The sequence below is a fragment of the Canis lupus genome, chromosome 27 (assembly GCF_048164855.1).
Source record: "Canis lupus baileyi chromosome 27, mCanLup2.hap1, whole genome shotgun sequence".
Classification (NCBI taxonomy): domain Eukaryota; kingdom Metazoa; phylum Chordata; class Mammalia; order Carnivora; family Canidae; genus Canis; species Canis lupus.
Window position 1 is genome coordinate 23,314,878 of NC_132864.1, and position 287,168 is coordinate 23,602,045.

At 44.6% G+C, this 287,168-nt stretch overlaps 8 protein-coding genes, 3 long non-coding RNA genes and 1 pseudogene across 28 annotated transcripts; 3 read left to right on the forward strand and 9 right to left on the reverse strand.

The window, feature by feature from the left end:
- Nucleotides 1-2,099: 2,099 nt before the first annotated feature.
- On the reverse strand, nt 2,100-14,386 carry LOC140619453 (uncharacterized). The gene is made up of 3 exons (XR_012019352.1): nt 10,649-14,386; nt 6,416-6,603; nt 2,100-5,915 (listed from the first exon to the last, which is right to left on the reverse strand). It is a non-coding gene; the product is annotated as an uncharacterized lncRNA (long non-coding RNA).
- On the forward strand, nt 9,585-30,187 carry HNF1A (HNF1 homeobox A). 2 transcript variants are annotated; one of them, XM_072802832.1, is made up of 10 exons: nt 9,585-10,119; nt 16,864-17,063; nt 22,103-22,289; nt 22,750-22,991; nt 24,012-24,163; nt 24,305-24,506; nt 25,140-25,331; nt 26,507-26,628; nt 26,715-26,859; nt 28,777-30,187. In XM_072802832.1, the coding sequence occupies exons 1-10, from the start codon at nt 9,794-9,796 to the stop codon at nt 28,902-28,904; spliced, it is 1,896 nt and encodes a 631-aa protein (XP_072658933.1). In that variant the 5' UTR covers nt 9,585-9,793; the 3' UTR covers nt 28,905-30,187. The 2 variants fall into 2 exon arrangements, with proteins under 2 accessions (XP_072658933.1, XP_072658934.1); XM_072802833.1 differs by lacking the exon at nt 9,585-10,119 and adding an exon at nt 14,884-15,115.
- A 406-nt stretch (nt 30,188-30,593) lies between these two features.
- C27H12orf43 (chromosome 27 C12orf43 homolog) lies at nt 30,594-39,953 on the reverse strand. Of its 3 annotated transcripts, XM_072802837.1 has the most exons (7): nt 39,765-39,900; nt 39,242-39,546; nt 34,223-34,265; nt 33,927-34,025; nt 32,752-32,825; nt 32,015-32,105; nt 30,594-31,527 (listed from the first exon to the last, which is right to left on the reverse strand). In XM_072802837.1, the coding sequence occupies exons 2-7, from the start codon at nt 39,483-39,485 to the stop codon at nt 31,173-31,175; spliced, it is 906 nt and encodes a 301-aa protein (XP_072658938.1). In that variant the 5' UTR covers nt 39,486-39,546; nt 39,765-39,900; the 3' UTR covers nt 30,594-31,172. The 3 variants fall into 3 exon arrangements, with proteins under 3 accessions (XP_072658938.1, XP_072658940.1, XP_072658939.1); XM_072802839.1 differs by lacking the exon at nt 39,242-39,546 and having other exon boundaries at nt 30,594-31,524; nt 39,765-39,953; XM_072802838.1 differs by lacking the exon at nt 39,242-39,546 and having other exon boundaries at nt 39,765-39,953.
- Nucleotides 39,954-41,078: 1,125 nt separating this feature from the next.
- On the reverse strand, nt 41,079-54,811 carry OASL (2'-5'-oligoadenylate synthetase like). The gene is made up of 6 exons (XM_072802836.1): nt 54,339-54,811; nt 50,867-51,149; nt 49,401-49,576; nt 46,120-46,361; nt 43,441-43,588; nt 41,079-42,096 (listed from the first exon to the last, which is right to left on the reverse strand). The coding sequence occupies exons 1-6, from the start codon at nt 54,534-54,536 to the stop codon at nt 41,596-41,598; spliced, it is 1,548 nt and encodes a 515-aa protein (XP_072658937.1). The 5' UTR covers nt 54,537-54,811; the 3' UTR covers nt 41,079-41,595.
- Nucleotides 54,812-58,935: 4,124 nt separating this feature from the next.
- On the reverse strand, nt 58,936-165,172 carry LOC140619448 (2'-5'-oligoadenylate synthase-like protein 2). Its single transcript, XM_072802834.1, has 12 exons — nt 165,078-165,172; nt 164,930-164,973; nt 143,997-144,072; nt 141,017-141,172; nt 139,330-139,482; nt 114,681-114,748; nt 95,795-95,844; nt 65,065-65,353; nt 64,097-64,272; nt 63,137-63,378; nt 62,341-62,482; nt 58,936-60,198 (listed from the first exon to the last, which is right to left on the reverse strand). Exons 4-12 carry the CDS (start codon nt 141,094-141,096, stop codon nt 59,686-59,688), a joined length of 1,713 nt encoding a protein of 570 aa, XP_072658935.1. The 5' UTR covers nt 141,097-141,172; nt 143,997-144,072; nt 164,930-164,973; nt 165,078-165,172; the 3' UTR covers nt 58,936-59,685.
- LOC140619451 (2'-5'-oligoadenylate synthase-like protein 2) lies at nt 72,230-73,350 on the reverse strand. 2 transcript variants are annotated; one of them, XR_012019350.1, is made up of 2 exons: nt 72,930-73,065; nt 72,230-72,559 (listed from the first exon to the last, which is right to left on the reverse strand). XR_012019350.1 is itself a non-coding variant. In XM_072802840.1 (2 exons), the coding sequence occupies exons 1-2, from the start codon at nt 73,125-73,127 to the stop codon at nt 72,425-72,427; spliced, it is 249 nt and encodes an 82-aa protein (XP_072658941.1). In that variant the 5' UTR covers nt 73,128-73,350; the 3' UTR covers nt 72,230-72,424. The 2 variants fall into 2 exon arrangements, 1 of the variants encoding a protein (XP_072658941.1); XM_072802840.1 differs by having other exon boundaries at nt 72,230-72,475; nt 72,930-73,350.
- On the reverse strand, nt 125,560-139,323 carry LOC140619452 (uncharacterized). Its single transcript, XR_012019351.1, has 2 exons — nt 138,977-139,323; nt 125,560-127,133 (listed from the first exon to the last, which is right to left on the reverse strand). It is a non-coding gene; the product is annotated as an uncharacterized lncRNA (long non-coding RNA).
- LOC140619829 (phosphoglycerate kinase 1 pseudogene) lies at nt 128,928-131,557 on the forward strand (annotated as a pseudogene).
- A 14,634-nt stretch (nt 165,173-179,806) lies between the features above and the next one.
- LOC140619454 (uncharacterized) lies at nt 179,807-209,538 on the reverse strand. 14 transcript variants are annotated; one of them, XM_072802846.1, is made up of 9 exons: nt 209,390-209,538; nt 204,206-204,334; nt 201,750-201,878; nt 199,297-199,425; nt 196,845-196,973; nt 194,388-194,516; nt 191,940-192,119; nt 186,836-187,270; nt 179,807-183,439 (listed from the first exon to the last, which is right to left on the reverse strand). In XM_072802846.1, exons 1-7 carry the CDS (start codon nt 209,418-209,420, stop codon nt 191,953-191,955), a joined length of 843 nt encoding a protein of 280 aa, XP_072658947.1. In that variant the 5' UTR covers nt 209,421-209,538; the 3' UTR covers nt 179,807-183,439; nt 186,836-187,270; nt 191,940-191,952. The 14 variants fall into 14 exon arrangements, with proteins under 14 accessions (XP_072658947.1, XP_072658950.1, XP_072658949.1 ...); XM_072802849.1 differs by lacking the exon at nt 209,390-209,538 and adding an exon at nt 207,551-207,647; XM_072802848.1 differs by lacking the exon at nt 209,390-209,538 and adding an exon at nt 207,507-207,646.
- On the forward strand, nt 207,712-213,579 carry LOC140619457 (uncharacterized). Its single transcript, XR_012019353.1, has 3 exons — nt 207,712-207,962; nt 211,451-211,602; nt 213,348-213,579. It is a non-coding gene; the product is annotated as an uncharacterized lncRNA (long non-coding RNA).
- Nucleotides 211,504-225,869, reverse strand: LOC140619455 (piwi-like protein 3). The gene is made up of 7 exons (XM_072802857.1): nt 224,970-225,869; nt 218,756-218,870; nt 218,065-218,252; nt 217,462-217,534; nt 214,875-214,978; nt 212,723-212,793; nt 211,504-212,322 (listed from the first exon to the last, which is right to left on the reverse strand). The coding sequence occupies exons 3-7, from the start codon at nt 218,091-218,093 to the stop codon at nt 212,135-212,137; spliced, it is 465 nt and encodes a 154-aa protein (XP_072658958.1). The 5' UTR covers nt 218,094-218,252; nt 218,756-218,870; nt 224,970-225,869; the 3' UTR covers nt 211,504-212,134.
- Nucleotides 225,870-240,566: 14,697 nt separating this feature from the next.
- LOC140618935 (piwi-like protein 1) lies at nt 240,567-273,436 on the reverse strand. The gene is made up of 21 exons (XM_072801882.1): nt 273,225-273,436; nt 272,074-272,209; nt 271,672-271,693; nt 264,901-265,029; nt 264,094-264,308; nt 256,765-256,883; nt 256,054-256,134; nt 255,545-255,742; nt 253,619-253,730; nt 250,959-251,085; nt 250,629-250,746; nt 250,141-250,255; nt 249,479-249,666; nt 248,881-248,953; nt 246,539-246,739; nt 246,296-246,399; nt 243,605-243,675; nt 243,051-243,207; nt 242,270-242,395; nt 240,992-241,139; nt 240,567-240,843 (listed from the first exon to the last, which is right to left on the reverse strand). Exons 1-21 carry the CDS (start codon nt 273,434-273,436, stop codon nt 240,727-240,729), a joined length of 2,769 nt encoding a protein of 922 aa, XP_072657983.1. The 3' UTR covers nt 240,567-240,726.
- Nucleotides 273,437-287,168: the final 13,732 nt, after the last annotated feature.

The window sequence follows — 287,168 nt, forward strand, 5'->3', positions numbered from 1 at the left end:
ACAGAATCCTGATTTTGTCTAGAATAACGATATTTCCCTGCTTGTCTTGCAACTAGGTGTGGCCATGTGACTGCATTTTGTTCATTGCACCGTAGGTGGAGATACTGTATGATTCTAGGAGTCTTGGGGCGCCTGGGTGGCTCAGTCAGTCAGGCATCTCACTTTTGATTTCAGCTCAGATCCTGATCTCAGGGTCCTGGGATTGAGCCCTTCCTCAGGGAGTCTGCTGGGCTCCTCCTGCCTTGAAGGGGCTCTCTCTCTTTCTCTCAAAAAAAAAAAAAAAAAAAAAATAGGGATCCCTGGGTGGCACAGCGGTTTGGCGCCTGCCTTTGGCCCAGGGCGCGATCCTGGAGACCCGGGATCGAATCCCACGTCGGGCTCCCGGTGCATGGAGCCTGCTTCTCCCTCTGCCTGTGTCTCTGCCTCTCTCTTTCTCTCTCACTGTGTGCCTATCATAAAAAAATAATAATAATAGTAATAATAAAAGACTTTAGGAGCCTCAGCTTTTCATTCAATTCTGACACTTAACTACCCAGGCTTAATGCAGACCCTATAGGTTAGGGACTGAGCCCACCTCAGACGCCAGTCATTGGTATTGGGCTCCCAGGGCACCCACACTTTATCTGACTTGGCTTCACATCATAAGCTCCCAGGACCCTGTCCTCAGTTTCAATAAATCTGTTATAGCAGCTCAGAGGATTCAGGGACACACTTGACTCACTATTATCGGTTGATTAGAGAGGATATTACACAGGATGCAAACGGCCAGCCAGGGGAAGAGGTACTTAGGGTGGGATTCGAAAGGGTCCCTAGCACAGGAGCTTCTGTCCCTGTGGAGTTGGGGGGGGGCGCCACCCTCCCCGCACAAAGGATGTGTTCACCAACCTGCAAGCTCTCCCCACTCTCTCATTTAGGATTTTAACGGAGGTTTCATTCGGTAGGTATGGTAGACGATTGAAGATTAACTCGGTGGGCAGCCCCTCCCCGCTTCTTAGAGACGGGGTGGGGGTGGGGGTGGGGGTGGGAGGGAGGGGCCGAAATTCCTAATTCTCTAATCCCCACCGGGTCCTTCCGCCGGTGAGCCCACCCCACAGAGCCCCCGCCCATCAGCCATCAGTCACCTCATTAACATGCAAAAACATAATTTTAATAGTCTGGAGGTTCCAAAGATCCTGGAAGTTTTTTTTTTGTTTTTTTTTGTTTTTTTAAGATTTTATTCATTTATTCCTGAGAGGCACAGAGAGAGGCAGAGACACAGGCAGAGGGAGAAGCAGGCTCCATGCAGGGAGCCCGAGGCGGGACTCGATCCCAGGACCCCGGGATCACACCCTGAGCCCGGAGACGCTCAACCACTGAGCCACCCAGGCGCCGCTCTTGGAAAGTCTTAGTCTAGAGCTGGGGACTAAGATCAAACAGTGTCCCAAGAGAAGCTCCTATCACCCCTGTCACTCCATTTTACAGGGATTTCGGGGGCTGCGTGCCAAGATCCAGGGCCAAAGTCGAAATAAATAAATCTTTCTGGGCTCCTGGGTATCACGGTAACCCCGGCGTGGGGTAGTCCGGTCCGCCCCGCAGTGGGGCTCTCCGGGCTCCACCCTCCTCCAGCAGCAGGTCGGGGGGCAGGTGCGAGCGCCGTGGACGTGGAGGGGTTTCCCGCGCTGTGGTGCGGCCCCTCAGCACCGCCGGCTCCGCAGCCCTGGAGCCCCCCACCTGCGCGGGCCCGCTGACCAGCCCCCCCCCGCCCCCCGCACTCCATCCCTTGGGTTTTCCGACATCTCCTCCCACTTAGGCAGAGAGCCCCTTTATGGAAGGCCTCCCCGCATCATCGAATTTGAGGGTGCCAGCTGTATCCGGCCAGGACCCTGCACAAACGAAGTAGCACAAAAGAGCAGCCTCCAGGCTTGGGGTTTCCCTCCCCAGAAACAGCCAGTGTCCCCAGGCTCTTTGGTACCTGCCCATCCAGAAACACCATCACCTGGTTTTTGTTTGTTGATTGGTTTTGGATTATCAAGAATTTGTGAATCTCGAGGTTCACTGAGGCATGTGAATGGATGGGACTCCAACCTCCCGCCCCCCCCCCACCCCCCCTCCCAGCCAGGACAGCCAGTTCATCTTTATTGCCGCTTTTCCCTTCGGACCAACCGCCAGAAGGGCCGGTCCCTTCCGACCTGCTTTCAGTGGGTGGAGTCCAGGAGCAGTGGCTTTCTGGAATTGGTGATGTCCTACATGGAGGCTGTGACTAATTGACATTTGTCAATCAGTGTGACACCTGCAAGCGATACCAGCTTCAGCAAGACCAGAGCAGCAGCACCTTTGCTCCCACCGGTTCAGAGGTGCAGAAGTCATTCTGGGAAAACTCGCAGGGCTAGGACTCCCCACTGGCTGGCAGCCTGGAGTTGCATTTGAACCCTCAGCTGCTTCTTGGACTTGTTCAGCTGATTGGTCTACTTCTCTCCAAAGAAGCCGAGGGCCAATTTTCATGATTCTTGCAGGACTTTCTAGTTTCATTCCTCTGAGGCTAGTTCATCCTGGGGCTTGGAGCCAGGCTCCCTGGGCTCCAATTCCCAGTTCTGCGGCTCCCTCGCTGAGACATCTTGGGCAAGTTGCTTGACCTCTCTGTGCCTGTTTCCTCACCTGGGAAATGGGGAGAATAACCCTGCTACCCCATAGGGTTATTGTGAGGGTTGAAGGAGCAAATGACGTAAAGCACTTACTGCGAGGCTTGGCACATAGTACATGCTTACAACATCAGCTATTTTTATCAGGTTGAAAACGGACGTTTCATTGATGGCTGCTTGCTGTAGAGACAACAGTAATTCATCTCATTGGATTATCACAGCCACTCTGTGAGGCCTACAATATCCCTACTTTGCAGATAGGGGAACTGAGGCTCAAAATCCTTCTGGGACTTGTTCAGGGCCCCCACTTGTACGTAGCAGAGCAGGGAAGTTTGCTCTGTGGGCAGCAGCACCACTGCCCAGCTCTGGGGCTGAAGTGTGAAGTCCTGCCTAGTGCACGCATTTGTTTGCTCCGATTGCTGGTCCTTGTATTACAATAAGTACCGTAGTATAGTAATATAGTGAGTATAATAGTACATGTCTCTGGGCTTTGGCTTTTGCCTATGAACACACTGTGTGTTTATAAGCCACATCTGAGACACCCAACGTGCTGCAACTCGCTTGATCCTGAGAAAATTGCCAAAGGTCTTGTTCAAAGAAGAGATTCTCTGTCCTTTCTGCCGGAGTCCAATTCAGGAACGAGGGCGGGGCAGTGGAATCGGAAAGTTCTTCACCCTGTGTCTGGGGTTCTTAGGCTAAGGCGGGGAGTTGGAAATTTTTGCTGCGTGGAAGTCGAGCGTCCTCTGCTGTCAAGGAGGATGAATCAAGGCGGAGGAAGGCGCTCTGGGCGCTGGTCCCTCTCCTTGCTGGTGTTTTTCTGCCCTCTGTCTTGTTTACCCTTGAGAGTCACTAGGTGCCCATATTAGAACTGGGCAGGGTGGAGCACCTTGGGTGGCTCAGTTGTTAAGCGGCTGCCTTCGGCTCAGGCCATGATCTCAGGGTCCTGGGAGTGAGCCCCGCATAGGGCTCCCTGCTCAGTGGGGAGCCTGCTTCTCCTTCTCCCTCTGCTGTTCCCCCTACCTTGTGCTCTCTGGTTCTCTCTTTCTGTCACATCAATAATAATCAAAATCTTTAAGAACTGGGCAGGGGTAAGGGGAGTAAAAAGAAGGCAGATTTCTTCTGCTCCCACGGAGTTTACGATCTAATTGTACTGACACAATATCCTAAGAAAATCATAACAGGTTCAGAAAGTGTGGATTGCGCTCCATGCTAAAGTATTTCCTGAGCATGTGCTGTGGACGGACCCCAGGAGTGTAGGATCAGCATTTATGAACTCTGTGCCCAGGACATACCGTACGTTTTGCCAATAGGTGGGGATCCAGAGATGAACACCGGAGTTGAGGAGTAGGACTGTGGGTGCCAGCATAGCCTGGGGAGCCTGGCTTTTTGGGTGGGGGGCATAGAGGAGCTACCACTCAAATAAAAATAGCTTTACCTTAGGGTGCCTATCTGGCTCAGTAGGGGGAGCATGCGACTCTTGATCTGTGGTGTCCTGAGTTTGAGGTCAACATTGGGCATAGAGATTACTTTAAAAAAAATTAGTTTTTTGACATAAAAATTAAATATTCATATTAAACTATTCAAATCATACAGAAAAGAACAAGCATGAAAGTAAAAATTACCTGAAATCCCACTATCTAGAAATAACTGCCGTTAGATCTTTGGAGACCATCTGTCCATATTGCTCACTGTGGTTTATTCTGACACGTGCACACACACCAAATCGCTTATTATACATTTCACTGCATTATACATGCAGGGTCTGAGACTCCCTTCCTTCCTTCCTTCCTTCCTTCCTTCCTTCCTTCCTTTCTTTCTTTTCTTTCTTTCTTTCTTTCTTTCTTTCTTTCTTTCTTTCTTTCTTTCTTCATTCTTTCTCTCTCTCTCTCTCTCTCTTTCTGTCTCTCTTTCTTATAAAGAGCTTTACTGGGCAGCCCGGTAGCTCAGCAGTTAGGCGCCGCCTTCAGCCCAGGGCCAGATTCTGGAGACCCGGGATCGAATCCCACGTGGCGCTCCCTGCATGGAGCCTGCTTCTCCCTCTGCCTGTGTCTCTGCCTCTCTCTCTCTTGTCTCTCATAAATAAATAAATAAAATCTTTTTTAAAAAGAGCTTTACTGAGATATATTGCATATACCATAAAGCTCATTCATTTAAGGCATCAGTTCAATGGTTTTAGGACATTGTACACAGTTGTGCAATTATCACCTACAATCTAATCCCTTCTCAGTTTTGTAGAGCTATAATTGACATACAGCATTGTATTAGGTTAAGGCGTACAACGTGATTTGGTATATGTATATATTGCTAAACGATCACCATTAATAGTCTTAGCTAACATCCATTACCTCACGTAGTTACATTTTCCCCCTTTTTTTGATGTTTCTTTTCTTTCTTTCCCCAACACTGCTGTTTTTTTTTTTTAAGATTTTATTTATTTATTCATGAGAGACACAGAGAGAGAGGGAGGCAGAGACACAGGCAGAGGGAGAAACAGGCTCCATGCAGGGAGCCCAATGTGGGACTCAGTCCCAGGGCTCCAGGATCACACCCTGGGCCAAAGGCAGGCGTAAACCCCCGAGCCACCCAGGCGTCCCTGTTTTTGTTTGTACATACTGTCCCATCCAAGGTAACTGATGTTGACCAGCTTCCTGGTACTGCTGGTCCTGTTCTAGGGAGGTAGGGAAGGCTGGCTTGTGAAGGCTCCTGTGGCTGTTGGCAATAGAAGGGATCAGAAGGAGACCCAGGAAGATCTTCAGGACAGGTTAACAGGTAGAGGTGTCCAGGTAGAGAAAACAACTCATGCAAAAGCATAGATGTGAGAGTGTTCTGGGTGTGCCCTGGAAGATGCTCGATAGTGTGGCTGATTAGAGAGTGGAGCTGGGGTATTGATGGCCTTGAATGCCAGAATCAGGGCTTATAAGTCAAATGGGATTTTGCAAAAGTTCTTCTTATGGGAAGAACTTTTGCAAAAGAAGAGAACTCAGCCTGGCCAAGGGGAGTGGAGCACTCATGTTAATAGCCATGTAAAGACAATCATTCAGTAGGGCGATGTGCTTACGTTACGCCAGGCATGGTGCTTCCTGTGTCTTACCTCCTTTATCCTCCTAACAACTCACAGGGCAGATAGTGTTTTCATGTCCATTTCAGCAAAGAGGAAACGGAGGTGCAGAGATGTTACTCAAGTTGCCCAAGGCCACACCGCTGGTAAATGGCAGAGGTAGACTCAAACTCAGGCAGCGGTGGCCAGAGTCTGTGCTCTTGGCCATTGTTTCATCCTTGGCACCATAACCTCTTAATCTGCAAAACCCGTTTGAAAGTGACAAGGCCGATAGGCAGAATTACCCAGAACCACCATCACCTTCACCAAAGTAATAGTAACAAATATTTAGTGAGAACAAACTGCTTCAACAAAAGCAGTAGTGTGGAATAGTGGTCAGGGCTTGGATTTTGCCCTCAGAAGGATTTGTGTTCAAATCTTAGCTCTGCCCTGCACCCGCTGGGCAGGTTACACAGTCTCTTAGAGCCTCAGTTTTCTCAGCTGTAAAATGGGATAATAGTACCTACTTACCGACTCCTACTTAGGGAGTTAAATGAGAAAACAAACCAACAGTGCATAGACCAGCCCATGTTCGATAAGGGTGAAGGGTCAGGAGGAAGAATGTACGAGTTTGAATACAGTGGGGCCTGAGTTGGGATTTAGGGTGGTAACTGAATTCCAAGAGAGCCCTGAAACTGGTTGAAAGGGCACCCCTCTTGCGCTGCCTCCTATGGCCAAGGGACACAGCCTTATGCCTTACCTGAACTCTGGCTTTGCAAATCGTTGCTTGCCCAGTAGGAGAGAACGGCGATAAAGCTCAGGGCTACCACTTGCTGAGTATCTGCCGTGTCCGTGTCCCCGTTGCTCCTTGACTAGGCGGGCCGCTCGCGGGTGTGCACAGGTGCCCCAGACGACTTTAGGGGATTTTTAGGTGGTCCACAGCGACACCTGCCGGACATCGTGCAAACTGCTAGCTCAAGGTAGTTTCTCGTTTGAACGTCGGAACTTCGTTCCTTTGGAGGATGGGGAAACTCGCTAAAGCTGGGTTAGGGGCGGTTCCGATTAAAAGCAAGTATCCTACAGAAATTACTGTGGCACAGAAAATGAGGGCGGAAATGCCCAACATAATTCCAAGGATCGAATTGCGCAGAGTCCAGCAAGTTCTCATTCCATTAGTATGTATTTAGGTTTATTCCAGAAGGAACTAAAATAATATTTTTTCTTTCAACTTATGTGTATTTTTCAAGTGGCCTCTAAGTTTTTGGGACATAAATATTTAAGAGTTGTTTTGACCCAAATACTTGCAAAACCAGTTAGGTTTTATTGGGGGGGGGGGTGTTTATTTGTTTAGCACACGAGTGGGAGTAGGAGGTGCCCTGAAATAATTTCGGAGACACTGAGGGTGCCTTGAATCAAGAAAGTTTGGGATCCCTGCATCATGCTCTTTACCAAACGTTGTCTTAGCAGCCCTAGGAGATATACCTCTGTTTTATACAGATGAGTCTAGAAAGGCTAACTCACGTGCCTGAGGCCCCCCGGGGGTGGGGCTGGAGGTCGAATGTGGGAACAGTGAACATTCAAACGAGGTCTTGTGTCCTCTAGGATGCAAACAGTTTCTCCATTTAGATTTGTCTGCGGATTGTGGGGAAGGGCACCCCTTTCTGTTTGGGGAGAAGCAGGGTCATGTTCCTGATGCGTCCCTTCTTGTTCATCCCAAAGGGCCCTCTCCCGGGGACCAGGACCGCAGCGTCGCGGCCGCTGGGGGCAGAAGCTCCGTGAGGCTCTGCACTTCCCCCTCCTCCCACCACCACCAAATCCATCAGGAGTCCCAGGCTCAGCCACCAGGCTGCGGGAGGACTCAGCAGCCAGCGCTCAGCGGCGCCGGCAAGGATCCAGGCACCGCCGGTGCCCTCCCTCCGGGTCCCTATTCTAGGTGAAAGTCACCAGGGGGCAGTGGGGGGCAGCAGCAGCCGCGTGGCCGCAGGGAGGAAAAGCACTGCGGGCAGGGGCGGTCCCACCTCCCCAAGGGGCCGCGGCCAGCGTCAGCGTCAGGCGCACAGGCAGGCTGTGGGCTCCGCGGGATGCTGAGCCAGTCATTTAATGCCTCTGAGCCTCTGTCCTCCCACCCGTCGCCCTGCGGAGGGGAATGCAGGGCCTACTAGGTGGACTTCTGAGAATTTAATCCGTTACTGAAGCCTATACTTAGTGGAGCGCGCCGCATACATGGTCCTCGTGCAGTGAAATTTAGCCGCCTGTGCATCTTCAACAAATAATTATTGAGCACCTCCTGTACCATCGAGGCAATGCTCTAAGCTCTGGGACTCTAGCAACGAGAAGACCGACGAAAAAGCCCTGGCTTCAGGGAGCTTGCACCGTAGCAGAGGGACACAGAGCATAAATAATACACGGAACACCCAAGGCAACGCCAGAGCAGCACTGTCCCGAGGAAAGAGAACACGAGCCCCATATGTAACTTACATTTTTCCAGTAATACTGTTACAAAAGTAAAAAGAAATGGGTGAACTTCATTTTTCTAATTTTTAATTTAGAAGATTTTATTTTTAAAAAATTAAAAAAAAAGATTTTATTTATTCATGAGAATACACAAGAGGAGAGAGAGAGAGAGAGAGGCAGAGACACAGGCAGAGGGAGAAGCAGGCTCCATGCAGGGAGCCCGACGTGGGACTCAATCCCAGGTCTCCAGGATCAGGCCCTGGGCCCAAGGCGGCACTAAACCACTCAGCCACCCGGGCTGCCCAATTTTAGAACATTTTCATCATCCTGCAAGAAATCCCTATACCCATTAAGCAGTCCCTCCCTCTTCCCCTCCCCTCAACACCCTACCCCACCCTCAACCACTAATCTACTTTCTGTCTGGTATGGATTTGCCTCTTCTGGATATTTCCTATAAATGGAATCACGTGTGGCCTTTGGTGACTGGCTTCTTTCACTTTACATAGTACCTTCAGGGGGTCACTCACGCTGTACCAAGTGTCTGCGTCTTGTTCCTTTTTATGGCCGAATAATACACAGTTGCATGGATACACCACATTTTACTTATCTGTCCATTGCTGGATATTTATGCTTCTCCCCCTTTTTGGTTATCATGAATGATGCTGCTGTGAACATTCACATGCAAGCTTTTGCAAGAACATGTTTTTAATTCTTTGGGGGTTGGCATTAATTTTGATTTTTAATATATTGTAGAAAAAGGTTTTCTCGATGACTGAGTTTTTGGATGCCCCTTAAACAATTTATACTTGAGGCAAGTGCCTGCCTGGCCTCCTCTGGTTCCCACCTTATAAGCCTTGTCCTTTGCTAGCAGTGTGGTTTTGGGCAAGCTGTTCAGCCTCTCAGAGTCTTGGTTTTCTGGTCTGTAAAACAGAGATGATCCCTATACCCACTCACAGCTATTAGGGGGCTACAATGAGGCAATGTCACATTTCCCAGACCAGCACACAGTCGACTTAAGTCAATGTGTCTTTCCTACAGAGAGGCCTGGTGTTGGGCCTGGAGAGGTGGGTCCCAACATGGCTGTGACCTAGCACTGACCTTGAAGAAAGCTGGCCCACCTGCCTCGAACCGCTTCTTGCTCCAGTTCCCAAGGGAAAGCTGCTCTTTTTTTTTTTTTTTTTCCTTCCCTCTCCTGCCTCAGCCTGAGCCCCCCGTCAAAGTCCTCGGGGGCGGGACCCCAAGCTGTTACCAAAAGGCCTCCGTGGCCCCCCAACCCTTCCATCCCGGCTGCCCTGCACCCCCTCCCCCCTGCTCCCCCCCCACTCCCGTTGAAGGCCTCGGCTCCCCCATCCCTCTGCACTGCCATGAGGCCTGCACTTTGCAGGGCTGAAGTCCAAAGTTCAGTCCTTTTGCTAAGCACACGGATAAATATGAACCTTGGAGAATTTCCCCAGCTCCAATGTAAACAGAGCGGGCAGGGGCCCTGATTCACTGGCCGGCTGGGGCCAGGGTTGGGGGTTGGGGGTGCCCACGGGGCTTGGTTAGTGGGGTTTGGGGGGGCAGTAGGTGCAAGGAGCCTGGTTTGTGGCTGCCTGCCGGTCGGCCAGCAGGTCGACAGCCCGCTGGGTGGGGGAGGCGGCCGGTTTGGTGGCCCCGGGCCGCGTGGCCCAGTGGCGGCAGAGCCATGGTTTCTAAACTGAGCCAGCTGCAGACGGAGCTCCTGGCGGCCCTGCTCCACTCGGGCCTGAGCAAAGAGGCACTGATCCAGGCGTTGGGTGAGCCGGGGCCCTACCTGCTGGCTGGAGATGGCCCCCTGGACAAGGGGGAGTCCTGCGGCGGCGGTCGGGGGGAGCTGGCCGAGCTGCCCAACGGGCTGGGGGAGGCGAGGGGCTCCGAGGACGAGACGGACGACGATGGGGAAGACTTCACACCGCCCATCCTCAAGGAGCTGGAGAACCTCAGCCCCGAGGAGGCGGCCCACCAGAAAGCCGTGGTGGAGACCTTGCTGCAGTAAGGACCCCTTCCCCATCCCCGGCATCCAAGGAGCCTAGGGACCCCCCCCCCCAGCTCCTGACTGGACCTTCCTCCGAGTCCAGCTTTCCACGAGCTCTAGTTTTTAGCCTGGCTGCCGGGAAGGGCCACAGGGCCCGTCAGAGCTCCGGGCGTCCTTGCTCCCCGGTGGCGGTGGCGGGAGCCTACGAGCCCCTAACCAGGCCCTCTGCAAGGTCGGGAGTCCCCAGGAGCCAAGGCTTTCAGCCCAGAGCCAGGAAGCAAGCCCGTGGCCCGGGGGAGCTCTGAGATGGGGACAGAGCAGGCACGTCTGTAATTCATGTGCCTGGAGAACCGGAGGGTGGTGGCAATGGTCAGTCACCATGGCCCTTTCTACTCCCCCAACCCTCCCCTCCCTGCTAGGCATTCCAGTTGCAGGCTCTGGGGCCCGGAAGCACTGTTAGTGAGAGGGGGGCCGAGGCTGGGGTTTTAGGGGCTCCCTCGGCCACCTAGGGACTCAAGCATTAAGCTAGGAAAGCCCAGGTCTTACCTGAGGGAGATGGAGCCTAGGGGCAGGACCTGCTCCCCTTTCCTGCACAGCTTCAGCCCCTCCGCCTCACCGGCAGGCACCCTGAGAGGTCTCCCTGTTGTGCACCCCCATCCGCTGGCTGGTTCCCCAAGTCCCAGAGAACTGGGTGGGTCTGAGCCCGATGCCTCCCCTCTCCTCAGCAGAGCTGACCTGGTTACTAATTACCCATGAGCTTTATTATTTCTCTTTTGTTTTATAAATTTATAAACGGTAAAAGGCTCTGATAAGGCCTGTGATCATTAACTTGTAAAGATGGTGGCCTGGGGAGGCCTGGGCCAACCAACCCTCCTACCCAAAGGGGCGGGGGGAAAGGGGTCTAGGGGCTGTGGGGACTGCCCTCCCCAAGGCTCCTAAGCTCCAATCCTAACAGCCAGGCCCCAAGCTGAGGTTTCAGGTGCATATGGTCGGATAATGTTGGGATGAACGGCGGCTGACTAGTTAGCTAGGGATAACTGCTTCACAGCTGGGGAAACTGAGGCCCAGCGAGGGGAAGTAGCTCGACTAAGGCCACCCACTGGCGCTCCACAGCCGCTCTGCTTGGTGCTCTCAATTGCGGCGGCTGGGCAGTGGGAGAAAGAGTCCCAAACAGACTCTCTACGGGACCTTTTCTGTCCAAGGTCCTGATCCCAGCTTGGGGTGGGGGGAGCCCTCAGGGTCTGCCGGGCCTTGTGAGGGCCTGGGCAGGGGGCAAGGGAGCAGCCAGGGCCCCCTGACTTGGCAGGAAGAAGAGGGCAAAGGGCCCTGCTGCGCTGCAGGGGAGGGGCAAAGAGTCAGGCATTGCCAGACCCAGGGCGAGGGCGACAGGGGACAGGGTGGGGCCGGGCCAGACCTGCTCCGGGGCCCAGATAGCACTGGGGGCTTTCGGGTGGGAGTGGGGGCAGGGGGTGCCAAGGGCCTTTCTTACCTGGCTGGGTGGGGCCTCTTGATCAGCAGCCCCTTTGGTGGCATGGTGAGTAGGGGGGAGGCTTCATCCATAGCACCCGAGGGGGGAGCAGGGGTCAAAGTGCTCCCTGGGAGCCAGCAGAGACCTGGAAGCTGAGGGAGATCGGGGAGCTGTGGAGGAAGAGGGAGGGCGTGGGGTTGGGGGGGAGATGGAGAGGCCTGGAGAAGGAGAGGAGAGCAGAAGAGCCGGGAGGGCCGAGGGGCTCCCACCCAGCTGGGAGAAGGGGCTGGGGAGAGAGTGAGACACCCCAAGCTGCAGAGAAGGCTGGAGTGCTTCCCGCCTGACCCGATTGGGTTTTCTTTAATGCTAACAGCATGCTATTTACTTTCCATTTAAATTTGAGATGTTGCTATAAATTATCAACCAGCTCCTTGTTCCTGCGGAGTTTATAACTAACTACCTGGGTTACTTATTGTTCAGGTAACAAAAGGGATCTGAAAACGCCCCGAGGGAAAAAAGTGGGGCCTCTACCCTCAGGACCCAGGAGGGAGTGGGGTGGGCACCCCTGATGAAAGCCTGGACAGCAGGGCTGGAGGAGCTTAAGGCTGGAAAGGATGGTGCAGAGGCAGGGTTGCCAGTGGACGCCATTTCTCTGGAGAGGACGGTGTGTGGGAAGGGGCAGGGTGGGTCCTGCCCCCCGCCCCGGGTACCTCGTGCCTGAGGCCACAGCAGGAGCCTGAGCTCTTCTCAGACCCCCACCCCCCTTAGTTCACTGTGTGACCTTGGGCAAGTATCATCTCCTGCCTCATTTTCCCTAATTGGCCAGTGAATAAAATTCAAATTCCCTGTCCTGGTTCCCTGACCTCTTCTCAAGGGACCTCTGTGCCTCCCTCACATCCCTCCCAGGACCCCCAGGAGGGTCGACTGACTTTGCTGATTCCCACCTCAGGGTCTTTGCATGTGCTGCTCCTTCTGCCTGGACACTTCTTTCTAGATCTTCCCATGACCAATGCCCTCTCCTCCTTTTGCTCAAGGGTCATCTCCTCAGGGAGGCCCTCCCTCACTGCCCCCATCTAAAAGCAGGTCCCACCAGAGTCACTCTCTCTTTCACTACCTTCTGTTACTTTCTCTTGTCCCTTAACTTTACGTACGATTGTTTTTGTCTGGTTTCTAACTCCTGCCATGAAAATAGAAGCTGTTCAAAGACAAGATCTGTGGGGTCTTGTTCACCACTCGTACCCCCGATATGCAGCCCAGTGGCTAAAATACAGCATGAATGAATGAATGAGTGGCGAGGATTCCCTGAAGCCCTGGGGACATCTGCTGTTATGGCCAAGGGAGGAACCTGTACCCAGGGCTCCTTCCTGGGTGTCCTCTTGGCTCCTCCCTGTCCCTGAGCCGCCTGAACTTCAACCTGAGGGATGATGTCCTGGGTCCCCTCCATCAGGCAGCACCAGGTCTTTGAGACCCAGGAAGACAGTGGCCACGGTGGGACAATCTGATATCCCTGACTGAGGCCGACCTGCCCGGGTTCAAATCCCAACTCAGCCCGACCCTGACTTGGGCAGGTGATTTCACGTCCCTGAGCCCTGTGCCCTCTGCAAGGCATGGATGACGATAGCACTTACCCACAGGGTCAAGCAGCATGCAGGCGCAGTGAACGGTTGCTAGGAGTAATAGTCCCATTTTACAGATAAGCAAACTAAGCCTCAGAGAGGCAGTGACATGCCCAAGATAATTTATGAAGCAGTAAGGCCAGGACTTGGACCCAGGCCGCCCTAATCCCACGCTCTGCACAGCATCCTTGAGGTTGCATGCTGACCGCGCTGTCCTTATAGGTCTATTTCTCTTTTTATCCTCTCGTCATTCTGCTGTTAACCTCACATCCACTCACTTCCACGTGGTGCTCGAGAGCTCCCGACCACTTACAAATGCGTTAAACTTGTTTTCTCCTCCTGGCAACTTATGAAATTCTTTTGGCCGTGTATCACGGTTGGGGAAACTGAGGCACACAGAGGTTGAGCAGTTTCCCAAGGCCACCTGGATAGTGCGTGGCAGAGCTGGGATTTGACCCGAGCTGGGAAGCTTCTCTGAGCTCCCCCAACCTCCATGCACTGAGAACTCCACTCCCCCTCCAGACTCGTGGCCCTTCCCACTGGTTTCTGAGCTCCATAGCCCTTGGACCCTCTGAAGTCCCAGGGGCCAGCGAGCCAAAGGCCCAAAGTCTTGAACTTCTGATTGATCCCTCCCAGAACCCATAAGAGGTGGGAGGAGGAGATGTGGGCAGATCTTCACGTCTCCTGGGTCCGCTTCCCTCTGCATCAGGGCTGGGAGGCCCATGACCACATCATCCCTGATGACGACGATGTTGATGGTGACAAATTGTTGTACTTACTGAGCACTTACCATGTATCAAGCCTCGCTCCTCCCAGGGGCACTGTGAGGCAGGCGTGGGCTTATGGCACCATCCTGAGGAGGCATGCGGCATACACGCGGGAGGTGCTAGGGCACCACGGTGGGAGGTGAACCCAGGTTGGCTTGACCCTTAAACCCACTGGAGAGAAAGCAGGAGATACCTGGAGACATGGTGCATTAGTTCTGGGTTGGGGAAACTGTCCTGGGAAGAGTCAGGTCCCTGGAGACTGGGGGTGAGTGAATGTGTGTGGTGGGGGAAAGAGACAGAACGAACAACAGAGACACATGCAGAGACAGACAGAGAGAGAGAGAAGAGAGGCAGGTAGAGAGAAACTAAGAGATAGGGACACACACACATGGAGTCAAATGGGCAGTGACGGGACAGTACATCTTCAGTTGGAGCCAGGGAGGCCCGGCTGAGAGGAAGCGGAGCTCATTCTCCCCGGGGAAGGGAGAAGGCGGGGGTGGGGGGGTGGGGGGTGGGGGGGTGTTGCTCAGCCTGCAGCAGGGGGAGGAAGGAGGCCATCAGGCAGCCTGGCTCCAGAATCAGATAAACATGTTTGCCACGAAGCACAATGCTGGACTTTGTACTGCCCTTCCCTCCTGCCTCTGACTGGCACCCAGGGAGCCGGGGAGGGGTGGAGAAGGAGGATCCTAGGAGCCCTTGAATGCAGGGAGGAAGAAGAGCTTGGGGGGAGTTCTGAGAGGTCCGGGCAAAGCGAAATATTCTGGAGTCCAGGCTGGGTCACTGGACCAGTGCTCACCTTTCTGAGGTTCAGTTTTTCCCATCTGCGAAATGGGCATACAAGTAGCACCTACTTCCTAGGGTTATGGTAAGACTAACATGACCAGCCCTTAGCACGGTGCCTGGTTCAGGGTAAATACTCAAGGAGCGCGATCCTCCCATCTGTCATATGGACGCCGCTGGGGCTTGGCCGACCGGTGGCTGCCCAATGCAAGTGGGACCATCCCCGCCTCCCTCTCCTCCCCGTGCGTGGGAACTGCTGCTGATAAAAAGGAGGGAGTCATGGGGCCCAGCGCTGTGCCCTCACCCCTGAGAAGGGCATCGTCAAGGGGACAAGGCCAGGCTGGCTCTTTGGGAAGGAGAGAAGGGGAGAAGGCAGTACGGGGTGAGCTTCAAAGTACTGGGGATTTGTTTGCTGTTTGTTTCCTTACAGTTAAGTTTTAAATGCTCTATATTCATGTATAGCATATTATATAATATTATAGTATGTTGCATATTTTAAAGATTTTATGTATGTATTCATGAGAAAGAGAGAGAGAGAGAGGCAGGCAAAGACACAAGCAGAGGGAGAAGCAGGCTCCATGCAGGGAGCCCAATGTGGGACTCGATCCCTGGTCTCCAGGATCACGCCCCAGGCCGAAGGTGGCGCTAAACCCCTGGGCCACCGGGCTGCCTGCATATTTTAATATTACAGGAAAGCAACAGCAGACAGTGTCCCTCTCTCCCTGTCCCCAGTACCCCTTTCCCATCTTGAGACAATCAGTGTCGCTAGCCTCTTCTGGGTTCTGGTATTTCACGCAAATGGAAGCAAATATGTAGAAATCTTGGGCACCACTTCAGATTTTACCCAAACAGCACAGCAGACCTACCAGACTGTTCTGCCTGGGTGCAGGCTGAGCTTCCTCAGTGCATTTTAATGGTTGCATTGCCTGGAGGCACCGCACACAGTAGCCTTCTGCTGGACACTTAGGTTGCTTCTGATATTTTGCTGTGGCAAGCAACACGGTGATGAACTGCCTCTGACACATGCTCTTTGTCACACGTGCAAATGCTTGGGAGGTCCTGATCCTAGAAGCAGATTGCTCAAAGGGGTGAGAACCTCAGGCTTGGAGCCACACAGAGCTGGCATCAAGCCCCAGCTCTGCCTGTTTCAGCACTGTTGTACGGAGCTGCTTTCATCATATTTGTAATCGGGCTCAGGAGAGGACCAGGGCAGGAGAGGAGGGTCGAGCCAGAACAGGAGACGGAGAGAGAGACGTGCAGTGTAGGCAGTCAAGCCTGTCCCCCTGCCATTCCCCACAGTGAGCAGAGGACAGGAGTGTGATCGTAGATGGCTGCAGATCCCTTGAGTTTCTCCAGTGAGAGGCTCTCAGCCCACAGAATGAGATTCGGGTGCTCAAACACACATGTTTTTTTGTATGAAGCCTCTGAAGACCAGCCCCGTAACTCCATCACCTGGACCTGGCTGCCCCTGTGCTGTAGGGAAACTGGCCAGGCCACAGCCTGGGGTTTAGTGCAGATTTTCAGGAGGTGTCTTGACTCTAGGTGATTTTTACCCCATAGATTGACTTAAAATGGAATCCCTTCAGGTGGAATGGGACTGTTGGGCTGGCTTTGTGACCTTGGGCAAAAGATACAAGCACTCAGCATTAGTTAGAGAATCATGTTTCTCTCCTTGTTTTCAGACCCATTTTTTCCCCAATAGATCTCCCTCACCCATCCATTCATACAGCCATACCCCATCCCCATATCCATCTACCCCTTCCATCCATCCATCTACTGTCTATTAATCCATCTATCCATTCATCTATCCACCCATCCACCCATCCACCATCCCATCTACCTACCCATCCACCCATCCACTCATTCATTCATGCATTCACCATGGACATACATTATGTCAAATCCATTTTGGGTGCTGAGAACCGTTCCTGCCCCCACAATGTTTACAGGCTCTCCCAGTGGATAAGACATAGTCACAAATAACACTTCCAGGTAGGGTGAGGGGAGGATCCTTAAAGGAGGTACAAAGGTGAGGACAACCCCCACTCCCAGGGCTCACGGGCCCCCCAGCCGTGCCGGCACCACTCCCGCACCCCCCTTGCTGAGTAGGCTCTGTCTTTGTCCTCTTAGGGAGGACCCGTGGCGCGTGGCCAAGATGGTCAAATCCTACCTGCAGCAGCATAACATCCCACAGCGGGAGGTAGTCGACACCACTGGCCTCAACCAGTCACACTTGTCCCAGCATCTCAACAAGGGCACCCCCATGAAGACACAGAAGCGAGCTGCCCTGTACACCTGGTACGTCCGCAAGCAGCGAGAGGTGGCCCAGCGTAAGTAATGACCACAGCCCCGTCCTCCCTGGCAGGGCCCTGGACTCTCTGCAGCTCAGGGGTGGGGACTGAGAGCTTCTCCACCACATTACCAGGACTGGGTGCTTGGGGGGGAAGTCAGGGATTCAACGGGCACTTCTTACCTATTCTGTGCAAGGCACTCTGGGGAGGGGAGTAGGTTGGTCCTAGGTATTTGGAGGTGCATGAATTAGATCTCTGCCTTCTGGGAACTCTGCGTAGAGGGGAAGCCGAATAGATCATTATGATACAGCGAGACAAGTATTATAATATGACAGAAACAACAGTAACAGCTGGTGTTTGTGAAACATTCACCACGTGCCAGGCCCAGTGCACAGTAGTACTACATAAAGTATTTCAAAATACCGAGCCAGCAGAGGACCAGAGAGTAATCTGTTCTTCCACAGGGAGGCAGGGGCATCAGGAGGGACCACACAGAAGGAGAGCTTTCAGACTAAGTCTTAAAGTCTGAGTGGAGTTTTGGCCTATGGAGATGCAGGGAAGGGCGTTTTGGGCAGAAGGAGTGGCCCAAGTAGAGGCTCAGCGGCAAGGGAGGGTTTTCTTACTGAGACTTCACACCCCACAAAATCCCAAGTGCACTTTCACATTTTTGAGCCTATGTGTAAAAAAAAAATGTTTTTAAATTTATTTTTAATTATCCAAGTTATTTTTTAAAAAGGTAACACAGGGGCACTTGGGTAGCTCAGTGGTTGAGCATCTGCTTTTGGCTCAGGTCATGATCCTGGGGTCCTGGGATCGAGTCCCACATCAGGCTCCCCACAGGAAGGCTGCTTCTCCCTCTGCCTGTCTCTTTGCTCTACTTCTCTGTGTCTCTCATGAATAAATAAATAAAATCTTAAAAAAAAAGGTAACAAACTTAGTTTCAAAAAATAGGAGAAAATAGAGTTTACAATAAAAATCAGGTGTCCTCCTAAAGGACATTCCCAGTCTTATGTATCCTTCCAGAGATATTTTATGCATATACTAGCAATAAATAATATATATTTTTTTCTCTGCTCTTTGAAGGGCTGCTAGCTATTCCGCTATTTGGAGGTACCATATTTGTTTAACTGGCTCCCTACCAAAGTACTTTTAGGGTTTTTCCAATGTGCTGTTATAACCAACTGCTTCAGGGAACATCCTTCTTTGTATATATTTGTGTTCTCACGAGACAGTGTCTGTAGAGTAGTTCCTAGATGTGGAATTCTGGGTCAGAGAGTAGGTACTTTAAAATCTTTGCTAGATATTCCTGTAGTCCTTTATGAAGACATGGTCACAATTTGCATGTTCAGTAATTAAAAAAATAAGCTTTTCTCCCCATGCTTCCTAAACATTTATTAAAATATTAAAGTTCTCAAATTCACATATTGGTTTGCACACTCATTAATATTCATTTATTTACTTATTATTTATTTTATAAGCTGGAAAGTTTTCTGGGTCTTTTTTTTTTCAATTTGGAAAGTTTATTAAAGTGAAAAGTGGGTAGTCCCGGTGGCTCAGCGATTTAGTGCTGCCTTTAGCTCAGGGTGTGATCCTGGAGAACTGGGATCGAGTCCCACGTTGGGCTCCCTGCATGGAGCCTGCTTCTCCCTCTGCCTATGTCTCTGCTTTTCTCTGTGTGTGTGTCTCTCATGAATAAATAAATAAAATCTTTTTTTAAAAATAAAGTGAAAAGTATACTATTGAGATATGAGAGTAGGTGAGCTTGAGAGAAAGAGCAAGCTACACCTCATTTAATATTTATTATTAAAAAAAAACAAAAAAATATTTATTATTAATTAATTAATTTTAATTTTAATTTTTAATTTTTTAAAATATATTTTTAAAGACTTTATTTATTTATTCATAGAGACAGAGAGAGGCAGAGACACAGAGGGAGAAGCAGGCTCCATGCAGGGAGCCCGGGTATCCAGGATCACGCCCTGGGGTGAAGGCAGTGCTAAACCGCTGAGCCACCCAGACTGCCCTAATTAATTAATTTTAAAATAATTTATTTATTTGACAGAGAGAGAGCACGAGCAGAGGGAGTGCAGGCAGAGGGAGAGGGAGAAGCAGGATACCCATTGAGTAAGGAGCCTGACTTGGGGCTCAATCCTAGGACCCTGGGATCATGACCTGAGCCAAAGGCAGACACTTAACTGACTGAACCACCCAGGCGCTCCTAAATATATTTTTTAAAGATTTATTTATTTATTTGAGAGACAGAGTACAAGTGAGAGGGGTAGAGGGAGAGGGAGAGAGTCTGAAGCAGATTCCACACTGAGCGCAGAGCTGATGAGGAGCTGGATCTTAGGATCCTGAGATCATGACCTGAGCTGAAACCAAAGTTAGTCACTTAACTGACTATGCCACCTAGGGGCCCCTATTTATTATTTTTAAAAGATTTTTAAAAAAGATTTTATTTATTTATTCATCACACACACACACACACACACACACACGCACACAGAGGCAGAGACACAGGCAGAGGGAGAAGCAGGCTCCCTGTGGGGAGCCCGATGCAGGACTCGATCCCAGGACCCCTGGATCACCATCTGAGCCAAAGGCAGATGCTCAACCACTGAGCCACCCAGGTGCCCCCCACCCTTTTTAGTATATGTGCAGCTGAAGTGAGCATGTGTCCCTAATTTTTTGTATGTGTCCCTAATTTTTAAAGATTTAATTTTTAAGTCCTCTCCATACCCAATGAGGGGCTCCAACTCACAATCCTGAGATCAAGAATCACAAGCTCCACTGACTGAGGCAGCCAGGTGCTCCCCCTCATTTTATATCTGTTGAGCATCTGCTACTTACCATTTTCTACTGAATGCAAAAAGCAACTTTTAAAAGCTGTGATGATCGTTTATATAATTTATTTTTTAAAACTATGATATTGGTAGGGGCACCTGGTTGGCTCAGTTGGTTAAGCAGCCAACTCTTGATTTTGGTTCAGGTAATGATCTCCAGGTCATGAGATTGAGCCCTGAGTTAGGCTCTGCGCTGGGCGTGGAACCTGCTTAATAACATTCTCTCTCTGTCTCTCCATCTGCCCTTCCCCAAACTATGATATTAGTATTATCAAGGGGCTGATTAAAACATTAAGTTAATTGGGGAGCCTGAGCGACTCAGTTGTTTAAGTGTCCAACTCCTGCTTGCAGCTCAGGTCCTGATCTCAGGGTCCTGATATGGAGCCCTGTGTCAGGCATCATGCTTGGTGCAAAGTCTGCTTGAGATTCCCTCTGCCTCTCCCCCTGCTTGTGCGCCCTCTCTCCTTCTCTAAGATAAATAAATGAATAAAATCTTAAAAAAAAAACAAACCCAAACTTCATTTAGGTTAGTTAATATTTACTGAGAAGCCACCATGGTGAAGTGTTAATATTTTCTTACAAAGATGATTATGGGGCGGCCCGGGTGGCTCAGTGGTTTAGTGCCGCCTTCAGCCCAGGGTGTGATCCTGGAGACTGGGGATCGAGTCCCACATCGGGCTCCCCGCATGGAGCCTGCTTCTCCCTCTGCCTGTGTCTCTGCCTCTCTCCCTGTATCTCTCATGAATTAATAAAAAAATAAAATCTTTAACAACAACAATAAAAGATCACCATGGATTGCTTATTCGTGCAGAAATAGCGACACATACTGAGGCCTGAGGAGACGGTGTCTCCACCACCTGTACCTGCCAAAGGAATCCTTTGGGTCTCAGGTGGCTGGGACTGTGTATGACATACTTTGAAGGCACTCTCACTAAAGTGTTTTTAGAAAACTGGCATGGCTTTAGTTTATGCTTCTTAGCAGGTAAAACTTAAATAACACGTAACAAACTCTTCATTTTAGAGTAAGTGTAGACTTTCAGAGCTTCCAGGCAGATAGTACAGAGAAATCCAGTTTATCCCAGACCCAGTTCTCCCTATTATTAACACGAGTATGGGACATTTGTCACGATCAACAAACCAACACTGTCACACAATCAGTCAGTCCATACTTTATTATTCAGATTTCCTCTGTTTTCCCCTAATGTCCTTTTTTCTGGTCCAGGATCCCATCCAGTTGTGGACATACTACATTTCATAGTCATGTTGCCTTTGGTTTCTCTGGCTTGTGACAGTTCCTCAGATTCCTTCCTTGGTTTTGATAGCCTTGACAGTATAATTTTTTTTTTAAGCTGAAATGTTTTAGTTTTCTGGGCCAAGTCACAGTGTCTGGTACTCCAGATCTTGGTCCGGCCTGCTGCCAGGCGAGATGGCCAACCGAGTCAGTGTGAGTGGGCACCCAAACCTCTGCTGCTGAGGATGTTGGAACCTGATGTCCAGCAGGCTTCTAGGGGCTTCTAGGGTTGGCTTTTGGTGAGTCTAATCCCACCTCTCCCCAGAGCACTGACGCTGGCTTCTGCCTGTTGGCACTCAGATGATGAAGGCACTGCTTCTGCATTATCCCTGACTCATCCTTCCTGCCTCCCCTTCCATAAAAAATGTCTTTCCATTTATCTGTTCTAGTCTCTTGATTGCTTGCTCAGAGATCATCGAATGGTTTCCATTAAAGTGGAACCACCTGACAAGGGCTGAGTGGGTCTCTCCTCTCCTGGTTAACCCTTGTATTTTAACTATGATTTATAGGTCCAAAAAGTTTAAAATAGTTCTGCATGTACTCAGGAGATGTGGCTTGGTTCTATTGTGCAGCCCTGGAAAGATATTTGGCCTCTCAAAGCCTTAGCTCTTCATCTGTAAAATAAGATAGCAAACGTGTTAAGTCTAAACAAATGCTAATACTTTCCTGGAGCCTTGTGTTGAGAAGGATTATGAGCTTGTATCTTGGGGCAGTAGAAAACTGTGCAGGAGTTAATTAGCAATGTCTGCCTGGGACACAGGTTAAGACAGTGGTGGTATTTGTGCTGTGTGTCATCACTGGATTAGAGGATTTCTAAGTTCTAGCCATAAGCTTCTTTGGCTCAACACCCTAAAAATGAGAAAGAATCAGGCGCATGGTCAGATGAACTGAAGTGGGGAGGTGGGAGTGACCAGCATCCTCCTCATGGCTCTCTGTGCCTACAGAGTTCACCCACGCAGGGCAAGGTGGGCTGATTGAAGAGCCCACAGGTGATGAGCTGCCAACCAAGAAGGGGCGGAGGAATCGTTTCAAGTGGGGCCCAGCCTCCCAGCAGATCCTGTTCCAGGCCTATGAGAGGCAGAAGAACCCCAGCAAGGAGGAGCGAGAGGCATTGGTGGAGGAGTGCAATAGGTAGAACGGTTGGTGGGTTAGCAGGGCTGGTTTGGTCTGGGCTGGGGCAAGGCTGGGGGAAGGTGGCTCAGAGTTCTGAGGGAGGCTTTGCAGTCCTTGAGAGCTCCTGCTGTTGGCCCAGGGGCACTCAAATCCTGCTCAGTGTCTGGAACCTAGTCCCATTCCTAGTATCCACTCCTCACCTGCCCAAGCAATCCTTGAGTGGCTGCTCATCTCTGTTCCCCCTCATTACTACCCTTTGGCTATTTTGCTCACTCTATGAATGGAGAGACTCAGATGAATGGAGAGGCTCAGACACTTGTTCAAGGTCACCCAGCATAACTGGGATTGGAACCCAGATCTTCTGGCTTTAAACCCTAAGGTAGAAGCCTACTTCTCAGAATTCTCTCCCCTACCTCCAGCCCCAGGAGAGGGTTCCTCTGAGCCTGGCCTGGAGGCTCATGAGTGGCCATTTCTGCAGGGCGGAATGCATCCAGAGGGGGGTGTCACCATCGCAGGCACAGGGGCTGGGCTCCAACCTTGTCACAGAGGTGCGTGTCTACAACTGGTTTGCCAATCGCCGCAAGGAAGAAGCCTTTCGTCATAAGCTGGCCATGGACACATACAGCGGGCCACCACCTGGGCCAGGCCCGGGCCCCACACTGCCTGCCCACAGCTCTCCGGGCTTGCCCCCACCTGCCCTCTCCCCTAGTAAGGTCCACGGTGAGTGCTGTGGTGGGGGGAGGGTTGAAATAGTGGGTAGAAGAGACATGAGGGTAGGCTGGGGAGCTGGGGAGCATCACGCCAGCGGCAGTAACCACCCAAACCTCTTAGCATTACAGCTTGGTTCCTTATCACTCCCCTCCACTCGTTACACTCCTCTGTCCAGTCCTTTCATCTCCACCCCAGCAACCACTCCGTGACCTTCCATCCAATCCAGCCTAACTTGACTCAGGTCACATCCACTCAAGTCACTCATTTAAGAGCAACTCAATTCAATTCCTTTCAGTTCAATTCAATTCAATTAGATTCAATTCCATTCTGTTTACCTCATTACAATCCAATAGAGTTGCTTTATTTTTTTTATTTATTTTTATTTTTTTTAGAGTTGCTTTAAATTCCACTCAGTTCAACTAAACATAACCCAAGGAAATTACTTTCATTTTGTATGACTCAGTTCAATCCAATCCAATCCAATCCAATCCAATCCAATCCAATTCCAATCCAATCCAATCCATTTCGATTCGATCTGATCTGATCCGATTCGATTCAATTCAATTCAATCCAATTCAATTCAATCCGATTCAATCCGATTCGATTTGGTTCCATTCAGTTCAACTCCATCATGCTCAATCTAGTTCAATTAATTTCGGTTTCAATTCGACTAGATTTCATTTTGTTTGACTAATTCCCATTGTTTCTATTCAACTCTGTTCTCTGCAGTTTCATTTCAACAACTTCAGTTCACTTTGACCCAGATGTCTTTCATTGCACACCTATCGTCTACCACATATAGCACTGGCCAGTGGGGGCCATGGAGCTAACAAAATGCAGGTCTTGCCTTCAAGGCGTCAGAAGCAGCCAGCGCAGGACCAGGCAGGAGGATGCTCAAGTGGTTTGCTGGCTGCATGTGGAAAGCTGGGGCAAGTGGTCTAAGCAAACTGATGCGGTCTGGAGTGATGGGAGCCACAGAGGGCAGAGAAGTGGGGGGGTTGCTGAGGTCGGACGCTGCTCTCATTCCAGGTGTGCGCTATGGACAGCAAGCAACTAGCGAGGGGGCGGAAGTGCCTTCGAGCAGCGGTGGTCCCTTGGTGACGGTGTCTGCGCCCCTGCACCAAGTGTCCCCCACAGGCCTGGAGCCCAGTCACAGTCTGCTGAGCACCGAAGCCAAGCTGGTGAGTGTCCCCACACCCCGCAGGTGGGGAAGACCCTTCCAACCTGACCTTCCACCTTCCCTTGGCTGGGAGATCCTGGAGTGGTCCCCAGGGAGACAGTGTGGGACCCTCACCCACACTCAGCTTGGTTTCCCCTCCAAGGTCTCAGCAACTGGGGGCCCCTTGCCCCCTGTCAGCACCCTGACAGCACTGCACAGCTTGGAGCAGACCTCCCCAGGCCTCAACCAACAGCCCCAGAATCTCATCATGGCCTCACTTCCCGGGGTCATGGCCATTGGGCCTGGTGAGCCTGCCTCCCTGGGCCCCACGTTCACCAACACGGGTGCCTCCACCCTGGTCATTGGTAAGTTGGTGGGCATGGGGGGACACCTGGGTGGGAGGGCTCATGAGGCTTCCACAGAATCCAGAAGCTGGAGGAGCCACTGGGACTCATTTATTCACTCATTTATTCATATACTTATTGAGTGCTTGCACTGTGCCAGGCACTATGCTACATCAGCGATACACAAGTGAACCAAACACACCAAAATCTCAATGACTCAAGTGGGGAGGTAGACAGAAAACATAATACAGACATTAGATAATATCTTGGAAAGCAAAATGTCTATGGGAAAACTAAGTGGGGAAAGAGGGAGTCAAAATTTTGTAGATTATACAGTTTTTTTTTACTTTTTTAAGCCCAAGAAGACTTTATTTGGGGGTACCATTATGCAGAGGCTGAATATATAAGACAGGGAGCTGCTGGGAGAGGAGCCCAGAGTTAAGCCGCAGGGCCTTTGCACTGCTGTGGAACCCCAGGGCCATGGGATCCTAGTTTGACAGCCCCTGCCCATATGATGTGTTAGAGGCTCAGAGTGGTGGAGTGACTTGCCAAGACCATGTAAGTTAGTGACAGGTCCTAGTGTGAAGGGGTCTCCTGGTTCCCTGTTCCCTTCCCAACAGGAGGCCTGGCTGACTCCTGTTCCTCCTTCTCCAGGCCTGGCCTCCACTCAGGCCCAGAGCGTGCCAGTCATCAACAGCATGGGCAGCAGCCTGACCACCCTGCAGCCAGTCCAGTTCTCCCAGCCACTGCACCCTTCCTACCAGCAGCCACTCATGTCTCCCATGCAGAGCCATGTGGCCCAGAGCCCCTTCATGGCCACCATGGCCCAGATTCAGAGCCCCCATGGTGAGTACTCCTAGCCTCATGCTGGGGGAGTGGGTGGGAGGGGCTGGGGGGAGGGGAGGTTGGGGGGAGATAGGGAAGCTTAGCAGCTCTCGTGGTGTGTGTGTGTGTGAGTGTGTGCATGCGTGCAGGGCACACACGTGAGCGCCTCTGTGCTGAGGGGGTCTGCAGGGGCTCAGATTCGTACCTGTGGGCGAGAACATGTTCCAGCATGTGAATGTGTGTGGTCGTGCACGCACACGAGTTTCCGTGAGTGGAGGTGCAAGTGGATGTTGATCGGTGTTTGCAGGTGCACAAGCCACGTGTGGGAGGACAGGTCATAGTCCTTTCTCTGAAACGCATGGGGCCACGTGTCTCAGAAGTCCCACTTCTCAGAATTTAGAAAGGTGGTAGGGTGCATCCACCATATATTCTATCACACTCCGCACAGGGTTGGGGCAGCATCTTGTCATCAAAGCCCTGGGATTTCTGTGGCCGAAGGTAGAATGCCATGAGGTGGGTTAATAAAGACTTTGCGTAACTTCACATCAGGGTCGGGTCAGAGTTTGCCACCAAATGAGCTCTAGTGCTACTGAGTTTATGAAAATCTGTTGGTTTTCAGACCTTTCTGGAACTTGGCATTTAGAGTAAGGGACTGTGGACCTGTCTGTGTGGGTTTGGTTGAGTGCCTGTACTTCCGTGTGTATGGTTTTATCAGAGTCACTGTGAGAATATGTGGTTTATGTGCTTTTCTCCTGGCGCCTGAGTGCATTTTGGAGGGTCTGGGCTGTAGGTGAAACTTTGGGTTACATTTTGGAGAGGTGTCCTGGGGGTGGAGCTACGCTGTCCTCTGCTCTGTGCACCCACTAATGGGGGTTGCCAGCCTTTCCCTCCATGGCCTGTACTTAGTACAATAGCACTGTGCCTCCCAGCGCCGGTCATACCTGTGGTCCCCAGGTGTTGGGTGTGGGTTCCTGGGCCTCCACCAAGCCAGCCTGAGCAGGGTCTTGTAGTTGGGGAGAGGATCTAACCCCTCTATCTGGAGCTCCCAGTTTTGGAAATCTGTCCTGAGTCCCTAACCACTGCTCCACTGCCCCACTTCCCCCAGAGCACCCAGCTTTGAGGCCTTCTTGGGAGGGGTCCAGCCTGGCCCAGGATGCCATGTCTTTATATCCCTCTCTCTCCTCCCTCGTGGCCAGCCCTCTACAGCCACAAGCCCGAGGTGGCCCAGTACACCCACACGGGCCTGCTTCCGCAGACCATGCTCATCACCGACACTACCAACCTGAGCGCCCTGGCCAGCCTCACGCCCACCAAGCAGGTAAGGCCCAGGCCGCCCCCCCCTTGATCAGGCCCCTCTGCAAAGTGCTCCCATGGGGAACTCAGGAGGCTGCTCTGTCCCCCCAGGTCTTCACCTCAGATGCTGAGGCCTCCAGTGAGTCCGGGCTTCATACGCCGGCGTCTCAGACCACCACCATCCACATCCCCAGCCAGGATCCTGTTGGCATCCAGCACCTGCAGCCTGCCCACCGGCTCAGCGCCAGCCCCACCGGTGAGCAGCCTTTCCCTGCTCCCTCAGCTGGGGAGGAAGGTGTGTGCCACAAGCGGGAGGGCACCCTGTGCTCCCCTGAAGTCAGCCAAGAGGGGTACGAAACCACAGGAAAATGGGCCTATCTTACAGGAATGTCTCGTTGACTCTGTTGAGGAAAAAGATTAATTGAAAGAGGCAGAGGGTACTGATGAGGAGTACGCGGGGCTGCCCATGGGGCCAGAAGCGGCGCACAGGCGTGTTGGTGTGGCTCAGGGCTTAGCCCTGTTTGAGTATGTTGCCCACATTTAAAAGTTAGCTTTCACAAAGAAATCATGGTTTCTGGCTTTTCTTGGAAAATTGGAGACTCATGTTCCCATGTAGTGACAACAGAGTGTGGGCTCTCCAGGTCACCACATCCCACTTGACCCATTCGGTTCAAGTCCCTGGTGCCCTGCATCTGCAGTGATGAAGAGCAGGCCCCTGGAAGTCAGGCTGCTGGGCTCTGAGGCCGCAGGCGATCACTTGCTAAGTGCGTGACTTTAGGCCACTACCCTGCTCTCCATTCCCCTCCCGGAGCCTCAGCTTCCTTTCTCTAGTGCTAGTGGCTGCAGTGACAAGTTACTGAGGGATCCATGGGCCAGCCTCCATGCTTCATCCATGGGGCATGTGTCATCGTCCCCATTTTACAAATGAGAATTTGCACACTCAGGAGGTGAGGGACTTGACCTTGCCTCTGACAGTGACCAGGTGGCAGGGCCAGGACTTGAACCCAGGTCCAAACTCAGAGCCCATTCTTTTAGCCACTGGAGTCAGCCAGGGTTCTGTTTGAGACACAAGCCAACAGGAATACAGTGTTGACCCCTGAATAACACGGGTTTTGAACAGCCTGGGTCCACTTGTATGCTGATTTTTTTTGGTAGAGCACAGGACTGTTAAAAGTACTTTCTTTTCCTTAGGATGTTCTTTTTTTTTCTTAAAGATTTTATTTATTTATTCATGAGAGACACACAGAGAGGCAGAGACAAAGGCAGAGGTAAAAGCAGGCTCCCTTTGGGGAGCCTGATGTGGGACTCGATCCCAGGACCCTGGGATCACGACCTGAGCCAAAGGCAGATGCTCAACCACTGAGCCACCCAGGCGCCTCTCCTTAGGATGTTCTTAGTAACATTTCTCTAGCTTACTTTGTTGTAAGAATACCACGTATAATACCTAGAACACGCAAAATATGTGCTGACTGTATATGTTACTGGTACGGCTTCTGGCTAATAGTAGGCTATTAGTAGTTAAGTTTTTGGGGAGTCAAAAGTAATATGCAGATTTTTGACTGTGCAGGGGGTCAGTGCCCCCAACCCCCACACTGTTAAAGGGCCAACACAAGTATATGTAAGAAACTGGCTCAGGTGCCTGTGGGATGGCAAGTCTGAAAGCTGTAGGGCAGACCAGCAGGCTGGCAACAGAGGTAGGATTCCTTTTTCTCTAGGGAACCACAGCTTTTGTTCCTAAAGCCTTCAAATGATTAGATGAGACTCCCTCACGTCTTCAAGAGAAATCTCTCACTGTTTCCAGCCAACTGATTATAGGTGTTAACCACATCTACAAAATACCTCCACTGTGACACTTAAATGTTTGGTTCAATGCCTGTACTATAGCCTAGCAACGCTGACGCATAAAACTAACCACACCATCTCACCAGGGCTTCTCAAATGTTTCCACTAAAATGTTCTGAGGAGGCCACTCACTGTGCGGCCCCCGAGCCTGGCTGGGGGCGTTGATGAGACCCAAGCATAGAGGTTTGGTTTTGGAGTTCTGGTTATCTGCTGCAGTTCAGGGGATGGCAAGGCCTCGTGTCCTCGGTGCCAAGAACCCCTTGGGATGGGTGGGCGAGGTGGGGTCAGGAAGGGCTTGGCCGGCAGCCAGCTGTCTCACTCGCCCCTGCAGTGTCCTCCAGCAGCCTGGTGTTGTACCAGAGCTCCGACTCCAACAACGGCCACAGCCACCTGTTGCCATCCAACCACAGCGTCATCGAGACCTTCATTTCCACGCAGATGGCTTCATCCTCCCAGTAACCATGGCAACGCCTCCCAGGGGCTGGGCCCTGCCTGGAGCCTGCCTGGCCTACTTGGGGGGTGACTGGGACATCTGAGCCTGTGACACTTTCACTGCCACCGGAGTGCAGCCTGAAAACTGTGCCTTGGTTCCCAGCCTGCTCTGTCAGCGTCAGAAAGAGTTCCAAGGCTCCCCGACCTCAGGAGGGCTGCTTCAGTGCCCAAGAGGGGACTGTGGAGAGCTGGGAAGCAGAGCAAGACACAGGAGGGATTGTTCCTGGTGCTCAGGGTCAATCTTGTCATTTGGAACACAAGGGCCGGCCTTTGGATTTGGGGACCCTGGTGCCCCTGGTGCCCCCAGCCCATGCCTGTGGAGAGCCCCAGAACCCCCAAGGGCACTCTGGCAGTTGCACTTCTCAAGACATGAGGCTGTGGAGCTGTGACTCACTGAGCTCCAAGAGGCCCAGGATCAACACAGCCCCATCCTGTCACCTGTGTCCTGATCAGGTCCCTCCACCCTGCTCCCCTTCTAGCTATAGTCCCACATGCCTGTTTGTACCTACCCTGCCCCTAATCGCATGAGCATTCCCCAAGTGGTTCCTCTGTGCTGGGGCCTGGGGCTTGGATGCAACCCCCTGGGAGAGCTCCAGCTAGCAGCAAAAAGCATGCAGGGCTCTCCAGCTTTTCTCGTGCTGAGCCATCCCTCTCTGCAGCCTCTTGGCCGTCCATTCTCCTGGGTATCACACCTTCTAATGCCAGTCTGGCATCTTGCCTCTGCGGGAAAGACTCCCTCTGGGCTAGGAAATCATCTCTGCCCCATGGGAGCCTTGCGACTGCGCCTGGTGCTGTCAGGATTCTGAGCAACAGCTCCTCTGGCCTGTGGGGCCCTGCAGCCCCTCCCTGGTTTGGGGAAGAAGCTGCTGAGCTTGGAAGGCACCAAGGCCTGAGCAGGTGGCAGATCCGAGGGGCCCAGAGAAGGGAAAGGAACCAGTGGAGAGAAGCCACTTGCATGGACAGGATTGTCACCGGGCTGGCTGAGGGATGGGGAGAGGTCCAGCCACACCCAGGCCCCTGAGGTCCCGAGTGCCACCAAGAGAGACAAGCCAGCGTGTAAACCTGGGGCTCCGTGGCCTCCACTTCCTGGGGCTCCTGCAGATAACCTGGCTTGCAGACTGCTCCCATCCTGGGACTGAGGAAGGGGCCAGGGAAGAACCAGCGCCCCCTGCAGCTTGCAGCCAGCTAAGGGCAAACCTGTACATTTATTTAACTTTTAGTAAAGGAAAGGAGGAACGGAAGAGTGGAAATGAATAGTGGAAACTTCTTGCTTGTCCACACAGCGCCCAGGTGGGGCTGGGCAGGCAGAGGGAGGCGGGGGGTGGGGGGGTGGGGGAGGGTGAGGACTGGGGCCTGAGGAGAGATGGCTCAGCGCACAGACTCTCAGGTCCCACCTCTGTCTTTGTTACTCGGCTGAACTCCGGAGGCAAGGCCACGAAGCCAGAATTTCCCCTTAACTCTGAGCTGCTCTTCTTTCCTGCAGAACACTCCTGGTGTGTAAAACCCCATCCACAAGTGCTGCGATACTTTCCAGTCTTGAGGCTGGGGTGCGGGAACACCCACTGGGCTGCAGGCAGCAGGACACCACCTATGTAATGTTTACTTAAAATGTCTCATCAAGGTTCAGCATTGATATGGAGGCAGCACCCCAATCACTTTAAGTTTGGGGTCTCTCGACAATTTATTTTCAATAATCTGGCTGGCTCAGAGACATGATTGTACATGATACATTCACAAATGGAAAAGACTTCTGGAAATCTGGAGTGGGGGACGAATCTCTCCTTTTTCAGACAATGTTACATCAAATCTGTGTGGCCTGGAGGGAGAAGTACAAAACTCTTTCTGGGCCGACCCCTTTCCTCCATCTCTTAAGGTGGTCTCCCCCACCAGGCTGAGGAGGTGGGAGGGAAGGCAAAGCTCTCTCTTCACATGCTCTCCTCAGACAGGACCGGGAAGATGGAAGCTTCACCACTTGATCATCAACAGTCTTGAAAAACTGGAAGGCCATGGAGTGTTCTGGAACCACAGGTCTGCCCCAGCCCCAGTGGGAGCCAGATGGGCAGGCCTTGATTAGACTTCTCACCCTACAGCCCTCTTTGTCCCAACTCTTGGGCAAGCCCCAGTCACAGGCAGAGTATGGTCTTGCCATCCAAGTTCTCGGACTTGGAGAGGGAGGTGGGGCTTGGAAGTGCCTTTGTCCTCGGGCTAGTAGAGCCCTGTGCCCATGGGCAGGGGTCAGTGTGCAGGAGCAGCCATTGCACTCTTTGTTGATGAGAATGGGGAAGCCTCATTGGCCTTCTTGGCTTTTTTCTTCCTTCTTTTCTTTTTGGTCCCAAATGATGCCTGGTCTCCACTGAGCTTGGGGGACTGCTGTTCCTGCTTCCCACCTGTAGTCCCATACGTGGTGGTGGTGGCAGCGACCAGGTCGGCACTGGCCTCCTTCTTGGCCTTCTTTTTCAACTTCTTTTTCTTCTTCTTTGCCTCTCCTCCCACTTTGATGGGACTGTGGATGGCAGATTCCTGGAGGATGTCGGAGGCCGACACAGCTGCCTCCCGGCATCGCTGCCACTCCTCCTCACTGTCCTCGCTGCTGCAAGGGAGGGCATGGAGTGGGCACAGGGTCCCAGAGCTGCCTCTCACTGCCCTCAGTATCAGCCACCCGGAAGAGGACCCAGGGGGAGGGGGCTAGAGAGCTCTGGCTTGGGAGTAAGGCCAGTCTGGGCGCCAACCTTGGCTTCTCTGCTTCCCAGCTGTGTGACCTCATTAAGTGATGTCTCCTCTCTGACCCTCAGTGTCATCTACAAAATGAGGATCTTAGCAGAGCCCTGGTCTCATGGGGATGCCCCAGGAGTGAGGTGTCTGGCATAAGATGGTGCTCAAAAAGCAGTAAAAATCTAAAGCCAACACGCAGCAGAACCTCTTCCCCCTCCAACCAAGGGCACTACTTCTCGAGCTACCTGACAGGGCTCCTTCTTGGTCTGGATCTTGTCAGATTCTGCTCGGCTATTCCAGGGGACTGACAAATACAGACAACGGGCAAAAAGGAGTGGACAGGAGACAAGAGAGTGAGACCTCACCTGGAGCTGGAAGGTAATCGCTTTCGACCAGGCTGGGGAGCCTCTTTCTTCTCAGAGCCTCCAGGGATGGATGTGAAAAAGAGACGGAAACCTAAAATCCAAAGGGGCCAAGTAAGCCCTGCCAGGGACTGGCCCCTTCTCCCAGATGCCAGGGCTGCCCTGCCCCTGCCCTCAAGGAACTCCACACCCGGAGGCAAAGACCCAGGAATCATTGTTGGCTGACTACAAAAAGGTGCCCTGTACATTGAGAGGCACACATGGTGCCTGCTGGAGCCAGGGACGGGGTACTGAGGGGAGGCCAGCTGCCCCATCAGGTCAGCAAGCCCTAAGAGGAAGCGGAAGCCAGCAGGTGAACCTTCTGCCTCAGGCCGCTTCCACAGTGGCAAGGGAACTGGGCAGGGGACAGAGACTCAGCCGGAGTGGCTGAGGGTGGGAGCGGCTATGGGTGGTGGTGGTATGACACTCCCACTCCGGCTTCGACACACAAAGGTACTCCAGGGAAGTGGAGTAAGGCCAGTCTGGTGCCAACCTCGGCTTCTCTGGGGAAGGGAAGTGACTTCATTTCTCAGAGCCTCAGCTTCCCCCACGGCTCCCCTTGTAAACGAGGGCATCATCATCACACCTGCCTCAGAGAGGGCTGTGTGGATCAAAGAGCATACCCAAACCATTTGCCTGCCCCAGACACACAGCAGGTGGGTAAAGAAACAACAGCTGGCATTAGTAGTATGACTGCTCACCATCATCCTCTGTGGAGACTTTCTGTACCTCAGCCTTTCTCAGCTCCTTCACTACTTTTGAGATGGTAATTGAGCTATGGAAGAAAGAAATGTTTTTCTTTTTTAAAATTTTTATTTATTTATTCATGAGAGACACACAGAGAGAGGCAGAGACACAGGCAGAGGGAGAAGCAGGCTCCATGCAGGGAGTCTGATGCGGGACTCAAACCCGGGAATCCGGGATCATGCCCTGAGCCAAAGGCAGGCAGGCGCCCAACTGCTGAGCCATCCAGGCGTCCCAAGAAATGGTTTTTAGGATGAGATTTGGGGTAACAAGAAAAAAAAAATTAAAACAATATTTTTTAAAAGTGGCAGGAACAGGGGCATGTGATGTGAAATACTACAGCAGGAAGCACACTGGCCTGATTAAGGATGGTAACGCTAATAGCCATAACATACTGAACAGCCCTTGGCAGCTCAAATTGCAGTGCTTCAGTTCTTGGAACCTCACTTTATTCCAGACAGTGTTGAAGAAGTTTTAAAGATACCCACAGTACAATAAAATGAATGTAATCTAAAACAGAGCAAACAGTAGATGGGCCAGGAGGGAAGGAAATTGCTGGAGAGAGGGCTGCATGTTTTGCTTTGAGCTTCCTGGCAGCAAGTATGAAAAGGGAAATAAGACCAATCTGGAGAACTGGTTTGGAGGTCAGCTTCTAGAGCAGGGCAGACCTGTTTTTCTGTTTGCTTCTTCTCTTAATTTTTAAGTATTTTTTAAAAATGTGAGGTAATTAGGGATTGACACTCAAGAAATAGTAATTTTGGCACCTCTAGCCCTCCTGTGGTAGGAATGAGCTCCTGCTTCTTGGGTTCCTCTCACTTTCAAGGCAGCAGGATCATATAGTGGCTAAGAGTGTGGCCTCTAAGGCCAAGCACACCTGGGTTTGAGTCCCAGCCCTGCTCCTCACACCCTGTGGCTTCAAGCAAATGCTCCATCTCCCAGGCAGCGTTTCCTCATCTACAGAACGAGGACAACTACAGGACCTATATCACGGGCTGATTATGAATGCCATCAGGTGACATCCAGCACATGCTTATCACAGTGCCTGCCTTACAGCCTAAGCTCCCAGCCAGTGTGAGCCATCCCTGTTCATCTTAAATAGAGGCAGGAGGAGAGAAGGTACATTGTTGGTTACCTGTCCAGCAGAGCTCCTAGCTTCTTGGCTACGTGGGCTCGGAATTCGGGGGTGGTCTGAAGCTCATTGCCGTCCTGTTCGTGTTCATCCACTTTACGCCTACAACGCACATGAAAGGACCTCACTTCCTGCCAGCTCAGCAGCTGCTCCCCATGCCCACCCCCATAAGGGCAGGGACTACATGGGTCTCCTTGACCCTGATATCCCAAGGCTCTAACCTTGCGTGTCTGGCTAATGGCAGGGGATGGCTATTTGTTGAAAGGACAGATTAAACTTGAACCCAAAGTGCACAGTACCTGAGGCTTGGCTGGCTGGCTGGCCGCTGATTATTTGCAGCATCTGTAGAAATAAGAAAAATTGAGGCATTTATAGGGGAAATGACAGCAACGGTTGGATGTGATTTACATGTAGAACACACTGAATGATCCCAACAACCCTGTTAAAGGAGTCATTATCCATTCTGCAGAAGAGGAAGTCGAGGAAGGAGATGTAAACTAACTTGGCCAGAGTCATGCAGCTACTCAGTGTGACAGAGCTGGGGCAAGATCCAGGTCATCTGGCTCCAGAGCCCCCTCTGAACCTCCATGCTGGATAAGAAAGTCTAAGTGTACTTGATTTCGGCACTTATTGTGTACATAGTTTGCCTGGCTGTGTGCTAAGTGCTGTGGAGAGAGAAGGCGGCTCATTTACGCAGGTTACGGTTTTCAAGCCGACACTGGGGATGCCTGGCCTGGTGGTCGTTCGCTCAACCAAATACTGAAGCTCTATTATTATTCTGGCGGTGTGCCAGTTGCTGATCAATTTAGACATAGATCCCAGCTGTCATGGTGCTTACATTCTAGTTGGTGGATATGGAAGACAAAACCCACACAATTAGAATATAAAATTAGATCATGATAAATATAGGGGGAGCAAACAAAGCAGGGGCTTTGAGGAAGTGGGGGAGGATCTAAGTGGAGGAAAATTTTATAAAGGTGGGCAGAGAGGACTTCACTGATAGGTGACATGTGAACAGAGATTTCAGAGAGGCAAGGGAGTGAGCCAAGTGGCTCCCTGGGGAAGAGTCTTCCAGGTAGAGGGAAGAGCACCTGCAAAGGCCTTGAGGCAGTTTACAACTAGCAAGGAGATTGCTGTGGTTGTGGCCCAGTGAGTTGGGGAGAAGCAGAAATGGGGGCCTTATGGGGGCCAGATCATGAAAGGCCTGATGAGCCAACATGAGGACTTGGGCCTTGAGGGAGGGAGAAGCCACTGGAGGACTCTGCAGAGGAGGGACATAAATGGACTTGGGATTTGACACCCAACTGTAAAACCCTGGCTGCAGTGTAGACACAAGACCACACTGGGGTGAGGGCAGGAGGGGGCCACAGTAATTGTGGAGATGAGAAGTGGCGGACCCTGGATCCATGTATTTTGAAGGAGTCAACAGGATTCTGCTGATGGACGAGACAGATGGTGTGAGAGATGAAGGAGAGATGGTTCTCAGGTTTTTGACTCGAGTAATGGGACAAAATACGCTCGTGTGTTTAAGGAGCCAATTGGACAAAATGATCACTTGGGAACTCTGGGCCCCAAGCAGGGCCACATGGCCTTGAACAACTCCAGGGCACGCAGTTCACATTGTAGTCTGTGTCAAGCGTGCTTTGGAGGACAACACAGAATGCAGGGTGCCCGATGCTCCTGGGTTTGGGGAATATGGGAACCTGGGATGGACCCAGTCCTTCTTTCTGAGCACATAATCCCAAGGAGGAGGAGTATTTCCTCTTTCATGACTACAGAGCAAGGGCGGTGACATAATGTCACGGAATAGCAACAGTATTAGACCCTAAACCCCGGAAGACAGGGTTAAGTTCCAGTTCTTCCACTGTGACTCTGGGCAAGTCACCAGATCTCCCCGGGCCTTTGTTTTTTGTCATCTACAAAATGGGGATAAGACCACTAACTTCCCAGAGTTAGTGTGAGGACATAGTGAAGTTTTGCAATATTTTAGACACTTTGTTGGCATGCCTGTTTCCTCTCTGGATTGTAAGGGGCTGGAACACATGGTCTGCCTCTTGTTATCTTTACACCTCCAGCTCCTGACATAGTGCCTTGGTGTGGAAGAAATGTTGCATGAAGTAATCAAAGTGTATGTTGCTCTACAATGTAAGTGATTGGAGGTACAGATGATTACAGAGCTGTATGAAGGGTTACAGTAATAATAGAGTCACCAAGGGGCACCTGGGTGGCGCAGTCTGTTAAACTCTTGATTTCAGCTCAGGTCACAATCTCAGGGTTGTGAGATGGAGCCCTGTATCAGGCTCTGCGCTGGGTGTAGAGCTGACTTAAGATTCTCTCTCCCTCTCCCTCTGCCCACCCGCCCCACGTGAGCATGCTCTTTCTCAAAAAAAAAAAAAAAAAAAAAAAAGATCTTAATAATATAGTGATCTACATTTCCACATGTTCGTGGACCAAAGGGTAGGAGTTTTGCCCACAATAGGCCTTTGTCTGTGGCAGGGAGTGGCAATATAGTAGTTAATAGCACGGGCTCTGAGTCGACCTGGATTTATGCCTGGCTCCACTACCTACAAGCTGGACCTTTCTGAGCATCCACTTTCTCATCTGTAAAATGGGGCTAATAATTGCTGGAAAAGTTAAACAACAAATACAAAGTGTTTAGAACAGGACACACAGTGGCACCTGGGTGGCTCAGTCGGTTAAGTGTTTGACTCCTGATTTCAGCTCAGGTCATGATCTCAGGGTCATGAGATTGAGCCCTGCGTCAGGCTCTGTGCTCAGTGTGGAATCTGCCTGAGTTTCTTTCTCTCTCTCTGCCTCCACCCCTAAGTAAACAAAATCTAAGGAAAAAAAAAAAAAAAAGAAAGAACAGGCACACAGTGAACACTCAACTCATAGTGGCTATTATCATTAGAATGGCCCAGGAATGTTTGTCAAGTGTTCAGTATTTTTTCCTGGCACACAGTAAGTGCTCAATTAATAGTAGGGTTTATCAGCAGCAGCTACATCTACTTTGATCAGCAGAAGGTTTACAATTTCACAAAAACAATGAGTTGTAAAGCTGATATCTTGGATGCCACTTCTCACATGTGCATCTCATTTTTTTTTTCTTGTTAAAGATTTTATTTATTTATTCATGAGAGACACACACACACAAAGGGAGAGACACAGGCAGAGCGAGAAGCAGGCTCCACGCTCGGAGCCCAATGTGGGACTCGATCCCGGGACTCCAGGATCACACCCTGGGCTGAAGGCAGGTGCTAAACCACTGAGCCACCCAGGTGTCCCTCATCTCTTCATTTGTTGGTCAAAGTTGTTCATGTTTGAAACTCCCAACAATCCCAGGACTTAGGCATTTTACACATGAGGAAATTGTGGCTCTAAGAAATTATTTTACTTGCCTGGGACTATCCTTCAGCGCTGGCACTTGATATCAAGTCCTCCCTCTACTGCTACAGAGAAGTCCATTCTGTCAAGACAGAAGCAACTGGACTGGAAGTCTGGTTGTGGAGTCTCATTCCCTCATTCATCAGAGAAGTGCCTTTCTGGCAAGTTCATTCAAGAACTATTTTCCTGAGCACCGTGCTAGGCCCCGGGGATACCACGGTGAAGGGACAGGCCAGAACCCAGCCTTCATTAAAGTCACATCACATATCCTCTCACTAAAATATCTGTGGAGTAAGTCAGGCCAGGGTTGACTCCTACCGGCTAGGGATGCAGGGATGAAAAGAAAAAAGACAAGAGGCAACCATAGGGGAAGAGGAAACACTATCTATGAAGGGAATCACAAGAGGTATGATGGTAGCACTATGAAGACATGTAACCAGCTTTTCTGAAACGGTGGTATCTCAGCTGTGTCAAAGGGTAAGCATGAATTAAGCAGGAGAGAGCAAGTAGTCCACATAGAGAGACCAATCACATAACTATTGCCATTTATTGGGCCTTTAATACGTGCCAAACATTGTAGATGTACCATCTCAGTTATTTCTCAATCTTGGGGAGGGGAGGGAGGCTGCCATCACCCTACTGTACGAGTACCTTGCCCAAATTCTCATTGCTAGCGAGTGATGGAGCTGGAAAGGCAGACCTGTATATAGAAGTTCAAGAGAGAAGTGCTGAGTTATGGTGTCCAGAGATGAGAGGATGTAATTTGGTTTGGAGTCTACCTATGGGAAATGCAACATAGCAAGACAGCAGAGCAGGAAGGGAGAGGCAGGCAGGCAGGGAATGGATTCCCAAAGGGCTTGTAAATCTTTTCAAACAAAAGCAGGGATTCTTTGCCTTGCTATGCCTGCTCTGGCAATCTGGTAAAGCCTAGCTCCTTCCTCAGAATAATGTTTTATTTTTATTTTTATTTTTTTTAGAATAATGTTTTAAATGCATAAAACACAACACATACGATTACAAAGAAAACCAATGATACAGAAATCCAGTTATCAGCAATAGTGAAAAATAAATAAATAAATTTGGCACATTACTTAGTAAAGGACAGGGAAGGCTAGGTAGAAAGAGACAGGTAGGGAGGGGGCTATGTAAGCAGGCTCATAGAAATTCCAGATGTGGAGAAATGTTATAGACAAGATATTAACCAGAGAGCAGAGAACAAAACAAATCCACCTTGTTTGTTTTAAATATAGACGAGATATTTTCATGTTTACAAATCCACCTTGTTTAAATGTTATAGACAAGATATTTACCCAGTTCCTTGGTCAGTTTTCTATAAAAGACTGAGCATACAAGCCCTTAGAGGGAACACATTCACAACCCCTCTCACTCTAGAGAGATTTTCTCTGTTCTCATTTTCCCTTAATAAACTTTCTCTTCAGGGATCCCCGGATGGCTCAGCGGTTTGGCTCCTGCCTTCGACCCAGGGCGTGATCCCGGGGTCCTGGGATCGAGTCCCCGGCAGGCTCCCTGCATGGACCCTGCTTCTCCCTCTGCCTGTGTCTCTGCCTCTCTCTGTCTTTCATGAATAAATAAATAAAATCTTAAGCAAACAAAAAAACAACCCTTCACTTCATTTCACCGTTTTGTCTGCAAGATTTCATTCTTGGACTCTGTGAGACAAGAACCCTGCAACGTGACTCTATGGGCTTCTATATTAATACATTTTTAATACGTTAAGCAAGATCTACTGATAAGCCTAAAAATGACTGCAATTTTATAACAGGGATGAGTGTAAATTATATTCCCCCAACATTTTACTGTGAATAAATGATAGTTTAATACATATGCAAAGACGGTAATGGGATATGAAAATCTGTGACTTTGTTAGGATAAAGTAACAGGTATTGCTCGAAGTACTGTAGTTTTTTGCTCACATGTAGGACAGGAAGCGCTGCTAAATTTCAAATGCAGGTTAGTGAAGGTCAAGGTGAAATACTTTTCCGATTCCAAATTCACAGATCCTGTGGACTCTACCCCGTGCTGAAGGGTTTTGGACTGACTCCTAGGGTACGAGAGCGTCCCGGTGGGACGCAGGAGGGCTCCGCTCGCTCGTTCGCAGCCCCAAGGTGTGAAAACGTGCTGGAGGCCGGGATCCAGGAAGGGGGGTGTCGCAGTCATCTCAGGGAGGCGGCAGGCTGCCGGAGTGTGGCGGTGACGGTGGGCCGAAGGAAACAGAGTCCTGCGACATGCGGGGCCTCAGTTTCCCTGACTGGGACAATGAGACAACCCTCCCTGTTCCCCCTGCCCGCTCTTTGATCCTGAGTCCCACCCCGTCCCTGGAGCTTTCTCAGCGAGAGAAGTCGAGCCCGCGTCACGCCCTCCTCACCATCCATCCTCTCAGACCCCAGGGGAAGACCCTACGCCTTTCGGCCAGACGCCCTGAACACAGCCTCCTACCGGCTCTTGGCTTCTCTGGCCCTCTCGGGCACTGCTCCAAGCCCCAGGCCGGCATCGCTGCCTCGCGGCACCGTGCCAACTCCTCCGCATCGCTGCCGCTGCTGCTGCTGCTGCTGCTTTCCAAATCGCTCAGGGCGCCATTGGGCGCCGCCATCTTGAGCCACCGCAGAGGATTGTGGGGAGCGCTTCTGCTAGCGAACTTTCTTCACAGCCGCACTGAGGGCGGAGAAGCGCAGGGTATTGTGGGGATTGTAGTTCTCAGACTGCGGCCTTCCTCGGCCACGAACTACCTACCCCCTGAGGGTTTCCTCCAACTAGAAGGGCCCAGAAGTGAACTTTTCCATGCTTTTCTTGATGAGGAAAATGAAACCTACAGAGGAGAAGGAATTGCCTACGGTCATTCAGGGAGTTAATGACAAAACGAACATTGGTTCCCAGGCTTTGATCCAATGTAGTTTCAGGTCAGTGTTATGTTTGTTCCACTAATCCCCAGATTCATCTAGGCAAGAGAAACACCGTAGGGAACTTGTTAGAAGTTATTGTGTCTAACAAAAATTAACCAAATGAGAGTCAGCATGCAACTCTTGATCTTGGGGTTGTAAGTTCAAGCCCCAAGCTGGGTGTAGAGATTACTTAAAAAAAAAAAAAAAAAAAATCTTAAAAAACCCTCTTTGGCCTTGGGCTTTTCCATTATGAAAGAGAAGAAGGTGACTTATACTTAAAATTAAAAAAATATTTTTTGAGAAGATTTATTTGAGAGAGAGAGCACCAGCAGGCAGAGGGAGAGGGAGAAGCAGGCTTTCCACTGAGCAGGGAGCAAGACTCAGGACTCAGGGTGGATCCTAGGACCCTGAGATCATAACCTGAGCTGAAGACAGACACTTAACCACTGAGCCATCCAGGCACCCCTCCCTTTTTTAATTTTAATTTTAATTTTTTAAGATTTTACTTATTTATTCATGAGCAACACAGAGAGACAGACAGAGAGAGAGGCAGAGACACAGGCAGAGGGAGAAGCAGGCTCCATGCAGGGAGCCCGATGTGGGACTCAATCCAGGGTCTTCAGGATCATGCCCGGGCTGCAGGCAGCGCCAAACCGCTGCGCCACCGGGGCTGCCCGCCCCTCCCTTTTTTAAAAGAAGAATTTTCCCACTACCTATAAATGTGGGCACTGGGACATTATAAAGGATAAAAGATAGGGGGTGGACCAGCCTGTCCACCCTATGGAAAGGAGGCACTTTTCTGCCCCTGAAGCAAAGAGAGGTGGAAAATAGATTTGATAGGGAATAGTATTGATAAATTGCCCAGAGGCTGTTGAAAACCAGTTATAAAGTGCATTTTATTTTATTTTTTAAGATTTTATTCATTTCAGAGAGAGCATGAGCAGTGCAGAGGGGCAGAGGGAGAAGCAAACCCCCCCTACCCCCCGGAGCACGGAGCCTGACTGGGGACTCCATCCCAGGATCCTGGCTAACTAAAAGCAGGGCCTCCCTGTGTGATTGGCTAGGGAGCTTATTTGGCTTTTTCTGGTTGGCTCTAAGCTGGAAATGAGGTGGAATTAGGGAAGCTGGATATTATTGACCAAGTCCTGACGATTTGGGATTGATTGCGGCAGAGATGGTGGTTTGGCTTCGGGCTGGGGACTGCGGAGGTTGTGTGGGTCAGAATCCTATTCTCATATGTGGTCTGGCCATTGTCTATTATATACCAAGTGTCTCCCATCCCTCCTTGTTCCCCTACTGGCAGGGCTAGGCTGTTTCCAAAGCTGGTGAAGACGCCACACCTCCCCAGGCAAGGGCTGGAAGAAGTGGTTGATAGGCTGAGTCCTGTATTATCTGGGCAGAAATGGAAACCTTTCAGCTTTCTTCTTGGAGAGGATAAGGGTGTCGCGGTGCTGGATCCCATAGTTCTGCAAAGGCAACCAATCCTTCAGGACTTGACCTTGGAACTCCAACTGCTGCTGCTTTCTGGGTAGCCCTTGCTTGTATTCAATCTGCTGTTTCAGGCCCAGGATGAAGCCTTTGGCGTCAGTGGTGTAGGCATCGCTCCCACCATCAGGATTCTTTACAAAGACCTGGATCTCGTGGGAGTTGGTCTCCACCAGACAGATGCGAGTGTTGGAGAAGACACCGTAATCGGCCAAGGAGTACTGGCTGCTGAGGAGCTGCTGCTTGGCACCCAGCTCCTGGAGGTACAGATGCTGCAAGCCTGAGCAGCACCGGCTTTGCCACATCTTCTCTTGAATCTTCTTTATGGGCTCATAAGGGTTCACCCTAAGGATCAAATCTGAATAACCCCATTGTTCCACTGTCACTTGGATGTCTCGTGCCTTCTGGAAAGGAAGAGAAAAGGGAGAGGCGGTTAATTTCACACTCCTCTGCCTGACATGCAAAAGCTCTCCTTACCTGTCCTCGTATCTCTAACAGCAGCAGCAGCAGCAGCAGCAGCAAACATTTCAGTTGTGCCAACTACCTTCCAGGCCCCGTGCTGGGCACCTGTCACACTCCTCTGAATGTATTTTATTTTCACAGTAGCCCTATGAGGTTGGTTCCTGTTAGCCTATTGTACAGATGAGGACATTGTGGTCGAACAGAGTTAAGTGATGTACTGACCATCACAAAGATAGTGAGGAGCACAGCAGGTATTTGACCAAGGTCAGTCAAGACTCTAAAGTCTGTTCTTCGCCACCACCAGAGGTCATGCTCCAGAGCCTGGGAGTCTCTGATGGCTGAAAACAGTACCTGTAAGGTGCTGGGCAGGGCTGGATCCCTAGCTGATCTTTTCAAGAAGGAATATAGGCCCAGAATTCCCAAGTCTTCTGATTTTTTCAAGATAAAACTCTTTGCACAATGATTTTTACATTCAGGAAAAATCCAGAGGCATATACTTTTCAGTCTGTTTGTGGGCCTCATTTGGCTGGTGGGCCCCACGAAGACCTGGGTGTACAAATCCTGACCTTGCTCTTAGCAGTGTGATCTTGGTTAATTCACTTAACCTCTCTGAACTTCGGTTTATTCATCTGTAAAATGTAGATGATAATGTTCAAGATAGTGATGATGATGATGATGATGATAATACTTAACCCCTCTATTTTACAGACTTGTCCCCAGACAAGCGCTTGGCAAATTATTAAGTACAGTAGGAATAGAATAAAATTGATTATTATGATCTTTGCCTGTACGATAGGTTTGCCATTACATGATAATATTATTTAGCATTTTTTATTCCCTGAGTAGCTTTTCTGGCAATTCTTTTCTTTCTAGCAGTTTTGTGCAAACTTGTTTCATGGGCTTGCTTCCTACCAAAATCCAGTGAGCCCTCTGGGGGTAGGGGCCATGTTTTATTTCTGCACTGCTGTTGCCCCCCACCATCCCTAAGTACTGGCACAAAACAGCTGATGAATCCACTTTCCTGGCCTCAGCTTATGTACCAATGATTGAGAGTATGACTGATTCTCCAGGAGGTTATGGGAAAGAGAAAGAGAAGGAGAACATGAATTTGAAAGGTAGCCACCTGAGGCTCAGAGGGTTGAAAACTGTCCCCAAGTTCAGAGAGCCGCCTGTCCTGGCTCTAAAGCCCTGTAAGCTCCATTGACACAGAAGGTAAATAAGTAAATTCTATGCAGCTACCTCCTTCTGAGCTTTGAGCCCCTGAAAGCCCCAAGATGAGTCATTACCTTCACATTCCAGCTGGGGACTGGTTTCTCCTTGTTGTCATAGCAACAGTCCTGTTTCAGGCATTGGCGGGCCCTCTGAGCAACTATGTCCCATCTGTACCCTTCTGCCACATTGTGGGTGGGGTCAGCTGGATCCAGGATGATGGGCCTGCAACACAAGGAGAGGGTGCCCAGGCTTTTTCTGGGGGCCAGCAAGCCAAAAAGAAGCCTGCTCAAGCAATCATCGAATCAAATCACTGAACACATGCTGTGTCCAGAGCCCCAGGCCCATCAGTTCAGGAGGGCCTGAGAACATTGCTGGAGAGGAATAGGATGGGGATGATGATGTTTCCAAGAATTCCTTTTGGGGGTGTGGAATGGTTATGATTCCCAAAGGCATTTGGTAGCTATAACAGATGCCAGCTCAGGCAGGTGAGCATCATAAGGTCAGGGCTTTTGGTCTGCTGAGCAGGCTACATACGTAAGTTTGAGGCTAGGGCTGCTGCATTGCTTTGGATAATAGAAACACCACCACTACCAACTCCTGATATTTATTGAGGCACTGGGTCAAGCCCTATGTGAATTTACTTATTTTAATCCTTGTAACAATTCTAAGAGGGAGAGACTATTAGTTTCTTTCTTTTTTTAAAGATTAATTTATTTGAGAGAGAGAGAGGGAGTGCAAGCAGGGGAAGGGGCAGAGAGAGAGGGAGACAAGCAGACTCCTGCTTAGTGGGAGCCTAAGGTGGGGCTGGATCCCAGCTCTCAGATCATGACCTGAGCTGAAATCAAGAGTTGAATGCTTAACCAACTGAGCCACTTAAGTGCCCCAGGAGAAACTATTATTATTGCTGCTGTCGACCGCATTTCACAGATAAGGAAACTGAGGCATAGACTTCTCTAAGTTCGTACAGCCAGCAAATGGGTGTTCTTACCCATCTGCTCTGCTTTCATGGAGAAGAGGTTCAGCTGCCGCCAAGTATCTCTCTTCTCTATAAATGATGAAAGAGTACTTAAAGCATATTGGCTTGAAGTGGGTCTAACAGCCTCCCTAGGTTGCTTGGGGTGATCACATGTGTTGGATGCCAAGCCTATGAATAAGACCTGGTTCTTGGGATCCCTGGGTGGCGCAGCGGTTTGGCGCCTGCCTTTGGCCCAGGGCACGATCCTGGAGACCCGGGATCGAATCCCACATCGGGCTCCCGGTGCATGGAGCCTGCTTCTCCCTCTGCCTGTGTCTCTGCGCCTCTCTCTCTCTCTGTGACTATCATAAATAAATAAAAATTAAAAAAAAAAAAAGACCTGGTTCTTGCCCTCTAGAAGCTTTTGGCTTAGGAAGGAGCTATGACTTTATCTATGACAGAATGTGACAGTACGCTATGGGAGTTTGCTGGACACGTAGGCTCTGTGCTTGCTACTCCCAACATCCCTGCATCCTTGAAACAGTCTGCTTAAAATAGGGAGCAGTGCCAGTGCCTATATTGTGAGATCCCCTGACCCAAAGTGACCCACCAGGTGACCCAACATGTAGGGCCTGGGCCCAGTGAGTAGACTAGTTCCCTTTGGGTTTCAGACCAGGGATGGTGGAGGTCCCTCATCACATGGAAGTAGGAGGGGAGCAGGGCAGGTGTGGGGAGTGAAGCAGAGGCCGTGAGAGGAAAGAAGGAATGTGGACCCATGAAAGAGTGGCAGAGAAAGGGGGTGTCTACAGGTTTGCTTCAGGTCCTGATGGCTTTCTAACCTTGAATTTTTGGATGTCTCATAATAAACCTTCTTTGCATCAGGAGATTAATTTTTTTCTTCTCTCTCTATATAAAAGAGGTCCAAGACTCATATAAGGGAACCATAAACATTATTGGGATATTGCTTGCGCTGACCTAGAGGGGATCCCGAGGGATGGATTTGAGTGCAGTGGTGCATTGGGAAGGACATGCCAGGAAGCACCAGTAAGGGAGTGGGAGAGTGAGACAGGAAGGGTTTGTATTGAGGTGATTACCACTGTGGGCAACTGAAGGTTAGTCCCACTGCAGGAACTCTGGGCAACAACGTAGCACATGTGATCCAGAGAGTCTTTCCATCTGAGATGGGAGGGAGCTGGGGTATTTATCCACCAGCTTCCACCGGTCACTGGGGAAGGCTGAAAGCCCTCGGGCAAAGGACACAAGTGCTGAGTGCTGGAGGTTGAGCCAGCCTTCACTGAAATGGCGATCCGGAGATTGGGGATGGGTGCTAGTTCTACATAGAGCTACATGCGCTACAATAGTGAACATGTCTCTGGCATCTACCATAAACTAGACCCTGTAGACTATATATATTTTCTCTGACCCTTACAGCAGCCTGCATTGTAGGTGCCACTTACTCCTATTTCACAGATGAGGAGCTGAGACTCACAGAGGTGCGAAAAAGGCAGAGCTGGGATGAAACAGGGCTCTATGTGATTCTTTCCATTTTTCCATGTTGTTGCTAGAATGCACTGAAATGGCCTTTTGGAAGCAAGGGAACTAAGTAGGGTGGGGTTCCTTGAGGAACAAGGAGATGGCTTACAGCTCCCCAACCCCTGGTGATTTTCAAAGATGGTCTTGGGATCCCAGTGCAGTCTTCCTGCTTGATAAAGCCCACCCATTCTGAGATGCGATACCGCCTTTGCCTCAGTTCATTCTGTTCCCTGAGAGATGTGGCAGACAAGCGGGAGCCCAGTACCTGTCTCTTTTGAGCTGTTTCCTGACAAAATCCTCAATGACTGGGTTCTGGAATGTGTAATACTTGGTCCAGTAGATGCAGAGGAACTCATACTCTTGGAACAGTTCCATCACAGTGGTAAAGCCTTCATCCAGCCTGAAACTCTCATCCTCTTGAGTGCCCATCTCCCAGGCGTAGATAGTCAGCAGCTCCAGGGCATAGTCAGGGGGCAGCGCAGCCCTGGGGCACTTGGCTTTCACATACTGTTGAAAGAGACAGGAGGGGCCCCAAGATACTGTGTCAGGTTGGCTCTGGATGGACCAGAAACTGTAAAATCCAACTTTTTGTCTCAGCTCTGCCACCTACCAGCTGTGTAATATCAGCCAGTCACTTCCTCCTCTGGCTCTAAAAGGTTTCCCCATTTTAGAATTAAGGGGCACAGTTGGTCCAGTGGGTTTTAGACTACGTTTTTGTTTGTTTGTTTGTTTAAGATTTTATTTATTTATTTGAGAGAGAGAGATAGAGCAGATGTGGAGGGCGGGGAGAGGGAGAAGCAGGCTCCCCACTGAGCAGGGAGCCAGATGCGGGGCCTGGTCCTGGGACTCTGGGATCATGACCTGAGCCTAAGGCAGATGCTTAACCTACTGAGCCATCCAGGCACTCTTTCTTTCTTTTTCTTTCTTTCTTTCTTTCTTTCTTTCTTTCTTTCTTTCTTTCTTTCTTTCTTTCTTTCTTTCTTTCTCTCTCTCTTTCTTTCTCTTTCTTTCTTTCTTTCTTTCTTTCTTTCTTTCTTTCTTTCTTTCTTTCCCCTTCTTTTTTTTTTTTTTTTTAAGATTTTATATTTAAGCAATGTCTATGTCCAACATGGGGCTTGAACCCACAACCATGAGATAGTTTCATGCTACATTGACTGAGCCAGCCAGGTGCCCCACAAAATATGCTTGACATAACTCCTGGAATGAACTTAGGAGGTGTCCCAAAGAGTGAGTGGGTTGGGTCTCTGCCACTAGCTCCCAGCTTAAGCAGCTCCATTTCTATTTTACTATACTGGGCTTCTGAAAGTTTTCCTTTAAAGAAAAGTCTTCTTTGCTGATAGAAAAAAAGGGAGGTTGGAGGTTTCCATAGAAGTTGGCAATGCTGAGATTCTGTGGGGAGCAAAAAATGCTCTAGAAAGCATTTCTTTCTTCTCCATTGTATGGTAGCTGCACTGTTTAGTTGCAATTACCACCACACTCAAATCCAGGGTGGATCCTGACCCAACGTTGTCCTCAGCATAAACCTATTCTCCTTGCTAAGTGATTGGTTCAGGAGAAGCTTGTGATGTAAGCTGGCCTCAATTTGATTGAAGCCCAGTTCTTTTGTTTGAAGAAAAATCTACTGTGTGTGGACATGAGGGCAGGAATAGCTGTGGCCATTTTGCCATCATGAGGTTAAACCAGCCTGAAGTCCAAGGTGACACAGAAAGACAGCCTGAGAGGTAGTATAGAGAGACAAGTCTGAAGACCCCAACAAACAGTGCCTGAAGCCCCCTTCCCACTGGTATGAGTTTTCACAAAGGAGCTGAAAATTGTCCTTATTATTTAAATCAGTTTGAATTGGTTTTTCTCTTACTCACAAAAGAAAGCATCTTAATTGATACCAGTCACTTCTTGTCTAAAGAGTCTTTATAGAGGAGCCTGTGTAGCTTAGTTGGTTAAGTGGTCGACTCTCGATTTTAGCTCAGGTAGTGATCTTAGGGTCATGAGATTGAGCCCCACAGCAGTCTCCGTGCTCAGTGGAGAGTCTGTTTCTCCCTCTCCTCTGCCCCTCCACCCCTTGCTCGCATGCACACCCTCTTTCAGATAAATCTTAAAAAAAAAAGAGAGAGAAACCATATGTGATCAAAGTCTTTTTTTTAAGGAGGAGGCTTGAACAAAAACAGAAGGGAAGATTCTAAAAGCAAAGCTGATGTATGATGTCCCGTGGACATTACAAAAAAAAAAAAAAAAAAAAAAACCACAACTATGTATATCATACGTAGGAAGAGAAAACACTTTGCCCTCTCAAACAGACAAAGCAAGCAAATGAATCATTCTATGGAGTTCTAGTTCTCCGAAGCCAAAAAACCTTGCATCATTTCCTGTAAGTAATTCATTTAGCAACAAAACCCGTTTTACTCTTGGCTTTGGCAATACTGATGTCTGAGGATATTTCACAATGTTGGTTGATGTGATAGTCATATAAGAAAATGGCTGTTTTCTCACCATAAACAGAGTGACTGTAAACCTACTAACCTTGAAAATTTTCTGATTTTGTTTTTTAAAGATTTATTTATTTGAGAGAGAGAGAGAGAATGAGACAGTAAGGGTGGGTGGAGGAGCAGAGGGAGAGTGTGTGAGAAAATCCTTAAGCAGACTCCCTGCTGACTGACTGCTGGGCTCCATCCCACGGCTCAACCCCAGGACCCCAAGATCATGACCTGAGCTGATATCAAGAGTTGGACACTTCACTGACTGAGCCACTCAGGTCTCCCTGATTTTTATTTTTTAATAAGAAAGTATCTTTTCTCCCCCACTTTCTAATTTTTTGGTTTGTTTCTGTGTCTGCTTTTCATAAGCTTAGATGACTTTGTTCATTTGGATTTTTTTTAAGATTTTATTTATTTACTTGACAGAGAGAGAGAGAGTGCAAACCAGAGAGCACAAGTTAGGGGCACAGCAGAGGCAGAGGGAGAAGCAGGCTCCCCGCTGAGCAGGGAGCTTGACGCAGGACCCCAGGATCATGACCTGAGCTGAAAGCGGAGGCTTAACCGACTGAGCCACCCAGGCACATTTAGCTATTTTGAAATATACTTGGAACCATGTGAGCCATCACACATGAAATCTAAAAAGTAGCTGTTAGGGATATGTTCACTTGGTAATGATCATGATAGGAACACGGTGATCTGTAGGGGAAACTGGTAGAGGTGCAATAACTGAAACTTCCCTCTTGTTAGTCCTTAACCAGCTGAGATTAACTAACGTCTGGAGAACTCAGTGAAGTCGACACTAGCCAGTGTAGACTGCAACTGGGGTGTTAGAAACACTTGTGTCCTGGGAAATATTGTATGTTCCTTACTTTTCTCCTTTTGTCTCTGTTCCCCTTCCTCTTCCTCCTCTACCTTCTCCACTATTTCACTCTACAGTATAAAAGGTTAGCATTTCCCCCCCCACCCCCCACTACCATCCCCCCCACTCCCCCCCCTTTAATGCAGTTCCCTGGAATGGCAAATCAGGCCTTTTTTCCAGCACCCCTGAGGGGCTCCATCCTGGCAGCCCCCTCACCTGCAGATACCAGTGTTTTACTAGCCGTAGGAGGCTCTTCAGCTTGGTTGGCCGATGTTTCACGAAGTTTCTCTGCAGCTCGCTGAAGGATGGGGAGAAATTTCCAGGGAAACCTTGGGCCTCAATCAGACTCTCATAGACCTCAGGATATGGCTGAGAGTTGGAAGCAGAAGGCCCTGGGGTGGGAGGCAGAGCAGGGATTTAGGAAGCCCCAGATTGATAAGTGGTCTGTGGCGGGGAGTCTACTAATTCATTGGGGGTGTCTCTCCGGGGAAACCTGATACCTCACAGCCTAAGAGAATTAAACTGGGGGAGCAGCAGAGGGAGAGGAAGAAGTAGGCTCCCCCCATCCCAAGCAGGGAGCCTGGTATGGGGCTTTATCCCAGGACCCCGGGATCACAACCTGAGCTGAAGGCAGATGCTTAACTGACTGAGCCACCTAGGTGTCCCTTGATTGTCCTTCTGGAGAACCAGAAGTCGATTTTCAATTCCTCAGGGCACTCAAGGACTGTTGTATTCCCTCGAGGTCCCCAAAACCTCAATTTCCCTTAATGGCTGTTTGGGATTTCTTTCTCAGTGATTTATTCTAACCTCCTGATACCAGAAGCAGAGAACCATCCCAGATAAGAAAGCTGGACTGCTCAAGCACGTTGGCTGGAGGGTGTGCTTTGGTGGTACGCATCACTAATGCATCCTGGCACTCTCTGTCTTGCCTAGGTGGGATCCCATTGCTGACATCTTCTCTACAAAGCAAATAGTGGCAGCCACTCTAGTTAAGAGGAGCTGGTGCAAGATGAAACCTGGTGTTCTGGAGTCTTAGTTGATACTGTTTACTTCAAACATTGAGGACTCTTTGCCTGAGGACAAACCAGAAGTGCTGGGGAGCTAATGGTCCCAGGAAGCAGCCCTCAGCCAAGGGTGATGGGAATAAACAACCCAATCTAAGATCCCACTTGGGATTCAGTTGAGGGGTCCTCTGTGCTGCTACCTAGAGTTCTCCAGGGGCACAAAACTCAGGGGCTCATGGTGGTAACCTTGTGATGCCTCCTCCCTTCCTTGTCCCTCTCCCCTACTTCCCTATCAGCATTTCCTGGGACTGCTTATCCTCACACCCTTGTCTTGGGGTTTGCTTCTGGAAAAGCCCAAACAATGACAGGCCCTGGCATCTGTGATAAATGCCACAGAAGCACCCCAGGTTCTGCTTCTAAAATATTCCCCTCTGCTGGTCTCATCATCTCCTCTTGCAATCATATATTTATCCATGTGATTCTTTGATAAGTATTTCCCGAGTGACACAATGGCCCAAGTTGGGCCAGTCTCATGTCCTGTAGTTGCTAAGCCCCCAGCTCAGGATGTGGGTTGAGCAGATGAATGCAAGGTCTGCATGTGGGCATGAACAAGCAAGGGAGTTCAGGTCTCTGTGGGATGGTGAGCACGTGAGTCCGATGGGCTTCCCCTCCTCTTACCCAGGGCCCTGTAGGCAGGCACGATGGTGACAGTGATGATCTCTGCGGTCCTCCTGGTCTGGATGGTGAAGACAAGAGTGTCGGGGACTCCCTGGTTGATCTCCACGTCCTCAAGCCCAAGCGCCAGCAGATCACGGCAACACCATAGCTTTTTTTGTATCAGACTCAGGATGGCTTGGTGGTGCTCGGCCTCTTGCTGGAAGCTGTGGAAACAGCTCAGGAACACCACCAGTTCCACCTCCAAAGTGTTCCTGAGAACTGTGCCATTCCCAAAGGAGCCTACCTGCAGAACACAGAGCCCTGTCACCTGCCACTGCCTCTGCCAGGCCATCCCTGAGGCTCTTCACCTGAAATATCCATTTATGTTCCCCACAACCCAGAAGGATGGGTGGGTGGTACTAACATCCTCTCTTTACAGGTGAGAAAACTGAGTTTTCAAGGGAATAAATCTCTCACCCAGGGTCACATAGTACACAGCAGAGCCTGGGTTTGAACCCAGGCAGCCTGACTCCAGAGGCCCAGCTTCTTATTTATGACATTGTAGTGCTTCTGAGATGGGGTGGTCTCACCTGCAGAGTGATGCCTTCTCCGGGACCGCTAAAGCTGATGCCCACTCCACAGAGTATTCTGAGCATTCTGGGCATCTGAGTAATTTCATGACATTGAAAAGTGGGGAGTAGGATTGCCTGGTAGATAAGAGCCATGGAGCAGCCTGGCTTTGGCCCTGCCTGACTCCTGCCCTTGTTTCTCAGTTGTGTGATCTACACAGCCTAATTCCTTGTCCACGAAATGAGAGTAACCATGGAATACAAGTCATTTGGTTCTTGGGAGGATTCGGTAAGATAAGGTGTGTCGGGGACTTGACACGTGCCTGGCATACACGAAGTCAGCCATATATACATATCTCTGGTCCTCTTTTTTGTCTTGGCTTAGATCATGCCTTCTCTGCCTGGGATTCCATTTCCCCATCTGGATGGAAGGAGCCTGAGCTGGATGATTTGGAGCAGTCTATTTGATATTTGTTTTTTTTATTTTTATTTATTTATTTATGATAGGCACACAGTGAGAGAGAGAGAGAGGCAGAGACACAGGCAGAGGGAGAAGCAGGCTCCATGCACCGGGAGCCTGACGTGGGATTCGATCCCGGGTCTCCAGGATCGCGCCCTGGGCCAAAGGCAGGCGCTAAACCGCTGCGCCACCCAGGGATCCCTGATATTTGGATAGTCTAGACCTGCTCTCCAGTCCCTCCTGTCTCTGGTGTACAAAGCCGTACAACTCTTTGGCCTCCTGTCTTTCTTACCCCAGGTTGGGAGATGGGATTGCTAGTGATGCCTCAGACCTCAGGGTAGCTACTTCTCCTCCTGGTGGAATCACTACAGATTGCTTTATAATCCCCCCATTTGGCAGGGCTGGGGATGGAACCCGGTGTGGGGACAAAGCTGAAAATTGAGCCTAGACTTCTTGCCTTTTTCAAATAAGATCCAGGCAGAGAAGAAAGAACATTCTAGAATAAGCTTCATGACTTGCTCCCGTCCAAATCTATTTAAACCCAACTCATTCAAGGATAAGCATTCATTCATGCGAACCAGCCCAGCTCACTGGGTTTTTGCAGGAGTGGGAAGAGTTTAGAGCCTGGATAAAGCATTATTTCTCCTCAGCCATTGTTTTGGAGGTATCTCTTCTATTTTATAGCTTCGGGGAGGGGGGGGAAGGAACTCTGGTCTGCAGACAGAATTTGAGGGCTGGGTAAATACCACTTCCTGTCTTTAAAACTCATTCTGTTGGTAGCATCTTCTGGTCTCCAGACATCTCCTTTTTCATCCACTTCACCCTCAGGATTGTCAGGGGTGCGATGGGCTGGGAGAGTCTGCTGGACTCAGAGTAAGAATTTATCATGATGCTTTTGCACATTTACCATGTGCAAATCTTTTAGCCTACATTGATGAGGCTTTTGCTGGACAAGGAGGAGATGATGATGATGAGGAGGAGACAGAGGGATTGAGAGACAAGAGGAGTCTAAGATCATATAGCTGGAAAGGAAAGAAGCCAAGAGTCAAACCCTGCTCTGTCTAAATCATATGGCCTCAGGTTCTAGGTGCTGGGGTGGGTGGAAGGAAGGGCTGGAGGCCTGAGATTTCTAAAGCTCTTCCTGAGGTGGCTGAGAACTGGGCACTGGGCTGGGAGTCAGACACCCTAATTCTAGTCTTGCCTTTGCTACTAGTTCACTGTGTGAACTTGAGACATCTCTCACCTTCTCTGTGCTAGAGTTTCTTTAATGTTTAAACAAAGGCTTGGCTGAGACTGTCTGATTCTCCAGGGACTTTCTAACTTTGACTACAGAAAATTGACTGCAGGTAGGACAAGAAGCAGCTGAAGGAAGGGCATGGGGGGAAAAAATCACTGTTGGCAACCTAGAGCCCTGGCTGTGGAATCAGATCCTGGTTCAAATTGCAGCTAGCTGTGTGAACTTGGGCAAGTCACCTTACCTCTCTGAACTTCTTTTAAAGAAAACTTATTAAAAAAATAAAAAATAAAGAAAACTTCTTCCTTCCTTCCTTCCTTTCTTTTTTTTCTCTTTAAGATTTTATTTTTTGTTCTCAAGAGACACAGAGAGAGAGGCAGAGACACAGGCAGAGACACAGGCAGAGGGAGAAACAGGCTCCCTGCAGGGAGCCCGATGCAGCACTCAATCCCCTGACTGAAATCACGCCCTGAGCCAAAGACAGACACTCAACCGCTGAGACACTCATGCATCCTAAGAAAACTTTTTCTAATCAAAAACTTCAAACATAGGAAAAAATAGGAAGGGAATCCAATGAGCGCTCATACCCAGCCAGCTAAATTCAACAAGTTTAAACTCTTTGCCACATTTGCTTCATCAAAACCACTTTAGAGTAATTACAGATACCGAGGAACTTTGTCTCTGAATACTTCAGCATTTGTATCCAATCAAAGAGAGCATTCCCCACCCCTATAACCACAAAAGGATTACACCTAACAAAATCAACAATGACTGCCTTATATTATCTAATATCCAGGCCATATTAAAATTTCCCTACTTATCCCCAAAGTGTATTTTATGGATGGTCTTTTCACCCAGTCAGAGACCTTATATTGCTATTGGTCATTATGAATCTTAAGGCTCTGAACTTCCATTTTGCTCATCTGGAAAATGGGAAAAGAATAGTGCATACCCTGTAGGGTATGCATTAATTAGAGCTAGCATATGGTAAGGGGTTAGGCTAGTGCATCCCAGAGAACTGAACTATTCCCATTAGTTTCCTTACCCGACTTGTTCTGCTCAAGGCAGTACAGTAGGGTAGGGGGCAGGCCGCTCCATGGGTTGCCCTGACATGGGAGAAGCTTGAGCTAAGGATAATCAGACAGGAGGTCCCTGGCACCCTCTGGGATGAGGACATTCATGCTGCATTTTGCTCCACCCTGGTTTGTCGGTGGAGGGGACCAGTCTCACCTTGACCACTTTTAGCACCCGCACCTCCTGGTCCGGCCCATAATCCCCCTCAAAGTGCTCTTCCCTCAGGAATTGTTGCACAGTCTTCACGGCCTCCAGGATCTCTTCTTTCCAGCTCCGGTGGGGCTGCAGCCACTGAGCCACGAAGGAGTCCAGCTTGGAGGCAGGGGTGTCATACAGCTCCATGGCCTGTGCCATCTCTGAGCCAGAGTACCCCGTCTGCACAGATATATAGCCACACACCTACCCAGTTCCCTGTATACACCCACTTCTTCAAGGGGGATCCCTCTCAGCCTACTGCCAGCACCCCATGGGGAAAAGGGACCAGAGTGGAGAGGCAACCAGGGGTGACTGGCCTGACCTGGGGTCTTCTCCTTGGAATCCCTCTGCTGCAGCAGGGGCACTGAGGGACTGTCCAGCTGGGAGTTCTGGGGCCACCTTAACAAGCTTGGCTTCCGGCCTCATCTCTTTTGCTATTAGTTTCTATTCTCAGCTTTCAGTTTCCATTTATGATGTTTAGAAACTGAAATTGGCTTGGGTTTGGCCCTCGAGGAGGCAACTCTCCCAGGAGGCCAGGGTGGGTTGGTATCCAATAATCCAGTCATCTCCACTGTGTTATAGGAACCTGAGCAGGCTCAGAAAGGAAAGGGACTTGCTCACGGTTTGGGGGTGAGCAGCAGGAACCCCCGAGAGTCCAGCAGAACAGACTTTCAATTCCAGTCTGCCCCTCCTTTTTAAAAGATTTTATTTATTTATTCATGAGAGAGAGAGAGAGAGAGACAGACAGAGAGAAAGAGAAAGAGAAAGAGAAAGAGAAAGAGAAAGAGAGAGAGAGGCAGAGGGAGAAGCAGGCTCCATGCAGGGAGCCCGACGTGGGACTCAGTCCCGGGACCCCAGGATCACACCCTGGGCCAAAGGCAGGTGCAAAACCGCTGAGCCACCCAGGGATCCCCTCCAGTCTGCCCTTTGCCACACTCTTAACTTCTCTGACCCTCCCATAATTTATCCATGAAAATGGGTTTAGTAATGACACCCTACCCAATAGGTTGTTGTCCAGATCATGAATGAGAGCGCTGAGCATGGAAAGCATTCAGTAAATGCAAATATTATTATTTGTTCACTAGATACCTATTGAGCACCTGCTAGGTCCCAATGTGTTAAATAGACAATACGTTGTTCCTGGGACATCTGGGTGGCTCAGCAGTCGAGCGTCTGCCTTCGGCTCAGGGCGTGATCCTGGGATCCGGGATCAGGTCCCACATTGGGCTCCCCACAAGGAGCCTGCTCCTCCCTCTGCCTATGTCTCAGCCTCTCTGTGCGTCCCTCATGAATAAATAAATAAATCTTAAGAAAAAGATGTCATTCCTGTCCCAAGGGGCTCCAAGAGTGGTAGGAGAGAGGGTCCAGTGTGAGCCTTAAAAGACTGGGGATCTGGCCAGGAAGGAAGAGGAGGGCATCCTGCAGGCAAAGTAGCAGTCTAAATGACCCTGATGAGTGCCAGGGATTCAGTTGTCAAATATTCATTGGCACGGAAGGAGAGGAGGCAGGAGGTGAGAGATGTGCCTGGACAGGTGGGCAGGGGTTGCATATCGGAGTGCCATCATTCATCCATTCATTCAATGAGTATTTATTGGGTAGCTACTATGTGCTGGGGGTAGAGCAGTGAATAGACAAAAATCCCTGCCTGCAGAGGACTTACATTCTGATGGTGGAGACAAACCATAAACAGGATAAATAAGTCAAACTATAGTAAATAAGGTGCTAAGCAGAAGAAATAAAGCAAGGCAAGAGGTTAAGATGTATATATGTGTGCCTGTGCGTGTGTGTATGTGTGTGTGTATGGTTGAGTAGATGTTCAGTCTCAAATAAGGTGATTGGAAAAAGAGATATTTGAGCAAAGACATGAAGGAGGCGAAGTGAGTCATGTGTATGCCCAAGGGAAGACGATAATTCACTGCAGAAGGAGCAGTAAGTGCAAAGGTCCTGTGGTGTCAGTGTGCCTCATAGGTTTGAGGAAAAACAGCATGACTGGAATGGAATGATCAAAGGGAGAGACTGCAAGGAGATAAGGTTTAAGTGATAAAGGGCTGGGGAGCAAATAGTGTAGGATCTTGAAGATGATTAAGACTGACTTTCGCTCTGAATGAAATGGGGAGCCTTGGAGAGTTTCAAGCAGAGGAGTGACATGGTCTGACTTTCATTTTAATGAGATCATACTGGCTGTGGGCCCGTTGGGGGGGGGGTGGCGGTGGGGAGAGGTTAGATTAAAAGCAGAGAGTGGTGGTGGAGGTGAGAGGGGAAGCAGGAGCTCAGTTAGGAAGCTACTGCAATAGTCCCAACAGGAGGGCATCTGGGTGCTCAGTCCGTTAGGCATCTGCCTTCGGCTCAGGTCATGTTCTCGGAGTCTTGGGAAGGAGCCCCACATTGGGCTCCCGGCTCAGCGGGGAGTCTGCATCTCCCTCTCCCCCCACCCCTTCCTGCTCATGCTCTCTCTCAAATAATTAAATAAAATCTTTTTAAAAAAATAGTCCTACCAGGAGATCTGGCAGCTTGGATCAGGATGGTGGTGGTGAGGGTAGAGAGAAGTAGTATGATTTAACTTTTTTATTACGGAAAATTTCAAACATAAACAAAAGTGGAGTAACAAAAGGAACCTCTGTGTACCATCACACAGCTTCAACAACTATCCAACTGAGTAAGGAGAGTAAGGAAAGGGTTAAGGTATAGGCAGGGAGAGATAGGGGGCCCCTGAATAGGCTCTGAAACTATTCCTGGCAGGCAAAATCTCTAAGACAGAGTGAACAAGAGATAAGGGAATAGATCAGACCACCTGGCCCCGGATGTTAGGGACTGTTTTTCTTTGGAGGCTACATTGTAATCACAGAAAATGACCAGACCTTAAAGAAGGAAGTCATTAAGGGTTTTGTCATGGTCCTTGCTCAGACCAAGAGGGTACAAGAATCTCAAGAGGGCATAAGCTTCCTAGCCAAGTTTGCAATAAAAGACTGGCCTTAAAAACCTTCAGTGGCAACCCATTCGAAACCCCTCTCAATCTAGAGAGCTTTTTCTTTCCTTTCTGTCCTCACCCTAATAAACTTTTACTGCACCTCCCCCTTCTGTGCCCGCGAGGTCCATTCTTCGACTCTGTGAGACAAGATCCCTGCAATCCTGCAACAGAACTGCAGACAATCTTTCAATTCGCATCCACATCTCCTCTCCTGTGTAATTTAAACCTGAATCCTAGATTTCACACCATTTCCCTGTGTCTACTTTGAATATAAACAGGTCCTGCTAATGGATAGAAGGTGATGTGAGACAAAGACTGGATTCAGGGACAACACAGAGGCTTTGACCTTGACATCTGGAAATATGGAATTGTCCTTACCTGAGACAGGAAAGACTGGGAAGGGCGCAGTGTAGAAACCTCTAAGCCTCGTATTCTCATCCGTAAAAGGGGAGGCAGCATTAATCCTACTCCTCCACCTAACTTCTGGGGCAGCTGTGAGGATAGGAATCAAATGACATCATGTCAATAGACACGCTTGGTGTCAACGCCTTGTTGATGCACGGAATCATTAATTTACTGAGGCATAGAAAAAAAGAATTTTATTGAGCTGCGAAAACAGATCTTAGTCAAGGCTTTTGGATACCCAACCTACTCACATTCACTCAGTGAGTAGCTCTTCATTCCATTTAGGTTGATGAAAGGTTATGGAAGAATTTGATTAAAAAGAAAACAACAACAACCAGGGCAGCCCGGGTGGCTCAGCGGTTTAGCGCCTGCCTTCGGCCCAGGGTGTGATCCTGGAGATCCGGGACCGAGTCCTGAGTCGGGCTCCCTGCATGGAGCCTGCTTCTCCCTCTGCCTGTGTGTGTGTATCTCTCTCTCTCATGAATAAATAAAATCTTAAAAAAAAAAAAAACAAAAACAGGCAGGTTGGGGTGCCTGGGTGGCTCAGTCCGTTAGGTGTCTGCCTTCAGCTCAGGTTGTGATCCCAGGGTCCCGGGATCAAGCCCCATGTCCAAGGCAGGGAAGCTGCTTCTCCCTCTCCTTTTACTTCTCTCCCTATTCCTCCTCCTCTCTCTCTCTCTCTTTTCTCTTGCTCACGCTATCTCTCAAATAAATCTTTTTTAAAAAGGGGGTTAGGTCTAACAGCACCCAGGCAGTATTTTGCCCTGGGGCTGTGTGAGCACTTTTGATTCTCTCTTGCTATGCATAGCTTCATTCTCTGTGTGGGGGGGCTTTTCACTCATATGCAGACTTAAGCTTTGGCTGCTCTGCTCTGACTGCATTTCTGCTCAGACATTCACTCTCATTTAACTATACCAGGAACTGCTGTACTTGATCCCACCGCCCAGGGCTCACAATCTGAGAGGCTAAGTAAAACCAGGAGATGGATTCTATGCTAGGTCAGCTGATCACTCTTGGTCCATTTAGGTTTGGACACATGAATGAAGCTATTGGGTAGGAGGACCCCGGCGAACGTGGGCAATTTCAAAGAATGAGACATAGCAGGGAGTATCCCAAACCGTGTGGTCTCCAAAATGGCATTGGACTGAGACCCTCACAAAGACAATAGGGAAGAATTCAAAGTCATTCTTTGGTTGGTTCATTTATTCAGCTAGCATGTGCAGAACACATGCACCAGGCAAGCAGCATTCTAGACTATGGGGACACAGGAATAAGGTACTTGTCAAGTCTCATTAGACCAGGTAGACTGATGACCCAACAAAGGAACACAATGAGGGTCCCAAGTGCTTTCACAGAAGTCCGAATCGGGTGTAGGAGCAGGAAGTGATGCAGTTGGCTATATGGGGCTTCTAGCAATGGTTCTCAAACTTGAGCATGCACTAGAATTACTTGGAAGGCTTGTTAAGATTGCTGATCAGTGAATCAGATTGCTGATTCACTCAGGTGAATCTGGGATAGTTGCTGAGAATTTTCATTTCTAAGATGTCCCCAGGTGATATGCTGATTCTGCTGGTCTGGGGTTTATGCTTGGAGAATGATGACTTAGAGCTTTGAGTTTTGAAAGATAGAAGCACAAGAGAAAGGGATGGTTGAGTCGGTCACTGTGTCACGATCAGGCATTTAGTACTCTGGAGCTGCATGAGTATGGGCACCTCTGGTGTGTTTTGTGAAGAGGAGAGATTGAGAAGCAAGCAAGGGCAAAATTGTCAAGGACCTTGAATGCCCAGCAAAAGAACTGGAACTTTATTCTATAGGTAATAGGAGCCATTGGAGGACATCATGCAGGGAAGGATAGATTCATATTTATGCTTCCAAAAATCACAGTCGTCTGGGTAGAAAGGGGTAGGTGAGAGAACAGCGCCATAGAAGTCTACATCATGTAAAAAGTCTGATCATGGGTAGTCCTGGGGACCTGTGGCTTCTCCTAATGAGTGTGATTGTGTCACAGTCTTTGATCTGTAGGTCTGAGAGGCTGCGGTGATTCCGCAGTCTCCGATTCTGGAACTTTAGTATCTGATCCTCCACGTAAGGTCCTCCGGCTTCCTCAATCTTCTCTTTCAAGTCACGGATGGAGTCCTCAGGGTAGATGGCATAAGGTTTGCTCTGGCCACTAGAGTCCTTCACGAAGACCTGGATCTCAGAAGGGAAGGTCTCTAATACCCGGATGTTCACTTTAGAGAAGATCCCATAATGTGCAAGTGTCTGCTGGCTGCTGAGCAGTTGCCGTTCCCCTCCTGGCTCCTGGAAAGAGAGACGCTGCTGCCCGTAGAAGCCAAACGTCCTCTTGATCTCTGCTTTCATCTTCCAGATGGGACTGTGAGGGTCCACTGAGAATGTCTGGGGCTCCTCTCCTGCCTTTTTCACCAGCACCTGGACATTTCTTGCTGGCTAGTAGGGAAGGAGAAGCAGATAAGGATGTCAGGCACTGGGATGTATGGTCAAGGATATTCATTGTAAGATCCAAAGTCTGGAGCAGTCTAAAATTCTTTCAGTGGGGCAATGGTCATAAAAGAGAAGGTATTTTCCTACTTTCCTCCATTGGATCAAAATATAGCTATTAATCCAGGGTGGCCTGATGTTCCCACTGGTCTAGGGCAGTCCAGGTGTGTGTCCCTTGTTCTGGCATAAGCAGCATCACAACATTTCATACTCAAAAATATCCTGGTTTGGACTTTCTGTTATATGGTCGTACCCTTTTAGGTCTATAGGTGTGGATACAGAATTGTCTTTCTGATAATTGAGGAACCAAATCACCTAATAGTTTAAGTAAATAAAAGTAAAAAGGCAAAAAAAAAAAAAAAGTAAGATTACAGTTAGAATGTGCTAGTGTGCAGGTGGCGTATCTATCCATGGGAAGAGACGCAAGACATTGATCAGTGGATGTTGGGGAGAGGCTTGAGATGGGAGGGAAACTTATTTACTCACTTGCTTACTTCATTGATTTATTGTAAAAGATTTTATTTATTTATTTGAGAGAGAGTGTGAGATATCACAGAGGTAGAGGAAGAGGGAGAAGCAGCCTTGCTGCTGAGCAGGGAGCCTGATGTGGGGCTCCATTCCAGGACCCTGGGATCATGACCAGAGCCGAAGGCAGACATTTAACTGATTGAGCCACCCAGGCATCCCAGAAACTGACTTTGTGTGTTCTTTTTGAAGGTTTGATATTTTCTTTGCTAAAAATGTGTGCTACTTTTTTCACAAAACAATAATATTTAAAAGATTATGGTGAGGGTTCTTAGCAAGAGTTGGAAGACTGTTCATGAATCTTGCCTCACAGTGGGGCGGAGTGGGGAAAGAGGTGGGATTGGGGGGAGTGGAGCTCCCAGTCTGTTGGACATGACAGCCAATGGGCCTGGGCTGGGTGGTGGGTCCTTCTCATCCACCATGTGGGAGCTGCTACAGATTTGCCTTTGATTTGCCTTGAAGCCAGCTTCAGAATTTCCCTGCAGGCTATGAAATGTGGGACTGGCAACGATTTGAGCTGATAGCAATGTCCTGGTCTCTGAACCCTGGATTCCTATGTGGTGTTCAGACCCAGGACTGCTGTGACAGTGTGGGAAAAGCCATGCACAAGGTAGCTGCGGGACTGGCATTGCTGTCTGCAGTGGAATCCTATGCTCCTTCCCGATTGCTTCTGGATACATCATTAAATCTCTCTCTCTCTCTCTTTTAAGGTTTTATTGTTTATTCATGAGAGACACACAAAGAGAGGCAGAGACACAGGCAGAGGGAGAAGCAAGCTCCCTGCAGGGAGCGGTTGCTTAACTCAATCCCAGGACCTTGGGATGATGATGCTCTAGGCCGAAGGCAGATGAGCGCTCAACCACTGAGCCACCCAGGCATTCCTCTCTCTTTTTTTTAAATAAAGATTTTATTTATTCATTTGAGAGAGAGAAAGAGAGAGAGAGAGGGGGAGAAAGAGAGAGATAGAGAATGCACACAACCAGGGGAGAAGGGCAGAGGGAGAAGCAGATCCCCACTGAGCAGGATCCTGAGATCATGACCAGAGCCAAAGGCAGAAGATGCCCAAACCAGGTGCCCCAAATCTCTCTCTCTTTTTAAATAAGTTTATTTATTTCATAGTAATCTTTACACCCAACATTGAGCTTGAACACAACACTGAGAGAAAGAGTCACATGCTCTTTGATTGAGCCAGCTTGGCACCCCTTAAATCTCTTTTTTTTGACAGCAAGAAGTTGAGCTTTCAACAACCCATAATAGGGAATATGTTACCCCACAGGGGTATGTATGTATGTGATAAATTCTTTTGGTTATCTCTCAAATGGCTACAGAGTAGGGCAGAAACCAGCTGCCCATTTCACAGATGAAAGAACTGAGGCCCAGGGACTTGGAGCAGAAGGGGAAAACTTGCACAGCTGGTTGGCTGGGACATCTCCATGGGCGGAGGGGGGGGGGTGACCTGTCCTGAGGTCTTAGAGGCACTATGGTAGAAGTTGAGGGGATTCATGGGGGGAGGGGCTGAAGGGAGGTCATCACTGAGTCATGACTGAGGGGTGGGGGTGATGGTACCTGTACGTGCCAGCCCTGGCTGGGGTCTTCGGTCCTGCAGCAGGCCTGTCTTAGGCAGCGAGCAGCCTCTTTGGCCACCAGATCCCATCTCTTTTCACTTCCCAGGTTGTTGGTAGGATCGGCTGGGTCCAAGATAACTGGTCTGGGAGGAAGAAAAGGAGTGGATCTCCATCACACTTAGGACTCTGGCCTCTGTAACTCAAGTCTGTGGGACTTCCTGCAGCTAAAGCTCTTGGTTCATGATTAGAAGTGTAAGCTAAGTTGGCCCAATCAGAGTGAATCTCATGGATTCTGCTTAGAATGCTAGGGCAGGGGTGCCTGAGTGACTCAGTGGTGGAGCGTCTTTGGCTCAGGTCCTGATCCCAGGTCCTAGGATCGAGTCCCATATTGTGGGCTCCCTATAGGGAGCCTGCTTCTCCCTCTGCCTGTATCTCTGCCTCTCTCACAGTCTCTCATGAATAAATAAAATCTTAAAAAGAAGAAAAAAGAATTCTAGGGCAAAGGTGCTTTCCCTCCTTTGGAGTGCAAAGGAGGAGTCCAGATGACAAGACTGGAACTGATGTCGTTATGTTAGCCTGAATTCAAAGGCAAAACCCAGGGGAGGGACAGGCTGATTGATTTCACAGAATGGGACCCTGATGAAATAGTGACCATTTGTATCACACTATACCTGAAGCTTCATTTATCCTTGGACTTCTCAGTTACAAAAGCCAATAAATTATCCTTAATTTAAAAACTGTATGAGTTGGGTTTTTCCATTCCTGGCAGCCGAAATTAATGCAACCAACACACTCACCTGCATTCTTTCAACTGTTGTTTGATATGGATTCTGACAGTCTCATTTTGGAAATCATAGTACTTGGTCCAATATATGCAGATGTCTTCATAATCTAGGAGGAGTTCCATCACAGCTCTAAACCCTTCATCCAGGTTGAAGTTGTCGCTTTTGTCTGTACCTATTTCCCAGGCGTAGATAGTCAATAGCTCAAATGCATATTTGGGGGGCAATGCTGCGTTTCGATATTTAGGTTTCAAGCACTTCAAGGTTGGGGAGAGAGGGAGAGAAGGAAGGAAGGAGGGAGGGAGGGAGAGAGAGAGAATGAATATGAGATGCTATCCTGGGAATTGAGAATTTACATGTCTCTCTATTTCCAGGTCCCAGTAATACTTTGTCAATTTCAGGAACATCTGGCTGGCTCAGGTGATAGAACATGGGACTCTTGATCTCAGGGTTTGAGTTCAAGCCCCACGTTAGGTGTAGAGCTTGCATAAAAACAAACAAAAATAGTAAAGAAAAGAACTACTTTGTCAACTCTACTTTACATTTGGATTATATACCACATCCATGAAATTTGAAATGGGCCCAGCAGCCTGGTCTCTAGATAGATTATGTCCTGGTTTCTAGATGGATTACATCCTGCAGCCATCAAAATTTCAATGAAAGAGAAAATTGGAGCCTCTCATGGACCTTCTGGGCCTCATCAACCTATGTGGGTTTTCTTTTATTTTCAAAGATTTATTTACTTGAGAGAGAGAGCAAGGGAGAGAGCACACAAGCAGGGAGAGGGGGGCAGTGGGAGAAGCAGACCCCCCACCTAGCAGGGAGCCCCACAAGGGACTGGGTCCCAGGATCATGACCCGAGCCAAAGGCAGACATTTAATCGTTTGAGCCACCTGGGGGCCCCCATCTTTTTCTCTTTAAAAAAATGTTAGTATGTGCACGCCCTCCCTCTTGCCCCTGCACCCAGCCCTGTACCTGCAGATACCAGTGCTTCACCATCCGTAGGAGGTTCTTCAGCTTAACAGGGCAACTTTTCACAAAGTGCCTCTGCAACTCTGTGAAGCTTGGCGAGAACTCCCCTGGGGGGCCACCACTGGTTATTAAATCTTCATAGATTTCTGGTGATGGTTTAAAGTCGGAGGAAAAATGTCCTGGGAGAGAAAAGGACCTGGTTCAAGAAAATCCATCCTTTGAGGAGAGGAATATGGGGAAAAAAACTGCTAGGTATAGAGTGTTCATAAATTATCTCACACAGTCCTTTCTACCGCATTCTTTTCCCCACTTTACCATAAAACAAGTGGAAGCTTACAGGGTTTGGGAACGCCCTCAGAAGTCACAGAGATTTTAAATAATTCACAGTGGTCAAAGACTTACCATGTGTCGACACTGGGCTAAGCTCATGGAATCCTTAGAACAGCTCCATGAAGTAGGTAAAATTAAGAGGAACCACAGGGAGTGCCAGTGTTTGTGGATCAAACACGGTCAAATATTGTCAATTTCCTATGGTTCAGCCTAATATTATCCCACTTAACAGGTTGGTACATTGAATCTTGGAGGCGTTAGATCTTGTCCAAGATCACAGTTAGTAAATCAAGCCAAAATTTAAAAATATTAAGGGTCCTGTTTTTTAAATGATTGCCATCTAACTCCAAAGACCTCGACGTGCTCACTTGTCCTGGTGTTTCCCAGAGGGTCAGAGAAGAGACTCCTCCTTGGGTTGGGTGGGAATCCAGATGTCCCCTCTCTCCCCAACATGGGATATGGTAGCACATGCATTTATGGAAGGACTGAACTCCCAGGTACAGCTCTAGTTGCAGCCCCCTAGAAAAAAAGCAAACTCTGCTTTCTCCCCCCTGGTTTCTACTTTTCTAAACCTCCCCAAGGCCAGATCAGTGAAGGGTCCCTGACTAGCTTCCCTGGCCTCAAACCATCATTGTCTTTACCCAGAGCATCATAAGCTGGGAGCACATCCACTCCAATGACTTCACTGGTCTTTCTGGCTTGGACCTGGAAGGACAGGGAGCGGGGGACCCTGGTTGTCTCTTTCTGAGGGACGATGGTGATGCTGTAGGCCAGGTTCTTGCTATGCTGAATCAGCCTTTTCTTGATGAAGCTGATGATTGATCTGCGGTGTGCTGCTTGGTCTTGGAAGCTAGAGAAGCAGCTCAGGAATAAAACCAAGTCCACATCAGAGCTGTAGTTCAACGTTGTCCCCTTCCCAGAAGAGCCACCCTGTGGAGGACATTGATGTTGAAGCTCCACCTCCCTCAGGGCCTGGAGCTTTGAGGTCGGGGTGAAGCCAGCAGCAACCATGTTAGGCTGTTTATACGGGTGCCAAAAGGAGCCTTTGGTCTCCTCCTCCCTACTGGTGGGGACTTTGCTGACCACATCTTTTAGTTGAGTTAGAAAAATTAAGTACATAATAAACTATTCAAAGGATATAAATGAAATGTAAAGTACCACGGGCACCTCAGGCACCAATAGTTACCAGCTTCTTATAGATCATCCCAGAGATGCTTGATGCCTAAACACATGGTATCCAATATGGTAGCCAAGAGCCACATGTGGCTATTTCCATTTAAGTGGAATGAAATTTAAAAATTCAGTTTTGGGCAGCCCAGGTGGCTCAGCAGTTTAGCGCCACCTTGAACCCAGGGCCTGATTTTGGAGACCTGGGATTGAGTCCCACATCAGGCTCCCTGCATGGAGCCTGCTTCTCCCTCTGCCTGTGTCTCTGCCTCTCTCTCTCTCTCTCTGTGTGTGTCTCTCATGAATAAATAAATACTTAAAAAAACCCTTTATATAAAAAATAAAAAAATAAAAATTCAGTTTTTCAGCCATACTAGACTCACTTCAACTGCTCAACAGCCACCCACAGAGAGTGATGGGAAGAGCATGTATAGAACATTTCCATCACTAGGAAAGTTCTACCGGGCAGCTCTGGCAAGCATATTTTTACATATAAATTTTGTACATACATTTAGTGTGTATGCACAAATATATTTTTCAGACTTCATGTGTGCGCATGTGTGTTTATGCAGGGATGCTGGAAACCCTAGTGCATCGGCAGCAGGCATGTTCAGAGAATGAGGCCCAGGTGTAGCCTTGAAAGGTGCATCATAAATCTTTCCTCTTGAAAAAAAAAAAATAAATCTTTCCTCTTGGATAAGAAATAAGCAGGAAAAGGAATCTGAATGTTATGGACAAGCATCCAAATCCATCCCTCCCTGGATGATGGGGTTCCCCCACCAGAGTGGGACAGAGGATGGAAAGTCCTACCTGCCCTTAATTCATTTGCAAGCCATTGTCCTCTTGCCAGGTCCTTTCTGCCACTTAGTGCTGATGCACTTGGCAGAGAATGAACCAGAAAACCACATGTGCCTAGTATTTGGTCAAAAGAAATCTCAAGAAAAGCAGAGATTGAAGTGTAGAAAGGCAACCACTGGGGGTGTCTGGGTGGCTCAGTCGGTTGGGCATCTGCCTTCAGCTCAGGACATGACCCCGGGGTCCTGGGATTGAGTTCCACATCGGGCTCTCTGCTCACTGGGGACCCTGCTTCTCCCCCTTTTTCTCCCCCTGCTTGTGCTCTCAATCTCTTTCTCTCAAATAAATACATAAAATCTTTAAAAGAAAAAAACAAAGGCAACCAATGTCCTGGGGAGTGTTTTTTTAAAGACTCCCACCCACATTTCAGTGGTTATTGCTATGCCTGCCATAGCACCTTGAACCTCTAAATCCCGGCAGTTCTGAGGGGTGGTCTCTGCTCCTTGTCTAAACAACCTGAAATGAACATGTCCTCTGAGGAAGGAGACCTGGAGGGCTCCTTCAGTAGGCAAAGAAGGGGGGTGGCCCTTCTCTGTCCCACATACAATAAGTTGATTTTATTTGGAAATAATTATAGATTTGCAGAAAGATAGTTTAGAGAGGTCGGCTGTGCTCTTCACCCAGTTTCCTCCCAATGGTCATGTCTTATGTAAATATAGCCAGCAAATCAACACCGATACACTGCATGTAGTGCTAAGACATTTCATCACATGTGTAGATTCCTGTAATCGTCACTGAAATCAAGATACAGGACAATTCCACTCTACTTCCTCCTTTAACTCCTTTAGAACCACACCCACTTCCCTCCCTGGACCATCCCCAAACCCTAGAAACCACTAATCTCTTTTCTATTTCCATAATCCTGTCATCCTGAGAATGATACAGATGCAATCACAGTCTATGTGAGTTTTTTTTTTTTTTAAGATTTTATTTATTTATTCATGAGAAACACACACACACAGAGGCAGAGACACAGGCAGAGGGAGAAGCAGGCTTCATGCGGGGAGCCCGACGCGGGACTCGATCCTGGGACTCTAGGATCACGTCCTGGGTCGAAGGCTGGCACTAAACTGCTGAGCCACCAAGGGATCCCCATGTATGTGACTTTTTGAAGCTGGCTTGTCTCTTTTCATTTAGCACAGCCCCTCCCCCCCTTTTTAAGTGGAGCCCAACATAAGGCTTGAACTCACAACCCTGAGATCAGGACCTGAGCTGAGATCAAAAGGCAGTTAACTAAACTGACCGGGCCACCCAGGCGCCCCTAGTACAGTGCTTTCGACATCCATGCTGTTCCACATATTACTAGTTTGCTCTACTGTAATCACCTTTCTTATAGGTTGTCCCTCGAGTTTTGACTTCAGTCCCCAATTTGTCTGCTTACTGTTTACTTTTCAGAGTTCTCAGATTCTTGCTTTTTGGTGTCTGTCCAGAGTTTCAGCTGCAATTTGTGTGTGAGAGAGTTTGTACTCCTTACTTCATCTTGGCTGGCACCAGAAATTACTAGCATTAGTTTTTGAAAATCATGAGGGATTTTTGACTTCAGATTCCTATGTAACCTTAATTTGGCACCAGCTTCCTTCACCCGATGAAACAGAATAGCAGAAAAAAAAGGAAGAATATGGATGTTAGTGGGTGGCAGTGATCAGGCCCAGCAAGAGACGTCTTTGAAAAAGTTACTTCTGGTCCTAGAAGACTCTCCAGGCCACTCATAGTAGGAAATCCAATGAAGTCAGTACATCAAACTCAAGAAAATTATAGCACCCTCACCATAATAGAGATGAGACCTGAAATAGTAGATGCAATTAAGAAAATCTAGTGCTCAACCAGTTCCAGAAAGACAAAGAACTGTTGAATTATGTAACCTCTTCCTTCCACTTCATATAGAAACAGAAACATTTGTTACAAATATGTGTCCTTTTGCTATTGCTGGTTTACCAATGTTTATAGGGTGTTTAACTCCATAAATATTTGGCTCTAGGCATTTTTTAAAAATTTAAATTCAATCCGCCAGCACATAGTATAACATCCAGTGCTGGCTCCAGGCATTTTTGATAATAGTTGGACATAGTTATTGTAGGAGTATTTAAACTTCTAGAAATAAAGATCATTGAAAGAACAAGAGGAAAAGGAAAGTGATTTTTTTCCCTTCTCCAAATAGTCACCACTTGACATACACCCATAAAGGTGAGAATGGGAACTTCAAGACATGAGTATTTGAAGTAACATAAATGGCAGGTCTCCAATGGAAACACAGCATCTTCAAATCCATAGAAGAGCTTTATTTGGAACATATGTTAAAACACTTGAACACTTTCAAACTCGTCCTTTAGAGACTATGCATCCCATTTCTGAGTCTGATGGGGACTTCCTTATATGGTTTTAGGTCCTGAAAGCAAAGATACTCATGGAGCTCTATAGTAGCATACATTTCAATTACTCCAGGAAGTTCAGATATGTGGAAAAGCCAGAGCCCAGAAGCACAGAGTTTGTATCTTTTAAAGCAACTACAATAGTTTGTATTTCTTGAAATTCCATTTGGAAGCTCATGCTTTGCTGATGACACCTGAATCTTTTATTTAAAGATTCTTTGGGGTGCCAGGGTGGCTCAATCAGTTGGGTGACCTACTGTTGATTTTGGTTCAGAGCATGATCTCGGGGTCATGGGATCGAGCCCTGTGTTGAGCTCTGCGCTCAAAAAGGAATTTGCTTGGTATTCTCTTGCAATTCTTTTTTTTTCTTTTGCAATTCTTTAAAGCTGCATATCCTTTCTTTGGCAGCCACAATGTTACAGGATTTGTGTCCCCTCAGGCCAGGGGTTCTTGGTCACACCATTTTGAAGAATGAAGAGGTAGACCAGACAAAGAATGGTGGGCAGCAAAGCAAAGTTTATTGAACAATAGTGCAAAGCTCATGGAGAGGGAGGGGACCCAAGAGGTTGCCATTTTGGCATTCAAATCTACAGATTTTTATAAGCTCTTTTGCAGAACAATCTTGAGCATCCTGAGTGTGGGCCCTTTGTGGATTGGCCACTCAGGTGTGCCACTCAGGGCTTTGATCACGCACCTGTATACCTATTGGGTTATTGTTCATGTGCTGATTGTCTTTTGGACATTTGGACACCAACTGTCTCAACTTGTGATAACGACCAATGGTTTATGGTTGTTTTGTTTCAGGATGTTTTGTAAAAGTCACTCCTGCAGAGACTGCTAGACGGGATGCTACTGTGGTGCTAAGATGTAAAACAGGATGCTAGTGTGGTTTTGTATTAGCTGTCCTGGTTCCCTGTTTTCTTGTGGGGTACCCTGGCGCTGACTACCTAAATGTCCAATTAGTTCCTAACAATACCACCCCCCTCCATTAGGCTTTATTTACTTAATAATTAGATGTATGAAAATTAAGGGAAGCCTCACAAAACAGAGTCTGAGGCCAGAGGGCGAGGCCCTCAGGAAGAGTAGTGGAACTGAATGCCAAATATAGGAACCATCAATTACAGACTCCCCAACAGAACTATAAATAGGAAAGAAACATCAATTATAGGCTCCAGGGTGCCTGGGTGGCTCAGTGGTTGAGCATCTGCCTTTGGCTCAGGTCATGATCCAGGGGTCCCAGGATGGAATCCCACATTGGGCTCCCCATGTGGAGCCCGTTTCTCCCTCTGCCTATGTCTCTGCTTCTCTCTCTGTGTCTCTCATGAATAAATAAAATCTTAAAAAAAAAAATACAGGCCCTAACATGAAAAGATGTACATTGCATTTTCTATAAGAAATTGACTACCCCAGCAATTCAGCCAATGAGAAAGTCTCATCACTCTGAATAGGCTTCCCTTCAAAATAACCTCTCCAACTTCCTCTTCCTTCTTCCTAAATTCCTCTTTTGTGTATTGGACTTCCCTATGGTCTTGCCATAGCTGGCCTGTGCTGAGTTACCATTCTTTGTTATTCCTATTAAACTCATTTTGCTGGTAAAATAACTGGCTGTTTTTTTTTTTTTTTTTTTTTAGGTTAACAGATATCTTTCATCTAGCAAAAATTGGCAAAACCTAGACCGATGATGATCAAGACACCTGATTTAGGGTGATATGTTAAAAGTTGAGTTACAATGTAGTACTTTCCAGGAAAAATCCCCGCAGAGACTGCTAGACAGGATGGTGCTAAGGTGTAAAACAGGTCGCTAGTGTGGTTTTGCCTTAGCTGTCCTAGTTCTAAGGCTATAAGTGAGTGTTGAATTACATGGGCAGCCCCTAAAAATCCATTAACCCATGAAGTACTCATAATTGCTAGGTACATTCTAATACAACTAAATATAGTGCCATTTTAGAAGAAAAATATAGATTATGACTATGAGAGTGCAGGTTTTCTTTTTTCTTTTCTTTTCTCTTTCTTTCTTTCTTTCTTTCTTTCTTTCTTTCTTTCTTTCTTTCTTTCTTTCTTTCTTTCTTTTTTTTCTTCTTTAAAGATTTTACTTACTTATTCATAAGAGACACAGAGAAAAAGGCAGAGACACAGGCAGAGGGAGAAGCAGGCTCCATGCAGGGAGCCCAGTGCAGAACTCGATCCTGGGACTGAAGGATCACACCCTGAGATGAAGGCAAATGCCCAATTGCTGGGCCACCCAAGTGTCCCAGTTTTCTTTTTTCTTTTAAAAAATATTTTAATTACCTGACAGAGAGGGAGCACAAGCAGGGGGAGCAGGAGAGGGAGAAACAGGCTTCCCACTGAGCGTGGAGTCTGATGCCAGACTTGATCCCAGGACCCTGGGATCATGACCTGAGCCCAAGGCGGACGCCTAACTGACTGAGCCACTCAGGTGCCCAGGTTTTCTTTTTTTAAAGATTTTTTTAGAGTGAGAGCAAGAGGCATGAGAAAGAGCACAAGTGGAGTGAGGGGCAGAGAGGTAGAGAGATGGAGGACTTGGAGCTGAGCCTGGAGCCCCAGTAGGGCTCTATCTCTTCACCTCCCGACCCTGAGATCATGACCTGAGTGGAAACAAAGCGTCCCATGCTTAACCAAATAAGATACGCAGGTGCCCTTACCGGTTTTCTTAAAAAAAGGAACAAAAGCATACATTTTGGAGAAGCTTGTTATAAATATTCCATCTGCCACCCTGGCAATCAGCTGGATCCCAAATTATCATCATCCTGATCATCCTCCTCCTTCGGATTGGTAGGATAATTTACAATTTAAAAGCACCTTCCCGGGCAGCCTGGGTGGCCCAGCGGTTTAGCACCGCCTGCGGCCCGGGACTGATCCTGGAGACCAGGGATGGGTCCCGAGTCGGGCTCCCTGGGCTCCCTGCGTGGAGGCTGCTTCTCCCTCTGCCTGTGTCTCTGCCTCTCTCTCTCTCTCTCTCTCTGTGTTTCTCATGAATAAATAAGTAAAATCTTAAAAAAAATAATAATCATAGATTTTTTTTTTTTAAAGATTAACTTGGGATCCCTGGGTGGCGCAGCGGTTTGGCGCCTGCCTTTGGCCCAGGGCGCGATCCTGGAGACCCGGGATCGAGTCCCGCGTCGGGCTCCCGGTGCATGGAGCCTGCTTCTCCCTCTGCCTGTGTCTCTGCCTCTCTCTCTCTGTGTGACTATCATAAATAAATAAAAATTAAAAAAAAAAAAATAAAAGCAGAAAAGTAACCCAGGCAGACCCAGGCATAAAAGAGACCCCCTCTGCCTGGGTCTCTGCCTCTCTCTCTCTGTGGGTGACTATCATAAATTAAAATAAAATAAAATAAAAAAGATTAACTTGCATAAATAAATAAAAAAATGTTTGAGAAAAAAATAAAAGCACCTTCCCACAATTTATCTCATTTATTCCTTAAAACGAGTCTTGGTAAGATACGGATGCAGTGAAATGCGGGGACACCTGCACCCCGATGTTTATGGCAGCAACGTCCACCATAGCCAAACTGTGGAAGGAGCCTCGGGGTCCATCGAGAGATGAATGGATAAAGAAGATGTGGTCCACGGCTACAATGGAATATTCCTCAGCCATGAGCGACGACAAATACCCACCATTTGCTTCCACGTGGATGGACCTGGAGGGTATTATGCTGAGTGAAATAAGTCCATCGGAAAAGGACAAACTCGATATGGTCTTATTCATTTGGGGAATATAAAAACTGGTGAAAGGGAATAAAGGGAATGGAGAAAAGGAGGGAAAATATCAGTGAGGGTGACAAAATAGGAGACACACCAAACTCTGGGAACTGAACAAGGGGTAGTGGAAGGGGAGGTGGGCGGTTGGGGCGACCGGGTGATGGGCACTGATGGGGGCACTTGGCGGGATGAGCACTGGGTGCTATGCTATATGCTGGCAAATCGAACTCCAATAAAAAAAATAAAAATAAACCAAAAAACCCCGAGTCTGGGTGATGGAGGGGGATCCAGAGATGCAATGACCTCTCCTCCGGGGTCACAAGGTCTCTAGGCCACAGGGCCGGGATGCACCCCCACCCCACCCCACCCCACCCCCACCCCGTCCCTGCTCACCTTCACCACCTTCAGCACCCTCACTTCCTGGTCTAGAACCAGCTCATCACGGAAGCACTGGTCCCGGAAGAAACGCTCGATTCTCTGCCAGGCATCCTTCACTTCCTCCTTCCAGTCCCCCTCGGGCTGGAGGCTCCGCTCCACGAAGGCAAGCAGCCGCTCTGCGGGGGTTTCATACAACTTCTGCACGAGCGCCATCTCCCCCTGCCCGCGGCCCCTCGGCGTAAATTCTCTCGGCTTCTGTCCCTGCCTTTTAAGGGGGCTACACTAGCCTTTCTCCGGGGGCCGGGGCGCACTTTCTAGGTCTCCTCATGCTGCCTTTGGTCCTCAAATCTGCTTTTTTCAGGGAGTCGTTGCGGCTGCCGTCATTTGGAAACCGAAACTGTAATTTCCTTTCCGGGTTTAGACTCGGGGGTAGTTTGGGGGGTGCAGCTCAGCGTGGAGCCAAGCGCCCTCTGGAGGTCACCCGCGGAATCTCCGGGCGATCGTTTCCCGGCGTCCCGGAGCCGGCCTCCCCGCCTCCACGCCCATCTCCTGCAGCCTGGAGAGGAGACCTCGCCCCCCACCCCCACCCCCACCCCACCCCCACCCCCACCCCCACCCCCGCCGCGGGAGCAGGATTGCGTCTACCCGGGGGGTCAGGAGGTGCTGATGCCTGGGTGGGGGGTGCGGGGCTTGGGCTGAGCCTGAGGAGGTCCTGGGGCCAGGCCCAGGATGAACTGAGCTCTTTCTTCTTTTCTTTTTTAAAATTTATTTATTCATGAGACACCACAGAGAGAGGCAGAGACTAGGCAGAGGGAGAAGCAGGCTCCTCGCATTGGGAGCGCCATGTGGAATTCGATTCTGGAACCCTGGGATCACACCCTGACCCAAAGGCAGACGCTTAACCACTGAGCCACCCAGGTGTCCCTTGAGGTCTATTATTGCATCTTTGAGAAAATAAGAAAATAGAACAGTTCATTTGCCCCTTCAGAAACGCTGGGTTTTATTTGTTTTCCAAAGATGCCTTTTACATAGAACTCCTCCCATTCCCCTTATTTATCCTCCTCAATCCGTTTACTCACTTTCCTACATTCCTTGTGTTATCATGCTGGGTCTGAACTTGAAATGTCTTTTCTTATTTACAGGTCACTTTGTTGTCATCATCTCTGCTAGCTTGGATTGTGATTTTTTTTTTTTTAATTGAAGTCTTTTCTATAATTGAGTTGTAGTAGTTCTTTATATATTCTAGATACATGTTTCTTATCAGATACATGATTTTCTAATTTTTTCTCTACATTGTGGGTTATCTTTTTACTTTTTAAATCATGCCCTTTGAATCACAAAATTTTTTTAAATAATAAATCTATTTTTTATTGGTGTTCAATTTGGAATCACAAAAATTTTTAATTTTGCTATGTCCAATTTATGCATAATGGAGTCTTACGAGTTGAAAGTTATTTAGACCTTAAGTCACATCCTCATCAATATTTCAGTCCTACAAATTAAAAGCCAACTGTGAAAGGGTTAGGGAAAGATATAAATTAGTTCTAGATCGAAAAAAGCACCTTACGGGGCACTTGGCTGGCTCAACTGTTAGAGCATGAGACTCTTGATTTTGGGATTGTGAGTTTGAGCCCCAAACTGGGTATAGAGATTACTTGGAAATAAAATCTTAAAAAAAAAAAAAAAAGGTTCATCACGGACACATCATTCTTCTTTTGAAATCCTGTGGTGGCTTCCTTCCTCCTGTCTGTGGTTAAATTTCAGGCTTCTTCATGTGGTTGTAGATCAAGGTGTCTCTGATTTCAGCGGCCTCATCTCTCACTACACTCCTTCCTGTTCTCACTTCCTGAAACTTCCCAGCCTTCAGACCTTCTTGTGATGAATTTACTACTATGCACCTACCCCCTAATCTGCCGAATCCCACTTGTCCTTTGGGATCCTCCATGAAACCTTCCTCATCCCTGCAGGCAGTAAGCTCAAGTTCAGGTCCAGTTCCTGGAGCAGACAGTGGTGATGAATGAATGATACATGAAGACAGGGATAGTGTTTGCCTGTCTTGCTTCTCTCAGAGCATCAGAGTATTCCCTAGTTATTTTTTTTCTTATGTTCATTTTTTTTTTCTGTTTTCATGGTATATCTTTTTCTCATCTTTGAATTTTTTAAATTAATAGACTCTTTAAGAGCAGTTTAGGCTTATAGAAAAATTGTTAAATAAATGGAGTTCCCATGTACCTCATCTTCCTCACTTCCCACACACAGATAGACCTATAATTAATATTTTTCATTTGTGTGGCACACTTGTTATAACTGGTGAATTGATATTGAAGCATTATTATTAACTAAAGTTCATAATTTACATTAGGATTCACTCAATGCACTGTACGGTCTGTGGGTTTTGCGGAAGGCACGGTGACATGTATCCACCATTACAGTATCAGACCGGATAGTCTCTCTGCCTTAAAAATTCCCTGTGCTCCACTTGCTCATCCCTTCCTCCCTCTCCCTAAACCCCTGGCAACCACTCATCCTTCTATTGTCTCCATAGGTTTCCTTTTCCAGAATGTCCCATAATTGGAATCATACAGTTGAAGAAGTCTATTCAGACTGGCTTCTTTCACTTAGCAGTATGTGTTTGAATTTCCCCCCATGTCTATTCATGGCTTCATATCTTGCTAAATAATATTCCATTGTATGGGTATACCAGGGTTTGTTTATCCATTCACCTATTAAAGGACATCGTGGTTGCTTCCATGTTTTGGTAATTGTGAATAAAGCTGCGGTAAACATTCCTGTACAGGTTTGGTGTGGACATAAGTTTTCAGCTCACTTGGATAGATACAAAGGAGCATGACTGCTGAATCATACAGTAAGAGAATGTTTAGTCTTGTAACAAACTGCCATAATGTCTTTCAAAGTGCACCATTTTGTATTCCCACCAGGATGTGATGGTGAGCCTCTTTTCAGATGCTTATTCACCATCTGTATATTTTCTTTTCTTTGGAGGTTGTCTTCCAGCCTATCTTCTCCTAGCTTTATTAAAATATAATTGACATATAACAGTGCATAAGTTTAAGATGTACAAAGCAACGATTTGATCTACCTACTTATTGTAGAATGATTATTCTAGTAAGGTTAGTTAAAACTTTTGACTCTTTGGAAACCACTAACAATCTACTATTGATCTGAAGCCTTACTGATGACATAAACTGTCAACCAAACACACATTTTGTATATTACATACTGTATCCTTACAATAAAGTAAGCTAGAGAAAAGAAATGTTACTAAGAAAATCATAAGGAAGAGAAAATACACTTACAGTCCTGTACTGTATTTATTAAGAAAAAAACCGGGATCCCTGGGTGGCGCAGCGGTTTAGCGCCTGCCTTTGGCCCGGGGCGCGATCCTGGAGACCCGGGATCGAATCCCACGTCGGGCTCCCGGTGCATGGAGCCTGCTTCTCCCTCTATGTCTGTGTCTCTGCCTCTCTCTCTCTCTTTCTCTGTGACTATCATAAATAAAGAAATAAATAAATTAAAAAAAAAAAAGAAAAAAAAAAGAAAAAAACCCTGCATATAGGTGGATGCTTGCAGTCCAAACCCATGTTGTTCAAGGGTCAGCTGTATTGTTAACAACAGTCATCATGCTGTACTTGAGATTTCCAGAGTCCATTCATCTTATAACTAGAAGTTTGTACTCTTTGACTACCTTCACCCATTCCCCTTCCCCCCACCCTTAGTACTCTTGGTACACCCCCCACTCCTAGTACACCAATGCACTCTGTTTCAAGGAGTTCTTTTTTGTTGCTGTTTTGTTTATGATTCCACATGTAAATGAGATCACACGGTATTTGTCTTTCTCTGACTTTTGTCACTTAGCATAATGCCTTTGAGCTTGATGCATGTTGTCGCAAATAGCAGGATTTCCTTTTCTCATATGGCTGAATAATAGTCTATTTTATTTTTAAAAAAGATTTATTTATTTATTTGAGAGAGAGAGAGAGAGAAAACGAGTAGGGGGGAGGAGCAGAAGGAGAGGGAGCAGCAGATTCCCCACTGAGCAGGGAGCCCAATGTGGGGCTTGATCCCAGGACCCTGAGATCATGACCTGAGCCAAAGTCAGGTGCTTAACTGAATGAGCCACCTAGACTCCCCAATATTCCTTTTTATATATCAGTTTCTTTTCTGTTTCTGGATCGTTTCTCATTGTAGATTCAAGATGAGGGACCATATCTGTCTTATTGTTGGGTCCCCAGTCCCGGTACCATCACAGCCATAAACAGATGCTCCCAAGAAAGATTATTTTTATTTTCTTTCAAATAAACTGTTTTGAAATAAATTTAAAATTGCAGAAGAGTTGCAGAGGTGGCACAGGCAGCTCCAGTAATACCCCCTACTTAGGTTCTATTGTGATCACCTCACGTGACTGTGGTTATGAAGAAGACAATGTCGTTTTAGTTCCGTTAGCTAAACCCCAGACTTGATTTTGCCAGTTTCCCCTTTAATGTCCTTTCCCTGTGCAGATCCAACCTAGGACACCATGTTGCATTTAGTTGTCCGGCTTACCCAATGTCCTCTCGTCTGGGACAGCTTCTCATTCTTGTTTTCCGTGACCTTGATTGACAGTTTTGAAGGGATGTGCTGGTCAGCTATTTTGTTGCAGGAGCCTCAATTTGGGTTTGTCTGATATTTTTGTGATGAGTAGGCTGGGAATATGGAATTATGGAAAGAATACCACAGCGGTGAAGCGCTTCTGTGCCTTCCCATCCCATCTCAGTTGGGTGTGCATGAGATTCACACAGCATTACTGCTGACTTTCATCACTGAGTGACTTGTCACTCAGTTAAAGTTGTGTGTGCCAGTCTGCTGCCCCAAGTCACTGTTTCCCTCTCTACACTCTGTTGTTTGGAAGTGTGCTCTAAATCTACCCCACCTTTGGGGTAGGGGGTGGGGAGGATTTTCCTTCACCTCCTGAAGTGAGGAGTTTATTATTAGGAATTCTTTTTTTTTCTTTTTTAAGATTTTATTTATTTATTCATGAGAGATACAGAAACATATGCAGAGGGAGAAGCAAGTTCCCCTTAGGGAGCCTGATGCAGAACTCAATCCCAGGACCCCAGGATCACAACCTGAGCCAAAGGCAGTTACTCAACCACTGAGCCACCCAGGTGCCCCTATCTGGAATTCTATTAAAGCAAAATTAGCCTTTTCTCCCCTATTTGTTCATTTGTTTATATCAATATAAACCTGTGTATATTTATTTCATATTTTGGTTATAGTCCAATGCCGTATTATTAAGAAATCTTTTTGAGTGACAAAAAAAATAAATGAATTAAAGCATCTCCACAATGCTCTGAGGCTGGTACCATTATTATGTCCACTTTACAGGTGAGGAAACTGAATCTTAATGTCAAAATGGCACAGGCCAGATTTGAATCTGTCTGGGTCAGGCAAAAATTGCTCCAGCTTGCTTGCAGGAATTGTCTGCTGGATAACAAACAAACACTTTCCGCTCTCTAGACTTCAGAGGATCCAAATACATCCAGGCCTCCCCTTCTCAATTATCTTCTTCCCTATCCCTTACCCCAATTTGCTCTATTAATTAATTTGTACTTTTATAAAGCTTCTCTTGCCAGAATGTTGAGCAAAAATCACGTCTACCATTTCCACACAGCAGTTATTTCTATCTTATAAGTTCCCTCCCTGTCTTAACTCCTTGGCATCCATTGTTTTATATTCTATTAGCTCATATGGGCAGAGGACTTGGCAGTTTGTAAAGTGCTTTCACACATCATCTGATCCTCTTGATGTCCTTATGAGGTAAGCATCACAACCAATGTGTTTCCCATTCTCTATGGGAGATAGTTGAGGTCAATGAGCCTGAGAAACTTGCCCAGGCCTACTGCTGGGAAGTGGTAAACCCTATAAGGCAGAAGGAACACCATGTAGAATGACTCAAAGGCAAAAACCAGTATGGGACATTTGAGCCAGTGCCCACTGTTCATTATGGAGTATTAATGTGTAACACATTGGTGCCTATTCATATTATTTATTCATTTTGATTCATTCTTGGTAGGTTGTATGCTTCTAGAAATGTATTCATTTCTTATAGGTTATCCAATTTAGTGGCATATAATTGTATATGGAAGTTATTTTCTGATCACATGCATTCCTGTAGTGTCAGTTGTAATGGCTCCTTTAGTTTCTAATTTTATTTATTGAAATCTCTTTGTCTTGTTTAGTGTAGCTAAAGGTTTGAGAGTTTTATCTTTCAAAAATACATGTACATTTTAAAGATTTGTTTTGAGAGAGAAAGAGAGAGAGCCCACAGGTGGGAGGAGAGAGAATCTCAAGCAGACTCTGCACTCATGACCTTGAGATCATGACCTGAGCTGAAACCAAGAGTCAAAGGCTTAACTGACTATACTACCCAGGTGCCCTGATATATATATATATATATATGTTTATTTATGTATGTAATCTGTATGCCCAATGTGGGACTCAAACTCATGACCCCAAGATTAATAGTCATATGCTTTACTGATGGAACCAGCCACACACGCCTGTTTTATCTTTTTGAAAAACCAGCTCTTAGTTTCATTGATTGATCATTTTTTATTGTTCTTCTGGTCTTTATTCCTTTATTTCCAGTAAATACCAGTGGGTACCTTACTAGGTATGAATCTTTAGTTTTAGCTTTGTCCAAAGGTTTGACATTAACCGTCCAATTAAGACAATGAGGATAATATACACTACTTAGATAAAACTCAGTGCATCACCTGCATGTTTTGCTATTCACTTTGCCCTCTCTATGACATTATACACACTTTTTACCCCATCATCAGATGCTATGTCCTTTAACCCACTGATTGCAACTTATTTTAAAGTAACTCTTAACTTCTCTCTGATAGATAGCTAAAGTTTTGATGGAGTGACAAGGAGTTGTAAAGCATAAAAAATTTTCCAGGTAATGGCCCTCTGTATCTAAAGGATAACCTTAGACCCTATAAGCTCTCTTGAACTGTCTATTTCCTGTAGGCTTTGCCCACTACTTATTATTTTTCCAACACTAGCAAAATGACTATTTCATACAAATATTTAAGTGTTTTGTTGAATTAATGGACAATATAAAATGTGTATCGGGGATCCCTGGGTGGTTCAGCGGTTTAGCGCCGCCTTCAGCCCAGGGCGTCATCCCGGAGACCCGGGATAGAGTCCCGCGTCGGGCTCCCTGCATGGAGCCTGCTTCTCCCTCTGCCTGTGTCTCTGCCTCTCTCTCTGTGTCTCTCATGAATAAATGAATAAAATATTTAAAAAAAGTGTATCTAGAACAGGGATAGGAGAAGAAAAGAGAGAAAAAGGCAAACATACTGGGGAAAGTTAGTTGAGAAAATGAATTCTACCAAATGTCTCATTTTTGTTAGGTACCAAGTTGAAAGTACATCCTCTTTCTTAATTCTTACTCTGCCTTGTCTTCACCTTCATCAAATGAAAACAAACAAACAAACAAACAAATAACCAAAGTTGATCCATGTGAAGTCATACAATGCCTTAGGGTTTTTTAGAACATATAAGTATAATGAAATTGGAACCATTAATTGAATCACACAATAATTCTACAGAGAAGAGAAAAAAATGTATTGAAAAGAAGAAACTGGTTCACAAAATAAGATTACTTTAAAAAAATACATTTGAGTTTCAAGTTTAAAAAAATGCCAACACCAAAGACTGGCATCAAGTGGTAACAGTGGCAGTTTATTAATAATCTGTCATGTAAAGCTGACATAGTATATGCTGAATTCTGCTCCGCTTTACAATGAAATCCCATCCATTTTATTACTACCAGAATTAAATATGTTCTGTTGAAAGGCTTTAGTAAGCTTAAATATGATTTAAAGCTCTTTTTTTCCAATACATTTATTGCTTTCCTAACACCTTATTATCAAGAAGTCAGATCAACAAAAGTCTAATCTTGATTCTCCCACATATCCATGGTATACCAAACAGGGAGCAAGATAAAACACACATGTTTATAGAGGTTGATAGGTTTGCCTTTAGACAAATGGAAAAGTCATAGCAACTAAATTACTTGTTTCTGACATGTTGGGAGCAGGGAGGAGACTGCTGGAAAGAATATAGGGTAAGTATTAAAAGTTAAGCCCGTAGAATTCACAGATGGATAATTTATTTAATCAGAATTAGGTGTGAACTATCCAGATAGGAAGAATCTATTGAAAGGTGTAAAAAGGTGATTGTCCGTATTCAGACTAAAGGATTTGGAGGGATCCCTGGGTGGCGCAGCAGTTTGGCGCCTGCCTTTGGCCCAGGGCGCGATCCTGGAGACCTGGGATCGAATCCCACATCGGGCTCCTGGTGCATGGAGCCTGCTTCTCCCTCTGCCTGTGTCTCTGCCTCTCTCTCTGTGTGACTATCATAAATAAATAAAAAAAAATAAAGGATTTGGAGGAGGTATTTTATAAGTAAACATCAATGAACCAGATTTTCATAAATGGTAATTGAAGGTAAATTCCATTTTTTCTATGTGTTGTTCAATTTGGCTATGCAGGATTATATCACCACCAGTTACCTAAAATATTTTACATGACCTCTGTTAGTGTCAGGCTTCCAAAAGTGTGCTATGAGGATCTGAGGGAAGACAGGCTAAAAGGCATATGAGCCAATCCAATTAGTAGAAAGATTAAGAGTCATTACAGAGTAAAACAACTGGAACAGAGTTCAGGATTTGGCATAGCGATCAGTAAAGAAATAAGTAAAACTCTGTACTATAAATATGTTGAGTTAGAATACTAGTTTTCATCCATCAGATAGTTAAGAGTATTCTTATTACTGAATAGTAAGACCATAATCTCAGATACACTTGTCTTTATTCCATGATTAAAACGTTTTTCAAATGAAACTTGAGAATTTGTGTCTATTTCCAAAATCTCAGAATAGAAATATAAATACAAATGCTCTGCAAGATTTCCAACTTTAATCTCTTTCATTGAAAATATTAATCATCGGGGGATCCCTGGGTGGCGCAGCGGTTTAGTGCCTGCCTTTGGCCCAGGGCGTGATCCTGGAGACCCAGGATCGAATCCCACGTCGGGCTCCCGGTGCATGGAGCCTGCTTCTCCCTCTGCCTATGTCTCTGCCTCTCTCTCTCTCTGTGACTATCATAAATAAATAAAAATTAAAAAAAGAAAATATTAATCATCAAGTAGCAATATTCTAACACCTACTACTAGATAAGAGTGCAGAGAGGAGGATGTGGGGAAAGAGGATACCAGGAAGTAAGTATACTACCCAAGATAAAATTTTGCCATGGATAATAGAAATGAAAAGGTGTGTGTGAGTGTATGTGTGTGTGTTTCTCATTTATTGGAGAAAGCATTATATAATGGTACTTGTTAATAAATTTCTACAAAGAAGAGGTTTACAAGTTCAAAAGACGAGTAGAAGAGAAGTAGAATAGTAGAAGCCTCAGTTTTCCCCATTCTAAATTCAGGCAATTGGAAGTGACAATTTTTAAAGTTTCATAATTCTCAGATAGACAATTCCAAGTGAATTTCCATAAACCATAATTGACTCATGATCATTGGCTAAGTAGCTCAACATGTAACTCACCATGTGAATATAAATGGAAACTTTGGTCAAAATAAAAGTGTCTTAAAAAAATAAATAAAAGTGTTTTTTGTATAAAATATTCTGAAGATCAAGGTGAGCACTTCCTAAGGAGCCGAATTTGTTGGCATTATGCGTGCAAAGTGTTAAAGAGAAAGTACATAACATTGGATTTAGGAAAACCTCTGGGAGCATGACATAATGAAGACTGTACTGTAGCCATCAGCTTCCAGGTGGTGAAGGGTTGTAGTGTGCTGTGGTAAGTGGTATGTTGTGGTAGGTGGCATGTTGTGGTACGTGTGTGTACACATGCACACAATGGGTTACACGAACAATTACATTCTTTTTCTTTTTTCTTGTCTATTCTCCCCCCCCGCCCCCCCGTTTCTTATTCCTGACCATACTATGGGCACTTGCCTTTTTGGAAGCTAACAAAAACTCGTTAGCTTCTCCCTGAGCTATTGCTTAAATAATTTCTTTTTTCCCCGTCTCACTCACTCCTTAAGCTTCATTTGGTATAGTGAAGACAGCATAAGCTTTGGAGGCTATCATGCTGGTAACATATGGAAAAGTTATGATTATCTGAGAATCACAGACTTTTAACTATGTACAATATGAGAGTCCCCTTTTCCTCCTTCACGTTTTAAATTCCTTGTTTCCTTCCCATTGTGCTTACATATAAAAATACACTTTGTTCTTCATTCTGCTCCAAAACAATTTCCCAAACGGTGTCCTAAAAGCAAATCTGTGTCAGAATCCTCTTGGGACGCTTGATGAAAATTTCACTTCCGAGGCTTTACTCTAGATCTTACCAAATCGGACACCTTGGATGGTATGGGTACCTGGAAATGTGTGCTTTCATAAGCTTGCTTTGGGAAATGTGCACACAGAAGTTGCATACAACTGATCTAAACCATTATGCTTACACAGTGGTTTTAACAGTCTTATATTAGGTTCTAGAAACTATTTTCTGAGAAAATCTTAATCATAGCTGGCAGGCTGCCTTCTAAATTTAACATAAGAAAAACTAAAAGTGGGAAATGGAATTAATTGCCCTTCACAACAGTTCAACCTGGACAGAGATGATTGTGGGAGTACTGCACTCACTTGAATAACTCACCAGAAACCTGTGGCTGACTCTTCCTTTTGTGATTTTTGATCGTCATTCTGGATTCCTTGTATTACATGTTACTAAATACTAATAAATGTATTGCTTATTCATCTTTTCTTTCCCTCCTATATCCTAATTTTAGAAGAAAAATATCGTAATATAGTACAGAAATCAGAAAGGACAGCGTTTATGGGTAAGAAGACAATTTTGTCACTCTTCTCTGAAAATTTGAGCATTTAAATGAAAACGTGACAATAAATATTTTTATTTCTTTAAATTTGTAAAAGAGCTTCCTGAATATTTCTCACTGCTTGTTTTTTTATAGATGAAATAAAACTGCTTAATATAGTAGAAGTAAGACAGCATGACATGTGGTTTGTCATTTCAAACCACAAATTCAATTATTGGTGTATGAAAACACATGGGTATGTTGAGTATAGTTCCATAGGATAACTTTTAAAAATTATATCAGAATATTGTGTGTGTCTTCAGTTACATGATTATTTTCTCTAGGAAGATCACAGGGCTTCAAATGAATGAGTGAAACACACTTGGCTAGCAATATTTTAAAATCATTTTTGTTTCAGTTAAAGTCACTGATGCTGACTATGAAAAAAAGAAGTATTACCTTTTGACTGTCCAGTTTCCCCTTCTCAGAAACTATGTACAATCAAGGCCATTTTGTATGTGTTTCCTTTGCTATCTTCCCATCTCCATTGGCTTTTCCTGGGAGTTTAAGTGGCTGTCACCCCCCAGCACTGTGCAACACCTCTCTATGAAGGGAGAGGGGCTATGAATATCCTGGCTTTCCTCATACAACAAAAGGAAATCCTTTGAGGTCTAAAACCTTAAGTTTTCCCAAAGTAACTAGAAAAAAAAGATAAGAGAGCCCTATCCAGAAGCAATTGGGTTTATGGAATACAGAACCCTAATTATCAGCTACTACAGACTGGCTAGGCTGTCCCCCCATATGTCATATCATACTTTCTCCCATCTCTTTTAAGGGAGGAGAAGTTCCACATGTAACTAGCTATCTTTGAAGAAAACAGATGATGTTTTATCCATGTGCAGGATAAAAGAAATCTTTCTTCTTTCTGGAGAGTAAGTGATATATTGTCAAAAGTCTCAGATGTTTCAGCATTTACTCAGAAGGCTCTTTTATTTTTATGTAAACAAAACATCATCCTAAAATTCCAGAACTCAAAAAAACTTAGAAATCAGATTATTCCACTATCACATATTATAAATGATAAAATGAAGACCAGAAGGCTATACTTCTAGAAAATCTTATTAGATGGAAACATTCCCCTTATCTGTCTTCACTACTAGCAAACCTCGTATTCTCTCTTTAAGATCTAGCTCAAATTTTATATCTGTGAGGTAGGACACTCCCATTGACTCCCACTTATTATTACCCTGGCCTCTCCTATAACATTTGTTTCATATCCTTCTAATACGATCTATGGTCTCTGGTACACCTCTCTGGCTGTGAAACCTTGAGCAAGTTTCATATCTTAATCTCAATTTTACTGCAATAAGCAACAGTCCCTCTCTCGGGGATACTGTAAGGATTAAAAGAAATAATCATTGTAAAGGATTTAGCACATTTCCTGGTACATCATGCATGCTCAACAAATCTTAGTGTTGTCGGGCTAATTTACGTATCCACATGTCCTTCCCTTTCACTAATTGGGGAGTTCCAAAATGAGCTCTTTTTTTTTTTAATTTTTTTTAATTTTTAAATTTTTTAAAAAATTTATTTATGATAGTCACTCAGAGAGAGAGAGAGAGAGAGAGAGAGAGAGAGAGAAAGAGAGGCAGAGACACAGGCAGGCTCCATGCACCGGGAGCCCGACGTGGGATTCGATCCTGGGTCTCCAGGATCGTGCCCTGGGCCAAAGGCAGGCGCCAAACCGCTGCGCCACCCAGGGATCCCAAAATGAGCTCTTATTTGGTCAGCAGCCCAGTGATTGGCACTGGGTGGTGCACACTTTACCTTCAAGAAGTCTGCATTGAACATGTTAAAGAATGAATTTTTTGTTTGTTTTGTTTTGTTTTACTTTTTTTTTTGAAGAATGAATATTCTTACATACCTGGTCCCTCATAAAATCCTTTCTCCATCATATATCCTTCAGAATAGGCACAATGCTATTTAATCCCTTAATCAAAATTATTTCCAAAAGTTTAAAATAAAACATAGAACAAGCCAGTGCTTTGGTTATGTGTGTCCTTAGCAAAGTCAGGATTTTCTGTTTTACTTGAGAAATTTCATACCAAGTATAATTAATGTGTCCTTCTATGATTTCTCAAGAAGAAAATGTAGTCCCACCCAAATATATTGGATTTTATCCTTAATTTATATTCAACCTTTTCCTGATGCTGTGGTTTGACCTGAAAGTATTGAAGTTATATCTCTATTTCATGCATGGGCAAATGCTCTAGCCATAGTATTCAAAACAATTTTGCATGGCAAGCTTTTTCTAGAACATTTTACCTGTCATGATTGAAATTTACATTAGAAGAATAATTGACTTCCTTACTTAATGATATCTTTAAGGAACTATGAAAATTCATGAATAAAATTCTTTTTTTTTTTAAATGTGGAATTAGGTTCCAGCCTCCAGCTATTTTTTTTTTTTTTAATATATGCTCCTGCTAGCAGAGATTTTTTTTTTTTTTTTTTTTAATGATACGTCACAGAGAGAGAGAGAGGGGCAGAGACACAGGCAGAGGGAGATGCAGGCTCCATGCACCGGGAGCCCGACGTGGAATTCGATCCCGAGTCTCCAGGATCGCGCCCTGGGCCAAGGGCAGGCGCTAAACCGCTGTGCCACCCAGGGATCCCATGAATAAAATTCTATTTTAGAATAATTTAAGGTAAAGAATCTTACTTTAATGATTCAGTTAATAGATAAATGCATACTTAAATATAATAAAACATGCTGTTATAATTATCAATTTTGAAAATAATCTATGATGTGAAAAAAATCAATATTCACAAGGATAAACATGTTTACTCTGCTATTGGAAAAGACTTACTGTAAAATTATTATGCTGTAGGAAACCCATCTCTATCACAGACTTCTATCTGGGTAGTCATACAGATCCTATGAACACAGGAACCCAATTCTATTAATAAGAGACACACTAGGGGGATCCCTGGGAGGCGCAGCGGTTTAGCGCCTGCCTTTGGCCCAGGGCGCGATCCTGGAGACCCGGATCGGGTCCCACGTCGGGCTCCTGGTGCATGGAGCCTGCTTGTGTCTCTGCCTCTCTCTCTTTCTGTGTGACTATCATAAATAAATAAAAATTTAAAAAAGAGAGACACGTTAGAACCTCTTCAGGTTAGAAACAAACCTCACAAAGATTTTTGTTTGAATTAGATATTAGTTGATTATAAGTATTATCACTTATAATAGAGGAAACTCGACTTCTTGGCTTCAGAGACTTATCAAAATAAAAAGCCCCTCTTAGCTAAAATTTTTCATATAATACTTTCAGGGATAGTCTACCTTAGGTAAATGCACTTTACAGATTTTACAGCAGGGGCAAAAAAGCTCATTTTAAAGATCTACACTCAAAAAAGAAAATTAGCATTACTCCTAAATTATAGATGTTCATAGCTTGTGATTTCTTCATTGATTCAGATATTATGAAATGGCGTTTTCAAGTTGGCAGAAAGGGTAACGGGAAGGTGGATCTCATTTATGCTGCTTCAAAATATTTAGAGCATTCGTAATTTCTCTCCCCCCCCTTTCTCTCTCTCTCACAGACACACACACACACACAATTATCTCCTATAAGTATAAATATCCAGCACAATAGGAGTATCAACAGAATAATAATTACCGTATCTTTTAAAGTTGCTATATATTTTGGAATAATAATAGGTTTTCCTCAGTCTCCTCAGACTTTCACCATCCTCCATCTTATTCCATTCATTTTACAATAGTGCAGATTATTGTCCATTCCAGAGTACTTAGCAAGAATGTAGGAAACCAGAAGAATTTCTAAGTCAAATTCTTAATGATAACATTGTGGTTTCTTTTGACACTTTACTTATGAGCAAAATGCTCGTGATCTTACTCTAAGCACACAATGGAGACTTATTGATTTAACTTAAAAATAGATTGACCTCTTTGAATACAGCAGAAGAAATAAAGCACCTCTTACTCTTAAGTTTATTTTGAGATAACAAGGTATTCATAATGACATTATCTTTCTTTGTAGCGCACCAGATTGGAATAAGATGACGTAGTTGAAATGAATTCATATTCTGGGGTGCATTCTATTAAATATAGTATATTTGAATTTTGTAATAATTATACATTGAAATAAACTCACTAATCAGTGAATGATTATAACAAGTAACAATACATTTCAAATAAGCATGCTTAGCTTATTTATTTGACTCTGAAATCAAAATTTCGAGACAGACTTCCTTGATTTATGATGGGGTTATATCCTGATTAACCTATCATAAATTAAAAATGTCATAAGTTGAAACGCACTTGTACACCTAACCTACTGACCACTATAGCTTAGTTTTAGCCCAACTTAAATGTGCCCAGACCACTTACGTTAGTCTATAGTTGGATAAAATCCTTTAATAATGTTGATTGTCTCATGTAATTTATTGAATACTGTACTGAAAGTGAAATAGATTGGCCATGCGGCTTAAGAATGGTTGTCAGTGTATCAGTTGTTTACTCTTGTGATGGCATTACAGACCAGGAGCTGTGGCTCACTGCTACTCCCTGGCATTAGGGGAGAGGACTGTGCTACATATTATCAGCCTGGGGAAAGATTCAAATTCAAAATTTGAAGTATGGTTTTTATTCAATGTGTATAGCGTTCACACGATTGCGCGTAGGGTATCATATGCATATAATGAATTCTGAGATAATTAGGGTTTTAATATTACCATATTCTTCTGTTGCAGACACAAATTATGGTTATTATGGGTAAAAAAAAAAGGAGATCTTTGAATGAGAAGCCATTTGATTAAATTCCAAGTTTTTCTGTATTTATTAATCATGGCTAATCTCATATGCTGTTCTCAAGATTATAATTAGGGATATGCTGGACAAAAATGGAGTGGGATGGTCTGAAGTAAATGCAAACAATTCTTATGGGCAAAATTTCAGATAGAATGTGTGAGAATACACGTCAGTTTATGATAGTGCAGATAGATATAAATTATGATATAATTATGCTATTAAATAAATGAAATGAGGCATCAGGGACGACATGCTACAAACACAACTGCAAGGCAATCAGCTGTCCCACCTTCACAAACAGATTTGAGGAATGACAGGAAATTTTTGATTGCCGATGTTTTCAACCTTGCCAAAAAAGGAAGATACAAATGTATAGAAACTTCCTTGCAAGTTAATGAGGAAAAATGGTCCATTTTCATTTCTCTTCTATCAGATTCTCTCGTTTTGAGATGTGGTTTTCTAGAGACGATGATGGTAATGACAGAAGTTTATAGAACTCTTTCAATTTTCACTTATTCTAGTAAATTCCTCCTTCTATATTGTTCTTACTTGTGCTTATGTTCAACTGTGAAAGGTCATGTGAAGGTTAGAAATTATTTGCTCAATAAAATAAACTTTTCCTATTTTTCCCCAATTGTTTCTTTAAGAATACCAGCCATTGCTACTCCTTTCCATTTGTCACTGCCCTGATCACACTGTAGACTCATTTTATAATCCCAAATACTGTTGAAGTCTGTTGTATTAAAAATAGATTTAATCTCAACCCGTAGAATGCAGAGGTCTCAATGGTTACCATATGTCTTTGCAGTGTCAATTCATACATGTATTTACACATATCAACCTAGAACAATTAGCTACAATTGGGTTGTTAGATCATTGGCTTGAATGAATCCCTGGAATGTCTAGTATTTAATCTTTCTTCCCCACTTCTAATTTGGTTTTTATCTAAAGTAATAACTCCAAATTCATACCCTGAGTAGAAGAAAGTAAAACAATACATTCTCAATCCCAAATGCAGTTATTGATTCTTTTTTAAAAAATATTTTATTTAGGGGATCCCTGGGTGGATCAGCGGTTTGGTGCCTGCCTTTGGCCCAGGGCATGATCCTGGAGTCCCAGGATCGAGTCCCGCGTTGGGTGCCAGCCATGGAGCCTGCTTCTCCCTCTGCCTGTGTCTCTGCCTCTCTCTCTCTGTCTCTCATGAATGAATGAATGAATGAATGAATAAATAAATAAATAAATCTTTTTTTTTAATAAATAAATCTTTAAAAAACATTTTATTTATTTATTCATGAGAGAGAGAGAGAGAGAGAGAGAGGCAGAGACACAGAGGGAGAAGCAGGTTTCATGCAGGAAGCCTGATGTGGGACTCGATCCCAGAGTCCTGGGATAATGCCTTGAGCCAAAGGCAGACGCTCAACCACTGAGCCACCCAAGCGTCCCGAGTTATTGATTCTTTTACTAGCGCCTGTCTCCCAGTTTCATCTTGACCAACTCAGTTGTGAATGTTTTTGCTATATAATCAATTGCTCTAATCTAGGACTCATGCTTGTTGTCTCTTTTTCTCTCACCCTCTACATTCAATCAATTATTAAGTCCTTTTGATTCTGCCTCCAATAGATTGCAAATCCACGTCAGTGGTCCCATCCTGGTCTAGGACATCATATCTTTCTCTCTTGGAAATCTTCAAGTGTCTCCTCCTAAATGCTCTTTCCACTTCTAGTCTTACTTCCCACTAATTCATTCTCCATAAAGCACTTATCTTAAAACATAAATGCAATTACCATACACTTTTGCTTAAAAGCATCCAGTGGCTTCCAATGGCATTTACAATGAAATCCAATACACTTGTTATGGACTACAAAGCTTACTTCATTTCAAGCCCCTCTCCTTTTTACGTACTATGCCCCTGCTACACTAACATTCTTTTATTTCTTTGGACATTCCAAGCTCCTCCTTAATTCAGAATCTAGAAGTCCCATTATACTGTCTTTCTATCTCCATTTCTTCATGTAGTGAACTCATCTTTCATGTAAAGTTATTAGATTAATTATCAATTTCTGTATTCATTATTCTACATTTGAGAATATTTTCCTTCATGACATTTTTCAAAGGTGAGATTTATTTTGCACGTTTAATTCTTTTTTCCCCATTAAACTGTGAAATAAGTAAGATAAAAACTTTGTCAGCTCTGCCATTGTGAGATAAGTTAGACATTTTCTTAGCACAGAGTGAATTCTTCCTAAATTTTTTAATGGAAAGAAGGAAAGAGAGAGAAAAGAAAGGATGGAGAGAGAGATGGTTGGAAAAGGAATGTGTTTGATAAACAAATGTTTGATTTAGCAAAAGAAACCCAGTAATCTGTCTAGCTCATATACAATTGTTTTTCTAGATAGCAAAAATTTACAGGTATCTGCTACTGCCAGATGTTGTGCCAGGAACTAGAAAATATTTCTGTTTTTCATAGGGGAACTCTAACGTTACTTTAAGAGTTCAGTGAAGTAAATATACCACTGAATAGGTCAACAGAAATAAAAGAAAAAATAGACTATTTCGTGTGTCCAATCATTTTATCCTGAAGTCCATTCTTCATCTATGTACCAAAGCTTTTTTGTTATATATTTTTTTCAGACTTTATCTCTTTTTGGTCTTTTTAAAGGGTGTTCGTGCTCTCAGATTATAATTTTATTGTATTATTCAATCTTTTAATTTTGAGTTCAGACTATGCATAATAAAACAATGTACATGTGTATAATTCTTTAGTTTATACCACTTTCCTTCATGTAGCATGTTAATTACACATCTTTGAACTCTTTTGCCCCCAAGCGCTGAAATCTCTGTGAAAAACAAGTCAAGTGCCAGTATTTAACTGGCATCAATTACTTGTGTCTGTGATATGTCTCAACCGCATTGTTCCCTTTAACTATCATTTACCTTCAGGGATACCTTCATAAATCAAATCCTGAAGTATTTGTGTAAATCATGCTGTATTTCACAGGTAAACATTAATAAACTTGTTATTTAACTATTTGAAATGGCTAGTGGAGGATCAAACCTATCAATGCTACATACAGTCTTTGTACCAATCATCAAGATACCTTTCTGGTTTCACCACTGCTCCCCCTGCTCTAATTACCCGACATAGATCAGTAACTTAGTAAAAGTGAAAATCACCTAATTAGCTTTTAATTAGCACACACTCCATATTTCATCATCTTTGGCTATCTAAAATAGACAAGCAGATCTAAAAGAAGAAAAAAAAAAAGCTCTTTCTTAAAAAAAACAGATACAAACACCACACTCTCCAAATATATGAAAGTAAATAAAATACCATTTTTAGCCTTAAGGATTTTAACCAATAAGCCCTATATTTTTCTCATCAGATTTTTCACTATTATAAAGATTTTTAAATGATTGCTAATTATTAAAAACAACCTATTATATATATGGTTTCTTTCATACTTCCATTGCTTAGGAGTTACTCCGAAGTTAATGATGGCTTGTATTATGGACCTAGAGATTTTTTTTTTAAATGGTCAAAATTGGGTACGTGAATATGAAATTATCGAACTTTCCATTTTAAGTGATTATCCAATTATGTTTCATTACGTTTCTTAAGTATTTCAACTATTCTGGAGACAGTTGAAGGTATTTAAATCAAGATGAATACTTCTTCACATGCAATTCAAACCATGCATAATAGAAAACATGCAATTCAAACCATGCACAATAGAACAAAACAGTCTGTGGCAAGCATATACACATTTGCATAATTGACTCCGAATCTTAAGGAAGACTTAATACTGATTTTTACACTATTATTCCTATCAAGCACAAAACAGGTATGCGATGAACTTCTGTGTCATGGAAAACTTTATACATATACATGTCTATACATAAATCTCAAGGCAAATAAAATCTCAATGTAGTACATAATATTCTGTAGTTAATCCTTTAGACTATATTTTATCATGGCTGTTATGTGTTTATGCAATTTATTAAACATGACATTTTGGAGACAACTAAGTACATTTTATTAATTTTATTTGAATGCTAAGACTAAATTCTGAGTTTTTTTTAATGATTCTGTAGATTATTTATTTTGCAGGCTTCACTTAATATATGCTGGAAATAAATTATCAGAATACATTAAGAGTTAAAGTCAAATTTTGATCTTGTTATGCTGCTGAATGTTCATTTCAAAATTGTAACTGATGGCCACATAACTGATGGTGGTGTGTGACACAGAGTAGACAATACATAAATACGTATCTAAATTTTATAAAATCCTACAAATTGCTTATAAGTAGCCACATTAAACTATTAAACAAACATCAGTCTTTTCATATTTATTTATGAATTTTATGATACAGTTAAAACATACACAGAGTAATTAAATTACTATTCTAATGAAAAGCTATCCAGCAAACTCTCTTAAATACAAGGTAATAACAATATCCTTACAATTTAACAATAGAATGATATCCTTAAAACCTGAAGAAGAATAAGTATAAAAGGTTAAGCAACAAAGCTTTTAGAGAAACCATAGGAAAATATCTTAGCAACCATGGCAAAGGCAAAGATTTCTCTCTTTTTTAAATATTTCTTAAATAGGAATAGGACACAAGAAGCCCTAATCAGACAAGAAATAAACCTAATTGAGAATTTGAATATCTATCCAAAGACACCTCTAGGAGAGTACTAAAGAAAAATCCAACAAATGTTTTAATATATAGCAGAAATATCCAGTGGTGTGCCAGAAAATGTTTAGCAACTAACTTTCCTGTTTTTTTTTTTTTGTCTCTTTGTTTGTTTTAGTGTTTCCCAGTGTGTATGTGGTGTAAAACCTTCTACCAAGACATATTTTCAAACTACCAAGCAGCTCTCAAAATTCCTGACACTTTAACAGTTGGCTCTTGTGAATCAGCCAGCTCCATCACAGAGGATTTGATACTCATTGTATATATAAAATGAAAAAGGACAGGGATCCCTGGGTGGCGCAGCGGTTTGGCACCTGCCTTTGGCCCAGGGCGCGATCCTGGAGACCCGGGATCGAATCCCACATCGGGCTCCCTGCATGGAGCCTGCTTCTCCCTCTGCCTATGTCTCTGCCTCTCTCTCTGTGTGACTATCATAAATTAATAAAATCTTAAAAAAAAATAAAATAAATAAAAAAAAGAAAAAGGACACGTAGTACAGTAGAAAAAGGGCAAGTCTTAACACTTCAAAAAGGAGAATATTCATATGACAAATAATCATCACAAATATGACAAATAATCATCAAAAAGTGTTTAATGCCATCAAACTTCAAGATATTCAAATTAAAATATTTCTATAAACACACCAGAATGGCTAAAATAGAAGGATAAAAAAATTTAAATGTTAGTGAGAATATGGACCAACTGAACTCTCACATCCTGCTTTCAAAAATCGATAGAACCACTTTGGCAAACTATCAGTATCTACTAAAGCAGAACATACGCATAGCCCAAATATCTAACAGAATACATGCATGGGTTTCCTAAAAGACATGTTCCAGATGTCCATATAACTACCATTCATACAAATCAAAGTCTAGAACTATTTAAATGCATATAAATGGGATAAAGGATCATAATTTGGTACATCCACACAGTTAAATACTACACAACAATGAAAATGAGTGATTTTTCATTGCATATAATCTTACAAATGTAATGCTAAGCAAAAGAGGCAAAGTAGTAATTCTATATAATTTCATTTATAGAATGTAAAACGGAAAGTAATTTATCCTTCTGGAAGTCAATATAGTGCTTATGTTCCATGGATATATTACCAGAAGAGCACTATGCAATGGGTTATTGGTAGTGTAATGTCATATATATATATATATTTTAGTGTAAGAGCTGGTTATATGGGTGTGTTCATTTTGTTACAAATCACTGAGCTTATATACCTAAAAGGTATGGCAGGATATGAGTTGATAAATAATGATAAATGTAATTAAAAAATATTTTGGCATACTTTAGAAGTTGAATCAACTTGTGAGAAAACTTCATTTACATATATTTGTAAAATATAAGTTACAACTTAACAATGCTTATTGGGAATAAAATTGTTGCTCTATGCATATTCAAATAATGTGTTTCATAAAAAATTTCTTCCATTATCAAGAGTCTGGTTGGAATTTCCCCTTGTTTCTATGTGACACTTGTCTTTAACGACCATATATTGAGCATCTCAAAAAATGTAATCAAGGCATACATCTTATAATGCCCAGAGGTGGTTCCTTCCTATAGTCCTTAAAATTTTTTTTTCAAGATACCTTTCAATAATGCTACATCACCAAACTAACAAGTTTACTTGATCATCTTTGTGTTTCTTAAGATATCATTTACCCAAAAATAGAAATTATATAACACAAATATCCATGTTATCTGCATTTTATATACCAGTTACAAGCTAAATCTTTATTATGCCTACTATTAAAGAAGAGATAAACTAAAAATTATCTTACTAAAATAACACAAATGAAATTGTTTATTTACATTCTGTACTAATCAATTATAAGTGGAACCCAGATTCACATTTTTAACAAATGTTATTGCATACATGAACCAAGGAAATTGACAAATTAATAGGGCCCATAAGATCACCTTAGAAGTCACTGATTACTTCTTATCATTTCTATTTCCATAGTTACATATTTTACCTTCACCTTTCTAAAAGCTCCAATATCGAGCTTTCATAGAGGAATCCAATTTTGATAAATCTTGACAGGTGATAAAGTAAGTTTTCCTTTCAATAACTCATCGGCTCTATTCATTGCCATCAAATGGACCTCACTACAAAAATTTTTAATATATAAAATTGTCATTCATGTCCAAAGAACTTTTTTTCAGTGGTATAAATCTTACCATTCTGAACAACACCTCCAAATTCACTTAGAAACTATCAAAGACTGTTTCAAATAACTCTATTATTATAATCCACCCAAGAACATGAACATTTGATAGAAAACATCACACAGTTTCTTCAACATTTATGTAAAAGTATGGTAAAGTATCAAGGGAACTGTGCAAATTACCTTTATATTTATTGGATATAATCAAGCAAGGATAGTAAAGGGGAAAAAACTCTAAAATTGACCGTATTAATTATAATCTTACCATAAGCTCACAGGTTAGGAATTCAGAGAAAAAGTTCACCACGCTGAGACCTAGAAAAGCATAAACAAAAATATTTTCTGTCACTACTGGCATCGCATTTTAATTCAAGAATCACAAAATGTCAAATAGTGATTCAATATTATAGAAAAATCTTCATTGTACGAGTAATTATCATACACATAATTTGACAATTTTGACTACAACATTCCTCTGAAATAACGTTATCATTACTCAGCTCACATCAAACTATTGTGATTTAAGATTAATTACTCCAAGTTGAACTCTTTAAAGCAGCGATGACAAACAAGTAGAGAATTTTTATTGTCTCCTTTGTTTCTTGTGGAGAAACATTTAACAGTTTCAAATATATGCACACCCATATGCACACGCACATGCTACAAGTGGGTGTGCACGCACGCATATGCAAACGTGGTTATCATACTACAATCTTATATTTATCTTTGTCTTATCTGTTTAAATCAATGGAGCATATATAACTTTCCATCGATATAAATATTATCTATCATGATTTTAAAGGCTGTATAATACTCCATAGTTTGTTATACACCTTAAATTAAGATATTTGATCTAATAATAATACTATATGATATTGGTTAATATTACCATCTTTAAATTGTGCCATTTAGTTAGCATCATATGTGATCATATTTAATAGCTTTGCAAGTTTTAATATTTTGATGCAGTGGTAACTAATTAACACATATTTATTAAGCCCTTGAATTTGTTTACTTTTAGGTAGATTCTTCTCTATATGAACAAAAGAATAAACTGAAGATTTAATCTTTCACATCAGTGAAGACATTAGTAACCTTTGTAAACCCTTTTGAAAACTATGAATCACTGGTATATAGGCAGGTGCTCCACTGTGTAATGTATTACAATTTAAATTAATAGAAAAGACAAACCATAATAGATTGAAACTATTATGTCAATGCCTTAATGAGTGGTGCTGTTTTTAAGGATATGTTTTTCTCAAAGGTCTATGTATCAAATTATTCTGTTTTCTAATATAATTGAAAGAAACGTTATGTTAACGTAGCTTATCTGCCAAAGAAATGATATTTAACTCTTAGGAGGAATTATCACATGTAAAAGTGATTCTGGTACTAAAAGAACCACTTGAGGAGTGAAATAAAATGTTTCTAATATCCTTCTGGTGAAATGTTAGTGGAGGGCAAAATATCACGATCTCTGAGAGCTGAATGTTCACATTAAAATTTATTATTCTTGGGATCCCTGGGTGGCGCAGCGGTTTGGCGCCTGCCTTTGGCCCAGGGCGCGATGCTGGAGACCCGGATCGAATCCCACGTCGGGCTCCCGGTGCATGAAGCCTGCTTCTCCCTCTGCCTGTGTCTCTGCCTCTCTCTCTGTGTGTGACTATCATAAATAAATAAAAAAATTAAACAAAAATTTTTAAATTTATTATTCTTATTCTGCCCATTGAAATCCGTGTGTGGAGTAAAATCTTCAACAATTAATGCTCAGATCTTCTTGGTCAAAGTCCCTGAGCTAACTTCACTGCTTTCTGAGTCTTTGATTCTCAATCCATTGTATTTCACTCCAGTTATTGGTCACTAGTCCAGGTCTCCTTGTTCCTGAGTTGGTAGATACTGTTCCTTAGACTTTCACAGATTTCTCTCCTGTGCATTGTTTTTACAAATTCCAGTGCACATGGATTAACCTTGTGGACCTGCTATTTATTCTCTATTGTGTTCTGCTTTTATTTTCCCTGCAGGAACCAGGATTGAGAAATTGACTTCAAAAGATCTACTTCATGCTAATGCTCGCTAAAGAAGAAGCCCTCCTCAAGAATCTACTGTGATCTAAATACTTCTACTTTAACAAGTCAATCAAGAAATTATATATGATCTGGTCCCTCCTTTCTTATCAAGAGATGCATCAAAATAAATTTGGGGTAGATGTTAAAGGGTTAAGTGTTAGAATCTACATTTGGCTGAAGCAAAGTATCATCATTGTAGAATGAACTCCTTAGATACATATTTAAAATTTTTTCATTGTTATTATCTTATTATTAAAGATTTAAAGTCAAGATTTAAGGTTTGACATTATAAAGCAGGAACAATAATTTCTTGTGGCACTATCAGATGCTAGATTGCTCCAACAGACACTATGTTGCATATTTGCAATATTAAATTAAATATTGACAATTTTACCTAAATAACAGAATTTTAACATAAAAAGTGCACAAAGAAATTTCTAGTTATATCTAAAATGCTTATCTATATCTGAATGTGAATATTTAAATAATAACAGTAAATCCAAAGAACATTCTTGTTTGTATTTTGGGCATTGTTATAGGAGTAGATAAGTTAGACCCTCAGACAGTAAGTCATGACCTGTGAATAAATTCAGGAATTCCAGAAGTGATATTCGACACACTTGGCTAGTTGGTCTTCAAAGGGAAAGCCAAACCAGAGAGGGGATTGTAGGCCTATTAGAAAGCCAAAGCAGAAAAATGGCTTCCCCTAACTTTAACCTACTTTAAAAAAATCATTTACATGACCTGACTCAGGCAAGAATACTGAGTATTGGGACACAATTAAAGGAGAGAAAATAAATTTTAACATGATGTAGATAAGATAACTATTTTTAGGGAAGAGATTTGTAGTGAAGCACCAGTCATTAAACTGTCCTTGACACTGGTACTATGTTCGAATTTTTTCATTGATGCATTTCAAGAAATTTTATTTCGTAGATAAGATTCTAGTAAATAGATTTGATCAGATATACTCCTTTCATTTGTACTACTTGTCTATGCGGGGATAGCAATTCAGAAAGAATTTATGCTGAGCAAAGTAAGCATACCTCAGCAAAATTGCAATTTTGGTAATTCTGAAATTCTAATATCCTATACCTTTTATAAGTCTACAAGGCTGCCAAAGTACTGCAGAAGACTTGAGAAGTTGTACTTGAATTAGTATTTCTATAAATTAACTAATGCTATTAATGAATGCATTTATCAGATATGTGACTCGGCATTTGGAGAAATTCATGGAATCAGCATTTCAGATGTTGATTTTTTCTGTGATGCTATTTTTTTATTTTTTTAAATTTTTATTTATTTATGATAGGCACACAGTGAGAGAGAGAGGCAGAGACACAGGCAGAGGGAGAAGCAGGCTCCATGCACCGGGAGCCCGATGTGGGATTCAATCCCGGGTCTCCAGGATCGTGCCCTGGGCCAAAGGCAGGCGCCAAACCGCTGCGCCACCCAGGGATCCCTTATTTCTGTGATGCTAAAAGGAATTTGACTGTGTTATCTCCTCGTGGCTCACTTTTGCAAGGGAGTTCAATATTTTGGAGGAAGTGGAAGGAATCAGAATTTTGAAATGATTTGGTAACCTAAAGGTTGTGAAATCATTTTAAATAATTATAGAAAATGTTAAATAATAATAGATAAATTTAAACATAGTTTGGTGGCTTTAGGAAAATCATAGTTAATCAGCAATGGATAATAAATAGCACAGTGCTAAGATTTCTAAACTCTACATTGTGTGTTCTACATTGATACTCACAAAAGTTCGTGATTAGTGATTATTTTCCACATTTTCAGAAAAGACATTGGAAGCTAACAGTTGATTGAATAAACCCCAAAATGTCTTACTGCTAGTGACTTGTAGAGTCAAAATTCAACCCAAGCTTAATTACATTCAGAATCCAATTAATTTATATACCAGGGTAGGATAATATTAAGAGATAACATTTATTGAATACATACCATATGTCAGGTACTGGGCCAGGTATTTTTGTATTATTAACTCATTTGGTTCTTACAACTGTATCTTTAGAGATGAACTGAGCTGTTCTTTACAATACTTTCTTTTATTTATTTTTTAAACACAGATCCTAGCTTCAGAGGCTGTGCCATGTATGAAACATTACATTACAGTCTCTACATGATATTTAATCATTATGAGTATTCTTGCAATTGGCATTACAATGCACATATTTACATTTTGGGGGGCATCATGTACATGTAATTACACATTCATTATATGTCTACTATCATCTTGGTTGGTTGGTCCTAGGTAAAAATAATGATAGAATTTATTGAATATATACTGTGTCAGGAAGTCTGTTTTTTTTTTTTTAAGATTTTATTTATTTATTCATGAGGGAGAGAGGCAGAGACATAGGCAGAGTGAAAAACAGGCTCCTCTGGGGGATCCTGATGTGGGACTGGATCCCAGGACCCCAGGATCACTCCCAGAGCCCAAGGCAGACGCTCAACAGCTGAGCTATCCAGGCATCGCAGGAAGTTTGCTAATGCTGTAAATTCATCTCATTTAATCCCTAGAGCAGTCCTAACAGGTATTCTGGTCACCCTTATCGCGTAGATAAGAAAACTAACTAGAAAGGTAATAAATGTGCCCAAGATAACAAAGTAAAAGGCACAGCTGAGTTTCAAACACAAACTCTCTCACCCTATTAGTTTGATGCAGCATGAACCCTAGGAAAGTTGGAGTGACCCGTAGCGATGGATTTTAGGACTATCAACACATCTCATGGTTACGATCTATGTAAATCTGTTGTGTAACTATAACTATGTATAACATATATAACTTCAATATTAGCTTAGCAATTCATGCGTTTTCCAACAGATATTTACAAGATATTTACAGATATTTACAAGGCTTAACTGATAAAATGTATGCAAAGTGTGCAGAAAAGTTCTGGCTCATAGTAAGTACTCACCAAATATCAGCTGTGACAATGATGTTGATATAACTACAGAGAAATATTAGCTTCCTTTTTCTCCATTGCAAAAGGGGCAAGGAATACAAATATGTATATTTACACATGCATGTGTATCTAGTGTTATATCTGTATTCACTTCTGCAAAGGTTTGAATATTGAACAATCTTTCTCCACAAGGAAAGAGAAACATATTTTGTTGTTCTTGCTTGGATTTTAATAGTCCATTAAAGACTCCTGTGAGACAACATGATGAGTGGGTTTTGAGGCAAGAGGGAGTACCTCTGAGGGAAATGTTGAGAACGTGGGAGGGAGTCATTCCAGATTATAAGAAAGTAGACGACAAATACCAAGAGATTGAGCATAGGACATTCCCAGGGAGCATTCCCAAAAGCTGAGATAATTGTCCTAAGAAGTTAGAGGACCCTCTGTCCTGAAACTAAAACTAGGGGAGAGCCAAAGTTAAGGTCATTGAGGAAACTTAGTCATTTTTCCATCTGATCATTAGCCTTTTTTGAAGGCATGCAATTATCACCAAGACAATTTATCCCTTCCTCAACATAGCACAGCAACCTTCCCACCCCATCTAACTATGCAGGACAAGTGACATCCTTCATGACTACCATACCCTTTTCATTACCCAAGGAAGGTATCTCCTGCTTAAGACTCCTGCAGCCTTAGTAAAGGTGTTTGAAGTCTTGGCTATCTATTGGCATAGTAGTGCAGGATAGCACTGTAGTATCTGTATATGAGCAATGGATAGTAGTTAATAATGCAGTTATTACAATTCTATAGTATCTCTGCTGCATTAGAACTGTCAGTTTAGTACAGATTATTTTAGAACACAAAGGAGGAACTTAATAAAATAGAACAAAATGATAAAAGACAAGCATTTAAAGATAAATGAATTAGATACAATTCCTTAGATACCAGTGTTAAAGTGTTTTGTCAGTTCTCAGATGCGCTATATAATGGAATTAATGCAAAACACTATTCCTATTCCCACCCAGGGCAAATAATTTTTCTCTTTGGAGTGTTCATTATCCCATGAGCATACACATCCTTTGGAAAAGTTTGTGTTTTAGTAAAAAAAAAAAAAAAAAAAAAAAAAAAAATATATATATATATATATATATATATATATATATATATATATAATTAAGAATAACCATAGTACTTGTACTTGTTCATGGGCAAAGGAACATGTATGTGAACATTCTTTATCATTACACTTAAGTTAAATAGGTATTAAGTTAGATGGTGTTTATTCTAATGTTTGAGTCATAATGATGAGTTAAAAAATAGGAAATATTAAAGATTTCTTTAGTGAATATTTTTTGAGCAGAGACATTATATAAAATAAACAGTATGCCAATAGAATAATTATCTGAGTGTTCTACATGTTACATATGCATTATATGTAAATATCTTTATATATTCAATAGAGTATTCAGAAGTACCTTTTGTATTTCCTTAGTGGTCCTTGGAAGGATGATACTATATTTTTCCATTGTTCACTTTATGAAGAACCTCATTGTTTTTTTATTTTAGAAGGGTTAGCTGTAATTGTTAATACACAGAAATATTTTTAAAACATCACCTCATAAATCATTTGTGATAGTAGGCTCATTTTTCTAAGACTAGCAAAATGTATGTAGCAGTTCATATTCTTTAAACCAGTATCTAAATAGCCTACTAGAATTACCTATATGAATTAGATAATACATTGAATTATTATTAGCTCAAATTCATTCTAAATATTTGAGTACAAAGAAATATAAAAGAGGAGGAGGGGCAAGATGGCTGAAGAGTAGGGTCCCCAAATCACCTGTCCCCACCAAATTACCTAGATAACCTTCAAATCATCCTGAAAATCTACGAATTCGGCCTGAGATTTAAAGAGAGAACAGCTGGAACGCTACAGTGAGAAGAGTTCGCGCTTCTATCAAGAGTTACAAAATCTGGATTACAATTCAATGTCAGAAAGCCAATTCAGAAGCACTATTATACAGCTACTGGTGGCTCTAGAAAAAAGCATAAAGGACTCAAGAGACTTTATGACTGCAAAATTTAGATCCAATCAGGCAGAAATTAAAAATCAATTGAATGAGATGCAATCCAAACTAGAAGTCCTAACGATGAGGGTTAACGAGGTAGAAGAACGAGTGAGTGACATAGAAGACAAGTTGATGGCAAAGAGGGAAACTGAAGAAAAAAGAGACAAACAATTAAAAGACCATGAAGATAGATTAAGGGAAATAAACGACAGCCTGAGGAAGAAAAACCTACGTTTAATTGGGGTTCCCGAGGGCGCCGAAAGGGCCAGAGGGCCAGAATATGTATTTGAACAAATCATAGCTGAAAACTTTCCTAATCTGGGAAGGGAAACAGGCATTCAGATCCAGGAAATAGAGAGATTCCCCCCCCCTAAAATCAATAAAAACCGTTCAACACCTCGACATTTAATAGTTAAGCTTGCAAATTCCAAAGATAAAGAGAAGATCCTTAAAGCAGCAAGAGACAAGAAATCCCTGACTTTTATGGGGAGGAGTATTAGGGTAACAGCAGACCTCGCCACAGAGACCTGGCAGGCCAGAAAGGGCTGGCAGGATATATTCAGGGTCCTAAATGAGAAAAACATGCAACCAAGAATACTTTATCCAGCAAGGCTCTCATTCAAAATGGAAGGAGAGATAAAGAGCTTCCAAGACAGGCAGGAACTGAAAGAATATGTGACCTCCAAACCAGCTCTGCAAGAAATTTTAAGGGGGACTCTTAAAATTCCCCTTTAAGAAGAAGTTCAGTGGAACAATCCACAAAAACAAGGACTGAATAGATATCATCATGACACTAAACTCATATCTTTCAATAGTAACTCTGAACGTGAACGGGCTTAATGACCCCATCAAAAGGTGCAGGGTTTCAGACTAGATAAAAAAGCAGGACCCATCTATTTGCTGTCTACAAGAGTCTCATTTTAGACAGAAGGACACCTACAACCTGAAAATAAAAGGTTGGAGAACCATTTACCATTCAAATGGTCCTCAAAAGAAAGCAGGGGTAGCCATCCTTATATCAGATAAACTAAAATTTACCCCGAAAACTGTAGTGAGAGATGAAGAGGGACACTATATCATACTTAAAGGATCTATCCAACAAGAGGACTTAACAATCCTCAATATATATGCCCCGAATGTGGGAGCTGCCAAATATTTAAATCAATTAACCAAAGTGAAGAAATACTTAGATAATAATACACTTATACTTGGTGACTTCAATCTAGCTCTTTCTACCCTCGATAGGTCTTCTAAGCACATCTCCAAAGAAACGAGAGCTTTAAATGATACACTGGACCAGATGGATTTCACAGATATCTACAGAACTTTACATCCAAACTCAACTGAATACACATTCTTCTCAAGTGCACATGGAACTTTCTCCAGAATAGACCACATACTGGGTCACAAATCGGGTCTGAACCGATACCAAAAGACTGGGATTGTCCCCTGCATATTCTCAGACCATAATGCCTTGAAATTAGAACTAAATCACAACAATAAGTTTGGAAGGACCTCAAACACGTGGAGGTTAAGGACCATCCTGATAAAAGATGAAAGGGTAAACCAGGAAATTAAGGAAGAATTAAAAAGATTCATGGAAACTAATGAGAATGAAGATACAACCGTTCAAAATCTTTGGGATGCAGCAAAAGCAGTCCTAAGGGGGAAATACATCGCAATACAAGCATCCATTCAAAAACTGGAAAGAACTCAAATACAAAAGCTAACCTTACACATAAAGGAGCTAGAGAAAAAACAGCAAATAGATCCTACACACAGCAGAAGAAGAGAGTTAATAAAGACTCGAGCAGAACTCAACGAAATCGAGACCAGAAGAACTGTGGAACAGATCAACAAAACCAGGAGTTGGTTCTTTGAAAGAATTAATAAGATAGATAAACCATTAGCCAGCCTTATTAAAAAGAAGAGAGAGAAGACTCAAATTAATAAAATCAGGGATCCCTGGGTGGCGCAGCGGTTTGGCGCCTGCCTTTGGCCCAGGGTGCGATCCTGGAGACCCGGGATCGAATCCCACATCGGGCTCCCGGTGCATGGAGCCTGCTTCTCCCTCTGCCTGTGTCTCTGCCTCTCTCTCTCTCTCTCTGTGACTATCATGAATAAACAAATAAAATCTTTAAAAAAAATAAAAAAAAATAAAATCATGAATGAGAAAGGAGAGATCACTACCAACACCAAGGAAATACAAAGGATTTTAAAAACATATTATGAACAGCTATACGCCAATAAATTAGGCAATCTAGAAGAAATGGACGCATTCCTGGAAAGCCACAAACTACCAAAACTGGAACAGGAAGAAATAGAAAACCTGAACAGGCCAATAACCAGGGAGGAAACTGAAGCAGTCATCAAAAACCTCCCAAGACACAAAAGTCCAGGGCCAGATGGCTTTCCAGGGGAATTCTATCAAACGTTTACTTTTTTAAAAAATTTTTTATTTATTTATGATAGTCACATAGAGAGAGAGAGAGAGAGAGAGAGAAGAGAGAGAGGCAGAGACATAGGCAGAGGGAGAAGCAGGCTCCATGCACTGGGAGCCCGATGTGGGATTCGATCCTAGGTCTCCAGGATCGCGCCCTGGGCCAAAGGCAGGCGCCAAACCGCTGCGCCACCCAGGGATCCCTCTATCAAATGTTTAAAGAAGAAACCATACCTATTCTACTAAAGCTGTTCGGAAAGATAGAAAGAGATGGAGTACTTCCGAATTTGTTCTATGAGGCCAGCATCACCTTAATTCCAAAACCAGACAAAGACCCCACCAAAAAGGAGAATTACAGATTAATATCCCTGATGAACATGGATGCAAAAATTCTCAACAAGATACTAGCCAATACCATCCAAGAGTACATTAAGAAAATTATTCACCATGACCAAGTAGGATTTAACCCTGGGACACAAGGCTGGTTCAACACTCGTAAAACAATCAGTGTGATTCATCATATCAGCAAGAGAAAAACCAAGAACCATATGATCCTCTCATTAGATGCAGAGAAAGCATTTGACAAAATACAGCATCCATTCCTTTTTTTTTTTAATTTTTATTTATTTATGATAGTCACACACAGATAGAGAGAGAGAGGCAGAGACACAGGCAGAGGGAGAAGCAGGCTCCATGCACCGGGAGCCCGACGTGGGATTCGATCCCAGGTCTCCAGGATCGCGCCCTGGGCCAAAGGCAGGCGCCAAACCGCTGCGCCACCCAGGGATCCCCAGCATCCATTCCTGATCAAAACTCTTCAGAGTGTAGGGATAGAGGGAGTATTCCTCAACATCTTAAAAGCCATCTACGAAAAGCCCACAGCAAATATCATTCTCAATGGGGAAGCACTGGGAGCCTTTCCCCTAAGATCAGGAACAAGACAGGGATGTCCACTCTCACCACTGCTATTCAACATAGTACTGGAAGTCCTAGCCTCAGCAATCAGACAACAAAAAGACATTAAAGGCATTCAAATTGGCAAAGAAGAAGTCAAACTCTCCCTCTTCACCGATGACATGATACTCTACATAGAAAACCCAAAAGTCTCCACCCCAAGATTGCTAGAACTCATACAGCAATTTGGTAGCATGGCAGGATAAAAAATCAATGCCCAGAAATCAATGGCATTTCTATACACTAACAATGAGACTGAAGAAAGTGAAATTAAGGAGTCAATCCCATTTACAATTGCACCCAAAAGCATAAGATACCTAGGAATAAACCTAACCAAAGAGGTAAAGGATCTATACCCTAAAAACTACAGAACACTTCTGAAAGAAATTGAGGAAGACACAAAGAGATGGAAAAATATTCCATGCTCATGGATTGGCAGAATTAATATTGTGAAAATGTCCGTGCTACCCAGAGCAATATACACGTTTAATGCAATCCCTATCAAAATACCATGGACTTTCTTCAGAGAGTTGGAACAAATTATTTTAAGATTTGTGTGGAATCAGAAAAGACCCCGAATAGCTAGGGGAATTTTAAAAAAGAAAACCATATCTGAGGGCATCACAATGCCTGATTTCAGGTTGTACTACAAAGCTGTGGTCATCAAGACAGTGTGGTACTGGCACAAAAACAGACACATAGATCAATGGAACAGAATAGAGAACCCAGAAGTGGACCATGAACTTTATGGTCAACTAATATTCGATAAAGGAGGAAAGACTATCCATTGGAAGAAAGACAGTCTCTTCAATAAATGGTGCTGGGAAAATTGGACATCCACATGCAGAAGAATGAAACTAGACCACTCTTTTTCACCATACACAAAGATAAACTCAAAATGGATGAAAGATCTAAATGTGAGACAAGATTCCATCAAAATACTAGAGGAGAACACAGGCAACACCCTTTTTGAACTTGGCCACAGTAACTTCTTGCAAGATACATCCACGAAGGCAAAAGAAACAAAAGCAAAAATGAACTATTGGGACTTCATCAAGATAAGAAGCATTTGCACAGCAAAGGATACAGTCAACAAAACTAAAAGACAACCTACAGAATGGGAGAAGATATTTGCAAATGACGTATCAGATAAAGGGCTAGTTTCCAAGATCTATAAAGAAATTATTAAACTCAACACCAAAGAAACAAACAATCCAATCATGAATGGGCAAAAGACATGAAGAGAAATCTCACAGAGGAAGACATAGACATGGCCAACATGCACATGAGAAAATGCTCTGCATCACTTGCCATCAGGGAAATACAAATCAAAACCACAATGAGATACCATCTCACACCAGTGAGAATGGGGAAAATTAACAAGGCAGGAAACCACAAATGTTGGAGAGAATGTGGAGAAAGGGAACCCTCTTACACTGTTGGTGGGAATGTGAACTGGTGCAGCCACTCTGGAAAACTGTGGAGGTTCCTCAAAGAGTTAAAAATAGACCTGCCCTACGTACGACCCAGCAATTGCACTGTTGGGGATTTACCCCAAAGATTCAGATGCAATGAAACGCCGGGACACCTGCACCCTGATGTTTCTAGCAGCAATGTCCACAATAGCCAAACTGTGGAAGGAGCCTTCGTGTCCATCGAAAGATGAATGGATAAAGAAGATGTGGTCTATGTATACAATGGAATATTCCTCAGCCATTAGAAACGACAAATATCCACCATTTGCTTCAACGTGGATGGAACTGGAGGGTATTATGCTGAGTGAAGTAAGTCAATCGGAGAAGGACAAACAGTGTATGTTCTCATTCATTTGGGGAATATAAATAATAGTGAAAGGGAATATAAGGGAAGGGAGAAGAAATGTGTGGGAAATATCAGAAAGGGAGACAGAACATAAAGACTCCTAACTCTGGGAAACGAACTAGGGGTGGTGGAAGGGGAGGAGGGCAGGGGGTGGGGGTGAATGGGTGACAGGCATTGAGGAGGGCACTTGACGGGATGAGCACTGAGTGTTATTCTGTATGTTGGTAAATTGAACACCAGCAAAAAATAAATTTATTAAAAAAAAAGAAATATAAAAGACAATCTGCCCTCAATTTAAAATGTCTTTAGAAGTACAAATTATATGTATGATTTTATTTACAAATCACACAAGTAAGTATATAAACTTTATCATTAATAAAATTGGGGTCTATTGTTTTGGCAAGACTATTCCACGATGAAGAAACTGGATGGGTCAGAGAAAGAAGGCTTTGAGACTGAGAAAGATGTAATGAGCAGGAATGAAGATACATTGGCTTGTGTCAAAGAAACTGTAGGTGGGAAACTCCCAGTGTCTGAGAAACTAAGGGAAATAATAAGAGAGAGGGAATAGGCCCTTAAACATCTCTGTAACTCTAACATGGAGAGGGGAGGAAAACAAGGAGAATCAAAATCATAGTTAAAAGCAAAGAAGTGGACAAAGGCAAACACATGTAACCACCCCCATTGCAGGTTTCCAGCCTATTAGAGTAAGAAAGGAAAAAAAAACCATACCTTTAAAGAAAACTATAAATGCTATCACTAGTTGATAATGGCATATTAATTGTACTGATTTAACAATATTTTATATTGTTTGACCTGATAATTACAGAAATGTGCATCCTTAAAGAATTATTGGAAAACAAAAATACTGTAGAGGTGCAAAAATTAGCGTGTGAAAGAATCTTATAAAACTAGAGAAATTCAACAGTACAGAAAGTCAAGAAATAGGAAAAATGAAAAGATCAATGATCTGTGAAAAATAGAAAATAGAATGATGTGTCATAGATGATAATGGAGAAAGTAGTTTCAGTTCAGTAGTAAAAGTGGACAGGAATAGATCGGAAGATAAAGAGATATGTGAAAAAATTGGCAGCAAAACAGGGAAATATCAGAATGTTAAATAGAAAATAATGTGCCAAATACTGGGGATCCCTGGGTGGCTCGGTGGTTTAGTGCCTGCCTTTGGCCCAGGGCACGATCCTGGGGTCCCGGGATCGAGTCCCGCGTGGGGCTCCCGGCATGGAGCCTGCTTCTCCCTCTTCCTGTGTCTCTGCCTCTCTCTCTCTCTTTCTCTCTATGTCTATCATGGGTGGCTCAACAGTTTAGTGCCTGCCTATTTATCATGAATAAATAAATAAATAAATAAATAAATAAATAAATAAATAAATCTTTTTTAAAATTTTTATTTATTTATGATAGTCACACACATAGAGAGAGAGAGAGAGGCAGAGACACAGGCAGAGGGAGAAGCAGGCTCCATGCACCGGGAGCCCGATGTGGGATTCGATCCCTGGTCTCCAGGATCGCGCCCTGGGCCAAAGGCAGGCGCTAAACCGCTGCGCCACCCAGGGTTCCCAAATAAATAAATCTTTAAAAAAATATGCCAAATACTAAATTTGCAGTGTTGATAAAAGATTGTTCTAATTTTCCTTGTTAGCATAACTAATATTTTTAATCTATTGATTGTTATATCTTTTTTAAGAAAGATTTATTTATTTGACAGAGAGAGTGCATATGAGCAGGAGGACAGGCAGAGCGGGGGAGGGGGGAGAGAGAGAGAGAGAGAGAGAGAGAATTTCCAGCGGACTCTGAGAAGAGAGGCAGGGCTTGGTTAAGATCTGAGACAGAGACCCTGACCCAAGCTGAAATCAAGAGCTGGTCACTTAACCGATTGAGCCACTCAGGAACCCCTGTCAGCATCTTATATATATATATTTTTTATTAAAGATTTTATTTATTCATTCATGAGAGACAGAGAGAGAGAGAGAGAGAGAGAGGGAGGGAGGGAGAGAGGCAAAGACACAGGCAGAGGGAGAAGCAGGCTCCACGCCGGAGTCCCATGTGGGACTCGATCCTGGGACTCCAGGAACATGCCCTGGGCCAAGGGCAGGCACTAAACTGCTGAGCCACCCAGGTATCCCATCATCTTATATTTTACATCATCCCTCCTATTCATATAAAGTTTGTGCACAAAAGCCATGTATCAAGATTAAAGATATTTTTCCTGAAAATGATTATATACTCAGAACTTCAGGATTTTACTGTTCTAAGAAAATCTCAATTAACTTCCTTAGAAATCAGATTTTGCAGAAGCGTATTTTGTTGCTTTATAATATAATTCATTTTTGAATTAAATCCACTCCAAATTTTCTATATTTGCTTACCAAATTAGAAACTATTTAAATATAGAATATGGTTTGCTACAATAGTAATGATACCTGAACTCAGTCTGGGATGTACTTTTTCTTTTTCTTTCTTTTTAAAGATTTTATTTATTCATGAGACACACACACACACACACACACACACACACACAGAGGCGGAGACACAGGCAGAGGGAGAAGCAGGCTGTATGCAGGAAGCCCAATATGGGACTCGATCCTGGGACTCCAGGTTCATGCCCTGGGCCGAAGGCAGGCGCTAAACACTGAGCCACCCAAGGAACCCTGGGATGTATTTTTTCATATAGATTTGTTCACAATCTATAACAATCTGGTATTCTACAGAGTTCTGAGTACAGAAATATTTTTGAGTTAAATACTGAATGTAGCATAGCAATATTTAACCCAAATTATAAATTGGAAGAGTTGGTTAAGATATTCTAAATTTGAGAAGTTGTCTTAAAATTAGCATATATACATTTTTCTGAAATAACCAGTACAAATTATAGTGTTGTTCTCTTGTATTCAAAAACTAGAGTGTGAGATTCTTTGTTAAATTATCTCTGTATACGTAACACTGTAATTCTTCTTGGCATTTTTATGCAAACAATATAAAAACAGTTTTCATTTTAAAATGTGTCTAAAAATTATTTGTTACTCTTCCCTTCAAAAGTGGAGCTCAGGGGCACCTGGTGGCTCAGTTGTTTATGTGTCTGCCTTCGGTTCAGATCATGATCCTGGGGTCCTGGGATGCAGCCCTGAGTTGGGGTCCTGTTCAGCGGGGAGACTCTGCTTCTCTCTTCCTCTGACCTCCCCCTGCCCCTGCTCATGCTGGTGATCTCTCTCTCTCTCAAAGAAATAAATAAAATCTTAAAAAAAAAAAGTAGAGCTTAATATCCCCCTCCTTGAGTATTCTGTCCGATTGCTAATTGTCCTGAATAGTCCAGGGTATGATAAGCAACAGAGAAAAGGAGAAAGAAAAAAATGGCATTCTGGCACATATGCAGGATTTCAGCTCCACTTGGCTTAGGTGAACAGCTGACTGTTCAGGTGTATGCCCCCAAAGTCCCCCACTCTGCCCTCAATATCAAGAGCCTCACAACTAAGGCCTGTGCTTTGATCACAGCACAGACATGCAAAAATAGGAGTGGAAAGGTTATCAAGTAAGAAAGAAGAAATCTCTCTTCTTCTGGTGGATGCAGTGGTATCTTAGCACTGGACTAAAGCCCTCCTTCATCCTGTTAGACTGGATCTCTCATGCAATATGCACCCTGAACTACCATAAATGTTGGAAAAATCAAAGGGAAAATGAGTGAGGGCAATATGAGAGGGAGGAGAGGAAGGAGAGGAGGTGGAAGCCTGTCCTTTACTACTTTTTTATATTCTGAATTCATTATAAATAGAAACTACTGCTTCCCTTCAAACTCGTAACGCCAAATGTGGTTTCTTGCCTTTCTTGAGACTATATTTTGTTTTAAAAAGTCATTTTTAAATAAAATTATTAAAAAGTAATAAAGTTTTCAAGGTAGAAAAGTATGGAAAGCAATAAGGAGTTTTTTTAAGAGGTAACAAATACAAATCTTTTGTTTAATTCCTTCCCAGACCTTTTTAAACTTCTATTAAAAAAAGTCTTTTTTTTGTTACAAGCTCTGTACAAATTTGTATCCTATTTAAAATGTATTCATAGTATATCCTCCCTCCCTCCCTCCCTCCCTCCCTCCTTTCCTTCCTTCTTTCCTTCCTTCCTTCCTTCCTTCCTTCCTTCCTTCCTTCCTTCCTTCCTTCCTTCGCTACATTATTGGTAAACATAATGTGAATGCTTCCCCTATCACTTACTCTGCATTTCAATGACTCGGTTCCTCTCATAGTGGCTTATTAGAAAGAAATTTGCACAGGGGTGCACATGGATTTGAATCCTGGCTTCATCACTACTCAGGTGTGTCATTTTGACAAATGATCCAAGCTTTAGTATTTTGTTTTATCTAAAGTGCCCCCTAGCCCAAAATTTAGCTCCCCACAATTCTTAGTTCCTAATCCCGCCAAACTGGAATATTTTGAGCTGACAAATGAGAATAAAATTATACTACTATTGGAATGATTGCAGCGCTAGATATGCATGACAAGTGTTTTCATCTCTAAGGAACAATGTATTTAATCCCATGATAGCTAGGTCTTAAAGATATTATTTAGCACCTCTACACCTCCATATAATTAATATTAATATAATATAGCAATATATCAATCATTACATTATTATTAATACATTAATAATTAAATAATTCTATACAATATATTAATACATCGATTTATCATTCATCAGTTTATTCTATTAATATGAGTAGCATTACACTTTTAGAATCCTATAAGAGGTAACACTCTCTGGGTGTTATGTGTCAGGTACAATACTGAACAGTGCCCTTGTATTGTCTCACTGACAATATGATAAAGTAGGAGCTCACGTGATGCCCATTAGGATGATGAGGAAATTGAGCTTTAGAAAAAAAAAAAAACCACATGTTTTATACAAGGCCACTCACACTTTTCGTAAATGTTGGAGCTGTGACTTTAACTGATACTAATTTAAACCTAAAGTCCATGTCATTAACCATGATGCATCATGCCCTAGTGGGCTTCTCCAAGGCCACCAGAACAGTCCTGAGCTTTCCTGGGCCAAGTTTTGATACAGTTCTCCCTCCAATATCTACGGTATCCCCTTCTAGAACTTGTTACTATAGACTGGGTCTCCTCACTTTCTCCTTCAGTTATCCCAATCTCTTCTTCTTATATTCTCTCTCTCTCCTTTTTTAAAGATTTTATTTATTCATTTGAGAGAGAGATAGCAACAGAGAGCATAAATGGGGAGAAGAGGGAGAAGCAGGCTCTCCTCTGAGCATGGAGCCCAATGAAGGGCTCCATGCCAGGACCCTGGGATCATGACCTGAGCTGAAGGCAGACACTTAACCGACTGAGCCACCCAGGCACCTCTCTTCTTCTTCTTCTATTCTTATCTTTATTTCTCTGCACTTCATTCTGAGTGATTTCATCAAATTCATTATCTAGTTTACTATTTTTCTCTTTTTCTCTATGTTTTAATCCAGATTTCTGAAGTTCCAGTTATTATTATCAGCATTTCTAGACCTTCTGTAAACTAAAATCAGCACATTTCTCTACATAGCAATAACAAGTTAGAAAATATAGCCAAATATATGCTACCATTCACAAGAAAGAAAATGCTACAAAATATATAGTTGTTAAGTGCAGAATATTTACAGATTTTATGTAGCAAATTGTGAAACCCAATGAAGGGATATTAAAGAAGACCTGAAGAAATGGAGAGATATATTCTATTAATAAAATTGTTTAACATTGTTAATATCTCTTTTTTTTAGATTTATTTTTTTATTTATTTATGATAGACATAGAGAGAGTGAGAGAGAGGCAGAGACACAGGCAGAGGGAGAAGCAGGCTCCATGCCGGGAGCCCGATGCGGAACTCAATCCCGGGACTCCAGGATCGCACCCTGGGCCAAAGGCAGGCGTGAAACCACTGAGCCACCCAGGGATCCCCTACATCGTTAATATCTCAATTGCTGTGTTCTTACGTGTGTGACATACAGACTAATCCAACAAAAAAAATGGTATCACAGCAGTATGAGAAAACACAGGAACAAGGGGGCTTGCTGGCTGTTTATAGCACAAATTATTTAAGAAGATAATAATGAAATTTAGGATAAAACTGAATAATGGTAAGAAGGAGTATAATTGATAAGTTTAGGTAAAAGAACAACAACAACAACAAAACTTACGCCCCAGTATGTTCCTTATCTAGACAAACACAATAAACTCTCATTCTCTGTGGCAGGTGACTCATAGATCTCATTCATTCATTCATTCATTCACGCATAGTTTGCCAGATGGCCTGGGTTTTAAGGAGTAGTCATATCATGGAGAATAAATATTCTAATCTTGCACACAGGTGTGTAAACAGAGTCGTTTATTTCAGTGTGAGAAGTATCTAACAGAACCTGTGTCATTGTAGAGGAAGGAGCTATGAACATAGTTTTGACATCTGCCTGCTTCCTCCTATCCAACAACCAAGAGGCTCTCCCTACAAAGAATATCAACTGTTTGATGAGCTCCCTTTATTCTTTCTTCCCCACTTATCCTCAGGCTGAATCTCACAAGACTTGGCGAGTATTCTACAACAATTATATAGAACTGTTCATCCTTCAGTTTTCATTCACTGGCTGATAACTCAGCTATATAAAAAATTTCCTTTGTACTAAAATGTAATGAATAGTCCCTAAGTGTAAGAACATGTTTTCCTTCCTCACAAAATCTGAATTATCTTCCCACATTTTATCAGTCTGTCTTCTCAATAGTAGCTGTGATAAAGATATATTGGCTAGCGATGCCATAGACTTTTTTTCTACTTGTGCATTTCATGATACATTTGGTTATTAAGGTGACTTTTTAAGTTCATGGTTTAATCTTACCATTGGTAATGAAACCTGGATATTCTATTTGAAGAATGGCCCAAAAATATGAGAGTAAGGACACAATGCTGAAAAAAAAAATAATGAAAACCAATCAGCAAATCAAAGAAATATCATCTGAGGTAAATACACTGGGGAAAAATGTCTAATTGTGTGTGTGTGTGGGGGGTGTCGGTATGGGTGTAATTCCGAATTTAATAATTTACTCGCTATGATAATATTTGAATTACCATTATTTTTGATAAAAATTTTCTGGTCATTAAGACATTGTAAACAATCAGTTTACCCTTAAAGAAACTTTCAATCAAAACTGACACTTAATATGGACATTTGATAATCCTATAAGAAGTGGTGGCTTTGGCCTCCACATTCTATGGCTAATTCAGGGAACAATCTGTGCAGTCATATAAGTGATAGATGGTTATTATAAGATTATATATTTGTTATTTCATCCTAAAAACACTACAACAACATGCATGGTCTATTACCTTTAAAAGGATGAAGTTAGGGATATGCAGATCAACAATTCAATAAAAGGTTCTTGAATTCAAATTTGAGGCTTATATTCTTAATACGACATATACAGTCACTGTAAATCTATTTATTGGTTCAGGAAATAATGAGGGACTGTTTTGTGTCAGAAACTGTTCTAGGTGAACTGTTGACTATAATAGACAAAGATCATTGCCCTGGTGGAAGCTGCATTCTGGAAAGTGGAACAGGCAATGGACACTCAATGCATGAGTAAATTACATCATGTGTCGGATGGTGAAAATGCTAGGGAAAACAAACAGTGGAGGGTAATAGGGGTTTGAAATCCTTGGGGGTAAGCATGAAGATTGCAGGGAGTAAATAATTGTAGGATCTTGGGTCATCATAAATCTGTGGGTTCTATATTTCATACTACTGCATACATAAAAGGGATTTTAATTGATTGAGGATTGGAGGATTAGTGTGTATGCATATGTAGTTCTTCTTCTGAGAAGATGATCTATTATTTTCATCACACTCTTAAAGAGATCATGTTCCTAAACAAAAAATTCTGACATTCTCAGTATTATGTGTTTTCACAAAACTAGATAACATAGATATCTATAGATAATTAGATAACTAGATAACACTTCTTTCCTATTATCTTTGCTTTTATTAAAAATAGTTGTGAGAGATAGACTTTTTGGAAAAGACTTGTTATTACACAAGTTGGTATTGACTTTTATTCTGAACACTGAAAATAATAAAGTTAATGATATAAATAATTCTGGTATCTTCTTTAATTGCAGTCCTTTTGGGGATCCCTGGGTGGCTCAGCGGTTTAGCGCCTGCCTTTGGCCCAGGGTGCGATCCTGGAGACCCAGGATTGAGTCCCATGTCGGGCTCCCGGTGCATGGAGCCTGCTTCTCCCTCTGCCTGTGTCTCTGCCTCTCTCTCTCTCTGTCTATCATGAATAAATAAATCAATAAGTAACTCTTTTTTTTTTAAGATTTTATTTATTTATTCATGAGAACACACAGAGAGGATTGAGAGAAAGAGGTAGAGACACAGGCAGAGGGAGAAGCAGGCCCGGGTCTCCAGGATCACGCCCTGGGCTGAAGGCGGCGCTAAACCGCTGAGCCACCCGGGCTGCCCAATAAGTAACTCTTTAAAAAAAAAATTGCAGTCCTTTTCAATTTAGAGAGAAAATGAATTTACAAATATTGAATGTGATCACAATTATTGATCCCACCAATATATTGAATTTTTACATTTACACTACTTTTTTTTAAAACAGCATCATCCAGAAAATGTTAAACAGTGAAACAATAATCTTCAATTCATTATAAACAATTGTAATTTTATTCTATATAAGATAGTATTGCACTGGTACTTTACATCTAAAGTGAAGATTGCAATTCCTCTTTCAATAGACTGTTGTAGGAATTTAAAAAAAATTTTTAAATAAAACAAAACAAAACAAAAGACTTGCAGGAATTAAATGATGTAGTATATAAGTCAATTCAACCTACATCATATTCCTTCTTTTTCTTTTTTTTTCCTTCTTTTTCTTTATAGGTAATGTGTAACTGTGATTTTTTTCATTATTACAAAAAACATACACACAAGGAATCTTTGCTATATTTCTTTAATTCATTAAGATATGATAGGAACAACCTTGAAAATCAAATTACATTTATCAAGTTCAATTAAAGTTCAAGCTAAGGAAGGGTATATTCAGATTTTGTGAAGGGAATGTTTGTTCTTTGTAATTTAAATGATTTGTATATAAGAGAGATCAGTGACACTATATCAGTGTATTTGTATGTCTTTCTTAGAATGAATGCTGTTAAACAAAGATGTTCTAACATTTAGTCAAAGAATCTTTCTAACTCTAAAAACAACTATGACAATTCATTATGTTCCATAAAGTGTTCTTGAACTGGTAATTTTGCACTGGTCCTTCCCGTAATGATCATTACTATAGTCATTTCCTCAAATCATATCTCCTTTTACACAGCTTATTATATTTAGAAATTTAAATGTCTGTACATACGAATGGCCAATTTTCAAGAGCATATATTTGAAAAAGTCAAATATGATCCATTTCCATGCCAAAAACATTGACATTCCTGGTCTTTAATCACTTTTCTTCAGCTTTCCAGTGTACTACCAAATGAATGTAGACTAAGAGAGGATTTGGTGACCAAGAAATACTCATCATTCACCGAAAAATGCAGATTCCAAAAGAAACAGGAAGAACAAAAATGTAAGTCTATATCGAAAGGCAGACTTTCTTATATAAACTTCACAATCTTGTTTTAACAAGATGTTGTCCCCAATGTGTAGGTAAAAATCTCATGGGCCAGAGCTTATTTTCAACTGTGAAATATACAATAGTAAACTCAGATTTTTAAAAATCTCCTTGAATAGAAGTTTTGCAACATTATATTATCAGCTGGCAAAATATTTCCTTCCCTTTTGCCCAGTATTTTCACATAATTTATACACTGGAACCTTACCATTACAATATCCTCAGTCTGTGGAAATTCCATAGTAGAGGATGTATTATACTGCAGTACTTGCCACATTGAAATAAAGTTTAGAAAATTATTGTTGAGCAGTTATTATGTATTAAGTACTATGCCATGTTGTCTAAAATGTTTAATATATATGAGCTATTAAAATTTTGTCTGAGATCTATCTGGTCCCTGACCTGTATTATCTATGCCACTGGAAGCTGTGAACTCTTTACAATGGAAAATGTTAGGAAACAAGACTAGCAAAGATTTGCAGCATCTACTCCTCTCTATGTTGTCACTACTTTTTAAATACATTTTGGTATATTTGTGTGTGTTTGTGTGTGTGCGTGTGTTACGGAAAATCTGATTCCACACAAGCAATATTACTACGCTGTATGATTTGCTAATGACCTAGACTTTACCATGTAGGCAATAAGGAAACGCTGCAAATGTATAACCAGGAAAATAATGTGATGAAATTTGTGTTTTGATCATAAATACAGAGAATGTACTGGAAGGAGTTGAAACTGGTATCAGGAAGAACAGTTAGGAAGTATGGGCAATGATACAAGGGCAGGAACTATATGTGAAAATCCTTGTAAACTTCAAAGTCCTTACAAATATTACTTATTATTATTGGTGAGATTTTTTTTAAAGATTTTATTTATTCATTCATGATAGTCACACAGAGAGAGAGAGAGGCAGAGACATAGGCAGAGGGAGAAGCAGGCTCCATGCAGGGGGCCCGACGTGGGACTTGATCCTGGGTCCCCAGGATCGTGCTCTGGGCCAAAGGCAGGCGCCAAACCGCTGCGCCACCCAGGGATCCCCCATTATTGGTGAGATTAATTCTTCTGGTAATTAAACCTCCCTGGACTAAGAGCAAGAATGAGCTACATTAGACAGATTTCCTGCCATAATAGGGCTTGTCGTAATGAGACGGCTTTATGTTATAAGGCCAAAGTGCAAAACTAAGCTGATGCCTGTTTTGCACTACAATGCCCAGCTGTCTATTCAAATAACTCTTCTGCTAAAAAGGAATCTCTTGTTATATTAATGACTCTTGGTACTACAGAAAACCATCTAAAACTGTTCCACTAGACTGTTTTAAGAGCAGTCTTCCCATAATGACCCAGAATGAATTTTCCTAGATGTAACCTAGTTTAAATGGCATATAAATCTCCAATTTGCCATTTGCTATGTAGATAACCATAAGCACTCTAATAAGAAAATGTGGGTGTCATTACACTTGGTCAAATTTACTATTGAATGACTAGCTAACAGACTTGGAAAATTTTACATCCTTTATCAATGGAGGTGTCATTAAAAACAGACCCTGGAGCTATGTCCTGAATTTCATTTTATTTTTTTTAATTTTTTTTTAATTTATTTTTTTCTGAATTTCATTTTTAAAATCACAGCACATTATCATTATCTGGACCTGTCTCATTATAATTAGTTTGGTCTCAATACAACAGCAATTTCTTTAAAGCTTATTGTATGATAGAGTGAAATCTGGGAATTTTTTAAAACTACAAATAGCTTTCAATTTTTAAAACTTTTTTTTTTTAAGATTTATTTATTCATTCAGAGAGAGAGAGAGAGAGAGAGAGGCAGAGACACAGGCAGAGGGAGAAGCGGGCTCCATGCAGGAAGCCTGACTCGGGACTCGATCTGGGGTTTCCAGGATCACACCCTGGGCTGCAGGCGGTGCGAAACCACTGTGCCACCAGGGCTGCCCAAATAGCTTTCAATTATTTCCTCCCTCTATCCCTGCCTGCTTCTATATTCTCCATTACTAAATTGGTACATCATGAGGCTAGGATGAAGTTCCTCCATTATTTGGGAGGCTATGCTCCTGATAATATCTGGCAATTTTAGAAAAAAAAAAAGCTATGAACTTGTATGTTAAGCGAAAGAGTTTCTGATCAGGGTGGCTCAGTAAGTTTAGCATCCAACTTTTGGTTTCAGTTTAGTTTTAATCTCAGAGTCTTGAGATTAGCCCCAAATCAGGCTCTGCTCTCAGCTCTGAGTCTGCTTAAGATTCACTCTTTTCCTCTCTCTCTACCCCTCCCCCACTCATGCACACATTCTTGCTCTCTCTCTCAAATAAGTAAATAAAATCTTCAAAAAAAATTAAAAATAAAATAAAATAAAATCTTTTGAATGCTGTTCTTCAATGTTTAAGGCACACAGAACTATCTGGAAAGCTCATTTTGGTGGGGAGATCTGATTCCTCGGCACTGCTATAAAGGATGTGTTTCTGCCATATCATAGTGCAGCAGAGTGCAGCACTAGTGATGTTGTGATAAGCATAGCTGCCTTTCATAGGGCAGCATAATTCAGAGGAATTTACCCTCAGAGGAAAACTCCCCAATGCAAAGCAGATGACTGATAACACCCTTTATACAGACTGAACGTAATGGTTTATTCACTTATGCATATTAAATCCCTTTGAAATTAAAGGGAATCAGAATAGGCTGCCACAAAATGTGTCACTTTGTCGTGTGGACTGTTTTGAGCTGAAGGCAATCAAGATCCAACGATTCAATAACTTTCCCCTCCCCCTTATTTGTCTCTGATAATTCAGAGGAGGTCTGGTCCTGGAAGAGAGGTACCACCAGAAATATCTACAAAAAGTACAGGCTAGGTGTGCCAAGCTAAGGGGAACTCAGCAAGATACGTTTGTTCAGTTTCCTCTGTGTCCCACTGTCCCTGCAGGTCATGACAAACATTTGTTTTCCAATTATTTGCTCTTACCATCTTTCTGTGTGTTCCTTCCTTTTGAAGCCCCAGATCCCTACCCCTAACTCCCTAACTCAGAATGGCATATAAGCCTCTATTGCCTGTCTTGAAGCTTTTCATGTCTTTGTGGGTCTCTCATAAGTACAAAATTAGATGTTAACCAATTTAATTAGTAGACCAGCCAAAAGAATCCAGTAAGTTAAGAAAAAAAAAAAAAATCCCTCCCTACTAAAGCAAACATTAGAAGAGTAGCAATATGGGGCACCTGGGTGCTGCAGTTGGTTAAGCACTCGACTCTTGGTTTTTGGCTCAGGTCATGATCTCAGGGTCATGGTCTCCAGGTCATGAGACCAAGCCTCTTGTCAGGCTCTCTCTCCCTCCCCCTCTTCCCTTCTCTTCCACTTTCTCTCTTTCTCTCCCTCTTTCAAACAAATCAATATTTTTTTAAAAAGAAGAATTAGCAATATGATTTTAGATTTACAGCATAAATTAAACAAATCACAAGTAATCCAATCATATTTGAAGCTGGCCTCCATCTTATCAGTTCAGATGAAAGAATGAGCAATAGAGGTCATATCATCCCCAGGCATAACTGAACTAGCCAAGAAACCTGTAAGAATGCAACCCCACTAGCTTACAAATAGATATGATCACCAGATGTACTTAGTGAAATTTTTAACATAAGGAATCAAGATGTTTTTCAGATTCCAAATCTCTTGAGACGGAGAAGACTGCTGTGGGACTTAATGAAATGGCACCGGAGCATCTGCTAGCATGATATCATGGGCCTCCAATCAATAGCGTCCACCTTCTCAGGAGCCCACTGCTCCAAATTTTGACCTTAAAAATCCTCACTTGCAAACCATGAGGGGGTACAGGACTTTTGAGCATTAGGTCCTGTTCTCATGGGTGAGACCACACCATTAACAGCTTATTTTTCTTCACTGCAAAAGCTCAGTGTCAGTTTTTATTGGCTCTCTGTGCATTGAGGGGACAAACTCTCACTTGGTTCAGTTACAATTTGATTAAATAAGGGTAAATAAACCCTGCCAGTCTTGAAGTGAATGAGGGAGTTCTCGGGGTTTGTAGTGATCAGCTGCATCCTGCAGATTCCTCATTTGAATCAAAGGCAGGTTGGCAAAATGAATAGACTTTCCATTTTGAAGACTTGGACTAAGTATGGGTTAGAATCATACTTGACTGCCTACCAGGCAAATATCTCACCATAATGACACTCAAAGAGGTTAAACTACCTCCTGAATCAAACTGATCAGATTGAAATCCCAGCTCTGCCACTTACTCTATTTCCATATCTGAAAATAGATGTAACAATAGTAGCTACCTCACAGAGTGACAGAGGATAAATTAATCAAGTCATGTGAGATACACAGTATATTTCTTGGCATATTGCTTACCAACCATTAGTTACTACTATTGTTCTATTAAAATAATAATTTATATGAATTTTCAAAAATTGGTAACACACGCCATTTTATAGCATCTGGAGAATGGAATCTGAGCTTAGTAATACTTCCTCTTCCTTAAACATTTACCTAAAATATAGTACTAATGTTTTTGAATTAAAGTTGTCCAGTCATGGGCATCACCCTTTCTTAAAGCTGGGTGGATCCTCAAGACAAACGTCTCTCTAAATATCTCCTTTCCCCATAAAGCAAACAATGGTCTTTTGCAAGGGACACTCCTGTCAGAAGACTAATAATAGGGACACCACTTGAACCATATGGGTATTACGTGAATAGAATGTAGATATGCAGAAAAACAAAATGTAATCATTGAGGCTGTTGAGCTGAGCAAACACTGCTTCACAGTGTTAGTGACATGAAAATTTCCTCTACTTTCTGTGTTTTTGCCTTTGTAGCTACTCAGAATTTCACCCTGGTCCTCTGGTGACAGCTGTGGCACATGAGCTCATAACACTGGATCTGCTTGATGATTTCCTGCCAAGCACTTTATTAAGAGTTTTAGATTTATTAGATTCAATACAGTTTGCTTGATGCATGGTAGATTATTCTATACTTTATTTTGTAAAAATTACCCTCTTCTATGGCTTGATGTCATGAGTTTATAGCCACTAAGACATGGTTTATTGTTTGTTCTTGATTTGGAAACAAATAGTTTCCCTTTGTTCTGATTCTTTATTTTCCCTGTCTACTTTTGAGATGCTAGAGCATCGTGATTGCACATAGTATTCGAAACTCAAGATTTATTATACATTGCATTTTCTTTAAAAAATTAGATTATAGATCTAAGAGTAAACAATGCTTAAGGAGCAAGAGACTGGATGTGTGATTTGTACACATACACTTAATTTCCGTATATTCTTGTCATGATTATACATGGCATTTATGAACCTATGTTGATTTATTATCAAAGGAAAGTTTAAAAAGCCTAACAATTTAAAAAAGCCAGATGCACCTAAAATAATAAACTTTAAATAGAATCATCTAATTGAACATCAATAAATCTGACAATCTGACAATTCAGGGTGAGGGTGTTTCTATATACTTAAATTGTAAGGAAAATTGTAAGTCTTTCTTTAAAGTTTTTCCCTATGCTATATTTAAAAAACAAAAATCAGAAACAGAAACAAAAAAGTCTATCTCAGGATGGTTATAACAAGTGACAATGTACAAGTTTCATAAATTTGAACTCTTCTAATTTGAAAACCAAATCCAGTTGGCTAGACTGTTGTGTTTGGTTGGTGTTTTATGTAATTGGGAAATTTTATATTTAAAAGTAGTTTTCTGGTATTATGCTGAGTGAAATAAGTCAATCGGAAAAGGACAATCCTTATATGGTCTCATTCATTTGGGGAATATAAAAATTAGTGAAAGGGAATAAAGGGAAAGGAGAGAAAATGAGTGAAAATATCAGTGGTGGTGACAAAACATGAGAGACACCTAACTCTGAGAAACGAACAAAGGGTAATGAAAGGGGAGTTGGCCGGGGGGTTGGGGTGGCTGGGTGATGGGCACTGAGGGGGGCACTTGGCGGGATGAGCACTGGGTGTTATGCTATATGTTGGCAAACTGAACTCCCATAAAAAATAAAAATAAAAAATAAAATAAAATAATAAAAGTAGTTTTCTAATTTATTACAAAAATCAGAAAATTTAGGCTAATACTCTTGATTGGCAAAATTAGCTGAAGCTGAATACTGGCTGTCCCTTGTACTCAAGGCCCATGTTCTCCAAAGACCTTGTTCCCCTTGTTCCCAACCCTCTCCATTCATTCATGTTGGTGGGCTAGTCTTTGTATATACATTTGTGCTTGGGACCACTGACGTAGAGATGTCAAGGGATGATGTGCTAAAATCTGACAATCAGCAGTGTATAGCCTGGTAAAGGTAGGTTAGGAATCCATCAATAGGCTTTATAATGTAGCTTATTTCAATATAATAGTAGTCATGGTGCAAATGAGAATAATTACCTACTTAGCACTTGAACAACTATAACATTATGCAGCCATTAACCATGATATTTTCAAAAATATCAGATGTAAATGTAAAAGTGATTTGGTTAAATGACAAAATCACAGGTCATATAGTCGTAGGTAAATTAGTATTGAGTTATGTTACAAAGAGAATTCAAACAAGATGTGCACTATCAAGGCACTACTCTAAATGGATGGATAATCACATAGAATTACAGAGCTAAATTGGGTCAGGCAAACCAATTCCAGTACCAAAGATTCATACTTATATATTAATTGCAACTAATTACATTTTCATTGATTTTTTTAAGAACAAATTAGAGAGACCAGTATGCTTCTTTGGAATAGAGAAGAAAAAGTTTTAAAAAATGATATGAGTATTGTCTAAAGTTAGAGTCCTGAGGGAATGGTCGAATAGTCGAAAAAGACTAAGGATTAGTTAGCACAAGTACTAACTAGTACTAAAGTACTAGTTAAGCAACATTTTAAGTAGTATAATAATTTTTCTGATAGATTCTTTGCATTTTTAAATATTTGCATTTTTGTTCCAGTAAAAGTAACTCTCTCTCCATGTAGGTGATTAGAAAAGGGGGAATGGAAGAAATAAAATATAGCTCACCTATAATCTTACTATCAATATTTTACTATTAAAAGTTTCAATCCTGGGGATCCCTGGGTGGCTCAGCGGTTTGGCACCTGCCTTTGGCCCAGGGCGTGATCCTGGGGTCCCGGGATCAAGTCCCACGTCAGGCTCCTGGCATGGAGCCTGCTTCTCCCTCTGCCTGTGTCTCTGCCTCTCTCTCTCTCTATGTCTATTGTGAATAAATAAAATCTTTAAAAAAAATAAAAGTTTCAATCCTTTTGTTTCTTGTCTTTTTGCTGCTAAACCATAAGATGTATATGAATCAGGAGCCTCTATTCTGCTAATATATCCAAATACCTACACAGTGCTTACTAAAACAAAAAAAAGGTAGGCACTTGGTGGATATTGACTGAACATGTGTGTTCAGAATTAGAGTTCTATTGCTTTATTTTTATTTTTTAAAAGATTTTTATTTATTCATCACACACACACACACACACACACACACACACACACACACAGAGGCAGAGACACAGGCAGAGGGAGAAGCAGGCTCCATGCAGGGAGTCCGACGTGGGACTTGATCCCGGGTCTTGAGGATCACACCCCGGGCTGAAGGAGGAGCTAAACCGCTGAGCCACCCGGGCTGCCCTGTACTTTTTATTTTGTGTCTTTTCATTTGAGTTCATATTGTAAGCATTTTCGTGTCTTTAAGTGTTCTAACAATGTAGTTTTTAAAATGGCTAGATGTGCCATAATTTCTATTGTTGAATATTTAGGTTGTTTCCAAATTGTCACTAACACCAAAATGCTTCTGCAAGCATTTTTTCCACATAAAACTGGTTAGTATAAGTATCTGGTATACCAGACTCATGAACTGAGTCTTTATATTGATCATTATAATTTTTGAAAATTTTATAGGAAAAATAAATGGTATCTAATTGTTTTGATTTGTAGTTACTTGACAACTGTTAACACTATATATTTTTGTGTATGTCAATAAAATTACCTTTAAATGGAAATATTATTGTTTAAAAATTTAACAGAAATCCAATGTATAAAATATTTGATCTCTTCTAATCAGCATATATAGAAACATAGACACATTATAGACTTTGCTATATACTTTATTCATTGTATCTTAATCAACATTTCAAAATACATGCACATATGCACATACATGTGTATTAACTGTACATTCACTGACACATTCAAATATTCCTTATGTGATACCATGTGCATATTTATTGACTGATGCTGAATTTTAAAAAAATGTTTTTAAAAGATTTTATTTATTTATTCACGATTGACAGAGAGAGAGAGGCAGAGACACAGGCTGAGGGAGAAGCAGGCTCCATGCAGGGAGCCTGACGTGGGACTCGATCCTGGGTCTCCAGGATCACACCCTGGGCCGAAGGCGGTGCTAAACCGCTGAGCCACCTGGGCTGCCCATGTCAACATTTTTTCTTATTTGACTTTTAGACTTTGTTTTAGAGTAGTCTTAGGCTCACAACAGAATTAAGAGGTAAGTATTGAGATTTCCATGTACATCATGCTCTACACAGGCATAGCTTCTCTCCCATCATCAAAGTCATTCACCAAGAGGTATTTATAAAAATAATAATAATTGCTATTAAATTAATATGGATATAAAATATATATTTATTTTTATTTATATACTTACACTATAAATATAAATTATTTTTATCAGTTTTTGCCAAGGATAAACCTACAGTGACACATCGTAATCACCCAATGTCCATAGATTATATTATGGTCCACTCGATATTTACATTCTATGGGTTTGGACAAATTTACAATAACATCTATTCACTATTATAATATCATAGCATATTTTCAGTGCCCTAACACAAACAAAGGAAAATGATTCATCTTCTCCCTATATTCCCTTCAACTATTCATCTTTTTATCGTTAACACAGTTTTTTTTTCTTTTCTGGAACATCATATAGTTAAAGTTATATATAGTATGTGACCTTCTCACATTGGCTTCTTTCACTTAGTAATTTGCATTGAAGTTTCCTCCATGTATTTCTATGGCTTGATGGCTCATTTTTATTTTAGTGCTGGATAATATTTGTTTGTATTTATCACATACACGTATTGCAAAACTTCTTGGTTCCTTCCAAGTCTTGGCAACTATGAACAAAAGCTGCTATAAACATCTATGTACAGGGTTTTGTGTGAGCATAAGTTTTCAGGTCCTTCAGATAAATGCCAAGGAGCTGAAATCTTCAGATTATCCGATGTCCCTGATATCTTGGTCTGTTCCAATCCCATTGCCGCTTACGTTTTCTATGCCAAGTATGGTTTATGAACTAGTAACATAGGCACCAAATACGAGCTTTTTGGAATCTCAAGTCTCACTCCAGGCCTACTAAATTAGAGCTTGTATTTGATGAAAGTCCTCAGGCAATCGATGTGTACATGAAAGTCTGAGAAGCAGTGCCATCAATTCTAACACCTCTGATTATAAAATATAAGTCTCCACTTTGACCTAGAGTTAGAAACATGCCTAAAATCAGTAGGAGTTTTTGAGACAAACAAAAAAATCTTCAAATCCCAGCCCTTCTGCTTCTGAAGTGATTCTCTTGAACAGGTAATGCAACATTTCTCCTCACTTTCTCCATCGATGCAATGATGAAAATAAGACCTTGTTGCTGTATTAAGAAATGTTATATGCAACTGATGAATTATTGAAAACTACAGCTGAAACTAATAATGTACTATACTATACGTTAGCTAACATAATTTAAATATAAATATGAAGTGTGATAAAAAATAAAAAGTACTCATCACTGAGGTATAATAAATGGTCAATTGTGAGTAAAAATTATGATTAGAGATAAAGAAATTAGAGAAAAGGAACAGCTCTTGAGGTTACAAAATGGTTAGTTGTAAATTGTGAATTAAAGATAACCTGATAACTGATGGGAGTTATTCTAATGCCATGCTACTTTGCTATAACAGCAATTCTTACCAGTTCAACTAAGCTTATATTTTCAAGGATTCTTAGTTTTCTCCTGGAATTATGATCAACATAGTAATTTTTTATATTATTTTTTCTGAGAAACATTTTTAGGTAATGGGGGGAAAATGAGCCCTCTCTTAGAATATATAAAAGATGTATAAAAGACTGTTTAAAATATATTTCTTTGTGGAACATATTAAATGGATCATTATTTGTATGAGATTTTTAAAACTCACTGTGGCTTATTGTGCAAATTTTAAACTGACATTGGATAGGTAAATTATGTTTAGGCAGTTTTCAAGAACTGGATTTTTGATTCAATAGACCATAGCAACTCTTCGATGTGCTATATTGTAATTCATTAAATTATCTTCTAGCACATGCATAGCTATCATGATGCTAATGGGTATTCATATTTAAATCATGAACTAAAGTTATCTTATACATATATACGCCAATTTTTCATATCAAAAAGCTTGCAACTGAAAGAACTATAGAGCAAAACACAGTATTTGAACACATTTTTATGGTGTTGTGATTTCTAGATTATCTCTGTATTTGTTAAGCCTGTCTGTTGTGTCAGTTATCAATTCATTGCCTTTCATTTCCAAATGTACCTCCAATATGGTAAACAACAGAATTGGCTTAAGCATTTCTCTTTTTAAATGCACACTGTTAACTTTCTCAGTAGAGGGCAGCAGGGGAGATTTTGCAGGAGGTAGAGACTTCCTTCAATTCACAGCACTATCCAGGAGGATAGGCAGTGTGGGTATAAGGACATCTGGTCAGGAACTACTACTTAGCAGTCACAAGCCTAGGATGTGGTCCTTTGACCCTTCAGCCTCATCCTGGCAATGATATTTCTACAGACAGCCTGGACTCCTCTGACAAGCCTAGCACAGCCTGCATAAAGCTACTTGTGTCCAGAAGGTCACACACCAAGTCAGTCCTTCTTCAAAGAGTAAGTTCTAACAACCTTTCACCCCTCCTGGCACCTGGATTCCCACTGCAGATCCAGCAACCATTTTCTTGTCACATGTCATTTTCTTATCTTTGTCTATACCTCAGGAGGTGGCTGTTGTTTGCACAGCAGTTCTGGCCTGGCCATACCAGTGGTCAGCTCTGCTCTCCAGGAGCCAAACTACATTTTCTCCAGTATTTGAACACATTTTCACAGTGTTGTGATTTCTGGATTATCTCTGTATCTGTTAATACCCTTTTCAAGTTTACCCTTTCTTAGGTACTCTCTCTCTGCCTTACCACACAGAATTTCTTTATATCTTATAATGTTTGTCAGAGTCAATAATTCTTTGTATTAAACTGTTCTGCTTTAACCTACTACATGTTTTTTTTGTTGTTGTTGTTTTGTTTTTGTCTCCTGATTGGGCTCAGAGTGCTACTTTGGCTTTCTACAATTAGAAGTGAAACTTGTTCAATAGATCATTTTATTACAATAAGGGCTACTACTTATTGTGAACTATCTATGTGCCAGGCTCTTCACAATTATGATCTCACTTCATCCTCATGGAAATCTTATGAAGTGCGTACTTCATTCTACAAATGAAGTATATAGGGATCCCTGGGTGGCGCAGCGGTTTGGCGCCTGCCTTTGGCCCAGGGCACGATCCTGGAGACCCTAGAGATCGAATCCCACATCAGGCTCCTGGTGCATGGAGCCTGCTTCTCCCTCTGCCTATGTCTCTGCCTCTCTCTCTCTCTCTCTGTGACTATCATAAATAAATAAAAAAAATTAAAAAAAAACAAATGAAGTATATACAAGGCTTATAATTAAAGCAGTTTACTCAAGGTCATGACTGACTCAAGACTTAAAACGAAAAAAAAAAAAAAAAAGACTTAAAACGAGTCCTCTCTCAATACTATCATTGTGCTTATCACTACTATCTTAACTCCTAAACACCATAAAAGTCAACTAAAATGTCCACGAATATCTTACTTTTTTTCTGAATGATTGATAACATAGTATCTTATGGGTTTATTATCCAGATAGAACGTAAAATACATATTTGGATATCATAGCTTTCCAGGTTATGCTTGAAGCCATGAATATAAATAGAATCACCCAAGGAGAATGGAGAAAAAAAAAGAAAAACAAAAAGTTAACAGGCTTGGAGAAGACCTGGGAAAACACTGCCATTTAAAGAACAGAGGAGGGGATCCGTGGGTGGCGCAGCGGTTTAGCGCCGCCTTTGGCCCGGGGCATCATCCTGGAGACCCGGGATCGAATCCCACGTCGGGCTCCTGGTGCATGGAGCCTGCTTCTCTCCCTGCCTATGTCTCTGCCTCTCTCTCTCTCTCTCTCTGTGACTATCAGAAATAAATGAAAATTAAAAAAAAAAAAGTTTAAAGAACAGAGGAGCTCTCGGCATTCTGCACAAGGTTGGAGCACACGCAGCTTGCTTTCTTCTCTGCTGTTTAAGCTCTCAGCCTCGCAGCCCTTCTATTGCCAAGATATCACTTTCTAACAGGCTGACTCTGGACAAGCTCGACGTGAAGGGCAAGCGGGTCGTCATGTGAGTGGACTTCAACGTTCCTATGAAGAACAACCAGATAACAACCAACCAGAGAATCAAGGCTGCCACCCCAAGTATCAAATTCTGCTTGGACAATGGAGCCAAGTCAGTTCTTATGAGCCATCTGGGCCGGCCTGATGGTGTCTCCATGCCAGACAAGTATTCTTTGGGGCCAGTTGCTGTAGAACTTAAGTCTATGCTGGGCAAGGGTGTTTTATTCTTAAAGGACTGTGTGGGCCAAGAAGTGGAGAAAGCTTGTGCTGACCCAGCTGCTGGGTCTGTCATCCTGCTGGAGAACCTTTGCTTTCATGTAGAGGAAGAAGGGAAGGGAAAAGATGCTTCTGGGAATAAGATTAAAGCTGAGTCAGCCAAAATAGAAGCCTTCCGAGCTTCACTTTCCAAGCTAGGAGATGTCTAGGTCAATGATGCTTTTGGCACTGCTCACCGAGCCCACAGCTCCATGGTGGGAGTCAGTCTGCCACAGAAGGCTGGAGGTTTCTTGATGAAGAAGGAGCTGAACTACTTTGCCAAGGCCTTGGAATGCCCAGAGCGACCCATCCTGGCCATCCTGGGTGGAGCTAAAGTTGCAGACAAGATCCAGCTGATCAGTAATATGCTGGACAAAGTCAATGAGATGATTATTGGTGGTGGAATGGCTTTTACCTTCCTGAAGGTGCTCAACAACATGGAGATTGGGACTCCTCTGTTTGATGAAGAGGGAGCCAAGATCGCCAAAGACCTGATGTCCAAAGCTGAGAAGAATGGTGTGAAATTACCTTGCCAGTTGACTTGGTCACTGCTGAAAAGTTTGATGAGCATGCCAACACTGGCCAAGCCACTGTGGCCTCTGGCATACCTGCTGGCTGGATGGGCTTGGACCATGGTCCTGAGAGCAGCAAGAAATATGCTGAGGCAGTTGCTCGGGCTAAGCAGATTATGGGGAATGGACCTGTGGGCATATCTGAATGGGAAGCTTTTGCCCAAGGAACCAAAGCCCTCATGGATGAGGTGGTGAAAGCCACCGCCAGGGGCTGCATCACCATCATAGGTGGTGGAGACACTGCCACTTGCTGTGCCAAATGGAACACAGAGGATAAAGTCAGCCATGTGAGCACTGGGGGTGGTGCGAGTTTAGAGCTTTTGGAAGGTCAAGTCCTTCCTGGGGTGGATGCTCTTAGCAGTGTTTAGTACTTTCCTGCCTTTTGGTTCCTGTGCACAGCCCCTAAGTCAACCTAGCACTTGCTGCATCTCTCCTTGGCATTAGCTAAAATCTTCCCTCATGTCAAGATTCAGCTAATGGCCAAGAGATGCAGTACCAGGAACCGTTAAAGAGGTGCACAGCATCTCAGCTCCTCTTTACTGCACCCTGGATTTGCCTACATTCTTCAGGACCCCATTTGAATTTCTTAGTGCCTAACCATTGTGCATTCTAGAGTGCATATATTTATATTTTGCCTGTTAGAAGAAAATGAGCTGTGTTGGCTTCTCTTTTTGAAGTAGCTTATTCTAATTACAGCTGTGTCATTGTTTCACTACTCAGCATGGAAATAAGATGAAATTCCAATTGTAGTAGGTAGGGAGACAAAGTTGGTGATCTATTAAATCAATAAAAGTATCCACTGAAACAGAAAAAAAAATAAAGAACAGAGGAAAAGAAACAGTAGAAAAAAAGGAAGAAAGTATAGTGTACTGGAAGCTAAGAGATTTTCAGAAACGAAACATCACAAAGAAAACAAGAAGGATGATGAAAAATGTGTGTTTTGGCTTTAGCAACATAGAGGTCAATGGTTAGAAGAGTGAAATTGGTGGGCCTAAATTTCCTATTATACTGAGATGAATGCACAAAAGGTAAAGAAGTATAAACTTTGAGTAAAACAACTCTTTAAGATACTTGACAATGGAAAGAAGAGGACTTCTGTGAAGATATGTAGGGCCAAGGTGGTATTTTGGGTTGTTTCCCATAAGATGAGAGAGACTTGAAAATGTTGAAGTTGCAACATTCTGAGAACTTAATGTTTAAGATATAGAAGGGAAATAAATGATAAAACAAAATCCTCAAGGAGGCAGGAAGTCTAGAGAGCATATAAGGTGGGTGAATTAAAATAATTCTTAGTTTTAAAGATTTTTACATCAACTTTGGCATTCACAGATTTTGACACTAATCTTACCTGAATCATACATATAGAGAAAAGGAGGATGGGGAGGGGAAGAGATAGCTTGTTTTCAACAAATAGAGTTAGCATCATCAGCCTTGCATGGTTTTCCTTAATTTTAAAGTTCTTCTAGTAGAAAGCTCCATTTGTCTGGGAGCTATAAAGTCATCTTTTGGAATTTCAGATTCCTACTCTGTGTCATATTCTCCAGTCCTCTAGGGAGAAGAAGCTGCTGAATTCATAGACATGTTTAGGCTAGCAAGGCCTACTGCAGAGAAAGAAGGATGTACATATTTCAGAACACAAAAGGACTGAAGTAGACTAGAAGTCCCTTAAAGGGAACTATGTCAAATCACTCTGTTGTCCATTAACTAACCTAATCTTTCACTTTGGGCAGGTACATAATTAGGATACTTACATAACCATACTCATCCTTACCTAGAACATTGGGAGGTTTGGCTTCCGTAACATCCTTTATTGAAAAGCTGTGTCTGTCTAAACTGATTTCTTCCGATTTTAAACTAAGCAAAGTAAAATATTAAGCCCTCTCTTGCTGTGGTGTATTCCAAGTGTCCCTATATTTCGCATCGACAGTCTTTATTCTCATTCAATCAACTCCTTCGCACCCCCTGTAGTTTTCTCATTTGACCTTTCCACACAATTCAAATGCTATGACCTAGCCCACACTGAAATAACTCTCCAACACAATTTTGGCAAAATTAAAGTAGGCTCTGGCTTTTGGAAAAATAAGTAATACGGTAATACATGTTAGCTCTTTATTTTCTTCTAATTTTTGAGATTCAAGTGATGCCATAGTGCGTTATCGTTAGCTACATCAGCAGTTAGCTTTGCCAAGTGAGGTTGCTAGCTCTTCTAAATGCAAATTAAAAGAGAAAAGAAAAGAAAGGAGCAAAGCATTAGCAGGCAGCAAAGAGATACGGTACATGGCCAACAAGGTAATAGCCTTATGGTGAGCCACTGCTCCAGAGAGGGAGGGTTATCTTGTCAATGGTATTAAACTTAAGACCCTGTTTCACTTGCACTGATGTCTGTCAAGGGAAGGGACCGGGATGCAGGAGGAGATTAAGAACTTCTCCCTAAATCGGTAATCAGTATCCTTCTAACAACCACAGAAAGGGTCTTAACATCTGTGAGAGTAGTCACTGTCCAGGCTGTGAGGAAACACGGGGAGAGGTGTGTAATGCTCATTGCTTCTAACTGTGAACACTTAACACTTGTGGCAACCAGAAAGAATCTGCAGTGCCCTCTTCATTCACAAAGGACACTAGGACTATCTATTATTGAACAGTGGGTATTAGAAGAGCATCTCATCATTTTTAGAGTTTTATTTCACATTCATAAAAACATTTCCATTTTTCTCTTCCTGAAGAGAGCCTCTTGGACTGAAACTGCCCGCGACTTTCCACATCCCTCATCCTGTTTCATTACAGAAACATTCATAAAGACACGATTTTCTCCCATCAATAAATATGTTTGATGTTCCATAGAAGTTCTATGTAATACATGCAGAACAATGGAGTCAGCCTCTAGGATAAATGATTGTCAAAACAACTTGAAGCGACGAGCCTGCCTCTGGATGCTCGGCGGTGGATGTGATGCGGGTGTTCAGTGGGAAACCAGAATGAGCAATAAAGCCCATGAGTAATAATCATAAATCCCAAAGAGGCATCACCCTTTCTTAAGACATGTTTAAACTCCTTGAGAACGAAGACTATAAGGTGCAATCTGCTTTTAGAGGCATTATATTGTTCTAATACATTTAGTTTAAGTTGGAAGTGGAGCATGCCTGGACTGAGGAGCTTTTCCATGCCGTGGACTCAGCTGCAGCTCCACGTGGACTGCCAGGACGGGATGTGATGCTGATGGTGTTCTGAGCAGACTCCCAACATTTTCCTAACTTGAATTTGTTTTATTTTTACATCATATTCCTGTTAAAGGCTCCTAAAATCTCCTAGCCATCAAGTGTCTCAAAATACAGACTCTACATGGAAAGTATTTGGGGACACCGAATAATTTAGTGTGCCTTCCGTATAGGATAAGGGACAAAAGGACTGATGTTTCTCAAAACAGACCATTAGGTTGGCTGTATTCAATTCTGATTCTATATATTTAGGACTCACTGAATTCATAGTTCACGGTACTTGCTGCCAAGACAAATAGGTTTTTTTCTGCTTTTTGTATTTTCTCACATGAAGACACACCAAGAAATCAAGTAGCAACTGAAAAACTAGACACACTGTGTGGGAAATGTCATGTTGGATATATAGTCTAGATGACCCCTTGATTAATATATAGGAGATTCACCTTTTTTCTTTCACTTCTCATTATTTTGAATCACATATCGCACAAACCAAACAATACTACATCTCAAAGGGAAAAATGTACGAAAGTATTTGTCAACCAAAACTCCTAGTAATTCATCACAGAACTTTCAATGTGCTGCTTTCCATGAACCTCATGCAAGTTCATGAATATTATTGAAGTCCACTGTCATGTAAAGTTTGGATCTTGAAGGAATCTAGGAAAAAAGTTCATACCCTCTTTTCTGAATATTGGTAAAAATATATGTATAGTGCTCAAATAAAAGGATACAGTGAAGCAATTTTTAAGGATTATCCTACCACAGTATTATTTTACATACTTAGTAAAGAGATAAACTCTGTTCAGGCATCTCAAGACAGGGGTTTTTATTACTTCCAGAAGTTCAAGTAATTATTTAATAGCTACTATAGTTTGTAAAACATTTTAAAGTTCAGGATGCACGTCATTAGCACAGAGCCTCAGTCCTGCAGATTTCATGCGTCAGAAACAGGCAACATATACTTCGTTTGATGGAAATTCAGACAGGGATATCTAATTCGCTACCCTGTGGAGTAAGGAAGATAAGCTGAGGCATCTGGTCAACACACTCAATGGGGATGGGGAGACCTTGCCATCTCTATAAAGGGGGTAGAGATTTATAAATCTTATTATTTCCATATATATGGCCTTTCACAACTTACCAGCTTATTTTCACATAGCTCATTTAATATAACAGTTATATAAAAGGTAAGACATTATTTTTTCTATTTTTATTGTTGTAACTTCTCTGCACACTCATCACCTTAATAACACCTAAATATTACCTTGAGATGACATTTTTTGTTTCTCAAAACCTTCACTGGATTTCATGCTCTTTGGAAGCACAGAGTATGCATAAAGTGCCTTTTCTAGTTATAGTGTCCATACATGTATTGTATCTATACACATACACACACACGAGCAATACTATAAAGTTCAGTACCTGATAGCCACTCACTGAGGGCTGAAACAGTGAATCACTGAGTGAATAAAGGAACACCTCACATTGTTTCATTTCTCCTTAGCCCTTTTCATTATCTATTCAACTAATTTGTTACTAAGTACCTAGCACCATGCCACCCTGTAGGATATTAACGATACGTAATCAATTAAAGGTTATTCCACAGTGTGGTCCAATGATCTACCTGATGCCAACTGGATGCTTGTTAAAAACTCAAATTCCTGGGCCTAATCCCAGACTTACTGAATTAGAATCTCATGGATACTGAAGTCAGAAAAGCATTGCACAATAAGTTGACAATCTTGCAAAAACAGGTCGACGGATTTTTAAAAAATCATATTCAAAAAACAGCCTTTCTTTTAATCATTCTACAATATTTTCTCTATGCAATTTCTCTTAGTTATAGATTGGGTAAAACTAAAATTCAGGACAAATGGAAAACTAAGAACAAAATGTAAATGAAAATTCTAAACCAAGGTAAATGGTGAACTAGTTTATTGGGTCTAGGACTTCATAAAAAAAAAAAACCAGTCTATCTGGGAACCGATCCTTGTGAAAAGCATTAATCATTAGAGAAAATCAGATAGGAATCAACAAATGACCTGGAGTCATAAATCAAGGAACAATTTTTGTCCTCATTTAGCTATGTTTATGTAGAATATGAAAATATGTATTCCCTGTAGTGGAAAAACCAAGTCCCAGTCGATTAAATTATAGATTGCCACTGGCTTACATTCATGCTTAAAAATTATGTATTATTTTCCTTTCCCATTTCTATTACTTGATATTCTTGCAACTCTTGTTTAATTATTATAACTGTTTTGTGACACAGAGTTCAGTTTACAAAGACCTAATCCAGAGGTAAAGAGCCCAGTTTGCTTGCTCTCTCACTGCTGTCTCAGTGAGACTGAGTCAGGGCTACACTTGGGGCCTTCCTGCAGTCTCAGATATCAGAACTCTGATCATGTTGTTTTAGGGTCAGTTGCTACAGATAAACTGGATGGATCGGGGTGGTGGTGGTGGGGAGTAGGGATTTTAAAACTGGGAGGAGTGGATATTTATCCCAGCTCTGTTGGTAATTAGCAGAGTGGCCTTATTTACTTATTCTTTGCTTTTCTCTAAAATTTAGTCATGCAGTATTAAAGAATCATTGCAAGGAAGAAAAATAAACACTTGCCTAATTCCTGCTGATTAATAGAGCCAAGATATAACCGCTATTGTTAAATGACTATTAAATCCAGGGTGGTGATATTTAGGCCTAGAAAAGTAAATCAAATTATTTGAAGTCACCCAGCTAATAGAGTGCAGTGTGTCTTGACTTGCATTTATTCAATTCTCGTCAGTATACTTTCCGCTCTCAAACATTTCCTAAGCTTGTAGATGAATTACAGTGGTTTATAAACAGGACGGGGGTAACTGCCAAGAATATGGAAGTGGATAGGGAAGAAGGAGCACATGCTGTAATTAATAGATCTCAGGCAGAACAAGAACAAGTGGCACCTGCGGCCAGTGTCCAGGTTCTGCTGAAATGTGAACGCACAGGACTATCTGAAGCCTGAAGGAGCCTGTCAGACTGGCCAGAAGTAGGCGGTGGCACTGCAGCAGGAGTGGCTGTCAGAACTTCAGCCAATTTTTTACCTTAGCAGCTCTGGCTCCCTGGTTAGTCTCCACTACAATATTAACCTCTGAGTTAGTAGAGAGATTTTCTGACCAAAGACTCTTTTAAAAGAAAACCTGTTTTCAAATCAAGAGAAATGTTAAAACGGTTAGAGTTCAAAGTCTGAGGTAGTCACCATTCCACGTGACCACAAGAAATGTCTTAGTTTTGTATGCCTGGCATGGGCCACAATAACTAAGAGAGGCAAAGAACTCACAAGGCCATCTGGGGAAGTTTCTTCAAAGGCAATGGCAGGATAGGTTCTATTTGAAGAAAGATCAGAGCAAAGAACAGTTTATTGTAGTTAGAACAGAGTCAAGTATATCATGTTGCTGGCTTGATTAGAGAGCCAGGACTGTGATGGACAGTGATGAAGAGATTTTTCTCTAAAGCAGGGGTCAAGAACCTTTTTCTGCAAAGAGCTAGACAATAAGTATTTTCAGTTTTGAAGAACGTAAGATTTTGTCACAAGTACTCAGTTTGTCCCTGTAGCACAAAAGCAGCCATAAATGACTGGCAAATGAATCAGTAAGGCTAGGGTCCAATAGGATTTTGTTTGCCAAACGTGAAGAAAGCTAGATTAGGTCTACGAGCTATAGTTTATGCACCTCTGCTCTGGAATAAAAACGTTTAAATTGAAAAAGAAACATTTGTGTTGTTTCTAGGGTCCCTACCCCACAGCCAGTGGGGAGACCTGAATTTTTCTTGAACCAAAACCTCTTCCATATAACACAGAACATACCTTCATAGGTTATGAAGGTACAGTGCAGGTTATGGAGGATGTTATCACTAAGGGTAGGGGAGACTCTGCACTAATGTTACAACTTGTGCTCGCTTCGGCAGCACATATACTAATGTTACAACTTCTGTGTGAATGTAAAAAAAAATAAGAAGTTTAATAAATAAAGAGGTTGGCGTTATTGCTGAAATAAATCACTAATTCCTTTTGACTGATTTATTCAGCAGAAAACACAAGGTCATAGACCAAAGGCAGTAACTACAGAGGCCCTGAACCCACGTTAGGGCACAGAGCAGAGACTTGTCATAATTCATGAGAAGGTGTAATTGGACTCCAGAGCCTGGATTTCTTCCAGTTCCTCTCCTGCCTCCTGGCCTTTGCACCTGCTGTCCCTCTGCTAGAAACACTCTTTCCCCTACACCTTTACCCGGTTTATGCCTACCGGCACTTCAAATGGAAGCTTAACTGCATGTATTCCAGGACACTTTCCCTGACCACCCAGAGGAGATTAAACACCACCCACCTAGTTTGGAATATTCATCATATATTATCCCAATTACTAGTTACCTGTTTTCCCTGCTACGATGTGAGGTTCATGAAGAGAAGGATTTGTTCTATACTTTCAGATATGTTTTCCAGGCAAACAGGCAAAGAATGAAAGATAATCATAATACCCATTTTATGTGAGGATGTGGTTAAATAGGCACTTTCATATACCAAGAGATGAGGAGATTCTCATGTATTTCCTTGATATTCTCTCTCTCCCTCTCCCTCTGGCTGGAAAGGAGTACTGGTCATGAAGTCTCAGATTTTACATTCTTCCCCAGCTTCCCTATCCCTTAGCATAACATCCAAGCTTTGAACATGACAGTTAAGACCAATGTATCCCCAACATCCCAGGTTAGTGCCTGGCACTTGCTAGGTGCTCATTAAATATTTGTTGGAAGAATGAATGGATGGATAAATGCTTGCCAAGAGGGCTCATACTACAAAACATTTACACCAAGTTGATCTGAGCTAGAAAAAAAAAATGTAAGAAAGTATCATTATAAATTTCCAAAACGCTGTGGACTCACTATCTTCCCTTCTCACCTCTTCTCCAGAATGGCAGCGATCCCTGTCCCACTTACCAAATGAGAGCAGAGACACAGAGAAGCTAAATGACTCCTCTAAGGGCCATGGTTAGTAAGAAGACAATAGGCTTAATTCATGGGAGAAGAAAGATGCCTAAGATTTGCAAGATCCTACACCCAACTCCTAATCTGGAGATCCGGCGTTGCCAGTAAGCAACTGAATTGTCCCAAGGTCCTAAACTAGGCTAATTCGGAGACGAACATCCAGACGGCCTTCATGTAATCTCTTTCAAGTCAAGTCCATATCAAGGGGGAGAAAAGAAAGGTGCTTTGTGCAACAGGGTGCAATTTCCAAGAAGGCCAGCAGGTGGCGGCAGAGCACACCCAGGCGTCCGGTCTTTCTGGCTCACCTGCTGTTTTCCACCAGGTAATGCACAATTTTGTCCAGCACCTTCTCAAACAAGGCAGTGCGGATCCACAGGTGCTTGATGGCCAGTGGGGACAGGCTGGGCAGCTTCGGCAGCTTCCGCACATTCTCCTGGAGGCCCTGGATCTGATTTCGCCTTCAAGACCAGTAAAGAAGAAGGATGAATATTCACAAAAGGGGAAATCCAACAGGACCAATATGCAAACAGCAACCTCTCAAGGAAATGAAGGAATGGCAACTAAAACAACAAAAGAGCCCTTATTGCTCCTGGCAAGTGGACAAAGAGTTGGAGGAATCATCATACCCAGCAAACATGAAGACACAGTGAAATACACTTTCATACACTGTTGATGGGTAAGCTGGATTCTCATAGTGATTCAATTCTCTTCTCTTCTACCTATCTGTCATGGATGAGTGGTTGCATGAATGAAGGAATGGCTCTCCCTTACCACCTGGCATGGGTATCTCTAATTCCTCCATTAGAAAGTTACTCCCAATATCATGGAAGGCTGATGGACATCTACCCCTTTAAGAAGTTCTCAGCAAACACTTGGGAATTTAGCAGATGGACTGGAAGACACCTGAAAACCAAGTGGCTGAGGAGTCAGATTCCTAATGGGAGTTGGCAATGTGAAATCCACAGCCCTGCCCATCACACAGTTCTGGCCAGCAGCTCTGGGCTGGTATGGCCTGAAAGGCAAGGCAAGGGCCATTGCCCATCCAGTGAAGTGGAGGGAGTACCCACGGCAGAGAAGGCAAACATGGCATGCGTGCTTCTCTCTCCTGTCTCTTGCCATCTAATCAATCCGAGCATTCTTTCCTGTGAAACCCAAGAGTAGCTCTAGAATCTTTCACAACAAGGTCCTTTGGGCAGCCTCTAGCAACAACTGGAGCTGAAACCTATTTGCCATCCCTGACCAGGCTCCAGATCAAGGCTTTGGCTGAACAACTGGGGCTCTCGTGAGGCTCTGGTGGAGGGGGCTCAGGTACACATACTCAGGCCATGAGCCTCCCCCCAGCAAACATCATCAGCTCTTAAGACATGTGAGTGAAGTCAAGGCTCCCCTTCAATGGTGGCCTCAATGTGACACCTGGTCCATGCAGACAGAGACCATACTGCTTTGATTAAACTTTGGTCTTCCTGCATTCAGAATGGGGTCTGGCTCCCAAGAGCCACTTATGCGTTCAACAATCATGTCTCGAACATTTTCCAGGTGCTAGGCACTGTCCAGGCACTGGGGATGGGGAGTAACAGATGTTAGTTGCCTGTTCTCAGGAGTTCAGAGTTAAGCGGGGAAGATAGACAAGAATCAAGGAAACAAATGAAAGAGTAATTAGAGGTGGTGATAACCGCAGGGAAGTAAGTAAATAGAGTGATGATCTCAAAGAAAAATTGGGTGAGGTTTGGAATTTATCCTTAACTGGGGCAAGGCCTGAGATGACAAGAAACTAGCCACAGAAAATGAAGTATGGGAACCGGGTGGTGGGTAGAACATGTGCAAAGGCCCTGGGGTAGGAAACAATCTGGCAGGTTTGGGGAGCAGAAAGGAAACTGGAGAGAGGAACTGGCAGGAGGCATGGGTTCTTGCAGAGCTCAGGGAGGAACGTGGAGTCAGGGGGACTGTCCTCTGCAGGGCGTGCCCTGCCCATACCCCATGCTCCATACTCACATGCTCTCAATCAGCTGCTCCAGGTCCTGCACCTTGTGGCTCAGCTCCTCGGCTGGCGGGCAGTTCTTGCCCACTTTCATGAAGAGAGCTGCAATCTTGTTGCTGCGCAGAAAGCCAGCCGCCGCAGCCCGTGCAGGACGCAGGCCTCCACAGCCGCTGTAGGGACATGACAGTCAGTAGGCCCTGCCCTGCCCACACTCCCACGCGCCCAGCCCAGGACTTCAGTCACACAGAGGCGCCTTGGAGAGCTGCGGGCCCAGCATCTCAGAATTCATGAGAGCATCACATGGGAAAACCGCATATGCCTCTCTCCTTTCCACTCCCTCGAAAGGGAGTAAGACAGCTGAGGAGTTAACCTATGCTCGCTGCCCAAGGTCAGACTATCTGCCCACATCCTTTCCCAGACACTAAGCAGTCGTGTGACCTCCAGCAACTACTTCCCCTCCTTGTGTCTCAGTTTCTTCATCTGTGAAGTGGGGAGAACATGAACGTGCATCTTAAAAGGTTGCTGTTAGAATGAGGTGGAAAAAATGCATGGAAAGCACTTCACATAGAGCCCAGTACACAGTAAGTGCTTTAGGAACATTAGCTATTACTCCTGCCAGGGAGAGAGGAGGGACCAGACCACAGGACTGTTGAGCTTTGTCTGGGCTCAAGATAAAAGTGACATGAACGTCACTCCTGTGATTCCAGTAACAGCTAGCATTACAGATCTCATTCTCCCTCTGCCACAGCCAAGGAAGAAAGGACAACCATCCCCATTTTTCAGATGTGAAAACCGAGGCTCTAAGAAGCAAACCAAATTGCCCAGGGCCACCTGGCAAATAAGTGACCAAGTTGGGATTCAAAACCAGGCCTGAGCCCACGGTGTGCTCACAACGCCTGTGCCTCCATGAAGGATTTGAAGAGAGGCTTCACTCATCATCTTCCCGTGTCTGTGTTTGCCCTGGGTGGTAGTCTGGGCTCTACCTCTAACTTGCTGTGTGACCTCAAGCGAATCGCTTTCCATCTCTGGGACTTAGTGTTCCCTGCTGGGGGACAGTCCCTGTGTAGGCCATTCTGATGACCCCAATCTTATTTCTGGTACTTTCAGCAGGCCTCTATTAAGTATTCTCCTACCTTCTATCTCACACAGTGAGACCAGTGTGGAGGAAAAAGCTTTTTCCACTCAATCCTGGTGGAAAAAGCCCATGAAGTGAGTGTGCTAGTTGCCGTCACTCCAAAGAAGGAGAACGCCAACAGTCCAAGGGTTAAGAGCCCGGCCAAGGTCATGTTGTGTGCAAGGACAAATACTGAGAAGTTCTGGTTCAATTTCTTGTCTTGGGTTTGTTGTTGTTGTTGTTGTTAGCAATTACTTGGCTTTTTTTTTTTTTAATTAAATTTTTTTTTTAAATAGGCTCCACATCCACCATGGGGCTTGAGCTCATAACCCTGAGATCAAGAGTTGTGTGCTCTACCAACTGTGCCAGCCAGGTGCCCCAGTAATTGCTTGGCTTTGAATGAATGTCCACCTATTGCCTAATTTGCTTATGGGCTTAAAATAGTCTGGATGAGCATCTCTTAAACACCTTCATTTTTGCTTACACACACAACACTTTTCATCCATTTATACTTCAAGAAGTTAAGTAACTATCCAGGTATTGGCAGCTTGGTGGACTCTTTCTGACAATGAATCCTAAGGAACGGTGGATCAGAGACACCTCAGGGAGACCCTGTAGGCCTTACTCAGTGCCATCACATTTCATCCCTCATCCCAAACTGTGGCTGGAGTTAGAGGATTATTGTGATTTTTATCACTTTCTATTCCTCTAAGTCTTTAATGAATAGGTATCGTAGCACTTTCTGAAATGGGCATGCCGCTTATTTTCTTTGCAAATAAAGATATCCGGGAGAAAAAAAATATAGGTAAATACATTCCCATATTCACATTTGTGTGTATATGTGTCCTTTCATATACATACATGTTCATGTAATTATGTGCATATATACTCTATATATACATAAATATGCAAGTATATAAATATACATGTAGGTTAAACAGATCTCACTTCAAAAAACATAAAATTTTGCCAAGGTCACCCAACACACAAGTGGCAGAGAAGGGATGTGAACCCAGGTCTGCCTGGCTGCAAAGGGCCCAAACTGAGGTCAGCAGGCTCCCAGGTCATGACGTGTGTTCCCACAGGTGGTACACCCAGCCACCTGGATGAAGCCGAGGGGCCAGTCAGGTCGAGACCAAGGCCACGAGAGGGGGATTAGAGCACGTCCTTCACCCCAACACATGCCAGTCATGAAATAATAAAGGTTTTCAGGGAGAAAGAAACTCCCCCACTTATACGTACACACTGATACGTCGAAACGGAATCCTGACTCCGGGGACACCCAAAACCTGCGTCTGTAGCCGAGGTGGAAGTATAGTGAGAACCTGGCAGCATGGTTATTTCTGGAGCCTTGCAAGCAAAGCTGATTCAAGGAGAGACGTCTGAGTCATGCTCTGAGCCCTGGGCCTGCCTCCTGTGCTGAGCCAGCTGGACATGATCCCTCAGGACGGTGTGATGGTTCCTCACTCCCTGTATTTTTAAAGCCCATCCATCCCCTCCCATTATTTAGCAACAGCCATAGGCAGGGCGGGGGAAGGGGCACGGAGCCATTCCTCAGATGGAGCCATTCCTCAGATGCGAGACCCACATCACTAGGGGTGTGGGTTGGTGGCTGTGAACTGAGAGGGGAAAGCAGGCCCTCCGGCATCAACAGTGATTAACCCTTCGTAGGTTGCAAGGGGGCCATTCTTAATGTCTTCTGGAGACATTGCTGTATTTCCAAATTCCCTAATGGGGCCCCTTGGAAATCTGAAAATAACTGGAGTTACAAAGCAAAAAAGCAGTTAAGAACGCTTGCTTGCACAAAGATGCCACTCCCCCAGGTCAGGTCAGCCCATAGAGAAAGAAGCCACTTTCAAGGCCACAGGCCACGGACTCACCACAGAAGGAGATGATGTGGCTGCTGTCCTCGTGGACAAACTTCCGTGTGACGGCCTCCTCCATGATCTGCTTCACCTGGAAGGCAGACGCAGCTGGACGGGAGACCCAAATGCGACCCGGGGTGTGGTCACCCCAAAGGGCTGTGTCGCCCCTCCTGGGCTTCTCAGGCCGTCCGCAGTGTTTTGATAACTGCTTTCCTTTCACACCCTGCTCACCCCGTCTTCTGTTAAGTCTGAGGCCTGTGGCCTATAAGAGCTCCACACTTCACATTCTCCTGAAGTATTTTTTCGGGTGCTTGCTCTGCACTTTTCAGATGTCACGCGAAATGTCATCTCCCTCCTTGACCCCATTATCTGAGACAGCCCTCCCCCTGACTCCATCCATCCCTCGTTACAGTTCCTTCAGGGTACTTACACTATTCCTGTCCTGTCTCTTTGCTTACCATCTCCCTCCTCTAGGATATAAATGCTCTGAGGGCAGGGCCTCATCTGCCTCAGAGCCTGCAAACTGTGGCCTCCCCGATGTTAGGGGCTGAACTGTATCCCCGCACTCATACGCTGAAAGCTTAACCCCGAGTACCTTAGGATGTCATCTATTTGTCGACAAGGTCTTCAAGAGCTAATTATGTAAAATGAGGTCATTAGGGTGGGCGCTCATCTGGTACGACTGGTGTCCTTATAAAAGGAAGTCTGAACACAGACCACTACAGAGGGAAGAGTCCCCCATCCTGGGAGAAGAGGGCCATGTACGAGAACACCCAGAACAGAGCTTTCCCTCACAGACATCGGAAGGAGTCAATTCTGCCAACACCATGATACTGGACTTCCAGCCTCCAGAAGCGTGAGAACATAAATATCTGGCATTCAGGTCCCCCCGGGTGTGGCAGCTTGTTATGGCAGCCGGGGCAGACCGACACATCCACCGTCAGCATCCTCACCATCACGCTCCACGTCCTCATCCCCCCAGCAGAGCACTTCTGTGCCAGAGGAGGAATGAGTGAACGAGTGAATGAGTTCTAGGCTTACCCGTATTAACTCACTGTACCCTCTCCACAGCCCTGTGCGGGGTGGATCTATTTTTATGAGAATGAAGATCAGAGAGCCTAAGCAGCCAGCCCAAGGTCACACAGTGTACAGGAGGCAGAAGCAGAAACCCAGGCTCTTGATGCTACTCTAGAAGCTTCAGCCAATGGCTTGTCTCTGAAAATAATAAAGCTGCTCTAGCTTACTATGTGCACAGCACTGTGGTAAGCACACATGGTATTATGGAGTCATATGCTGAAGCCCTATTCTCCCCCTCCTGGTGTGATGGTATTTGGAGGTGGGGCCTCTGGGGGGTAATCAGGGTTACACGAGGTCCTGAAGGCAAGGGCCTCAGGATGGGCCTGGTGTCCTTAAAAGAAGAGGAAGAAATCAGAGCAAAGTGAGACGGTGGTTGCCTGCAAGCCAGGAAGAGAACCCTGGCCGGGAGCTGAATCTGCTAGCACCTTGACCTCGGACTTCTCAGCTGGCAAACTGCAAGAAATAAAGGTCTGTTTAGGCCACTCTATCTGTGGTGTTCTGCTACGCCAGTCTGAGCAGAGGCACGCGGCAAGCCCCACATAATCCCCACAGCATGGTTCCCAGGTGGCCCCTACCACCCACTTCATTCACAAGAAAATTATGAAATGTAGAGGTATTGGTTACTACCTAGCGAAGGTCATCAGAACATCCAAGGTCATCCTGCTGAGGTTTCTACGCTGGGCAATCTGACTCCAAGGGGAGCCTCTGCCCACTCCACTCCACTCCAGAAACAGGGGTCAGATGCACTTACTGGGGTCACCGCCCTCCGTGACACAACAGAGGAAACAACCCCTTCCTCTTACTCTCCCTCTCTCCAGAAGGCCGGGAGGACCCCCTAACCACTGTCTGTGGTTCATAGCAACACTGGTGCACTTATTTCCCAGCTCAGCACAAGCCGGGGTGGAGTCTGGGGGCTTCGGCCTCTCTCTGCTACATGATGGCCTGGCCCCGCAAAACTAAGATTCAGAAGTCCACTGTTGGCAAAAACCATGGGCAGAGTTCTTGGGAGGGGGGGGTTCCTGTGTGCTTGAGGGAGAGCAAAAGGGCTTTCCAATTCGGGGCACGGAGTCCAGGGAAGGCCGCTGGCCCCTCCTTGGCCCCTTGGACAGGAGCTGATCACATGGTAGATATCACAGTGTGCCCCACAGAACCCTTCAGGACTGGAGGCTGCTTAGGGGGGTGCTGGAGAATCCTCGGCGGCCAGTCCCTTAGAGGACAGGGGACTACTTCAGCCACAGGGAGAGCCTCCCCCAAGGTCTCACTGCTTCCCAGGGTGGCCCTCACCCAGAGACTGGAGCAGGCGGGCCCTGAAGATTTGGCATCCTCACCCCAGCTTGGGACAGCTTTGAAGGGCCACAAAGCTCCCTGGGAACTCGCCGTGGCGCTTCCATGAAAGCCCCGTGGCCCATCTTCTCCTTTGGCCCTCTCCTGCTTGCTTCACTCTGCTCCCCGGGTGTCAATCCCAAAGGCATACCCAAATAAACCTGCATGCTGACCTCCATCTCCACAATGGCCTCCACTCAGGGACCGCCAAGCCATAGCATGCACACATGTGAGCAACAGTCAACAGGGAGACGTCGTCGTAAACAGTTCAAATGCTCATGAATGCAGTTCAGTTCGGCAGGAGGCCCTCGCACTGAGGGCACAGAGCAGCAGGGATGGAGTCAAACAGTCCTGCCCAGGAAGACCTTTCACTCCAATGAGCCAAAAGGTAGGACAAGCTAAGACAGGCACAGGGCAAGTGTGACATTGCCCAGCAGGGCCAGCAGCACCAGCACCAGGTGGGACCTGGTAGAGATACAAATGCTTGGCCTCCGACCCATGGAATCAGCAACTCCAGGATGTTTATCAAGCTCTCCAAGGAAATCTCACGCAAGCTCAGATGGCAGCAGGAGGTGTGAGAGGATAGAAAACAAGAAGCCGTCCCAAAATCCTTAGGAAGAGATTCAGCAGTCACGGCTCCTGTCTGGGACCTTCCCCACACAGCCAGCCCCTTCTGGCCACCTCTCCTGGCCCCCAAGTCGGACTAGGGGAGGTAACAGTTGCGGCTTCCTCACTATAACCACCACAGGGTGCTGCATCCTTGGCGCACCCCACCCTGCCTTGGTCAGTAGTGCCTTTATTAAATTCACCTTACTGTACTCCGTTTGGGGGAATCCTCTGTTTCCTATCGTTACCCAGACTGGACACACGCGCTGTCTCAAGTCCAAACTCTGCAGAGTGGAGAAGGTTGTCCGTTTATCGCTGTGGACTCTGAAACTCAGGAAGGGCAATCCCCAGGGAAGGCTGGCTCCAGGACTCTTGTCCTGGGGATGGATCTGGGGTGGGGTGGGTGGTGGAGGTGCAAATGCAGCACCCGTGGGTAGTGGGTAGTGCTCAGCCTGGGGAGGGGCCCTGACAAGTGAGGTGCCCCCCACTTCTGCTGGCTCCCAGCTGTGGGCTAGAACCCGTCTCCAGAAGTTAGTAACAGGCTGCCAGCCTGAGGCCAGAAGAGGAAATTAAAAAGGCAGCGGGGCGGAAGTCTCCCTGGGAAGGACGCTGACAGCCTCCCAGGAGAGAGCACGCGCCGCAGGAAGAGGCTGTGACCCACACCCTCGAGGGTGGGCCCCATCCCCAGGGAACTGGCCAGACCTGTGGGGGTGAGGGAGAGGGCCACAGAAGGCCTCTGAAATTCAGTTCAACCACCTTTCCCCTCTCAGGTGCCAGGCATGGGCTTGGACTCGGTCGGCTGTGAAGGTGACAGATGTGAGGGACCTCGGGGTGGTCTGGGCATGGTGGCGGTGGCAGGTGGCTTCCCGGCCCCTCCCCAGCCTCTGTGATTTCTCTAATCTTCAGCCCTGGGATCATGTCTGATTCAGGCAGCACAGAGGCAGTGGCTGTGGTCGCTGGGACTCGAGGCCCATAGACCTCCATCTGCATCCCGGCTCAACCCCTCGTGTCCAGGGCTGAGGATTAAATGGGCTGCTGTTTGCAAAAGGGCAGGCCTGGCTAGGACATAGTAGAAGTTTCGTGATGCTAAAGCTTGCTGCCATTTTTTATTTTTTGAGCACTCACTGTGTTCCTGGAACTGTTTATAGCGTGACAACCCAAATGAAGTGGATTACTGAATTATTCCCTTTTCACAGATGGGGAAACTGAGGCAGGGAGCTGTTCCATAACCACCCCAGGTCATGCAGAGGAGGCACGATCAGACCCAGGGCCTTTATTCTAACAAATACTTTGTCTCATAGCAGAAGCTGGAGGCCATTTTGAACAAAATGCTTTTGTTATTGCCCAGCTTAGAGTGAGAGAGTATGTTTACTGAGCACCTACTATGTGCCAGGGTCTCTGTACAGAATACCTTATTTAATCCTCGCAGGAACATCATCATCCCCATTTTAAAGCTGCATAAACTGAGGTTCACAAGAGTTTATGCAATTTGCCCTAAGGTTACAAAACCAGGAAAGGGCACAGTCAGGACCTCTTGAACTTAGGTCTCACAGTCAGCAATGCCTCCAGCCCTGCCCAGAAAGGGGTCAGGCCCTCTAAAATCCCAAGGTGCTGAGAAACCTATGAGAAAGGGATTCCTCAGTCTCACCCAACATGGAGACCAAAGAAGCACTAACTGCAAGTCAGGAGTCCGGAGTCACCCGGACCTGACTCTGCCACCCATGTCCTGTGGTGGCCTCTTCAGGGCAGGGAGATCTCAAAGGTCACAGTGGTCAGGAAGCTTTCATCCCTGTCTAGCACCCATTCTAAGGAGTCCTCCAACATCTGCTTGCATTCCCCCAATGATGGGGAGCTCACTTCCTCCAGAACCAGCTTATTAGCGCTAACGACAGGATGTTAGGAGGCAGTGGAGAGGCTAGGAGCCAGAATGTGGAGTTACTGACCTGACATCGAATCCTTGACCACTCATGATGCTGGACAAACTTCCTCACTTGTCAAATAGGGTGGATGATCATAGCGTTCCTACCTCATTGGGTAATGGGAGCCTTGCAAGAGCCCTGTGGAGACAGTGCCTGGCACATGGTAGGGATTCTACAGACAGGAGCCAGTCTTAGAGGATAGGGACTGCCTAGTTCAGGGCCGGCCCACAGTAGATATTCATGAGTGTGAGCTATGGGGCCCTTCAGCTCGATGCACTTACCCCAGCTTCCCATCCAGGGGCTATTTAGGACCTCACTGGCCTCTGGGGCAGTGGCCTGGCCCCACCCCTGCACCTGGGATCTCAGACCATCAGCCCCTGTCAGCCCCACCCTGCAAATTCAGGAACCAGCCCTGTCCTCCCACCCTCCACCTGCAAATACTTCAATAGCACACAGGAGGAGTAGTCAATCTCAGGAGGAAGTCAGGCAGGGAAATCGAGGCCAATCCGAAAAGCAGGAAGACGGGACTCCTGGGGGCTCCCCGGCCTGCCATGTCTTCTCCCCACCCCATTCCTGCCACCTGCCCACTGATACCCAGATAGCCTCACGTGGCCCACCTGGAACCCTGCTAGGTTCCAGATCAACTCACTACTCCCGGCTGCCTCTCCACACAGTGCCGTGCTCACCGCTTTTATGCCTGGATCGGAATAATGCAGCCCAGCGTGCAAGGCTCCCATAAGGATTTTTTTTTTCCCCCATCCCCCTTCCCATAAGGATTATGGAAAGTATCAGCAGAGGGTCTCTAACAGGACCCAGCATAATACAGCTGGCATCCTATAAAGGGAGGCACCTTAGTAAAGCCAGTAAGGACAGGAGATCAGGAGTCACCAGGCTCAGGTCAAATTCTGATTCTGCCATTAGCTGGATGACCTCAGGCCTCAGTTTCCTTATCTGTGAAATGGAGATGATATACCACCTGTCAGGGCTGCTATGTGCAGATTTCATGAAAAAAGCATGCACAGCGCTCAGAATGGGAGCAGGAGCTCAGAACCACACAGTGTAAAAGACAGCTTCATGCATGTCACTCTCTACCCCCTTCTGCTGCTGTATACTTTTGCTTAGAATTTATCACGGCCTGACTTTCACTATACACCTGCACGCTTATCTCTAGGACAGTGCCGGGCAAACAGGAGGTGCTCAATCTATGTTGCGTGATCGATCACTCTGATTATATTAGTAACACACGCCGGCAGCTCATGCTCATCAGGTTTGGTTCCAGTGTCCTTAAGTCCCTCTGGCACCTGATCTCATTTGCTCTGTGTTCAAGGCCAGGGTGGGCAAACGTTTTCTGTGAAGGGTCAGAGAGCAAACACTTCAGGTTTTACAGCAGGACTGCCAGATAAAAATACAGGCTGCCCAGTGAAATCTAAACTTCAAATACATATGGAATTTCTTTTAGTGTAAGTATGTACCAGATACTGTGCAGGCTTATACTAAAAGATTCTCTGGTTTTTCTGAAATTCAAGTTTCAGCAGGTGATCTGCATTTTTATTTGCTAAATCTGTCAAACCTATTTTCAGGCCACATACCGTCTATGTCCCATCCTCTCTCGTTTTCACACCCCTTTTTAGGATGTAAAAACCATTCTTGGCTTAAGGGCAGTGCACACACAGGCTGGATTTGGCCACAGGGACCCCTGGCATAAAGCACCCAGCACTGTGCCTGTGGCTCACATTAGGCCAAAATAAAAACCAGCCGAGCTGCCACCTGCTCCTCCAAGTCCTGCTGCCTCGGTGCTGGCTCAGAGCACAGCTCACCCCAGCTGGGGTCCAGGGTGGTTGGCGCCCGGCAGTGCAGCTGCGTGAGTAATGCTGAGCCAGCAGGAGCTAATGAGATGGAGGCCCCCTGCCTCTCCCGGCCGCAAGAAACTCACAGTGGAAAGGCCGGTTCATTTAGGGTGTCTGGACGGCCTTCGGGGTGACTTTTAAAAATAGCTCGCAGCATCTGGGCAAATTGAGGGGGAGATGGGAATGAGCAGAGGGCAGCTCTGCCTCCCGGGTGGGCACTCTGGATGCTGAGGGCGAGATGCACATGCCCTAGCAGGCCAGCATGTCCAGCCCTGCCTCGGACCGCGGGCCCTCAGACTCAGGCCCTCTTCTGTGTCTTTGCTCACACATGCCTTCTGCCAAGGGTCCCTCCCTACATGCTCCAGCTAGCTAAGTGCAACTCAGGCTTCAGCCCAGGTGTCACCTCCTTCTGGGAGCCTTCCTGGGCTCTCCATACCCAAGCAGGGATAAATGTACCTCTTCCATGTTCTGCCAACACCTGCCTTCCCAGCACTTCCCTTCACAAGAACCACAGCTGTCCCTCATTCACTTAACATTTATGGAGCACCTCCTAGGAGTTTGGTACAAGGTGACTGACGAGCAGATAGAATCCCTGTCCTTGTGGACACGGCAGTCTACAGAGACAGATATTAACCACGTTCAACAAACGGGTACATGACAACAAAAAAGTAGGCCAGTTCTCTGCAGCAAAAGAATTTGGTTCTTGGAGAATAACAAAGGAACTTGAGCTGATGAGGTAGGTCTAGCGGTCAGGGAGGGCTTCCTGGAGGAGGTGATGCTCAAGATCTAAAGTACAAACAGAACTGAACTCTCTGGTTTCTCCAACTCTAAACCAGAGGAGGAAAATGCTGCCCTTGCAATTGCCCCTCCCCCCCCCCCAGAGCCACCCTAGAGCTCAACGGAAGGAACAGATGGAAGGACAATGTGGCAGGGAAAGGCACGACATGGAAATAGCTGGCGGCTTTTTATTTTTTAATTTCTTATGGGGGAGGGGGCGCACAGGAGGTGAGTTGGGAAGGCCTGCAACAGGGCTGCGAGCTGTGACTGCTTCTACCATGGGGTCCTACCTTCCTTTCCTGCCACATCCTGTCCCCTCCCCGCCCCTTCCCACGCCTAGCTCAGGTCACAGGTGCCATTCCTTCTATAGGACTTACGATTCCCACCCCCTGCCTTTGCTTTGTGCTTTGTGCAGTCCCCTGCACCTGATATCCCCACCCACTCTGACCTCCATCTCCAGCTCTGGCAAAACCACTGCATCTTCTGGGACTCACTAAGGTGTCCTCTGCCCTCCTTCCCGAGCCACCCCTACCCCCCACCCCCCGCCAAAGTTGATGGGACCTCCTCCACTTCCAAGCTCCAATGGTCAGCTATGAGCACTGGGCTCTAGAGTCAAACTTCCAGAATTCAAACCCCAGCTCTGGCACAGAATCTTGGGCAAATCATTCCCATCAGTAAAATGGGTATCCGTATTTGCCTCACAGGCATAATACATCAAAAGCATTTAACACAGTGGTAGCCGCACAGTAAGTGCTTTATACACTTATTTATGAGGTGTTCGCTGAGCCTGGCACCATGCTTGGGGCATTATTTTATCGAATCCTCAGGGTAATTAGGTGAGATGGGTGTGGGTGCACATTTTTACAGATGAGGAAACGGAGTCTTGGCGAGGTCAAATACTTGCCCAAGAGCACATGGCTTTTGAATGGCAGAGTGGGGACTCGAACCCACGACCATCTGCCCTGCACTGAGCCTGGCACACAGTAGGTTCATTTATCCATTCAACACGTACTGGTGCATCCCACAAGCTACGTGGGTGCTTCACATCCATGAACCCCAAAGATTCATAAGAAGCATGCCATGTGGGTGCCATTGCTACTACTCTATTTTCCCAATGAGGCAGCTGAGCTAGGAGGGATGGAGACCATCTGGTCCGTGAAGAGGCTGGGGTCTGAATCATCTCCGGCTCCAGAGTCCCAGGTGGCCAACTCCCTGCTCCTGGAGTCCTGGTCCTGCAGCACCAGCCAGCTCCACCTCTGCCCCACCAAACCTTTTCACGACTGACCTCCCCAGGTGTGCCCAGTACCTCCCAGCTCCCTCTCCCCTCTGCACATAGGTCTCCAATGGAGAATCATGGTAGCAAGAGGGAAACCTTCAACCTGAAACACGTATTACTGAAACCAAAGAATCTGAAAAGGCTACATGCTGTCCAAATGCAGCTGCAGGACATTCTGGAAAGAGCAACACTATGGAGACTGCAAAAAGATCAGTGGTTGCCAGGGGCTGGGGGGAGAAAGGGATGAACAGCAGAGCGCAGAGGATTTTTAGGGCAGATAAAGAGATGTATAGGAAATCTCAGTACTTTCTGTTCAGTTTCATTGTGAACCTAAACGTGCTATAAAAAATAAAGTCTCTTATTAAAAAAGAAGAAAGTAAAAAAGGAAATATCTTGTCTGTGCTCTGCTGCTACTGTAGGATGTCAGCAGGGATCCCAACGCTCCACTCCGGCACATAGGCGAAGGGCCTCCTTCCAGATGGGTTCCTCCCTGCGCTCAGCCCATCACAGCCTGCACGGGGCTGGGGCCTTCTCAGAGAAGGGGTCTGAAGGCGTCTGGCACACAGCGGGAGCCCAGTAGCCACTGGTGAATGGATCAAAGCTTCCTCTCCTGGACTCTTGCTCTCTCTCATACACGGTTCCAGAACAGCCCTGCCCCACCCTCCCAGCCACACACTTCCACCCTGCCCTCCACATCCACACAGATGGATAATGAAAGCAGAGACACAGGACGGTCCTTCTGCAGCCCCATCTGTGCCTGTGGGAGAGAGCGGGAGGGCGGGGACATAGGTGATGAAGCTATGGCACCTGGATCTTCAGAGTCTCGGTGCTAGCAAAGTCTTCCCTCTTAGCACCACCCTCTTAACCTGCCCTAAACATGGCTGTGGGCCTTACAAGGGAAGCAAAAGCCTGTCTCTCAGTGGCCTGCTGCTGGGCCGGCCCCAGTTAATCCTTTTCTGGGATGCTATAAATAGGCACCACGCATCGTTCCCTCAGAGTATAGGGACTGGCCAACCTGCCCTGACCTGGAAGCAGGGCGTTCTGGGCGCTGAGATTGGGTTTCCCTCACACAGGTGCCCTGCACGGGTGTTCAGACACCCCCTGACGAGGAGGTCACCCCAGTGCCTGGTTCTGGGGCATTCACCTGGGGGCATTTTGGCAAAAAGGTCCCCCCAGCTACACCTCCCGCACACAGCCACTCAGGGAGATGATGGAACTGTGAAGACAGTCAGTCCCCCGCCGCCCCTCCATTCCCGGAGAAAACAGCCTGCGTGTCTCACATTCCCAGCCCACGCCCTGGAGACTGGCCAGCCTTCTCCTGGGTGCTCTGCTGCTGTGTGAGGTGGCTCCCCTGGCAACACGCCCCACTTCCTCAGACCCACGGGCCTCGTGGATCAGGAAGGCACGCACAGACGCTGGAGCGGCCTCAATTCTCTCTGGGGGTCTGGGCAGCTATAGGAGATAAGAACATGAATTCCCAGATGGTTGCTTCAAACAGCACAGGGTGAGCCAGAAAACACATCAGCCACCTCTAGCCTACATTGGGAGGAAAAGCAGCCAAGCATCACATCCAAGGGCTGGGTGAGTACCCTGGCTCTGCTCCCTCACCAGCTGTGTGGCCTTGGGTAAGTCACTTCACTTCCTTCGTGCTTCAATTTACTCCCCTCTATAAAAAGGGATAATAAATAGGACCTATCCCTCTGAGCTGTTTTAAGACTGAAATATGTTCATGGATGTAGAGCACTTAGCACAATGTCTAGGACACAGCAGAACTTTCTGGAAAATGCTCTGTGCCTAAAATGTCCAAAACGGGATCCCTAGCCACATGCGGCTATTGTCCACTTGAAACTTGGGACAACTGAGCAACAGGATTTTTTTATTTGAGTTTTACTTCCTTTAAATGTAAACATGTAACACTAGTGGCTCCAATTGGATGGTGCAGGTCTGGAACACAGTAGGTGCCCAATAAATGCTAATTATGATTGTTGTTAGGGGTGGTTGTTTTTGGAGGGCTCACTGGGTTACAAACTAGGGAGCATTTCATTTCTGAGCAAGCCGAGATCGGGGAAACTGTATTCATCTTCAAATTCCAGCATCTTGCTGAGCGGTTCTGAACCGCATTTGGGTTTTGGGGTTGGGGACCTCAGAGACGTACTGAGGATACTCTCTCCCTACAACAAGTACAAAGTGTTGGGTTTTGGGGTTGTGGACCTCAGAGACGTACTGAGGATACTCTCTCCCTACAACAAGTACAAAGTGTCTGCGTAACTTCAGGGTTGCCCAGGCCCCTAGATCCCACAGACACCTAGCACCCAGGAGGTCACTTCCGCACTGCGGGGCTGAGCTCCAGATGCTGGGGCCCTCACCCTGCCCAGGCGGGATTCTGTGTCTTGTCTGCCTAGTTCGTTCCCATGTCCCTGCCTGGTCATGTCACCTGGACTCTCCTCTGGGTCCCCTCCCTCCCTCTCACTGGGCTGACCCCACAGCGTCCCTCCAGGCTTGACAGATCTAAGCGATGAGTCCCAGAGTGATTGGCACAAAAGCCATATGTGACCAGGGCAGAGGTCCAATGAAACCTAATCCTGAATCTTCTAGGAGAACCACGGGGGGGGGGGGGGGGGGAAGGAAGCTCTCTGTCTGCTGATGCCAAGCTGGCAGGTTGTAACCTGAGAGCTGGGCCACATTCTCCCTCCCCACAGAGACCAGCAAAGCAGAAAGCTAGCACAGAGAAAATCAGTGCAGAGACCAGAAAACACAGAGGGTCCTGATGACATCATTGGAACCCCTGGATAGAGCTGTACCTGAAGCTGGCCTCACTCCAAACTTCCCAAAACCCCGAAGCCACAACGTCGATTTCGTAAGGCTCTCTTTCCCTCTTGGCTTGATCTTCATATATTTATTCGTTGCTCGAGCTGGCTTTGTTAGCAAGTTATCATCCAAATTGAAATGGGTGGAACTGGCTAAAATACCGTGCTGTGCTACTTCTCAGTTGTGTGACCTTGGTCCAGTTTCTTAACCTCTCTGAGCTTCAGTTTCTCTCATCAGTAAAGAAGAGTTGCTATTTGTACCTGCTCTATAGGAAGCTCGCTTTGTGCACTAAATGAGATCAAACAAAGGAAGTTAGAGCAGCATTTAATAAATGGTGGTTGTAAAGATGTCTAGTTCTCAAAAAGAAGGAAACAAATGCATGATAGTTGCTATAATTCTAACTAATTAGACGTAATTTACTAAATAATAAAAATTAAAGGAGAATCCAGTCAAGGTCCCAGGTATCATCAAGTCTCAAGTCTTGAGGCTTCCATCCTCTGATGTTTAAGTAGGAGACTCACTGCCAAAGGAACGGTTATTGTCCTTTACAAAACTGAGTTCTTTCAAGGTTGTCCAATGAAAAAGCACAAGAATCTATTTATTTCTTGTCTTCCTCTACTACTCAAGGAAAAGTACACTGCCTCCCCCTGGCCTTCAGCACTTAGCTGCTCATCCAGGGCCTCGCGGTGGCTAAGTGACAAGACCCGCAAGCTCACAAGGGCATCAGAATTCCTTCAGCTGAGGGATTATCGCCACGAGGCCAATGAATAAGCAGACCCAGAGGGAAGATCCAACTGCCCACCTCAGGATGTTGAGGCAGCCAGGCAAGACTCAGCCTTCCCCACCCCCGCTCAAGGGCTCGTTCCTTTGGACCCCAAGAAATACCCTCTTCCCAGGCTGCGGCACTGCTCCTGTGGCAGCAGCACCCCCAGCCTGGGGCTTACCCAAAGAGAGCAAGATCCTACACTGAGAACATCTACAAGTTCATGTGACTGACCAGACAGGGCAGCACAATGTCCTTCTGCGACTGATTTCTATCTTGCTCTTAAATGGGTAAGCCAAGCACTCTGCCTGGTCCCTTCATAAATACTGGTGAATACCTGGCAGTGATAGCATCGCAGCAGTGCTGCGCGGTACAGGATACCCTCGCCATCTGATGCACGAGGACACCGAAGCTGGAAGGGTCCAAGCATCCACTAAATGGCAGGACTCAAACTTGGAACACAAGGCTGTCCGGTTCCAAAGCTTGGACCTTTTGCCAACTCCACGTGCTCAGAGGAGCTCATCACCATATGTGATAGGTCATTGGTTTCAGCTCCGGAGTGACGCGGAGCCCAGTTCCAGAGCCAGAGTCCAAGCTGTACCACTGACACTGTCGGTGACCTTTGGTGACTTATTTGCCATCTCCGTGAGTCACTATCCTTACCTTTAAGGGACAGTGTTTTACCCACTTTGTGTGGCTTCATGACAATTAAATGAGGCCATCACCATAAGATGCTCAGTAAATACTGTTTAAGAAATAAAAAAATCTTTACCCTGTTAGAATGCCTTTAGTTGAGACTTTGCTTTTCCTGACTGGAACGAAGATTCCCAGATGGTCTTACCAGTGACCGAGTTTTAATAGGTCTGAAATACAGACTTGGCAAATTCCTTGTTGAGAAAATGCGAGAGACCTGGCTCTCGGGGAGGGATGCTGGCCAAATCTGATGGTTTGAGGTTCTTAGAATCCTGGAGCTGTCCAACTGCGTCCACTTGGAAAGCAGAATGGCATAGGCAGAAGGAAACTGCTGGCGGCCACAGGTGGTTAGGGGCAGCGCTGGGACAAGGACTTTGGTGTCCTCACTTCCCATCCTGGGGTCTGCAGCCAGCAAGTGGGGTGTCGCACTGGGGTGCACAAATGCCCTTTCCTACCTGCCGACCAGCAACAAATGCTACACTACCATTTCCCGGAGCCCTTCATGAGGTTACTGCAGGGAAGACCCAGCCAGACTGCACAGGAGACATAACCCAGCCGGAAAGCTAGGCCCCACCTGCCACCCTGCTCACGTCAAACCAGGGTGCTGAAGCCCAGGCCCTGCGCTAGCAAAAGCTCCCGGAAGCCGCATTGCCGGAGACCTGAAAAAAGCATCAAAACACACCGCACGGATGTGGCTGCATTATTCACGAGGAGAATTTCTGCCAGCTTAAGCCTGAAAACACGACACACGTGAACTGATTTGAGTCAACCCTGTAAGCATCAGAGAACCCCAAAATATCCACACCCAGTATTCCTGCATCTACTCGACTGGCAAGTATTTCTGGAACCCCTATTTGGCCAGTGGGGGAGTGAGGCAGAGTCAGGCGCTGTGGTTTCGAGCCTAAGAATTGAAAGCTCAGAAGAGAACAGCGAAGTTTCTTCTCTTGCCTAAAGACTCTGTGCCCCCGATTTGTGCCCTGCATTTATTGCTCGGCTGTGGCCAGAGCAGTCCACAACATGGATGAATTCTTGCTTTTCCCCTTGTTCAAAATTCTCCCACGGGTCCCGTCTCACTTCCGGGGGGCCACAAGACCCTGCAGGAATGGCCTCCTGCTCCCTCTCTGACCTGTCTCCTCCTCCCTTCGGTTCACTCCACTCCAGGCTCCTTGACCTATTTGCTATTCATCGTTCCTGACTCAGGGCCTTTGCCTATGCTGTTCCCTCTGGCGGGAACACCTTTCCTGCAGAGGTCAGCAGGGTTCCCTCCTTCCCTTTAGGTCTCTGCTCAAGTGTCAGAGTATCAGAGGCCATGCCTGACCACCTCCTCTGGAAAGCACTGCCCATTCCTCTCCACTCACTTTCTTTTTCTTTTCGTTCTTTTCTTTAAGATTTCTATTTATTTATTCAGGAGAGACACACAGAGAGAGGCAGAGACATAGGCAGGGGGAGAAGCAGGCTCCCTGCGAGAAGCCTGATACAGGACTTGATCCCAGAACCCCGCAATCAGATCTGAGCCAAAGGCAGATAGATGCTCAAACACTGAGCTACCCAGATACCTCTCCACCCACTTTCTAGTTTTATTTTCCTCACAGCATTTGTGACTTCTAATACAGGCATACTTAGCTTTATTGTACTTTGCAGACACTACTTTTGTTTTTCTTTTCTTTTTTTCTTTTTACAAATTGAAGGTTTGTGGCCATCTTGCATCAAGCAAGTCTGTATCAGCACCATTTTCCCAATAGCATTTGCTCACTTCCTGACTCTGTGTCACACTTGGGTAATTCTAACGATATTTCAAAACTTCTCATTATTATTATGTTTGTCATAGTGATCTGTGATCAGTGATTATGAAAACTCATGATGGTCAGCATTTTTTTAGCAGTAAAATGGGTTTTTTTTGGAAGCCTTCACCTCCCACTCCCCTTAAAACATGTATACAATATGTACAATAAAATAAAAATAAAATCAATATAATTGTAATATGTAACATAACACAGTATTTCTAGATTAAGATGATATTATTAAAAATATAATAATAATTACATATTTTTTTAGACATAATTCTTTCGCACACTTAATAGACTACACTATAGTGTAAACACAACTTTTACATGCACTGGGAAACCAAAAAATTCCTTTGACTTGACTTATCACAATATTTGCTTTCTTCTGGTGGCTTGGAACTGAACCCACAATATCTCCAAGGGGTGCCTGCATATATTTATTGTTTATCTATCTGTCCCCCAACTAGATCCTATGCTTCATGAGAGCATGTGAGCAGGGATGCCGCTTTGCACCTTTTCTACAGTTCCTAGAGCTGTACCTGGTACATAGTTGATGTTCAATAAATATTCCTGGAAGAAAGGAGGCAGCAAAAAACATCAGGAATGGAAGGAGGGAGAGGAGGTGGGATAGAGAGGAAGGAAAGGAGGGAAGGAGGCAGGAAAGAAAGGAGGAAGCTTTCTTCTAAGAAGTGGCAAAAAGCTCCATCTTGGACCCTGTTACCAGCTGATACTTTCTGAAGTCCAAGTCCAAGCAAGACCCTCCTTGCTCATAAATTTTCTACAGCTCCCTGCTGTCTAGTGGAGCAAAGCCCCGAACAGGGTGCATCTAGCGGGCCTTTGCTGCCCCATCTCTTCCCCTACATACACCTGACCTCAAGCCATGTCTCCAGGGACTCTGCTGGACCTCTGTGAGGCCACCCCTCAGAGCTGACAAAGCAGGATTTGAATCCTGGCTTCTCCACAGACTGGCTGTGTGACCTTAAAGTGAGCTGCTTAACTCCTCTGTGCCTCCAGCTCCTCCTTTATGGAGCGAAGAAGACAAGTATCCTCCCTCTTCGGGCCGTCATGAAGAAGTGAAGGAGTTTTCCAGCACAGAGGTTTCTCCGTCTCAACCACAGTGCCAGTCTGGGCTGACACTTCTTGGTGGTGGGGGCTGTCCTGTGCATCGCAGGAGGTTGAGCATCATCTCTGGCCTCTACCAACTAGATGTCAGTCGCACCCTCGTTTTTGACGAGAAATGGCTCCAGACATTACCAAATGTCCCCTGGGCTAGGGCTGCCAGATTTAGCACTAGGCACTTTACTTCTGTTTATCTGGAATTCGAATTTAACTCGATGACCTATACGTTGTCCGGCAACCTCACCTGGGGGGCAAAACTGTTGCCCCTCTTTTATTGAGAAGAAAGAAGTAGATCCAAGTGGAAGCACCACAGGGGTCTCAGTAGAAACATCAGTTGATTCTCTCACTTCCTCCAATCTTCTTAGGATGTGAAACCCTCCTACACCATCCCGTCACACCCCTACCCTGTCCCAAGGCTGGAAGGCACAGCTCCCCAAACGCGCCCAGCTCAGCCGCTGTGGCAAGGGCCCCCCATGGCAGCTCTCATACCAGCTCCAGTTGGCAGAGGTCCACAAGAGCCTCCTCTCCAGCACCGGCCTCATCCCCCTGCCTCCTTCCCCCGGGGGGTCTGTCCTCCCGCCCTCAAGCACCTGCTTTTGTCTCTTCCAATTAAGAGGCCTCCTAGGCCTAGCCCAAGGCAAGAAAACAAGGCAGTTAGTCACTTGGCTTCCCTTATCAACCTGGCTCAAGTGGCTGGCTCCTTTAATGGCAGTCATCATGGCAAGAAGAAGCCGGTCCCCTCAGCTGCCACTCTGGGAACCAAAACAAAATTAAGGTTTGGAGGCGGGGAGGGGAAAGGAGGGGAGGGCATAGCCAGCCAGGGAGGAGCCAGAATGGAGCTGGTTGGGTTTAACTGCAGGAAATCTCACCCAGGCCACCCTATCTCCTGGGCGACACTGGGGAGACAGAAAAAATAAGATGCCTGCCCAGAGGCAGCTCAGGCTAATGTGGTGGGTGTTTTCACATCGCTTATCCTGACAAGTGATCTTCATCCTCACTAGGAATAAACTGAAACTCAGACCCTTGTGAAGGTAAAGACAGATGCCCCGCTAAGGCTGTGCAATTACAAGCCTTAAGTTTAGGTTCGCCCTCTTCCTCCACCTGGCTCCTGTCCTCCCCATCCTTTTTCCCTGTGCTTTTAGGATAGGACCTCCTGCTCTGCCCCTCTGCATTTGGCACCATGCTCCTTCCTCTCTGTACTCCAGCCACTTCAGAGTCCTCTCATCACTCAAGTTCACGATGCTCCCTCCAGCCACAAAGTCTTTGTATATGCAGTTCCCTCTGCCAGGAATGGTTCTCCTCTGTCTTCCCACCTCCTGCCTTCATCTTAAAGGTGTGCTCATCCTTCACGTATCTTCTTAACATCACTTCCTCCAGGGCGCCTTCCTGGGCCACCTTGACCTTGTTGTATGTTCTTGTGGTGCCGAGTACCTCTCCTTCACACCTTGGTGCAAAGGCTGTCATAATCCTCTGAATTACACTCAGAATGTCTATCAGGATCTGTGTACCAAAATGGGAATGTCAGCCCTAAGAGGGCAGGACTTCTTTTATTCACTGCTGCATCCGCAGAGCCCAGTCCTGTGTCCGGCACACTGACGCCCTTCAGTAAGTAAACATGCAGAATTTGAACCCAGCTCCGGGTGAGCCCAATGCTCCTTCTTGACCTGCTTCATGGTTCTGAGTCATACTGGCTCCCAGAGTCAGCACAGGACAGAGCTTCCAGCCCCATAGCCGCTGCTGGCTTTTCTGGCTTCTGTGGCTCAGCCCAAGCTTGCAAACCTTGTCTAAAGAAACTGACTGTTAAGCCACCCTTTCCAGGAAGAATGACGGGAGGTACCTTTGGATGAGGCTGTGACACGCAGGGATGTGACTTCTCTGAACCCAAAAGATGAGGAGAAGGAAGAGCAGACTTGACTCCCAGATTTCTAGGCAAAGAGTTTCCCTCCACCATTCCATTGAAGACTGGCTCTCTGATACTGGGACAAGATGCTCTCCCAAGAGGTGGGCAGAGGAAGGCAAGGAGAGAGGAGGTCTGCTTTGGTGGGGCATGGACTCATCGCCATGCCCTTAGGGGCACCCATGCTCAGCAAGGGGTTCAGAGAAGACTTGAACTTGTCTTCCCTTGACTGCTTCTGTGCCCTTGAGAAATCACTTATCCCGTCTGGGCCATTTTTCACCTCTGTAAGATGGAAATCATTCCACCCACAGCTGAGACTGTGGTGCCGTGGAGACACGGATGAGCACATTTAGGATATAGAGGTAAGAGCCTGGCTCTGATGTCAGACAGATCTGGGGGGTTAAGTCCCTGGCTTTGCACCTTCTTGGCAGTGTTCTCTTGAGCAATCCACACCTCGTCTCCAGGCTTGGTTTCCTTGTCCATGAAATGGGGGCAGCCTCAGTCACCTCATCAAGTCACCGTGTACACAGGATATGGCACAGAATAGTACCCACTCTATGGAAACTCTGATTACTGAAATGATGTGCCCTGAGAAATGCAGAATTTAGAATCAGCCACCAACTTGTGACTATAAACCTGCCCTCTGACTGCAGATCCAGGGTCAAGGACCTTTGCCCAAACTTGCGAGGTTCTGTCCCTGACCACTTCAGGCACCAAGCAGGATGCCAAAGGGTCCCTCTGATCAAGTGATGGCCTCAGCCTTAGGCCAGGCAGAAAGCTCAGTCTAAGCCCCAAACTCGGCTGCTCCCAGGACAGAGGATGCAAGCTGACAACTCCGGTCACTAGAGGCAACGTGTCCCCCACAGCTTGCCGATATTCCAAACTAGACTGACATGGGTAGGACCTCCAGGAGCATTGCACCAATGCCTCTTTCTCCAGCTGTGGAAACTGAGTCCTTGAGAGAGGAAAGGACTTGTCCAGGGCACCAAGGGAGCTCCTGGCAGAACCAGGCCAGAGGCCCAGCTGAAGCCCTGCCCAGAAGCAGATACCGAGAGGCACTGCCCTCCCAGACGCCTTGCTCACAGGCTCTTCTACCTGTATAGATCCCTTCCATTGAACCAGCAAGCCATTTCCTGAGAAACATAGCCATTCCGGGGATGCCTGGGTGGCTCAGTGGCTGAGTGTCTGCCTTTGGCTCAGGGCTTGATCCCGGGGTCCTGGGATCGAGTCCCGCGTCAGGCTCTGCACAGGGAGCCTGCTTCTCCCTCTGCCTGTGTCTCTGCTTCTCTCTGTGTGTCTCTCATGAATAACTAAACGCTTCAAAAGAAAAGAAAACACAGCCATTCCATGTGACAGTCTCCGGGGAGTACAAATGACATCTAGGTTTAAACAATGAACAAAGAGACTACAGGCTTTTAACCTGAAGGCTTTTGAGAGAGTTTCTATAAGACACCCTCCACCAACTCAGTCATCAGAAAATTGTAGGTGTGCAGGTTTTGTTGCAAAGGTGGTCTATCTAGATAGAGCTTTCTTCAGGTCCCCACAATGCCTCTAAGAGGGCTAAACTGAAAAGTTCTGGGCCTTTCTGAGGAATTCCACGTCTCCCATTATGTATCCTTATTCAGAAATGCCAGAATATACAACTAGCTCTAGAGCTGATTCTTTAAACAACACGAGACACGCCACACAGAGACCTACACACAACATGCGCCCATGCTTCCTGAGGAGGGAGGGGCAGCCACCGGTCCCCTCTTCCAGGCTGTCTTTGATGGCTGACTGCCACCATGCAGGGAGGGGCTTCTGGGTGCTCGGTGCTGACACCAGGCTGACACCCTCCTCGTGTGTGCACACGCATGCATACACACACACACACACACACACACACGCAGGCGCGCGCGCCATCAGGCCAGCCCCAAGGTCTACAGCCATTTGTGATCTCGAGCTGAGGACCCAAGATACAGAGGTGATGCCGCTCAACAGTGACCGGGTCCCAGGGTGAGGGATGTGAGGCAGCATAAGGAGGGCAGCACACACACATACAGTCACACATACATGGCCGCAGCCTCACTCACGCACACAGAGACTTCTGCATCACACGGTTACACACCACACTCACAAAGACAGATCAACACACAGACACGTGTACACGCAATATGGAGACACACTTGGTTATCTCCAGGCAGATGCACAGACAGCCTCAGATACACACACTCACAGGCACATGTCGTCGCCCACACAGGAGTGAGCGTGCTCCACACGCAGTCCGGGCATCTACATGCTTCCCAGGAGCCCGCCGCTGCAGGCTCGCCCCTCTTCGGGAAGTCCAGGGCTATTCACGAAAGGCTAGACTGGGCTCCCAGCTGGCCCCAAGGAGAGTGAAGGGGGCAGAGGGGCAGGTGAACCCTGCCTGATTCGCACCCTACTGCGGGTCGGGGGTGGGGAGGGGTGGGTGAGGGGAACTCGCCTGCCGAGACGCCCTGGCACAGGCCCACAGATGGTGTAACCCAATGACCAGGGACTTTCGGGGAGGGAGTCCCCAAGCTCCTGGGGGCGGTTCTAAGGACTGAGAATTGTGGGGAAGGGGAGATGGGGGCTGTTATCCCAAAGTGAACCGTTCCCTTTTGCCGAAGTCTGGTCCTCCTCCTGCAGCCCTACCCAGCCCCTCACCTCCCAGTAAGTCCAGTCAGCCCCCAGGTGCTTGCCTCACCTTAAAGAGACCCACCCACCTGCTCCTCCACCAGAGGGGGTCCTACCCAGACACACCCGGGTGTGCCCCCTATCTGGGGCGGCCCTCCCGCTGCGTCCGCCCCTACACACAGCAGGAAAACATCGAGCCCCCCCCGTACCTGAGGCCCCCACCCCCAAACTCACCCGCCTCCAGTCCTGCAGGAGGCCGATCCCTCCCCAGGTGAGCCCCACGGCTCAGGTGGCCGCCCCGCTGCCACGGGCCACCACCCCTTTGGAGACCCTTGCCCCGGGGGAGCTTCGGCGGCTCCCTCCCCAGGGTCGCGCCCCCGGCCCCCCCTCACCCCATCCCCCCCCCCACCCCCGGCACCTACCTCCTTCTTGACAGTGCGCAGCAGCCTCTGCCGCGTGTCCGCCTCTGTGGGACGAGACGGGGGGACGGCGGGTCAGCCGAGCGCTGGGGGCCGGGGCACGGGCCGCCCTCCCGCCGCCCCCGCGCCCCGCGCCCGCTCACCCGCTTACCCGCGGGGCCCGAGGCCATGGCCGCGCGCGCTGCGTTCCCGTCCGGGCGGCGGCGGCGGCGCTCGCTGGCTCGCGGGCTCGGCTGCAGCAGCCGCGGCGGGGCGGGGCGGGGCGGGGCGGGGCGGGGCCGAGGGCCGGTGACGTCAGGGCCCCCCGCGCGGCCGCCCCGCCCCGCCCCGCCCCGCCCCTCCCGAGCCGCCGCCGCGCGCCCGGGCGCCCAGCGGGAGGGTCCTCCGGGCCGCGCGCACGCCCCAGGCCTCGCCCGGCCAGCGCCCCGCCCCCCGCCCCCCGCGGGCAGCCCCGCCCACCACGCGCGGCGCCGCAGGTCCCACCCTCTGCCGGGCGGGCCGGGGCGGGCCGGGGCGGGCCGGGGCGGGGCTGCGTCCCTTCCTGGAGGTGCGCCCGGTGCCAGGCTGGAGGCGGCCGCGGGAGGAAGTCGGCGGGACTGTCACTGACGCTCTGGGCCTCAGTGTTCTCATCTCTACAATGGACAGAATATGGGACGCCCGGGTTGCTCAGCGGTTGGGCACCTGCCTTCCGCTGGGGGCGTGATCCTGCGATATTACGAGATAGCTGCTACATTATTATTAATCATTCGTATTATTGTTATTATTGAGAATCTTGTTCTTTGGTCTTTCTGTTGACTCTCACTCGAGATTTATTCATTTGTTTGAGAAGTAGGATTTGAATAACTGCTTAGCAAGGCTTTATATTCATCATCTCTAAATCTTTTGTTGGGGGTGTGCCTTTCTAGAGAACTCTGGACACTGAATGTGAAGGTACGAAACCAGAAATCGGTTTTTTGGTTAAATTCTTTCTGTGGGATTTCTCTGTTCTTATCAATAGTTTAACTTCAACCCCCAGACCTATGTAAGAGATTTTCATGTTAGGCTCTTCAATCTCTTGTCCTTGAAATACCGAGTCTTTTGGCAGAGATTCTTAAGTGTCCCAGAGTACCCAAAAGATGAGTGACTCCCTATCAGTCATTTCCACCTTTCCCCCTCATTTTGGCCACTGAAGATTTGCTTAATGTATTTCTCTGATTTATGTTTATCTCATGTTTGTACTAATAATGTTGGACCTAATGTTTATCCTTTCTTCTTTTACACATACACACACTCACAAGACTATTCTGGACTTTGGTTCAGGGGCCATTTATGGCTGAGGCTTAGTCATACCAATTCCCTTTCATTCTTGATCTCTCTCCCTATTACTATCACTCATCTCCTGCCACTTTAGCTCAAGTCCTAGACTTGCTCATGACTGAAATGAAAGCTGGAGTTTTTGAATAAAGAAAAGGAAATGCCAAATGAAAGAAATCTGATAAAATTAGAAAAGAGGAGAATCCCTCTGACCACTGATACATATATTTGTATATATGTATATGTATGTGTGTGTGTGTGCTTGTCAGAGAAATGATACACATGGTCTGTATGTATTATATATGCGCGTATATATTTCAGTGGTATTATGGAAACTCAAGAATTTCATTGCTAAAATAATTTTCTATGCCAAGTGAATACCTATTTGCATTCGTTTTCATAATTATTTCTATAATTGGTTCCACAAGTAAATGCAGAAAGAGCTGCATAGGCTTACTCCTCCTACCACCTGCTTAGTACAGATATACAGAGAAGGCAATAATACATATTTAAATTATTCTTCTCGGGGATCCCTGGGTGGCTCAGGGGTTTAGCGCCTGCCTTTGGCCCAGGGCCCGATCCTGGAGTCCCGGGATTGAGTCCCACGTCGGGCTCCCTGCATGGAGCCTGCTTCTCCCTCCTCCTGTGTCTCTGCCTCTCTCTCTCTCTATGTCTATTATAAATAAAAAAATAAATCTTTAATGAATAAATAAATTCTTATTTTCTAACAAATCGTATAATCACAATATTGGAATGATAGCTCACTTAGTATTCTGTTCCTGCATTCCAACACCCGGGTTCTTTCACAGAAAATAGATGCTCTCGCGCAGCCCCGGTGGCTCAGCGGTTTAGCGCCGCCTACAGCCCAGGGCGTGATCCCGGAGGACGTCAGGCTCCCTGCATGGAGCCTGCTTCTCCCTCTGCCTTTGTCTCTGCCTCTCTCTCTCTCTCCTCTCTGTGTATTCTCATGAATAAATAAATAAAATCTTAAAAAAGAAAAGAAAATAGATGCTCTCTGAGAATTAAATGGTCAAATATAGAGAGGTAGATGGCTAATTGTAAGTGCTATTTGAATAAATTTGCATATGAAAGGACCTCAAAAAACTTCTGTTTTTTTATTATTTTATTTATTTATGATAGTTACAGAGAGAGAGAGAGAGGCAGAGACACAGGCAGAGGGAGAAGCAGGCTCCATGCACCGGGAGCCCGACGTGGGATTCGATCCCGGGTCTCCAGGATCGCGCCCTGGGCCAAAGGCAGGCGCCAAACCGCTGCGTCACCCAGGGATCCCTCAAAAAACTTCTGTTAAGAAAAATCTATAAATCATTTTATCTGAGATGACTCCCTTTCTGTACTCATGCCAGCATCTCTGGAATCAAAACAAAAGTTCCAAAGTTTTCAATAAGATCTTCCTTCTTAGTTCTCAATTGGTTATCCAGTTAGTAAGTTATCTGTTTTATATGGAAGGATTTCCATATTTTGTGGATGTAATTCTTAGGACCTGATCAAAATACAGAAGAAGAAGGGGAATGGAAAAGATATTTAGCTGGGAAGGAAAAAAGAAAGAAGAAGAAAGAAAGAAAAGAGAAAAATAGAAAATTTGGATCAGTAAAGATGCTGAATTAGATAAATATGTTAGAAATTCTAGGTCATTAAAATATACTGTGTTACTAGAGCTAGAGGCTTTGATTGGTCTCGTTCTTTGGAAATTCCAGTCACATGGAAGAAAATCTCCACTTAAATGTCCCTAGAACAGATACTGACGAGGGTGTAGACTGATGCTATCAACATATATTAAATGAGTAATATTCCCTTACTTTAGGAACTCCCCAGAATTATTAACCCCCTCCACATACACACGAGTTTCATTTTTCTTCATTGTGTTCTAGACCCATGTTCTTTTTATGAGAATTATAGAAGATTGGAATGAAGAATAAACAAAGAAGCTACAGGTTGAAATATTATATTCTAGGTTCAGATACAAAGAATCTAATTTCTTTTACTTTTATTGGAGCTCAATTTGCCAACATACAGCATAACACGCAGCGCTCGTCTCAGAAGCGGGCCCCGTGCGTAGAAGGGAGCGACTCCCGTGGTGGGGTCGCCAGCGCCTCGCCCTTCCTGCTCCTCGTCCGCACTGGCCCGGTGGGCCGACCTGCTGCCTTGACTCAGCGCTTCTGGGGGGTGCCTGGGCGGGGCCACCTGCTGCTCCGGGCTCCTCCCGGGGCCCCGCCCCTCCGCGGCCCCGCCCCTCCGCGGCCCCGCCCCTCCGCGGCCCCGCCCCCGCCGGACCCTCGCCCCTTCCACGGCCCCGCCCCCTCCGCCGCCACGCCGCGTGCACCAAGCTCTTTCCCAGCGCAACCGCCGTCTTCATCATCTCCGCCGCCTCCTGGCCGTTGCCGGCGCCCCGCAGCCTCCGATGGGGCAGCCTCCAGCCCCTGCCCCGCGCGCCGCCTGCTTAAGGGGCTGGACCCCTGGACCCTGAGGTCACCAGCCCAGCGGACTGAGTCACCCAGGTACCCCAGGAGCTTAACCCTCGGATTAGTGGTTTTAAGAGCTATGAAAGATGTTGCGTTAACGTGGATGGTTACTAATTTCTCAGCCTTCTAAGGAATCTGTAAGGATTAGGCATCTGAAGGTGAAGTGAGAAGTGCTTAAGCTACTTCATGAAACCTCTCATCCAGTATTTTGAAAATCCCTTCTCTCTCTTAGGTAGACATCTTCTGTTAATTAAGCAAACGTGTCACTTAAACTACAAAACAGTCACGCTTGCCGATATCTTAGAATACCTAGAGGACGTGATTTTCAGGAGTTACAGTTAGGATATTTGGATGTAAATTTTAGGGCATCTAGGGCCAAGTGTATTTTACTTATTTTTAATTAAAATCCAAGAGACATGTAGCGTATTATTTGCTTGAGAGGCAGAGTTTACTGATTCATCAGTGTATACGACAAGGACTCAGGAGTACATCATGGGCCCTCCTTCTGCCCATCACCCAGTCACCCCATCCCCCAACCCACTTCCCCTGCAGCAACCCTCAGTTTACGTCCTATAGTTGAGAGTCTCTTCTGGTTTGTCTCCCTCCCTGGTTTTGTCTTGTTTTGTTTTTCCCTCCCTTTAGGGCCAAGGATATTTTAGAGACATTTTTGTAATCATTACTTCTGCCAATTTAAATCACTTTATATCAGATATGAGTCAAAAGCAATTGCTCTGTAAGGGCACCAAATGTTTTTCTTAAGTAAGTTGCTGTTAATAACTTGTTGCTTTTACATAATTGATTTTCTGCCCCTTGAGGAGACTATCCCTAGAGTATTTGGGTGCACAGCTGAGTGAGCTCAAAATAATCCTTTAAAAACTTTACTTTGGAAATGTACGTCCCCTCTGGGTTCCTGGGTTTTTGAAGGACTGAGGTTACATACACCAGGACAATTCTACAAGTCATGATCTATATTTCCACTTATTTCCCAGGATCACATTTGTGCCAGTACCACCTGTCTGGATGGCCACGGCTGTGTAGTACAACCTGAAATCTGGCACTGTGATGCCCCCAGCTGTGGTCTTCGTTTTGAATAGTCCCCTGGCTCTTCGGGGTCTTTTCGGTTCCACACTAAACCTAAAATGGTTTGTTCCAACTCTCTGAAGAAAGTCCATGGTATTTTGATAGGGATTGCATGAAATGTGTAAATTGCCCTGGGTAGCATGGACATTTTCACAATATTAATTCTTCCTATCTATGAGCACGGAAAATTTTTCCATCTCTTTATGCCTTCCTCGATATCTTTCAGGAACGTTCTGTGGTGTTTAGGTTACAGATCCTTTACCTCTTTGGTTAGGTTTATTCCTAGGTAGCTTATGCTTTGGGGTGCAATTGTAAATGGGATTGACTCCTTAATTTTCGAGGCTCTTCTAACAACAACCTGTCAGTCAACAGCTCCTTCTATGTCCATTAATTTCCCAGGATCTCCTGTGGAAACAACAAAAGGAAGAACGAGCAGACAACCTGGGGACACCTGCCCTGGAAAACGGGTGAAAATATTTACCATCTTCCATAGCAAGAACTTGACCCATCAGCGGAGATCCCAGAGGGTAACATGAAAATTGATTCATTAAATAGCCTCAAGAAATCTTGTCCTAGGGCCACCTGGGTGTTTCTGTCAGCTAAGTTTCTGCCTCTAGGTTTTCAGCTCTGGTCATGACCTCAAGGTCATCAGATTCACCCATATTCAGCATGGAGCCTGCTTCGTATTCTCTCTTCCTTTCCCTCTGCCCGTCTCCTCCTTACACTTGCTCTTTTGCTCTATCCACACACACAAAACAGAATCTTTATTCAGTTTTGCTCGGGGTGCCATTGTTAAGACAAACCTCCTAAGCCGTATTCTTTATGTTTCATGTGTCCACATCTTAATTTAAAAGGTCAGTCATTAGTTTGTGGCCAAAATCGTGAAATGGCATTGAGAACTCTAATTTGGTCAGATTTAATGGGAGGGGTTGTGAAGCTAACATTTGGACATACTAGTCCGTGTTAAATATTAGCAAAATGTTTTCTGTTTTTACATTTTCTTACTGGAGTTCAATTTGCCAGCATATAGCATAACACCTAGTGCTCATCCCGCCAAGTGCCCCCATCAGTGCCCATCACCGGGTCACCCCAACCACCCGCCCACCTCCCCTTCCACTACCCCTTGTTCAGTTCCCAGAGTTCGGTGTGTGTCCTGTTTTGTCACCCTCACTGATATTTTCCCTCCTTTTCTCCATTCCCTTTATTCCCTTTCACCAGTTTTTATATTCCCCAAATGAATGAGACCATATCAAGTTTGTCCTTTACCGATGGACTTATTTTACTCAGCATAAGTCCCTCCAGGTCCGTCCGCGTCGGAGCAAATGGTGGGTATTTGTCGTTTCTCATGGCTGAGTAATATTCCATTGTAGCCGTGGATCACATCTTCTTATCCATTCATCTCTCGATGGACCCCGAGGCTCCTTCCACAGTTTGGCTATGGTGGACATTGCTGCCATAAACATCGGGGTGCAGGTGTCCCCACATTTCACCGCATCTGCACCTTTGGGGTAAATCCCCAGCAGTGCAATTGCTGGGCCGTAGGGAAGATCTGTTTTTAACTCTTTGAGGAACCTCCATCCACACAGGTTTCCAGAGTGGCTGCACCAGTTCACATTCCCACCTACAGTGCAAGAGGGTTCCCCTTTGTCCCTTCCTCTCCAACATTTGTGGTTTCCTGTCTTGTGACTTTTCCCCATTCCCACTGGTGTGAGGTGGTATCTCATGGGGGTTTGGATCGGTAGTTCCCTGATGACCAGCGATGCGGCGCATGTTCTCATGTGCTGGTTGGCCGTGTCTCTGTCTTCCCTTGTGAGATTTCTGTTCGTGTCTTTTTTTTTTTTTTAAAGGAAGTTTTATTGGTTCTTTTTTTTAAATTTTTATTTATTTATGATAGTCACACACAGAGAGAGAGAGAGGCAGTGACATAGGCAGAGGGAGAAGCAGGCTCCATGCACTGGGAGCCCAACGTGGAATTCGATCCCGGGGTCTCCAGGATCGCGCCCTGGGCCAAAGGCAGGCGCCAAACTGCCGCGCCACCCAATGATCCCTTCGTGTCTTTTGCCCGTTTCACGATCGGATTGTTGGTTTCTTTGCTCTTGAGTTGAATGCGTTCTTTATAGATCTTGGACACTAGCCCTTTGTCTGAGAGGTCGTTGGCAAGTATCTTCTCCCGTTCTCTAGGTTGTCTTTTACTCTTGTGGACTGTTTCTTTTGCTGTACAGGAGCTTTCGATCTGGGTGAAGTCCCAATACTTCGTTGTTGCTTTTGTTTCTCTTGCCCTCATGGATGTATGTTGTGAGACGTTGCTGTGGCCAAGTTGAAAAAGGGTGTTGCCTCTGTTCGCCTCTAGGATTTGGATGGATTCTTGTCTCACATTTAGATCTTTCATCCTTTTTGAGTTTATCTCTGTGTGTGGTGTCAGAGTATGCTCTAGGTTCCTTCTTCTGCATGTGGATGTCCAATGTTCCCAGCACCATTTATTGAAGAGACTGTCTTTTTTCCAGGGATCATCTTTCCTGCTTTCTTGAAGATTAGTTGACCATAAAGTTGAGGGTCCACTTCTGGATTTGCTATTCGGTTCCATTGATCTATGGGTCTGTTTTTGTGCCACTACCACATTGTCTTGATGGCCACGGCTTTGTAGTACAACCTGAAATCTGGCATTGTGATGCCCCCAGCTGTGGTCTTCGTTTTGAATAGTACCCTGGCTCTTCGGGGTCCTTTCCGGTTCCACACTTGAATCTTAAGATGGTTTGTTCCAGCTCTCTGAAGAAAGTCATGGCATTTTGATAGGGATTGCATGAAATGTGTAAATTGCCCTGGGTAGCATGGACATTTTCATAATATTAATTCTTCCTATCTATGAGCATGGAATATTTTTCCTTCTCTTTATGCCTTCCTCGATTTCTTTCAGGAACTTTCTGTGGTGTTTAGGTTACAGATCCTTTACCTCTTTGGTTAGGTTTATTCCTAGATAGCTTATGCTTTTGGGTGCAATTGGAAATGAGATTGACTCCTTAATTTTCGAGGCTCTTCTAACAGCAACCGGTCAACAGCTCTTTCTATGTCCACTTATTTCCTAGGTTCTACTGTGGAAACGCCGGAACAAGAACCGTGTAGACAACGTGAGGTCTCCCACCCTGGAACGTGGGTGAAAATACTTAATATAACATCCCCTGTGGCACACACCGAAGTTGGAACAGTCCGTGCTGTCATTAGAAGGTGACATGAAAATTCATTCGTTAAATAGCCTCAAGAAGTCTTGTCCAGGGGGCACCTGGGTGTTTCTCTCCGCTAAGTTTCTGCCTCTGGTTTTCAGCTCTGGTCATGACCTCAGGGTCATCAGATTCACCCATATTCAGCATGGAGCCTGCTTCGTACTCTCTCTTCCTTTCCCTCTGCCCCTCTCCTCCTTACACTTGCTGTTTTGCTCTCTCCACACACACACACACAAAGGAATCCTTATTCAGTTTTGCTCTGGGTGCCATAGTAAAGACAGGCCTCCTAAGCCGTGTTCTTTATGTTTCACGTGTCCACATCTTAATTTAAAAGGTCAGTCATTAGTCTGTGGCCAAAGTAGTAAAATCGCATTGAGAACTCTAATTTGGTCAGATTTAGTGGGAGGGCTTGTGAGGCTAACAACATTTGGACGTACTAGTCCGTGTTAAATATTAGCAAAATGTTTTCTTTTTTTAAACTTTTTTATGGCTGTTCAATTTGCCGGCAAATTGAACGCTATACCATAACACCCAGTGCTCATTCCGCCAAGTGCGACCCGCGCCCCCGCCTCGGCCCCCCCCCCCCCGCCGCATCAGTGCCCATCACTCGGTCGCCCCAACTGCCAGCCCAACCTCCCCTTCCACTACCCCTTGTTCAGTTCCCAGAGTTCGGTGTGTCTCCTGTTTTGTCACCCTCACTGATACTTTCACTCATTTTTTCCATTCCCTTTATTCCCTTTCACTGGTTTTTATATTCCCCAAAGGAATGAGACCATATAAAGTGTGTCCTCTTCCGATGGACTTACTTCACTCAGCATAAGTCCCTGCAGGTCCGTCCACGTCGGAGCAAATGGGGGGTCTTTGTCATCTCTCGTGGCTCAGTAATAATATCATTGTAGCCATGGACCCCATCTTCTTTATCCATTCATCTCTTGATGGACCCCGAGGCTCTTCCCACAGTTTGCCTATTGTGGACATTGCTGCTATGAACATCGGGGTGCAGGTGTCCCCGCATTCCACCGCATCTGCACCTTTGGGGTGAATCCCCAGCAGTGCAATTGCTGGGCCGTAGGGAAGATCTGTTTTTAACTCTTTGAGGAACCTTCATCCACACGGTTTTCCGGAGTGGCTGCACCAGTTCACATTCCCACCTACAGTGCAAGAGGGTTCCCCTTTGTCCGCATCCTCTCCAACATTTGTGGTTTCCTGTCTTGTGACTTTTCCCCATTCCCACTGGTGTGAGGTGGTATCTCATCATGGGGGTTTGGATTGGTAGTTCCCTGATGGCCAGCGATGCGGGGCGTGTTCTCCTGTGCTTGTTGGCCATGTCCGTGTCTTCCTCTGTGAGATTTCTGTTCGGGTCTTTTGCCTGTTTCACGATCGGATTGTTTGTTCCTTTGCTCTTGAGTTGAATATGTTCTTTATAGATCTTGGACACTAGCCCTTTGTCTGAGAGGTCGTTTGCAAGGATCTTCTCCCGTTCTGTAGGTTGTCTTTTACTTTTGTGGACTGTTTCTTTTGCTGTGCAGGAGCTTTCGATCTGGGTGAAGTCCCAGTACTTCGTTGTTGCTCTTGTTTCTCTTGCCCTCGCAGATGTATTTTGCGAGACATGCTGTGGCCAAGTTGAAAAAGGGTGTTGCCCGCGTTCGCCTTGAGGATTGGGTTGGTTTTTTGTCTTACATTTAGATCTTTCATCCTTTTTGAGTTTATCTTTGTGTGTGGTGTCAGAGAATCATCCGTTTTCCTTCTTCTGCATGTGGATGTCCAATTTCCCCAGCACCATTTATTGAAGAGACGGTCTTTTCTCCAGTGCGTAGTCTTTCCTGCTTTGTCGCATATTAGTTGACCGTAAAGTTGAGGGTCCACTTCTTTATTCACTGTTCGGTTCCATTGATCTATGGGTCGTTTTTGTGTCAGTACCACACTGTCTTGATGGCCACGGCTTTGTAGTACAACCTGAAATCTGGCATTGTGATGTCCCCAGCTGTGGTCTTCGTTTTTAATAGTCCCCTGGCTCTTCGGGGTCTTTTCCAGTTCCACACAGATCTTAAGATGGTTTGTTCCAACTCCCTGAAGAAAGTCCATGGTACCTTGATAGGGATCGCATGAAATGTGTAAGTTGCCCTGGGTCGCGTGGACATTTTCACAATATTCGTTCTTCCAACCCTCATGAGCACGGAGTATTTTTCCATCTCTTCGTGCCTTTCTCCATTTCCTTCAGGAGCGTTCTGTAGTGTTTAGGGTATAGATCCTTCACTTCTTTGGTTAGGTTTCTTCCTAGGTATCTTATGCTTTTGGGTGCAATTGTAAATGGGATTGACTCCTTAATATGAGGCTCTTCTAACAGCAACCTGTCAACAGCTCTTTCTATGTCCCCTTATTTCCCAGGTTCTACTGTGCAAACGCTGGAACGAGAACCGTGTAGACAACCTGGGGACACCCGCCCTGGAATGTGGGTGAAAATACTAATTTAACATCCCCTGTGGCACACCCAGAAGTTGGAACCTTCCGTGGTGTCATTAGAAGGTGACATGAAAATTCATTCGTTAAATAGCTTCAAGAAATCTTGTCCAGGGGGCACCTGTGTGTTTCTGTCAGCTACGTTTCTGCCTCCTGGTTTTCAGCTCTGGTCGTGACCTCAGGGTCATCAGATTCACCCATATTCAGCATGGAGCCTGCTTCGTACTCTCTCTTCCTTTCCCTCTGTCCCTCTCCTCCTTACATTTGCTCTTTTGCTCCCTCCACACACACACAAAAAGAATCATTACTCAATTTTGCTCAAGGTGCCATACTAAAGACAAATATACTAAGCCATATTCTTTTGTTTCATGTGTGAAAATCTTAATTTAAAAGGTCAGTCATTAGTTTGTGTCCAAAGTAGTGAAATCGCATTGAGAACTCTAATTTGGTCAGATTTAATGGGAAGTGTTGTGAAGTTAACATTTGGACATATTAGTCCGTGTTTAATATTAGCAAATAAAACTCTTACTGTGTTTTAATTAAATAGACCATATTCTTGACATTAAGGTTAGGTTGATATCATAATGCTGCATATACTATAAAAATTAACCCATCACTGTATCGTTTGGCACAAAACGTCCACAGTTATTCTCACCAACATCAGTGTGGAGCGTTTATTACAAAAAAAAAAAAAAAAAAAAACGGTGTAGCGATATTATTATCATCGACGTCGACCACTTCTATTAAGGACTGCTCTGCATTAGGGTGTGTTTTGACATATGCATAATATTCTGTAACCCAGGACCCTGGGATCATGACCCGAGCCAAAGGGAGATGCTCAACCGAAGGAACCACCCTGCTGACCACATTATTACGGCTTTTAAATTCGGGTGAAGATGACCCACAAGGTTACATCTGTTTCATGTGTACCACCTATGATTTGCACTTGTGTTTATTGAAACTGCACTCACCCCAAGCATAGATTCTTTGGGTCCGCATAGAGCACTATTACCATTCCATTGATCATATTCCCTATGCTGGACCTTTCACCCTGTGACTGCTTTGATATACATGTGGAAGCCTGCCCTCTCCGTTCTTTTTCACAACTATGGCTATTTGTAAATGGTACACGTTCGGTATTTAAATCTCTCCCATAATGGATGATTTTGATGATAACAGATTAATGAATAAAAACAACAGAGTAATAGACTAAATAAGAACAGATTGAAGGATTGCCCAACATTGCACAAGCCCACCCTCTTTTGACGGTTGAAATCAAGTGCAAAACCATACAAGAGACATGACAGCATATGTGGATCTACAGAGGCAGAAATGGTTTTGGAAGAGGTCAAGAAGGTAGGAACATGGAGCTGGGCTTCACAACGAGCTCTACGAGCGAAGGGAACCCATCATTGGAATCGATGTGCCCATCAGTTCTCTTTTACACTGATTATTTCATGATACTTAAAGTTGCCATTGCCTTTTTAAAAAAGTTTTTACTTATTTGAGAGAGACAGAGAGACAGCAAGAGAGAGCATATGCAAGGGCAGAGGGAAGGGGAGAAGCACAACCCCGCTGAGCAGGGTGCCCAAAGAGGAGATGGATCCCAGACCCTGGGACCTTGGCCTGAGCTGAAGGTTTTTCCTCATCCACCAATGACGGCCTAGCAGTAGCCTCATTACCATGCAGGCTTCCCCTGTATGGATATAAACACTGATCTCACTAATACCTGAGCACCACAACCAATGCACTGATATTCTGTGTCCTCCTAGATCTTTCCAAGGCTGTGGCGTCTGAGTTTGAAGAATCCTTGAAAGACTCTCCACCCACTTCTATGGTAAGCCTGCCCCATTTTACCTGTATTAGAAATGTTGCTCTCTTGGTTTTCCTCTTTTTGAAGGGAATACACATATGGTAAGGAACAGTATATTTTTTTGGTGTAAGTACCATCTTGGTGGGGTGTTGGGAGGGGAGGATGTAAACTGTGCAGTAGGGGACATTTGCTCAGAAGCACTTTTCCGCCTTGAATTCTGAATTTGGAATTGCTGCTTCAGTCAACTTGGGAGATCTATCTCCCAGGAAAAGCTCATGCTTTCTCCCTGGGTGCAATCTGTGCTTCCTTTGGGGGCCTTTGACTTTACGACACTTGTTCATTTGGTGTTCAATACTCACCAGAGAATCAATGACAAAGTACACACATGAACTGACCCCCATCTTCTCCTCTCTTGTGTAACTGCAGGTCGTCTCAGAAAGCAGCGAAACTGGTGTGTATTCTGGAGTCAGTCTCTTGCTTAGGAAAATCTCTAAATAGTAAGGCAGATGGGGCAACCTTGCTGTCCTCACACCCAGACACCCTTGCTGTCCAGGCACCCAGATTCCATGTTCCTGAGGCTTGGGAGTGTGTGAGATAGCTTTCCCAGGTGAGAAAAGAGGTCCGTGTTTCTACACTCCTAGGAAGCCAATGTATTCTCTGTGCGTGGAGTGGCTGTGAGTGCAACAGGCTTGGGGGAGGTGACTTGTTGACTCTATGCAGTGTGTGAGAGTGTGAGTGTGAGTGTGTGCTTGTGTGTGAGAGAGAGACAGAAGGATAGTGAGACAGAGAGAGAGGATAGAGACAGATAGTGACACAGAGAAATACAGAGAAAGTGAGAAGGAGAAAGAGTGAGGTAGACTTCCCAGTAGATATGTCCCACCGACACCACAAGATGGACTCAGTCGACATTCTTAAAAAAATAACAAAAAAACAGAACCTCCTCACACGGTACATCTTAGAGTCCTAAGACCGTGGGTGGCCCAACAGTGCAGATCGGCCCATGCTTGCTATCCTAGTGCCTCAGGTCCTCTCTAGTCCTCCATTCGTAATGAGCAACAGTCCCAAAATTACTCTTATTTTCTTCATGCTTTTACTTATTTATTTGAGAGAAAGGGAGCAGAAGAGGTGAGAGGGGCAGAGGGAGGGTGAGAGAAACAGACCATTTGCTGAGAAGGGAGCCCCAAACTAGCCTCAATTCCAGGTCCCAGACAGCCTGACCTGAGCTGAAGGCAGACTCCTAAATGACCGAGCAACTCAGGAATCTCTACCTGAGTTATTCTTGAGCAGCATGATGAATGTACTGATGGATTCTCTGTGTCCTTCTAGTTTCATCCTTGGATTCATTCCTCATAACAAAATTCATGGAAAACATCAGTGAGGAAGAACAAATCAGTATCATCAAGGTGAGCTTCAGTATCGTTAACGGAGGAATGAATGTCGCTTTCTTGGTTTCTTTCCACACAAATTCTGATGAAAATCAGACAGTGGCTCTCTGAGGTGAAATACATAATCTTCCTCTTGAGAAAAGTGCTGAGTGGTTGCCCCTTGCCAACCGTTACCTTATTTCAGAGGATGTTTACCATTGGCAACACCAAGGCTGGAAATAAACAGCGAGATGGGGTACATTCCCTCAGCAATGGTTTCTCCTGCTTGGTTGAGTGATCCTGTAGTCAGCATCTGAATGAGCTGGAGAGACACATCCTTCAGGAAAAGCAGCTTCCTCCAGGTGTCCTGTCATTTATTTGGGCACCAGTGTGTCAAACATGATGTCCCATCTGGCTTCCTTAAGTTTTTGAGAGCAGTAAAATCAGTGCAGAGTAAGAGGGAGCTGAGCCTCATGGTGTTCTCTCTTCTGAACCTGCAGGTGGCCTCAGAACTAGTGACAGCGGTACGTACCCCGAAGCAGTCTCTTCCTGTCTTTAGTCAGGAGCGCCAATCTGAACCTGGGTCCTCACTGGAATGAAAATCACAGGTGTAGTGAACTAAACAAAAACCCAAACCAGAAAACGGGTCTTCCAGGTGGAGACCCATGGACATGTTTTCACAAGCAAAGGGGTAGCATTCAGGTAAGGAGTTTGTGTCCAGAGAGATAGAGGGAAGTAGAGATACATGGACGCCAGGGCTCAGTGAGTTCAGCAACTCAAAAACTGGGATCCACTTCTGGGTTGGCAAGGTCCCTGCTCAGCATGTCTGGGGTGTGGGGCCCCACACTAAACCAGTACCTACCTAGGCTCTAGCCTGCATCAGGAAGGAAAAGTGTGAGCTCCTGAAGAGGATGAGGTGTGCCCCTATCTGACTATGACCAGCCCATGTGTATGGGGTCCTCTCCTCTGCTTAGAAGCAGCCCCTGCTGGGATTCCTCTAGGACCCGAGTGCAGACCTTCCTGTCTGAGTGATGCCAGGACCTCTTGTAGTGCCTGCCTCATGGATAGGAGCCCAGAGACCAACGGAAATGAAGTCCGGTCAGGCCAGCAAATTCCACTGCAGAAGCCCCTAGGGCAGGGAGGTCACAGCTTCCTCATTTTTGGATCCTAGACCTGAGCTATCCAAAGAGGCAGCCGATAGCCAGACATGCCTGCATATGTTGAAATTCCTTCCAGTCAATGACGTTACACATTCCATCCCTCATCATACCAACCACAGTGCCAGAGCCCAGTAGAGCATGTTGAAAACACAGATCATTTCCATCATCATGAATGGCTCTCCTGGGCAGCTGCTCTGAGTCTGGCATAGTGGCTGCACATGGACCCCATCTAACCTAGCGGGTGTCCACCACCCATCACAGGTGGGTCCAGGTGGATCCGTGTCCACGTGAGAGCTATCATGATCTTGTGGAAATGGGGAAATGCCAGGTGAAGGGGCATCCTCTCTCTCTCAAGGAAGGTTTGCCACTGTGGTCAATGTCTTGGTGAAGGGTTCTAACTCCCAAGAGCCCAGGGAAGGTCTGAGGATCCCAAGGAAGAGCAGGTGTTGACAGGTGTTCCAAAGTGGCCTCAGTTGGAATAGCAGGAACACGGGGCCTCACTGTCTAATCACCTCATCCTCGTGTTTGTATCTCTAAAGATTGGGCGGTGGAGAATATTGAGGATGAAATTCCTGAAGAGGAAGAAACCTCAGGTCCGGAAGCACAATGAGGCGGGAATCAACAGGAGGGGGTCCCTGGTGCAGTTGGAGTATACCTGCTACTTTGTAGACTGAGTGGGCGGGATGAAATAAAGACGACGATGTATAGGAATGCGATTGTTTTGTTTTTCATTTACTTGTTTACTTATTTGAGAGAGGAAGAGGAGAATGGGAAGGGCAGAGGGAGAGGGATATTCAGACCCCGCACTGAACAGGGAGCCTGATACAGGCCTGATCCCAGGGTCCTGGTAATGATCCAAGCTGCAGTCAGACACTTAACCTACTGAGCCACGAAGGTGCTCTTCTCTGGTCTATTCCATCATAAACAGTAGGGTATTTGGATAAAATAGTAAGAAGAATTCTGCCCTGGGATTGGATTGTGCAGTTGGTCATATTCTTCTTTTTATTTGATGGTCATTCTCTGCAGACCAGCTCTGACTCCCTTTGTCAGTGGCAAGCATCAAAGCCCTTGTTGATGTTTGGTTAGCACCTCTTGGGAATAGAGCAGGAGACCTTTTGGTTCGGGTTATTGCCTTTGGTCTTGGATGGAGCCAATCTCTTGATACACAGCTGTGCCACGCCCATCTGAACTTGCACACAGACTACTTCCGTGGGAGCCAGTCGCTGGTACAGCCGGGGCCCCACTCCCTCTGCACCTACAGGTCACACAGTAGCAATGCTGGGCTACCCTCAGTTCTGCCCAGAGGGTGGAAGTGCACTCTAGGGATGGGCATCCCTGAAATGGTCCCTCTCAGCACCTCCTCCCGGGTCCAGCAGAAGTGAGGTGGGAGGGGTGCCGGGAGCACAGTTCCCTCCTCCCCTCCTTGCACAATCCTCAGTCCTGGGACAAGAATAAAATCTGTACTTGCCTCTGTGTGAGAAGGGATCGAGTGCAGCCAGCCAAGGCCTTCACTGGTGCAGGGAATCTAGAGGAATCTGTGAAAGCTGCTGGGCTGCCGGCACACGCTTGCGCTCAAGGTCCTGCAGAACTAGTCTCCTGGTCTGACCAGGCCCAGGACACAGGCCCTAGGCAGGGAGGCGAGCATTTCTGCTCCTGTCTGATCTCACTGCTATAGCCACACAGTGCTGGGCCTGCTCCCCACGTCAAGGGTTGGCCCAGCCTAGGACATTCCCTCATGCCTGCCTGGAGCCCATGGCCCAGTCCTTCCAGGGATCAGGGCAGATGCTGGCTCAAGCTGGTATTGAGGAGGCCTCACCTGCTGTACAAACCCCATCAGCCCACTTTTAAGCTAAGGGAAATTGGGCAACATAGTTTACCTCTAGCATCACATTCATCTCCTCTATGGGCTACGACATGTATGGGCTGTTCCAAAAATTCAGTGTGTCCCAGATTTAGGAGTCTCATGGTTTGTCTCCCTCTCTAATTTTTCCCACTCAATCCCCCTCCTTTCCCTCATTATCTTGTTCCTATTTCTTATATTCCAGGAGGAGACCACTTGCTGGCATGAGCACTGGTTGTTACATTATATGTTGGCAAACTGAACTTACCTAAGCATAAATAAAAATGTTTAAAAAAGAATAAAGGTTAAGTTTGTCTCAAGTACCTAGGATCACCCCACGCACAAAGCAGTCACATTATAAGCCCAGTGGGATATCACTCTCAGGGCCACATGCAACCCCAAACCATAGGCCCCCAGGCCCATTGCACCTACTCCAGCATTGCCTGGATTGGCTCTTTGATCAACTGATTAAGGAGGGGAGCCCTAGGCTCTGAGACTGTGGTCTCCTTGTTGCCCTCAAAAGCCATACAAAATTTGGAAGGACAGAAAAGCAGGACACCTCATTTACCCAGAAAAACACCCCTTTTGAGGTTCTTATGTTCCTGAGGTTCCAAGCATCTCCCTGTGTCATTTCACTCCATTCGGTAGAAGGTTCTTGCTCATCATTTAATATCCAAGTTACCTACTGAGGGGAACTGGGTGGCTCATTCAGGGAAGCATCTGACTCTTGATTTCAGCTCAGCACATTCTCTCAGGAGCCTGAGATCCAGCCCCTCGTGGGATTCCTCACTGGGCATGAAACCTTCCTAGGATTCTCTGCCTCCCTCTTCCTCAGCCCATTCATATCCAAATTGGCCTTCCCTCAATCAAACTATATTAAAAATAATAAACATGAACTGCAATAAAAAATTTTTTAATGAAAATAAATCAGGCTCAATGACTGATTCTTCCAGTTGTTTACCACCTGCTTGTCTGCCGACTTTGTCTTGTTTTCATTTTCATTCACCTTTTGCCTTCATTCTTTAAAGCTATCTTTCCTGAACATAACATCCTAGGCTCAGAGGTGTTTTCCTTCTATACTTTGTGTCACCATTGCAGTGTCTTCTGACCTCTGTTTTCTGAGAAGTCACGGGCCTTGGAATTCGTATTCTGTTAGGTTGAACGTGTCCTTTTCCTCTACTTTCAAGGTTTTTCTTCCTCTTTGCCAGCAGATTGGTTACAATGTGTCAGGAGGAGGGTTTTCAGAGCTTTGTAGATCTGAGTCACATATTTGTGAAATTTTCAGCCATTTTGCCCCCATACCTTCTTCTACACCAACTGTTTTTTTTTTTTTTATTTATTTATGATAGTCACACAGAGAGAGAGAGAGAGAGGCAGTGACATAGGCAGAGGGAGAAGCAGGCTCCATGCACCGGGAGCCCGACGCGGGATTCGATCCCGGGTCTCCAGGATCGCGCCCTGGGCCAAAGGCAGGCGCTAAACCGCTGCGCCACCCAGGGATCCCCACCAACTGCTTTCCTACAGGAACTCCATGCTGTGGAACTTAGCACTTTTGATGTATCCTAGGCATGCATGTTTAAGTTCCTATCAATTTTTGTTCAGTCTTTTCGCACTCCTCTCATGATAGTACGATTTCTCTTGTTCTGTTTACACGTCCACTGTCTACTTTGTTTCTTCATCAGATTGCTGAGCCTATCCAGTGAATTTTCATCCTGGATAGTGCGTGTCAAGTTTCAAAATTTCCACTTGGTCTTCTGACAGCAAGATGTCCACAGCTCTTTCTATGGTAACGAGTTTTCCAGTGTCTACAATCAAAAACCTTAGGTGAAAAATGTTTATGGATCTCTGTGGATACAAAACTGGACCAAACTACTTCACGCTTGAGGAAAAACCAAAATACAACCAGCAAAGGAGTCGATTGAAAGTAACCAGGAAATTCATTCCTTTAGTTGATTCAAGAAAACTTATTCCAGGGGCACAGGTTTGGTTCATTCAGGTATGTGACTGCCTCCTGGTTTCATCTCAGAGTTCATACCTCAGGTCATCAGATTATCCTAGGTTGGACTCCATGCTTAGGATGGAGCCTGCTTAGTATTCTCTCTCCCTTTTCCTCTACTGCTCTCCCCCTTACACTTTCTCTTTTGCTTTCTTTACAAAAAAAAAAAAAAAAGAATCATTCTTTTACTGTGCTCAGGATACCATACTAAACACAAAAATACAAATCTATATTATTTACATTTTATATGTGAAATTCATAATTTAAATGGTCAGTCAGTAGTTTATGCCAAAATAGTAAAACTGCTTTTACCACTCAAATTTGGTCAAATTAAAAGGTAGGGGTTGTGAAGCTAACATTTGGACACTAGTCTTCGTACAGTATTAACAACATAAAATCACTGATTATGTTTTAATAAGGAGACCTTATTATTGAGATTAGGATTAGACTGGTGTCATAAGGCAGCATATAATATAAAAATTTCCATATCACCCTATCCCTTGGCACATATTTTCCACGATCATACATGCCTGCATTAGTGTGGAATTTTTATCACAAAGAACAAACCAGTGTAGAGACATTATTATCAATGAAGTTGACCACATATATTAAGGACTGCTCTGTGTTATGCATCTGACTGTTTTGACAAATACATAATATTATGTATCCAAGGACCCTGGGATCATGATATGAGCCCAAAGTAGATGCCCAACTAAAGGAATGAGCCTTGTGCCCACATTACTACTGTTTTTTTAAATTGAAATCGAGATGGTACACAAGGTTACATTAGTCTCAGGTGTACCACATATGGATTCGATACTTGTATAGGGTAATACTGTGCTCATCACAAGTGTAGATACCATGTGTCCCCATAGAGCACTATTACAATTCCACTGATCATATTCCCTATGCTGTACGTTTGATCTCCGTGATTTTTTTAATGCATAATGAGAAACCTGTCCCTCCTACTCTGCTTCACAGCTATGGCTATTGGTAAATGGTATACTTTGAGTATTTAAACCTCTCCCGGATGGAATATTTTCACCAAACTGATTACCGGTGCACCTGGGTGGCTCAGTGGTTGAGCGTCTGCCTTTGGCTCAGGTTATAGTCCCATGGGCCTGGGATCGAGTTCTGCATCGGGTTCCCCACAGGGAGCCTGATTCACCCTCTGCCTATGTCTCTGCCTCTATGTCTCTCATGAATACATAAACCTTAAAAAAAAAAACCTGTTAGTGAATAAATAAAATAGAGCACTAGACTAAATAGAACAAAAGAGAATAATTGTCTAGCATTGAATCAAACCTACCAAGAAAAGGGGTAAAATCAGGTTGAAAAACTTACAAAAGAGAGGACAGCATATGTGGACCTACAGAGACAGAAATGATTTTGCCAGATGTCCAGAAGGTGGGAGTTTTTAGTTGGGTTTCACAACAAGCTGCATGAGCGATGGGAAGTCATCATTGGAATCTATGTGCAGATCAGTTCTATTTGTGCCCTGATTATGTCAGGCTACTTGAAGTTGCTGTTGACTTTCTGGGGAAGATTTTATTTATTTCAGAGAGAGAGAGAGAGAGAGAGAGCATAAGCAAGGGAGAAAGGCAGAGGGAAAGGGAGAAGCACATTCTGGGCTGAACAAGGCCCCAAGGAGGGGATGGATTGCAGGACACTGGGGCCTTGGCCTGAGCTGAAGGTTTTCCTCATCCACCAAGGAGGATGGACCCCAGACCCTCATATGATACTTATTGATCACTCACTACAATAGTCTTGCCCTGTATACATATAAACAGTGATCGCTCAGTAATTCCTGAGCACCACATCCAATGAATGCATTGACAGTTATTTTGTGTCCTCCTAAATCTTGCCAAGTGTGTGGTGCAGGAGTTTTTCCACAAAAAAGTCAGTGAATGAGTTTCCAACTTCTTCTATGGAATGCTCACCCATTTTCCTGAATTAGAAATGGTCCTTTTTTCCTCTTTTTGGAGCGAATTCAGATATGACAAGGAACAGTGTATTTTTTAGGAGTAAGGACCATTTTCGTGGGGTTTGGAGGGGATGTTTTAAACTGTGTAGTAAGGGACCTTTCTCTCACATGCAGTTTTTCCTCAAGAATTTCGTGTGGCTCCTTCAGTGAAGGAGAGATCCATCCCCCAGGAATAGCTCCTGCTTTTTCATGGGTGCAACCTGTGCTTCCTTTGGAGGCCTATCGTTTTACTATTGTTGCTCATGTGGTGTTGAATACTCACTAGGAGAACCAATGACAAAGGACACACATGACCTGACCCTCATGGTTTACTCTTTTGTGTAAGTGCAGACATCTCAGAAACCAGCGAAAGTGGTACGTATTCTGGAACCACTCTCTTGCAGAAAAAAAAAAAAAATCTAAATAGTACGGCAGATGCAGCAACCTGCTGTTCTCTTCTGGACAGCCACCCGGTTCCATGTTCCTGAGGCTTGGGGGTGTGAGATAGGCAGCTTTCCCAGGTGAGAAAACATGCCTACATTTCTACAATACTAGGAGCCGGTGTGTTCACTGTTTGGTATGGTTGTGAGTGCATGACTCTTAGGGTGGAGTGACTTGTTTAAACCTATGAGTGTGACAGAGTTGTGTGTGCATGTGTGTGACACAGAGAGAGAATTGAGAGAGAGAGAGAGAGAGAGAGAGAGAGAGAATGAGAGACAGCTATGGACACAGAAATACAGAGAAAGGGAGAAGGAGAGAGAAAGAATAAGAGAGTTTTCCCCCAACATTGTCCCACTGACACTGCACCATGGCTTCTCTCATCATTCTCCAAAATAAACTCCTAACACACCATATTTTCCAGCCCTAACCCCGTGAATGGCCCAACAGCGGTAGCTCAGCCCATGCTTAGTTACCAAATGCCACCATGTTCACTAGCCTTCATTCATACTGATCAACAGTCCCCAAATTAGCCTTTTATTTTCTTCAAGAAATTATTTATGTATTTGAGAGAGAGAGGGCAGAAGAGGCAAGAGGGGCAGAGGGAGAGAAAGAAACACACCCTTTGCTGAGCAGGGAGCCCCACATCAGGCTCCATTTCAGGTCCCAGACACCGTGACCTGAACCAAAGGCAGACTCTTAGCTGACTGAACAACTCAGGCACCACTACCTGAATTATTCTTGAGCAGCATGACCAATGTGCTGACGGGTACTCTGTGTCCTTCTAGAAGCACTTTATAATACCTTCATCATGAGAGTATTCCAGAACATCAGAGGAGAAGTGCAAGTTAATGCTGTCAAGGTGAGCTCAGTATCTTTGAGGAACGAATGTTGCTTTCTCGGTTGCTTTCCACACAAATTCTGATGAACATCAGACAGCGTCCATTTGGGATGAAATACATAATCTTCCTGGTGGCAAGGGTGCTGAGTGCTTGCCTCTTGCCATGCATTAGCTTATCTGAGAGGATGTTTACCATTGGCGACACCAAAGCTGCTTATAAAGACAGTGATGGGGTACTTTCCCTCATCAACGGTGTCTCCTGCTTGGCTGGGGAATGTTGTAGTCACCATCCTGAATGGACTGGAGAGACACATCCTTCAGGACAAACAACTTCCTCCAGGTATCCTTTCACTTCCTTTGGGCACCATGGTCTCAAACATGATGTTCCATCTGGTTTCCTAAAGTCATTCAGAGCAATAAAGATCAGTTTTTACTAGGTAATAACATCTATTGAATAAAAACTATAGAAGTTTTATTTTTGCTAAAGTTGAGCAATAGAGTAACGTCCAAATATTAGCTTTACTCTAAGAATCATTAACCATAATCACATTTGAGTTGTAGGGTGCCAGTAGTATCAGTCACTTAATTGTACGCCCTGGGGTCAGGACCTAATCCCATGGTTGGGGTTCAGCTACATGTTGGCGTCCCTCCACATGGGGAGCCTACTCCTCCTCCTAACCCTCACCCCGCTCATGTTTTCTCCCTCTATCCCTTTCTCTTTCTCTCCCTCTTTAATAAATTGATTAGTTAATTAACTAATTAAATCTTGAAAAATTAACTGAACTTGATTGGAAAATGCATTTTTACTATTCTGGCCATCAAATGATGTCTCACCTTCTAAATTGAAATATTCACACAGAAAACAGTAGGAATATGGCTTAGAACTTTTGACCTATGAATGGGACACAAGCAAACTAGAATAATGATTTTTTTTTTTTTTTTACGCATAGGGATATCCTGAAAATGCACTACCATAAAGAAAGGCAGGACCAGGGATCCCTGGGTGGCGCAGTGGTTTGGCGCCTGCCTTTGGCCCAGGGCGCGATCCTGGATATCCGGGATCGAATCCCACGTCGGGCTCCCGGTGCATGGAGCCTGCTTCTCCCTCTGCCTCTCTCTCTCTCTCTCTCTCTGTGTGACTATCCTAAATAAATAAAAATTTAAAAAAAAATTTAAAAAAAAAAAAAGAAAGGCAGGACCATAATAGAGTCATGCAAAATGAAATAAATATAAAGGAAACTAATTAAATAATCAGGTAATTACAAGTTCCAGACAGACAGGGAAATGACTTTCCATTTCATTCATGAGTTGAAAACGATGCTGCTGGAATAGTAACTCCTCTCCTGCTGTCAGTGGAGCTAAACCCAAAATTGCAGAACTCACTCATAAACATACATGGAAATGGAAAGGGAGCCCTTACAGGGACCACAACACACTGGTAGATCATGTGCAAATGGCTTTTTTTTTTTAAAGATTTGTTTATTTATGATAGACTGAGAGAGAGAGAGAGAGAGAGAGAGAGGCAGAGACACAGGAGGAGGGAGAAGCAAGCTCCATGCCGGGAGCCCAACGTGGGACTCGATCCTGGGACTCCAGGATCATGCCCTGGGCCAAACGCAGGCGCCAAACAGCTGAGCCACCCAGGGATCCGCAGAAAGGGCTTTAAAACAAAATGGAGACAACAGGGGGAAGAAGGCCGGAGAGTAGAGTCCTCAACTCACCCGATCCGCCAACTCACCTAGATAAATTTCCAGTCATCCTGGACACCTACCAATGCGAGCTGAGAGTTAAAGAGAAGGGTTTTCCCTTCTAACAAGGTAGAAGGTGGATACAAAGAAAGAAAGAGGCGGGTGGGGGGGGAGCGGCCTCTAACAAGACAAGACAGGAAGGGGGAGAGCTCGGGATAGCACTGGAGCCGCAGCCGGCGGGGCCTCGGGCAGAAGCGGGGGGGGCAGGCGGGGCGCTGCGCCTGCTGCCTTCGGGCGCCCACTGCGGCCCCGGGAGGGCGATGCCAGCAGCAAAGGCCCCGGAGCCCAGGGTGCAGGGGACACGGCCGCAGTCCTGCCTGCCCCCAGGGCAGGTGGAGGCTTCATGACTGCAGAATTAAGATCTCATCAGGCTGAAGTTAAAAATCAATTAAATGAGGTGCAATCCAAATTGGGGGTCCTAATGGCAAGGCATAAGGTGCTGGAAGAAAGAATGAGCAACACTAAGACTCCTTGATGGCAAGGAAGGAAGCTGAGGAAAACAGAGAAAAACAATGAAAGGACCACGAGGAAAGGTTAAGGGAAATACATGACAGCTTCAGAAGGTAGAATTACGTATCACTGGGGTTCCAGAGAGCACCCAGAAGGACAGAGGGCCAGAAAGCATATTTGTTTTTTTTATTTTTATTTTTATTTTTATTTTTATTTTTATTTTTATTTTTTTTTCAGAAAGCATATTTGAACAAATCCAAGCTGAGAACTTCCCTAATTTGAGGAGGGGAACAGGTATTCAGACCCAGGAGATAGAGTAGTCCTCCTCCCAAATCAATAACAACTGTTCAATACCTCGACACTTAATAGTGAAACTTGCAAATTCCATAGAAAAAGAGAAAATCCGTAAAGTAGTTAGAGACAGCAGATTCTTAATGAATATGGGGAGAATTATTACATTAATAGCAGACCTCTCCTCAGAGACCTGGGAGGCCAGAAAGGGCTGGCGGGATTGATTCAGGGTCCTAGATGAGAAGAACATGCAGGCAAGAAAACTCTATCCAGCAAGGCTCTCGTTCAGAATAGAAGGAGAGATAAAGAGCTTCCAAGATAGGCAGAAACTGCAAGAATATGTGACCACCAAACCAGCTCTGCAAGAAATATTAAGGAGTATCATAGGAAAATTAACATGCTTCCAGAAAATTTGTTCAGGTTTAAGTGAGCAGTTGAGATAGAAATGATTTATATATGCTGTGATTTAGTCTATGGTTTTATTCCAAAATTAGTCACCATGCAGAGTCTGTTTTTATAGCGTATGCATAATGATTGTACTATATAGGAAGGATGACGTGGTGTTACATTATCCCTAATAGGAACAATGCTTTTAACTGTTAAAGAGTAATCTTGCTTTCCTCAGGAGGGGGGGAAAAAAACCAACTCTACAGAGCTCCAGACATTCTGTACAATCCCTTAGAGGATGGGGCTTCTGCACACACTTTTGGTCAAAGAAGAGACTAAGGGCACATCTTTTGAAAACATTCTAATGAAATGACTCATGCACCCATTCCACCTATAACTGTAATTTAACTCAAATACCAATAACTAGAGCTTGGCTCAGCAGGGATTCCTTAGAGCCAGGTATAAAGCCTTGTGAAGGAAGCCGGGGTATGCCACCCCAAAATATACATATATATATATTTTTGGGAAGAGGAATCCAGAAACAAATCTTAGTGTTAATGTCTTCCCATATATTTACCTTTCCAGTTTGCTGCCCTTGATAGCCTAAAACTGCTTTTCTTTAGGTTATCATTCTTTCTACAAACGTATTATTGTTCTTTGCTGAAGATGCTATAAAGCCCACAGTTTTAAGCTGCTGCTTTGAGTTCCTCCTTGTTTTTGATTTCTTCGGTGTGATGTGCACTGCAAACCTTTATAAATTTTTTCTTTTGATGATATCCTCTTGGTAATGAGTCCCCCCGGAAATCCTAAGATGGGTAGATATGGAGTTTAGCCTCCCGCCACATCAGAACTCATTCTAGTTGTATCCTCATGGAAGAATGCAGGCAAAAATGAACTATTTGCTTGGTCGGCAATAAGCCTGGGGCTGGCCATCCCAAGGATGCAGTTTCCTACATGAGATTGTGAACTTATCGCGTCAGCTACACTGGTGGATTTCTCCTAACATACTGAACACTGGAATCCTCAAATTAAAACTCCAAAAGATCCAAGGACTTTCTTTCATGCAGAAAAGGATTCTGCACATCAAGAGCCAGGCATGTGACACTAACAATAAGACTGAAGAAAAAGAAATTACAGAAACAATCCCATTTACAATTGCACCCAAAAGCATAATATACCAATGAATAAAACTAACCAAAGAGGTAAAGGATCTATAACCTAAAAATTAGAGAACACTTTGAAAGAAATTGAAGAAGGCACAAAGAGGTGGAAAAATATTCTGTGCTCCTGGGTTGGAAGAAGTAATATTGTGAAAATGTTGATGTTACCAGGGCAATATACACATTTCATGCGATCTCTACAAAAATACCACAGACTTTCTTCAGAGAGTTGGAACAAACCATCGTAAGATTTCTGTGGAAAGGGAAAAGACCCCGATTAACCAGGGAACTATTAAAAACTTGACAAACTTGATATGGTCTCATTCATTTGGGGAATATAAAAATTAGTGAAAGGGAATAGAGGGAATGGAGAAAATGAGGGAAACTATCAGTGAGGGTGACAAAACAAAAAGACACAGTGAACTCTGCGAACTGAACAAGGGGTAGTGGAAGGGGAGGTGGGCAGGCGGTTGGGGCGACCCGGTAATAGACACTGATGGGGCACTTGCCGGGATGAGCTCTGGGTGTTATGCTATATGCTGGCAAATTGAACTCCAATTAAAAAATGTAAAAACAGAGAACATTTTGCTAATATTTAACATGGACTAGCTTTTCCAAATGTTAGTTTCACAATCCCTTCCATTAAATCTGACCAAATTAGCGGTCTCAATGCAATTTCACTATTTTGGCCACAAACTAATGACTGACCTTTTAAATTAAGATGTGGACACATGAAACAAAGAATACAGCTTAGGAGGTTTGTCTTTACTATGGCACCCCGAGCAAAACTGACTAATGATTCTGTGTTGCGTGTGGAGAGAGCAAAAGAGCAAGTGCAAGGAGGAGAAGGGCAGAGGGAAAGAAAGAGAGTATACGAAGCAGGCTCCATGCTGAATATGGGTGAATCTGATGACCTTGAGGTCATGACCAGAGCTGAAAACCAGGAGGCAGAAACTTAGCTGACAGAAACACCCAGGTGCACCTAGGACAAGATTTCTTGAGGCGATTTAATGAATGAACTTTCATCTTACCTTCTGATATCTCCTATGGTTCTTGAAATTTTCTACGACAGAAGATGTTCAATAATTTCGATTGTTTTACAGGATAGGTGTCGAAAACTTGTCCACATGTTTCTCGTGTTGTTTCCACAACAGATCCAAGGACATTAATAGACATTGGTAGAGCAGTTGACAATTCGTTGTTAGAAGAGCCTAGAAATTTAAGGATTCAATCCCATTTACAATTGCACCCAAAAACATAAGCTACCTAGGAATAACCTAACCAAAGATGTAAAGGATTTCTACCCTAAACACCACAGAACGCTCCTGAAAGAAATTGAGGAAGGCATCAAGATGTGGAAAAATTTTCCGTGCTCATGAATTGGAAGAATTAATATTGTGAAAATGTAGATGATACCCAGGGAAATTTACATATTTCATTCAATCCCTATCAAAATACCATAGACTTTCTTCAGAGAGTTGGAACAAACCATCTTAAGATTACTGTGGAACCGGAAAAGACACCAAATAGCCCGGGGACTATTCAAAATGAAGACCACAGCTGGGGGCATCACAATGCCAGATTTCAGGTTGTACTACACAACCGTGGCCATCAAGACAGTGTGGTAGTGGCACAAAAACAGACACAAAGATCAACGGAACCGAATAGTGAATCCAGAAGTGGACCCTCAACTTTATGGTCAACTAATATTCGAGAAAGCAGGAAAGACTATCCCTGGAAAAAAGACAGTCTCCTCAATAAATGGTCCTGAAAACATTGGACATCCACATGCAGAAGAAGGAAACTAGATCATTCTCTGACACCACACACAAAGATAAACTCAAAAAGGATGAAAGATCTAAATGTGAGACAAGAATCCACCCAAATCCTAGAGGAGAACACAGGCAACACCCATTTTAAACTTGGCCACAGCAACATCTCGCAAGATACATCCGCGAAGGCAAAAGAAAAAAAAGCAACACGGAATTCTTGGGAATTCACCCAGATTGAAAGCTTCTGCACAGCAAAAGAAACAGTCCACAAAAGTAAAAGACAACCTACAGAACGGGAGAAGATCCTTGCAAACGACCGCTCAGACAAAGGACTAGTGTCCAAGATCTATAAAGAACATATTCAACTCAAGAGCAAAGGAACAAACAATCCAATCGTGAAACGGGCAAAAGACCCGAACAGAAATCTCACAGGGGAAGACAGAGACACGGCCAACAAGCACATGAGAACATGCCCCGCATCGCTGGTCATCAGGGAACTACAGATCCAAACCCCCATGAGATACCACCTCACACCAGTGGGAATGGGGAAAAGTCACAAGACAGGAAACCACAAATGTTGGAGAGGATGAGGACAAAGGGGAACCCTCTTGCACTGTAGGTGGGAATGTGAACTGGTGCAGCCACTCTGGAAACGTGTGTGGAGGTTCCTCAAAGAGTTAAAAACAGATCTTCCCTACGGCCCAGCCATTGCATTGCTGGGGATTCACCCCAAAGCTGCAGATGCGGTGAAATGCGGGGACACCTTCACTCCGCTGTTTATGGCAGCAACGTCCACAGTAGGCAAACTGTGGAAGGAGCTCGGGGTCCATCGAGAGATGAAGGGATAAAGAAGATGTGGTCCACGGCTACAACGGAATTATTCCTCAGCCATGAGCGACGACAAATACCCACCATTTCCTCCGACGTGGACGGACCTGGAGGGACTTACGCTGAGTGAAATAAGTCCATCGGTAAAGGACAAACTTGATATGGTCTCATTCATTTGGGGAATATAAAAACTGGTGAAAGGGAATAAAGGGAATGGAGAAAAGGAGGGAAAATATCAGTGAGGGTGACAAAACAGGAGACACACCAAAATCTGGGAATTGAACAAAGGGAAATGGAAAGGGAGGCGGGCGGGCCGTTGGGGCGACCGGGTGATGGGCACTGATGGGGGCACTTGGCAGGATGAGCATTGGGTGTTATGCTATATACTGGCAAATTGAACTCCAATAAAAAATGTAAAAACAGAAAACATTTTGCTACTATTTAACACAGACGAGTATGTCCAAATGTTAGCTTCACAACCCTGCCCATTAAATCTGACCAAATTAGAGTTCTCAATGCGATTTCACTATTTTGGCCACAAACTAACGACTGACCTTTTAAATTAAGATGTGGACACATGAAACAAAGAATACGGCTTACGAGGTTTGTCTTTACTATGGCACCCCGAGCAAAACTGACTAATGATTCTGTGTTGCGTGTGTGGAGAGAGCAAAAGAGCAAGTGTAAGGAGGAGAGGGGCAGAGGGAAAGGAAGAGAGAGTTCGAAGCAGGCTCCATGCTGAATATGGGTGAATCTGATGACCTTGAGGTCATGACCAGAGCTAAAAACCGGGAGGGAGAAACTTAGCTGACAGAAACACCCAGGTGCCTCTAGGACAAGATTTCTTGAGTCTATTTAATGAATCAATTTTCATGTTACCCTCTGGGCTCTGATCCGTTGGCTGAACTTTTCCATTATGGAAGATGGGAAAAATTTTTGTTCGTGTTGCAGGGCAGGTGTCCCCAGGTTGTCTGCTGCGTTCTGGTGGTGTTATTTTCACAGCAGATCCTGGGAAACAAATGGACATAGACAGAGCTGTTGAGTGACAGGTTGTTGTTAGAAGAGCCTCGAAAATTAAGGCGTCAATCCCATTTACAATTGCACCCCAAAGCATAAGCTACCTAGGAATAAACCTAACCAAATAGGTAAAGGATTTGTACCGTAAACACCACAGAACGTTCCTGATAGAAATCGAGGAAGGCATAAAGAGAAGGAAAAATGTTCCATGCTCATGGATAGGAAGAATTAATATTGTAAAAATGTCCATGTACCCAGGGCAATTTACACATTTCATGCAATCCCTATCAAAATGCCATGGACTTTCTTCAGAGATCTGGAACAAACCATCTTAGGATTCAAGTGTGGAAACGGAAAAGACCCCAAAGAGCCAGGGGACTATTCAAAACGAAGACCCGCATTGTGTGGGGGCATCACAATGCCAGATTTCAGGTTGTACTACACAGCCGTGGCCATCAAGACAGTGTGGTAGTGGCACAAAAACAGACACATAGTTCAATGGAACCGAATAGCAAATCCAGAAGTGGACCCTCAACTTTATGGTCAACTAATATTCGAGAAAGCAGGAAAGACTATCCCTGGAAAAAAGACAGTCTCTTCAATAAATGGTGCTGGGAACATTGGACATCCACATGCAGAAGAAGGAACCTAGAGCATACTCTGACACCACACACAAAAATAAACTCAAAAAGGATGAAAGATCTAAATGTGAGACAAGAATCCATCCAAATCTTAGAGGTGAACAGAGGTAACACCCTTTTTCAACTTGGCCACAGCAACATCTCGCAAGATACATCCGCGAAGGCAAGAGAAACAACAGCAACAAGGAATTACTGGGACTTCACCCAGATCGAAAGCTTCTGCACAGCAAAAGAAACAGTCCACAAAAGTAAAGGACAACCTACAGAACGGGAGAAGGTATTTGCAAACGATCTCTGAGATAAAGGGCTAGTGTCCAAGATCTATAAAGGACGTATTCAACTCTAGAGCAAAGAAACAAACAATCCAATCATGAAACCGGGAAAAGACACCCACAGAAATTTCACAGAGAAGACAGAGACATGGCCAACAAGCACATGAGAACATGCCCCGCATCGCTGGCCATCAGGGAACTACAGATCCAAACCCCCATGAGATACCACCTCACACCAGTGGGAATGGGAAAAGTCACAAGACAGGAAACCACAAATGTTGGAGAGGATGCGGACAAAGGGGAACCCTCTTGCAATGTAGGTGGGAATGTGAACTGGTGCAGCCACTCTGGAAACCTGTGTGGAGGTTCCTCAAAGAGTTAAAAACAGATCTTCCCTATGGCCCAGCCTTTGCACTGCTGGGGATTCACCCCAAAGCTGCAGATGCGGTGAAATGCGGGGACACCTGCACCCCGCTGTTTATGGCAGCAACGTCCACAGTAGGCAAACTGTGGAAGCAGCGTAGGGATCCATCGAGAGATGAAGGGATAAAGAAGATGTGGTCCACAGCTACAATGGAATTATTCCTCAGCCATGAGAGACGACAAATACCCACCATTTTATCCGACATGGACAGACGTGGAGGGACTTACGCTGAGTGAAATAAGTCCATCAGAAAAGGACAAACTTGATATGGTCTCATTCATTTGGGGAATATAAAAACTGGTGAAGGGAATTAAGGGAATGGCGAAATGAGGGAAAATATCAGTGAGGGTGACAAAACAGGAGACACACCAAACTCTGGGAACTGAACAAGGGGTAGTGGAAAGGGTGCTGGGCAGGTGGTTGGGATGACTGGGAGAAGGGAACTCATGGGGGCACCTGGCGGGATGAGCACTGGGTGTTATGCTATATACTGGCAAATTGAACTCCAATAAAAAAATGTAAAAACAGAAAACATTTTCTAATATTTAACATGGACTAGTATGTCCAAATGTTAGCTTCACAACCCCTCACATTAAAACTGACCAAATTAGAGTTCTCAATGCGATTTCACTATTTTGGCCACAAACTAATGACTGACCTTTTAAATTAAGATGTGGACACATGAAACAAAGAATACGGCTTAGGAGGTTTGTCTTTACTATGGCACCCCGGCAAAACTGACTAATGATTCTGTGTTGCGTGTGTGGAGAGAGCAAAAGAGCAAGTGTAAGGAGGAGAGGGGCAGAGGGAAAGGAAGAGAGAGTACAAAGCAGGCTCCATGCTGAATATGGGTGAATCTGATGACCTTGTGGTCATGACCAGAGCTGAAAACCAGGAGGCAGAAACTTAGCTGACAGAAACACCCAGGTGCCCTTAGGACAATATTTCTTGAGAATATTTAATGAATCAATTTTCATGTTACCCTCTCGGATATCTGATGATGAGTCAAGTTCCTTGCTGCGGTATATTGTGAATATTTTCAGCCGTTTTTCAGGGCTGGTGTCTCCAGGTTGTCCACTCAATTTTTGTTTATTTGTTTCCACCACAGCTCCTGGGAATAAAATGGACAGAGAAAGAGCTGTTGACTGACATATTGTTGTTTGAAGAGCCTCGAAAATTAAGGAGTCAATCCCATTTACATGTGTACCCAAAAGCATAAGCTACCTGAATAAACCTAACTAAAGTGGTAAAGGTTCTGTACCCTAAACACCACAGGACGTTCCTGATTGAAATCGAGGAAGGCATAAAGAGAAGGAAAAATGTTCCATACTCATGGATAGGAAGAATTAATATTGTGAAAATGTCCATGCTACCCAGGGCAATTTACACATTTCATGCAATCCCTATCAAAATACCATGGACTTTCTTCAGAGAGTTGTAACAAACCATCTTAAGATTAGTGTGGAACCGGAAAAGACCCCAAAGAGCCAGGGGACTATTCAAAACGAAGACCACAGCTGGGGGCATCACAATGTCAGATTTCAGGTTGTACTACACAGCTGTGGCCATCAAGACAGTGTGGTAGTGGCACAAAAACAGACCCATAGATCAATGGAACTAAATAGCAAATCCAGAAGTGGACCCTCAACTTTATGGTCAACTAATCTTCGAGAAAGTAGGAAAGACGATCCCTGGAAAAAAGACAGTCTCTTCAATAAATGGTGCTGGGAACATTGGACATCCACATGCAGAAGAAGGAACCTAAAGCATACTCTGACACCACACACAAAAATAAACTCAAAAAGGATGAAAGGTCTAAATGTGAGACAAGAATCCACCCAAATCCTAGAGGCGAACAGAGGCAACACCCATTTTAAAATTGGCCACAGCAACATCTCGCAAGATACATCCGCGAAGGCAAGAGAAACAACAGCAACAAGGAATTACTGGGACTTCACCCAGATCGAAAGCTTCTGCACAGCAAAAGAAACAGTCCACAAAAATAAAAGACAACCTACAGAACGGGAGAAGATCCTTGCAAACGACCTCTCAGACAAAGGGCTAGTGTCCAAGATCTATAAAGAACATATTCAACTCAAGAGCAAAGGAACAAACAATCCGATCGTTAAACGAGCAAAAGACCCGAACAGAAATCTCACAGGGGAAGACAGAGACACGGCCAACAAGCACAATAGAACATCCCCGCATCGCTGGTCATCAGGGAACTACAGATCCAAACCCCCATGAGATACCACCTCACACCAGTGGGAATGGGAAAAGTCACAAGACAGGAAACCACAAATGTTGGAGAGGATGCGGACAAAGGGGAACCCTCTTGCACTGTAGGTGGGAATGTGAACTGGTGCAGCCACTCTGGAAACCTGTGTGGAAGTTCCTCAAAGAGTTAAAAACAGATCTTCCCTATGGCCCAGCCTTTGCACTGCTGGGGATTCACCCCAAAGCTGCAGATGCAGTGAAATGCGGGGACACATGCACCCTGCTGTTTATGGCAGCAACGTCCACAGTAGGCAAACTGTGGAAGCAGCGTAGGGATCCATCGAGAGATGAAGGGATAAAGAAGATGTGGTCCACGGCTACAATGGAATTATTCCTCAGCCATGAGAGACGACAAATACCCACCATTTGATCTGACATGGACAGACCTGGAGGGACTTACGCTGAGTGAAAGAAGTCCATCAGAAAAGGACAAACTTGATATGGTCTCATTCATTTGGGGAATATAAAAACTGGTGAAAGGGAATAAAGGGAATGGCGAAATGAGGGAAAATATCAGTGAGGGTGACAAAACAGGAGACACACCAAACTCTGGGAACTGAACAAGGGGTAGTGGAAGGGGTGCTGCGCAGGTGGTTGGGATGACTGGGAGAAGGGAACTGATGGGGGCACCTGGCGGGATGAGCACTGGGTGTTATGCTATATACTGGCAAATTGAACTCCAATAAAAAAATGTAAAAACAGAAAACATTTTCTAATATTTAAAATGGACTAGTATGTCCAAATGTTATCTTCACAACCCTTCCCATTAAAACTGACCAAATTAGAGTTCTCAATGCGATTTCACTATTTTGGCCACAAACTAATGACTGACCTTTTAAATTAAGATGTGGACACATGAAACAAAGAATACGGCTTAGGAGGTTTGTCTTTACTATGGCACCCCGAGCAAAACTGACTAATGATTCTGTGTTGCGTGTGTGGAGAGAGCAAAAGAGCAAGTGTAAGGAGGAGAGGGGCAGAGGGAAAGGAAGAGAGAGTACAAAGCAGGCTCCATGCTGAATATGGGTGAATCTGATGACCTTGAGGTCATGACCAGAGCTGAAAACCAGGAGGCAGAAACTTAGCTGACAGAAACACCCAGGTGCCCTTAGGACAAGATTTCTTGAGGCTATTTAATGAATCAATTTTCATGTTACCCTCTGGGCTCTGATCCGTTGGCTGAACTTTTCTGTAACGGAAGATGGGAAAAATTTTTGTTCGTGTTGCAGGGCAGGTGTCCCCAGGTTGTCTGCTGGGTTCTGGTTGTGTTATGTTCACAGCAGATCCTGGGAAATAAATGGACATAGACAGAGCTGTTGAGTGACAGGTTGTTGTTAGAAGAGCCTCGAAAATTAAGGAGTCAATCCCACTTACAATTGCACCCCAAAGCATAAGCTACCTAGGAATAAACCTAACCAAAGAGGTAAAGGATTTGTATCGTAAACACCACAGAACGATCCTGATAGAAATTGAGGAAGGCATAAAGAGAAGGAAAAATGTTCCATGCTCATGGATAGGAAGAATTAATATTGTGAAAATGTTCATGTACCCAGGGCAATTTACACATTTCATGCAATCCCTATCAAAATGCCATGGACTTTCTTCAGAGATCTGGAACAAACCATCTTAGGATTCAAGTGTGGAACCGGAAAAGACCCCAAAGAGCCAGGGGACTATTCAAAACGAAGACCACAACTGGGGGCATCACAATGCCAGATTTCAGGTTGTACTACACAACTGTGGCCATCAAGACAGTGTGGTAGTGGCACAAAAACAGACCCATAGATCAATGGAACTGAATAGTGAATCCAGAAGTGGACCCTCAACTTTATGGTCAACTAATATTCGAGAAAGCAGGAAAGACTATCCCTGGAAAAAAGACAGTCTCTTCAATAAATGGTGCTGGGAACATTGGACATCCACATGCAGAAGAAGGAACCTAGAGCATACTCTGACACCACACACAAAAATAAACTCAAAAAGGATGAAAGATCTAAATGTGAGACAAGAATCCATCCAAATCTTAGAGGTGAACAGAGGTAACACCCTTTTTCAACTTGGCCACAGCAACATCTTGCAAGATACATCCGCGAAGGCAAGAGAAACAACAGCAACAAGGAATTACTGGGACTTCACCCAGATCGAAAGCTTCTGCACAGCAAAAGAAACAGTCCACAAAAATAAAAGACAACCTACAGAACGGGAGAAGATCCTTGCAAATGACCTCTCAAACGGCTGGTGTCCAAGATCTATAAAGAACATATTCAACTCAAGAGCAAAGGAACAAACAATCCGATCGTGAAACGGGCAAAAGACCCGAACAGAAATCTCACAGGGGAAGACAGAGACACGGCCAACAAGCACATGAGAACATGCCCCGCATCGCTGGTCATCAGGGAACTACAGATCCAAACCCCCATGAGATACCACCTCACACCAGTGGGAATGGGAAAAGTCACAAGACAGGAAACCACAAATGTTGGAGAGGATGCGGACAAAGGGGAACCCTCTTGCACTGTAGGTGGGAATGTGAACTGGTGCAGCCACTCTGGAAAACTGTGTGGAGGTTCCTCAAAGAGTTAAAAACAGATCTTCCCTATGGCCCAGCCTTTGCACTGCTGGGGATTCACCCCAAAGCTGCAGATGCGGTGAAATGCGGGGACACCTGCACCCCGCTGTTTATGGCAGCAACGTCCACAGTAGGCAAACTGTGGAAGGAGCTCGGGGTCCATCGAGAGATGAAGGGATAAAGAAGATGTGGTCCACGGCTACAACGGAATTATTCCTCAGCCATGAGAGACGACAAATACCCACCATTTTATCCGACATGGACAGACGTGGAGGGACTTACGCTGAGTGAAATAAGTCCATCAGAAAAGGACAAACTTGATATGGTCTCATTCATTTGGGGAATATAAAAACTGGTGAAAGGGAATAAAGGGAATGGCGAAATGAGGGAAAATATCAGTGAGGGTGACAAAACAGGAGACACACCAAACTCTGGGAACTGAACAAGGGGTAGTGGAAGGGGTGCTGCGCAGGTGGTTGGGATGACTGGGAGAAGGGAACTGATGGGGGCACCTGGCGGGATGAGCACTGGGTGTTATGCTATATACTGGCAAATTGAACTCCAATAAAAAAATGTAAAAACAGAAAACATTTTCTAACATTTAACATGGACTAGTATGTCCAAATGTTATCTTCACAACCCCTCACATTAAAACTGACCAAATTAGAGTTCTCAATGCGATATCACTATTTTGACCACAAACTAATGACTGACCTTTTAAATTAAGATGTGGACACATGAAACATAAAGAATACAGCGCAGGAGGTTTGTCTTTACAATGGCACCCCGAGCAAAACTGACTAATGATTCTGTGTTGCGTGTGTGGAGAGAGCAAAAGAGCAAGTGTAAGGAGGAGAGGGGCAGAGGGAAAGGAAGAGAGAGTACAAAGCAGGCTCCATGCTGAATATGGGTGAATCTGATGACCTTGAGGTCATGACCAGAGCTGAAAACCAGGAGGCAGAAACTTAGCTGACAGAAACACCCAGGTGCCCTTAGGACAATATTTCTTGAGGATATTAAATGAATCAATTTTCATGTTACCCTCTCGGATATCTGATGATGAGTCAAGTTCCTTGCTGCGGTATATTGTGAATATTTTCAGCCGTTTTTCAGGGCAGGTGTCTCCAGGTTGTCCACTCAATTTTTGTTTATTTGTTTCCACCGCAGATCCTGTGAAATAAATGGACAGAGAAAGAGCTGTTGACTGACATATTGTTGTTTGAAGAGCCTCGAAAATTAAGGAGTCAATCCCATTTACAATTGTACCCAAAAGCATAAGCTACCTAGGAATAAACCTAACTAAAGTGGTAAAGGATCTGTACCCTAAACACCACAGGACGTTCCTGAAAGAAATCGAGGAAGGCATAAAGAGAAGGAAAAATGTTCCATGCTCATGGATAGGAAGAATTAATATTGTGAAAATGTCCATGCTACCCAGGGCAATTTACACATTTCATGCAATCCCTATCAAAATACCATGGACTTTCTTCAGAGAGTTGTAACAAACCATCTTAAGATTAGTGTGGAACCGGAAAAGACCCCAAAGAGCCAGGGGACTATTCAAAACGAAGACCACAGCTGGGGGCATCACAATGTCAGATTTCAGGTTGTACTACACAGCTGTGGCCATCAAGACAGTGTGGTAGTGGCACAAAAACAGACCCATAGATCAATGGAACCAAATAGCAAATCCAGAAGTGGACCCTCAACTTTATGGTCAACTAATTTCGAGAAAGTAGGAAAGACGATCCCTGGAAAAAAGACAGTCTCTTCAATAAATGGTGCTGGGAACATTGGACATCCACATGCAGAAGAAGGAACCTAGAGCATACTCTGACACCACACACAAAAATAAACTCAAAAAGGATGAAAGATCTAAATGTGAGACAAGAATCCATCCAAATCTTAGAGGTGAACAGAGGTAACACCCTTTTTCAACTTGGCCACAGCAACATCTCGCAAGATACATCCGCGAAGGCAAGAGAAACAACAGCAACAAGGAATTACTGGGACTTCACCCAGATCGAAAGCTTCTGCACAGCAAAAGAAACAGTCCACAAAAATAAAAGACAACCTACAGAACGGGAAAAAGAGCCTTGCAAACGACCTCTCAGACAAAGGGCTAGTGTCCAAGATCTATAAAGAACATATTCAACTCAAGAGCAAAGGAACAAACAATCCGATCGTGAAATGGGCAAAAGACCCGAACAGAAATCTCACAGGGGAAGACAGAGACACGGCCAAAAACACATGAGAACATCCCCGCATCACTGGACATCAGGGATCTACAGATCCAAACCCCCATGAGATACCACCTCACACCAGTGGGAATGGAGAAAAGTCACAAGACAGGAAACCACAAATGTTGGAGAGGATGCGGACAAACGGGATCCCTCTTGCAATGTAGGTGGGAATGTGAACTGGTGAAGCCACTCTGGAAACGTGTGTGGAGGTTCCTCAAAGAGTTAAAAACAGATCTTCCCTATGGCCCAGCCTTTGCACTGCTGGGGATTCACCCCAAAGCTGCAGATGCGGAAAAATGCGGGGACACCTTCACTCCGCTGTTTATGGCAGCAACGTCCACAGTAGGCAAACTGTGGAAGGAGCTCGGGGTCCATCGAGAGATGAAGGGATAAAGAAGATGTGGTCCACGGCTACAACGGAATTATTCCTCAGCCATGAGCGACGACAAATACCCACCATTTGATCCGATGTGGTCGGACCTGGAGGGACATACGCTGAGTGAAATAAGTCCATCGGTAAAGGACACGCTTGATATGGTCTCATTCATTTGGGGAATATAAAAACTGGTGAAAGGGAATAAAGGGAATGGAGAAAGGGAGGGAAAATATCAGTGAGGGTGACAAAACAGGAGACACACCGAACTGTGGGAACTGAATAAGGGGTAATGGAAGCGATGGTGGGTGGGCGGTTGAGGCGACCTGGTGATGGGCACGGATGGGGGCACTTGGCGGGATGAGCACTGAGCATATGCTATATACTGGCAAATTGAACTCCAATAAAAAAATGTAGAAACAGAAAACATTTTGCTAATATTTAACACGGACTAGTATGTCCAAATGTTATCTTCACAACCCCTCCCATTAAATCTGACCAAATTAGAGTTCTCAATGCGATTTCACTATTTTGACCACAAACTAATGACTGACCTTTTAAATTAAGATGTGGACACATGAAACATAAAGAATACAGCGCAGGAGGTTTGTCTTTACAATGGCACCCCGAGCAAAACTGAATAATGATTCTGTTTTGTTTGTGTCGAGAGAGCAAAAGAGCAAGTGTAAGGAGGAGAGGGGCAGAGGGAAAGGAAGAGAGAGTTCGAAGCAGGCTCCATGCTGAATATGGGTGAATCTGATGACCTTGAGGTCATGACCAGAGCTGAAAACCAGGAGGCAGAAACTTAGCTGACAGAAACACCCAGATGCCCCTAGGACAAGATTTCTTGAGGCTATTTAATGAATCAATTTTCATGTTACCTTTTGATGGTTCGAGTGATAGTTCTACTTGTAAGCTGCAGCAGATGTTTAATAGTCTAATCTGCATTCCTGGGCAGGTGTCCCCAGGTTTTCTGCTAGGTTCTGGTTGTGTTGTTTCCATAGCAGATCCTGGGAAAAAAAAGGACATAGAAAGAGCTGTTGACTGACAGGTTGTTGTTAGAAGAGCCTTGAAAATTAAGCAGTGAGTCCCATTTACAATTGCACCCAATAGCATAAGCTACCTAGGAATAAACCTAACCAAAGAGGTAAAGGATCTGTACCCTAAACACCACAGAACGTTCCTGAAAGAAATCGAGGAAGGCATAAAGGGAAGGAAAAATGTTCCATGCTCATGGATAGGAAGAATTAATATTGTGAAAATGTCCCTGCTACCCAGGGCAATTTACACATTTCATGCAATCCCTATCAAAATGCCATGGACTTTCTTCAGAGAGTTGGAACAAACCATTTTAAGATTAGTGTGGAACCGGAAAAGACCCCAAAGAGCCAGGGGACTATTCAAAACGAAGACCACAGCTGGGGGCATCACAATGTCAGATTTCAGGTTGTACTACAAAGCCGTGGCCATCAAGACAGTGTGGTAGTGGCACAAAAACAGACCCATAGATCAATGGAACCGAATAGCGAATCCAGAAGTGGACCCTCAACTTTATGGTCAACTAATATTCGAGAAAGCAGGAAAGACTATCCCTGGAAAAAAGACAGTCTCTTCAATAAATGGTGCTGGGAACATTGGACACCCACATGCAGAAGAAGGAACCTAGACCATTCTCTGACACCACACACAAAGATAAACTCAAAAAGGATGAAAGATCTAAATGTGAGACAAGAATCCATCCAAATCCTAGAGGTGAACAGAGGCAACACCCTTTTTCAACTTGGCCACAGCAACATCTCGCAAGATACATCCGCGAAGGCAAGAGAAACAAAAGCAAGAAGGAATTATTGGGACTTCACCCAGATCGAAAGCTTCTGCACAGCAAAAGAAACAGTCCACAAAAGTAAAGGACAACCTACAGAACGGGAGAAGGTATTTGCAAACGATCTCTGAGATAAAGGGCTAGTGTCCAAGATCTATAAAGGACGTATTCAACTCTAGAGCAAAGAAACAAACAATCCAATCATGAAACCGGCAAAAGACACTCACAGAAATTTCACAGAGAAGACAGAGACACGGCCAACAAGCACATGAGAACATGCCCCGCATCGCTGGCCATCAGGGAACTACAGATCCATACCACAATGAGATACCACCTCACACCAGTGGGAATGGGGAAAAGTCACAAGACAGGAAACCACAAATGTTGGAGAGGATGCGGACAAAGCGAACCCTCTTGTACTGTACGTGGGAATGTGAACTGGTGCAGCTGTTAGAAGAGCATTGAAGATGAGTGATAACCTTATCAGAGGTCAAACTTTGATCTTATTACTGGTCATTTGCCTTGCAGAGCAACCTGAGTCAGCATGCCGTGCAGAAAGGCCTGGAGTTGCCATATGCTTATGGTTCCTGACTGAGAATATAATCTGCTAAATTTACAATGAAACACAATATGGAGTCTCACCCCTCCAGGTATTTAAAAAGGTCTGATGTATATTCTAGAAATCTGAGTTTTGGCAAATAGTTCACAAAATATTGAAAGCTGAATTTTGCAGAGATTTTGTGCAGTGTCTGCAGCACCTTTCAGCACACCCAAGAAAAAAGCAATGATTTCACGTCCATTGATGAACAAAAGGATAAAAAGATTAGTCTATCTCTACAATGAAATATTATCGCAAGGTAAGAGGAAGGAAATCTCAAGAATTGTGATGACATGCATGGCCATGTAAATCAAATACTGCATGATGGCACTTATATGTGCACTGGCACGGTCAACACACAGCAGCAGGAAAGAGAATAGGAGCTAGAAGGAGGGACAAAGGGGGAAATGTTGCTGGTCGGATACAAAGCTTCAATGATACAAATTCAATGTGTTCTGGAATTCTATCTGCAACCAAGGGCCTGTCATAAGCAACGCTGTATTATATGCTTGAAATCAGGAAGAGATTAGAGGATATCAAATGCACTTACTGTCAAAGAACAAGAAATTCGCTAGCAGACACTGTGTGGGGACATACCTTTCTTTTGATGAGACAATATGCAAAACAGAACAACATAGTCATTGAGAACGCAGTGCATAGTGTTGATGACTTGCCAAAAGTTACAATACTGATGAGGAAGGGGTCCGAGACAGGACGTGAGTTGGTTCCCTGGGGAGAGAGTTCCCTGAACACTTCAGATCTGCCTAGGGTCCCGGAGATCATGCTCTGATCCCCTGAACCAAGGGCTGCCTCAGTCTCTTTCTCAAATCCTCCTGCCCTAAGTTCCCTGTGCAAGACATTCCACAACAAGGGGGACTGCCTGAGCCAAGAGTAAAGTTCACATCCTAACGGAGTCATCCACCTCCCGGTTTCAATCCCTGACCCAAAACACAAAGCAGTTGCCCCCAAGTCAAGCTCTTGGAAATGGCAACGGGAAGCCCAACTGTGGTCATCCTCCCCCAGTGCTCACACTGCCATCTGGTTCCCATGAAGCCTTCCTGGGCACCAGTGGACTCGCCCTCAGTGACCAGTGGACTTCTCCCAAGCTGACTCAGAACCCAGGATTTTCCAAACATACTGTCCCATGAGGGCTCTGCCAAGAATTAGCTTCTTCTCTTCAACTGACCAAACATGTTGAACAGTTATTGTGAATTCATGACATTCAAGCATGTTTTAGGCCTCAGGGTGAATGTGTTATCAGACATACTACCACATGTGTCTTATCACCTTTTTTTCCCTTAGGAAGGCTGCATGCCCAACATAGACTAGACACATGACTCTAGATCAAGAGTTGCATTCTCCACTAATGAGCCAACCGGGCAGTCTCCACTCTGCTTCCAATTCTTATTGTATGTGTGCCACGGCCTGAGGTCAGACCATGCCATGACACTGATGGCCGGGCACTGGTCAGCTCTGTATCTCAGCTGTACAAGCAAATAGCAATGAGCGGGGAATGGATACCAAGCTAACCATAACCTGGCCCTTGAGTCTGATCTTCATTGTCCCAGGGGTAGGCTCTCATTTCACCATTACTAGCGCTCATCATACAGACAATGCCATCACATACCATGAAAGAAAGTCCTCGATTCTCAGCGGATCGAGGTCACGTGCTCAGCACTGACAGACTTAGACCAGGTTATCTAATGGTGCCTCCAAACCCTCAGAATCTGCAAACCGACCACAACCATGGCTTTGCACCTACCACTATCATAGCTTTATGCTGACCATAATCATGCTTTAACTGACCAGAACTATGACTTGGAATTGACCAGCCTCCTATGTCCTTTTCCTACTAGTGATTATGGCAAGATCTTTACCACTACGGCTCAAGAGCTTCCCTGGGCTATGTAACCACGGAGGTGACCTCATAATGGTAGACAGTGCTGGGATTTCCCTTGGCACAACAGGTCCTTCCTGACATACACACAGACGCTAAAGATCCTTTGCACAGTAACCAATAACTCCATGCCTGAGTCATCATTGCAGTTTAGTTCACTAATTAGAATATGAGTTTTGGACTCTAAGCTTGGATTCATATCCTGGCTCCTTAATTCGGAGTTCATGAACTTCATCACTGTGTCTCTGTTTCCCCACCTGAGGAGGAGGGAGTGTCAACAAAACATCACATATGTGTTTGATGAGCATTGAATGAATAAAGGTATGGATAGTGATCAGGAAGGTTAAGTAGAAGCTAAATATCCTGTCTGACATCTCACGTTTCCCAAGTTCCAGAGCTAGATTGAACCCTGGGAATCTGACTTCCCAGACCATTGCCTTGTAACGCAAACTGGCTTTGCCTAAATACAAGTATTTTACCTTAACACCATTTAGTATTCACAGAATTGGAGGCCTTGAAAAAAAAAAAGCTATTTGCTTCCTCCCTGAATATACTCTTGGGACCCTTGATCTATCCTGACTATCCTGCACGACGTTCCAATTCCTGAGTCATGATCAGCACATCAAATGTGATGCATAGTAGTGTGCAGGAAAGTAGAGTCACTAGTATCAACTCTTGTGTTTTAAAACGTGTGAGACAAGGTCACTGTGCATTAATTATTCCTCACACTAATATACGTGCCTCAAAACAGTGCCTGGTGACCCTTGGCATGTCCTCGGATAAACCACAGCTTAGCTTTTGGACAGAGTTCTGGAGGGCAGTTTAGGAGAACTGAGTAAGACGTTATATGAAAACAACTCTAATGAAGTCTCTTTGTTTTCAAGCGACATTCCTAAGTGCAAACGCTTGCCATTCTCCACATCTGTAAAATTTACTTTCTCTACTCAACTGTGTGCATCACCTATTTTTCTTTGAGAATGACTAATAAGTGTTTACATGGTTATCTCTCAGTCATTAGTTTATTAACCAATTATCCACGCAAGTAGAAAGACTGGCTATTTGTTGCACACCTGAGAATAATATCATATATTCACTATGCTTACACCTTAAGAGGGGAGGAATGGGATGAGGGATAGCATAAAATTGATATCTCTATAAAGTGTAATTTTGGAAAATGCCCAAAGGGTAACAGGAAATATGTGTTTGGGGCATAAATGGAATCAGAGACATTCATATTCACAGGGGGACTTTTGGGCAACCATTCAGATGAAGGTAGCAACGTGCCCCTGCAAATACGGAACTCGATCCCCATTTTGGGAAAAAACGCAAGGAAGACATTGTAAAGCATTGATAAAACAATGACAAGTATCCTCCATATCAACCTTTCTGGATTTGCACTTAATTTCTGAAATGAATACTTTGAATGTGTAATTTTGGACACTAACGAAACCTGAAAATAGACGTGGCCATATTTCCCCCTGTGAGGTCCTTTGTGATGACAAATGAGGGCTGCAGGATATAATAGGGAGTAAGACATTTTTTCAAAACGGAGGCACAATATTCAAGGCAGTTAGTTTGGTAGAATAACGAAAAACAGAAATGGAGCAATAGAACAAACGAAAACGCGTACGTATAACGCCGCATGACAATTTGGGGAGAGGAAACTAAACAATGAGAAATATAGTCGGAGAAAGAGTTAACCATCCAGTTGGTAGCAAAGAGCATTCAGAAGATCTTTAGGAACATACCATCGCAGAGTAAAGAATTGAGATTGCCCATTGTCACGACGCCAGGTAGAGAGCTGAGCACCTACTCACTTCTCACTCACTCAGCTCAAAGAGTGACAGGTGGGAAGAAAGTCAGAGGTGTTTCCCGTCACCATGGCAACGGGCATCCTCATAAAGCTTTCAAAGTGAATGCAGCTGCACAGCAACCAACTTCTGCTCTGTAGACTGAGGTGCATCTGGGGAGACAAGGGTGGTATTTGAGAGGAGACACTTTGTATCACAAAGTGTTAGATAAGTAGAGTTTGTATAGCAAACTCTATTTTAAGCTGCCTGAGGACCCTCGCACTGTTTTCCAGAGTGGCTGCTCCAGTTTCCTTCCCATCAGCAGGGCCGGAAGGTTCCCCTTTCTCCACATCCTTGCCAACGTTCGTTGTTAAATTTAGCCATTCTCACCAGTGTAACGTGGTACTTCATTGTGCTTTTGATTTGTATTTTCCTGTTCACAGGTGTTGTGGAGCATTCTTTCCCGTGCCTTTTGGCCACGTGTAGGTCCTCTTTCGAGAAACGTCTGCCCCTTTGCTCTGTCCATTTCTCAAGTAATATTAAAATATGTCATTAGGGGCGCCTGGGTGGCTCAGCGGTTTGGTGCCTGCCTTTGGCCCAGGGCGTGATCCTGGAGTGCCAGGATCAAGTCCCACATCAAGCTCCCTGCATGGAGCCCGCTCCTCCCTCTGCCTGTGTCTCTGCCTCTCTCTCTGTGTCTCTCATGAATAAATAAATAAAATCTTTTAAATAAAATACATCATTAAAATATAAAAGTTTAAATAAATAAATAAATAAATAAATAAATAAATAAATAATATATACAAGTTAAAAAAGGAAAGATTTCAAAAAGAAGACTTGATAAAACAAGAAACTAGGTGAGATGAGAATAAAGGAAAAAATAGAGGATGACTGTATCTTGAAAGAAAACGGAATCATACAAGGAAAACCTTGAGTTGCTGTGCTCTGTTCCCCAGTGCTAGAGGTTCCACTTCTGTTTGGTCAGGAAATGTGCTGGTCACCTGTCCTTCCAGCTGATCCTCCCAGGAAGGGCCTGCTGCACAGATTCTCAGGTGTGTGTGCCTGGGTGGTGTTGCACCGACCTTGTCAGGGGGCCAGGCTGTTTGCTCTGTGAGGGTTTTGTTCCCTGAAACCTTTCATGTCTTTTTGGGGAGTGAGAGGCAAAAAGACCACACCCTGATCTCCAGCCCCAGAGATGAGGGATGTGGTGACTGACCAATCTGCAGACTCCGATGGTGCCTGCCTACTCCAATTCTCTCCTAGGGGACCTGGGGGGACGCAGAAATGTGCAATGTTTAGGTTTCCTCAGGCAGTCTTTGCCGCTCCTGCCCTCCCCGCCTCTTCCTGGAGGAACGGGAGGTGTGTCCCTTTCTGTGGTTGCTGGCCCCCCACAAGGAGAACGTTCAACCGGGCCAATGCTGACCCACTCTTCCTCTCCCAGAGGAAGGTGGAGGCTGTGTTCCAGGCCAGTGTGGACGGGGGTCACCTGGCCCGGCGGGGGATCGTGGTTGATGGCACCACAAACTGAACATTCTCGCAGGCTTGCTCATCTGAACCAGTACTTGGGAACTCTGCTGGCTCAGGCACCTGAGTGCTTTCTGGCCTCCAGGAATATTGAGACCCCCCCCACCCCCGCCCTGCACTGATCTGTGGTTCTGCACCCTTTCACCAATGAGTCCCTTTCAGGCAGGGACATCTCTAGAGGAGCACACTTCTAAGGGCCCAGATTTGAACCTGGGGGCACTTTCACTTTCCTAAAGTTGGCTTACACGTGCTCCCTCCCCCACCCCACCCATTATCCTCTAATATATCCCTTTCCGTTTTACTTCTCCACACTCCGCTTCATTTTTTCACTTTTCTATTTGTACACTCAGCCATTCTTGCTTACAACTCGGCTTGATTTCATTGGTGTTCAGGATGGCTTGATAGTTATGTAGCTAATTTTGGGGGACCAGCTGACATGAGGACCTCTACTCCGCTTTCTTCCATCCATCTGAAATTTATTATTTTTTTTAACAGGCCTAATCCAACTGATTCAGGAGGTTAGTCCATGAACCTGTCATTCCCCAAAATTCAAGTTTGTTTTTCAAATAAAGTCAGCTTTATTTAGGATCACGCAAACTACTTGAAGCACCACACACACAGGATTCCTTAAGAAGAACCTGCGGGAGGTATAGTCCCCCCACACACCAACTTTACTGTCCTAGCTCCATGAGCCTGACTTAAGCAGTAAGAGAGGTTTCTATTCACAGCCACTCACATCTTAGGGGGAGGAACTTCCTCACAAGGTTGGGGCTGCTTCTATCTGTGGTGGGAACCAGGCCCCAGTGACAAGCAGAGGAGGCAGAGGAGAGGCATTCCCCAGCCCTAGGACCTACAAAACTCCAGAATAAAGAAGTTGACTAAACACAAACCATCACCAGGCTGTGTTTATGGATTTTAATAAGTACCCGAGCTTAACAAGCCCTCCTACATCAAGGCTTGCAGGGAGATTAGAAAAAAAGGAACAGGTTCTTAGGGGGTTCCATGGGGAGAACACAATCCGGAACGTTCTGGTTCTGCTCTGTCCTCTGACTTGGGTGTGGACCAGAAAGTCAAAGAATGAATTCCCCATCCAGCAACTGATGCCCTCTGTGCCATGCTCTCTCTCTTAATTCACAGATCATAACTGTGATATTCCTTTCAGAGACTGAAATGTAGAGTTTACACAATCTGCACTTTACAATTTATATACCCAGAGTCTTTAGGGTACACAGATTTCAAGGAGGACTCAATCTGTGGGACTTCATGATCCATCAGTGCTTGAAGCTGAGCATTCCCAACTCCATCCCGATACACAATGATAGCCTGTAGTAGAAACTGATTATGTTTACACCAGAGCTTCAGGGCAGCTGGAAGGAAACCAGAAACACGGGTGAATAAGCCGTAACTCAGAACCAACTGGCCACTGCTATTTGTAACAGCTTCTAGGTTCATGTTCTTTCAATCCTGTAGCCTCCAGGACACATTCACTGCCTTTTGGTCTTCACGTGAGCTCAGCATTTCTCAACAGCACCACTACAGAAATTCTGAGCCAGATAATTCTTTGTGGGGGCAGAATGGGTGTTGCTGTCTTCTGTAGCATGCCTGGTCTCTACCCGCTAGTTGGAGGCCAGTAGCACCTCCATCCCACCTCCATCCCATCCTAGAGCGCATCTCTAGGCATTGCCAGACGTCTCCGGGGGGACAGTGTGTCCGCTGGCAGACAACTACCGGATGGAGTCAGGCAACCAATCTTGATGGGACACTAACCTTCCAAGCAGGTTTTAAGCCCGTTCACAAGCTCTTGACCCAACTCCTGGAAAATGCACTGAGAGAACCACCTGTTTGGAGAAAAATAAGCTGTCAGTTTGAGATTTGGGAGTCTTAAAATTCCCTTATTTTTCATCCTGAGTTAATCTAGAACCTCTGGTGGTGGGGGGGGAGGGGAGAGTCACTATGGGTAGCTGAAGATACAGTCAGGAATCCATTCTTTGATGCCTCTGCCGATATCGAAGCATTGGTCTCTTCCAGTACCCTAGGCATTCATTAAAATTGTGAATGCACACAAATAGGAATATGGAAGCATTCACTAACATTGGTACAAATTACACGCACTCAATGTGCAGGACTACTGCTGTCTCATGGTGGACACCCAAAATAAATAACCAGTGTTACTGGAGATTGCCGCTTTCAGGCTGAGGTCTTAAACAATGGTTCATCCATAATCATGGTTTGAGGGAACCAGTTGCTTTGGAGCAGTAATTTTTACTTGACCACTACCCAACAGATCAAGCAATACTGGTCTCAAGTTTCTATACCCTGGTTTTTTTTTAATTGCTTCAAAGTATTACAATGACCTGACATGATATAATACATTTGTCTGCTTCTTTTCCAGAATTTACAGTCTACAAGATGAAATCATGGTATGTTCAAATGCTGAGAACAGAGCAGTGGAAATGTTGTGCCAAAAAGCAAGATTTCAACATTATTCATGAACTGAATGAAATCATTTGGGGAATATAAAAATTAATGAAAGGGAATAAAGGGAAAGGAGAGAAAATGAGTGAAAATCTCAGTGAAGGTGACAAAACATGAGAGACACCTAACTCTGGGAAACAGGGGGTAGTGGAAAGGGAGGTGGGTGGGGGTTGGGGTGACTGGGTGATGGGCACTGGGAGGACACTTGGCAGGATGAGCACTGGGTGTTATATGTTGGCAAATTGAGCTCCAATTTAAAAGAATTAAAAATTTAAAAATGAACTGAATGAGAGCTTAATTTCTTCCCATGATTGAAACATTATTTTCCACATGCCCTTCTACCAAAAAAGCAAACCAGTATTATATTAAACTAGAACTGGAACTAGACTGGAATAATTGATGCCATTCATGAAAATAAAAATGGACCCCCTTAAAGAATACTCTGTAATTATACCTAGGGGGCCACAATTCTCAGGAAGCATAAAAATGACTGGTGATGGTTATACACGTGCTAATGCTCAAGAAACTAAACTGAAGAATATGCAAACTCTTTTGAAGGTAGGTTCTACTCTAAGCACAGAAAACAAAAGTATCCCTGGAGCAAGGGAGAAACATGAGATATGGAAGCATATCTTCTTCGGCAGATCCATTACATATAGATCTGTGAAGAGCAGATCCTGTACCTATAGGATTCTGATTGTATTCCTAGGTCTGTCTTCCTCATGTGGGGCCTGAGTCCTTCCCCATGTGTTAATGGGGAGACTCACTGATCATCAGAGCCCCCAGTGAGCAGAAATCTAACGCTTGGAATCTGTGACTATTGTATCGCCCCTGTGATTATGCCCTATGTCACAGTTGGCTTTAGGGGAGATTTTCCAGATGGACCTTATCTAATTTCATAACCCCCTGAAAAAGCAAGATAGCAGAAGGGGGAAGAGAGATTTGAAGCAGAACAAGGAGTGTGTGCTCTGGGGGAGCAGGGCATTCGAGAAGGAATATGGATGAAGTCCCAGGAGCTGAGACAGGTCTGTAGCTGGCAGCCAGCAAGGAAATGGGGACCTCTGTCCTTCATCTATCAAAAACAAAAACAAAACAAAACAAAACAAAAGATTCTGCCACAATATGTGCACTTGGAATAGGACCTCAAGCCTCCAGAGGAAAATGTGGCTTGGCCAACATGGCCAACCTGATGGCTGCCTGACACACCTATGCGCAGACACAGGAGTGTCCTCTTAAGCTGCCATGTTTGTCATCATCTGTTAAGCAGCAACAGAAAAATGATATAGATCCTTCCACATCAAATGTATTTGGAGCATAACTTTGCCAGAAGAGGGAGAGAATACCCTGCCCATGGCCCTTGTCAACAAACGTTAGTTAGGCCCACCTCTCCTCTTTGGCCTACAGCTAGTTACCATCTACACAATGTCTGCCTACGCCCACTCACTGCGTCAATTCTTGATTGATGCTGGACACGAAGCCTGCAACTGACTTCCGCCGATTTACAATATCATGGAAACAGTCGATACCAATGAACATCGCATTCTGTAACTGAAATTTTTAAAAAAAGGTAAGACATTGAGTTAGAACACAATAGAAGCACAATTAAGCAATTGCGTTTAAGATGGTTGAGTCTTAAATTCCACTGAACACAAGTGAAATAAAGAGAAGGCAATGAAATCCAACGTTTCCTGTCTCCACCTTCCGGAGGGCTCCTCCCATCTTGCAGTTCATCTGCTGGGCAATCTTTGTCGCAATGGTCATCAGCGTCTGGGGTTTGTCTAAGGTCCGTGCCACGACACACTGGCTTGGGGTCGGACAATTGACACACAGGTATTGTTTTATGCCATCATACAGGTCTTTCTTTTCACTGGACAGCACGCAAAGGACCTTGAAAGAAAGCAGCAACAAGACTACCTAGGACATGAAACCACAGTAATGGGAGAAGTGGATGTCACGTCAAGCAAACTACCTAGGTGGAGGAACAGAGTCTGTTCATTCAATCCACAGCTGGCCCAGGAGGGTAAAGGGTCTGGAATCCCATTCCATTCAATAATGGCGAAGGTGAGCATATGGAAGAAGAAAGAGCCTAGGAGCCAGGCACGGGCAATATGCATGAATCACTTGCACTTGCAAAGTCTTTACGTCCTGGCTATTCTGTTTCTAGGAGTTCATCATGAAGTTGACACAGAGGGTTAACAAGCACAGACTGAAACGTACCATCATCAGGAACATCACCACTTACATGATGGGTGCTGTGAGAGCACTTGCCAACCATTGTACTTGACTCAGTTAATTCTTCAATAACCTACTGAGATCAAGACTAGTATCCCCATTTTACTAGTGGGGATAAGCAAATAAGCTCAGGAGTTATGGAAACTGATGTACAGGCAGCAGGGCAAGACTTCTAACACGTGCTCAGACCTCCAACAGGACATGGGATCATAAGAAAGAGCAATTACTGTTTGGTTGCTTTCTAACTATAATGGAAGATCCTCAATGTATTATTTCTAACATGATGATGCTTCTAGGAAGATTTTTTGGGGATAATCCTCAATCAGACTAGGGAAATTCCTTTCTCATTTTACAATTTTCTTTTCACGTGAATGAATGTGGAATTCTATCAAATGCATTTTGTACTTTTTTTTTTTTACATTTCATCTGCAATTATTTTTCCTATAATTCACCACACTAACTGTTTCTTTTTCTGAAGATTGCATTTCAGGCTTACTGTTACCCTAGGCCCATGGTATTCTACTTTTTCTTTTAAGATTTTTAATTTACTTATCTGATAGAGAGTGAGAATGAGAGCTATCACAGGAGGAGAGAAAGAGGCAGGTTCCCCACTGAGCAGGGAGCCTGAAGTGGAACTCGATCCCAGGACCTGAGGATCATGACCTGAACTGAAGGCAGACACTTAATTGACTGAGCGAGCCATCCAGGTGCCCCATCTCCTAATATTTCTTTAACCTCTAGCAAATCTGTTAATCATGAACTCTCCTTGTTCTTAATGTTGCCAAGCCTCCCTCAGACTGTTTTCTTCAATCTTGACAACACCAAGTTTTAACACTTCTTGCTTTCGATCTGTCATTCTGTTTAGTTTCTGCTTTTTGTTTATTTTATTCTACTTTGTTTTGGTTCACTGCGCTTAGTGCATTAAGGTTCAGATATGCTTTTCTTAAAGCACCTAATCTTTTGCGTACAGATTACACACACACACACACACACACACCTCCATTTATTTATATATATACACATATATAAATATACATATATATTTATGTATATAAATTTATGTATATACATATACACATATATGTATATTTCAATAGCTCAATAAGTCAAGCTTTTAAGTACAAGTGCAAAATCTAGATTCTAATTTTTTCTGTGATGATTTCTGAGTAGTTTCAGAGAGTGATCAGCTAACAAATCCTACAATTTCAGCTTCTGGAATAGCATAGGCCAGTCTCCTCCTAAGAAGAGCTGTTCAAACTGATGAAAACACAGGGACTGTGCCTGTTTGGGGCTCAGCCAGTCTAACAAGGTCATAAAGAGTTATTAGGTTAAGACAGGAAAGAAGTAGGGACCCAGAGAGGTGATCTCAGCAATTGAGGCCACTTTCTCCCAAAGTGTCTGCCCGAACATGTCTCCAGTGAACATGGTTGAAAGGTCAGAGACCATGAACAGGCTGACAGCCTCAGAGACAGGAAAGGACAGAAATTGAAGACAAGTCCCTGCCAAAGAAAGGGCACTTGAGATAGATTTTGAGCGTCTACCACTCAAAATTAAACAGATGAGATTTATAACACTACAAAGTAAGACAGCAAGCTGCTGTCAATGGGATGCCGGGGTGGCTCAGCGGTTTAGTGCCAGCCTTTGGCCCAGGGTGTGATCCTGGAGTCCCACATTAGGCTCCCTGCATGGAGCCTGCTTCTGTCTCTCCTGTCTCTCCTGTCTTCCCGTCACTTTCATGAATAAATAAAATCTTTTTTTGTTGTTGTTTTTAAAGGAAGTGCTATCAAATAGACACTTACCATCTGTGTTTTGGAGGAAACATGATTTTCTAAGACAGTTGTATAGGACTGGACTGTATCACTTACTTCAAGCCTAGAAAATAAGTATATATCATCTGTATTCAAAAGGCAAATATGTAACAAATGTTTTATGCAGCCCAATGGAGCACCACATAAAAACAAGGTATAATGTTAAAAAAAATTACTTTTAACTAATGGTCGTGAAAGATTTACTTATTTGAGGGAGAGCTTGTGCACGTACACACATAAGGGGAGGGGCAGACAGAGTGAATCTTAAGCATACTCTCCACTGAGCACCCAGCACGATCTGAGCCAAAACCAAGAGTCAGATGCTTAACTGACTGAGCCACCCAGGTGCCCTGAAAGTTTGTTCTTAAAACAAAAATAAGTTCAATTTTTGGCTTCCTCAGCATGTATCCCAATAGCCAAAACTATATATCCCCAAAGCCTATTTTACAGTTAATTGGAATAGATTAGACTTTGTTTACAAACCTCCATGGTTTTAATACAGTGACCAATTCCTATAATTTAATATCGTCTGACTCCACTTTACCTCTGATTTGAAGATCTGTTGTTATAGATCTTAATTTCAGCTCTACTTACATTTTTGCCTCTCTCATAGCTATGCCCATGGTGGGTGTGACTTTCCGTAGACTCTGTACTAAGGATGAAGCTGCTCCATAATTTCTCGTAGGATAGAGTATTAGCCAATGATCTAGTGACTTCACATTGAGTAAGGGTCCACTTCTGGTCTCTCTCGACCAATCTGCAAACTGTGGATGGGAGTCAAACTGGAAGACACAGTATAAGACTTCAGTTTTTAAAGAAATACCATCAAAGAGCCTTTCTATTGCAAATCCTTGCTACTTCCTACCGAAACATTATAATTTTAAACTTTGGTCATAACTGAATTACATATTCTTTCCTTAAGATAGTGGTAAGTAATACTGGGATTCTATCATGGGTTACTCTGGATTGTTTGGATTCTAGCTATTTGACTCTTAAGGATATACTTGGCAGATTGTTTTGCCATAAGAGATGTCCACCAACACTAACCAAAGGTAAACTAAAGTTTACCTTTAACCAAGGTAAACTATAGAGTTTACTATATGCCAAGGGTGTTACATACATTCTAATCGAACACCTGCTTGCTCTCCCCTAGAGAAAGGACAAACAGGCCAAGAAGAGAGAGCAGAGAGTTACTGACCTGACTTAGGTCCTCTGCATTATTATTCATTTGGCCCCAAATGACTACATGAGTAACTAGAACATGACCATTTTGAAGCTGTCTTACCACTGTTCTTCCTTGAAAAATTCTTACTCCTTTCAAGATCCTCTTCGAGAAGGACAAGAAGTTGGTATCAAACTTCAAACCCCAGAGTCAAAGTTCCCGTTGTACCTCCCTATTTCTGAAAGTAAAAATATTTCCACAGAATCAAACCAAAGGAAATAAGCAAAAGTGATGATTCATTTGCAAAATTCTCCTTTAATCTAAGATGCCTTGTTGTTTGACTTCTGTATTGACATGTTGCAGAGAGAGGGTCTCTAGTACTTTGAAGTCATGTCCTTACTCTCACATTTGTGCTTAGGGTCTTTCTATTTTGTTCTTCCCCTCCAGACCTCCTCTAACTTTGCATCGATGGAACAAATAGAGTTGTTCCCACAAGAGGTCGTTTTCTTCCAACCTGTTGTTTTTTAGTTGGAGAATCTGAGATATCAAGAGTTCTGCACGGGTCTCAACTTCAGGACACACACACAAACACATACAGAGAAGAATAGGACTTAACATTTGTATAGTATTCATCAGTTTCCGTAATTCGTGCTGCCTTTTTCTGGATCCAACCTCATATGAAGAGCCAAGTCTCTCATCACCCTGTAATCTTTTAGCGTTTTAACTGATAGACCCTTAAAAAGTTAAGAAGATATAGCTAAACAAGCAAGAATAAATATGTATGTGAAGAAGCCTTGATGGTTTTATCTGGAAGAGGAAGAGCCAACGGAGAGAACACAGCTCTGGGTCATTATGGAGTACTGTGAGAAGCCTGTACTTCTACATCGTAACATCTGGGGCTTGAAAGGGGTGGTCTTCTATGAGGACTGCATAAATCTGAAGTACCTGTCAGGTAGCATAGCTCAGGAACCAGCATTATAGGCTTATGGGGTACGTCCTGTTGGCTCTTTTTCCATTTACCTTTGCTGATCAACAGTGGCTGAGTTAGGTCGGTAACCTCTGTATTCTACTGCTGCTCAAAAGAGGTGAGAAAGAACACTGGTGTGACTGTCAGCAAAGGCTAGTCAAGTCACCTAAATAGGTACATAAAAGTCTGGATCACTAACAGAGGCCCAGGGGTGTGCTAGGAAGACTATTTCCCCAAGTTTAAGAACACGTTAAAGATACTCTTAATAGTCTCTTAATTTAGATGTCCCAGGGATGACCTCTTTTTTCCCTGTAAGCACACATGGCCCAGGAGAACAAGACTCTCATAAACATAGTGTTGCCCGCATTCGCCTCTAGGATTTGGATGGATTCTTGTCTCACATTTAGATCTTTCATCCTTTTTGAGTTTATCTCTGTGTGTGGTGGCAGAGAATGGTCTAGGTTCCTTCTTCTGCATGTGGATGTCCAATGTTCCCAGCACCATTTATTGAAGAGACTGTCTTTTTTCCAGGGATCGTCTTTCCTGCTTTCTCGAATATTAGTTGACCATAAAGTTGAGGATCCACTTCCGGATTCGCTATTTGGTTCCATTGATCTATGGGTCTGTTTTTGTGCCACTACCACACTGTCTTGATGGCCACGGCTGTGTAGTACAACCTGAAATCTGGCATTGTGATGCCCCCACACAATGCGGGTCTTCATTTTGAATAGTCCCCTGGCTATTTGGGGTCTTTTCTGGTTCCACACTAAACTTAAGATGGTTTGTTCCAACTCTGAAGAAAGTCCATGTTATTTTGATAGGGATTGCATGAAATGTGTAAATTGCCCTGGGTAGCATGGACATTTTCACAATATTAATTCTTCCTATCTATGAGCACGGAAAATTTTTCCATCTCTTTATGCCTTCCTCGATTTCTTGCAGAAACGTTCTGTGGTGTTTAGGGTAGAGATCCTTTACCTCTTTGGTTAGGTTTATTCCTAGGTAGCTTATGCTTAAGGGTGCAATTGTAAATGGGATTGACTCCTTAATTTTCGAGGCTCTTCTAACAACAACCTGTCAGTCAACAGCTCCTTCTATGTCCATTAATTTCCCAGGATCTCCTGTGGAAACAACAAAAGGAAAAACGAGCAGACAACCTGGGGACATCTGCCCTGGAAAACGGGTGAAAATATTTACCATCTTGAATAGCAAGAACTTGACCCATCAGTGGAGATGCCAGAGGGTAACATGAAAATTGATTCATTAAATAGCCTCAAAAATCTTGTCCTAGGGGCATCTGGGTGTTTCTGTCAGCTAAGTTTCTGCCTCCTGGTTTTCAGCTCTGGTCATGACCTCAAGGTCATCAGATTCACCCATATTCAGCATGGAGCCTGCTTCGTACTCTCTCTTCCTTTCCCTCTGCCCGTCTCCTCCTTACACTTGCTCTTTTGCTCTATCCACACACACAAAACAGAATCATTATTCAGTTTTGCTCGGGGTGCCATTGTTAAGACAAACCTCCTAAGCCGTATTCTTTATGTTTCATGTGTCCACACCTTAATTTAAAAGGTCAGTCATTAGTTTGTGGCCAAAATAGTGAAATCGCATTGAGAACTCTAATTTGGTCAGATTTAATGGGAGGGGTTGTGAAGCTAACATTTGGACATACTAATCTGTGTTAAATATTAGCAAAATGTTTTCTGTTTTTACATTTTTTTACTGGAGTTCAATTTGCCAGCATATAGCATAACACCTAGTGCTCATCCCGCCAAGTGCCCCCATCAGTGCCCATCACCGGGTCGCCCCAACAACCTGCCCACCTCCCCTTCCACTACCCCTTGTTCAGTTCCCAGAGTTCGGTGTGTGTCCTGTTTTGTCACCCTCACTGATATTTTCCCTCATTTTCCCCATTCCCTTTATTCCCTTTCACTAGTTTTTATATTCCCCAATGGAATGAGACCGTATCAAGTTTGTCCTTTTCCCATGGACTTATTTCACTCAGCATAATCCCTCCAGGTCCATCCACGTCGGAACAAATGGTGGGTATTTGTTGTCTCTCATGGCTTAGTAATAATTCTGTTGTAGCTGTGGACCACATCTTCTTTATCCATTCATGTCTCGATGGACCCCGAGGCTCCCTCCAGAGTTTGGCTATTGTGGACGTTGCTGCCATAAACATTGGGGTGCATGTGTCCCTTGGCTATTCAGGGTCTTTTCCGGTTCCACACAAATCTTATGATGCTTTGTTCCAACTCCCTGAAGAAAGTCCATGGTATCTTGATAGGGATTTCATGAAATGTGTAAATTGCCCTGGTTCGCATGGACATTTTCACAATATTCGTTCTTCCAACCCTCATGAGCATGGAGTATTTTTCCATCTCTTTGTGCCTTCCTCCATTTCCTCAGGAGCGTTCTGTAGTGTTTAGGGTATAGATCCTTTACCTGTTTGGTTAGGTTTCTTCCTAGGTATCTTATGCTTTTGGGTGCAATTGTACATCATATTGACTCCTTAATTTCTCTTTCTTCAGTCTCCTTGTTTGTGTATAGAAGTGCGACTGATTTTGGGCATTGATTCTGTATCCTGCCATACTGCCAAATTTTTATGAGTTCTAGGAATCTTCGAGTGGAATTTTTTGGGTTTTCTATGTACAGTATCATGTCATCTGGTGTTTGAAAGTTTGAAGGCAAGTTTGACTTCTTCTTTGCCAATTTAATGCATGTTATTTGTTATTGCATGATTGCTGAGGCTAGGACTAATACTCTTTTGAATAGCATTGGTGAGAGTGGACATCCCTGTCCTGTTCCTCATCTTAGGGGAAAGGTTCCCAGTGTTTCCCCATTGAGAACGATATTTGCCGTGGGCTTTTTGTAGATGGCTTTTAAGATGCTGAGGAATGTTCACTGTATACCTACATTCTCAAGAGTTTTGATCAGGAATGGATGCTGTATTTTGTCAAATGCTTTCTCTGCATCTATTGAGAGGACCATATTATTCCTGTTTTTCTCTTGTTGATATAATCTACCACATTGATTCCTTTACAAGTTTTGAACCTGCCTTGCATCCCAGGGATAAATCCCCCTTGGTCATTGGTCATGGTGAATAATCTTAATGTACTCTTGGATGGTATTGGTTAGTATCTTGTTGAGAATTTTTGCATCTGTGTTCATCAGGGATATTGATCTCTAATTCTCCTTTTTGGTGGGGTCTTTGTCTGGTTTTGGAATTATGGTGATGCTGGCCTCATAGAACGAGTTTGGAAGTATTCCACCTCTTTCTCTCTTTCTGAACGGCTTTAGTAGAATAGGTATGGTTTCTTCTTTAAACGTTTGATAGAATTCCCCTGGGAAGCCATCTGGCCCTGGATTTTTGTGTCTTGGGAGGTTTTTGATGACTGCTTCAATTTCCTCCCTGGTTATTGGCCTGTTCAGGTTTTCTATTCTTCCTGTTCCAGTTTTGGTAATTTCTTCTACATTGCTCATTATATGTTTTTAAAATCGGTGTAGCCCTGGTGGCACAGCGTTTTATTGCTGACTGAAGCCCAATTCTTTGTTCCTGGAGACCTGGGATTGAGTCCCATACAGGGCTTCCTGCATCGAGCCTGCTTCTCCCTCTGCCTTCTCTCCCTCGCTCTGTATTTCTCATGAGTAAATAAAATATTTTTTTAAAAAAAATTTAAAATCAGTGTATTTCTTTGGTATTGGTGGTGCTCTCTCCTTTTTCATTTGTGATTTTATTAATTTGTGTCTTTTCTGTTTTTAATAAGTTTGGATAATAGCTTATCTATCTTTTTAATTCTTTAAAGAAATAACTCCTGGTTTTGTTGATCTGTTCCGCAGTTCTTCTGGTCTCTATTTCATTGAGTTCTGCTCAAATCTTTATTAACTCTTTTCTTGTGCTGTGTGTAGGTTTTATTTGCTCTTTTTTGTCCAGTTCCTTTAGGTGCAAGGTTAGCTTTTGTATTTGAGTGCTTTCCAGTTTTTGGATGGATGCTTTTATTGTGATGTATTTCCCTCTCAGGACTGCTTTTGCTGCATCCCAAAGATTTTGAACAGTTGTATCTCTCTCTCATTAGTTTCCATGAATCTTTTTAATTCTTCTCTAATTTCCTGGTTAACCCTTTCATCTTTTAGCAGGATGGTCTTTAATGTCCACCTGTTTGAATTTCTTCCAAATTTCTTCTTGTGATTTAGTTCTAGTTTCAAAGCAGTATGGTCTGAAAATATGCAAGGGATCATCTCAATCTTTGGTATCGGCTAAGACCTGATTTGTGACCCGGTATGTGGTCTATTCTGGAGAAAGTTCTATGTGCACTTGAGAAGAATGTGTATTCAATTACGTTTGGATGTAAATTTCTGTAAATATCTGGAAATCCATCTGGTCCAGTGTGTTATTTTAAGCTCTTTTGTCTTTGGAGATGTTGTGTTTAGGAGATCTGTCATTTACAGAAAGCATGTGTTGAAGTCTCCCAGTGTAAGTATCATTATCTAAGTATGTCTTAACTTTGGTTATTAACTGATTGATATTCTTGGCAGCTCCCACATTAGGGGCATACATATTTATGATTGTTAAGTCCTCTTGTTGGATAGATCCTTTAAGTATGATATAGTGTCCCTCTTCATCTCTTACTCCAGTGTTTGGGATAAACTTTAATTTATCTGATATAAGGATGGCTATCCCTGTTTTCTTTTGAGAACCATTTGCATGGTAAATGGTTCTCTAACCTTTTGTTTTCAGGCTGTAGGTGTCCTTATGTCTAAAATGAGTCTCTTGTAGACAGCAAAGAGATGGGTCTTGCTTTTGTATCCAGTCTAAAACCCTGCATCTTTTGATGGGATCATTAAGCCCATTCACATTCAGAGTTACTATTGAAAGATATGAATTTAGTGTCATCATAATACCTATTCAGTCCCTGTTTTTGTGGATTATTTCTTTGGACTTCCTCTTTCTTTTACAGGGTCCCCCTTAATATTTCTTGCAGAGCTGGCTTGGTGGTCACTGAAATCCTTTCAGTTTCTGCCTATCTTGGAAGCTCCTTATGTCTCCTTCTATTCTGAATGAGCACCTTGCTGGATAAAGGATTCTTGGCTGTATATTCTTCTCATTTAGGACCCTGAGTATATCTTGCCAGCCCTTTTTGGCCTCCCATGTCTCTGTGAAGAGGTCTGCTGTTAACCTAATACTTCTCACCATATAAGTTAGGGATCTCTTTTCTCTTGTTGCCTTAAGGATCTTTTCTTTATCTTTGGAATTTGCAAGTTTCACTATTAAATGTCAGGGTGTTGAACGGTTTTTATTGATTTTAGGGGGGGACCTCTCTATTTCCCTGATCTGAATGCCTGTTTCCCTCCCCAAATTCAGGAAGTTCTCACCTATGATTTGTTAAAATACGCTTTCTGGTCCTCTGTCCCAGTCATCGCTCTCTGGAACCCCAAGTTTACATAGATTTTTCCTTCTGAGGCTTTCATTTATTTCTCTTAACTTTCCTCATGCTGTTTTAATTGTTTTTGTATTGTTTCCTCAGCTTCCTTCCTTCCCATCAACTTGTCTTCTATGTCACTCACTTGTTCTTCTACCTCATTAACCCTTGTCGTGAGGACCTGCAGTTTGGATTGCATTCACCTCATTTAATTGATTTTTTAAAATTCGGCCTGATTAGATCTAAATTCTGTAGTCCTGAAGTCTTTTGAATCCTTTATGCTTTTTTCCAGAGCCATCAGTAGCTTTATAATTGTGCTTCTAAATTGGCTTTCTGACATTGAACTGTAAGCCAAATTCTGTTACTCTGTGGGAGAGAGGACTGTTTCTGATTCTTTCTCTTGTGGTGAGTTCTTCTTTCTAGTCATTTTGCTCAGTGCAGAGTAGCTAAAAACAAGCTGTACTTGTTAGAAGCCCAAGCTCTTCTCTCTGTAGCGTTCCAGCTGTTCTCTCTTTAAATCTCAGGGCGAATTTGTAGGTTTTCAGGATGATTTGAAAGTTACCTAGGTAATTTGGTGGGGACACGTGACTTGGGGGACCCTACTCTTCCGCCATCTTGCCCCACCCTTCTCCTCGCCCAAGGACAGTCTACAAATGACGATCAGATCAGGCCAGCAAACTCCTCTGTGGGAACCCCCAGGGCAGGGACATGACATTTCCCTTATCTTTGGACCCTAGAGCTGCACTTTCCAGGAGAATAGCCGCTAGCCAGATGTGCCTGTTTATAACTAATTAATGAATTAGTTCAATTCATTAAATATACATAAATTGAAGCATGTTAACCCATCAGTCACACTAGCCACATTTCAAGTGCCCGATAGTTATGTGCCAGAGGCTACCTATTCAATGAGTCAGAGGACATTTCTATTACCACAGATGGCTCCCCTGAACAATGGCTGTGATCCTGCACAGGGGCTGCACCTGGACCCCACCTAACCCAGCGTGTGTCCATCAGAGCTGGGATCTCAGGTGGATCCGTGTGCAGGTGAGAGCTGTCATGATCCTGTGGAGATGGGGAAGTGCCAGGTGAAGGGGGATCCTTTCTGTCACTGAAGGTTTGCAACTGTGGTCACTGTCCTATTGAAGGGCTCTAGTTCCCGGAGCCCAGGAAGGATGAGGACCCAGAGGAAGAGCGGGTGATGCTGGGTGAGCGAGCCTGGCCTCAGCTGGAGTAGCAGCAACAGGGGAGCCCCTCTCTCTAATAACCTGCTGCTCATGCTTGTGTCCCTAAAGATTGGGGGTTGGAGAGTATTTTTGACTGCAGTAGTGAGGGTGAAGACTCTCCAGGTTGGGAACTACGCTCCAGTAGGAATCAATGAAAGATGGTTCCGGGAACAGCCACGTTACACCTGCTGCTTTGGAGACTGAGGTGGGAGGGTGTTGTGAAATCAGAGAGAAGAGGCAAATACGTGTGATGGCTTGTCTTGTTTTCTTCACATATCAATGACATAGTAGTAGGAGATATTATGTGTGTAGGCATCACATGTGCTTTGCTATTTAAAGTTTACTTTCTCCCCGGACCCGCTCTCTTCTGCTCTGCCTCTGCCAAGCAGCAAAGCCTTGCTTATGTTTGGATCATGTGTCTTGGGAACTCAGTAGGGGAGTACTGGGTCGGGTTTGGGGTGACCCATGACAAAGGCTGTCTGGTGGGACGCACTGTGTCCCATACATCTAAATGGCAGACAGAGTGCATCTCTGTGAGCTGGGGACCCTCTCTCTCTGCAGCTTTAGGTCATGGAGCAGCACCCAGCAGCACCAGCAGGGCCGCCCTCAGGTCTGTTCCTGGGTGATGGGTGCTCCCTGAGCGGGCAGCACAGAGAATGTTCCCTCTCAGTCTCCTGCAACTGCTCCTAGGTCCCACTGCAGAAGGGAGGTGGGAGACACAGCCTGGAGCACATTTCTCTCCTCTCCTCGCCCAGATCCCCAGTCCTGGGACCAGAATGAAATCTGCACTTGCCTCCAAGTGACAGAGGCCTGTGTGTAAGCACCCCGAGATCCTCCCTGGGCGGCAGTAATTGTAGGGACCTGTGTGAAGGTGACACACAGTCCCTTTCAAGGACCTGCAGAGCTGGTCTCCTGGGACTGACCAGGCCCAGGACAGAGGCTCTGAGTACCTGCTCCCTGCTCCCGTCAGGACCTGCTATTCCAGCCACACAGTGCTGGGCCTGCTCCCCACACCAGGGGCTCGGCCCCACCTGGGAACTTCCCTCGGGCCTGCCCAGAGGCCCCCCCCCAGTCCTACTGGGGCTCAGGGCAAATGCTGGCAGACACCCGAGTTTATGTACCACACCTTCTCTGGTACCACTTTCACACCACTTACAGACTAGGGGAATTTGGATAAGTTCCTTTTAATTTCATCCACTCGAAGGGGCTGGGAAACTTAAAGAGGCTGTTCTGAGGATTAAGTAACTCCAAGTAGCTGAGGTCACCCCAGCACAGGGCAGATATGCAGTATGTGGCATGGGTCACTGTTCCCTTTCACAGGGCCCAGCCCAGGCTGATGGCAAGTGCCCCCAGATTTGGCTGGATTGGTGAATTGATCAATTGATTGATTATGGAGGGTGGCAGCACACCCATGATCATTCTTCCACTGCTCTCATGTCAGAGAACCATCTGGTGGGTGGAGGTGACAGGAGAAGGGAAGCAAACACTGATCAGGAGAGATAGGAAGAAGGGAAGCAGTGAGTCGTGGGTACTGAGGAAGGCAACATCCCACATGGAAATGCATGGTGATGGTGGCTGCCTTCTTGGAAGGACAAGATGACACAGGCCTTCATTCCAGACCATAGTATGAAACCCAAGAGCCGGAAGAGTGTGGTGGGGATCAGAGACCCAGTCCCTCATGGCAGAGGGGAAGCCATCATGGTCTTTCCTGGGACAGAATTGAGTTCTAGGGTCAGGCACATAATCTTCTGGGCCATGACCCTAGGTACTCTCACCTCAGCCCTGACTGTCCCCTGTCCTCTCCCAAGGCCACCCCCTCCCAGGCCACTCCCGCTATGGTCCATGCAGAGGGTTACTTTGCATGAAGGCTGGATAGAGGGAGCAAAACTGCCAGTGATTTATCTCGTCATCTCTTTTCCATTTTCTCTCTTCCCTACCCATAAGCTTCCTCTGCACCTCTTCCCCATTCCCTCTTTAGATGATTGTCCTCCTGAAGGACCCGGTTCCATCTGGGGACAGGAGGTCCTCGCATCTCTGGTGTCTATCAAATCTCCCACCACTGCCCCCCTCACCCGCTCTCCCGGCATCACCCTGACTCCAACCCGGGTCTGCACTATCTGAATGGTGTTGAGCAGCCCTGGGTGGTGGGAGGGGGGTGGGAGGGTGAGGTGAGATAGGCAGGGTCCCCATGCTGGAGGGGCCCCGGAAGACTGGCTCTGCCCCGGGCACCAGCCCTGCTCGGTGCTCTCCTGCCCCAGGGAGGGGTGGGGGGAGCTCAGAACATGCCCGGATTCTTCTCGGGTCCCACAGAAGTGTGGTATCAGAAGCTCCCTCATCCTGGGCTCAAGAGATGGAATGAAGGAAGTGAAAGCTGATGGAATGGAAGAAGAGGAGGAAACGGGCGTGTAGAGCAGACAGGAGGAAAAGCAGAGGCAGACAAGCGCTCGTGTTCTCCGCTGCTCCCCTGACTTTGTCTTTGCACTTTGGGAAAAGGAACAAACCCAAAGGGGGCCCCTCGGGGGCCACCCTTCACGTGACTGCCCAAGGGACGCAGGAGGGTGGGAAGAACCAGCGCAGGTAAGTGAAGGGTGTCCTGGGGACATCTATCCTGGAAACTGATGCCTGGTCCATTCTTTATGTGAGAGCACAGCCCTGACTCCTCCCAGTTCAGGCTCCGGGGCCCGTGGGGAGGACAGAGGCCCCTCAGCCGGCCCAGCTCCCCATCCCCGCAGGTGCAGGGCAGCCCGGCGGCCAGGAGGCGACACCGCAGCGTCCGAGCCCAGCTGGGAGTTGCCCAAGCCCCAGGGGCCCCTCAGCCTCTCCACACAGGACCTGGGGCACCCCAAGCCAAAGTTCTATATAGACTTTCAAGTATATATGTAACAATCAAATGAAACATGCACACAAAGTGAAAGGACATGTAGTGCGATGCCCATTTTGGATATGGTAAAGAAAAAGAATGGCAAATTGCTTATGTTTCTTCTATTTTCTGATTTTTTTAATTAATAAAACAGAAATAGCCAGTTTCATTACTTTCTAATTTTTTTTTAGGTTTCATCACATTTTAAATAGCAGTGTCCCCGTAGTGCCTTTTCACACTGAAACACATTGAGCCGTAAGCTTATTTTTTTATGACTTCAGCATGACCATTTTTAAGCTGAAAGGCACAGGCAAGGCATTGGTGGAGAAGATTCTTAGGGGAGAAAGGGAAGCCCTCCAGGGAACTGTGCACCCTGGTGGTGTAGGTTGCCACATGGCCCCATCACACGTGAGGTGGGGGACACGTCACCTCTCCTGCCCCATGTTCTCAGACCTCCTGCTCCTCACAAGCCCAGGGGTGGGACTCAGGCTTTTCATCCCAGAGTCTGGAGCCTCCCCTTCGGCCACTCCAGTTCACTGTCCAGGGCACCCAGGGCTTGAGGGCTCCTGGCCCCAGGCCCAGGCTGTCTCTCTCCTGGAGGACACTTACAGACACACTCCTCAGATGGGTGACACCCTCAGCCTCAGAGCCACAAACAGACCCAGTGCCCCGCGGATCTGACTGCTGGGGACCTGCAGGCCCGAGGTCACCTTCCAGGACCTGAGGAGCCTTCTGGGTCCCGCACACACACCCCAAGCAGTCCCCCTTCCTCTGCGCCTCTGCGGGGGGTCGGGGGGAAGCCCTGCACCCTTTTGCACAGCAGATGCTTAGAGACCCGGAAAGGAAGTGCCCTACAGGTGTTGGCTGGGATCTCAGAGCTCCTGGACTTGCAGAGTGTCTGGAAGCTTAAAGGGGACAGGAGGCCAAGGACCAAGGGCTCCCCACTGCTCCTCGGGCCCCAGCCAACTAAGTCAGTGCCAGCCTCCGAGTGTGTGAATTGTACAAATGCCACCTGAGTTGCAGAGAAACATTTTATAGTTAATGCTGGAGGCTTTTACAGGAAGCAGAATTTATCTTCTGCTAGTTTGATCTTTAAAATATTTTTATGTAAAATGAAACACAAAAACAGAACAGCACTTGAAGCAAAGGAAGCAGTCGCTGAATTAATGTAGGTACTGCACTCTGGAGCAGTGGCTGTTCACTCCGCAAAAGCCAAATGCTTCCGAGAAGCTTCTCTCAGCCTCCTTGCCCTGCCCCAGGCTCCCACAGTGGAAACTCTCCCGCTTGCTCCGCTACCTTCCCAGGTTGCTGCCACACTATTTTTGCACCAACTATGTGTAATCATTGTGCTTGGAATATTCATGGAGTAACTGATTTCATCCTTGTAACCTAATAAATTAGCAATGACTTTGACGTCCTTCTACAAGAGGCTGCCAGGGTGCTGGAGCCGCTCAGCATGTGGAAACTGGGTGTTGGCGGCAAGTGTGTTTATAAGAAACCATAAAACTGTACACTTAAGATGTGTGCACTGCATAATATGTAGCATAAGTAACAATTAAAAACAAGAGATATAGGGTAGCCCCGGTGGCACAGCGGTTTAGTGCCACCTGCAGCCCGGGGCGTGATCCTGGAGACCCTGGATCGAGTCCCATGTCAGGCTTTGTGCATGGAGCCTGCTTCTTCCTCTGCCTGTGTCTCTGCCTCTCTCTCTCTCTGTCTCTATGAATAAATAAAATATTTTAAAAAAATAAAAATAAAAACAAGAGATATAAAAAAAAATACATTTTCACACAAAGCAAACTTCAAGCCTAGGTGGCTTCCTCTGAATTCAACTGAATATTGAAGATGGAAATGCCAGTCTCCTACACACTCTTCCAGGGAACAGACACAGAGGAACATCCCACACTGCTTTCATGGGATTAGGAGCATTTTGATGCTACCCCAGCATGGACACGACAGGAATGGGGCGGGGGTGGGTGGGTGTCACAGGTCAACCCCTCTGGATGTAGATGTCAAAATCCAAAACCAAACATTAGCAGTGTAAATCTGGAGATTTAGAAAGGAAACTGGTAAAAAAAAAAGGAAACTGAGAACTCACGGTGGGATTTCCATGGATGGATGTGGACAGGGTCCCTGGCCATTTGGGTGTTGCCTAGGGGAGTGGTGAGAAGGGATAGTGCCATCGGGTTGATGGAATGAACATTTGGTGACAGAGGGAAGGAGGGCCTGGGTGACTCTCAGAGTCCTGGGGGGTGGGTGTCATAGGCTATGGCTATGGAGGTGACCCTCTAGGAGAACATGAGACTCTCTCCGCTACCACTGTGGAGACTAAGAAGGATGAGGAGTCTGTAGAGACTCTGTCATATTGAGGAGGAGGAAAGATAGCCACTCAGAGCCAGTGCAGTCCCTGCCTGCCCTCAGCCAGACCTTAGGCCAGGCTGCTCAGACAGGTGCTTAGATCAGTAAGTAAACAGCGGGGGACATGCCAGCTTCCTCCATTAAACCACCAAATACTAGCCCAGTTGATCACTGTCCTCATTAATCAGCACCAACTGTTCATCTAGAGTTGGTCGGTGAAGGCCAAGGTAACTCACTAGAGAGCTGTCATGTGGACAGTTGGCTTGGAAATGCCTGGACTCTGAGCCACGTGGGAGCCACGCAGACCACTGGTCAGACCCCCAGGAGTTCATCTTGGGCAGCTATTGTGTGAAGATGCTGAGGGAGAAGGGACACAGATTGGAGCCCTTGACCTTTCAAGGAACTTCTTTCAGAAAACCTCTGGGTGGAGGCTGAGTCAAGCATATGCTTTCTTTGGCACAAGCACCTCCCGTGTCTCTGCAGCAAGAGAGTTTGGGGAACAGAGAAAGGGAAGCACTTGGTCTGGAGTCCAGGACATGATCCACAGGACTCAGTTGGGGGCCAGGTTCGGGGATCTCCGTCCCCAGGGAACCAACTCCTTTCTTGTCCCAGATGCGTCTGTCATCAACATCATGACTCTGGGCAAGTTACTAAAAATCTCTGAATTTCAGTGCCATGAACTACGAAATAGAGGGTGACTGCACCTGCCCCGTGTATGCCATGGGGGGCTGCTGGGGGATCACAGGAGACGATGGCAGACATTCTCCCTGAGGTAAAGCATCGTGCCCATGTGAAAGGTCACCTTCCACCCTCTCCTGCCCTGTAGCCATCCACACTCCCCCTCTGCAGGCAGCCACTTCTGCATTTCTTGCTTATTCCTCCAGATGTGGCATATGGGATCACTTATGCAGCACTACGAGGTACCAGTCATTTCCTTCGGCGTTACCTGGAGTTTAGTAAGCTTTATAGCATAATACTAGTAAGTAGGCCCCATGTCACAGGACGGGGACCGAGGACAGGAGGTTTAGGTAACTTTCCCAGGTGGCTTCTAGTATGATTGGATACCAGTCATCAGACACGAGCTCCCATGCTCCTGGTCACTGTCCTATTATCTTTTCTGTACTGTCTCATCCAAATAAAATCGCGTCCCCATGCATCACTCTGCTGGGGGTGGTAAGCACACACCACATCGCAATGCCCCTCTTGGGCCCAGCCTGGACTCAGTTGGCTCCCCAGGCACAGGTGAACAAGGAGAACGGGAGTGTGACCCAGCAATGAACGATCGCACTCCCAGGGTCCTCTCCCAGCTGCATAGCGACCGTTCTGTGGTTAGTGTACTTCCAGGATCATGGCTTAGGTTACAAAAAGAGAAGATCATAGGGAATTCAAACACAGGATTCACAAGAAAATCATCTGTAGTCAAGAAAATCTACTGGCTGTCCCCAGCAGTGTCTCGGCAGCATCCAAATGGACTTCTGGCCAAACAACAGGGCAGAGCCACAAATATCACCTCCATGGACTACTCCATTGAAGGTCCTGTGGGTACAAAATCCGTGAGTAGATGCAAGTCGACTGACTGTAGTTTGTGCAGCAGAGACTGGATGCTGGGGAGGAAGGAAGGAGGAAGGAAGGTGCCCGCTCAGAGCCAGGGAGCCCCTGCCGATTCTGGGCTGTGCCTTAGTTCTGGCTGCTCGGAGGGCGGGTCAGACCCTTGGTCATTGAGACACTGGGGCTTTATAGACTCCATCTATTAAGCCACCAGAGCACCAGCCTGGCAGGCCCCTTTCCTAGCTAATATTAGCTGCTCATCGCCCAGGTTTGGTCAGTTGAAGCTCATTCTTTGGGCAACTGTCATGTGGACAGTTGATTTAGAATGTCACGGGTTCTGCGACAGTTAGGAGTCAAGCAGACCAGTGGTCATTCAGGGAGATATCCTCTCTCCCACTGCCCACCCAGCCATAACTCAGGCTGCACCCCAGTTACCCCGAATGCTTTCTTCAGATGGACACTCAGCCCCCTCCCAGAGAGCCTCCCAAGATCTCCCTGACTAGAGCTGTGCCCAGCTGATCTGTTTCAGGGGTCTCCTATTAGGAGACAATTCATTGTGAGGTTATTTTACGTGTATCTTCCTCAGAATAATTGGGATCCATGGAGGCAGAGGATGTGACGTTCTTACTCTCCAGAGCATGCTGCACACTCCCCGTTGCACCTGATGAACAGGACAGAGATTCTCTGGAGACAGGACAATGAGGACAACACTCCATGCTGGGGACAGCGTGAGATCTGAATCTGCACAGTCTGCTCTGTGCCCAGCTCTGCCCTTCGCGCCACGTGACCCAGGGCCGGATCAACAAACTTCTCTAGGAGCGCCCATGCCTCGTGTCTAAAATATGAGTGACATATTGAAAGCTACATTTGAAACTAAGGATATGCTATAAGTTGGCTAACTGAATTTAAATAAAAAATAAAATGAAAAAAATTAATAAATAAAATAGGAGTGACAGTAATTGGAATTACTCATGAGGACAGAGAGAAGTATTATTCATGTAAGGTCCGTGGAGTGTGTCGCGTTACTGTCCACCAAATTTGCGTGGCGGCCTGCTGGTGGCCTGCCCCACGTAACTGGGTCCTCTGTGCAAACCCTGCTTGCTCAGCAGGCCTGAGCCTCTGAACAGCTCAGAGGTGCCACGCGCATCAGAGCTGCTGCCCCCATGGTCCCAGCCAGCCCCAGCCAACCTCTGCCATGGGCATTCTTTTCTCAGTTCTATGTTGTGTGCCTGCCATTTTTTCTTAAAACATAGACGTCTAGGGGCTGGCTGTCTCTACCAGAATCTAGGGCATGTGGGATATACAGCAGTGTTGCCGTGTCACTGCCCTCCTGGCACACTCATTGTACAGCCTCACAGGTCCTTCCAAAGAACCCCCCACCCTCCCCCACGTATCCCAAGCACTTAACCAGGCTTTGTCCATTTGGCCCAAACGTATAAAGTGAGTTTAGTCACCTCTGCATGCAGCTGCCTTCAGAGGGGTTAGGTTACTTGTCCGAAGCCAGGCAGAAAATCATGGCTAGTCCTACAGTCACTGAAGACATGGGATGAGTCATCAAGACAACTTCCCAAGGAATAGAAATCACACGGAACCCTTAGAGGTCACTTCCTGCATCTGTTCAGTGAACAGATCATTCTAAATAGACTCAAAGTTTTCCATTGAATAGAAGACGGTTGGTTCATTCCACAACTAATTAAAGAGGCAAATATAACCATAATAGTGGAATGAGGTGGGCGCCAAGAACTTCTGGGCATCACAGTTCTGGGGGCAGCTCCAGGGAGCTGTTGATACCAGCCTGGACCTCCTGATCCAAAAGTGCTGACCTGCCCAGTGCAAGGCAGGTACCTCTCTGTCCAGGATACCCCAACCCTGAGATTCCCGAGACAGTACACACTGTGCCGGGCGTCCTGAAATAAAGGGAGAGACACACAAAAGTGGGGAGTCTGAGTCACTGTCATGTGATGCCCCTCCTATAAGAAGGAAATGGCAAGGCCTCCCCTGATGCCTGACAGCAAATTACCCGAGCAGAGAGGGAGGAGGTGCGGGAGGGATAGAGGCTGTGATGGACAAACCCCTGGAGCTCTGCTTCCCACTTGCTCCACTCAATGGGAGGGTGGGGGAGTCAGCACATCTCTCTTGTCCTGCACTTGAGCTCCAAGGTGGGGGGAGGGGGCCGAGAACCAGTAGAAGCTGTGCCCCAGGAGGGTGCTCCCCCTGCTTCCTGAGGGCCAGAGGCTCTTACAGAAAGGGGACCCTGGAGAGAGAGAACTGCACCTCATGCTCCCTTCCGCTGCTCCCTCCTCCCAGATGGGGGTCTCCTTTCTGCCCAGGAGCCTCCCTATCAGGATGCAACCTCTTTTCCACAGTGAAGCCCTGAGCTCAATGAAGTGGCCTCCATAGCCCAGCTTCTTCCTCCACATTGATCCCCATAGAGGTCCCCAGAGGGGTCCCAAGCTCAGAGAACATTCTGATGCAGATTCAGATTCACAACTTCCCAAGGACAAAGAGCAGGGACAGGTGACAGACCAGCCAAACCTACCAGCTTCCCACTGTGGTGGGGGGCGGGTCTTCACCTCACCCCATGGTTCCTTCCTCTCTGGGGGGCAGAGAGACAATGCAGAGAAGTCCTCTCACCAGGGAGGGAAAGCGGAGGGAGGGGAACTCTGCAAGTCCGGTGGACGTTCCACAGGAGCCCTCCTTGGAACAAGCCCATTACTCTCAGCATAAGATTGGACCCAGGGAACCAGGGATTGATGAGTCTATAGTTTGGGGAGGGGTGCAAGTATAGAATCCGGAGCTTGGGGATGAGCAAAGGGAGAGGGGGTCCTGAAGTTTTTCCATGAGAGAAGCTGGTTTCAGGAACTAACATAATAATCCACACCAGTGCTTCCAGGGCTGGAAGGAGCCATCCTCTGAGCAAGAGCCCCAGGCGATGAGGACCGCTGAGTCAGCAGATCATACTCAGGACCTTAGGAAAGGGGGTGCAGCAACACACCCCATGCCAGGGGACCAGAAGGCCAAGCATGACACGCCACGCCCCCCAAGACACTTCCCCTGAACTCAGCAGCCACCACTTGCCCACTGAGCGATGGGGATGAGATAGGCTGTGGGCAGTAAGTATGAGCAGCCCACAGGTTTTTTGTCTTTTTCTCCCGTGGGCCTCAAGCAAAACGCAGACACCAAGCAGCTGTCTGGACACGAGAGGTAACAACCAACCTCATCGCCAGACTAGAACCCAAAGAGCCCAGGCTGCATGACCTGGAACCCAAGAATCATTCTGAGATCCCTAGGAGTCCGTTGCAATTCTGTGGATCAGCAATTTGGGAACACAGCCCCAGGGGGTGGCTGCAGCCAAGGTGCTCCCTGATTGCCCATGCCGTGGCTGTTTCCAGTGCCAGCGATGGTGGCCATCTGTCCTGGGCTCTTGGACACCGGTGGTGGCTGAGTCAGCCCTTGCCTGGGCCACAGACCCCAGCAGGGGAAGGAACGGCTGGAACAGACACCTGAGTGAGGGAGGGAGTGGAGCAGAGGGGTCTCCCACAAATCTTCCACCTGGGGCAGCTCAGCTGTCACCAGTGCAGAGTGAGGGGGACAAGGAGGGGAAGGAGCTCTGGACCCAGTGCAGGCACTTAAGGGTTTTGTCCTCTGAGCCTCCAGCAGGGGGCTCCCCCAAGTCGCTCTTCTCTCCCTAGATCCCTATGGAGGGAAGGGTTCCTACATTCAAATATGTCCTTGCACCCTGACACTCCTGGGCAAGGTCTCAGAGGCAGAATAATGCCTCTGCCCCTCCCCACCTTCCCAAAAAGATGCTCCTGTTCTAATCCTTAGAATCTGCCCAGGTGTTGCCTTACATGAGGAAGGATAATTAAAGTTGTAGATTTGGGGGTGGGGGGCACTGGGGTGGCCAACCAGGTGGCTAACCAACTGGTTAGGCTGACTTCGGCTCAGGTCATAATCCCAGGGTCCTGGGACTGAGCCCCACATTGGGCTACCTGCTTAGCGGGAAGCCTGATTCTTCCTCTGCCTACTTGTGCTCTTTGTGTCAAAATCTTTCTAAAAAAAATAATAAAGTTACAGATTGGGCTGTGAGGGCAATCTGGCTGGGACCTCTGTCACCCATTGATCACCAAGGTTGATGATTCCACTGATCTGGCTGGCTAGGCAGGTGCCCCCTTCCAGCCGCACTGCTCCATATGCCTCCCTACGGAAGCTGTGCGCTTGGTGGGAGAGGACGACCTTCCCCCATGGAGGACTGTTCTTTCAGCAAGGCTACAGGAGTAGGAAAAAAAAAAAAAAAAAAGAGGGTATAGGAGTAGCTGTGCTCCTCCGCTAGAACCTCCAAACACGATCACAAGGTCCCTCTGCACAAGAACACAGGGTAGTCCTTCCTGTGTTCTTCCAAGACTCCAGACACATCCAAATGAAGCACTTCGCGTGGCAACCTGCCTTTCTTAAAAAGAAAAATTGCGGATGGACATCACCTAACAAAATAAGGACATGATCCTGGCTTATCCAAGTGGTCCCACCATCATCACAAGGGTCATTAAAAGGAGTGGGGAAGGGGACACCTGGGTGGCTCACTCGTTAAGTGTCTGCCTTCAGCTCAGGGCGTGATCCTGGAGACCCGGGATCGAGTCCCACATCGGGCTCCCTGTGTGGAGCCTGCTTCTCCCTCTGCCTGTGTCTCTGCCTTTCTCTCTCTCTCTCTCTCTCTCTCTCTCTCTTTCTCTCGAATAAATAAATAAAATCTTTAAAGAAAAAAAGAAAAAGTGGGGAAGAAGGGCCAGTGTTAGAAAGGACAGGGGAATTAATCAGCCATTGCCGGCTTTGAAGGTGGAAGGGGTCACGGGGCAAGGAATACAGCCAGCCTCTAGAAGGTGGAAAATGCAAGGAGATGCATTCTCTCCCAGCACCTCCAGAAACACACACACTGCTGACCTGTTTATTTCAGCCCACGCCAGACCTCTAACCTACAAAACGAAGATATTACATTTGTGAGGTCCGCAGGTGCTAGGTTTATGGTAATCAGTTACAGCAGCAAAGAAAACTGATACAGGCATTGCCATAGTGATAGACTTGAATTATCACCATCATTTCAACAGATAGAGAAAAAGCATTTGGCAAAATTCAACATCCATTCATGATAAAGACTCTCAGTAAAATAAAAATTAAGACCGTCAACCCAATGATGGACTCTTAGAATCTGCAGTTAACATGACAGTGATGAAAGCCAACATTATTTCCAACAGCAGTTGGTAAAGATCGTAACAAACAGGGTCATCGCTCTAGATTTCCTTACACTAGATATTGGTGCTATGTTCTTCTGTGCCTCGCCCTATCTTCAAAGCTGTTCAACATCCTTTTCTGGAATTTTGTCCTGGTCTCTGAACTGTGCTCAGTAGGAGGTTTGAAACATATATATTTTTTTCACAACTGCCAGAGTCAGGAAGTTCATTTTTCTTATATAATCCATTGCTAGTTTGGCCAAATCCATTCCTGAAAGATCTTTAATTAGTTCCTCAACAGGGCAGCCCAGGTGGCTCAGTGGTTTAGTGCCACTTTCGGCCCAGGGTGTGATCCTGAAGACCCGAGATCAGGTCCAGTGTCAGGCTCCCTGCATGGAGCTTGCTTCTCCCTCTGCCTGTGTTTCTCTTTCTCTCTCTCTCTCTCTCTCTCTCTCTCTCATGAATAAATTAAAATCTTGAAAAAAAATTAGTTTCTCAACCTACTCAAGCAATGTGAAACTAGGCACTATGGTACATTATAGAAATATAGTTTATAAGCCTTTGGGACGATCAGGCTCTCTCTCCTAGAAATGTTGACTATCAGCCACCTTCTCCTAATTTATAAAGTGCTAGTAAGGGGGGAATGAATTCAGATAGTGCTTTAGTCACAAAAATATTTCCATGTATCTTAGAAAACCAACAGTGTTTTTTTTTCCTAGTCTGTAGATTAAGGAGACTGAAGACCAGAATAGGTTTTTAAAATAACAAGACCTGATTCAATGATTTTAACATGAAGACCTTCATTGAATCACATCATCATTATAAATTTGTAAATCTAGAAGTTTTTGTATAGTGTTAATGATTTATATTGTACATATGGGAAACATTCAGAAAGTTTTAGTAACCATTTTTAATTTGTTCATTCCTTATTTATTTATTTATGAGAGACAGAGAGGCAGAGGGAGAAGCAGGCTCCATGCAGGGAGCCCGATGTGGGACTCGTTCCCAGGACCCCGGGGATTACACCCTGAGCCAACGGCAGACACTCCACCACTGAGCCACTCCGGTGTCCCGAATTTGTTCCTTCCTATTTCTTTATAGATCTCTAGGAATATATTATCACAAGTTAAATTCTACCATCAGAAAAGAACATGTTGCCTTATCTTTAATTACGGATCCATCAGTATTCCATTTATCATTATGAGGACAGTTCTGGTAGTTAAGAAGTTACCTGGATTACATTATGTTTTTAAATGACTTGTTTTTATTTCTCATAAGGCTAGTTCAAATTGCAAACCTAAATTGACTGACTTATCAAAGCAATTATACTGTTTATAAACATACCCTTTTTGGGATCCCTGAAGCTGATCTACTCCCTGCCAGTCACCAAAATACTATTTTATCTGGGAGTGTAAGAAAACAAAGGTTTACATCTTGTTTCCTGAATCTATTTAAAGATAGTTTTAAAAAGAGAGGGGGGGAAAAAGTATCAGTTTTCAGAAAACATAACAGCTGCATTTTAACAAATTATTCAAGACTCTTCTGATTATGGCACTACTAACAGTAACGTCACATTTGGAACACACACAAGAGAATGAATGAAACAGAAGTGCTAATAGAACTCTACATTTCCCTTCTTTGTAGAAAAAGTGAAATTTCAGTGTTCCAAGAACTGCCAATTCTTAAACTGCAAGGCTCTCCTTATTACAGCTCCACCGAAGATAACGTTCAAATTTCCACCCTACCCTGAAGAATAATCAATACTACATACATAGGTTATTCCTTTCCTACAAAGTTTTAGGTAGCAAATAAATCATTTCATTTTGCCTTTTAGAGCATCGCTGTCCCTTTAAACATGAAGTTTCATAAAGATGTCATTTTTCAAAAAAAGATGTCATTTTTCCAGTCTACTTATTCATGAGACTAATGCCCAATCTCAACGATGAGTGGAGTAGCTTGCTCAAAGTGCCACATGTTCAAGTGTTGTCAATCATAGTCATGGTAACACATTTCAAAGGTTGAGTTGAAAGACACAGCCCTCGTGGTCCATTTTCCTGCTTGGAAACTAGAAGGGTTATGTTAAGTCAGTGGTAGTAGTGACAAAAGCACACACCACTCTGAATCTCCATGTGCTATCAAGAATGATTAGAATTTAAAACTATGCATCTTGGGGTACCTGGGTGGCTCAGTCAGTTGAGCGTCCAACTCTTGATTTCCGCTCAGGTCATGATCATGGTTATGATGATCATGATCATCATAAGATGAAGCCCCATATTGGGCTCCAGGCTAAGAGTGGAGCCTGCTTGGGATTCTATCTGATCCCCCCCTCAACTCTCTGCCCCTCCCAGTTTGTTCATTCTCTCTCTCTCTCTCTCAAAATTTTATATATACATATGTATAACTATGCATCTAGGAAGGCATTTCAGAAGTACAGCTTAAAAAGAAAAAATTTACAAATGCTGGTTTTCAACATGTCATCAGGCTTTCTTCTCTTAGTCACAGGTAAAAGAGACGGCTTGCCAGGGAATGGTGTGGTTCTTGGTGAATACTCTGGCCCACAAGGTAAGCCAGTTTGTGGGCATAGTGACAAGGAGCAGGAACTCGAATGACACCCTTCAGCAGAAAGAAGAACAAAGATTTTTTAAAACTTTCTATCTAAATTTAATGTTTCAGAGATATCAATTCAGAGGGCTCAAAAAGTATAGATTTAATGTTGAACAATCTTTGAGATCTAAAGGGAAATCCATATAAAAATACTTACCGGCAAATTATAATACATGTGGCATAGTCTGTAAGTGAGATACTGTATCCTATCTGGGGTGAAGCAAACCGTGTCGTGGATGACATTATAATGAGTGGGAGTGACAGTACCGTCTTTCACAGACTGACTCACGATAAAGAAATCATACCTGGAATCACAGAACACATGAATATAGACTATAGCTTATTTTCAGAAGAAAAAGAACATCGCAAACCTACTATCTGATGTGACACAAATGGACAGAAATCCATTGTACAGAGTTTCCTTTATACTTAGAAGCCTGCTTAACTGTAGGGGGAGGATTTGGGAAAGCAAGTCCATAAAGGGCAATGCAACCACTGACTCATGTAAAAATGCTCATGAGATTTCTATAGAAGCATCTGCGCTGACGCCTTGATGCAGAAACTTGAAACTGACACATTGGATCTGGCCACAGGGAAACTCAACTCAGAGTTCTAGGGATGGATGCTTTATGCCCCTCCCCGAGGATCAACGGAACCCATTCACACCCCCTAATAGAATTGGCAAGATCCACCAGGTTCTTGTAGATACCGGATTTCTTTTCTTTTTTTTTTTTTTTTAAATTTATTTATGATAGTCAAACACACAGAGAGAGAGAGGCAGAGACACAGGCAGAGGGAGAAGCAGGCTCCATGCAGGGAGCCCGATGTGGAATTCGATCCCGGGTCTCCAGGATTGCGCCCTGGACCAAAGGCAGGCGCTAAACCACTGTGCCACCCAGGGATCCCTAGATACCAGATTTCTTATGTGTATTACGCTATGCTTTATGTTAATCCTACTTTCCCACCTGCTTTTTCCTTTATCCCTTTCCTGTCTTCTACTAGATTGATCGATGCTTGTCTTTCCTTCCTTGCTCCCTGTCTGCTGGTATGAAGGTCCTGTTTCATTTCCCATCCACGGTTCTACATTAATTCATTTGCACAATCGACAAATCTCTGCTTGACCGGAAGTTCTACCATTGCTCCTAACAACTGAAGAATCTCAGTATGTTTACAATATAGGCTTAAATTCTAAGAGAAAAAAAAGGAAGATAGAAACCTCTAGATTCCCATGTGTATCTGTTCGTGTAATTTTTAAACCGTCTTTAGGTCAATCTATTCTCCACCAAACCACGCAAACCTTTAAAAAAAGGTTTCTATTTCTATTTGAATAAAAGAAAATCTCTATCAAAAACAAAAACATTGAAAAAAATAAAATCTTTTAAAAAAATTAAAAAAAAAGAGAATCTCTAAATAAATAAAGTGGGGGGGGGCTTACCATTGCCTCTTGGTCACCTCCACATCAATAACTGTTCCTGGAAGTGGGTTTTGAAGTCTTCCTTGAGACTCCACAAAAAATCTGGTGTTTATTCGTTTCTTCACCACAATGAAAGTTAGTTTGACCCTTAAAAGTAATGACAGGTGTCACCAGATGTACTGTTGTACAGAGGCTTTCAGAGTATTGAAGCACCACACACACACAGGATTCCTTAAGAAGAATCTGCGGGAGGTATAGTCCCCCCACACACCAACTTTACTGTCCTAGCTCCATGAGCCTGACTTAAGCAGTAAGAGAGGTTTCTATTCACAGCCACTCACATCTTAGGGGGAGGAACTTCCTCACAAGGTTGGGGCTGCTCCTATCTGTGGTGGGAACCAGGCCCCAGTGACAAGCAGAAGAGAGGCATTCCCCAGCCCTAGGACCTACAAAACTCCAGAATAAAGAAGTTGCCTAAACACAAACCATCACCAGGCTGTGTTTATGGATTTTAATAAGTACCTGAGCTTAACAAGCCCTCCTACATCAAGGCTTGCAGGGAGATTAGAAAAAAGGAACAGGTTCTTAGGGGTTCCCTGGGGAGGACACAATCAGGGACGTTCTAGTTCTCCTCTGTCCTCTGACTTGGGTGTGGACCAGAAAGTCAAAGAATAAATTCCCCATCCAGCAACTGATGCCCTCTGTGCCATGCTCTCTCTTAATTCACAGATCATAACTGTGATATTCCTTTCAGAGACTGAAATGTAGAGTTTACACAATCTGCACTTTACAATTTATATACCCAGAGTCTTTAGGGTACACAGATCTTAAGGAGGACTCAATCTGTGGGACTTCATGATCCATCAGTGCTTGAAGCTGACCATCCCCAACTCCATCCCGATACACAATGATAGCTTGTGGTAGAAACTGATTATGTTTACACCAGAGCTTCAGGGCAGCTGGAAGGAAACCAGAAACACGGGTGAATAAGCCGTAACTCAGAACAACTGGCCACTGCTATTTGTAACAACTTCTAGGTTCATGTTCTTTCAATCCTGTAGTCTCCAGGACACATTCACTGCCTTTTGGTCTTCACGTGAGCTCAGCATTTCTCAACAGCACCACTACAGAAATTCTGAGCCAGATAATTCTTTGTGGGGGCAGAATGGGTGTTGCTGTCTTCTGTAGCATGCCTGGTCTCTACCCGCTAGTTGGAGGCCAGTAGCACCTCCATCCCAGCTGTTATAATGGAGCGTATCTCTAGGCATTGCCAGACGTCTCTGGGGGCACAGTGTGTCCACTGGCAGACAACTACCCAGATGGAGTCAGGCACACCAATCTTGATGGGACACTAACCTTCCAAGCAGGTTTTAAGCCCGTTCACAAGCTCTTGACCCGACTCCTGGAAAATGCACTGAGAGAACCACCTGTTTGGAGAAAAATAAGCTGTCAGTTTGAGATATGAGTCTTAAAATTCCATTATTTTTCATCCTGAGTTAATCTAGGACCTCTGGTGGGGGGTGGGGAGTCACTATGGGTAGCTGAAGATCCAATCAGGAATCCATTCTTTGATGCCTCTGCAGAGATCGAAGCATTGGTCTCTTCTAGTACCCTAGGCATTTATTAAAATTGTGAATGCACACAAATAGGAATATGGAAGCATTCACTAACATTGGTACAAATTACACACACTTTCAATGTGCAGGACTACTGCTGTCTCATGGTGGACACCCAAAATAAATCGCCAGTGTTCCTGGAGATTGCCGCTTTCAGGCTGAGGTCTTAAAAAATGGTTCATCCATAATCATGCTTTATGGGAACCATCTGCTTTGGAGCAGTAATTTTTACTTGACCACTTCCCAACAGATCAAGCAATATCAGTCTCAAGTTTCTATCCCCTGTTTTTTTAATTGCTTTCTTAATTGTATTACAATGACCTGATATAATACATTTGTCTGCTTCTTTTCCAGAATTTACAGTCTACAAGATGAAATCATGGTATGTTCAAATGCTGAGAACAGAGCAGTGGAAATGTTGTGCCAAAAAGCAAGGGTTCGCCCTTCCATGAAGATGGACCGAAGGCGAAGAAGGAAGCCCCTGCCCCTCCTAAAGCTGAAGCCAAAGCAAAGGCTTTGAAAGCTAAGAAAGCGGGGCTGAAAGGCATGCAGTCACAAAAAAAAAAAAAAAAAAAAAAAGATCCACACGTCACCTACATTCCGATGACCCAAGACCCCGTGTCTCCGAAGGCAGCCCCAATATCCTCGAAAGAGAGCCCCCAGGAGAAACAAGCTTGATCACTATGCCATCAAGTTCCCCTTAACTACTGAGTCAGCCATGAAGAAAATAGAAGACAACAATACACTTGTGCTCATTGTGGATGTCAAGGCCAATAAGCACCAGATAAAACAGGCTCTGAAGAAGCTCTATGACATTGATGTGGCGAAGGTCAACACCTTGATCAGCCCTGATGGAGAGAAGAAAGCATATATATGTTCAACAGGCTCCTGATTATGAGCTTTGGATGTTGCCAACAAAATTGGGATCATCTAAACTGAGTCCAGCCGACTATAAATCTAAATATAAATTTTTTCACCATAAAAAAAAAGCAAAGGTTCAAAATTATTTATGAACTGAATGAAATCATTTGGGGAATATAAAAGTCAATGAAAGGGAATAAAGGAAAAGGAGAGAAAATGAGTGAAAATCTCAGTGAGGGTGACAAAACATGAGAGACACCTAACTCTGGGAAACAGGGGGTAGTGGAAAGGGAGGTGGGTGGGGGCTGGGGTGACTGGGTGATGGGCACTGAGGGGACACTTGGCGGGATGAGCACTGGGTGTTATATGTTGGCAATTGAACTCCAATTTAAAAGAATTAAAAATTTAAAAATGAACTGAATGAGAGCTTAATTTCTTCCCATGATTGAAACATTATTTTCCACATGCCCTTCTACCAAAAAAGCAAACCAGTATTATATTAAACTAGAACTGGAACTAGACTGGAATAATTGATGCCATTCATGAAAATAAAAATGGACCCCCTTAAAGAATACTCTGTAATTATACCTAGGGGGCCACAATTCTCAGGAAGCATAAAAATGACTGGTGATGGTTAAACACGTGCTAATGCTCAAGAAACTAAACTGAAGAATGTGCAAACTCTTTTGAAGGTAGGTTCTACTCTAAGCACAGAAAACAAAAGTATCCCTGGAGCAAGGGAGAAACATGAGATATGGAAGCATATCTTCTTCGGCAGATCCATTACATATAGATCTGTGAAGAGCAGATCCTGTACCTATAGGATTCTGATTGTATTCCTAGGTCTGTCTTCCCCATGTGGGGCCTGAGTCCTTCCCCATGTGTTAATGGGGAGACTCACTGATCATCAGAGCCCCCAGTGAGCAGAAATCTAACGCTTGGAATCTGTGACTATTGTATCGCCCCTGTGATTATGCCCTATGTCACAGTTGGCTTTAGGGGAGATTTTCCAGATGGACCTTATCTAATTTCATAACCCCCTGAAAAAGCAAGATAGCAGAAGGGGGAAGAGAGATTTGAAGCAGAACAAGGAGTGTGTGCTCTGGGGGAGCAGGGCATTTGAGAAGGAATATGGATGAAGTCCCAGGAGCTGAGACAGGCCTATAGCTGGCAGCCAGCAAGGAAATGAGGACCTCTGTCCTTCATCTACCAAAAACAAAAACAAAACAAAAAAGGTTCTGCCACAAGTATGTGCACTTGCAATAGGACCTCAAGCCTCCAGAGAGAATGTGGCTTGGCCAACATGGCCAACCTGATGGCTGCCTGACACACCTACACGCAGACACAGGAGTGTCCTCTTAAGCTGCCATGTTTGTCATCATCTGTTAAGCAGCAACAGAAAAATGATATAGATCCTTCCACATCAAATGTATTTGGAGCATAACTTTGCCAGAAGAGGGAGAGAATACCCTGCCCATGGCCCTTGTCAACAAACATTAGTTAGGCCCACCTCTCCTCTTTGGCCTACAGCTAGTTACCATCTACACAATGTCTGCCTACGCCCACTCACTGCGTCAATTCTTGATTGATGCTGGACACGAAGCCTGCAATTGACTTCCGCCGATTTACAATATCATGGAAACAGTCGATACCAATGAACATCGCATTCTGTAACTGAAATTTTTAAAAAAAGGTAAGACATTGAGTTAGAACACAATAGAAGCACAATTAAGCAATTGCGTTTAAGATGGTTGAGTCTTAAATTCCACTGAACACAAGTGAAATAAAGAGAAGGCAATGAAATCCAACGTACTCCTGTCTCCACCTTCCAGAGGGCTCCTCCCATCTTGCAGTTCATCTGCTGGGCAATCTTTGTCGCAATGGTCATCAGCGTCTGGGGTTTGTCTAAGGTCCGTGCCACGACACACTGGCTTGGGGTCGGACAATTGACACACAGGTATTGTTTTATGCCATCATACAGGTCTTTCTTTTCACTGGACAGCACGCAAAGGACCTTGAAAGAAAGCAGCAACAAGACTACCTAAGACATGAAACCACAGTAATGGGAGAAGTGGATGTCACGTCAAGCAAACTACCTAGGTGGAGGAACAGAGTCTGTTCATTCAATCCACAGCTGGCCCAGGAGGGTAAAGGGTCTGGAATCCCACTCCATTCAATAATGGCGAAGGTGAGCATATGGAAGAAGAAAGAGCCTAGGAGCCAGGCACGGGCAATATGCATGAATCACTTGCACTTGCAAAGTCTTTACATCCTGGCTATTCTGTTTCTAGGAGTTCATCATGAAGTTGACACAGAGGGTTAACAAGCACAGACTGAAACGTACCATCATCAGGAACGTCACCACTTACATGATGGGTGCTATGTGAGAGCACTTGCCAAGCATTGTACTTGACTCAGTTAATTCTTCAATAACCTACTGAGATCAAGACTAGTATCCCCATTTTACTAGTGGGGATAAGCAAATAAGCTCAGGAGTTATGGAAACTGATGTACAGGCAGCAGGGCAAGACTTCTAACACGTGCTCAGACCTCCAACAGGACATGGGATCATAAGAAAGAGCAATTACTGTTTGGTTGCTTTCTAACTATAATGGAAGATCCTCAATGTATTATTTCTAACATGATGATGCTTCTAGGAAGATTTTTTGGGGATAATCCTCAATCAGACTAGGGAAATTCCTTTCTCATTTTACAATTTTCTTTTCACGTGAATGAATGTGGAATTCTATCAAATGCATTTTGTACTTTTTTTTTTTTACATTTCATCTGCAATTATTTTTCCTATAATTCACCACACTAACTGTTTCTTTTTCTGAAGATTGCATTTCAGGCTTACTGTTACCCTAGGCCCATGGTATTCTACTTTTTCTTTTAAGATTTTTAATTTACTTATCTGATAGAGAGTGAGAATGAGAGCTATCACAGGAGGAGAGAAAGAGGCAGGTTCCCCACTGAGCAGGGAGCCTGAAGTGGAACTCGATCCCAGGACCTGAGGATCATGACCTGAACTGAAGGCAGACACTTAATTGACTGAGCGAGCCATCCAGGTGCCCCATCTCCTAATATTTCTTTAACCTCTAGCAAATCTGTTAATCATGAACTCTCCTTGTTCTTAATGTTGCCAAGCCTCCCTCAGACTGTTTTCTTCAATCTTGACAACACCAAGTTTTAACACTTCTTGCTTTCGATCTGTCATTCTGTTTAGTTTCTGCTTTTTGTTTATTTTATTCTACTTTGTTTTGGTTCACTGCGCTTAGTGCGTTAAGGTTCAGATATGCTTTTCTTAAAGCACCTAATCTTTTGCGTACAGATTACACACACACACACACACACACACCTCCATTTATTTATATATATACACATATATAAATATACATATATATTTATGTATATAAATTTATGTATATACATATACACATATATGTATATTTCAATAGCTCAATAAGTCAAGCTTTTAAGTACAAGTGCAAAATCTAGATTCTAATTTTTTCTGTGATGATTTCTGAGTAGTTTCAGAGAGTGATCAGCTAACAAATCCTACAACTTCAGCTTCTGGAATAGCATAGGCCAGTCTCCTCCTAATAAGAGCTGTTCAAACTGATGAAAACACAGGGACTGTGCCTGTTTGGGGCTCAGCCAGTCTAACAAGGTCATAAAGAGTTATTAGGTTAAGACAGGAAAGAAGTAGGGACCCAGAGAGGTGATCTCAGCAATTGAGGCCACTTTCTCCCAAAGTGTCTGCCCACTCTCCAGTGAACATGGTTGAAAGGTCAGAGACCATGAACAGGCTGACAGCCTCAGAGACAGGAAAGGACAGAAATTGAAGACAAGTCCCTGCCAAAGAAAGGGCACTTGAGATAGATTTTGAGCGTCTACCACTCAAAATTAAACAGATGAGATTTATAACACTACAAAGTAAGACAGCAAGCTGCTGTCAATGGGATGCCGGGGTGGCTCAGCGGTTTAGTGCCAGCCTTTGGCCCAGGGTGTGATCCTGGAGTCCCACATTAGGCTCCCTGCATGGAGCCTGCTTCTGTCTCTCCTGTCTCTCCTGTCTTCCCGTCACTTTCATGAATAAATAAAATCTTTTTTTGTTGTTGTTTTTAAAGGAAGTGCTATCAAATAGACACTTACCATCTGTGTTTTGGAGGAAACATGATTTTCTAAGACAGTTGTATAGGACTGGACTGTATCACTTACTTCAAGCCTAGAAAATAAGTATATATCATCTGTATTCAAAAGGCAAATATGTAACAAATGTTTTATGCAGCCCAATGGAGCACCACATAAAAACAAGGTACAATGTTAAAAAAAAAAACTACTTTTAACTAATGGTCGTGAAAGATTTACTTATTTGAGGGAGAGCTTGTGCACATGCACACATAAGGGGAGGGGCAGAGTGAACCTTAAGCATACTCTCCACTGAGCACCCAGCACGATCTGAACCAAAACCAAGAGTCAGATGCTTAACTGAGCCACCCAGGTGCCCTGATAGTTTGTTCTTAAAACAAAAACAAGTTCAATTTTTGGCTTCCTCAGCATGTATCCCAATAGCCAAAACTATATATCCCCAAAGCCTATTTTACAGTTAATTGGAATAGATTAGACTTTGTTTACAAACCTCCATGGTTTTAATACAGTGACCAATTCCTATAATTTAATATCGTCTGACTCCACTTTACCTCTGATTTGAAGATCGGTTGTTATAGATCTTAATTTCAGCTCTACTTACATTTTTGCCTCTCTCATAGCTATGCCCATGGTGGGTGTGACTTTCCGTAGACTCTGTACTAAGGACGAGGCCGCTCCATAATTTCTCGTAGGATAGAGTATTAGCCAATGATCTAGTGACTTCACATTGAGTAAGGGTCCACTTCTGGTCTCTCTCGACCAATCTGCAAACTGTGGATGGGAGTCAAACTGGAAGACACAGTATAAGACTTCAGTTTTTAAAGAAATACCAACAAAGAGCCTTTCTATTGCAAATCCTTGCTACTTCCTACCGAAACATTACAATTTTAAACTTTGGTCATAACTGAATTACATATTCTTTCCTTAAGATAGTGGTAAGTAATACTGGGATTCTATCATGGGTTACTCTGGATTGTTTGGATTCTAGCTATTTGACTCTTAAGGATACACTTAGCATATTGTTATGCCATGATAAATGTCCAAAAACTAACCAAGATAAACTATAGAGTTTACTATATGCCAAGGATGTTACATGCATTCTAATTGAACACCTGCTTGCTCTCCCCTAGAGAAAGGACAAACAGCCCAAGAAGAGAGAGCAGTGAGTTACTGACCTGACTTTAGGTCCTCTGCATGATTATTCATTTGGCCCCAAATGACTACATGAGTAACTAGAACATGACCATTTTGAAGCTGTCTTACCGCTCTTCTTCCTTGAAAAATTCTTACTTCTTTCAAGATCCTTCCCGAGAAGGACATGAAGTTGGTATCAAATTTCAAATCCCAGAGTTGAAGTTCCCGTTGTACCTCCCTATTTCTGAAAGTTAAAATATTTCCACAGAATAGAACCAAAGGAAACAAGCAAAAGTGATGATCCATTTGCAAAATTCTCCTTTAACCTAAGATGCCTTGTTGTTTGTCTTCTGTATTGACATGTTGCAGAGAGAGGGTCTCTAGTACTTTGAAGTCATGTCCTTACTCTCACATTTGTGCTTAGGGTCTTTCTATTTTGTTCTTCCCCTCCAGACCTCCTCTAACTTTGCATCGATGGAACAAATAGAGTTGTTCCCACAAGAGGTCGTTTTCTTCCAACCTGTTGTTTTTTAGTTGGAGAATCTGAGATATCAAGAGTTCTGCACGGGTCTCAACTTCAGGACATACACACAAACACACAGAAGAATAGGACTTACGTTTGTATAGTATTCATCAGTTTCCGTAATTCGTGCTGCCTTTTTTCTGGATCCAACCTCATATGAAGAGCCAAGTCTCTCATCACCCTGTAGTCTTTTCGCATTTTATCTGATAGACCTTTAAAAAGTAAAGAAGATATAGCTAAACAAGCAAGAATAAACATGTATGTGAAGAAGCCTTGATGGTTTTATCTGGAAGAGGAAGAGCCAACGGAGAGAACACAGCTCTGGGTCATTATGGAGTACTGTGAGAAGCCTGTACTTCTACATCGTAACATCTGGGGCTTGAAAGGGGTGGTCTTCTATGAGGACTGCATAAATCTGAAGTACCTGTCAGGTAGCATAGCTCAGGAACCAGCATTATAGGCTTATGGGGTGTGTCCTGTTGGCTCTTTTTCCATTTGCCTTTGCTGATCAACAGTGGCTGAGTTAGGTCGGTAACCTCTGTATTATACTGCTGCTCAAAAGAGGTGAGAAAGAACACTGGTGTGACTGTCAGCAAAGGCTAGTCAAGTCACCTAAATAGGTACAAAAAAGTCTGGATCACCAACAGAGGCCCAGGGTGTGCTAGGAAGACTATTTCCCCAAGTTTAAGAACACGTTAAAGATACTCTTAATAGTCTCTTAATTTAGATGTCCCAGGGATGACCTCTTTTTTCCCTGTAAGCACACATGGCCCAGGAGAACAAGACTCTCATAAACATTGTGTTGGGGTCACTGCACCAGCCTTCTTTAACTTGCTATAGGTAAATGTGGGACCAAGCCTTGAATTATGTATTTCTCACTATAGTACTGCCTTAAAAAATTAAGGATGTAATTAAGAACTTTGAAGAGGATTCCCACATTAATGGGGGACGACAAACCTGGTCACTCCTTGCAGCTGCAATACTACAGCTATTCCAAACATGCCTCCTGCATCATCGAAACTTTTCCGGCAGGAAAAGGCATTTGCCAAGACATCTATCCAGAAGCTCCTATCCCTAGGCTGCAATTCCTGTACAATAAAGTGCCTTTCCTCTCCCACATAAAGTGATGGTCTGTCATAGATCCTTCCATGCTGATCAGTGAGATCCTCATCAGTCACCAGTTAGCCACATGAATTCTGGTAGGATTGGTTAAGTATCTGGAGAATGTCAAAGGAGTTCCAGAGACAAGAAGACTTCAAATCCAGTGATATCCCAGACGGATCTCTTACAACACCAACTTCTGCATCTCCACAGGAATTTCCTTGTCCCACTTTGCATTACTATGAACGCTTTTCTGCAAGCCAGGATTGTGCTTTTAAGGGCTCATCTATGGATTTCAGGATTTTTATAGATCTCATGACAACACAACTAGATTGCCATCTGTTATTATACTGAGTTCCCACCAGGACATCCCAAGACTACCCAAGTCATTTCAAAGGTCGTCTCAACCAATGACCTTTGAAGTAAAATCTGGAGAATGAGCAAGCAAATATCAGCCTGATATCCCTGTCTGCAACTCCATCAGAGGCTATGTCATCCCAACAATCCCCAAGCCAGCTCCTCACACACAATCTCCCATTGCAATAAGTGATGCCAGCCTCCACTCACTTCCTCAGATAAAGCCAGAGGCTCCTCTTACCATTACTCACTACATTTGAGCCATCAAAAGTCCTCCCGTCTGCCCCGTCCATTCCCTTTCTAATCCAGGTCACCATTGATCACTGATCTAAATAGACTTAAGCACCTCCCCACTGGTGTCCCTGCCTCCCTTTTTACCCACATACAGTGCATTCCCTGTACATTAGACGCACATCTATAATATAAAGTACCCCATTTCATCTATCTGTATAGTGTCACTTAACGGTAAAATCCAATGCGTGTAGGTGGACAGAACTTTATACAATGTGGCTCCCACGTCCTCCTCTGACGTCATATCCTGCAACCCTGTACACGTCCCACCCGCAACTGGGTTTATTTCTTGACAGGACACTCTAGCCTTGTTTGGGATCTGGATACATCATGCCCATCCTGAAAGTGGTGTCTCTTCTCACCAATCTGCACACAGCTTGCTCCTTTCTGACAGTCACATACCAGCTACTCAGAACTTTCTATGACCAGCAGTCTAAGCCACCAGACATTCTCCATAACACCTCTTGATTATTTGCATAGACTTTCCCCAATACATGCTTTCTTCTTGTCTGCCATCTCTCTTCCTGCTACAAGGATGCAAGTTCCTTAAGAACAGAGGACTCAGTAGTCTTACCAATGTATACCCAAGTTGTATAATGAGCACTCATTACATGCTTTCAGGTTAAACAAGTACTAAGCGTGGAGCACAAGTGGGGATGATGCCATAATAGCACCATACCCTTGAATGGCTGTGTACCCTCAGTGCTTCCAAGTAGCTAGGTTTTGGATTCCTAATATAATTTAGGGGGAAAAAAAACCCAGTTTATACTTTTCTAAGTTCTTTCCATTTGCTATAAATATCTCTAATTCCTTGAATTCTCTTTTATCTGCCAAAGCTAGAAAACCAACCTCACCACCTAGTGCATCTTTGTTCATGAAGTTTACTTGTTTCTTTGTGAACAAAGATTGAGGAATTCATGAGTTATGAGATTTAGCACATAAGTGACATCATTTCTGATAGTAATTGTTCATGTTTTCTTTTTGAACCAAGTCCTAGAGAGCTGAAACTTCTACGTAGGTGAAGTCCTCATATCTGAAATCTTGCCATATTTTCTTTTCAACCCAACAACCATCAACATGTTTAAAACTATCATAGCCACGTCCAAGACTCATGAAAGAGGTCGTATTGGAGCCATTCTAGTTATGTAACATATACACAAGTACCCAAATACATGGACAAATTCATGTAAGTTATAATACCCTCCAAGAGAAACCCTGTAATATATAGATTATGACTTATGATCTAACATATGTGACTATCAGTTATACATAGGAGACATATTTGATTAAATAAGAAAAAAATATTTAGATATACTGAAATAAAAGATTGCATACCTCCCTGTAGTAGTCTACAAAGGTGATCTCAGCACCACCTGATTTCTTAAATTTGGTTCTGGGATTATCCTCCCAATTAATAGCATCCACCCTATAGGTTTTGTTGTTATACCTGTGGAATATTACAATATATGGTATTATTCCTAATGTATTCATAGCATGGGGTCAGGCAAGAATTAATAGGCTTTAAATACTACTGGTAATTGCAGGATAGATCAGCTTTATTATATTTAATATATTCACCGAGTTGTACACCCTTCAACACAACCCAAAGAAACACCACAACCATGAGCAGTCACTCCTCATGTCCACTCAACTTCCCCAGTCCTTAGATAACGGCTAGTTTAAAGTCCATCCTATACGTTTGCCTACCTGTCCTGTTTCATAGGAATTGAGTCATATGATATGTGACCCTTCCTGACTGCCTTCTGCCACTCAGCATAATGTCTTTTGAGATTCTTTCCTGCTATAGCATATACTTGTACTTAATTCCTACTTATTGCCAAATAAAAACATAGCATATCTATAATGGGATATATTATCTGTTTCAGCAGATGAACATTCACATTGTTTACACTCTTAAGCTATTATGAATAATGTCAGGTCTACAAAATTGGTACATGAATGGCCATAAGTTTTCATTTTTCTTGGGTACATAACCAGGAATAGAACTGCTGGATCATATGGCCACACTATATTTAGCATGTTTAGGAAGTGCCATACTGTTTTCCAAGGAGATCATACCATTTCACATTTATACCAGCAACGTTTGAGGGTTGGTTCCGATTTTTCACATCCTTGCTAACATTTAGTATCTGCCTTTTTAATTTTAGCCATCCTAGTGCATTTCCTTCATGGCTAATAACATTGAGTATCTTTTCATGTGATTATGGATCATTTTTATATTTTCTTCAGAGAAATGTCGATTCAGATCCTTTACCCATTTTTTAAAAGTTATCTTTTGACTTGTACCTGTTCTTTACTTAAATAGATGCAAGTAATGAGATTGAGAGAAAACATTTGCAAGTCACCTTTCTATCTACTGTTTTTCACTTTTGACTTTGAAGAACAAACGTGTTTAATTTGATGAAGTACAATTTATACTTTTCTTTTGTCATCCCTTCTCTGTTGGTGTCCTATAAGGGTTTTGCTCACCTAAAGATTTACTCCTATAGTTTCTTCAAAGACTTTTATACTTTTAACACTTACACTGAGGTCTATTTTGAGTTTATCTTGGAATGAAATTGGAGTTAATTTTGTATATTGTGTCAGGAAGGGCCAGGTGGATACCCAGTGGTCACAGCAATATCTGTTGAAAGAGTATTCCTTCTCTAATTAAACAGTCTTGACACTCTTGTTGGAAAAAAATAAACTGACTATAAACTGACTTGGGACTCAATTCTATTCCAATCTTTTCATCTGTCCTTTTGCCACTGTCTTGATTACTAGCTTTATATGTTTTGAAATTAGGGAGCAAAAGTCCTCAATTTTACTCTTAAGATGATGTTGCTAAACAACTTTCAATCCACACTCAAAGTGTCTGGTCTAAAGGGAGACGAAAAAACTAACTTCAAGTGGAAATTTGCCCATAGGTTCTATATAATTAAGCCCTGATTTTTTAAAACTAGTTAGACACAAAGCAAAAAATTTGGAAGGAATATATTCTGTTATGTGCAGTACAGGGTTCCACAAGATGACTGGATCAGCATTAGGAATTAAGAACGGTGAAGTCTACAAATGACACGTATCCCTCTCTCATGCAATAGACCTAGATGAGAAAAGCATGGACTGACTCTGGCCATTGCCAGGTCAGGTCAGCTTCTGAACTTTACTGAGTGGTTTGAAAACTATGGGAACATCTTCTCGGGGTGGGGGTGGTGACCAAAGTAATGGGATAGGTTTGTTGTTTTTTTAAAGCAGACTTACAGTGTAAAAACAATTGACCCGATTAATTCTTTAGAAACTTGCTCAACATCTTCCTTTTTGGTTTGTGGATCACGAAGACCTGTTATTAAATCATAAGCTGTTTGCATTCGGAGCAGTTTATGGTTCACATCAGCACAGAGGGTAATGCTGGTTTCATACTCAAGAATAGAAGTAACGTATCCAGGCCAGATGACCAGCCTGCAAATAGAACACGTTAGATAGGATTATCAAACTCCAAGCTCTGAGTATAGAGCAAGTGTCACAGGGCCCTAAAATTGGCACTTAGGAGTCCAGCCATTTCATCTCTTATTTTTAGTAAGAAAGGGTCTTTTGAAGGACCTTTCCAATAGAGATTTACCTGCTGTGCTAGTTATACCTAATTTTTGTTAAACCACTTTTATTATCAACCACAGGCTTACACATATATACCTACATATGTATGCATGTGAGAATCTATGGGATTTAGATGTATACATTACAAACATTACATGAAACTATTTTATACCAACTTGTGATCGAAGAACTCAGTGGCCTCTTGCTTGTTATAATAGTTGCGACCAACTTGCTTCAAATTCATCTGCTTCAAAATTCTAAAAATTGAAAAATAAGTTTTGTTGAAAATGTATGAATATTAAGCATTCGGTAATACACATGAGGATACATTAGGGGGAAAAATCTGCCAGCAACTTTGTATTACACATAATAAACAGATGTACCTGGTACAAGTAAATTATATTGTGAGGTAGATATTAAGGTCCATTTATCCTCTGTTTTCCCCTCCTTTCCCTTGTATACAACAAACTGTCATGGAAAGACCATTAGGATGTCCTCCATTCCCAGAAATGAACCAAAACATCTTTTGCAGATTATGTGCCTCCAATTTGGGATATTTGTCCACCACTGTTACTACAAAATAAAAAACCAGTGCATTTGCTCTAAGGAGAAATATGCATAGGCATGCATACTCGATGTATGCTCCTCCTTCCAGGCAGGTCCAGGCACAGGATATGGGGGTAGGCAGGGAGAATACTTAGGATAGGCCACAGAACTTAAACATGTCTAGGTGAGGGGTCAAGTCCCATTTCATCCCCAAGATCCTTTGCCCTCTCAGGATGAGGAGGTGTCAAGAACAGGAAATTCTAGGAGCAAATGTCTATGTTCAATGCCACTGACACATGAACACAGTCATATCTCAAGGAAACTAAAGCTTATAAACACACCTTCTAAAGAGAATGTTGTAATAGCGTAAGCAGTCCGGTGAGTTGGGTGAGAGTTCGCTGATGAATTCAATGGTCAGCTTCACAACCTGGTTTTTCAGTAGGCTGACCAATTCCGTTTTCTGAGATAAAGAAAAAACAGGAGGGTCTAGCAGTCCTTCCAAAGACAATAAGCTCATTATTGAGCCACAAATCAATAGGTCACCTGGGTATGAAACACACCAGTGTGACACATGCAGGGACAATACAAGATTTATGAGGCTAAAGTGAGGAGTCAGAATTAAACATTTACAACTACTTTTTTTTAACTTAAACGAGCCCCTGTAGATGATTCATTTGGTAAATAGATGTTTATTGAAAAAATATTAAGTCCTTCTAATGTTTCTGCTGAAAGATGAGAACAAGAGAAAAACTATTCAATACTTCATCAGCACTTGACCCATATTTGCCATTGAAAATGTAAAAACAGGGGGAGGAGCAAGATGGCGGAAGAGTAGGGACCGCAAATCACCTGTCCCCACCAAATTACCTAGATAACCTTCAACTCATCCTGAAAATCTACGAATTCGGCCTGAGATTTAAAGAGAGACCAGCTGGAATGCTACAGTGAGAAGAGTTCGCGCTTCTATCAAGGTAGGAAGACGGGGAAAAAGAAATAAAGGAACAAAGGCCTCCAAGGGGGAGGGGCCCCGCGAGGAGCCGGGCTGAGGCCGGGGCGAGTGTCCCCAGGACAGGAGAGCCCCATCCCGGAGGAGCAGGAGCTGCACCGACCTTCCCGGGCGGAGAGGGGCTCGCAGGGAGTTGGAGCAGGACCCAGGAGGGAGCAGATGCCCTCGGGCTCCCGGGGACAGTAACAGCAACTGCGCGCCCAGGAGAGTGCGCCGAGCTCCCTAAGGGCTGCAGCGCGCACGGCGGGACCCGGCGGGACCTGGAGCAACTGAAGGGGCTCGGGCGGCGGCTCCGCGGAGGGGGCTGCGCGGCCCCGGGAGCAGCTCGGAGGGGCTCGGGCAGAGGAAGAGGCTCCGGGCAGAGGAAGAGGCTCCGGGCAGAGGAAGAGGCTCCGGGCAGAGGAAGAGGCTCCGGGCAGAGGAAGAGGCTCCGGGCAGAGGAAGAGGCTCCGGGCAGAGGAAGAGGCTCCGTGCAGAGGAAGAGGCTCCGTGCAGAGGAAGAGGCTCCGTGCAGAGGAAGAGGCTCCGTGCAGAGGGGCCTGCGCGGTTCCAGGAGCAGCTCGGAGGGGCTTGGGCGGCAGCTCCGCGGAGGGGGCTGCGCGGCCCGGGAGCGCGAATCCACCAGCGCAGGCTCCGAGCACAGGGCGCCGGGACACAGCCCAGGATCCGGCCTCCCCCGGGACAGGCAGAGGCCGGGAGGGCCCAGGACAGCAAGGACGCTCCTGCCCCAGCTGAGCACATCAGCGGCCCCGCCCCGGAGCCTCCAGGCCCTGCAGACGGAGTTCCTGCCGGAGCTGAATCCAGGTTTCCAGAGCTGCCCCGCCACTGGGGCTGTTCCTCCTGCGGCCTCAGGGGGTAAACAACCCCCACTGAGCCCTGCGCCAGGCAGGGGCACAGCAGCTCCCCCAAGTGCTAACACCTGAAAATCAGCACAACAGGCCCCTCCCCCAGAACACCAGCTAGACGGACAACTTCCAGGAGAAGCCAAGGGACTTAAAGAACACAGAATCAGAAGATACTCCCCGGTGGTTCTTTTTTTGTTTGTTTGTTTTTGTTTTTGTTTTGTTTTGCTTTTTGATTTGTTTCCTTCCCCCACCCCCTTTTTTTCTCCTTTCTTTTTCTTTCTCTTTTTCTTCTTTTTTTTTTTTTTTTTTCGTTTTTTTTCTTTTTCTTCCTTTTTTTTTTTCTCTTTCTCTTTTCTTTCCTTCTTTCTCTCCTCTCTTTTTCTCTTTTTCCCAATACAACTTGCTTTTGGCCACTCTGCACTGAGCAAAATGACTAGAAGGAAAACCTCACCTCAAAAGAAAGAATCAGAAACAGTCCTCTCTCCCACAGAGTTACAAAATCTGGATTACAATTCAATGTCAGAAAGCCAATTCAGAAGCACTATTATACAGCTACTGGTGGCTCTAGAAAAAAGCATAAAGGACTCAAGAGACTTTATGACTGCAAAATTTAGATCCAATCAGGCAGAAATTAAAAATCAATTGAATGAGATGCAATCCAAACTAGAAGTCCTAACGATGAGGGTTAACGAGGTAGAAGAACGAGTGAGTGACATAGAAGACAAGTTGATGGCAAAGAGGGAAACTGAGGAAAAAAGAGACAAACAATTAAAAGACCATGAAGATAGATTAAGGGAAATAAACGACAGCCTGAGGAAGAAAAACCTACGTTTAATTGGGGTTCCCGAGGGCGCCGAAAGGGCCAGAGGGCCAGAATATGTATTTGAACAAATCATAGCTGAAAACTTTCCTAATCTGGGAAGGGAAACAGGCATTCAGATCCAGGAAATAGAGAGATTCCCCCCCCCCTAAAATCAATAAAAACCGTTCAACACCTCGACATTTAATAGTTAAGCTTGCAAATTCCAAAGATAAAGAGAAGATCCTTAAAGCAGCAAGAGACAAGAAATCCCTGACTTTTATGGGGAGGAGTATTAGGGTAACAGCAGACCTCGCCACAGAGACCTGGCAGGCCAGAAAGGGCTGGCAGGATATATTCAGGGTCCTAAATGAGAAAAACATGCAACCAAGAATACTTTATCCAGCAAGGCTCTCATTCAAAATGGAAGGAGAGATAAAGAGCTTCCAAGACAGGCAGGAACTGAAAGAATATGTGACCTCCAAACCAGCTCTGCAAGAAGTTTTAAGGGGGACTCTTAAAATTCCCCTTTAAGAAGAAGTTCAGTGGAACAATCCACAAAAACAAGGACTGAATAGATATCATCATGACTAAACTCATATCTTTCAATAGTAACTCTGAACGTGAACGGGCTTAATGACCCCATCAAAAGGCGCAGGGTTTCAGACTAGATAAAAAAGCAGGACCCATCTATTTGCTGTCTACAAGAGTCTCATTTTAGACAGAAGGACACCTACAACCTGAAAATAAAAGGTTGGAGAACCATTTACCATTCAAATGGTCCTCAAAAGAAAGCAGGGGTAGCCATCCTTATATCAGATAAACTAAAATTTACCCCGAAAACTGTAGTGAGAGATGAAGAGGGACACTATATCATACTTAAAGGATCTATCCAACAAGAGGACTTAACAATCCTCAATATATATGCCCCGAATGTGGGAGCTGCCAAATATTTAAATCAATTAACCAAAGTGAAGAAATACTTAGATAATAATACACTTATACTTGGTGACTTCAATCTAGCTCTTTCTACCCTCGATAGGTCTTCTAAGCACATCTCCAAAGAAACGAGAGCTTTAAATGATACACTGGACCAGATGGATTTCACAGATATCTACAGAACTTTACATCCAAACTCAACTGAATACACATTCTTCTCAAGCGCACATGGAACTTTCTCCAGAATAGACCACATATTGGGTCACAAATCGGGTCTGAACCGATACCAAAAGATTGGGATTGTCCCCTGCATATTCTCGGACCATAATGCCTTGAAATTAGAACTAAATCACAACAAGAAGTTTGGAAGGACCTCAAACACATGGAGGTTAAGGACCATCCTGCTAAAAGATAAAAGGGTCAACCAGGAAATTAAGGAAGAATTAAAAAGATTCATGGAAACTAATGAGAATGAAGATACAACCGTTCAAAATCTTTGGGATGCAGCAAAAGCAGTCCTAAGGGGGAAATACATCGCAATACAAGCATCCATTCAAAAACTGGAAAGAACTCAAGTACAAAAGCTAACCTTACACATAAAGGAGCTAGAGAAAAAACAGCAAATAGATCCTACACCCAAGAGAAGAAGGGAGTTAATAAAGATTCGAGCAGAACTCAATGAAATCGAGACCAGAAGAACTGTGGAACAGATCAACAGAACCAGGAGTTGGTTCTTTGAAAGAATTAATAAGATAGATAAACCATTAGCCAGCCTTATTAAAAAGAAGAGAGAGAAGACTCAAATTAATAAAATCATGAATGAGAAAGGAGAGATCACTACCAACACCAAGGAAATACAAACGATTTTAAAAACATATTATGAACAGCTATACGCCAATAAATTAGGCAATCTAGAAGAAATGGACGCATTCCTGGAAAGCCACAAACTACCAAAACTGGAACAGGAAGAAATAGAAAACCTGAACAGGCCAATAACCAGGGAGGAAATTGAAGCAGTCATCAAAAACCTCCCAAGACACAAGAGTCCAGGGCCAGATGGCTTCCCAGGAGAATTTTATCAAACGTTTAAAGAAGAAATCATACCTATTCTCCTAAAGCTGTTTGGAAAGATAGAAAGAGATGGAGTACTTCCAAATTCGTTCTATGAAGCCAGCATCACCTTAATTCCAAAGCCAGACAAAGACCCCGCCAAAAAGGAGAATTACAGACCAATATCCCTGATGAACATGGATGCAAAAATTCTCAACAAGATACTGGCCAATAGGATCCAACAGTACATTAAGAAAATTATTCACCATGACCAAGTAGGATTTATCCCTGGGACACAAGGCTGGTTCAACACTCGTAAAACAATCAATGTGATTCATCATATCAGCAAGAGAAAAACCAAGAACCATATGATCCTCTCATTGGATGCAGAGAAAGCATTTGACAAAATACAGCATCCATTCCTGATCAAAACTCTTCAGAGTGTAGGGATAGAGGGAACATTCCTCGACATCTTAAAAGCCATCTATGAAAAGCCCACAGCAAATATCATTCTCAATGGGGAAGCACTGGGAGCCTTTCCCCTAAGATCAGGAACAAGACAGGGATGTCCACTCTCACCACTGCTATTCAACATAGTACTGGAAGTCCTAGCCTCAGCAATCAGACAACAAAAAGACATTAAAGGCATTCAAATTGGCAAAGAAGAAGTCAAACTCTCCCTCTTCGCCGATGACATGATACTCTACATAGAAAACCCAAAAGTCTCCACCCCAAGATTGCTAGAACTCATACAGCAATTCGGTAGCGTGGCAGGATACAAAATCAATGCCCAGAAGTCAGTAGCATTTCTATACACTAACAATGAGACTGAAGAAAGAGAAATTAAGGAGTCAATCCCATTTACAATTGCACCCAAAAGCATAAGATACCTAGGAATAAACCTCACCAAAGATGTAAAGGATCTATACCCTCAAAACTATAGAACACTTCTGAAAGAAATTGAGGAAGACACAAAGAGATGGAAAAATATTCCATGCTCATGGATTGGCAGAATTAATATTGTGAAAATGTCAATGTTACCCAGGGCAATATACACGTTTAATGCAATCCCTATCAAAATACCATGGACTTTCTTCAGAGAGTTAGAACAAATTATTTTAAGATTTGTGTGGAATCAGAAAAGACCCCGAATAGCCCGGGGAATTTTAAAAAAGAAAACCATATCTGGGGGCATCACAATGCCAGATTTCAGGTTGTACTACAAAGCTGTGGTCATCAAGACAGTGTGGTACTGGCACAAAAACAGACACATAGATCAGTGGAACAGAATAGAGAATCCAGAAGTGGACCCTGAACTTTATGGGAAACTAATATTCGATAAAGGAGGAAAGACTATCCATTGGAAGAAAGATAGTCTCTTCAATAAATGGTGCTGGGAAAATTGGACATCCACATGCAGAAGAATGAAACTAGACCACTCTCTTTCACCATACACAAAGATAAACTCAAAATGGATGAAAGATCTAAATGTGAGACAAGATTCCATCAAAATCCTAGAGAAGAACACAGGCAACACCCTTTTTGAACTCGGCCATAGTAACTTCTTGCAAGATACATCCACGAAGGCAAAAGAAACAAAAGCAAAAATGAACTATTGGGACTTCATCAAGATAAGAAGCTTTTGCACAGCAAAGGATACAGTCAACAAAACTCAAAGACAACCTACAGAATGGGAGAAGATATTTGCAAATGACATATCAGACAAAGGGCTAGTTTCCAAGATCTATAAAGAACTTATTAAACTCAACACCAAAGAAACAAACAATCCAATCATGAAATGGGCAAAAGACATGAACAGAAATCTCACAGAGGAAGACATAGACATGGCCAACATGCATATGAGAAAATGCTCTGCATCACTTCCCATCAGGGAAATACAAATCAAAACCACAATGAGATACCACCTCACACCAGTGAGAATGGGGAAAATTAACAAGGCAGGAAACAACAAATGTTGGAGAGGATGCAGAGAAAAGGGAACCCTCTTGCACTGTTGGTGGGAATGTGAACTGGTGCAGCCACTCTGGAAAACTGTGTGGAGGTTCCTCAAACAGTTAAAAATATACCTGCCCTACGACCCAGCAATTGCACTGTTGGGGATTTACCCCAAAGATACAAATCAATGAAACGCCGGGACACCTGCACCCCGATGTTTCTAGCAGCAATGGCCACGATAGCCAAACTGTGGAAGGAGCCTCGGTGTCCAACGAAAGGTGAATGGATAAAGAAGATGTGGTTTATGTATACAATGGAATATTACTCAGCTATTAGAAATGACAAATACCCACCATTTGCTTCTACGTGGATGGAACTGGAGGGTATTATGCTGAGTGAAGTAAGTCAGTCGGAGAAGGACAAACATTATATGTTCTCATTCATTTGGGGAATATAAATAATAGTGAAAGGGAAAATAAGGGAAGGTAGAAGAAATGTGTGGGAAATATCAGAAAGGGAGACAGAACGTAAAGACTGCTAACTCTGGGAAACGAACTAGGGGTGGTAGAAGGGGAGGAGGGCGGGGGGTGGGAGTGAATGGGTGACGGGCACTGGGTGTTATTCTGTATGTTAGTAAATTGAACACCAATTAAAAAAAATGTAAAAACAGGTATATATTTTGCTCAGATTCATTTTAAGCACTGACATGAGGCAGGAGGGAACATCAGTGACAAGCACACATGGCATGTGGGTTTTGTTACAAATCCCATGGGCAAGAGATCTTCAGGTCTCCTCAAATCATTGTACAAAATTGTATTTGCTTTAAAACAGTGAAGATGTGAGAGGAAGAGAACAAAGGTCAAGAAAATGTCTAGGGTACCTGGGTGGCTCAATTGGCTAAGCATCTGCCTTTGGCTCAGGTAGTGATCTCAGGTCCTGGGATTGAGCCCCAAGTTGTGCTCCCTGCTCAGTGGGGAGACTGCTTGTCCCTCTCCCTCTGCCCTCTTGCTGGTTCTCTCTTGCTCTCTCAAATAAATAAAATTTAAAAAGAAAACATCCAATAACAGTACTTAACCGGCAACAGTAGCTTGTGAGGTAATAATAAAGAGCTCCCATCAAATATATGGCACTCTCCGATAAATGCTTTATGCTGCAAAAGCAATTCTGAACGAACTTTTCCATCCTCGATGTCTGGCAGGTAGTCAATGTTGTACTTATATGTGACCTGCTGGGGGCGGGACGTCACTCGGAAATGGTTTGTGAATAGCTTTACAGGTCTACCCAGCGTGCCTGCAAAAATGAATCCACGTGTCAATAATGAAACAAGCAGACCGACTGTACCTAAATAATGTGGATATCCCAATACTGAAAGCCAAAGTTAGGCCAAACAAGGATATTAACCACCAAACACAAACATTTACATACAGCTGATGTCCAGAGTATGTATCATCCATTTAGAGGAGTCCTCACTCAAGCAGACATTTAGAGAGTTAAAATAGAAGATTAAAATATTTAACAAGAGATCAGAAGAAAGATCTCTAACACAAGGCTTCCAACAGGGGGAGTGGGTGGGGAGCCAGAATAATGTTAATGTTGTAATTATGTTCAGGTTTCTTTTTTCTAAAGTCTCAGTGCTTTCAAAGAGCTGGGTCATTCTGTCTTAGTGGCTATAAAAGGAAGAGAAAAATGGAGAGTCCATCTAGGACGCTCTAATTGTCTCTGTTTCTGCAAAATTGGGTGCCATTACAACAACGTAAGCAGATTAGGAGCTTACCTCCACTCACAGTGATGGGATGAAGCTTTACACACACTCTTAAACACAAACATGCACAGGTTTCACGTGAAAAATTCCCTCATGCTGGGTCGTTAACGGCCAGCATACCTGTTGTGGACTCTCTAACATGTTCCAAGTACTGTCGGGTATCCACCACATGGTCTCGAAAAATGCCCCCAAAACGCTTTCTCTCCTTCAGTGAGGTTGCCTGCAGTCTAGTCGCCAGCTGAAGTTCCTCTACATGGAAACGGATGTGAAAGCCATGAGTGTTATACAATAAAAAAAAAAAAAAGGGAGGAAACATAAAACCACAAAGGACAATATTAAACACCAGCTATTGAGTAAAACTAAATTGAGGTCGCTGGAGTTAGGAAAGAGGACTGTCCAGCAATCTAACGGGTATTTCAGTCATTGGTCACCAGAAAGGGGGAATGGGACCTGGAAACCCCTCTGAACAAGACCCCACCCCACATCAGTGGCCGGCCTGGCCAGCCCCACATCCATCCCCATGGAATTTACTTTTGCGCCAGACACTTGTTCGGAGTGCAAGCTTCAAAGCAGAAACTTTGTCCTTAGCCAGCGGCTTTATAGGCCAATCACTTGGCACCTCACTGCCCTCTCAAGAGCACTGGAAAATGCTGACTGAATAAGCAGTTTATTTTTAAGAAGTGCATGAAATTGCCTTTGATACAAAATAACTGAGACGTTCTTTTTATTAACAGCTACTGGAAAAGGCTCTATTTTTTAATTACGTTGAAATATGTATACAGATTTTACGAGGCACCATTTGGAGGACAAGACAAAGCAGTCTTTCAAATACCCTGGAAGAGGGGATTTATGAAGATGATGGAGGAGTAGGGTCCTCACCTCACCAGGTCCTCCCGACTTACCTACAGAACTTCCAAACCATCCTGAACACCTACGAATGTGACCTGAAGTTTAAAGAGAGAACAGCCGGAACTCTACAGAGAGAAAAGTTTTGGCTTCTAACAAGACAAGACAGGAAGAGGGAAGGGTGGAAAAAGAAGGGGGGAAAGGGAAAGGAAAGGAAGGAAGAAGCCTGGGGGCAGGTGGGGGGTGGGGAGCTACGGGCCAGAGGAGGTGGCTCCAGCCTGGCGGGAAAGCCTGGGCGCCCCTAGAGCCCAGCCCCGGAGAGGAGGGCGTCGGGCTGAACCCCAGGAGGGGCGGCGGAGCCCCCAGGCTCCCGGGGTCACGAGCAGACGAGGCGCGCCCGGGGCAGAGCGCCCCACAGCCCGCGGGCCGAGCTCGGGACAGCGCTGGAGCCGCAGCCGGCGGGGCCTCGGGGAGAAGCGGGGGGCGCGGGGGCAGGCGGGGGCTCCGGGCGGGCGGGCGGGCGCTGCGCCTGCTGCCTTCGGGCGCCCGCCGCGGCCCCGGGAGCGCGATGCCGGCAGCACAGGCCCCGGAGCCCAGGGCGGGGGACACGGCCGCGGTCCTGCCTCCCCCCCGGGGCGGGCGGAGGCGGCAGGGCCCAGGACAGCGAGGACTCCCCGGCGGCCGGCCCCGAGCTGTGCAGGTCCGCGCCCCCACCCCAGAGCACCCAGGCCCGCAGGGACTGGGGACGGAGGGAGTTACGGGGGAGCAGACTCCAGGACTGGAGAGCTGGCCGCCGCCACTGCTGTGTTCCTCCCTGTGTCACCTTGTGCCTGGGACAGGCGGCGCCGCCAGGGGACAGAGGCGTCACAGGACAAGCAACTCCCCCTAAGCCCGGCACCTGGCGGGGGAGGGAGGGCAGGTCCCCAGGTGCACACACCGGAGAGTCAGCACAGCAGCCCCTCCCCCGAAGACCAGCTGGAAGGACGGGGAAGAGCAAGTTCTGGACCAAGCAGTGCTGGAAAGCCCCAGGGGAAGAAGAGGGACTTAGAGTTAGTAGAACTAGAGATTCCCCTCCTTCCCCGCCCCGCTTTTTCCAGTACAACTCGTTTTTATATCAGACTAAAAATTTCCATTTTTTTCCCCTTTTCCCATCTTAACTACAATATTTTACCACTTCATTTTTAACGTTCTTCCTTTTTGACTTTCTTATTTCTACCATTACAGGTCCTAGATATAATTTCTACTTCTAGATTCCACATACTCAGTTTAATAGTGGGAAATTTATGAGCTATGTTTTTTTGTCATTTTTGTTTGTTTGTTTTCTTGGACTCCTTTTGTTCCCCAATGGTGGAAGTTCATACCTTCTAAAACATGACCAGCATGCACCCAGAACCAAGTACTATACCGTGCTGGTTCATTCTATGAGATTATATTCTCTCTTCTTTCCCATTCTGCTCCCCTCTTTTACCTTATGTTTTGGTGGTCAACGTTGGGGCTTTCTACAAGTATTGCTGGTTTATATAAATTTGGGACCGAACATCTTCTAACATACAGAACTTAATACACTCAGAACCAAGAGGATCAGACTCTAGGACCCCTCAAGTAGACTATATTTTCCTTCCACTACAACTTCATCGCCACCATCTCCTATTCCCCTCCTTCCATTTTTTTCTTTTTTTTTTTTCCCTTTTCCTCTTCACTTTTGCTTTTTTCTCTTCTCTTTTGCTTTTTCGTTTTTATACTTCTTTGGGATTCTTGGCCTTTTATTTTTTACCACTTTCTTTTAAAGTTTGTTTTTCACTTCAGTGGTCCTTTGGTTTTATTATGTTCTGATTTGGTTTTCATTTTCTAGTCTCTGACCTCGTCAGAGTCATCTAGGGTGAAATTTACTTAGGTCGTGTTTCATATTCTTGCCTTAGCTTGCTAACACCCCCACTCTGCATGGAGCAAAACGACTAGAAGGAAGAACTCACAACAAAAAAGAATCAGAAATAGTACACTCTGCCACAGGACTACAGAATATGGATTACAATTCAATGTCAGGAAGTCAATTCAGAAGCACAATTACAAAGCTACTGGTGGCTCTAGATAAAAGCATAAAAGATTCAAGAGACTTCATGACTGCCGAATTTAGATCACAATGCCAGATTTCAGGTTGTACTACAAAGCCGTGGCCATCAAGACAGTGTGGTACTGGCACAAAAACAGACCCATAGATCAATGGAACAGAAGAGAGTATCCAGAAGTGGACCTTCAACTTTACAGTCCACTAATATGAGACAAAGCAGGAAAGACTACGCACTGGAGAAAAGACAGTCTCTTCAATAAATGGTGCTGGGGAAATTGGACATCCACATGAAGAAGGAAACCAGACCATTCTCTGACACCACACACAAAGATAAACTCAAAAAGGATGAAAGATCTAAATGTGAGACAAGAATCCATCCAATAAATAAAAATTTAAAAAAAAAAAAAAAAGAATCCATCCAAATCCTAGAGGCAAACAGAGGCAACACCCTTTTTGAACTTGGCCACAGCAACTTCTTGCAAGATACACCCATGAAGGCAAGGGAAACAGAAGCAAAAATGAATTATTGGGACTTCATCAAGATAAGAAGCTTCTGCACCACAAAAGAAACAGTCAACAAAGGTTCCTCAAAGAGTTAAAAATAGATCTGCTGGGGATTTACCGCAAAGATGCAGATGCAGTGAAACACCAGGACACCTGCACCCCGATGTTTATGGCAGCAATGTCCACAATAGCCAAACTGTGGAAGGAGCCTCGGGGTCCATTGGAAGATGAACGGATAAAGAAGATGTGGTTTATGTATACAATGGAATATTACTCAGTCATTAGAAATTACAAATACCCACCATTTGCTTCAATGTGGATGGAACTGGAGGGTATCATGCTGAGTGAAATAAGTCAGAGAAGGACAGACACTATATGGTCTCATTCATTTGGGGAATATAAAAAATAGTGAAAGGGAATAAAGGGGAAAGGAGAAAAAATGAATGGGAAATATCAGAAAGGGAGACAGAACATGAGAGACTCATAACTCTGGGAAACGAAAAGGGTGGTGGAAAGGGAGGTGGGCGGGGATGGGAGTGACTGGGTGATGGGCACTGAGGTGGGCACTTGATGGGATGAGCACTGGGTATTATGGTATATGTTAGCAAATTGAACTCCAATAAAAAAATAAATAAAAATAAGTAAGAGGATTATACTCTTAAAAAAAAAAAAAAAAAAGGAACGGAAAATTCAACTTTGCTTTTCCAGTGCTCATATATTGTTGCAGTGTGAAACCACGAGGTTGGTCATAAAAGTCAAATAAAAGGCAATGATGAAAAAAAATAAATAAAAGGCAATGATGATCATAAAAAAAAAAGAAAAAGAAACAGTCCACCTACAGAATGGGAGAAGATATTTGCAAATGACCTATCAGATATACAATGGAATATTACTCAGTCATTAGAAACGACAAATACCCACCATTTGCTTCGACATGGATGGAACTGGAGGGTATTATGCTGAGTGAAGTAAGTCAATTGAAGGACAATTACCATATGGTTTCACTTATACCAAGAATACAAAAAATAGTGAAAGGAATCATAGGGGAAAGGAGAGAAAAATAGTGGGGAAAAATCAGAGAGGGTGACAAATCCTTAGAGACTGCTAGCTTTGGGAAATGAACAAGGGGTAGTGCAAAGGGAGGTGGGCAGGGGGATGAGGTGACTGGGTGATGGGCACCAAGGACGGCACTTGCTGGGATGAACACCGGGTGTTACACTTCATGTTGGCAAATCGAACTCCAATAAAAGAATATACAAAAAATATCGTTAAAATAACCTACATTATTCATAAACCTTGCACCCCTGAATGACTAAGATAGTCCATGCCCTGGGCTACAGAAACTGGTTCTTTTCAAAAGGTTCCTTCTGGAAGATATTATTCCTAGTTAATGATGATCCTATAAAATACCAGAGTCTGAATTTGTACAATAGAAGAGCTTTCATTTTACATACAAGTTTTTTAAATGCTTTTTATCAAATTCACAACCACTCCGGACACAGCCAGCAGTCAAACTTACCACACTCAAATTTCAGGGAGAGAAAACAGCTGGCATCATTCATTAGTACTTGCTACATACAATATGCTTTATTGAAGTATTAAACATAACTCTTCAGACATGATATAGATGAAAAAACGGGTATTTCACTATTGTGTATTCAGATAAATTCATTTCATGGAGTTCATATTATGTATCGTGTTTTATAAAAACATCTATAACATCAGACACCAAAAGCAGAGACAATAGAAGCAAAAATAGACAAGTAGGAATTCTTCAAGCTAAAATGTTTCTGAACAAATTAATGTATCAACAGAATGAAAGCCACTTATGGAGTGGGAGAAAATATTTGCAAACCATGTATCTTATAAGGGGTTAGTTTCCAAAATACATAAAGAACTCCTGAAACTGAAGAGTGGCGGGATGGGGGGCGACATAATAACCCCCACCTTTTTTTTAAAGATTTATTTATTTATTCATTCATTCATGATAGAGAGAGAGAGAGGCAGAGACACAGGAGGAGGGAGAAGCAGGCTCCATGCCGGGAGCCCAACGTGGGACTCGATCCTGGGACTCGATCCTGGGACTCCAGGATCGCGCCCTGGGCCAAAGGCAGGCGCTAAACTGCTGAGCCACCCAGGGATCCCAATAACCCCCTTTTTAATGGAGAAAAGACCTGAATGGACAAACATATAGTTGGCCAACAGGTACATGAAAAGATGCTCAAAGTCACCAGGAAATGCAGTTCAAAGCACAATGAGCTGTCACTTCCCATCTGTAAGCATGGCAGTGTGTGTGTGTGTGTGTGTGTGTGTGTGTGTGTATGAGAGAGAGAGAAAGAGATAGAGATCATTTTTTTAAAAGACCACAAGTGCTGGTGAAGATGTGGAGAAATTTCAACCCCTTGATAATGCAAAAATGGTACAGCTGCTATGGAAAACAGTATAGAGATTACTCCAAACACTTAGAAGTAGAACCACCATATAGTCCAGCAGTCCTACTTCTGGGAGATTCTTTCAGAGAAATTGAAATCAGAATCTCAAAGATATATTAGCACTCCCATGTTCACTGCAGCAGTATTAAAAATAGTAGCCAAGCCCCGGAAACAACCCAAATACTAACAAATGAATGGGTAAGTTAACATGGTATATCCATACCACAGACTATTATTCAGCCTTTAAAAAAGGAAAAAAGGGGGGATCCCTGGGTGGCTCAGCGGTTTGGCGCCCGCCTTCAGTCCAGGGCCCGATCCTGGAGCCCCGGGACCGAGTCCCGCGTCAGGCTCCCAGCATGGACGCTGCTTCTCCCTCTGCCTGTGTCTCTGCCTCTCACTCTCACTCTCATAAATGAATAAAAATAAAATCTTTAAAAAAGGAAAAAAGGGAAACCCTGCAATATGCAACAACATGACCTTGAGGACACTATGCTAAGTGAAATAAGTCAGTCCTAGAAAGAGACTACTACAGAATTCCACTGATAGGAAACATCTAAAATAGTCACACTCCTAGAAGCAGAGAGTAGAATGGTGGCATTCAGGGGTTGGAGGTGGAAGGGGGAATGGGGAGTTGCTAATCAACAAGTGTAAAATCTCCATCACCCAAGTTCTAGAGATCTACTATTCAACATCATGCCTGTAGTTAACAGTACTGTATCGTACACTTTAACATAGTTTTAAGGACAGATCTCATGTTAACTATTCTCACCATAATTAATAATAATTTAAAACTTAACTGACTGAGCCACCCAGGTGCCCCACTCTTGATTTTGGCTCAGGTCATGATCTCAGGGTCCTGAGATCAAGCCCTGCATCGAGCTGCACATTCAGCATGGAGCCTGTTTAAGATTCACTCTGTACCTCTGCCCCTCCCAATGCTCTTTTAAAACACTTTAAAAATAGGAGCAAGTTAGAGAATCAGACCTGAGGTTTAATAGTTTTAGCCAAACCCTTGGCTAATATACAAGTCTGAGTGCTCACTTGCATAAGGATACCCTTCCACCTAGGCGGAGAATACAATGCAGGCAAGGCTGAGGGGCTCAAGCAGCTGCTCAACCTTCTAGTGCATTGATTTCAAACCCACTCATGTTTCTAGAATTCCTAGTTAACTTGGAGTTATATATGAATGCATTGTCTAAACCTGAAAAGACATTATAATTGAACAATTGGCTAGACTGACTGTTATCCATCTCCACTTTTCCATAAAGCTTTAAAATATAAGGGGAAGAAAACACTGAGCAATTAATTCATTGCAGAAAAGAAAAATAGTTGAGGGCTATACACTCTTTCTATCCTGTCAAACTCTATGGGGATCCTGAGGCTCTTGGCTGGGCTGGTAACACTATGGTGCACCCTCAGATATTAAATCTCCCTGCCCCTCACCATAACCCTCTCTTTCCCCATTGTCACCTGGAGGCCGAGATGCTCTTCTCGGTCTTCTTCGTTGTGCAGGCTTAACCACTTGGCTTTCCGGTTGCAGTGGCCACGGGCTAGGTGGAATTCGGCTGGTTTGCTGGGTCTGCATATTTGAGGGGATAGACATAAAGAGTGCTGTTAATGAAATTTGTCCCTCATCCAAAAATTATTTGCCTGCTATGTGTCCAAGTGCTATCAGGGCATGGAGCATATTCCCTTGTAATGGCTCACACGCCAGTAACAGAAAATCATAATGTATATAACATTAGTATGTTAATGGCCAGGGAAATGAAGTAAAAGAGAACAAAGTACAGAAAATTCGTGTTATGGGGAAGGTAGGTTTGTGAAGGGGGGCTGGGTGAGTTCATGGGGTATGAAACAGAGCCTCAGGAGGAGGTTGGGACTCAACCAAAGCTTTGGAGGAGAGTTACAAGGTTATGGGAGCCACAGGTAAAGAGCAAATTTTCTAAGACAGCAATGTCCAAGGAAGCATGAGCTGAACAAGGGGAGAGAAGCAGGAGAAGTCACAGGGGTGGTGGGAGGAAGGCCATCTGGAACAATGTGTTCGGACTAAGAAGACAGGAACGTGCACAGGGCATTGGGCAGAGGAGCTGCATGGACTGACTTACTGGTTCTGTGCTGAGTAACCGAAAAAATGACGAGGGCAAATGCAGGAAGACCAGTTAGGAGGCCACTTGTGGTGTTCAGCAAAGGATGCTGGGGGTTGGGGCCAGAGGGGGGAAACAGAGGTGGTAAGACATTGTCAGATGCTAGGATTTTTTTTTAATTGGAAGAGGACAGTATTTTCTGGTTGTTTACATGAAGGGTTTTAGAGGAGTCTAGGATGGATCTAGAAGGCCCCAGCAACGGGCAGAATGGGGCTTCTTTAGATGAAAGGAGTGGGGCATGTCGGGGAGACACCTGTGGGGTGTCAGCTGCCTGTTTTGAATTCATCCTCAAAGAGGAGTCCTTGGCTGGAGCCAAGATATTCAGACACCTTTCCATACTCTCAGGATGAAAGTAAAGCCCTTTGCGAGAGTGAAGGCACGTGAGAAGGAAGCAGCTGAGGAAGATCCAGCATCTTCTGCATAGAGGAGACTGAACAGGACTGTGCTCACTGGCGGCGCTGCGGCTCCAGGTGGCGCTGCGGCTCCAGGTGGCGCTGCGGCTCCAGGTGGCGCTGCGGCTCCAGGTGGCGCTGCGGCTCCAGGTGGCGCGGGTTGGGAGGGGAACCGACCACGGGCTCTGCCTCGAGCTCGAGTCCTGGCTCGGCCGGACATTGCGGTCCTGAGGGTGAGGACCCCGGAGGGGACAGGCCCTGGAAGAGCATGGTTCTAGGAGACATCTCTGTGTAGTTGCCTGGAACTTTCTACAGACGAGGACTTTAAAGAAAGGGTCAGGTGCTAACGAGGCAGGGTTTCCCACCACACCCACAAGACGGCGAACTCCAAAGTTGTCAGAGAAGGGTCCTGTAGTGATCCTTTTCCCCATACAAAGTGGCGGGACCCCATGGGTTCCGGCGCTTACCTGTAGGAGTCAGGTGTGCACACAGTTCTCGCCTATAACATCCCCATCGCACAGGGAGGAACCAGGTGTCTCCTGGACGCTCACCCACCACACACACAGACACACACACTCCAGAGCTCCTGCAGTCGGAATCCTCCGTTGACACAACTCACCTTTCTTCCTTCCTTCCTCAAGAATGAGGCTGCTCTGGGGTGGTTCACCTACACCCTGCAGCCTAGAGTTCCTCTCCTCCAACCTCACAAAGTCTGATGCTCACATCCATGGGTTCAAAGAGGCTAAAGCTTCTCTCCGAAAGGCCCTGTACCCTACCACGGTCACCAAGTGGATGTAGGACTAGCCTGGCCGCTGAATGGGATGATCTGGCTATCAGCAAGACTGGGGCCCACTGGCACCCACCCTCATTTCAATTTCAATTTCAACCCTGCTGGCCCAGCCCCTTCCGGCCCTGCCTCCATCTGGCCCAAATGAGGCCAACCTGGCAGGTTCATAGGGGCTCTGAGTTTCAGTTGGATGGGAGTGGGTGTTTCTAACTGCTATCTTGTCCCACCCGACCTCCCCATCAACCAATCTCCAGATTAACCCACCAGGTGACTTTAGCAAATGACGTGCCCTTGGAGCTCTGGAAACTTAGGCTCTTACCCTTCAATAGTTTAACCAATTCCCTGCTCTTGCCAATACAACTAAATTGTAATTAATGTGATTATCCTTAGATCCAAACCTAGGCTCCTCCCATCATTGTCTCCTGGGTCTACGTCCCTACAAGTGGGTTGCAGTGATGTGTAAGCTTCTAGTTGGGAGTAATTTTTTTTAATGATATTTGTTGTGTCAGTCTTTTTTCTTGATTGCTTCAAAGTTCCTGTCATTCTTTGACATTTTTTAAAATCACCAATTCTTTAGTTTTTATAATTGCATTGTTTTGCATTTAAATCCTTCATGTACACACTGGATACCCATTTCATTTTTAAATTTTTTTTATTTTAATTCCAGTTAGTTAGCATACAGTGTTACAGTAGGTTCCACTGGACACTCATTTTAATTAAGAAACTTTTTCTTGAATAATCCTAACCTTGCCTGCTGCTTTGAAGTCCTATCATAATTCTACAGATACCTGTATGCTCCCTTAGCCATAATCCCAAACTCAATTATTCATTGTCTAGGGTGCCAATAATGCAATGTTTTGTTTGCTCTATCTTGAAACTATTCTAAAGACTAGAGAAGCCAAATGACTAAGCACTTGAAAATCCCTGGCTATTTTTTCAAGTGAATTTTACAGTCATTGCATTAAGCTCCAGAATATAATAGATTCTATTGACCTGTTACTTTGAGGTTGGATTGAATTTAGATAATGATTTACTTCTTCTGAGTTGCAGAGCCCTCACTAAGAGTTTCCTGGAAAATCCTTGTGCTCATAAGTGATTCCAAGGAAGATGTTTATGGGTGTCCAGGTTGCTGTGTAGATAGCACCATAGAAACTAGCCAAGGTGCCTGCTGGATAGTGGCCATAACTAGTGTGTATTCTGGTTTGCTAAGATTTTGGTCTGTCGGGACGCCTGGGTGGCTCAGATATTGAGCACCTGCCTTCGGCCCGGGGCATGATCCTGGAGTCCTGGGATCAAGTCCCACATCGGGCTCCCTGTGTGGAGCCAGCTTCTCTCTCTGCCTGTATTTCTGCCTGTGTGTCTCTCATGGATAGATAGATAAAATCTTTAAAAATAAAAATATATATTTTAGTTTGTCTGGTGGAAGGCAACCCAGATGAAAGGGTGTAGAGAGAAGAGAAGGAGATCAGAGGAGAAAACTCTGGAATACAGAATTGGATGAGACACTCCCAGACATCACTGTGCACTTGTTGCATGTCCTGTCCTGAGTCTAGCCCAGTCTTCGGATATAGCAGGCTCTTCTTAAAGATTTCCTGAATCTGCATTAAGCACACCTGGGATGCATCTTTTGGTAAGTACCTACCCCTTCATGGCACTTCGGACTCTTTCTGGTAGGTCTTTCATGCCATGCAAAAAAAAAGTCGTACCACTTCTTGCCCACTGGTGTTACAGGTCACACACTGGATTTGTTCCTGAGTGTCATAGAGTCTACATCACTGCTTATGGTTGGTCTTTGGCCAGCAGAATGTAAGGGCCTCGAGGGAAGGGACTTGGGTCTGTTCTTTCCCTGCTCCTTCTCCAGTAGATATAATAGTGCCAGGCCAAAACTATGTGCTCAATTCACATGTCAAAAGAGAATAGATGGATGCATGAATGGTTCAATTTGATGATGAATTATAAATCTGATTTATAACTCTCATAAACAACCCAAAATGCCAGAGTGGATCTGATTATCATGAGGTTCCTGATGACTTGCAGGAATCTGCCAGTGTTCTTTCTGGGCAAAAAAAAAAAAGGGAGGGGAGAGGCACCTACGTGGGTCAGTTGGTCTAACATCTGACTCTTGGTTTCAGGTCATGGGACTGAGCCCCGCGTCAGGCTCCACACCCTCCGCATGGAGTTGGTTTGAGATTCCCTCTCCCTCTCTCTTTTCCTTTGCCCTCCCCACTGCGCTTGCTCTCTCTGTCTTTAAAATAAATAAATATATATATATATATAGGGATCCCTGGGTGGCGCAGCGGTTTAGCGCCTGCCTTTGGCCCAGGGTGCGATCCTGGAGACCCGAGATCGAATCCCACATCGGGCTCCTGGTGCATGGAGCCTGCTTCTCCCTCTGCCTGTGTCTCTGCCTCTCTCTCTCTCTCAATGTGTGACTATCATAAATAAATAAAAATTTAAAAAAAAAATAATAAATATATATATATTTTTTTTCCAAAAGGAGGGGAGGACATGGGAGAGAAGGTGGTAATTTTATTTTTTTATTTTTAAAAAGATTTTATTTATTTATTCATGAAAGAGAACAGAGAGAGAGAGGCAGAGACACAGGCAGAGGGAGAAGCAGGCTCTATGCAGGGAGCCTGATGCGGGACTCGATCCTGGGTCTCCAGGATCACGCCCTGGGTGGAAGGCAGGTGCTAAACTGCTGAGACACCTGGGCTGCCAGAGAAGGTGGTAATTTTAAGCTGGAAAATTGGGGATACACAGACAAAAAGCTGGAGATAATTAAGTGCAAGTTCGAAAAACATTTTGTAAATATCTTGGATCTAGACATCCATTTATGTAGGTATTTATGTATGTATGTATGTATTTACATTTTCACAATCATACACCAAAATAAGCCTAATGAAAGCCAGCTGATGGAAGAGATCAATGAATCTAGAGGTAAAAATATAGACTAAATAAAGACGTGGTTCTTTAAGAAACCAAGGTAGTTGTTTTCTTACCAAACCACCTGCAGCCTAATTAAGACAAAAAGAAAATGCTGAGAATCTTTGAAAAGAGAATGAAGAAACGACCAGAGAGGGATTGGGGATGATAAAATAATTAGCATGCCTCTGTACATTAATAGAGAAACCTGGGTAAAGGAATGGTATTCGATTTTTTTCATTTTTTTTGTATATATTTTTATTGGAGTTCGATTTGCCAACATACAGTATAACACCCAGTGCTCATCCCGTCCGGTGCCTCCCTCAGTGCCTGTCACCCAGTCACCCCATCCCCTCACCAACCTCCCCCTCCACTACCCCTTGTTCTATTCCCAGAGTTAGAAGTCTCTCATGTTTTGTCACCCTCTCTGATTTTCTTATGTACAACTTGTATTATCTGTTTGCGTGCTTGTCCACCTCTCTATTCTAATCCCCTTTTGAAACTACAGAGATGTTGCTTTGACATGGATGGAACTGGAGGGCACTATGCCGAGTGAAATAAGTCAATCGGAGGACAACCATCACATGGTCTCACTCATACGTGAAATACAAGAAATAGTGGAAGAGATCATAAGAGAAAGGAGGGGAACTGAGTGGGAAAAGCCAGAGAAGGGGACAAACCATGAGAGACTCCCAACCCTGGGAAACAAAGGGTTGTGGAAGGGAAGGTAGGAGGTGGGATGGGGTGACTGGGTGACAGGCAATGAAGAGGGCACCGGATGGGATGAGCACTGGATGCTATACTATCTGCCGGCAAATTGAATTTAAATTTAAAAAATGTTAAAAAAATAAATAAACTACAGAGATGAGTCTGAAAATTGTTGGCAGCACGTATGCCTTATAGATACTGTTTCTCATGGCATGTCCCTGGCCCAACTGCCACTTTTGTATTGCTTTCAGATTGAGAAACCAGACCTGGGATCAACTAAGGGATCAACTTCCCAGTGGGACATTTTTGAAGAAGATTCATTCTAGGGAACAACCATAGAAAGACTAACAGGAAACAGTACCTGGGACTCTGTTACATGAAATTTGGGGATGTGAGGACCACTTACAGAGACATTCAGGACAAGGAGTCATACTGAAAAAGAACAATTTCAGGGAGATCACTACCTATAAATGCAGTGCTTTTGACGGATGCTTCAGTCTATAGTCAGTTCTTGTTTGACAATAGGGAATTCCTACAGGAGAAAAATATCTCCCTATATGTTGTACACATGTAGGGAGCCTGACACCAAATTTCAACCTGATTATTCAGCAGGCTTCTGTGCAGAAAAGAAACTGTAGCAATGTAGTGAATGGGGAAAGTCCTTCTGTGACCATCCCACCTTCATTGGGCATCAGGGCATTCATACTGGAGAAAAACTATGTATTTGTAAGGAATATGGAAAAGCCTTCATTCAGAGCTCATCTCTTACAAAGCATCAAAGGTATCACGTAGGAGACAAACCCTGTAAATGTAGTGAATGTGACAAAGCTTTCAGCCAGAGCTCATCATTGACCACCAGAGAATTCGAGAGGAAGGGGGCAAAATGGCAGAGGAATAGGATCCCCAAGTCACCTGTCCCTACCAACTTACCTAGATAAGTTTCAAACCATCCTGAACACCTACGAATGCGACCTGAGATTTAAAAAGAGAACAGCCAGAACTCTACAGAGAGAAAAGTTTTGGCTTTTAACAAGACAGGAAGGCGGAAAGAAATAAACAAGAAAAGGAAAGAAAGAAAGAAAAAAAGAAAGAAAGAAAGAAAGAAAGAAAGAAAGAGAAAGAGAGAAAGAAAAAAGAAAGAAGAAAGAAAAGAAAGAAAAGAAAAGAAAAGAAAAGAAAAGAAAAGAAAAGAAAAGAAAAGAAAAGAAAAGAAAAGAAAAGAAAGAAAAAAGAGAAAAGAAAAGAAAAGAAAAAAAAAGAAAAGAAGCCTGGGGGCAGGTGGGGGGTGGGGAGCTGCGGGCCAGAGGAGGTGGCTCCAGCCTGGCGGGAAAGCCTGGGCGCCCCTAGAGCCCAGCCCCGGAGAGGAGGGCGTCGGGCTGAACCCCAGGAGGGGCGGCGGAGCCCCCAGGCTCCCGGGGTCACGAGCAGACGAGGCGCGCCCGGGGCAGAGCGCCCCACAGCCCGCGGGCCGAGCTCGGGACAGCGCTGGAGCCGCAGCCGGCGGGGCCTCGGGGAGAAGCGGGGGGCGCGGGGGGCGCGGGGGGCGCGGGGGGCAGGCGGGGGCTCCGGGCGGGCGGGCGCTGCGCCTGCTGCCTTCGGGCGCCCGCCGCGGCCCCGGGAGCGCGATGCCGGCAGCACAGGCCCCGGAGCCCAGGGCGGGGGACACGGCCGCGGTCCTGCCTCCCCCCGGGGCGGGCGGAGGCGGCAGGGCCCAGGACAGCGAGGACTCCCCGGCGGCCGGCCCCGAGCTGTGCAGGTCCGCGCCCCCACCCCAGAGCACCCAGGCCCGCAGGGACTGAGGACGGCGGGAGTTACGGGGGAGCCTAGAGGCGAACAGAGGCAACCCCCTTTTTCAACTTGGCCACAGCAACGTCTCGCAAGATACATCCGCGAGGGCAACGGAAACAAAAGCAACAAGGAATTACTGGGACTTCACCCAGATCGAAAGCTTCTGCACAGCAAAAGAAACAGTCCACAAAAGTAAAAGACAACCTACAGAACGGGAGAAGATCCTTGCAAACGACCGCTCAGACAAAGGGCTAGTGTCCAAGATCTATAAAGAACATATTCAACTCAAGAGCAAAGAACAAACAATCCGATCGTGAAACGGGCAAAAGACCCGAACAGAAATCTCACAGGGGAAGACAGAGACACGGCCAAAAGCACAATAGAACATCCCCGCATCGCTGGACATCAGGGATCTACAGATCCAAACCCCCATGAGATACCACCTCACACCAGTGGGAATGGAGAAAAGTCACAAGACAGGAAACCACAAATGTTGGAGAGGATGCGGACAAGGGGGGACCCTCTTGCACTGTAGGTGGGAATGTGAACTGGTGCAGCCACTCTGGAAACCTGTGTGGGGGTTCCTCAAAGAGTTAAAAACAGATCTTCCCTACGCCCAGCCATTGCACTGCTGGGGATTTACCCCAAAGGTGCAGATGCGGTGAAATGCGGGGACACCTGCACCCCGATGTTTATGGCAGCAACGTCCACAATAGCCAAACTCTGGAGGGAGCCTCGGGGTCCATCGAGAGATGAAGGGATAAAGAAGATGTGGTCCACGGCTACAACGGAATTATTACTCAGCCATGAGAGACGACAAATACCCACCATTTGCTTCCACGTGGATGGAACTGGAGGGTATTATGCTGAGTGAAATAAGTCTATTGGAGAAGGACAAACATTATATGGTCTCATTCATTTGGGGAATATAAAAAATAATGAAAGGGAATAAAGGGGAAAGGAGAAAGAATGAGTGGGAAATATCAGAAAGGGAGACAGAACATGAGAGACTCCTTACTCTGGGAAACGAACAAGGGGTGGTGGAAAGGGAGGTGGGCAGGGGGTGGGAGTGACTGGGTGACAGGCACTGAGGGGGGCACTTGATGGGATGAGCACTGGGTGTTATGCTATATGTTGGCAAATTGAACTCCAATAAAATTTTTTTTTAAAAAAAGAAGTCTTACACAAAGAAGTAAAAAAAAATAAAAAAATAAAAAATAAATAAAGTGCATTGTGTTTTGGGTCAGGGTGGGATTTGGGAAACTGAGTTAGGATATGCACTTTTCTCTTGGCTCAAGCACCTCCTCCAAGATATGGAATATCTCCCCCAGTGTACTTAATGCAGGAGGATTTGAGAAAGAAACCAAGGGAACTCCAGGGCCAGGGTTGTAGAACGTGATCTATGGTGCCTAAGGGAAGTCTCAGGTGTTATGAGATGCTTCTTCCCATGGTACCAACTCCATTCCTGTTCTGGACCCACCACTAATCATTTTCATAACTCTTGGTAAGGGACCAACATCATGCTCTCAATGACTATGTTGTTCTGTCTTTCTCTGTTGTCTCATCTCATAGAAGAATTTGCACACACACTGTCTGCTAAGGTTTCTCCTCTTCTTTGCCTTTGACACTCAACCTTTTGAACTAATCTCTCACTGATTTTCAAGCATATACTATAGTGCTGTTAATCGGAGGCTGATTAACAGTTGCAAGGTAGCTTTCCACAAGGTAGCACCCTATCACCAACATGTCCCCATTTTGTCCCTCCTCCCAACCCCAATTATACTCTCTGCTTCTATGTCTTTGACTGTTTTGTTCCACATATAAGTGACCTCATGCATTATTTGTATTCCTATGCCTGGCTTATTTCTATTAACCTTATGGCTCCCAGGGCCATCTGTGTTGTCACAAATTTTGAGATTTCCTTCCTTTTAAGAAGGGTAATATCACATGGTAGGATAGGCTCCATTTTCTTCATCCATTTGCTCACCAGTAGACATGACTTTATTTCTGTATTCTTGGCTTCTGTGAAGAGTGCTGCAAAACATGTGCACATATCTCTCTGAAGGTCAGATTTCAAATCTTTGGGACTTATTTGACAAAATCAAATGATATGGACTACATTTTTCAAATTTTTTGAGGGACTTCCGTATTGTTTGTCATAGTGACTGCATCAGTTGGCATTCTCTGTTGTGTATTTTAAGTATGTAGCAACTTTAAGACATTTCTAAATCCACTCTGACTCAATTAGTTCTTCTAGCTAAATGCTGAAGAACTTAAGGATCAAAAGTTTGAAGACTGTGGAAGGCACTTGATGGGATGAACACTGAGTGTTATACTATATGCTGGCAAATCAAACTCCAATAAAAAATATACGAAAAATAGAACATAGATATCTAAGTCTGGATGTCAAGACTTTGGGATATATTTCCCAAAATTGGAATTACTGGATCAAATGTAGTGCTTCTTACAGTCTTTTGAGGATTCCCTATTGTTTTTCATACTAAAGTCAGCAGTTACATTGTTGCGTAGGTTTTTTTTAATAAGTTTATTTTTTATTGGTGTTCAATTTACCAACATACAGAATAACACCCAGTGCTCATCCCATCAAGTGCCCCCCTCAGTGCCCGTCACCCATTCACCCCCACCTCCCGCCCTCCTCCCCTTCCACCACCCCTAGTTCATTTCCCAGAGTTAGCAGTCTTTACGTTCTGTCTCCCTTTCTGATATTTCCCACACATTTCTTCTCCCTTCCCTTATATTCCCTTTCACTATTATTTATATTCCCCAAATGAATGAGAACATATAATGTTTGTCCTTCTCCGACTGACTTACTTCACTCAGCATAATACCCTCCTGTTCCATCCACGACGAAGCAAATGGTGGGTATTTGTCGTTTCTAATGGCTGAGGAATATTCCATTGTATACATAGACCACATCTTCTTTATCCATTCATCTTTCGATGGACACCGAGGCTCCTTCCACAGTTTTTTGGGTAGTTTAAATGTGTGTCAACTCCAAGACCTTTCTAATTCACACTCTCCCACAGGTGGCTCTACAAGGTAAATTATGAGTAATGGGATCAAATATTTGAACTTTGAAAAGATTATAACTCATTTTTGTATGGTTTTGACAGCAAACTGTCAACAGTTCATTGTATTGTTATGCATTTCCCAGGATCCTATTCAAGTACATGGGACAACAACGTTCCTAACAGTTCAAATCGATCTGCTATCTTCTTGAGGATGTGGGCCAGCAAAACCCGTATCTTGGAGATAACAAAGGACATAGGATACAAATGATTCAATCGAAGATACCATGGAAATTCATTCACTGAGTTGATTCAAGATTAATTATTCTTGAGGCAGCTGGGTGGCTTTGTCAGTTAAGTCTCTAACTCTTTTTACTCAGGTCATGATCTCTGGGTCCTGAAATTGAGCCCGATGTTGGGCTCCATGTTGGTTATGTAGCCTGCTTACATTTTCTCTTTTTCCCTCTGCCCCTCCTCTCTTCATGCTCTTTCTGTCTTAAAAAATAATAAAATGAAACATTATTCTAGTTCACTCAGTGTGGCGTACTTAAGACAAAATACTAAGGCGTGTTATTTTTGTTTCATGTGTGTACATTTTAATTTTCTGGTGAATCAATAGTTTACAATGACAGTAGAAAAATTTAATTTCCAACTCAAATGTGATCTCATTCCATGGTAGATATTTTGCAGCCAGTGTTTGTTGTTAAACATTAGCAAAATTTGATCTCAGTACTTTTTAATGAATAGACTTTATTATTTAGAATAAGTTGGAATAACAATATAAATGATTTCCTATATCCCTGTTCCCTGGCATAGAATTTCCATAATTATTAAAACTTGCATCACTGTGGGACATTTCTCATGAAGAAGAAACCAATGGAGTGATATTGTTATTTGGTGAAGTCTACCATCTCTATGAAGGTCAGCTCTATGCTGTGCCATAGTGTGGGTTTTGACAAATGCATTATATCATGCATGCACGGGATCCCTGGGTGGCGCAGCGGTTTGGCGCCTGCCTTTGGCCCAGGGCGTGATCCTGGAGACCTAGGATCGAATCCCACGTCGGGCTCCCGGTGCATGGAGCCTGCTTCTCCCTCTGCCTGTGTTTCTGCCTCTCTCTCTCTCTCGATCTCTGTGTGTGACTATCATGAATAAAAAAAAAAAAAAAAAAAAAAAAACATCATGCATGCACTGTGTACACTGTAGGTTTACTGCCTTTAATTCCCATGATTCAACTATTAATACTTTTGCACTTTCTATAGAAATCTTAGTAATCATTGAGCTTTTGTCATCTGTATAGCTTTCCTTTTTCTCACATTTGGAGCCATAATATATGTCGCTGTTTCGGACTTCCTTACTTTTTTCACTCTTAACTGTTCAGGTAACATATATCCATGACTTTTTGTGGCTTGATAGATCAATTATTTTTATTATTAATATTTTTTTAGAGATAGTGCAAGTGTAGGGGGGAGGGGAGAGGAAGAGGGAGAGAGAATCTTAAGCAGATTCCAGGCTCAGCACATGGCTGTCATGTGGCTTCATGTCAAGATCTGTGGCAAAATCAAGAGTCAGAAGCTTAAACGACTGAGACATATAGGCTCCCCAAAAGCCCAATCACTTTTTATTAGAATAGTATTTCCTTGTATGGATTGAAGTTTGTTTTGCATTCTTTTAAAGAGGGACAGCTTAGTTGTCTGTAGTTGGGGTGATCCTAAATAAAGCTTACTTTACTTGGAAAACAAACTTGAATTTCTTGGGGGAAAGACAGTTTTCATGGACTAACCTCCTGAATCAGTTTGGATTAGGCCTGTTAAAAAGCATATTTCAGATGGATAGAAGATGGTGGAGTAGAGGTCCTCATGTCAGCTGGTCCCCTAAATTTATCTACATAACTATCAAGCCATCCTGAACACCAGTGAAATCAAGCTGAGATATAAGCAAGAATGGCTGACTCTACAAATAGAAAAGTGAAAAATTTTTGCACAGTGGAGTGTGGAGAAGTAAAACAGAAGGGATATATCAGAGGATAATAGGCGGGGTGGAGGTGGGAGCTTGTGTAAGCCAGCTGCAGGAAAGTGAAGAGCCCTGAAGTTAAAATCTGGACCCTTAGAAATCTGTTCCTCAAGAGACTTCCCTGCCCAAAAGGGCCTAATTGGTGAAAAGGTTCAGAACCACAGGTGAGTGGGGTCTCAATATTCCTGGAGGCCAGAGAGTGCCCAGGTGCCTGAGCCAGCAGAGTTCCCAAGTATTGGTTCAGGGAAATGGGTTCTTGTTGGATCCACCTGTGGCCTTAGCTATCCTTTCTGCTCTGCCCCCAAACAACCAGCAGGGCTGGGCTTCTGGAGAGACCAACTAGGGGTCTCCTAGGCCTGATGAGGCACTTGGGAGGAGTGGGGGAGAGCAATAGTTTTAGGCCTTTACCCCAGGCCTTGTTTTCTCATTAAATCCTAAGAACTCCAAGGGAGTGCTATTGTACCCATTTAACACCTGAGGACCATGGGCTCAGAAAGGTGACTGTCACTTACCAAAGCGTACAGTGGAGAAGGGAAGTTCATATCCCCAGCCCCAGGAGGCCCTTGACCACAGCCCCAAGTCTGTTTTTTGGAAGAATGTAGTGAGAGGGCACAATACAGGGACATACAGTGAGTCCTGTGACTTCAGGAGATTGATGGGCCTTCCTCAATCTGGAGATCACAAGAGGCCAAAATGCCAGCATCTCTCAGCCTGGGGAGTCCTTACAAGATTCAGAGCTCCAAAGGGGCAAGCCTCATGCCACCCACCCAACCAAACCACCTCTGGTTGACAGAGCCTTCCATGCATTCCTTCAAGAGGAGCACATTGGCTTTAGGAGTTCCAGGGGCAGGTTGTACCTGCACAGCCTTTCTTCCTCCCTCTCCACAGGGCAGCACATAGAGGCTCCACCAGGGGCTACCAGGTCGGCTCCACCATCCACACAGGGACCTAGAGCCTTAGCAGCCCATGTGGTCTTGGAGTAGTTTGAGTGCTCAGGGCAGTAATGACATTGGAGTGTCCTTGGGAAAGCAAAGTGGAGAACTTGTGGAAATAAGAACTCAGGGTGCACCCTGCTGCTCTCAGGATTATGTCCCCGATCTTAGGATGATTCTGTCCTCAGCATTTTAGTTGACAGGTAAATGCAGCTGCCCTGAGTGATGGGACCACTGGGGCCACTGTAGCATGATAGCAGTGTGTGGGACCTCTCTATACATTTATGTTTCCAGTCAGGTACACAGATGCTGGAACTCCCTTGCTCTATGGCTAATGATCCAATGGCTGAGTGATAAGTGCAGGTCAGTGGCCCAGAGCAACAGCATCAAAACCCACACTGTGAGTTCACATTTTGGCTTTTACAACTTAGGTGGTCAAGAGTTTGGGCCATCCCTCTCTGTACCATCTCCACAAGGAAAGAGAAGAGCCAACAAACCCTCAGGTCCAGCTATGGTGAGGGAGCAATGCAGTGCTATATGTAAAGTGTGCAGTGGTGATGACATTTGGGGGGGAAATTTGACCCTCGAATTGTGCTGAGTACATGGGAAATACCTCCTGAAGGAACACACACACTCACATTCCCAATCATACCACATAGACTCACACATACACACAACACTCACACACACAATCCCACACCACCTAAGTGACACAGTTGCTTGCAGAACCCACAGAACATGGCCATAGCTCTATGCTGAGCATTGACGGCACCCCTGTCCCTCCTCCCCAGCAGGAACCCAGAGTCAGGGTAGTCCTGCAGGCCAAAGCAAACAGGAAAGCCCCACCTTCATCAGCACTGAGATCCTTCCTCAACAAGTGATTCCAGAATATGTACAATTTTCATTTATTCTTGTATCCACCTATGATTAAAGAAAACAGTATGAAGATCACATCATCTTGTATGCTGTTTACACATATCTTTGTTCTCCTGATTTTACCAAATCAGGTGGGACACAGTGCTTGTGTCAATAGCCTCAAAAGAAAAGGCTTGGGGTTTCCATGGCAGATCTCTCAAGTCCATTTCGATCAGTGAATACAAACTTCTTTTTCAAGGAGGAGAATTTTCTGCTGAGGAAACTGCTCACCACCATACACTTTGAAACTTCTTAAATGCCCTTTTGAATCAGGTGTCAGTTGATAATGGGCTCAACATTCCACCCAAACAAGGAAATTGTGGATAGCATGTATAATGCACTTTGTCATATTTTCTTTTGAAGAAAGAAACAAGGGAAAGTTTCAATCTCAAAGACAGGTCAGCTTACCTTGGGGGTAGATGGGGCCCCTTCCTCTGTTAGGACTCTGGGAAGCTCCTCCGATGGGCCCTTGGAAGGCACTAGGAGGACATAGAGAAGCTGTGAGGACACTGGAGGTGCTACTCAGGAATTACTTGGAGAGCTTTGCTTACTATGGACACAGGGCGAGAATGTATGCATGTCATTGGTTATCCGGCAAGGACTGAGCAGCTGCTGGACTCCCCTCCTCAGTGGCTGAAGGCAGGCATCGAGGAGGAGCAGGATGGAAATGAGAAATGAGGCCTTTGGTTTTCTACCTAAGGGGAACTTAATCCACGTGAAATGGTCAATCTAAAGAAAGGCAAACACTAAAATGTATGTTGTTTCAATGATGGAGTCCTGTGACTCCTGCCCATTTTAAAGCCTAGCAAAATTCCCACTTCTTCAAATATTACAAGATCATTTTGGCTTCCATGCTTCTTTTTTTTTAATTTTTTTTAAATTTTTATTTATTTATGATAGTCACA

Excerpts from the sequence above, each read along its gene's own strand:
- HNF1A (XM_072802832.1), top strand. The coding sequence starts at position 9,794 with ATGGTTTCTAAACTGAGCCAGCTGCAGACGGAGCTCCTGGCGGCCCTG. Across the intron at positions 25,332-26,506 it reads CCAGATTCAGAGCCCCCATG|CCCTCTACAGCCACAAGCCC; the intron begins GTGAGTACTCCT and ends CCTCGTGGCCAG. Across the intron at positions 26,860-28,776 it reads GCTCAGCGCCAGCCCCACCG|TGTCCTCCAGCAGCCTGGTG; the intron begins GTGAGCAGCCTT and ends TCGCCCCTGCAG.
- LOC140619448 (XM_072802834.1), bottom strand. The coding sequence starts at position 141,096 with ATGAAAGTGGGCAAGAACTGCCCGCCAGCCGAGGAGCTGAGCCACAAG. Across the intron at positions 139,483-141,016 it reads GAGCAGCTGATTGAGAGCAT|GCGAAATCAGATCCAGGGCC; the intron begins GTGAGTATGGAG and ends CTGGTCTTGAAG. Across the intron at positions 95,845-114,680 it reads TCCAGGTTTCATTACCAATG|GTCTCAGCGTGGTGAACTTT; the intron begins GTAAGATTAAAC and ends ATGCTTTTCTAG.
- LOC140619454 (XM_072802841.1), bottom strand. The coding sequence starts at position 206,402 with ATGCACTGCGTTCTCAATGACTATGTTGTTCTGTTTTGCATATTGTCT. Across the intron at positions 204,335-206,341 it reads ATTGTCTCATCAAAAGAAAG|GATCTGCTATGGAAACAACA; the intron begins GTATGTCCCCAC and ends TTTTTTTCCCAG. Across the intron at positions 201,879-204,205 it reads ATCACTCGAACCATCAAAAG|GATCTGCGGTGGAAACAAAT; the intron begins GTAACATGAAAA and ends TTTATTTCACAG.
- LOC140619455 (XM_072802857.1), bottom strand. The coding sequence starts at position 218,093 with ATGGGCATAGCTATGAGAGAGGCAAAAAT. Across the intron at positions 212,794-214,874 it reads ATCAATCAAGAATTGACGCA|GTGGTTCTCTCAGTGCATTT; the intron begins GTGAGTGGGCGT and ends TTCTCCAAACAG. Across the intron at positions 212,323-212,722 it reads GCTTAAAACCTGCTTGGAAG|CTGCCCTGAAGCTCTGGTGT; the intron begins GTTAGTGTCCCA and ends GTTTCCTTCCAG.
- LOC140619451 (XM_072802840.1), bottom strand. The coding sequence starts at position 73,127 with ATGGCGCTCGTGCAGAAGTTGTATGAAACCCCCGCAGAGCGGCTGCTT. Across the intron at positions 72,476-72,929 it reads GGGTGCTGAAGGTGGTGAAG|GTCCATCCACGTGGAAGCAA; the intron begins GTGAGCAGGGAC and ends AATACCCTCCAG.
- C27H12orf43 (XM_072802837.1), bottom strand. The coding sequence starts at position 39,485 with ATGACTGCGACACCCCCCTTCCTGGATCCCGGCCTCCAGCACGTTTTC. Across the intron at positions 32,826-33,926 it reads CTAGGAGCTCTGCTGGACAG|CTCAATTACCATCTCAAAAG; the intron begins GTAACCAACAAT and ends TTTCTTCCATAG. Across the intron at positions 31,528-32,014 it reads CGATTACCTTCCAGCTCCAG|CAGCGAGGACAGTGAGGAGG; the intron begins GTGAGGTCTCAC and ends CCTCCCTTGCAG.
- OASL (XM_072802836.1), bottom strand. The coding sequence starts at position 54,536 with ATGGCACAGGCCATGGAGCTGTATGACACCCCTGCCTCCAAGCTGGAC. Across the intron at positions 51,150-54,338 it reads GGGTGCTAAAAGTGGTCAAG|GTAGGCTCCTTTGGGAATGG; the intron begins GTGAGACTGGTC and ends TGTGTTCTGCAG. Across the intron at positions 46,362-49,400 it reads TAAAACACTGGTATCTGCAG|TATGTGAAAGCCAAGTGCCC; the intron begins GTGAGGGGGCTG and ends CTCTTTCAACAG.
- LOC140618935 (XM_072801882.1), bottom strand. The coding sequence starts at position 273,436 with ATGCTCTTCCAGGGCCTGTCCCCTCCGGGGTCCTCACCCTCAGGACCG. Across the intron at positions 250,256-250,628 it reads CTGATGAATACTATACAAAC|AAATAGGGAGGTACAACGGG; the intron begins GTAAGTCCTATT and ends TTTAACTTTCAG. Across the intron at positions 246,740-248,880 it reads TTTCCTCCAAAACACAGATG|GTCCTTTGCGTGCTGTCCAG; the intron begins GTAAGTGTCTAT and ends CTTTCTTTCAAG.